Genomic DNA, 264,193 nt, shown 5'->3' with positions numbered 1-264,193 from the left:
ACCCAGCAGGCAAAATTTAAATGACCCAGAAGAGATTGCACCCATCTCGACTCTAACTTGGGCCTAGCAACTGCCTCTTCCAACAAGGAAATCAATTTGCATACTTTTCTTGAGGTAAACTACTCTCCATCAGCTGTGTCCCCAATTTGATACCCAAAAAGGAAATGCAGGTATTTGGACCCTCAGTCTTGTCTGCAGCCAAAGAAATGCCAAGCAGATCCATAAGGACATTAAAGAAATCCAAGACTTCCAAACACTCATCTGAGCCACCCTTTTCTAACAAAAAGAAAGTCATCCAAATAATGTGTAACATGGTGCACACCATTCCTAAATTGAAAGACCCACTGAAGGAAGGGACTAAACTTCGCAAAATAAGAACATGAGACTGAAAATCTTATTGTCAACACCCTGTTTATGTAAAGGGAACTGTCAAACTGCATCTCAGACACAAAAAATCTACTGGATGAACTGGCAACAGTCTGAACACTGACTGAATATCTTATTTCCCCATTTCAGCTCCCATTCAACAAGATTTTACCAAAGCCACTGCATGATCCATAGAAGCATAATTAACTACTGAATCATCCTCAGCTATGAAATCATTAACAGATTTGCCTAGCGGCCAAGATAGATGATAATTAAAAGGACCAACAATCCTACCCTGACTAACTTATTTGGCTATCTTAGCCCTAACTACATCTGCATTGTCTACAGCTGACTTACATTTTTTTGCCCATCTTCTGATCCAGGGGTACTGGTAACATAAGTGTAATCCTTCAAAAAAAACAATAAAAACAATGCAAGGCGTTAGCATGATCATGCTGAGGATAATATTTAAGTCAGTAGCTCAAAATCTACAGAACAACAGGGGTAGGGCCCTTTTCCCACCACCTGCTGTATTGCCCACCAACTTCTATCTCCCCCTCTGCTTGAACTTCCTTGCCATCCCCATGGAGCTACAATAGCATTGGACCAGAGGGTGTTATCCTGCAATTTGAGCATTCATGCCGAAATTTACAGGCCCCTTTGCTAAAGGGCTAACATGACCCATTTTGAGGGAACTGACCCCTTCCTGAAAGACCCCACCCCATATTAGGTGGGGCGTCCCTGAAAGGGCTTGCACTGTAAGGGTAAACCGTTAGCAGTGTGGACCACTGGTTCATTCTTGGCTGTATGAAGCCTCAGCATCCACAGCTCATTGTCAATCACACCCCACTCCTTTCTCAGGGTTGATGGCTAATCTAGTGCAAAAATTCCTTTTAATACCTGAACCATCCAAACCCCCATAATCTATCTGGGCACTCCTCACCACATTCATATAATTAAAGAGAGCTACACATCCCTCAAGATGGCACTCACAAGACACACTTGCAAATATCAAGAATGCCAACAATTGCAATTGGTACCTTAGCTCTTTGAGCAAGTTCCCACTCCTCTTCTTTTGAACCTTCTTTCGCTTGCACCTCTCTATGTAACAAATTCAATACATCTACAAATTCTATACTTCCTTTATTGGGTGTGATGCACCGCAAAGACATCAACACCCTCATATATGGCAACCGTTTATTTTTGACATTACCATCTAAGATTTTATCCTCATCCTTACCTGATTTCTCAATTTCAGCTGCTGACCCTCCCTGATCTGCAAACTTACCAGCCTTCTTTAAGCTATCCGAGGAATGCCCCCTGCCACCTTCAATGCTAGTTTGAATAACTGTATATTTACAAACCTCAGCACTTTGCATTCTCGCCGGCATTTTAACTCAACTATTGCCCACAGACACCATCATGACCACTTTGATCTTTCCACCAACCATAGATGCATCCCACACCACTGATTTCTTACCTCTAGGGATTGTTGGACACTGACTAATTGACCGCCTGACATCCCGCAACCCCTTCCCATCACGCTGGACTGAGTCCCGGGACTGCACCTAAAAAACACCAATGCTCCTTCTCTGGTTAATGATCTGCCCACTTACCCATGACTTCTTCAACCCACCAGGCACATTAGTTACATCATCTAGAATCTCCCCTTCCTCCAAAATTCCTTCCTCGTCATAATCAAGCAATTCCTTCTCATAGTTCTCCATATCCCCAAGCCCACTAGTGCCCCAGCTAGTACTCAGCTGTTCATCACCCTGCGCGCTGTCAATGTAATCCAAGATTGCTGGAATGTAATCCCCTAACAACAAGCAGGTCGCTCCGGAACCTGCTCTCCCTTCAGGTGGCTGCCCAGAGGATGCTCTGACCTTCACCAGCATTTGTACAGGTGTAGCGCCTCCCACAAGGCGCAGTGGATGGCCATGCTCCTCAGGGCCACCCAGCAAGGAAGAGTTGTCACACTTCGGCTAACTAACAGCTGCCCTGGGCCGTGCTGACTGTCCTACTAAATGCTCCTGACTAACTGAATCCTCAACCTGACACAGGAAATCAGGGACTGCTACGTCCAACTTGTTCAGCTACCAGTAATGCCCATTTATCCACCTCCCACCTCTGCACTTTTTTGAACATGGGGCTAACTCAGTCAGGCACAAGCTGCTGGGAAGTACCCTGCAAAAAACCTCCATCACTCGATAAAAGGTTGCCCAGACCGTTATTTCCACTTGCCTCATCCTGCCCAACCTCCTCCTCGTCCCCAGTAACAATCATGATAATATTATCGCATTGAAGCATGGGCACTGCCATATTGGCAGTCACGCCATACGTGCATTCCTCTAAACTTCCAGAGAAACACCAATCAGGTGCTGGTACTTCGTGCATCACGTCGTCATGAATCAAGGCAGACATGTCATGCGGGCCAATTCTTCTTCCAGCGTGTCTGATCAATAAGGTAAAGGCCAGCTTTGACCATAAGAGCTCGCTCCTGCTTCGGTGCGGGTGCCGCAATTGTACACTCCCCTGTCGGGAAGGAACTGCCACCAAATCACACCGGAACAAGCCTCTGCTAAACGTGCACTGCCACGATGGAGCACCAGCACGCTAATATAAAGAAGACTCAACTCAAATTTCTCAACAACAGAGAAGCCAGCAGCGCTATGAGTTTACGAGCGGGACCGTCGTCCGGTCACAATTTTTTGCTTATATTTCTTGAGCCTCTCATCAGGGGAAGTACAAGACAAAACAGCTGAAGCTACCCCTTCAGAAGATGCCCGTTTAGGGCATTTCAACACCACCCATGCCTGCTTTAAAATGCCTTCCTTCAAAAGATCCCCTCCACCCTCTTCTTGCAAACTTGTTAAGGCTTGTACCACATGGTTGGCAGTAGCCATGACCACCAAATCTAATGTAGAACTGTCATCAATGAGATAGTAACTCTGCCATACCTACACTCCTCCCTTTGCCTGGGTGTGACAACGGCCCAAAAGGCCACCCACACCCTCCAATCTCCTTGAAAATCCACCTTATGTCCCTCACTTCCTGTCACCCTGACTAATAGCTGGCCCAAGTGTCACAGAAAGCTCCACCGCACCCACCTAGCCCGGGGGGGAGACTGGGAAAGCCTGTCTTCCCCCAAATGCCCTTTGGCCTGGAGCCCAGTGACAAGAGCAGGAGCAGCTACATCGCTGGAGTGGTGTCCGAGAGGGCCTGGCGTGAGTGGCAGCAGTGTGAAGGTGAGGCTGAGGGACGAGCAACTCAGTGGCTCTTGTGGTGGGATTGGTGCAGCAGCACTTAGAACTCTAGGGAGCTTTGACACATCAGCAAGGGCCTGGGAGGCTCTACCCTAGGGCCCGGACAGCCACTCAATATATTCAAGCAGCAGCAGGAAGCATTGAGTGAAGGCCATGGCACAGCGCATTTGAGGCCTTAAGTGAGGCTTCGGCAGTGTGTGCAAGCCAGATGGGCCTCAATGCAAAAAGTGACCATATTGGCCGTGGTACATGGTGCTTTTTCTCTGCCAGCATTTTCCCTACCTCCTTAAAAGTGCTGCAGTGGTGGGGTTGAGGTTCCAATATGAGAGAGGTTCCCATGCCCCGGTGCTCAATGTTATGCATTAGAACACCCTTAGGCCTGGCAGGTGCTGTATTTGGGTTGACTTATGTGACGACAGAATTTAACAGTGAGGGGAGGTCCCCAGCAAGAGTGAGGAATTCAAGTCTAGATTTTCTGAAGGTTATAGCTTAACTCTGGGGAGGGTAGTGGCTCCTGCCTCCCTTCCAGTGTATTCTCCCCCTGCTTTCCCCTCCCGCTCACATTACGAACTTAACCTTGTGGACAGAGGGGCTGCAAAGGAACAATGTTGGGCCTCTGAGGAGCTGTGAACTACTGCACAGCCATTATCACATGCTACCTGCCTAAGTGGTGGAGAGAGAGTTTCCTCTTGGCACCTGACTACTGTGCCCTTGTGGCTGATGAGATCTACAGACTCTATGGGTCATGGCCCAAAACACACGCAGCTCAATAATATGGACAAAGAATCAGTCGCCATTGCGGCGCCGGTTCCGGGGTTGGAGGTGGAAGGGACTGTGGAGGTCTTGCCATGGGGAGTGGTGCTGCCCAGCTAGGAGTCATTGCTTAGTGAGGAAAATTGCAGCAATTAGGGATTAGAAGGGTTCGATTGTACCCAAGCTTGATGCACATCACCCTCCTCTAGGCATATTTTAAGAAGGTGCCAGATAAAATGTCTGTGGCTAAAACAAGTATCAGCTCCATGCAAACCACTGCCAAAACACTTGAAGAAAAAATATGCCTTGAAAAGGATCACACTCTCCTCGTGGCCAGGCTTGAGGATTAGAAGAGAAGGACAAGAAAAGATAACATCCAAGTAGTAGGAGTCCCAGAGAGGACAGAGGGTTTTTCCCCCTAAGCTGAGGGGAAGGCCTGGCACTCTGCTACACCAGAGGAAGATTAGGAATGGTTAGAGGGTTGGCGTACCCCAGGAGGACAGCGGTGAAGAGTCCCCCCTTGCAAAGCATCAAGAAGACCAGATGGAAACTGAGTGGAGGGAACAATGAAATGAACATCACACATATACTAGCCAAAGTGTTAGCAACACTGCGCCAAAGAGTGATCCTCACAATGATTCACCCGGATCAATCTGGATTTAAGCTGCACGGAGGGACAAGACTTAATTTGAGGCACCTATATGGTGTGCTGCATATGACAAAAGATGCTGACACTGACCCAGCAGTGGAGTTATCCTTAGATGCAAGAATGCATTCAATAGTATATAATGGAATTATCTATGTGCAATCCTTGGACATCTCCAATTCCTCCTGAAATAATTTGGCTGGGCTAAGCTTCTGTACAGGAGGCTAATGGCAAGAGTGAGGTTCAACAATACACTGTTGTGGCCGTTCGCCCTGCAGAAGCGGATGCAGCAAGGTTCTCCACCGTCAACAATGATCTTTGCTTTGGCCCTCAAACCATTGACCACCTGGGTGCATCAGGACCCCTTAATACAAGGTGTCTGTGGGGGTGGTGGAGGAACGCATATCATTATATGCAGATAATGTGCAACCCCTCGCAACCCATTTGTCGATTGACAGAATATTACAGATATTCTGTATTTTTAGAAATTATGCTGGCTGCCACATCGACTGGGATAAATCCTGTACCTTCCCAAGAAGGGGAGGGGATACCCACATTTTCCCCATGGAGTAGCATACCCTTGGGATTGGAGGGCTTAATCTATCTGGGTATATATGTCACTCGAGTGGCCACAGATTGTTTTTGCAAAGAGACCTAAATGAGCTCTTTGCCATATTTCATTGTGATGTAAGTCACTAGAGATCCCTGCCAGTATGTTTAATGGGCAAGGCTACCCTTTATAAAATAAGGGCACTGCCTTGATTCTTATATGTCATTCAAAACACACCATTCCAGATATCCTGGTCCTTTTTCTATAAAATAGAACAGTAGGTCAAACTGCTCCTTTGAGGTGGTGGTGGTGGGTGCCAGATTGCTCTCCATAAGCCCCAGAAAGGGGTGTATTATGGTGGCCTTGCCATCCCAGATCTCCTTAAATCTACTTTGAGACCCTACTAGTAGTGTTAAATAACTGGGCCCTTATGGACCAGGCAGAGAGCAATCTACCGATCCACACTTTGATGGTTGTTGATGTATGAACAGTAGCAACAATATTTCTGGAATGGGTGGTAAGTTGATGGAACAAAGCCCCTTGTTTAATAGCAACTTATTTGAGTAAGTGGTGGCATTGTGAGTTTTCTCTAAGTGGGGCATCTTGGGTATAGATCGCCTTGGTCACTTGATGAGAGGGTCCATTTACCTGATGTTTGAGGAATTGCAGAGTGAGTATAGAATGGCAGACGCAGTGTTATCACTACCTACAAGTGGTACATGCCCATAGGGTACATATTTCAGGGGAGCAGATAAAATGCAGGCTTAAACCATTTCCCTTACTTACAAAAAGATAATAAACAATACTCCTGATACCCTAGGTGGGTTGCAAGATAAGTGGAGTATTGACCTGGGTGATTTAGAAGACGAGTGGATAGAGGCTTCACAAGGACCTTGGGTCATTGCAATATAAAAAGGGTTCTGATTGGTACAGCTCAATATATTACATAGATCCTACTACTCTAGAACATCACTTCATGAGATTGAGAGGGGAAACAGCTCTTTTTGGCTGAGAAGATGTGGGCAAAAGGGAACCCTTATTCATATTCAATAGACCTGCCCAGATATTCAGACCTAAGGGTAGTTGTAACAGGAGTAATGTCAAGAGTCCAAAACTTGGAGGTTCCAAGGGATGCCAAATGGCTCCTTCTTAACAGTACAAGAGGAGCATGTCTGGCAGTGGTGGCTGGTGAAGTTTCTGAGTGGTGAGGATGGGCTGGTGGGGGGTTTGAAGATTCACGCAAGAGGCAAAGCATTTTTTGGAAGCTGCCAATCTCCTTGACGGCACAAGGTTATTAAACATGAGATGATGACTGAACTGGCTCTCTTGTCAGTCAGTCAGTCAAATTTCTTTATTCGGCAGAATGCCATAAAGGTACAAAAATTAAAACACAGTTACATTAAATATGAAGCAATATTCAGCGGCCATAATTCACAATTCCAGAGTACAGAGAAAAACTATTTACAAATAGGAATGTCAAAATTCCTATAAAAGATGGTACCTAAAATGCAGTACCAACATCATGGTCAAATAGAATCTAATACAATTACATTTTTGATTAATAAACATCTGCTTCCACCAGTTCGTATAGTTTCCTGATTACAAAGGCTGATCTAAAAAAATAGAAAATTTTAATTGATGGCAGCTTTTTAACGTACGTCAGTGCATCTTTATAGGATGAAAATACATACTTTCCGTAAGAAAGGTAGTATAAAAGTATGTCTAGGAGTCAAATAGAGTGAACAGAATACATGAAAGTGACACGTGCTTTGCTTGGACGTGGCATCGCAAGGACAATACGAAAGTTCTTTTTGCCAGGTATATTGCTTCAGAAAAGCCACTCTAAAATTTATAAAATTTAATCTAAATAAAACAAGAAGAGAGTAACAAGAGGAGCTCGGTAACCAAGTTAAATAAGGTTACATCAAAAGCGTAGTTCAAATCTGAACATATGAATCAAAGGTTTTCAAATTCAGAGCCCCCTGTAATCTCAAGCTCATAGTATACACATAACATGTTTTGACCAAAGCCTTAGCATTTGCATGCAGGGACTCTGGATGAGTGAACATACTCTCAAAGCCTATATTGTGAAATGTAGATTGCAGATAGGTAAACCATGGGATTCTATAAAAAATGTCTAATTGAATGCAGTCAGACAAACAATTTTGTACTAGACTAGCGACGGAATGAGACCAAGATTTCAACTACAGTAAAAGAGGAACAGCACCAATCAAATCTTCGATATGTCGTGAACCCAGTTCTTAATAGCAAATAATATTTGCTACATTCTTTGGTACCAGCAATAATCTATGAACAAATGTATTCTCTAAGCGTTGAAGGGAATCTACTTTAGTCTGGCCCCACATGCCCGCCCCATAAATAGTTGCTGATACACATTTCACATTATAAAGCCTAACAATTTGATGAACTGGTGTATGGCTTAGTTTGCGAGCTAAGTGAAAAATTGCTTCCAAATTTCTTACCACTTGATGGGCCTTAATAGTGAGATGGGAATTCCATAACATGGAAGAACTTACGTACAGACCTAAATAACAAACATCTTTGACTTTGGTTGTGATGTTTCCACCCACAGTTAATTGTTTAGATCTAGTATTTTGGAGGCCAACAGTCATGGCAAGTGTTTTCATAAAATGTACTTTCAAATCTAGGTCTTGCATAAAATTAGAAAGAGATTCAGTAAACTTGCCCTGTCTGACACCTCTCCTGGAGGGAAAAGAGGAAGATCTCTCACCTTGCAAACCATTCTGCACTGTAACCATTAAATCAATGTATAATAATTCAATTATTTCTATAAGATTCCGGTCAACCCCCAGAGATTCCATAATTGACCAGAGCTTTGCACTATTTACAAAGTCAAAAGCACTTGATAAATCGATAAACACCAAATGGATGGATTATTTCCTAGCAATAACATATTTACGGAGTGTGAGGTGCAGGTTCAACGCTTGTTCCACTGTACCTAAGCCAGGTCTAAAACCATATTGAAATGGGGGAGAGGATCTTTGCCTCTGCTGCCCATTCTTCCAGCCAGGTCAAAATCCCACTCCCCAATATCTTAGCAGTGGAATCAATAAGAGAGAGTGGCCTATAGCAAGGTGGATCTTGCCTATCGCCCTTTTTAAAAATTGGAATAAGGATGGCCGATTTCCAGGAGGGGGGAATATTTCTCTTTACCACACTTCCCAGTACGGCCCTCTTGTCATTTAAACAACTGATGTGCGGGCTGCACATAGTCTTCACCAATGTCCTCAATAATTTGTTCCTGCAGCACTTAACAAAATATTGCCCGAAAGCTGCACCAGGCTGCCACACCCCTGGGGTAACCCATTCCTCGCACCTGTTTTGACTCTGCACCATCTTGCCCCTCACAATATCCCTTGCCTGCATGCACATATCACTGTCAGGGCCCATCACAAACTTTCAGTGCCAACCGATCACTGAAGGTTTACAATGGGCCCTGACAGTCTCTCAGTGTTAACAATTCACAGTGCTTTTTAGGCCCCCTTTTTCTGATTCACACACACTTGACACTACATCAAAACTGAAGAAAAATGCACAAAACGATAAAATAAGAGTCTTAACGTAAAGAAAAACAAATAAATACCCACTTACTGTCTGATTTCTGCAAAGTGAAACCAGAAAACCTGGTTAAATCACTTCTTCCCTGTGGCGTAACAAAACTTGAGGGAGACTTCATGCAAAGAACCTCTAGGCCCCCCACTCTCACTCAGTCCAGGTGTTGTGCTGAATGGGCCCCCCGGAGCTCAGTGCTCTCCCCTTTGAACCGTTTGGGCTGCAGCGGCCTTTGTTACACCACTGCTGCGGCCTTTGCTACACCACTGCTGCTTTCCTGCTTACATTGTATGAGCTTCAGCAAATATTGTTTTTCACCAAAACACCTTTTTCTTCTTTATTACCGTGCATGAAATCATGTTCAAATACAAGTTCAGAAAGCCAAATGTATAAAAAGCTATTATGATTGATTTAATAGACTATAACATTGCTCTAAAAACAGTCTGACCACATATGGGATTTGCACGACAACTGTCATGCCTCATAGTTCACTGATGGTTCATGTCAACAAGGCAATTCAAAGAGGCACAGCTGCCATGAGCACGCAGGAGACACACAAACGGAAAAAGAAGTTCGCTCGAAGTCAAACCTATCAGCAAATGGGCTATTATCCACGTAAAAGAGTCGGTGTCTAGGGTGGTAACAAATCCGACCCAAGGAGGGGCAAACGTAAGCATTTACCAATGATAAAGGATTTTTGAAAGGCAAGCCCATGAACTAGTGAAAGTGTTGGGTGTGCGGTGGGCGTGGTAAAAAGCCCACAGACAGATTACAACAGGTCCAAGGGCTTGCGCCCTCGAGCTAAAAACTATCACTTTGAGTAAGTACTTCTCAGTGCAGCAGTCGCGGATGCTATACTTTTGGCTGTGGCAACAGGTCCCAGAGGGTGGCTGCAGTGAGCTTCGTAGAAAACTGGCTGTCTACATAGTCCTCAAGAACACTGTGCCTTGCACATTAAGCAGATTTTTCTTGCTACTACAAAATTATGGATAGGATATCTCAAGGTGTTTAGGAGACCATACCCTGTCATAGCACCCCGCAGTTGTCAGGTTCGAACTCTGCTGTGGTACGCTAGGCCACGTACTATTATTAATAGTACACCTTTTTTGCGGAGGTGAAGCATTGGATATTATTGAAAGGCCTGACCCAGAACAGTAGAGCATGTGATCTCTTTTTGCTGCAGAAGTGATGTAGGCACCAGACTTCAGTGGGCGATTTTTTTTTTTTTTAAGAAATTGAATGATTTTTAAATAGTGATCATCTGGAAAATATTGGTGATGGGTTCCCCTCCAAAACTGATGGTGGTGAGTATGTTACAAGACCTTACCACTGGTCTCTATGCACATACATTGCTAATTAGTCACTCGCTTTAAAAGATTTTTGTTTTTTGCAGTTTTATATAGTGTGGGGTATTTGAATGCTTTAAATTTAAATGAGTATCAGTTACATTACATAATTCAATCATTTTCTGTTTTAGGCACAAAGATAACATTATTTGCCCAGAATTGCTTCTTACTTAGGCCAATCCGAAGCAGCTGCTACGTTTTTTACTTACCTCACATGGTTGGGACTATAGGGCTGGAGGAAAGCTCCTTAAATTAAAAAGTTTAAGCAGATGAATGTACCACCTTCTCTGTATGTCCCGAGCCTTCTGACTGGTAATTAATCACCAGAGCTCAATGGTGTCCTGCATTCACTGCAGGGTAGGAAGCAGACACCTCGAGTCTGCACAATGTATCTTCTTGTCTGCAGTCTCTACCACTACCCTTTCCCAACTCATCACAGGATGGGACCCATGCGACCCACTCCCATGTGATGAGTTGAGAAAGGGTGTGATAACCATGATCTCTCCTCCAGGCGGGGCTGGCGATAACGAGCAGGGGTGGGAAAGTCCGCGTGGGGGAGGAGCGGGGGGGTGGGTGTAAATAAAAATTAAATCCAAAAATAAAAATAAAAACATTTACCTCCTCTGCCGCGCGCCACTCCTGTGTCCCTCGTGGCTGCTGCAGGCACAGGCTCCCAGCATGTCCTGCAGTCAATCCTGACTCTATTCAAAGCAGCATCAGGATTGTTTGGGAGCACCTAATCAGGGTGCTCCCTGGCAGACTGGGAGCCTGTGCAGGCTCTCTCAAGCCCAGCAACTGTGTTGCTGCTCTTGAAAGAACATCCTGCGCATGTGTGTTTGGCCGGCCTGAGGCGGCCAGCCAAACATACATGCGTAGTGAGGGGGAGTGCTGAGCACTCGTCTTTGCTGCTCTTCACTCCCGTGGCCCAGCCCCTTTAAAAGAAAAGAATAAACAGTTCATTATCCTTTTCTTTGAAAGGTTTTGCAGCGGCCCCTGCTGGCGGGGGGCCAACGCTCCTCAACCCTAATGGAGGAGCCGCCCCTGCTCTACTCCTTGAATGACATGAAGCCCCTGCGCTACAGAGCTTCAGTGTAATATGCCCAGGGCTAACTGTAAACCCATATAATCAGGAGGTGTAGTCTGGCACTCAGGGCTATGCCATTGCTGAGATGATGACCTCACAGGCCTCAGTGCTGTGTGTTTGTCAGCCTGGCATATTCTCTAGACTTTGGGGCCACAGTTTAGCGAATGCCCTGCATCGCTGCTATATAAAGCAAAGTGAGTAATACTGTGCAGCAGGCTGCAGTCTCTGCCCCCAGCAAGACAAATACATTGTGTACTTGTGTTTTTTAATCAGTTTTTACCCTTAAGAAATACTTTTATTTGTGATATGCCTGGGGATTGGGGGTGGAAGGGGCGAGTAAAAGGCCAGAGCCCAGATGTCCAAGACAGAAAAGAAACCGCCACTGATGCCTGGCTCAAATACTCAAAGTTATGGATAGAGGTGGCAGCTTGAGTGGCAAAGCGGAATGTGGTGGAAACATAGTAATCCCCCATACCACCAGAGGGTGCTGACTGGGAAAAGGACATAGAAAGGTACCAGCCGGCTGAGAGAGTGGTTTACCATAGTAAGGGTTGCCCACAAAAATGGGAAAAGGTATGGGGCAGCGGGAATGCCTAACTTAGACACGAGGGCCTCTAAATTCAGATGAAATGGAGAGGACATGTTGACTGATCTGGGTGGACTGGGGACATTGCATGTTGGTCCCTATGGCATCAGTTTCCTAAGAAATGCTGAACTAGAGAAATAAATGTGTTATGTACTGTGCCTCCCTATTGCAACGGACAACTGTACTGTCGTTTGTTTCCATGTTCTGAAAAAAAAAAATTAAAAAAAATCCCTAGTTGTCATATTCACATCCTCCTCCATGCCACACAGTCTTTGTCATGCAAGACCATAAGGAGAGGAGAAGATCCCCATAGTGGGGTGTAAGCATTAAAACAAGCTATCCCGAATCTGGACTTCAGGGCTACACAAATCTTATGTCCCACTTAGACCATATTAAAGCTGACTTTTTATAGTGATTGGGCTCCAAAATTCTTAGGAAGCATCCCTGGACATCCTCTCTCAATGTTAATTCATAAAAGATTGGAGGGATCCCCAGCTTATCGTCCTGTAGCCTTTTATTGTCATTTCCATGAATTGTAAAATAGCAATTCATAGGTAATACTTAAAGGAGGCTACAAAGCATCCACCTCTATCCAGGGTGAGATACAGAAATTTCAAACCCCTTCGCACTCTTTTATGGACCTAAATGAAATTATTACACATATTGTCCAGCTTTTTTAACTAGTCATTCTCTACTGCAAATGGTATTGGCCTAAATAAGTAGAGGATTTTAGGTAGTACCATCATCTTTATTACAATGGATCAACCAATCAGCGTCAAATGCAGATTATTGAGACACCTCAAGTCTCTCTTGATTTTAGGCAGCAGGGGGTTGTAGATCAGAGGAACATTTTCCTGCATAGTAGGAGTGAAGACTACTATCTGTCTTACGAATATCGCTTATAGGGGTATTTTTTCTCACAAATAATTTGAGTCTTCCCTCTACTGAGGAGATGCCCTGATATCTGCGCAAACCTGGTTGCCTCCATCTTGACTTCTCCAATTGCACCATTGGGATCAATAGTAACAATGGTAACATTGTTGGCATGCACCAGTACTTTAGTCACCAATCCATTAGCTATCACAGCATTAACAGCTAGATTATTAATTAGGTTGTCCATAAGCGGGTTGAGATATAAAGCATTAAAAGCCCCTTTGCATTCCTCTTGTAATCTTGATGCTCACTGATTCCAAGGCCATCAAATGTATTTTAGATTTGGGATCTTTATACATAGTCCAGATAGCTCCCAGGAAGCCTGACCCATATCCCACTCTTTGCTACATAAAAGAAGCTTATAGTTGGTCTTACATGATCTATTTTGCATGTATCTGGAATTAACCTCTGCCTCCAGCAGGAGACCAATCTGGCGTTGATCCTGCTCTTCTGGGTTGCTAGCATCTTTCAATAAATCTTAGGATAACAGTTAATTAGCAATACTGGCATAGATAAGGCAGGATTCAAAGGGGTTCCCCTTTTAAAAAAAAGTATACTAAGCATATAACCTGACCAAACAGAAGAAAGGGTATGATAAAACTCTAAGGTGAATTTATTCTGCCCAGGTGCCTTTCTTGGTACAACAGAATTCCTTGCTTCCCTCAATTTGTCTATGCTTACTGCTGAATCAAGAGCAATTCTGTCAGCTTCTCCTAGAGTTTTGACATTTTCTTGATCTAATTATTGATTACTAATTGGGAGAGGGCGATAAACTCCACTCCATCTACGAAGTTGGCGGAACATTGGCCACATGGCTAAATTCTGCCAAGTGGGGTATGGTGGAGCTTTTTGCATGGGCGAGGCTCGCAAAAAGTAGCCGCAAAAGGTAGCATACAAAATTGAAACAAACATTTCAGATCAAAATGCCAAAATGGTAAGTCCAAATGTAGTCCATGTATGAATCAATTATTAATCCAGTCTATTAAGGCCACCAAAGCCAGATGAGTGCTGTGTAAATCTTTATTCCATCAAAAAATGTATTGTGAATTCTCAGCACAGCCAACTCATTTCATCCTTTAAAAAGGACTTCATCAGTGCTGTAAACAATGATATGCACAAAAACATTATATATATTATATATACAATTTAAAATAGACTACAATCAATCCCATAGCCCATCATCCATAAAAACACCACAAAAGGCTCAGTTTCAGCAAAAGAGAACTAATGGACTTGTATTAGCATTACATTGATATCTGTCTTATAAAAATCTCAGTACTGTTATATCATAACCAGGTTGTTATATTTCAAAAACATATATAATCGTATTTTACATAACTAATACAAAGAACCAACTGGAAAGAATTTCATCACTTATCACACAAACAAGGCAGAAGACCTTATGAAAACCATCATAATTTAAGTATAAGTACATGCATCCAAAACCATCTTTCAATAGTCTGATCAATAAACAGTTCCAATATTTTTTCAATAAACATAACACAAACACTATGCATATTACAATCATCACACAGATAAGTCAGAAGACCTTATGAAAAAGCACCATCATTTAAGTTTGACTACTTACATCCAAAAACATCTTTCAATAGTCTGCTCAATAAACAGTTATAATATTTCTTCAATAAACATAACATAAAAAAATGCATCTTAAACATACATTTTAATTGAATCACAAGCAATACCTGTAGTAATATTACTTACATAGTTTCTTGCTATCAGTGGAGGAATTCTGTATTGATAACATACTGTCCCATCCATATCTCACAAACTATGCATTTTTGGTTAAGTTTTATAGATGATGTTATTAATATTTGGTCTGGTTCCCAGACTCAATTGCAGGAGTATCTGTTGTAATTGAATAAGAATGCATATAATGTACAATTTACCAGGTGTTGTGGTAGAAGTAGGGTCACCTTTTGGGATATGGAGTTATAGAAAAAGGATGAAACAATTCAGAAGAGAATGTTTAGAGACCCTATGGCCTGAAAGCAGACAGCTCACACCTAAATTTAGTGATTAGGGTGCTTCCCTTTTGGTGAACTGATTAGGGTGCGGAGAAATTGTACTGATGACAGTATGTTTGAAATGGGTATTCAAGATGTGACAGATAGGTTGCCTGCATGTGGTTATAGCCCCAGCCTGAGAAATGTAAAAGAAAGAATCCCTGGAGAGAATCCACCAGGTAGATAGGAACAGCATGTTAGTACAGGAATGCAGGAGAATGAGAATATACTAGCATTGGTAACTACTTATAACAGTGTTCACGACACAATATATTATATCCTGATAAAACACTGTCAGTTTTTTAGAGGAGTACCAGGATTGGAGGATGTGATAAAAAAAAAAAGATCTTTGGTGACATATAGGAGAAGCTGTATCATTAAAGAAAGGGTCATCAGGAACTACGTGTGTCATTTGAAAATGAAAAACAAAGTAAATTGGTTAGAAGAAGCACCTAGATGGTACTATGTGTGTACTGCTCATAATGTGCACAGATATGGACAGGATAAGATTAAAAGTTTCAGATACAATTTGGACAGGAACTATGAGATTGAGCAGTTCATAAACTGCAACACCCAACGGGTGGTGTAAGTATTTCTTTGTTGTTTCTCTAAAGTTTATATTGGTAATACAAAGATGGCCTTGAAATCGAGGATCCAGCACTCTTATAGGGCCGTTAGGAATAAAGATGCTAACTCACCTCTGGTACAGCACATTAATGAGAGTCATTCTGATCAGAGGGAGTTTAATTTTCATGGAATTCAGAGAATAAATCCAGATCCACTTGGGAGGATATGAAATTCACTTTACGTCAGAAGGAGGTGAAGTGGATAATTTGTCTAAGGGCAGTAAAAAGAGTATTCAAAATTATGAGTTACCTTAATTCTTATAACTCATATCCACATGTGAAACAAACATGGAGGAAGTGTGATTTAAATGAGGGAGGTTTTAGTGCATGATGAGAATTAAAGTGACCACTTGTGGTTTTTGACATCAAAGGGATGTGCTCTTGAGGATAGGGAACACTTAGGTAAAGTGGCTTTTGCACTGTTAAAAGTGTTCCCAAGACATGGTAGCTTAGTTTTGAGGCCCGTCACCCTTAATAAATTTGGCTGATTGAAACTGGTGATTTTGAATAAATGAAATTTGAAATTTGGTGTGATTTTGAAAACAGTTTGTTCCTTGTGAAAGACTGTTGTTTAATGTTTATTACTGTGTAATTAGGTTATTTGGTACGAGTGATTTGAAATTGTTGTGACTGGAGATGTGGTAAGATTTAACATATTGTGCTAATTTTGGATTTCTGGAGTTAGTTATTTACCTGGAGCCATATTTATTTAGTTAGTTATCTGGAGCCATTGATACGAGTTTGATGAGCAAGTTGATTCCTGGAACTTTAAGAGGGTTACTGACTATTGAGCTGAGGGGATCGTTATTTGTTTCTATGAAACTTGTGGTTGCAAATGAGTGATTGGTTATTTGTGTAGTTCATCACGTATGGGCACTGGATTGATGGAGTAAATATTTCTAAAGAATGGAAAATCAGCATGGCAGATTTGTTTATAGCCTATGCTGCATGACACTTATTGTGTTTGGTTATGGAAAGTAAATATCCCGCTACATGCACAACTGAGTGTTGAGTGTAAGATTAGTTGAGTTTGTTTGTTATTTAGAGATTGAATAAACATCTTGTATGAGAGGAGTTAGGGGTCATAAGGTTGGGTTGGCTGAAGACTCATTTTTTGGTTTGGAAATGTATCACATATTTGTTTTGGAAGTCTGGAGCTGTGCTTAGATTTGGCAAATTGTGTACATTTTAGAAAACCTATTTAAACAATTAAGGCAGCAGCTATCTAGACCCGTTGACATGAGTGTGACGAGTAAAGTGGTTCCTGGAATTTTAAGATGGTGGCTGACGATTGAGCTGAGAGGACCGTTGTTTGTTTCTAAGATGTTTTGGTTGCAGTATGAGTGATTGGCTAGTTATGTGGTTCATGACTTGTGGGCACTGGATTGGTGGAGCAACTATTTTTAAATCAGCATGGAAGTTCAATTTACAGCTAATGTTGTGAGATACTGCACCTGAATATGGAAGGTAGAGATTTTCCTTGTGAAGAATTAAATGTTTGAATGTAAGGTCAGTTGAGTGCAATATTATGAGATTGAATTAATATACTGAATGAGAGGAGTTTGGGGTCATATGTTTGGGTTGGTTTAAGATGGACTGTTTGGTTTGGAAGTTTATTGCATATTTGTTTGGAAAGTCTATAGTTAATGGAAATGGTGGGATTACTAATTCTATTGTGATCAAGATTATTTGTTGTTGAGACACTCTTAATGGATTATGTTAATATATTTGTTTGAGAGAAAGAAGAAAAAAGAAAATGTTTTTAAAAAAAAACTTTCAGAGCTACTCATAATGTGGGAGCTATGGAAGGAACAGTATGTTATCAATACAGAATGCATTCACCGGAATGTGAGTAATAATGTTACTGATGTTGCTTATGATTTAATTAAAATGTATGTATAAAATGCATATTTTTTGTTTTAAATTTATTGGAATTTGTTTTTAAACTGTTCAGACCATTGAAAGGTGTTTTTGATGTATGTGCTCATACTTAAACTATGGTAGTCTTTCATAAGGTCTTCTGCTTTGTCTATGTATTAATTGATGAAATTCTTTCCAGGTGGTTCTCTGTATGAGTTATATAAAATACTGTTATGCACATGTTTGAAATCCAGCAACCTGATAATGATATAACAGGACTGAGATTTTTGTAAGACGCATATCAATATAATGCTTATGCTAATACCAGTCCAATAGTTCTCTTTGTTGCAACTGAGTCATTTGTTGAGTTTTGTATGGATTGTGGGAAATGGGCTTGACTTTAGTCTACTTTAAATTTTATATACAATATTTTTGGTTCATATCTTTATTTACAGCCCTGATGAAGTTCTATTTAAAAGATGAAACACATTGGCTGGGCTGAGAATTCACAACACATTGTTTGGAAGAATAAAGATTTACATCACACCTATCTGACTTTGGGGGCCTTAATGTACGGGATTAATAATTGATTCATACATGGTTTCAATTTGGATTTACCAGTTTGACATGAAATTTTGGTTTACATTTTGTATGCTCCCCTTGCAGGGTGCTTATTGTTTCCCCTCTAATCCCAGCCTTCAGGGTATGCCACAATACAGCTTTGAGGGACGTCCTCTATTTACACCCAGAAAGGCAGTCAGCCAATGTTTCATATGTCCAATAAAATTCACACTTGGCAGAAGCACCCTATCCAATGACCAGGAATTTCTTACTTCAGCCCCAGAAATGTAACATATTTCCAATATCAAAACGTATGACAAGAAAAAATCTTTGGCTACTTCCATATACCGACTCAGCATAGGAATAGAGAAGATACCAATAAATTATCCAGATGTACACGCTTCTTTTATGGATGAGAGTAATATGTGAATCTAGGATTAGGACTCTCTAATGCTGCTCAGACATCACCCAGTCCATGTAAATCATTTAACGGTCTAAGGGGGTCATGACAACCTGGCGATTGCACCGCCAACAGGCTGGAAGCACTGCGGTCGCACCGCTAGGGCCGGTGGTTTTCTGCCACATTTGCCCTGGCGGTGAAGATCCGCCTGGGCAGCGCTGCCCAGGGGATTACGAGTCCCCGACCGCCAGCCTTTTCCTGGTGGTTTGAACCCCTGGGGGCCCCATGCAGATTTTCATTGTCTCTATAGCAGATAGTGAAAAGCGCGACTGGTGCAACTGCACCCGTCGCACGGCCGCAACACCGCCGGCTCCTTTTGGAGCCGGCTCCTGGGTTGCGGCCGAGATCCCCGCTGGGCCGGCGGGGATCTCATGATGACCGTGGCGGGAGTGCGGGAGCATTGGCGGCCGCCCGGCGGTCAGATAATGAGGGCCTTAGTGTCCGGTAAAGCTTGTGTTTTCTCCCCAAGTATCCTAGACTGAGACCCATGTGACAATTAAAATTTTCCTCATTATACTATGGGCGTTGGTCAGGATGCCAGGTTTAAGGTCAGATTTTCAAATACTTGTTCCTCATCAGTATTGGACACATAGATCAAGCAGACCATAAATCTAAACAAACCTTCTTGACATTCGGTTTATCAGAGGAGCTCTTTTTCACATCATAGAGACCTGGTCTAGCTAATAGGTCTATTCCCCTTACAGTACCCGCCTGTGTGGTATGGACCAGCATCTGTACCCCAAAGTCTCAAACATCTATCTCCTATATGTGGAGATGTCTGTTTCCTAAAGGCAGATAATAAGAGCCTTTATAATCCGCAGCCACTCTGGCCTACTTATCCCTGTCGTTTAAGCCATGGACATTAGAAGACACTAAACAAATTGTATCCATCTACCAATACATCTGAGGATGAGAAAGATAGAGAAGTGAGATATTCCCAGGACAGACCAATCACAATATAACACACAATATCAAATACTAGCCATTCCCCAGACCACTTCTTGGGAACACTTCCCAACCAACAGCTGTAAGAGAAAAAAACAATAACAATCAGCCTCAGTTCCCCATCCATTGTTTAACACTACTGCATTCTTTCCTCATTTTCCTTTCCCCCATTCTTCTACCCCTCTCCTGACCCACTCCCCATAAAACTGCCATCCATATTCCCCCTGAGCCAACTGCCCCCCCCCTATCAGTCATACCCCTTCTTCCTTGAGAAGCATGTGGACTACCAATGCTCAGACCTGTGGATGGAAAAAAGCACCCCCTGCAATTAGCGTGTGAAAAGCAAAAAAAAACATTTTTAGATGTTGTTTTAGCTAATTAACACCTTATACACCTTGTTCCTGTCGAGGCGGGCCACTCACCTGAAAAACAGGATGTCTGCAGGGGCAATGGTATGCCTCCCCCGACCTCCTGGAACACCTCTCGGCACTTCCTGGTGGACACAGAAACCCCAATAGGTGTCCCAAAAGGAAAGGGGGAGTGGAAGAGAAAGAGACAAAACACTGCCACATCTTGCCGGTCCAGCCAGGCACCCTGTATCTTTGGGGGGAAGGTCGTTGTTGACAGAGTGATAGAGTTAGTGCACTCAACTTCCTTAAAACTGAATCTCTCTTTCTGAAATGAGCATGGGAGCGGTGGAAGAACACTGGGATGCTCCAGCAATTTTCTTTGATAATAATAATTGTTGACACAATTACTAACACTGCATTACCAAAAAACCTCAACTGAGTACCATAACTATAAGTACTGCAACACTAGGGCTGGCTTCACAGAGATGCACTGTTGCACACTACAATTAGAACTGTGGTTGCACTTATCATGCACAAGAAATACAAACAAGGGCATTAAATATATTACATATAACTTTCCTGCATGCATAGGCTTAAACTAAAAGGAACAAAAACAATCCAAGAAATACAAATGTCCACTCTGGGTTCAAACAGTTAGGACGGCACATTTTGGTTTGGTTTGGTTTCACTGTGTGTGTGTGAAAAACCCTTCAAAAAGCAAATTCCTCAAACCTGAAACACGAGCATGAATGACAATTTAAATCCAAGGGGTATGCTATTAGAGAAAGAAAAGTCACGTAAATGCTCTTTTAAAATTGCACTGTCACTTTTTGCAGTACTTGAGCTCAAGCAGATTTCCTGAAGCACATTTAGGCAAGTGTAGCTGGTTATCTGATAACGCGGCTCCAGACGCCGCAGAGTCGAGAACGGTGTTCCGCTCCTGCGGCGGGGACGACGACTCGCCCAGTTGCCAGGGCAACGGGGATGCCGGAAACCAACTAGGGAACCCGGATGTCCGGGTTCCCGAAAAGACTGAATAAGATGACAGACTCGGGGCGCGGAGGAAGGAAAAAACGCTGACAACGAGGAGGGGAGCGTAGAAACGGAAGACGGGAGCAGGAACGGGAACATCGAGGTTCCCCTGAAGATAAAAGGCAAACATTGGGCAAGGAAGAGAGCTGGAACGCGCGAACTCCACCACGTCCCAGGAGGGACGTGGCTAACAAAGGTACGGTCCTTCATAAAGGACAGTTTCTTTCAAAAAGGGGAGAGTGACGGCAGGAGGGGAGAGAAAAATCTGGAGACGGCAGAAAGGAGAAGAGCAGGACTAAGGTGGAAAGGGGACTTAAAACATAAGACTTCCCTAACTTAGCCAAACTTAAAGAGCACTTGAGATAGAACCCTATTTCTGAAAGAGCACTAAGAGGTGATTGTTCACGCACCCGCTAATTTCACAACTCTCTCCCTCTCCCTCTCCTCTACTCTGAATACGACTTATACCTCTATATAACTCCGACTTACCTTTATTTCCATTCCTCTTTTCCGGTGCGTCTGGGAGCCCGAGAAGAAAGACTTCGCCGGCCAAGAGGGGACCTGGGAAAAGAGAGAGAAGAGACATTCTATGAGGAGGAGCACACCACCCCTATAATTTTGAACAAAGCAAATAACTTTAAAAAAAACTTCAATAAATTCACCATTTCTCACCCACCCAAGCATCTGAGTCCTTATTATCACCTGACCCACTGTTACAGAAAGTAACTACAATAATAATGTAGAATGTTCAGAAATGCATTTGTCTCTTCAAGATAAGCACTCTGCCAAAATACGAGGTCTGAAATACACCAGCTGTTCCAGGAAAGCGCGGCGCTTAAAGAACAAACTCCCTGGTGAATACTAGTCCCTTAGCTGCAGTCTTTTCCAGAGTGCTGGAGGAATGCCTGATGTCAGCTGGTACAGGAACGAAGAAAAGAATTGCCTCAAAAGTCCTGAATACGTGGATGACAGCAGGGGCTGGTCTGCCGAGTCAGGTGCTGAGATCTGGAAGCAAAACAAAGTCAAGCAGGGAGGCATGCTTCACTCTGCTATTTATAGCCAATCAGGAAAGCAGTTGAGTTTCCACATGTGGATGAGTCACCACACCCAATTAGAGGCACATTTATATACCTGCTCACAATAGCAAACAAGCATTGGTAAAACAAGCATTGATAAAACCAATTGTGTAACACAGCACATTGTGTTTACTTAGAAACATGAAGGTTTCACCAAGAACAGAGATATGATTTAACTCTAATCCCTGGGGATGCTGACAGATAATGCAGGCGGCATCTTGGGGATTCCTGACAGTTCCTACGTTCTTGAGGGTATAATACTCTTTGAAATAGAAAAAATAAAGATATTTTAGCTGTAGACAGAACAAGAAGCATGATAGCATGATACAGTGTGTCTCTTATAATAGAGATTCTTCCAAAGAAACCTCTTGCCTCAACTCCTTCAAAAATTCCTTGACTTTTATCTCTGATGTAAACATATGGGACTTCTCCTTATAAATAACAGAGTCTAGCAGATTTGAGGAGAATAGCCTGAGCTCCCATTTCCTGACCGGGATTAATCATTTCAGATAGCCTCCAGGGCTGCTCTACTGTTATATGGGAGTAGTAAGTTCTCGCAAAGAATTCACAGTCATTGAACCGGCTTTTAGCCTTGAGTGAGCTTTTTCAAACACACTTCGTTTTTTTTAAAATTACCAAAAAATACCAAAATGCCCTTGGTGTGGGATCAGGAGAGAAGCTCTTCTTTGTTGATGACCTCAGGAACAGAGGGAACCTGTAAGTCCTTTGTGTTGGTAATAAATTCAGCTACGCTGGCAGAGTTGGCAGAATTTTGACCATGCTGCATTATGCTTGTAACATGGAATTCTAGCCGAATTCTGCCAACTGCTGTGTGGCAGAGTTTTATGTCATGCGCAGCTTGGGAATAGTAAGTTATTGAGTGAGAATTGGCATCACCCAGTGCGATTTGTGGGTGTTAGGAAGAAATCTGGTGACATTTTCCCAAGGTGGGCAGCTACGACAGTTCACGGTGCGAAAGCCATCGCTCAAGTAGAAAATCTACTTGAGAGGCAGGAAAATAAACCTGAAAAGCAGCGCCTTCTGTCTTGCTACTTTGTGCAGTTTGCGTTGATTTTTCAGCAAGGAACGAGCCCACAAAGCTCAAAATCAGTACAAGCAGCACCATGTGCCGATTTCCGCCGATTCATGGAACTCCACAGAATCTTGCTGAGTTTTCAAGTAACTCAGTGGAATTCTACTGAGTAAAACTCTGCCAGTTCCACCCACCCCTACTCATTATTTGAGACTGGCTCTATTGAAATCATTGGGATCGCTTCACAATTTACCCCTTCCATAATTTCCCTGCCTGCATTCATCTCTTGACTTGTCCCAGACCAGGAGCTTTTCCTTTTTTTTTTAAGGAGACCCTAGATACACCATGTAATATGGCATGAACAGATACTGGAGTAATGACCATTTCATTCTCCAGCTGGGCAGGGTACATAAGGCAACCTCTACCCCTGATTTTCTCTGCTATTAACCTGCACATTGTTAACACTAACCTGAAGTGTGGTTGGAGAGTCATGGTGTATCTGCTCCTGATCCCGCTCTTGAGTGGCATCCTGTTGTCTGTTAGAATTTCCTTGTGGGGCCTAGCTCTGCCAATATTTGTGTTCAGTTCCATCAGAATTTTGTTGGGTTCCTCGGATACTATCATAGAAGTTAACTTAGAAATTCCAGCCTCATTTACCAAATTAGTGAACTGAACATCAGCACAGGGGGTACAGCTCTTTTTTTTCTGTTCCACATTCTCCCTACTCCCTTGTCCCCTCTCCACTGTAAGAAAGAAACCAAAGCCCACCATTTTTCTCATCATTGATAGATAGGGCTCCCCTTTTTTCATCATCCCATTTATCACCTTTCATGCACTTTTGTCCATTTACTCCCTATAGCACTTTTTTGTTAAGTAGGTTCCTGTCACCAGCTTTAATTTACATCCATGTCATGTTCCAAAAGCTCTTGTTGTTTCTGAAGATGAGTTGAGAGCCATGGTGAATGAAATCATAAGAGTGGAGTCACAATTGTTTGGAGCACAAGTCCAGGATACTCCTCTCAGTAGGAAAATGGAAATGTGGCAAAGGATAGTTGACAGAGTTGTGCTGTAGGAACCACCCTGAGCACAAAGGAGGATATTAGGAAGAGATGGAATGACCTGAGGTGCATTCCCTGGCCTCCAGGCAACACATGGAGTCCCTGAAGACTGGTGGTGGTCCTCAGAGTGTCCCATTACAACTCTTTCCCTGGGAGGTGGTCTTGACAATCCTGCATCCTGAGGGCTAGACAGGAATAGCTGAGGGAATGTCACAAATCTTCAATGTCTGGAATGCTCACATCTCACCTTTTACCACTGTGTTGTTCATCTACTTTCCCAACATGCAATACCCAGAGTTGCAGAGATGTAAGCTTGTCAATGTGCATTGTTGTACATAACATCACATGTATCACATGCCATATACTGGAATGGGGTCTGTAAGTGTTTCAATATCAAATGATCATCCCAGGACCCATGGTATGTGTCAACATGTAAATGTATGGTCCAACCTAACTGCAGTGTGGCAAAAACAATATATAAGACTAAGCAGTTGTCATGTTTTGTGTACAGAAAGTAACAAGACTGCAACTACCAGGAGGCCCTGTTTTTGCACCCCAAACCAACCAACCTTTCTGCACTTGTCCAAATACAGGTGTGTGCCATCTCTCAAATGATGTACCCTCCCCTGGGAGTTTAGCATGTGTGTAGTGGTGGGAGTCAGCAAGAGACATGACTACAACTACCTGGAGGCCCTGTTTATGTATCTCAAAACAGGCCTTTCTTCACTTGTCCAAATAAACTTGTGTGGCATCTCTCAAATTATATTCATTCACAAGGTAGTGAGCAATCTACATATCATGCTCAACTCATAACAAGTCTGTCTACCCAGCTTGCTCTTGTCCTGGTATCCCAAAATGAAACTACTGAGGACAGGAATGACACATTAGAAAGTTTGTACATCAAGCATTCCTAAGGCATTAAGCTGCTTCATCAGATTGGTAGTGGCAGTTAATACATTTACTCAGCGCTGCTCAAATGAGGGCTACAGCTACATATCCAACAAAGTTGTGTGTTCACCTGTATCTCACACAATAGGCCTTGGAATGGTCAAATACACGTCTCAACTTCACTGTGTTAGCTTAATTTTTTAAAATATGTCATGTTCATTCCCAAAATCTAAAGTGCAACTGATCAGCACATCTGTAACCGGACGGCTCCGGACGCCGATATTCAAAATATTACGACGGCCGCGATTGACGGCCCCCGACACAATCGAGGGGGACGCCACCCTATGACGTCAGACGCCTTCGGCGTCTGGACGAAGACAGAAAGAAAAGACGGACCAAGAGGAAATGGGGAGAGAGAGACGGAAGAAGACTCTCGCCGAACGCGACCAGGAGAAAAGGAAGCCCGGACGCCGGAGACCGAGAGGAAGGAAACCGTCGAAGGAGCGGAGGATCGGAAAGAGAAGGAAAGCCACAGGGGCCCTCCCGCCCCCGTCAGTGAGAAGCCGGGAGACTGCGAAAGCGCCGGCCGCGTCCCCGGAGGGGCGTGGCCAACTCAGGTACGTTCGTACCACAGCTGGGGTTTTACGAGAGGGTGGCTGTTAGGAATAGGGGGGGACAAGGGAAAGAGAGGGAGATCCTGCAGGGAAGGGGAGACCATCTAGCAGAAGATCCTAAAAGTAAACCTAACCTCACCAAGATACCGACAGTCGGAAGATTTCTAGACAGAAAGGAATGCCTGAGAACACCTATAAATAGAACCACAACCTAGAGGACTGTTGTACCCTCACCTCCCTTCACTTATGCCTATTCCCCCACCACCCTACTAACCTTATATCCTTACAATATATATATCCCACTTACCTGTTTTGTTGTCCTTCTTCTATTTTTGTTTCGGAGAGCCTGGCCCACTGACGTAGAGGAAGATCGGAGACCTTCCCAAAGCTGGACCCGGCCACTTATGGACTATCACTCAAAACCCTGAAAGAAAAGAAAAAGGGAACTTTGTTAATTTTCTTTTGGACTACAGGTGCTTTATCCTTGTGAGCCAGGAACATAGGATAAAAAGCGACATCCTTAAAACCGAAGCACAAATAAATTAACTAAACCCTCACCTTCTGCGCCTGTCACATTATTCCAATATCCCTTTTATTTGTTTCAGGATAAAGAACCCATTACAGTGGTGTCAGAAGTGGGATATTGGAACAACGACAGGTAACCTAAGACGATGGAGGGTACACCTACCCTATCAGAGATGATGCAGCAGCTAGCCGCAGGGCAGAGACATCTGCAAGTAGTGTGGGAAGAGCAACAAAAGGAGGCTAAAGTGGAAAGGGAGGCCCTACAAAGCGCTCTTAAAAGTCAGGCCACTATCATGGCCAACAATCAGTTGGTCCATGAGACTGCAATCAAAAACCTCACGGACACTATTGCCGCCACCCGGGTGCATCCGAATGTTCCCAGTTCGGTCCTGCAGCGATATCAGGAGGGCAAAGACCCGGATGCCTTTTTCACCAATTTCGAGCGGGTTGCTACTTCCGCCACCTGGCCCCAGGATAGATGGGGCCAATATATCGCCCCGTTATTAACAGGAACTCTCCAAGCGGCTTATCAAGCTGTAAACCCAGGCGGAACGACACCCTATCAGGATATTAAGAAGAGTATCCTGGAGCGAGTGGGGTTTGATATAGAACACTACCGGGTCCGGTTTAGGAAAGCCAAATGGGGGGCCTCCGAGAATCCCCGGGCCCTGTATTTCCGGATTAAGGACTTGGGACTCAAATGGCTAGGTCCCATTGGGACCAATAGGGAGGATATCATTGAGATTATTCTCTTAGAACAGTATCTAGACGCCCTACCTACCAATACCCGTAATTGGATTAAGCAACACCCAAGTCCAGATACAAACACCACTATTGAATTAGCCTGTGCCTTTCACCGCTCCCTCGAGTTCAAAATCCCTCCCGTACGGCCAACACTTAACCCCATCCGACAGAACCCCGGACCCTCCCCATCCCTAGGGCGAAAACCAACTGAGGATCCGGGGAAAATGCGAGGACTAGAAAGACCCTATACACAACAACCACAGTGTTTTAGCTGTGGAGAGTGGGGAGTGGGGACATATCGCCCGGGTTTGCCCTCTGAAAACGGAAAAATCAGAACCGATGGAAATAGGAGTCACTAGGGGGAGAGTCTTCTATACATGGGGAAAGGAAACCCGATACAGGAAGAGACTTGTTATCAATGGAAGAACCACAGTGGCACTTATCGACTCAGGTTGCAGTCAGTCTGTGATACGTGCTGATTTACTGGAAAAAAAAACCTTTACTTCCGGACTTACGGTATCCATATGTTGTATTCATGGAGATAAGAGAGAATACCCCCTAATCTGGATGACCCTGTCCTGGGATGGAAAAGAAGTCCCCATAAGGATGGGGGTGGTAGAACGGTTAGTCGAAGAAGCTATCATAGGAACCGACTTCCCTGACTTTTCGGAGCTTCTTGACAGTACAAAAGACTCTGAGGACATGAGTGTATGGTGGAAAAGAGCTCCCTTTTCTAGTACGACTATAACCCCACCGGTGGTTAGATACAGACCCTCCCGAAAGGAAAAAAGAGAAACTAGAAAAGTCTACGCCCAAGGAAACATGAGTCCAAATCGGGTAATTACAAAGGTCCTTACCCTTACTGACCTTCCCCCATTCCGTAGTTGTCAGAGAGAAGACCCGAGTTTGATCCATGCCTGGAAAAGTGCACGAACCCGGAAACCCCAAGACAAAAGCCCTTCTTTCACCATAATCAAAAACCTCTTATACCGTGTCACTGGTAATAACCGTAAGAAAAGAAACAGCTATTAGTTCCCGAACCTTATAGACCACAAGTCCTACACCTAGCCCATAGCCAGCCGGGGGGGGGTCACTATGGAAGAGAGAAAACAGAGGAGTATCTGTTGAGGAAATTCTACTGGCCGGGGGTCTTTTCACAAATTAGGAGGTTCTGTCAGCAATGTCCTAAATGTCAAATGGTTGATCCTGGTCCCAAAGGAAGGGCTCCCTTGCAACCGCTTCCCATAATAGACATCCCCTTTTCAAGAATAGGAATGGACATTGTAGGCCCTCTCCTACCTTCTTCTAGGGGCTACCGTTATATACTAGTATTAGTAGATTATGCCACTAGATACCCAGAAGCCATCCCACTCAGCACTATTAACTCCAAGAGCGTAGCCCATGCCATGATAGGGTTCTTCTCCCGAATAGGCTTTCCCCGAGAAATCTTAACAGACCAAGGTACCCAGTTCATGTCCACCTTGATGTCACAAATATGTCCGCTTCTGGGGATCAAACAGTTGCGGACAGCGGTTTATCATCCTCAAACGGATGGTTTGGTGGAAAGGTATAACCGTACTCTGAAAACTCTGTTAAAGAAATCTATTTCAGAGACAGGTAAGGACTGGGATAGAAAACTCCCATTAGTGTTATACGCTATCAGGACCCATGAGCAAGCCTCCACGGGCCATAGTCCATTTGAATTATTGTTCGGACGACAACCCAGGACCTTGCTAGATATGGCTGCAGAGTTATGGGAAGAGGAGGATGGAGAAAAATCCCTCTTAGAATATACCCAGGAGTTAAAATCCAACATCCAAAATGTGTGGGAGAACGTACGGGAACATATGGAGAAGGCCCAAGAAAAGCAGAAAAGATATTACGACAGGAATACTCAATTAAGGACCTTTTCCCTAGGTGATAGGGTGTTAGTGCTTCTCCCCAGTTCAGACAACAAACTGCTGGCAAAGTGGCAGGGACCCTATAAAGTGATAGGGGTAGTAACACCAGTGACCTATAAGGTCCAGCACACAGATAATTCCAACCGGTCACAGATCTTTCATGTTAATCTATTAAAAAAGTGGGAAGAGCCACAGGGAGAACCAACCAGGGGATGCCTAGTTAACACCGTTAAGGAACTGGAGATAGGGTGGTGTCCCACTGAGCATCCTAGCGGAAACGAGGTGCCTCCCATAAATAGCGAAATCTCGATCCAACAGAGGGAGCAGTTAACCCAGCTCCTCCATGATCAGGCCCATGTATTCTCCGTGATACCAGGCCGGACCAAGTTAGTACATCATCAAATCATAACCCTACCTGGCAAGGTCATACGGTTACGACCATATCGTATCCCTGAAGCTAGAAAGATCCTGGTAGAAAACGAAATAGAAAAGATGTTAGACCTAGGTATTATAGAGCCTTCCCAGAGTCCCTGGTGTTCACCGGTGGTATTAGTACCAAAACCAGATGGGTCTATTCGTTTCTGTATTGACTTTAGACGAGTCAATTCTATATCCCAGTTTGACACATATCCTCTTCCACGGGTGGACGAACTCTTAGAGAAGTTGGGAAAAGCTAAGTACATGTCTACACTCGACTTGACCAAAGGCTACTGGCAGATTCCTTTGACGCCAGAAGATAAAGAGAAAACAGCCTTCTCTACTCCCTCGGGACTATATCATTTTAATGTTCTCCCTTTCGGGTTACATGGGGCACCCTCCACCTTCCAGCGTCTCATCGACACCATTCTACGACCTCATACCAGGTACGCTGCCGCGTATCTGGATGATATCGTTATCCACAGCGAGACTTGGGAGGACCACTTGACACATTTAAATAAAATCTTTACAGCATTACGTGGGGCTGGATTAACAGCCAACGCCTCCAAAAGCCGGTTGGCATTCAATGAGATCTCGTATCTAGGATATCATATAGGGAAAGGTATACTTAAACCACAAATGAATAAAGTTGAAGCCATCCTACGGATAGAGACACCCACAACGAAAAAGGAGGTCCGGTCATTCTTAGGCTTGGTAGGGTATTATCGAAGATTTATACCCCATTATTCCACCGTGGCCGCTCCCCTAACCGATCTCTTGAGGAAAGGCCAGCCCAAAAATATCACGAATTTAAACCCAGTACAATCTCTTAGTTACCATACCCTACAAAGATATCTCACTACCCAACCAATTTTAAAATGTCCTGACTTCACTGTCCCCTTTCACCTCCAAACGGATGCCTCAGACGTGGGCCTGGGGGCCGTACTTTTTCAGAAAGATGAGAGAGATATTAGTCACCCCGTGGTCTTTATTAGTCGTAAACTTTTTCCCAGGGAGCAAAAATATCCCATTATAGAGCGAGAATGTCTGGCCATCAAGTGGGCGATTGAAAGCCTCCAATACTACCTCCTAGGAAGGTCCTTTCTATTATATACGGATCACGCCCCCCTCACCTGTCTCTCAAGATATAAAGATACTAACAGTCGCATATTGAGATGGTTTATGGAGCTTCAACCTTTCTCCTTCCAGGTTTGCCATCTCCCTGGTGATCTTATGGGACAAGCTGACTATTTATCCCGGTTCCCGGGACCTTTGGGGCTCGAACAGCCCCATTCAAGGGAGGGGATGTGTAACCGGACGGCTCCGGACGCCGATATTCAAAATATTACGACGGCCGCGATTGACGGCCCCCGACACACTCGAGAGGGATGCCACCCTATGACGTCAGACGCCTTCGGCGTCTGGACGAAGACAGAAAGAAAAGACGGACCAAGAGGAAACGGGGAGAGAGAGACGGAAGAAGACTCTCGCCGAACGCGACCAGGAGAAAAGGAAGCCCGGACGCCGGAGACCGAGAGGAAGGAAACCGTCGAAGGAGCGGAGGATCGGAAAGAGAAGGAAAGCCACAGGGGCCCTCCCGCCCCCGTCAGTGAGAAGCCGGGAGACTGCGAAAGCGCCGGCCGCGTCCCCGGAGGGGCGTGGCCAACTCAGGTACGTTCGTACCACAGCTGGGGTTTTACGAGAGGGTGGCTGTTAGGAATAGGGGGACAAGGGAAAGAGAGGGAGATCCTGCAGGGAAGGGGAGACCATCTAGCAGAAGATCCTAAAAGTAAACCTAACCTCACCAAGATACCGACAGTCGGAAGATTTCTAGACAGAAAGGAATGCCTGAGAACACCTATAAATAGAACCACAACCTAGAGGACTGTTGTACCCTCACCTCCCTTCACTTATGCCTATTCCCCCACCACCCTACTAACCTTATATCCTTACAATATATATATCCCACTTACCTGTTTTGTTGTCCTTCTTCTATTTTTGTTTCGGAGAGCCTGGCCCACTGACGTAGAGGAAGATCGGAGACCTTCCCAAAGCTGGACCCGGCCACTTATGGACTATCACTCAAAACCCTGAAAGAAAAGAAAAAGGGAACTTTGTTAATTTTCTTTTGGACTACAGGTGCTTTATCCTTGTGAGCCAGGAACATAGGATAAAAAGCGACATCCTTAAAACCGAAGCACAAATAAATTAACTAAACCCTCACCTTCTGCGCCTGTCACATTATTCCAATATCCCTTTTATTTGTTTCGGGATAAAGAACCCATTACAACATCTAATGAGCTTCTTAAGTCTAATAGTTTCTGCAAGCATCATATGTCATGTCAACAACTTCAGTACCATGGTAACATAGCACAATCAGAAAACCTTCCACTTAAGATTGTCCAAGGCCTCTACTTACAGACACAAAACCTTTGGATGTAGATTCCATGTTTAAACCAATAACAATGTATTCTATTTCTCAACAGGTCGAGCTGGCACAGCACCTGGCCAGACATTGTCTACCGATCAGACTCCCAACCCACCCATGGGGGAAGCCCTCAGTTATGATCACACTCCTGGACATGTGTACGTGGATGAAGGTCCTGGCCATCTGGGTAGTCTGGTCAGAAGGCAACAGTGAGTCTCACTCTGCTCACAACAACACCTCCCATCCCAGTTGCTTCAACATCACAGACAACGTGCCCCCAAACGTGTGTACCTAGCACAGTTTGCTAACATCTTGTACCCCCTCAGTCCTAGATCCTGAGGTGCAAATCAACCATCCTGATACTAAGGGTCCACGACCCAGTTGGAGAAGGAACAGGCTTGTGGGGGTAGGGTATGAGTTGGAGGGATGCAGTGGGCCAGCAAAGTGAGGCCACTGGGGCCACTCACGACCAGGATACCATCAGCCAAGTTTTGGGGGTCCATCATGAGTCCCAAGGCATGATGGGCCAGGTGCTAACCGAACTCTGGGAAATCAAGCAGCTGCAGAGGGACATGAACCAACATACGGAGGCCTATAACTCCAAAACGGGTACACTAACAGGGGTGCTGAGGAACATCCATACAACCCTGAGCAGGGCTTTTCCGCCAACATATACCCCTTCCTGTGGGCCAACTACATCAAGGCCAAGTACATCTGCGGCAGACACAGAAAGGGAGGCTCTGCCAGAGGACCACCCACTCTGAGACATCCCTGCCTCTACAACAGCTGAATCCCATTGCCCTTGCAAGAGGGGACATATATGTAAAAATCCAGGAGATGGCAAGATGCCCAACACTTCCAGCAAGAAACTTCATCCTTAATGTCCTCCTTTGTGTGTTACATGTTCACTCTGTGGACTGATCCTGAACCCCATTCCATTTCTGATGAGAGGAGAACTCTGGACTTTGGACTTCTGATGGTGTGGCATCTACTTCTATGATTTCATTCACCATGACTGACCACTTCACTTTTCATTTCTGCTACTTTTTGCCACAAGTTTGTTTACTTTTCACCTTTAGCACTGTAATACATTCACCACTTACAAACTCCTTGTCTGTTGTCTTAAACTTCATATTTAGCAATGTAGATGTGTAAGAACATGTAAACCATACAACGAAAAAACATGGGACTTGTGGAAGCCAGGATTTGTTGCATGTATACAATTCAGGATTACAACCATGCCACACCAACACATACATACAAGTGTTGTCTAAAAAGGGTTTTATTACTGTGTAAGTGATCAAATTTACAGGTACAGACCTCTAGAACATGGAAGGAAGGGATATATCAGACATTGTCCTATACAATAGCCAAAAATTAATTTGGTTAATATCATCAGCTGTAGCCATAACACCTACCTCACAAAAGGAATCTAACTTCATATAAAGCAAGACTCAGATGGCAGTACAAGAGTTTCTGATCACAGGGTCAATACAATCCAGTGCTTCCGCATCTGGTGGTATGACACAGGCACTTTGGCCTACAATGACTAAACACATTCACATCCACATACAGTTCATACAAAAATACTATTTAGCTAATGTGAAGGGAAACTAACATGAATTAGGCCTACAAATACATATTGTCTGAGCACACAATGACTCTCATAATGCATCGTGGCCATCACACGACAAGGAACAAGTCCAATGGAGTTTCCTTAACTTCCATCCTATTATGTGCAAGCTGTCTTTGGACAGGTTTTGTACACCCAAAGTCTGTAACATACATTCCCAGGAACAATCCATGTCCACTTCGTATGTCTTAAAAGCATCATATACCTACTAATGCCACAACTTTTAAATGCCCAAATGAAGATGCCATGGTGAAGGCACCTAAATAACACCTAAATAATACAAAGGGTTTAGCTATGAAACCATAAATATGACAATTCATATACCAAACTTCTGGAGGATGCAGTCCATTACAAAAATCTGACTTAAAGTGACAAAATTAGAATGTCACCAAATCTTCCTATCCAAACACCCTTTGCCATATTTTGCTAGAGCTTCAGCTTCATAACATTTTCAACAAACATACTCCTCACATCATTGCAGTAAGAGTTCATTGAACAGTCATGACATCCTTAGACTTATGAGAAGAAGCTGTTGGTGAGATCTTGTTGCAAGTCAGCACTTCCCTCCTTCAACGTTATCATCTTAATTCGGAATTTCTGGATTCTCACCCACTGGCACTGCAGGTGCCCTCTCCTCAGAGATTTAAGGGATATTCCTTTGCAGGGAGATGTTATAGAGCATGTAGCAGGCATACACCCTCCTGGGTGAGTAGAGGAGGCTCCACCAGTCTTGTACAGACAGCAAAATCTGGCCTTCAGCAGCCCAAAAGCCCGCTCAACTGGCCATGTTCTTCCATGGGCCTCGTTGAAGCGGACTTCCCCTAACATAGTTGGATTCCTCAGCGGTGTTAACAACCAAGAATGGTTGGGATATGCTGAGTCTCCTGTTTTGTAATGAGACATAAGTATCACAATGAGTCACACACTTCCTGATTGTAGCACCTGACATTGCACACACAAGATCATGACAGATGTAACTTACCAACCAAGCCAGGCCCTCTCTGATTGCAGTTGTGACATTAGCTAGGGTATGGTGCTGTTCTGCCAAGCAAAGAAATCATAGGCTGAACCTTGGAACCAGGCACAGACATTTGAAATGTACAGATCTGATAAGCAGATAGCTTGCATGTTGATAGAATGGAAGTGCCTCCTGTTGCAATAGACGTGTTCACTGGCATGCAGTGGCACCAATGCAATATGGGTGTCATCAAAGGCTCCCACAACATGTGGGAGGCAACCAAATTCATAGAAGTCAACTTTCACACTGGCTAAATCCGCATGTCTGGGGAACCTGATATAGCTGTCAATGTGTTTCACCACTGCTGATAGCACATCTTTTAACTGAACATAGGTTATGACATACCACCAGATATAGCCACTGTATATTGAAATGACCCTGGGGCCAGGAAGTGTAATACTGCCATGAGTCTCACAATGGTTGGTGTACATGTCAGATTATTGCTTTGAGCCATGGGATCTGTCTCCAATTGTTGACAGTGATCTTGGATTGTGTGCCTATTCAAACGGAACTGATTTTATTACGTCACATTCTTCCATGGTCAGATCATCTGGAAATGGACATTAGACTGGAGGTTGTCGCATCATCCCTCTCACAGTGTGTCTATTTGTGGAATTAAATGAGTTTGAGCATTAGTCATATCTGATGAGTTAGACCAAAGTAATGTGACAACACATTACTAACAAGAAATACAGCACACCAATCACACATCAAAACTGTCTACTACTCAAGGTCCCGCTATGATTCCCATGGTTGTCTAGACATGTGTCTACAACATATATGTGCATGTAACACACCTTCTGATCCTCTTGTGCCCATTGATATTGTAAACTATGCTCTGACAGCACAAAATATTGTCGCCTGCGGGGCGCAGTGCACTGTGATTATGTAGTATCCCTGACTAGAAACGTACCACACTGACAATTGTGTAGGAGAATCTAGATATCAAGGGAGCTTTACATATATTGACATAGTATTATATATTAATAGATGTTGTGACACATTTAACAGTCACTAAAACTGTAGCTTCAACTGCCCAAATAGCAGATACCTGACCTCATTCATGGGACTTTAGGAACCTCCCACCCCTGGCGGGAGTCGACTGTGTGGTAGGCGGTTTCAATCGTGGCAGACACATCCATAAGCTAACATTGACTGTGACGGTCACAGCCCAATGGATGTGCCCGTCGATGGTGAGGACCATGTACATTGCGTACATGTACACCGCAGTTTGGAAAATAACTCACTTGTCTCCTGACACTGCTGCAAACAACACCTCCACCACTTTAGCTACTCTGTGCTGCCTCTGGGAGCAATCATGGCAGGCCAAGCAGGTGAAAGTGCCCCTGCCTTCTCTCCAGAGGAGCTGGAGAAACTTGTTGAAGAGGAACTTCCCCTGCATGGTCAGTTCTGTGGCTCACCAGAGGAACTGCTAACTATCTCACATACATATTTGATTATATTTGATTATCTTCACAACAATCCTTTCCCCTTCCTCACAGGCTAAAATGTGCCTCTGAGTTCCAGTGAGTTATTTGGGTGCCTACTGTCACAATCTGCATTCCATACAGAGGATGTACAGGTTGTGAATTGAAAAACCCTGTACTCTGAGTATTTCAAATGACCATTGTGTTGTGGGATATCCCTAGATCATACCTATGTTGCAGTTATATATCTAAGCAAGTAAACTTTACAGCCAAACAATGATATATATGATGATGGTAAATACCACAGTAAATGTATTTGCATTACGCCATGAGCTGTGTATGTATACTGTTTGAGTCAGCTGAGAATGTTGTTAGCAATGTGTAAAGTCCTTGGCAAACAATGGTATGAGACCTTGTAAAACTCAGTGAGCCTTCAGAGTGCTACACAATACTGAACTCACATATAGGGTGGCCTATATGTGATAGAAATGTGCTGTTCATGTAGGTTCTGTATACTCAACCTGCAGAGAGCAAGTCTGGTCAAAGCCTTTTCACAGTATGGGACATAGCACAGGCTGGGGCACAGTAACTGTGGCTATGCAACTGAGGCACCGGACCGACTCCCTGTAGACCTTGTGATCCTTGGATGTGGCCAAATGAGTCTTCAGAAGCAATACTTAGCCTGACCATGACCCCCCTGATAGCTCATATATTGGCGGTGGCCTACCCCAAGCTTAATGCACATTTGAGGGGAGCACAGCTGCTACAAGGGGGCGAGTCCTGGGTAGATGCATAGCTGTTACATTGTCAGGTTGCTGTGTTAGAGGCAGCCATCTCCGCATGAATATTGGAGATGGCCAATGTGCGATACACAAGATGAGTTATTATTTGTGTAGGTACCGTAGTTGGTGCATGGTGATGTGCCTTGCCTCTTGTCCTAGTGGCCAGGGACATAGAGTTCAGTCAACTACAAATATACTCTCTTGGGCAGGCACATGGCTGAGTGCAGTGGTCAATCATCTCATGTTGTTTCATGGTGTGGGTGTCGATTGTACCAAACAGTCCACTTGTCTTCAGTGTGTCAGCCCCAACATCAAAGGAAATGAGGTAATAGATCACTGTACTCAGCCATTTGTCTGCTCAAGGGAGTATATTGGCATCTGTACCTAACAGGCCACTTGTCTTCTGTGTGTCAAGAGTGCTGGTGCCTCAGTACTGTCTCTGCATGTGACAGAGCATACATTGCCCTTTGTGTGAGCAATACTTTCTCTTGGTAATTAGGGAATGTACAGTTAAATATTTTGTGTAGAATCACTGTTGGCATCATTATTTGTGCCTACATGTTCCTATGTGTACCTTGCACTTTTGTAGTATCATTTCTACTACTGTTTCATACATGACCTACTTGTCTTCATGGGATGATGTCTGATTCCATCACATATGTGTGTGTGTCAAAACCTCTTGGAAATTGTTTCATATGATGGGTAGACAGTTCATGTAGTACCACAGACAGGAGTGTGCCAGCGTTGTTTGTTGGGTCACACATACCCTAACCTGTTACTCCATGTCATTTATCATGAACAATTGCAGAAGCTTTGAAGAACATGACAGGTAGACCTACAGTACTTACTTATAATGCGCATTTCTATGCCATTGATGTTGAATCATTTGGCTAAGTGCTTAGCACATGTCAATTGTTGAAGGTACATTGCCTGACTGTTGACATGCATCAGGGAGTGACATACAGAAATGTTGGAATCAAATGTGAGTGTTTACACTCAGTAATCCAATGGAATCTGTGTTTCCGTAACAAAAGGTACAGAGATCTGCCTTCCCATTGAGAAACCTTTTCAAGGCGATCTTCAGATACTGGAGATTCCTTGAGCCACAACAACACGCAGTGGACTATTGATTTTAGTTATGCAATGTTAGAAGGGTGTCTCAATAGTAACAGTTGAAACAGGTGATTTCCCTTGGCCTAGCTGATTCATTGTGCTGTGGATATTTGTAGACAAATCTCCCAGACATTTCAACCAGATTGCCTCCAGTGTAGTTTTCTGTGCAAGATGTGTTACCTAGCAAAGCAACATTAGTATAACTTCCATTACACTATTTAGACACTGTACATGTTGTGAAGTTACTATTGGTGAGTTTTTAAGGGTGGCTTGGATGTTTCCATGTCACCTTCTTCCGGCTACTGTACTTCTTACTGCAACATGGCTGGATTATTTGCCCGTCATTTAATCATGATTTGGAATTGTGTACATAAACATTTGCTGATTGCAGGACCTTGAGTGGAATCTGTGAGAATGTTCTTGGCATTTCCACTATATTTGATGCCAACGGGCTAGTGAGGGGTGCTACAAGAGCCAAACCATTCAAGGTGACAAGGACTCCTACTTGATCCATGGGTATTGTGATTGGACAACTTCACTCATGCAACTGCAGTTGTCTGTGATTCTAATGTTCCTGTGTGCAAATGCTTACAGTTCATGTAGTATGCATGCATGTGGTGTTGATAATGTTGGACACACTTGGGAGAACCTTGTGGCTGGGGGCTATTTTACATTATGGTAATGTTTTGTAATCAAAGCTGTTCTTCAAGTGTGTTCAGTCACATGGACAGACCCTATTTGTATTTGTGATTTCAGTCTCATCACAGGCAAGCAGAGGATGCAGGGCCAACATCAGTGGTGAAGCAGCTGACCACAGTACTTCAAGTCACCAAATATCATACAAGGAGTAACTCAGTGGCCCGGGGGTAAGGGGAGTGCCGACCTCCAGTGGACACTCCCTAGTGGTGGTGGAACACTCAGGATCTACACCTACTCCATCCCTGTCCACCACCCCCAGTTCCATCGCCACCATCCCTGTTACTCCCCACCCAGATGCTGGGCCCGCTCCCCTAAGAGGGTAGCCATCTCCTTCGCACAGGCACCTCACTCCCGTCCCCTGTTACCCCTGTTGTCCTAAGTGAGGAGACTATTTACCTCCTGCAGCACATTCTCTGTGGGTCAGGCTGTCATTCTGAATGCCATTCAGGTGCAGAGCATCCAGCTCCAACAGATAGTTGTGTACCTGGAAGGCATTCACAGTGCTATGTCTGCCCTACAGAGATCCTTTCAGGCTCTGGCCTCCTACCTAATGGCAGCCTTCCACCCCCCCACAATCCTTCCCCACAACCTTTGTCTTCCCCATCCAATATCCCTATTACCATACCTGTCCAAAGCACACTCCTACATACGCAAACACCTTAACAGCCACAAGCAGCACACAAACACCACAAGACACACAAGCATGTAAGCACTCAATAGTCACTCACCCCACACACAACCACCACCACACCCACCATACCCCCAGACACCATCCCAACACCCACAGACACAGCCACCACACCTACCATACACCCAGACACCACCTAACACCCACAGACACAGCCAACACTCACACCATACCTCCAGACACAACACCACCCGGAAACATACATCACTCCACCTCACCCATCACATCCACTTCACAGCCCACCAAGAGATGCAAACACCTACACTCACAAACACAACAAACACCAACAAAACACAAACATACTTCAGACACACACACAATAGCACCAACAACACCCAAAGCCACATCTGACACATGCACTTCCACAGCCCTAATCCCTCCTGCACATCCTCCCCCTTGCCCTTATCCCTTTGAGCACCCCCCCAAGCAAAAATGACCCCACTGACACTGCAAACCATCCCTTCCACATCCAAGTCTTCCCCTGTGACACCTGCCCGGACCGAGCCATAACCCACCCAAACCCAAAAAGAAGCTGATCTCTCCCAAAGTGAAGCCTGCCACTCCCAAGACCAAACCCACCCATCCAAAACCCAAGCTCTCCTGTGGCAGTGATTTGTGAGACAAGTTGTGTGGCACAGCGGTGTGCTCAGCACAATTTTTACCAAGGACTGCACATTGGCCTTTTCTACATTTTTTGAGTGGTGTGAATAAAATTCAGTTGTTTGCTTTGCTACACTTCCGTCCTGCCACTACTTTCTACCTTTTCGATGTTCATGAATAATTTGTGATGTATGATTACAGTTAGGTCTGTTTCACCTTGATTGATGGTCAGTTTGATGTGGTTGGTAAGATTTGACTTTTGGAACTGGTGCTGGAGTTACCTAGGACAGGGTAAATGTTCGATGGATGGATGCGTGGGATGTAATCCAGTTGGGGTGGCATTAAATTGAGTGTTTTTTCAATGGTAAGTATTTTTTATTGACTTAGCCAAAGTCAAGATCTATTGGGTTACATACCTCTTCCTGATGTAGAGTTGACATTTGTTTAATGTGTGCAAGCTAGATGTTTGTTTGTCCACACATTGAGGGTGTTCAATTGTGCTACCTTCCTGTACATTTGAATGGACATATGTCCATTTAGATATGTGTACTTTACACCTTCTTTACATGTGTGCCCAATGCTATTAATCGTGCATTTGCTTTCTAGACTTGCACTTACACATTTGTCACATGGGCATGACATTTGGTTATACTATTGGTTGTCCCTGATATTCATCAGGCCACAGTTCCTGTGCAAATAATGTTTTTGAGACATGTGCAAGGGGAAATGTGTCTCAGGGCACCAGCCTTTCTGGGGTCCACCTGATGTCGCCAGACCTATTCTTCAGGGATTGTTTACATAGAGTGATTTGGATGTTTGTCACACAAATTATTCTGCATTCCACTTACCTTACATTCTTTTGCAATGTGGTTGATATGTGTGAGCCCATTACCAGGATTTTACAGGGAAAGTGTGTTTAGGTTCAATGACACATCCATGCAGATGTATATGTTTTGTTGTGATAGGACATGGCATGTGAATAGTGTAAGGGTGTCACTTCAATTTGTAAGTGTGATATTGATGAGGATTGGCTGTTGTGCGACACACTGGTATGAAAACATCACTATACCTAAAACTGGGATGTGCACACATATCCAGTTATATAGAGTGTGGTGGTGCAGTGTCAGTGACCTGACTAAAGGGGGGTGCCAATGGGCTGTGATATGGCCATGCATTGTATACAACCCTGAAACATGGCACATGACATATTTGGGCCACGGAGCACAGCCCACATACCAGGCAAATAGCAGCCTATTGATTTGCTATGGATTTGGATGACACAGGTAGCTTTATTGTCATTTGCATCCACGACAACGTCAATTCTGTACGCCATCAAGCAGCGTGAGGACATGTAGGATCAGCTCCATGCTGGCACAGGATGTGTGATGCTGCCTACAGGTGAGTTTTGGCCTTATATCCATCAGTTTTCGCCTGCTCAAGTGTGGTGCTCAGTTCCCCAGAGACACATCAGTGGAAAGCAACATCGTGATTTGGACGGCAGTTGAACTGGCAGTCCTCCCTCCAATAGACACATTGGTCTATCTCTCCCATGTGGTGGTCTAGATTTGCTGGTGGTGTGGGCAAGACTGCGGCAGTCTTTCGTCTACATAACTGCATGTATCGCAATATGGCAGTCGGACCGCCAACACTGCGGCAGTCGGACTGCCGCTGCCACCATGGTGGTCCCCAGACCACCACATTCGGAATCAGGCCTAAAGTATTTTTGAGAGAGCATGAACAGACACAAGGGACCAATCAAAACATACAAGAGGAAAGAAGTTGAACACAGCAGTCAAGAATGACAGGAGAGTAGAGAAGGCTAATCCATATTGTGAGTAAGACGGTGAACAGGGAGGCATTGGACTGAAAATAGGAAACCACAGCAGAAATATCAGCTGTGTAGAGACATGGCAAAGCTGGAGAAAAAAAGACTTCCAAAAGAGAGTGAACTACAAAGGGGGAATTGGGTTTCTTTTTTTTAACTTGAGGAATAAGGCATTGCAGTGACAGAAGAAATGTAGGCTAGAAAAAGAAAAGCAGGTAGAGGATTGATGTTGTATTGACATTGACAAGGTTAAGAGGCAGGTGAATAGTATTTAGACATTTGATCCACTGGGGCATTTTGGTGAAAATTGTACAGGTGGAATTTGCTTCCTTAGTGCAAAAATGTTGGTGAGATTTAAGTCATAACCACTGTCACCACTTTCATATATTACATTACCACCCACCTTGAACAAACATCTATCTCCCTCTCCCATCTTGCTTCATGCACAGACGCCAAGATGGAGCTCAATATATGCAACATTTGTTGACTTTTGCACCTGAAAAACCATGTTGCAATTCAGTTGTTGGCATTAACGTTGAAGTCATGTGGTTCTGCTCATTCCCCTGTCCTGTGGAAAAAAAAGAAAATAAACTGTAAGGATGCAGCACTTCTGTACTAACACATGTTCCTGCTATTAAGGAAATGTGTTGCTTCCCCTGAGGCTCTTTTTTGGATACGGTCAATGCTATATCTAGCACACAAATAACATTTAAATATGACTAACATTTTGTGTCACAAACATACGCCAGTGGATTGGGAACATTTCTTTACTGGGGGGATGTAGTTCAAAGCACATTAAACCTACTTAAAAGGAATTGCATCTTGAGCCCTTTAGCATTGATAGTAATAGTTACATGCACTCTGTGAATAATAGTTTAACAATTACATTACTCATTTAGCCCTTGATGAGTGAGTGACTTGGTGGAGGCTCCACAGCTGATCAATCACCAATCACACCTCTAAGAGGGACAAGGAAACCACCACTTTGACAGAGCTCCAGGCTCTAAATGTGGGCCCATCTTCAGTAGTTCTAGGCAAAAATACTAACTTTACTCTGCCAAACCAGTGCAGTTACATATCTGGCCACAGATGCAGTTCACTGAATTTTAGTTGTAGTAAAAGTGATACCCCACATGTTTTGATCCACATATCATCACTGTCTCTCAAAAGACTCCTATTCCCGCTTAGGGACCTAGTGAAGGACACATTTTTGCTCTTATGTCTAATGTGTTCTTCATTTTTCTGGGGTTGAGGTTTTATTGAGGAAGATAGTGGGTACTACTACTGAGAAAATAATTTAAATGTAAATAAATTAGATGTATTTAATAAAACAATTTATTTCACATTATTTGTTTACAATGATTTAAAATAATCTAAAAAGAGTTTAAAGATGTTATTGGTGTTTAATAATTTAAGCACGATTGATTTAAAAAAAAAAACGTAATAATTATTTGTAAAACATATTTTCAATTTTCACCAGTGATATACATATACGTATGTATGTATGTGTATATATATATATATATATATATATATATATATATATTCTTTTCAAGTATTATTTTTAAATTTAAGGTTAAAGAAATGCATTTGTAAACAACTAAGGAATAAACAAAAAATATAAATATTTAATGAGCTTAAAATATGATACTGCACATTTTTAAAAAATATGTCCATCTAAATTGTATGCGCTTACCCAATGTTTATAAACTGATCCTCTACCAAATATATGCACTTTTTCCAATCTTGGTTGGACTGGTGTTTGGATTCAGTTTTTTGTGATTGAGTCTGAAAGACTTTTTTCATGTACCTTGGGTTATGATAAAGAATTAAAACCTATACGGCATAGAAAAATGCGTTTAATTGTTTCTTTTAGTATATTGTGTAAATGCTATGTTTGTTTTGAAATTATTGGTTTAAGAGTCTTTGCTAAGAATTGTTTCATTTGGAAATCTGAACAACTATGCCTCAGATGTACAACGAGGAAGAATAATGATTTAAAAATATCTATTCTATCTGAATCACTTTTTCGAAATTGCTATTTCTTATGTATGAATCATTTTGTTTCATACTTGCAATTCCTAATGGGTAATGAATATTAATGAGGTAGGTCACAATTTGTGACCCATTAGGAATCACTTCCATCACTAGGCTGGTGGCCTGCTAGGGGTCAGCAGACCACCATGTCTGTGATTGTTTTTAAATAAAGCAATCTTTTTTTTTTTGTTTTTTAATGCATCCCATTTTTCTGGAAGGAAAACAGGATATGTTTAAAATGAAAACAATTAAACTTTGAAGTTTAAGTTTTAAGTGTAGGCAGTGGATCGTACGACCACTCCCTGTTCTTAAAAAATGTTTTCTAACATTCACAAAGGGAACGGGGTCCCATGAAGACCCCTTCCAATTTGCGTATGCATTACCACCAACTTTGAGATGGTGGTAAAATATCAAGGTTTCGCGACTGCATTTTGGTTGCAAAAGCCTTAATACATAACACTGGGAGTCACTATTTGGAAGGGGCATCCATTCCAAATAGTGATTTCTACACCCAAACTGAGATTAGGTAGAATCGCAGTTTGGGGGCTTGTGCATCAGTAAAAGCAATTTTGCCATCACAAAAGCCTGGTTTTCGAAATCAGTTCTGTTTGCGACAGCAAAAATGCTATTTACATATGGCCCTGAATTTATTCTGTGGGGTTTCTGTAAATAGATAATGTGCTGAGTGGCACCTTTCAGATATTGCTTGAAAGGAATTGTGCCACCCTTCATTGTCATTGTTTGTCTTTGTTTAGTTAAACTGCTTTTATGTATTCCACCATTCCATGTTGAATCTGACTTGGTGTCTGTGTCTAAATTGGTTCAGAAGTTCAAACCTGGTTTCCTCAATGAGGTCTAGTAGAATAATCAGATTTCCTTTTGTTCTTATTGAAAGGTGAGTACATTTATAAATCATACTGTCTGGTGACATCTAGGGTGTCCATAAAGTCTAGTGAGAATATTTATTTTAATTTGGAATTGGAATTCTCTGCTAGCATAATATTTAATGATTAGTCTTGATTTGTTTTAAGTGATGTCTGATAGCATAAATTTAATGGAAATAACAGCCTTTTATGTGTATTTGGAAGAGCTTTAGTTGGCGAGTAATTGATTCTTTTTGCTGACAAGTGGTTAATAGTTTGTGGGTTTGTGGTAGGTACTGCTTCATGTGTTGGGCAGTTGAGGACAAAAGAAAAGGTATGATATTATGTTATCAGCCATAATGGTGTAGAATTGGTAGAGGGGTGGCATGTAGGTTTTGAAGGTGCAATCTCTGAGCCAGATGACAGATTAGGTGAGGATTAGGAGATTTTGGACCTCATAAAAAAATGTTTTAAATATAATTCTCTCTACTTAAATTGTCAGATAAAATAAATTCCACTTTAGTATAGGTGAGTACATAGTGGGGTGAAGTGTACTTTTTTTTAATAAGTCATTGGGCTGCACTAGAAATAATTACTTTTGTGTGGTACAGTGTGCTTCAGGTTAGGTGCAGAGTGAAGTTGTCCTATTACATGAATAGGACATGTGTAGGCATAGTCTTTTAAGATGATTCAACTGTGGTACTTGTGGGGGTTTCCTAGGTTTTTGAAACTATCATGGGCCTTGGTCTTATCACTATGTTAGTTGATTCTGTTTATTACATGTTACACTTCACTGATGACTGTGGTGACCCTTGACTGTGTTTGTAACTGCCTTAATTTTTCCTGTAGGCATATCCTGGTTACTGCTTTCCTCTTTCCTCTAGGTATATCCTTAGTATGTTAAAATGGGTTTCCCTTTCTCTGATGTTGTAAAAGTGGCCTCACTAGACATCTTGGGCTATGTATCTGATTCAAAACATAGTTTTCATGATATGTGATATTTATGTTTGGTTAATCCGAATGAATGTTACCTAACACTTATACATATATTACCATTTTTAGTCTTACTTTTTTAACTTTAGTTATAATTTATGGTGTAGTTATTATCTGGTAGGAATCAGGTTGTTCTTCTTGCTTGATATTTTCATATAAATGTGTTGCTTCACTTTCTGTTGTGAAAATATAAGATAAAAAATAAGTTACTAATTTAAATGAATTTTAAATAATTATTAATTTTTAAGCCAAATTAATCTTGTTGTTTTCAAATTGTTGCAATTACTTTCAGTCTTCTTTGTTAATATGCAGGTACACTGATGGCCTGATTCACAACAGTAAACTTGCACTTCTGTGCCATTGTACTACTTTTCGGTATTCACAAACCATGTGCAGAGTTTTACACTCTCATTTCCTTAACTTATGTGTAGAATTTCACCACTCTGTCAAGTCTGTAGGTGCAGAAAACTACTCACACGTAAGTATATTGAGTGCAGCGATATAAAACTCCACTTTTAGTTTGTGAAAACCTAAAGGTAGTAAACTTACACAAATGTTTACGCTTGCATAGTAATCACGCATTATATGACCTGTTTGTAAGTTATAGATCTTCCTGGATTGTTATCTCTTGTGTTTGAATCTGATTGGTTTTATATTTCTGAATTTGATTTTGGGGTTTTTCTTCATGTTAGGTAAACGCTAATCTATGTTTTAGGTTTGTGAATTGTTTTTTTACATAGCTATATTAATATTTACGTGTGATGTTTTATGTGTACTTTAGTTCTATAAGTTTTGTGCTTTCATAAATATTTAGTTTTAAATATTCATATTTGTATGTTATAATTGTATTGCTTAAAAGTCAATCTTGTGGATGTATGTATTTTAAAACGTTTTATTTTTGATATACGATATCTTGCTATTTGTGCATTTTATATAGACACTATTCAAAATCAATATTGAGATGGTCTGTTTTTTGGCATACTATTTTTTTTGTCAATATTCTGAAATATAACAATTCATGTTACTGCATTTATGACACCTAAGAACAGTGGTACTATGGAACTACTGGGACCCAAAAGATTAAGCCAAGTGTATCAGCTGGCAACCTTGTATCTTAAGGATGAAAATCTGTCAAATGTGTTGTTTTTATGCTTTCATTGTCTGGTGTCTGCTTTGGTTCATTTCTATACTTAAAGCCTTTGAGCAAAATGTACATTTTAAAATAGGCATATTTGCAACAGTGTTTATTGGATTTATTCTCTTGCTTATTGGAATTTTGATATATTGACATACTCCAGGTTTCCCTGGTAAATTAGGAACTCTATATTATTGGACATTGAATATCTCGTACAACTGGAATTGAATCACAGCTTTATTTTTAATGTCCTTTATTCCAAGTTTATTAACTTATTACTCCACAAGTACAATTCAACCTTATCTTATTTGGAGGATTTTACATGAAGTAAAAATACATAGTTTGTGGTGAAATATAAACTGCAGTTTTAAAATGTACAAATGATTCTGAAAAGTCACTTAGGCTTTCATATAAAATAATAAGGCTCGGTGTCTAGTTGTACTGGTCAGTGTGTTTTAAATAGAGTACAGTGGACCAAAGAACAAACATATGGTAAATGAGCTGACGACTGCATGAAAATATTATATTGACTATTTAAAGATCTTAAAGATGAACAACTATATTGAAAAGGCAGGTAAAGGAAGCCTCAATTATATTATTCTCATTCACCACTTTGTAAAATTGTGCATTGTCATAAAAGTCAAAACATCTTTTCATACTTTATGAGATTTTGCTGGACATTTGCAGTATACGTTATCTGTTAAAGCTAGTGTAGATAGTGTTTGTAACCATGTAAGGTTGCCAGTTTGTTCTTGCTCCTCTGAATAACAGACTTACTTTCTCCCAATCGTTACTGTTCTTAGAACCCATGTTCCATGCCACCGGTTCTACACATTCCGTGTGGCCCCAATTATACAGTTCTCGTTCATATGTTTTTTAAATTGTGCATTGCACTAAAAGCCCAAAAAAAAAAACCTATACTTTGAGCTTTTGTTGGGCTAGTTTTACCCTTTAAGTATAAGTTCTCTCTTGAAGCTAGAGTAGCTAGTGTTTGTAACCATGCAAAGTTACCAGTTTGTTGTTGTTCTTCCAATTTAACAGAATCACTTTCTCTCTAACCTTATTCTTTTTAGAGTCCATATTCCATGCCGTTGTGTCTCATTCTCTTTGGCCAGGTCATTCAATATATTGTCTTTTTGGCAATCACAAGAACAATTCAGTTATGTTATTAGTTCTTTCAGACCCTTCACTACAGATTTGTGAAACTATAGGACAGTTAAAGAACAAGTGTAACAGTTCACAATTTGAGGCATTTCACTTCCCACAGTTATGAGTATCATGTATGTGCGGAGGTGATACATTTTTGCTGTAGGCCACTATGATCTCCATTGGATCCTTTGTTATGCTTGTTTAAGATTAATGTTCATATCTGAGCAATGGTATAACTGTATCCTAGAATCTAATTCCTCACCAGACCCAGTCTGATGATGAAAATGGTTTAGTGTACAATTCTGATGGAGAGTGTGTTGAGGGCAGTCAAGGATCATCCTCATTTTCTGTTACTATGCAGTAAATTACTTTGCTGAGGCATTCCCACAAAGGGTAATTTTTGCCATATTCTGATTAATCAATGCCATAGAATTGTTTTATTTAATTGTAAAGCTGCTGGTCCCCATATTTGTACCACTGTTACAATCTTAAGAATTATTTTAGATCCTTAAACTATTGTTAATCCATAAAGATGCTTTCACATGAAAATTCAGAATGAAAATTCTTTTCTTTGCCAAGTTGATAATCAGTTGCCTTGATAGATTCACAGTCCACAGTTGGAGGTCCCCTGTTCTTAAAAACGTTTCGATAAGATTGTATTAAATTTTCGTTGCACCCTCCCCCAAATAAAGGCATTTGATATTAACCTTGTGTCTTATACAAGGTCCAAATGTGGGCCAGCATGTGATTGAACATTTTTTTTAACAAGAAAAGCCTAAGGCTGATCTGGTCCAAGGGGCTTGTTACTGAAACACAGCAGCATGATGCATAGTTAGATCCAGTGCCATTGAAAGCTTCCTCAATGGTACAGAATAAAAAGGTGTCTGATACATCACTCTCTATCTGCTATGCATGGGGAAGTTGAATACAGCAGTATTTGAAAAGTGGAGGAGTGTTCATAGTCCTGCTACTAAATCTAGTGTTTGACTAAATCACTATGACAGGTTTAAGATTCAGTACTATGGTCTTGAATGGTAAGACAAAAATAGGTTCCATTTGAAAGTTTATTCTAATACATATTTGGAGGCAGAAGTAATTTGACTCTAAATCTGATGTCATGTTCAAAACATCATTTGACTCAGGAAATAGTGAAGTGAAGATATTGTTCACAGAGGGGTAATAAGAGGCCAATGAAGAAACCTAAGTGAGGACCCAGCCACACTTGCAGCTTTATGTTTTCTGTCTTTGTGACGCCTTTTCGTTATTCTCTTCCTCCATGTTAACCATGTGTGTCTTTTGCTCACAGTAAATGACTGAGGCTGAAAAATAAGTGTCGGATCTCAAAAATAAGTGCTTGTGCCCGCACCGGAAACCACCGGCTCAAATTAAGTACTGGCTATCTCCTGCTGCACAGCGTGCCATAATGGCGGCGGCGAATCACTAAAACGTCGAGCCAGACGCCTGATTCTGGCTTAGCGCAAAGCCTTCTTGGATCTGCTCAAAACAACTGCAGATAAGCTTAACCATATTGTTCATGTTGCACACAATGCGTTGCAAGAAAACGTGTAATTACTCCCAACTGTCAACTCGCAAAGGGCGTTATCTTTGACAAATATTTTCTTTATTATCAAATATGATGGCTTCTTCAAACATGTGAGTTCTAGATGTGTGCTTTACAAAAACCCTGCGTTTGCATTACCAGAATACAATGTTGCTCCATCTATTTTAAGAATCTAGTCCACCTTTAGAGAATAAGTGACAAATGGTGTGCACCTCTTAGTTAACTAATTAAAATGTTTCTAGGTTCATGTTTAACAAAGGGTACTTATAATAACTACCTTTAAATGTGGTGATAATACACTTTTTTTTGTAACTTTTCTGAAATTTGAAAATACTGTATCATGTTTTTAGATGATGTTTGTGCATGATTTACATTCCAAATATTGTCAGTGTGCTAGACTAACACACGGACTATTGGAACCAATCCAGTCTTTCGGCTCAGCTCTCCTTGCTTACTTGTTGTCTTGCATACTTCTACACCTCAGTCTCTTGTGTGCACATCCCCTGCCATAAGATCTGCAAGGCCGTTGTTGGTATCAGGAATGGTCTAGTGGGCATCTTATTTAATGTTAATCTTACATACACAAAGCATACACTGATCCATCACCAGGGTTATTAAAGGAGCCTGATATATTATGCAATTAAAAAGTGACTTTGGACTTTGAGCGATGCAATCGCCATTTCACCATTCACATGTATTACTTCTTGTATTTACTGAAAGTGTGTTGTCCTTCTGTAAGTTTATAACCCTTGTATAGGGTACAGTGCTGAGTTTGATCTGAACTCCCTGTCTGGGTTCAGGTTGTGGGTAGGTGATCATGACGGGATACAACTGAGAGCTCTAGAATTCAGATTTAAGGCTGTTTGAGTGTCAGCATACTTCAATTCGATTTCCTCAGAAGCAGAAGATAACTCCTCAGTCCCGACCCGAGCTACCCACAATGAATTTTAATCCTTCGTGCTGAGTACCCCGGAGAGGGGAAGGGGAATGGGATTGTAGAGAGACTGCTACGGAGATGATGAACGTCAGTACTCAGTCTGCCTCTTCACGTCTAAGATTGGATGCAGCACCTGTAAGAGTCACAGTCGCAATTACTAGGGACATACAACATCAGTTTTACACTTTCTACTCTTAACACTTAATTCTCTTTAATTCTATTATTTCCTCACTCACCCTGAGTTCTCTGTAGCCTTGCTTCTCTCTATGAATGATAAGCTCTTCTTAAAAATGCTTATTACTGATTCTGGAAGAATTTCTCAACCTTTGTTAGAGATTGGTTTTATGTTGCTATATATATATGTAGTTGGTGATAATGTATTCTCCAAATCAGCTGATGTTAGTTGGTTTCTACTTTACATTAGAGAGTTCAATTGCGTTTATTGCATTGGTAATTCTTGCTTGTGAAAGTTTGTTTCTCCTGTCTTAGTTTGACTTCTGTCAATACTTGTATTTGTAAATGCTTGTTTATTAAAGTTTGTTTCTTCTTTCTTACTTCAACATCTGTTGATAACTTGTATTTGTAAATGCTTGTTTATTAAAGTTAGTTTCTCCTTTCTTACTTCAACATCTGTCGATAACTTGAACTTTAATAAACAAGCATTTACAAATACAAGTTATTGACAGATGTCGAAGTAAGAAAAGAGAAACTAACTTTGATAAACAAGCATTTACAAATATGTTTCTCTTTTAAACTCTACTTTGGTTTATTACCGTTGCATTTGTAAATGCTTACTTGTTAACATTCATTTCTCCGTTAAACTCGGCCTTCGTTTATAACCTTGGTATTTGTAAATACTTGCTTGTTAAAGTTTGTTTTTCTTTTGACTTTGGTATCTTAAACAGGAACCTTGTAAACATAAGGTTTATTCATACATTAAACTCTGTAGCCTTGCCAAACCTCCACTGGAACGGTCTACTATCAAACTCCACGAATAAACCTTGACAATATTTATCACGTTTTCTGTAAAATAGTCTTCAAGGGTAATTTTACCTCACAGGAGTTTCTGCTCTGAAGCGTGCTTTCTCTCCACACAGCTGATTCCTGTCAGACCTCAGTTGAAGTGCAAAGCTTCCAGCGGGTGAGCTCGTAACCTAGCAACCAACCGATTGCAAGACTAGAACTTTAACTAACCTTCAGGACTCACAACGGCCATCTTGAATCTTCTCTTCTTGATTCTTCCTTTGAAATAAGTGCAAGATTACTCTGCAAACCTTCCAGTTTGGGCTTTGCTGTCTCCACTGAAGATATCTCTTTGCTTTTCTCAAGCATTTCTTTGATTTGATAAGTTTGTGTGGTCATGACATTGAGCCACTCAGTACCGGACAGTGGTTCAAAAGGCTTGCAGACTATGGCCCTCATTACAACATTGGCGGCAAAAGCCGCTTGCCCACGTGCAGAAGACCGCCAACACACGGCCGCAGCCGCTGAATCCCGCCACAGCTATTATGACCCAAAGCTCGGAATCCGCCAAAATTCAGACACCCACACAAGTCCGCCACACCAAAGGTCAGTGATAAACTGGCGTAAACAAAACCGACACCGTCATGCCAACAGAAATACGCCTACACTATCACAACCCACGAATCCATGCGGCGGTCTTTCAACCGCGGTATTCCATTGGTGGTACACACCGCCGTGCTCAAAATACACACACACATCTCCAAAACACAGCCACATTGGACAATTCGAAATACACACACCTGATACACATACATACACCACTCCCACACACCCAAAACAATATAAAACACACACCCACATCACCCACAATCCCATACGACCACAAGTACCGAGAGAAGCCCAGAGAGATACACCACAAACAACTACCAAGCATCCACAGGCACACAATACCATCACCCACAGAACTTCCACGCACCTCACACAACACACCACTAAATATCACCCCACACATCACAACACACACCACCCCACACCGCACCATGGCACCGCAAAGACACCCCAGGTTCTCTGAGGAGGAGCTCAGGGTCATGGTTGAGGAAATCGTCCAGGTAGAGCCACAGCTATTCGGAGCACAGGTGCAGCACACCTTCATTGCATGGAAGATGGAGTTATGGAGAAGAATAGTGGACAGGGTCAATGCAGTGGGACAGCACCCAAGAAATAGGGATGACATCAGGAAGAGGTGGAATGACCTATGGGGGAAGGTGCGTTCAGTGGTCTCAAGACACCAGGTAGCATAGAGGACTGGCGGCGGACCCCCATCTCCTCCTCCACAACTAACAACATGGGAGGAACAGGTCTTGGCGATTCTGCATCCTGAGGGCCTCGCAGGAGTAGATGGAGGAATGGACTCTGGTAAGTCATATCTTAACTACTTTATCCCCCCACCCCACCTGCATGCCATCACATACCCCCACCCTCACCCTCACCCCCATCACTCCTACTCCTCACAAATGTCCCACTATCACAACCCACCCATCCCAACACCAAGCCCTGCATGCAACAACAAAGCATGGGCACCCATCACCAAAGCATGGCCACTGCACATACCCATACACCCCCCAAACCACCATCACACAAGGTCCCACACAGGAACGCAAGCACTGGGGTACACGGTCACCCACCTATTGTACATAATGGAACACACAGATGTTATAAACATATACCCCTGCAGGACACGTACCCAACGTCACCGGACAGGAGGGTCCACACCACCAACAGAAGAGGCCCACAGTGATGACAGCAGCTCTGTCCAACTGGATCTAGATGACCAGCCCGGCCCATCGGGGACCTCGGGACAGTCGGTTCCCCTCACACTGCCACTACAGTTCTTCCCCCCTCTGGAAACACCAGCACAGCACCCACCGGGCCCATACCTCTGTCCCCAGGACACGTCAAGCAGCAGTGTGTCCACCACTACAGGGAACCCAGGCTAACCCACCACCCCAACAACAACAGGGACCTGGGGGCAGTGGAAGTGGGCACACGGTCCAGGGGACAGAGGCCCAGGAACACAGGGGAACTGGGAGGGCTGCTGTGCGACAGGGGAGGACAGGCCAAGGGATCCCACTCTCCACGAGGCCCTCTCCTCCATTACGGGAGCCTACCACCACTCGCAGGAGACGATGGCAATGGTACTGGCCAAGTTTCAGGAGACCCAGCGCCTGCAGGAGGAACAGTATTTGGGCTTCAGGGAGGAAGTACGAGCCATCAATTCCATCCTGGCCACCATTGTAGGGGTGCTGAAGGAAGTACTCAAAACCATGAGGCGCACTGTGGCACTACACTAGCATGGACGATGAACTGCCCACCACCTCTGCCGGCGCTAGTGGACAAGAGGCACTGCCACAGGACCACCACACCAGCACCCAACCCCCTGCAGATGGAGAACCACCCCGCAAACGGTCCCTGAGATCCAGGACAAAGACAGAGAACAATGCCAATACCCCCGTCAAGAAATGAGACCACCCTGAATGTCATCCTTCTGTCCCACTTTGTCACCCTGTTTATCCTCAAACTGCCCCAGCTCCACTTCCTATACCCATTTTTGCAATGCACCTGTGAGACTAATAGACTGGACTCTGCCATGGACATTCCTCCACCATCACCCCTCACCAATTTACAACCTCCTCAATATTGAGCACTTAAATAAACACCCTTAAAGCACAAAACAATCATGAGTCTGCCTGTGATTTCGAAATACTGTATTAGTAATTACAGTGGCAAAATGCTTTTTCAGTTGTAATGTCAACATACCTATGTCACACAGCTCTAGTCCATGAGGATACAAAGCAGATGTCACACTGTGGGACACACATCTGTGAAATCGTAAGGGAAAGGGACAACTCAGTTACCATACACTGGGTGAAAAGGACAGACAGTAGAGAAGTAGTAGTGATAAATTACATGTAGTAGGCAGGTTTGTATTCTTACCTGTGTCTCACTGGAAATATTGCAGGATCACCGAGTCCCTGTTGTCCATGTCCTCTTCTTCTGCTTCCTCGTCTTCACTGTCCACAGGCTCCACAGCTGCAACACCACCAACATCTGGACCATCCTCCTGCAGAAAAGGCACCTGTCATCGCAAAGCCAAGTTGTGAAGCATACAGCAGGCCACGATGATCTGGCACACCTTCTTTGGTGAGTAGAATAGGGAACCACCTGTCATATGGAGGCACCTGAACCTGGCCTTCAGGAGGACGAAGGTCCGCTCAATTATCCGCCGAGTTCGCCCATGGGCCTCACTGTAGCGTTCCTCTGCCCTTGTCCTGGGATTCCTCACTGTGGTCAGTAGCCATTTCAGGTTGGGGTAACCAGAGTCACCTGCAAATGGCGAGGGACAACTGTTAGACACACACTAACCTGTAGGGATATCCCCAGACAACCATTCCCACTGACTTGTTTCCAGGTGCTCACCTATTAGCCACCCACTGTGCCTCTGGAGTTGACCCATCACATAAGGGATGCTGCTATTCCGCAGGATGTAGGCATCATGCACTGAGCCAGGGAACTTGGCATTAACATGGGAGATGTACTGGTCAGCCAAACACACCATCTGTGCATTCATAAAATGGTAACTCTTCCAGTTTCTGTACACCTGTTCACTCCTGTGGGGGTGGGGGGGCGGGTACCAAAGCCACATGGGTCCCATCATTGGCACCTATGATGTTGGGGATATGTCCCAGGGCATAGAAGTCTCCTTTCAATGTAGGCAAATCCTCCACCTGAGGGAAAACGATGTAGCTCTGCATGTGTTTCAGCAGAGCAGACAACACTCTGGACAACACGTTGGAAAACATAGGCTGGGACATCTCTGGTGATATGGCCACTGTAGTTTGAAAAGACCCACTTGCTAGGAAATGGAGTACTGACAGCACCTGCACTTGAGGGGGGATTCCTGTGGAATGGCGCATAGCTGACATCAGGTCTGGCTCCAGCTGGGCACACAGTTCCTGGATTGTGGCACAGTCAAGCCTGTAGGTGATGATCACATGTCTTTCCTCCATTGTGGACAGGTCCACCATCAGTCTGTACACCGGAGGATGCCGCCATCTCCTCACATGTCCCAGCGGACGGTGCCTATGAAGGACAACAGCGAGCACAGAGTCAAACAACTCAGAGATACGTACCCACAGCTTACACAGAACACAAATCATAATCAAAATAATGGCCTGTATGAGTATTGAGGCAAGGCCCAGGTATGTGTGACGCAGTTAAAAATTAAGCCATGTGGGCCCCTGAAATGGCGGCTGTCTGACCTGTAAAGTGGGACAACGGGATGTGAGGTAACTGCGCTGGCGTTGTACACCGTCGCGGTAGGCGGTCGAAGACCGCGGCGCAATGCTGTATTGGTTAACATTGGACCCTCTGGTTCCCAGGAGCCAATCACGATGTACGCCGGCGGTAACGGTACGCACCGCCGCAGACGTGACCGCCATTTTCCATCTGTTCAATCACTCGATACCTGATCTTCGACAGGAGAGGACCTACACTGCAAGTGCTGCAGTGACCTCGGTCTGGAAGAGACAATGGGTCATGCGTCTGGGGAAAGGGCCCCTGTCTTCACATCGGAGGAGTTGAAGAAACTCGTGGATGGGGTCCTCCCCCAGTACACGCTACTCTACGGTCCTCCAGACAAACAGGTAAATACACTGGGAGCATTCTGTATGTGCTATGCCTGTGTGGAGTGGGGTGGATGAAAGATGGGGGGGGGAGATTGAGGCGTGCATGAAACGACGGTGAGTGCATGTGCATCATGGCAAGGGTAGGGATAGGGGCTAATGACTGTGACGGTGCATTTGGTAATAACTTTTCTTTTCCCCCTGTACAATTCATGTAGGTCAGCGCCCACCAGAAAAAAGATATTTGGTGTGCCATCACCAAGGACGTCCAGACCCTGGGGGTCTACCACAGATGGAGCACCCACTGCCGTAAGAGATGGGAAGGACATTCGCTGCTGGAGCAAGAAGACAGCGGAGGCCCAGCTGGCGATGGCCTCCCAACGTGGGAGGGGTGCCTGTTGCACCATGACTCCCATGATGTTCAGGATCCTGGCGGTGGCATACCCGGAGTTGGATGGGCGCTTGAGGGCATCACAGCAGCTACAAGGGGGTGAGTACACTCTCATTCTGCTGATTTTGCGCGCAGTGGAGGTGTCTGGGTGGGTAAGGTGGGCTGTGGGTTTCCCTAGGCCAGGGCGAGTTTAGTAGGCAAAGTCTCCTTGTTCTGGCAGACCCTGTGGCACCCCACCCCACCTGTGTAAAGTGCCAGTGTCATCCATGTGTGCAGATGTCGTCCATAGCCTTGTAGGCCATGTCCCGGGATTGAACAGTGGAGGCCAAGTGCGCGGCAAAGTGCAGGGGCCTTCTGTGTCTGTCGTGTCCGCCAACGGTAGCGGTAATGCATGCACCCAACATGTCTCTTCTGTCCCCCCCATTTTTGTGGTCTCTCTGTTCTTGTGTGCATTAGCATCATCAGGCGGAGGAGCAGTGGGCCCGGAGCAGGAGGGAGCTGCATCCCACATGGCCCTGGAGTGCGAGACAACGGACTCGGAGTTCACCAGTGGGACAGAGGGCTAGGGGAGCTCCACGGCGGGGACAGGAGCTCCCCTAGCCCTCTGTGGCACAGACTCGTCCTCTGATGGGAGCTCCCTTGGGGTGGTGGCAACATCTGTGCCCCCCGCATCTACAGGTACAGCCGCCGCCCCCACTACCAGCACTGCCCTCCCAGCAGCCCCCCAGCCTTTGCCCCGTGCCCGCTCACCCAGGCACCTCAGGCCCTGCCCCAGTCACCCCTGCTGCCCTCAGTGAGGAGGCCATTGACCTCCTCAGGTCCCTCACTGGTGGGCAGTCTATCATTGTGAATGACATCCAGTGTGTAGAGAGGCAGTTGCGACAAACCAATGCATTCCTGGAGGGTATTCATTCTGGTCAGGCGGCCCTTAAGCGAGCTTTTCAGACTCTGGCCTCAGCACTGATGGCAGCCTCCCCCCTCCACCTTCCTCCACCCAGACCCAATCCCCTGTACCTCAGCCTATTCAAAGCACACCTTCAGACAATCATGCACACACATCAACACACAAGGGAAGCTCAGGCACACATAAGCACCACACATCCCACAGGCACTCACGCAAGCATCACACACATGCAGACACACCAACATCCACTGCCTCCACTGTGTCCCCCTCCTCCTCGTATCCCTCCTCCCTCCCAGTCTCGCCTCCACTCACACCTGCATGCACTACACCTACAGCCACTACTGCCATCACCAGCACACACACCACCACACCCTGCTCACGTGCAGTCACCACCCCCACTGCCATTCACACGTCCCCTGTGTCTTCTCCCAGTGTGTCTGTAATGCCACCTCCCAAGATACACAAACGCAGGTACACACCCACCCAACAGCCATCCACCTCACGACAGCCTCCAGCGCATGCACTTTCACCCACAGACACCAAACTAACACCTCCTACAACCACAACCTCTTCCTGCACTCCCAAAACCCCTCCAGCTACCCGTCCCAGTGTTTCCCAAAAACTTTTCCTGTCCACCCTTGACCTCTTTCCCACACCTCCCCCACCCCGTCCGTCTCCTAGGGCCCGACTCTTCAGGTCCCAACCTAGCACCTCAGCCACAACATCTCCGGGACCAGTGGTGCCTGTAGTCACCGGAATCTGGAGTGCACCGGCCACTAGGGCAGCCAGTGTGGCACGGAGCCACATCATGGACAGTCCCCCACCTGTGAAGCATCAGAAGTTGGCCAGTGCCCGGCAGGAGAGGGGGAAGACTCCAGCCACCAAAGCCGCTCCCAGGGGTACAGGTGGGAGTGTGGAGTCAGCTGCGACACCTTCCAAGGTGGGGAAGGGCCACAAGAAAGTCAACAGGTCTGGGAAGAGCAGCACGGCGGAGAAGATCGCCATCATCCCCGCTGCCCAAGATTCCACCACCATCATCCCCGGTGCCCAGGATGCCACCACCAGCACCTGCCCTGCTGCCCAGGAGGCCATCGCCATCATCCCCGCTGCCCAGGATGCCACCGCCAGCACCTGCCCTGCTGCCCAGGAGGCCACTGCCATCACCCCCGCTGCCCAGGATGCCACCGCCAGCACCTGCCCTGCTGCCCATGAGGCCACCGCCATCATCCACGCTGACCAGGATGCCACCGCCAGCACCTGCCCTGCTGCCCAGGAGGCCACCACCATCATTCCCGCTGCCCAAGAGGCCACCGCCACCATCCCAGCTGGGCCAGAGAGGACCGCCAGCACCAGACCCGCTGGGCCAGAGAGGAACGCCAGCACCAGACCCGCTGGGCCAGAAAGGACCGCCAGCAGCTGAGTCACTGCAAAGGACCTCAGCCACAACATCTCCAGGACCAGTGGTGCCTGTAGTCACGGGAATCTGGAGTGCACCGGCCAACAGGCCAGCCAGTGTGGCACGGAGCCACATCACGGACAGTTCCCCACCTGTGAAGCATCAGAAGTTGGCCAGTGCTCGGCAAGAGAGGGGGAAGACTCCAGCCGCCAAAGCCACTCCCAGGGGTACAGGTGGGAGTGTGGAGTCAGCTGCAACACCTTCCAAGGTGGGGAAGGGCCACAAGAAATTCAGCAGGTCTGGGAAGAGCAGCACGGTGGAGAAGACTGCCCTCTTCCCCGCTGCCCAAGAGGCCACCACCATCATCCCCGCTGCCCAGGATGCCAGCACCTGCCCTGCTGCCCAGGAGGCCACCGCCATCATCCCCGCTGCCCAGGATGCCACCGCCAGCACCTGCCCTGCTGCCCAAGAGGCCACCACCATCATTCCCGCTGCCCAAGAGGCTACCACCATCATTCCCGCTGCCCAAGAGGCCACCGCCATCATCCCAGCTGGGCCAGAGAGGACCGCCAGCACCAGACCCGCTGGGCCAGAGAGGACCGCCAGCACCAGACCCGCTGGGCCAGAGAGGACCGCCAGCACCAGCCCCGCTGGGCCAGACAGGACCGCCAGCAGCTGAGTCACTGCATAGGACCTCAGCCACAACATCTCCGGGACCACTGGTGCCTGTAGTCACAGGAATCTGGAGTGCACCGGCCACCAGGGCAGCCAGTGTGGCACGGAGCCACATCACGGACAGTCCCCCACCTGTGAAGCATCAGAAGTTGGCCAGTGCCCGGCAGGAGAGGGGGAAGACTCCAGCCACCAAAGCCGCTCCCAGGGGTACAGGTGGGAGTGTGGAGTCAGCTGCAACACCTTCCAAGGTGGGGAAGGGCCACAAGAAAGTCAGCAGGTCTGGGAAGAGCAGCACGGTGGAGAAGACCGCCATCTTCCCCGCTGCCCAAGATGCCACCGCCATCATCCCCGCTGCCCAGGATGCCACCTCCAGCACCTGCCCTGCTGCTAACGAGGCCACCGCCATCATCCCCGCTGCCCAGGACGCCACCGCCAGCACCTGCCCTGCTGCCCAGGAGGCCACCGCCATCATCCCCGCTGCCCAGGATTCCACCTCCAGCACCTGCCCTGCTGCCCATGAGGACACTGCCATCATCCCCGCTGACCAGGATGCCACGGCCAGCACCTGCCCTGCTGCCCAGGAGGCCACCGCCATCATCCCCGCTGCCCAAGCCACGCTGGGCCAGAGAGGACCGCCAGCACCAGCCCCGCTGGGCCAGACAGGACCGCCAGCACCTGAGTCACTGCAAAGGACCCTGCACAACAAGCACTGCTGCACAGGGCACCGCCACAACAAGCACCGCTGAACAGGGCACCGCCACAACAAGCACCGCTGAACAGGGCACCGCCACAACAAGCACCGCTGAACAGGGCACCGCCACAACATGCACCGCTGAACAGGGCACTGCCACAACAAGCACCGCTGAACAGGGCACTGCCACAACAAGCACCGCTGGCCCATGAGTGCCCAGGGCACTGACGCTACTGAGTCAGTCACGAGCAGGATGAAGCACTCTGGGCACAAGACCCCCTCCAGAACCAGTGGAGTATCACATCCACTACCTCTGTCCTTGGCAGGATGAAGCACTCTGGGCACAAGACCCCCTCCAGAACCAGTGGAGAAAGGCATCCACTACCTCAGTCCTTGGCAGGATGAAGCACTCTGGGCACAAGACCCCCTACAGAACCAGTGGAGATTGACATCCACTTGAGTGACTGTGGCTTTGCACTCCCAGGAATGAACAGTGGGCAACCCACCCACTGTAGAGACTTGAGAGACTGTGGCTTTGCACTCCCCAGGATTGAACAGTGGGCAACCCACCCACTGTAGAGACTTGAGAGACTGTGGCTTTGCACTCCCCAGGATTGAACAGTGGGCAACCCACCCACTGTAGAGACTTGAGAGACTGGGGCTTTGCACTCCCCAGGATTGAACAGTGGGCATGTGGCCCCCTCGTGGATTTGGCGTTGTGCACTCAACCGGCTGAGGTGCCCCCCCTTTCCCTCCCCCTGAGGTGCCTGTTTTATTGCTATCTAATGCCCCTGCAGTGTTCTCTTCGTCATGGTCAGGGATCTTGTGTGGGCCTCGCCCATACCGTGTGGGCCCAGTGTTCCACGGACTTCAATGGAGCACTACCTGGACTACTATTCTTGGTGTATATTTTGTTTATAGTGTATATATGTATATTTTTGCATTCTGCATTTTAATCTATTACAATGGTTACACTCATTTTCTTTGGTCTTTGCATTCTTCCGGGGGGGTTTGGGGGGTGTAACTATAATGTATCATGATGTATTAGTGTGTGTGTTGTCGTGGGTGAGGGTGGGGGTGTTGTGTGTTGCGTGTGTGTGTTTCTGTTTTTTCCCTCCCCCCCCCGTGTCGTAGGTGCAGTACTCACCGTGGTCTTCTGCGCCGGCGTTCGTGCTCCTGGTAGAGGAGCAAGAAGACCAGGGCTGGCAGGATCTGCAGCTCTGGTTCCATGGCGTCCTGGTTCCTCGTGGGGTGTGTTGACGTGAGCGTTTTCCCTTCGAAGTCCTGTTTCTGCCGTGTTTTTGTCCGCGGTGAAACCGCCCCGGAAAAGGTGGCGGATTGGTAGGTTGTGATACTGTGGGCCGTACTTTGTCTTCCGCCTGTCTGTTGGCGGTGACTGCCGTGCTGTTTGTTTGTACCGCTGTGGCGGTCGGAGTGTTAAAGTGGCTGTCTTTGTTGGCGGTTTCCGCCACAGTCGTAATTCCTATTTTTTTACCGCTGGCCTGTTGGCGGTCTTACCGCCGCTTTAACACCGTCCGCCAGGGTTGTAATGACCACCTATATGTTCATCCAGTCTCTGTTAAGGCCTCCCTGCAGGGCACACAGGTAGATGGTTATACACATTGCAAAAGTAACGACCATTTTATGTGCAGTGTAAAGGAGGTGTAGACAACATTCAAATATTGACAGCCACAAAGGGAAAAATATGCTGTCTTCAGAGGTGAGAATGAGTGTGCCTATATGAGAGAGAATGTGAGTGAAAGTCAGTAATGGAGGGTGAGTGAGAATAAACATTAGTGAGTGAGAATAAACGTGAGTGATTGTGGTTAATGATGGACAGTGAGTGAGATGGAGAGTGAGTGAGAAAAAGTGAGAATGAGTGAGTGAGAATGAGCGTGAGAGAATAATCTGGATTAGCTCGCTCCGTTTACTGGATATCAGTGCACGTATTACACGTCATCAGTTTCAAATATCATCAGCTGCCAGTGCCTCTGCCTTTCTCAAGAAAAAAAAAACTCATCAAAAGCTTTTGAAGTACTTTTCCTGACAGTGCAGTTGATGTGTATAACATTGTGGCATCGAGAAAGAGGTGCGGCTAATGTAGTTATTTATGTTACAGGAAGGAATTGTGTGATTAGCTAATGGAAGAGGAGGTCCACCTCACAGTGTGGTTTTTCATCAAGGGCTGACTGTTTGTCACATATATTTTCACTCATGGATTTCACAGTGTTTTGGCCGCCTTCCTCTGGGACTCTGCCTCGGAAAGGGTGTGATAAGGTGAAGGACAGACAGCGGAGGCAGCTGACTGCATGCAAGCCGAGACAAACTGGTAGGAGGTTATTTATACATTTTTAACTAAAGGATATTCCCAGAAGAACACACACATTTCCCGGTACACTTTGAAATGTAAACTTTTAAGTTATTCATTGAGGATGTCTGTAACCACAGAAGCTGCTAAAGTTATAGCTATGGTGGATATGTATTGTGGGGGCTGTGAACGAATTGTTGTACTTTGTATCCTTCGGTTAGTCTAGCAAGTAAATCCTGGCGGTGGATGAAGGAGTTGAACCTCTGTAGAAAGAGGGTATGTTTAACTGCTTTCTGAAAGACAGTGAGTTGGCTTCGTCTTTGATAAACTGAGAAGCGAGTTCTAGCAGTGGCTGGTGGCTACACGATTAGCAAGCTGCTGGAGAATGTTGTTTTTCTTTTTAATACGAGTGATAAACGTTTTTCTGCCTATTCCTTTTTATTTACTGCTTTTAAGTAGTGCTCATACCAAACTACGGCCCTTCTAAAACACTGCAGCTGGGAGGGAAGTAGAAAGAGCTAAAGTACAAGGTGGGTAAAGGTTGCTCTATGGCGACACAGAACAAATACCTCCCAGTTCAGATGTGGCTATTGCTACTGACTTTGGAGAGCGGGGAACCAGCTTCGAAATTTGACCCTGGGTTACCATCCTGTGATTCTGGTCAAATTAGTTAATATCTCTGTGACTGAAGAATGAAACATCTTCTGATTCTGTTGTAAAACCCTCAAATGTGCATGGGCCAGGGTGGAGCTATTAAAAGAACTGCAAACAGTGATGTTCCATGGAATTGGTGAGTTTTTGCTAATCTTTTAAATTTCAGGCATGCTCTTTCTCAGCGAGGGTGTACAGGAAGTGAATTTCAAAGCTTGGATCAATTTGTGGGTGGCTCCACAGCTTGCTGGAAGTTTGTATAGGGTGCTCTGGGAGGATCAATGCAAGCCCTGGTAGACTAAAAGTGGGAGAGGACTTTTAAACAGTGGGTTAGGGCAACACTAGCTACGATTTAGGGGTGGGCGATAAATTCTGCTCTGCCAGCAGAGTTGGCAGAAATTTGGCCACTCTGCGTTAACCCTGTAATTGCAAAGTTTTCCCTTGTGTGCGGCTCGCAAATGGTAAGTTGCCGATTGCAAGCAAGAATTGGCATCCCCTAGCACAATTTTCTGTTGCTAAGAGGGTACCCAGCGAGATTTTCCAAACATGGGCAGTTGCGACTGTTTGTGTTGAAAAAATCTACTTGAACAGCAGCAAAACCAGCTCAAGAAGCAGCGTTCTCTGGCACACTGCATGGTGCAGTTTGCACTGAACGAGCTGCCGACACTAAGAAGCAGCACGAACATCGTTCCATGCCGATTTCCGCCTGTTGGTGGAACTCCGCAGAATCTCGCAGTTTTCATGTAACTCTGCAGAATTTAGTGGTGTGAAACTCTGCAAGTTCCGATCTCCCATAATATGATTTACGTACAGTGATGTGGTCTGAATGTCACAATAAAGATCAAGCAGTCTGTCTGTATCTTGTGCAACATCTTGCTATGGAGCTCTGCAAAGGTGGTAATGCAGTGGGGTCCAGGTCTGAAAATACTAATGTGAAACACAAGATGATCACACATTTACTTCCAGATTACCCATGCATACCTTGGTGAAATTCATAGAATCCTTTCTCAAACTAATGGAACAGATCAAGTTTGTGATATTAGCAAACCAGATCAAAAGCTTGATGTGTGGGAAGTTTATTCCACATCGCCATGCATCATAGAATACTTCATAAATCTTGCTCAAGAAATTGCACACCTTGAAGCAGATTTATCAATATTTTGCGCTGCCACAACATCAGGTAAATTGACAGAAAGTGGTGTAAAGTCTGCAGAGCACCACTTGGCATCAAAGGGATGTGAAAGGGTTATTTCAGTGGAAGCAATCGTAGTTTTCAAAGAAAGCCCTATTTACTAAAATTGTGAGACTAGGCTTTGGATCAAAAAAATGCCTCCTTAAGGAAGACCCTAACAACAAGAGTTTTTTTCATTTCTCTAAACATTTCAGACATTGCATGCATGATGTCTTCTAGAGCGCACATCCAATGTGTCAAATGTATAAAAAAAAATGTGTTTCAAGTACTGAATTTTGTACTTGAAAGACATGTTTTTAGTACAAAACCTAGGTTGGACAGCATGCACATTAGTGACAGTTGATAATTTCATGAGGGAGAGGGCGGGGGTCGCACTAGCGCACATACATACTCACATTCATGCATTCACCCATGCACACACACACAACACTCACTCACTAATACATGCATGCATACATGCATGTACACACCAAACTTAACACATGCATAAAACTTACCTTTACTGCAGCTCTCCAAGATAAATCCTCAAAGTTCCCAGGAGGGTTGGGACCGATCCCCCTCCCTCACTGCCTGACCTTAGGTCAACTATAAAGGAAGCCAGCAGTCCCTCACTCGTCACAGAGTGGGATGGGAGGGGGTGAGACTGCTGACCCCACCCCACTCGGAGACTAAGGCCCTCATTTCAACCTTGGAACGACAGTCGGCAGCCTATGCAGCCAGGAACCAGCCGGCCGCATCTGGACATCCCCGTGGGTGGGCGGGCGGAAACAGAGTTTCCGCCCGCCGGCCCAGTGGGAACAGGGCCGTAAATTGTAGCTGGCTCCTAATACAGCTGGCGGCAATATGGCTTTGCAACGGGTGCAGCAGCACCCGTCGCGCTTTCCACTGTCTGCCAAGTAGACAGTGGAAATCGCAATGGGGCTGTGCCTGGGGTCCCCTGCACTGTCCATGCCAAGTGCATGGGCAGTGCAGGCTCCCCCAGGGGCACCCTGAGTCTCCTTACCACCAGCCTTTCCATGGCGGTGTTCACCACCATGGAAAGGCTGGCAGTAAGGGGAGTCGAAATCCCCAGGGAAGCGCTGCTGGCAGTGCTGCCCTGGTGGATTACGACCGCCGGGACCACCATGTCGGTATTCTGCCGGTCCCGGTGGTATGACCGTGGCCCTTTTGCCATGGTCAAAATATGCTGTGTAGTACCGCCAGCCTGTTGGCGGTACTACCGTCACATTTCCCCTGGCGGTTGAAATGAGGGCCTAAGTGTTACAAATTGACACTCTGCTCTGACACTTCAGTGCTTAAAACTGAAGCTTCCAAGTGCGAGGCAATCAGTGATGTTCCCCTCATCACATGGGGGAGGGCCTCAAGGCACTTTTGCCAGGCTTAAGAGATCACACACAGGCTGTAAAATCCTCAGCCTGGAAAAGTTCAGCTCAGGCAGTCAGAGGCATGTACATTTATCATGTCAAACTCCTGGCTGCTTGACCAGAACAAGAAGAATGTCTCTTAGGCGAATCTTTGTTCAGCCTAACAGAGATTTTTGCCTGGTAAACGGTGGAGGGGCATAACGGCTCAGTCCATATGGATGGGCTGCTGCTGATGCACACATCTTTGCATTAAGGTGCAAGTGAAGAGGGCAGTAAAAGAGAGCACCAGCTGGCCATATTTAGTAAATATGGCTCTGAAATGCTTTCTCCTCCATGCGCAATGCAGTGTAGCAACTTTCTTTGTTGCCCTGCATTGTGCTAAAAGTTAGTAAATCTGCTCCATTGTGTACAAGAGGCTGCCGCATGAGCTAGTCTCTCAACCTGTTAAGATTACAATTAGCATTGCCCTTTTTAGAAATACACAATGGACTCAGTGTGGTACCTGACAACAATGCTTTCTCAAATGTTCCATTTCATAGCAAATTTCTAGAAAGGATCATAACCAAATAATCGCAGGAAAATAGGGAGTGTCAAATTTAACCTCAAGCCTGGAAGAATTTTTCAATTTTCCCTGAGCAAGTCAACAATCCAGCACTATAATTTTCAAGTTCTTTGAGGTCTACGAGACATACGCATAAGTACTGCATACATGGCAGAGTGCAAATGGGAGTATAAGATTCTACCTTCAATTGGATCCTACCTTTCCTTGTAAATGTCTTAGATTGCATCTGGCCTTTCCCCAAAGTGCTAGTCAGAAATTCATAATTGTGTTATAATGAGACATTGAAGGTTATATGTTGCTGGGGTGTAGAATTTATTAAAATATCTACTTGTCCATGGGGCAGGTTACTTCTTAAATCTACTTGTCCTGTAAAAGAAAATCTACTTGTCCCTTTAGTGCCATGTAGTGCGGTGACAAATGATGGCAGCAATCTCATTATGTAAGAGCTCTGATAATAGCCTCTCTGATTATGTCAGGGCTACTTCTCTAGTAGGGCTTGAATACTTGCAGTTTCAATCCCTACTGTAGCAATTTCCTTATTTTGCCACCTTCCTGCAGAGCTACATACTGGGGCTGGAGGAACCAGTAAGCAATAGTTCCAGGGCTGGAATGCCTTTGAGTCTGCAAACCTTCTAACTTGCATGTTTAAGGAATTCACCTGCTCTTCTATAACCTTTTCCCATAAGGTTGGAAATTGACACCTGACAAGGGCAAAAGTAGAAGTTCTTCCAGGTTTGGAGGAAGAAAAAAAAGAGGTTGGAGGGAAAGTGAACTTGTAAATAGATTTTCACATGAACAAATCAACATATGCATATTTGCTCGTGCTAAAACACAGTTCACAAATATTTTCTAGGAGTACGATTTCCTGGTCTACTTCTGTAAGTTCTTGTGAATTCATGAAAGTCTCTAATTCAAAGACATAGACCATGGGTGTACTTTAGTGACATTCCTTAATTGGGTCCCTAATTATTGGCGTTAACAAAGACATTTTGTCCCAGATTCAAGAAAGTGGTGCTTCACATCGTAAAGTGCACTTTTCTTACTCCCCCCTCCTAACGCTACTATATAAGATATGGTGCACCCTTGCGGAATTAAGTACAATAGTGTCAATCTTCTTATGCTATTGTGACGCTTTGGTTCACTAGCGTCAAAACTTCTGATGCTAGTGGAGCAAGTTGCAAGGAGACCTATTGATTCCAAACCGTGCGTCCTTTTAACGCCTGCTTTAAGCAAGCGTTAAAAATGATATAAAAAAAGTCACAATGAAATCTTGTAGACTTCATTGATTGCGCCATTGTTGCGGGCCTCCTTGTGTCAGAACACCCCTTTGCACATCCATAATGTGGCACAAATGGTCACAAAGTGGCGCAGTGCATGCATTGTGCCACTTTGTAGATATGGTGCAGCGTTTTTGGCAAACTAATGCCACGTTAACATCAGAAAAATGATGCTAATGAAGCGTTAAATGGCGCAAGGCCATCCTTAAATTTGGGCCTTTGTTTTTAATAAACATCTATTTCCTTATCTATTGGCTGGCTTTACTGCGAGTGATTGCAGTCTGCTCTTCCACAAGGAGCATATTGGCACACAAAGAAGTTTTGTGCAGTGCCACGAACCACTGTGGCAATCAGTGTTGTAATGAAACTGGAGGGAGGCCCCCTGCAAAGAATATGGAGGGCCCCTTCCTCCAGACCAACTCAGGGCTGGTGCTGTGCTGAGGGGGGCCCCTGGACGGGGGCTGTGGGGCCTTTGTTACACCACTAGTGGCAATGTGTGCTTTTTGAGGACAAAAATGTTTTTGTTTTTGCCAGTGTTTGTTACAAATGTATGGGCCTGGCAGCTCCCAGAACAATAAAGTGTTACAAAAGCCAGTGAAAACAAGGCCCTCATTGACAAAACCAAAAGACTCTAAAAAAAGATTCAGATCGGTTGGCTTTGCCAGTGCTCGTTTATTTTATGTTTCTTATAATCTTGCTGAAAATGATTACACTGTCTTTCCATTAGGAATATGTTTTGGAAATACTAGCATGCATCAACACATTTTACTACATGACGCTTCAAAGAAATAGCATCTTTCATAGAAGCGAAACATTTGTTTTCCTACTTGCATTTTTTTCAGAACATTGAATTTTGAAAGCAAAAAATCACTCTTGATTACAAGCTGCTGCAAACATTTGCATATAATTAGAGAGCATTCTGAGAGCATTCCACTTAGTCTCATACTGTTAAACTTTTCAAACAAGTGTGTACACTTTTTTTTTTTTACTGTAGCCACTGCCAGTAGTGCTGTGTGACCTAAAAACGTTTATTTACAGTGCTCACACTAATAATGAAGGCTTTTAATTTTTGAACCATAAATAGGAGTTCGAACAGCATTAACATTTGGTCACATTTATTACCTCAACTGCAGACAATTTCCTTCTCTGTAAACTGGCAGCCAAAGGGTTTGTGCTGCAGTGGAGTGGGTCTACTTGTCTTAAGGACAAAATAAACATAAAAACTTGTTGCTCTTGACCCCAAACAGTGTGTCTTGCGCGTCGGGCGATAGGAATTCCATATCCCTGATGTTAGGAAAAGATACAGCACTTTATACAGAAGACATAGCTCATGTAGCACACATATACCAGTTTCTTCACCATTCTTCTCTTTGCTTATATTGTCTTAATTTCATACTTATTTGGCTCTTCTGTTCATACCAGTTCGGTTTAATTAAACTCTGGACCTCTAGTCAGGTAGGTAGGAGTGGACACATTTTTAACATTCCTGCATGGCCAAAGGAAGATAAGAACATTTGCTCTTGGTCAGAATTGGGGCATTTTCAAACTTCACATCATTCATGAAGGCATAGCAAAGACTCCACTGCTGCTTCTAAATGATAACAACCTGCTTCAGGATATTTCTGAGTGGTCCTGTTACCAACAAGGAAGGTAAGAGTGCTGCAAAGGGTCACATCAGTCAGTGCAAGAGCCAAGGATGAGAAACAATGATGTGAGAGGGCATGTAAGGGGTGGTGGATGACATGCACGGGGTGGGTTCAGAGTGCAGCAGAAGTTTAGCCAAAGCCATGAATGACACCTCAAAGTATTAGGAAATCGAACTGCTGCTGTAAATCATCATTGCAGGTGTTGTTTATTTTTTATTTTAGAGTTTGCAAGTTGTTCAAATCACAGTTTTAAGATCTGACAACTTTTGGGTGGTATTCCACCAAACATTTTGCCTTCACTTACTGCTTTTTGCTGAACTCGTTTTTGTTGGCATTGGGACTCTGTACAGTTTACCCCTGCTAACCAGTGCTCAAGTGAGTGTGCTCTCTCCTTAAAACACAGTGAATGTGGTCTACTTCTAATTGGCATATTTGATTTACTTGTAAGTACCTAGCAATATGTACTACCTGTAGGAAAGGCCTGTAAATGTAATGCTAATAGTGGTCAGCAGATCTCTTTGTGCCACTGAATAAAGCAGCACTGTAAAACATGTACCAGAACTGCCTGTGTATTCAGTGAATACCTATAAGTCTCTCTTAAAGTGGGCTCTAAAGACTCATAAGGCAGGGTCATTGTATTTAAAAAGGAGGACATGTGCACCTAAGTTTTACATGTTCCATCAACAAAAAACTCCTAAGGTAATTTATTATTGTCGTAAGGCCTGCCTCTGCCATTGACTAACACTGGGCTACCTTATTAAATTTAATAAGTGCTAACCTCAGATTGAGAGCAGATAGAGACATGCTGTTTGCACTCAAACAAAATGTCATTTAAGTTCCCTTTTAATGGTGATGTAGGATTTCAGTTACAATTATGACAGTGATACTTTTAGAAAGTTGCCTTTTTCTTGTCCAAAACAACTATGCCTTTCTGCCACTGTTCTTGGCCATATGCTGTGAATGGATCTCCTGTTGATGTTGTGTATTGCTTCCAAACAGTGAGACAATGGGACTTGAATGTGGACAGGAGGCTGGGGAGTAGGCCAGCCTCACTTACACTTCAATGGGCATTGCCGACAGCAAACAAAAGAATATGACACTAGGCTTGCCCTTTTCCACCCTAGACAGTGTGTGGCAGGGACCAGAGGAAGGGAAGGACTCACCATAAACAGCTTTGATTGTAGGACAGGGAATTCACCCATACTGTGGTTGCACCAGGTATAAAAAGGGAACCCTAGGAACCACTCATCAGAACACTCGTGGACCTGTAGAAGATTCAGAAGGTCTTCCTTACTGCCAGAGATCCTGCCTTGCTGTCTGAAGAAGTAAGTGTGCACCTGCTTGACTTGATCTCAGGCTAATCACAGTGACTCAAAGGGTCAGTTGGCTGACCCTCTGTGTGAGCTACAGGGACAAAGCAAGCTTCCAGAGGCCATACTGGAACTGCCCACTGACCAGCTGCATCTAGACCTGCATGGACCTGCCTGAGCACAGCTTTCGGCCTCTGCTCAAGTGACTCTTGATCCCCAAAGGTGCCCCATAGGTCCTTGACCCTTCACTGGCATTAATGAGAGCTCCTCCTAAAGAAAAAGGTGAACATTCTGAAATTTGGGTTCCTCACAACTGCAAACAATCATATTTGCACTGAAACTCTGCCTATCTGCGATGCCCCCTGACAAGAATCCCTGGTGACAACTGCAACATCTGGTAATGCAACCCCTGCATTTCACATTACAGCAACAACAGCCTGCAGCAACCGCCCATGCAAAGTTCCAGTGATGACCTTCTCTTCATACTACAAGTACAACCATCCGCAATGCTGGACCTGCTCTTCAAGCAGAAAGCCTCCTCAAATGCAAACAGAACTCTTCCCACCAGACTTGAGAAGGTAGCACTTCAGAGTGACAAACATGGGGACCTGTATCTGACCCATGCTCCATTGCAGTTGGCCTGAACTTGTGACATTCCCCCAAACCAGGTTGACCAAATAACACGAGTTGTACTTTTTGCTACTTTTTCATTAAAACTTTTAAAATTCAATTTCTCTCGTTCTTGATTTTTGTTGTTCTGTTATTTTATTTAATAAAAATGTACACTATTTTTCAAAATTGGTTTGGGAAGGTCCTTGTGCTGTGTTTTCACTTTATTACTGTTTGTGTGCAGCATAAATACTTTACACATTGCCTCTAAGTTAAGCCTGACTGCTTTTTGGCTAAACTACCAAAGGGCTAAGCACAAGTTAATTAAGTGACTTTTTGTGGTTCAACCTGACAAGAACTTTGGTTGTTGCCCAAAAGGGGTGTCCCCAGCCCCCAAAACCAATAACCCAATTTCTTATGACAGTTCTCAAAAAACCTTTAAAAAAATACTTGTGAATCAGAAGACTATGCAGCTCTGCCCACTGTGGTGCAATACAAAATGATAGAGGCCCTCTGCATAATGGGGTTTCTGATACTCCAGCATCCCAGAGATATTCTTAGGTCTCAGGTTGAATAAAGGTCCCCTGAAAGGTTGGCCTCCCTACACCACAGTGGCAGCAGTAGTACGTGCTAGGCCCCAGTTCGCACACTGCTACTTGCAGGTTCTTTGAGCTTGTTGCCAGTCCACAAGAAATATCACCTGGGAGAAGCATAACAATCCCCCTTCTCAGTCATCACTTTTTCTAATTGATTTCCACTTCATCCCACCATTGTTGTACTCCATACTCCATGACATCAATGTCCATGATTGCCAAAAACATTGGTGATGAAAATATAATGTGAAGGAGCTGCAGTGCTGTACCAGACAGTATAGGCCCCCATAGACATGGCTAATCAATTGGCAAGTCTGCAATTCTAGATTCAGCTCAATGACACTTTAGTAATTCCTGTGACTGAGAGCTAGGAGTGTAACACAAGCCCTGCAGCCCCTGTGGCACCGGGAAGGGCAACCTGTCAGGGTGTCCCCAGAACTTCAGTGTGTCCCCATTCAGCAGAAGAACAATGAATAACTGTGAAATATGGGAGACTCAGGGGACCGGCATCATATTTTTCTTGGTGGGAAGGGATCATTTTGTTTTGCATCATTGCTGAAAGCCGTTGTGAAAGTTTGGCCGGTATCTTTGAATGCTGGATCACAGCTACTACTGGAGAAATTTTACTAAGCATGCCTGAATTAACACCAAAACAAAAGTGCTAGTACTGATGGGACAGAGCCTGAGATGAAACAATTCAACTGAAAGGTAGCCTTGGGCACAGCCTCAATACCAAAATAAAATATGAAGAACCAGGATGGGATATTTAACTCTGACCTAATTGTTTGATCTTAATTACACATTTATTTAGGCCTTGATTATGAGTACCCCTGGGGGCAAGGTACAATTTATCTCTCATGGTGAAATCCAACTCTCCACAATTCGAAATTTATGGGGTGTGAAACTGCACTTACTTTACTATGCATATTAGGAGAGTAGCATGCAAATTATGTGGCTTACTGGTCCATAGTCCTCATGTCACTGTAAATGCCGTTTACTAGCCTCCATTTAAATTCTGGAAGGTTTGATCTTCCGAACTTTAATAAGGGATGTGAACTGTACCACACCTGGTAATTACTAGGTGGCATAAAGCCAGAACAACCCAGAAGAAAGACTGCAAATAGGCTATTGCACGGGTGTGAGCTCCAGCCCACACATAATCAGGGCATAATTATGGAAGGTTTAACCTGTCAATAATTCAAGAGAGCCTCTATTTTTCAAGCCAATTAAAGTCGGATGCTAGATAGACCAGTTGTATGTGACCATGTAAACTACAGTAACATAATATACAAAGCCTTATTCAAACAGATTAAAAAAAGTGATAAGAACATGCTTTGTAACGAACAAGAAAATAAAGCTATCCTATACATTGAGCAAGAGCACCACAGGTAATGAGTCTTTAGCAAATGTCCACTGTAACCACAGAAGGGGGATCCCACTACATTTCAATGAATGAGTCTCTAAACCCACAAGACCCTGTCAAACTGCTGATTGAGAATTTCCTGGTACTAAAAGAAATGGTGCAGAAAGTGCATCCCAGGAAGGACCGGGTTCCTGTACTCCGAAACATACTTGGGGCCCGATTATGAGTCTGGCGACCCGTCCGCAGGCCTGCCAGACCTGTGGGGAGGAGACCATGGCGGAGCTGGCACTCCTCCCCAGCCCAATTACAATGTTTCCACTGGGCTGACCATCGAATGCCTCTATATTAGGAGGTTTCCACCAGTCAGCCCAGTGGAAACAGTGTGGCGGCCCCCTTGCAGCCCTCAGCACTCCTTTTCTGCCAGCCATTTCATGGCGAGGACCCTGCCTTGAAAAGTCTGGTGGAAAGGGAACTCATGGTCAACACAGCAGTATTGAACTCAGAGCTACCGTGGCTGAAAACAACTCCGACAGCTAGCACTCCACCGGGATACATGATCACCTGCCCTACTGGCCAGGATCCATGATCCCCTGACTCCTGGTGGTCTGACTGCCATATTACTAGCTTGACCACCAGGCTCGTAATATGGCAGTCGGACCACCAGGAGTGTGGCGGTCCAACTGCTACTGCAGCTTGAGCGGTCCTTGGCCCACCAAAGTAAAAATTAGGCCCTTAATCTAATCTTAAGGGTTTGGCTAAATCACCTGTTCTTCATATAAAACATAGCTCTTTGAGCGGCACTCATGTTAAAGTAACCAAAGGGCACCTAAGAAGAAGGCCCGTTCCATGTCCTAGCCACATTATACTTGCCCTGAACAACACATATATTGGACCTTATTACAAGTTTGAGATTACATGTTCTGCAGTAACTCCAAAGATAGTATTTGTTTAGGAGGCTTCAGCTGGTAAAAGCAGGTGGAGCATCCTGGTGAAATACTGGGTGTGAAACGAGGAATACCCTGGGACTATGGACCAGTCACCTGGTGGTTCCTCCTTTCTAAAGGTGGCCTCAGGATCTCACACATAATACCTGGTAACTTCACATTACTGGAGTTACCAATTCCTCTGGGAAGAAGTTATAGGACATAACCATTGGGATGTCAAAATGAGGTCCGCAGTTTTCTTCCCTCCTCCGGATCGATGTCCCACATTGCCACCCATAATCCTAAGGCCACGATTACGACAGGGGTACCTGTGCCAACTCCGGTTTGCTGGGGGTTGACTATCCCCTTGGCTACTGGCCTTTATGTGACATGTTCTTATTTGAAATACATTCAAGTCTACAAGAAGACTCCTTACTTATTCTTACAGTGGCAGTATATTTGATTTTGATCTCTTTGGTATTTTGCTTCTCACCTTCAGGATAACTTACATGTCCTCAATTCACTCAAGTGACATAGATCTGGTAGGACTACTTGTCCTCTCTAGGGGCTCATTCTATACCCAAAAAGGTTCAATCATGCTGGTACTCAATTTACAGGCTACTAGGACTTTTACTTTGTCCACAGTAGTGATGAATTACAATGGCAGATTCCAGAAACAAGGAGGGCAGAGACAATAGTGACTGTAAAGATGCCAAATCCAGTAAAAAAATTAAAAAAAACACACAAAAGCTGAACCACCACTCCTAGACTCACCAGTCAAATCTAAATCAGAGACAACAACAAATATGGACATTATCATACTAAGAATGGGTGCCCTACATGATGTGGCTCAAGAAACTACAGCAAATACAGACTCCAGGTATCAGGACAGCCAGGCTTTATGTAATGACTGCAAAGTCCTGGCAAGTAGAATTACAGTAGCTGAATCCAGAATTGGTATTCTTGAAGGTGCAAATGCATCTATGAAAAAACAGGTGTGGAAATGCAAACATTTAATTTGTTACTGAGGGAACTGCCAGAACCTGAAGATTGCAATCACAGAGGTAATCTGAAAATCTTTGGCCAACCTGAGAATGTGGAACGTGATGCAAACTCCTGTGCTGAATTTTTGGAATTTTGGATATCCTTGACTAAGGACCTCACCTTCAAGAAAGACTTTTTGAGATAGAAAGAGTGCATAGAATCTCCCCGACAAGCCAGTGAACAATCTTGCTATTCTCTCGAAACACCCCAGGGCAACGATACTTAGGCCCTTGTGATATTGATACGCTGATTTAATCTTGCAGCATATGAAGATAGTTCATAACATACAATGAAATGGTACAAGTATAACAGTTATTCCAAAGAGAGAGCATCCAGACAGAAAGGTTTTCTGGCACTGCATCAGTTGTGGAGGAATCTTTTTATACCTTTCTCCTTTATTGGTCTTGTGAGGTTTTGAATTATGTATAAAGGAAAACTGATGGACTTCTCTGAATCTGCAGACCTACAAACATTTCTCTCTACTCGTTACCCAATCTGACATGATAACTAGAAGATATCCTTTCTTTTGGGGTGATTCCTATTACTAACGTGTTTCCCCTTTTACTAGTACAATTCATCTTTTTCAGAATTCTAGATTATTGTTTTTGTTCTCACGGTAAACTGAGTTTTGCAGGACACTGGCAATTGGTATGCTGTGATAGAAGTGTTCTTCTGAGGTGGATGGGTGACTTGCCTCTTTCTGTTAGGCTTATATATATTTTTTTTTTTTTCAACAAATTTCTTTTTGTGATTTAGCAAACATCTATCCACCATCTTACCTATAAGTAGTAACAATGCAGTTCTCAGTGCAGTCCAATGGCATAGGCATATCATGGTAAAAAAATGTAGCATAACTAATCCAGTCCTCACCTGCACATGCTGTATAATTATGACCAGTAAGTGTAGCAATGTAGCGCACCACTCCTAGAGGGAGGGATCTAGAGCCACCATCCAAGGCCTCCCATTAAATCAATGAACAATCCTTTCAACCAAGCAACTTACAACCTTCCACTCACCCCCATTCCCTGGGGGCTCCACCCCCCCCTCTCTTTCTAAAATAAATCAGTAGGTCAGAAATTGGGCAAGCCATACCCCCTTGCGTTTTCTGTGGCAGTCAATCTCCTCTCGGTGTTTATCAAGGCAGTGCGAACATTGGGGGCGATAAGTAGGGCTGAATCTTATCCACTAGGCCTCCCTCTAAGGGCTACATCCCAAGTGGGCATCCTAGGTAGTGTCCTCTCTATCATTTTCATCCTCGCCACCCTGAAAATCAGCAAGAGTTGTGTCCCATGCTTTTGCAAACTCTATAGGTCTCTTGCATTGGTGCACCTCTCAAAGCAGTGCCGTACCTTCTCAGGCTGCCCAGCGCAGTACACCCACCCGCAACGTAATCTTATCTGGTATTTAGCAAGTACTAGAGCCAGGTCAATAAACTGAATAGTAACTTTATGTTTGGCCAGGGGGGATATTGGCCCAACAGGCAGATCCTAGGCGAATGGGTCAGGGACCGTTCTGTAACTTCCGCCAACAGGCATATCACCTCAGACTAATACAGGATGAAGAAAGGGCTGGCCCAAACCATGTGGAGGACATCCCCATAGTGACAATGGCAGCATGCAGTCTGGCTAAGTCAGTGGGAAATAAATGCCAAATTTTAGAGACATTAGGTAGTTTCGATGCAGGACATAAAAGTGTATGAGACTAAGTCATTTCAAGATATCTTGAGTGCAGCCTGTAAAAATAAAATAAAATAAAAAAATAAAAAAACTGTTAACTTCGTACTTGCATAGCGCACTACTCACCCGTTAGGGTCTCAAGGCGCTGTACGCATACCATTGTGGAACCCCTCCTGGCTTTTCCCTGTGAGGTGCCCACTCATGGGCAACCTCCAGGGTGAAGCCAGGCATCCCAGCGCTGTTGGGGCCGTTGTGGAGATTAAGCAAGCTATTGGCCAGAGTTACAGAGTGGGACCCATGAATTAGATTAGGCACCGATGCGAGAATGATCAGGTCTGAGGAAATTGAGCCCAAGACCCACCGAGGCGGGAATTGAACCCTGGTCCCGGGCCAGATTTCTGCATCAGGGTCTGCCGCTCTAACAATTGAGCCACACTTCTCCACTTGAGCCACACTTCTCCACTTGAGCCACACATCAGCCTCCCTTATCTTAGCCCAGTCTCTGTCTGTCAGGGGGGACCCCATGTTGGTTTCCCAGATTTCCCAGATTTTACGCAACACAGAAACAGGAGAGCATAGGCCCCCACGCAGAGGACCATATAGTCCTGAGACCAGTCAGCGAGTGTCAGTGGCAGCAGAGAAGAATTGACTGCTGTGGAGTAGCTGCAGCTCCACAGTTCTTCTCCCCCAGATACTATGTATCACCACAGTTAGGGTACCATAGAGTAGAAACGGCCCAGACAGGCGATCCACGGCCACTACTCACCATCCATATATATTGTGGCCACTGTATCTAGTCCCACTACCTCCCAATCCTGTAAGTGTTCTTCCTTTACTCCCTCTAACTGTGCAACAAGGACCAAAACAGCAATATCTGGAAAATACGAGCCCCATGTTTGCCCCTGTCTGAGCACACTCTGCCAGCAAGTTTTGAGCATCGAGAGGTCATGCCGCCCCATGTAGAGGATCCTATGCTGCAGAAGCAGAGGGGACATGGGGGTGTGGGAGTTGCAACATTCCAAGTGCCTCTTGCCTAGTATACCAGCACATACACCATTACAGCTGCACCACTAGGTTATAAGACTCAGAATCATTAGCATTCAGCCCACTGTCCGAGAACACTTGTTGCTTTTTGGCCAATGCCACCTGTCACCGACCCTTGTTCCAAATAAAATCAATTATGATCGTGTCCTGTTGCCTAAATGTAGCTTGCGGTATCACTAGTGGAAGAACCCCAAAAAAGTAAAGGAGGTGAGGCATCACCACCATTATGACCACTGCTACGTGGCTTGCCACCAAGAGGGGCAGGGACACTCAAATTGGTAGGTCGTCACTGCCATCTCTATATTATCCTCCAGTAGTTCAGGGAGTGTGCAATAAACTCGGATCTGCAGATATCATCCCACTTGTGGTTCCTATCTCATCTCACTCAAATTGGGAGGTTGAACCCTTTCTCTGTGGCCCAAAAACAGATTGGTTTTGAACCAGTTCACGCATAGATCAGAGGTCTCACCAAAATCTGCGAGGAGTTGTGCTGCCTTCACATGTTCAGTGTGCTGGTCGTGCAGGTAGACTATCATATTATCCACATAAAGTGAGATGTAGTGGGAAAGCTCATGGTTCTGGCTGCCATTATAAGTCCCCCCGCTACATGTACGCTAAGGCTTTCACTGTGAGGGTGAGGAGTGTTGGGGGTAATGGAAACCCTTGTTGCTCCATAGAACACTGTGCAGAGATTGTGCTGTCCGTGAGGACTCTTGCCTCTGCATTTGCATAGAGCAAGACTGTGTAGTCAACAAAGTGCCCATCAGCCAGCCCAGGCCCATCAGCAGAATCGCTCGGGGAAAGCCCAATGTCAAACCCCCGGCCACTCAGAAAGTAAAGGGCCATCCTGCAGAATAGCCAGCAACTGTTGGGCTTTAAGGGCTGTGCAGCAGCCTGGGATTAATCCAAACTGATCAGCTGGAACCAACCCTGTCATTTGTGGTAATAATTGCTGCACCAGGATCCCACATGGCTGGTATGCCATCACACTTGTAGCCAGCTTCCCTGGTTTGAGCAGGGCTATAATCAGCTCTCACCACTGTCAGGGGGAGGGACTGTACATTTGCCGCTAGCGCATGTTGGTACATTGCAGCCACGAGGCAGAATATCGAGGTAGGCTACATAAAAATCAACCAGGAGGCCATCTGTTCCGGGCACCTTCCTGTTGGCCATCTGCCGGACTACAGGCTGGATTTCCTCCTCTGTTGTGTTCACCAATCTCCCATGTGAGGTAACAAGTTTAGAGGACAGTGAGCCATCCACGGATGTCTTGCTCCCGAGGGGCAGCCCTTGTCGCATAAAGGTAACCAGTGATGGCCTGGTTAATCTTGCCCTGCGTAAACAGGCTGGATCCCTCAGGCGTCACCACATCCAGGGTTGGTGAGCCTCGCCTAGCAAGGTTGGCCGGCCAGCCAGCCAGCCAGCCAAGCCAACAATGGCCCAGATTTGTCACCCTCCATACGCGTCCTAACCATATAAGCCTTATAGACAAAACAAAGGTGATCCACATGCTCTTCCACCCTCTCCTCTGCCTCTAACAGTTCTGGTTGCAAGTCTGGTCTCACTGTCCACCTCTGCTGAAGAATTCTAAGTGTCTGTTCATGGGTAATGATATTATGGAGAAGAGTGCAGTGCACCCCTGCTTACTCGGACAAGCATTGCCCCTAGATGACCATGTTAAATGCCTCCTATTCTGTGAGCAGGGAAACAGCTGTGCCCGTATTCTCATCAAAGTATGACTTAACCCTCTCACCTGTTGTCTTGTGGAAGGCTGGGTCCTCCCAGTCTGTGGTCTTAAGTCACAAACTTGGGATACAGGTGGGCGCTGTATGCCATTATAATGATAACAATAAGGTCTTGAGGTCGGAGACAGTCCTAGCTAAATACTCAATATCTACCACAACCCCTCGCACATCCAGTGAACACAAAAACGTGTTGAGGAGTACATACAATGTAAGCATGTCACAGAGGAAGAAGTAATCCTGTATCTATGGGTGGTGATGCCGCCAGCCATCTGCCAACCCCTAGTGGTGCAGTCAAGTAGAGAATTTCCTAGCCAGGCACATGCTCTGGAAGTCCTGCAGCAGCGGTGACATTGGTCCTGATTGATATCCGCAACACAGCTAAAGTCATCACCAATAAGGAGTGTATGCAGCAATTAGGGAGCCAAAAACCATGAACTGCTTCAAAAAAGGCAGGTTGATCAAAATTGGGGTCTAGACATTGACAAGTGAAATATCATGGCCATCTAGCCTGCCAGTCAGTACGGAAATAATGCCCCTCTGTGTCTGTAGTGCTACTGGTGGCCAGGAAAGGGACCCCAGGTTTCACCCAGATCAGCGTTCCTCTGCCAAAAGCTGAATAAGCAGTATATATCGAATGTTCAGTCACTGTTTGCACAAAGCCGGTCCTTCATTAGCATTCAAGTGAGTCTCCTGCAAAAGGTCCACATGTACACCTGTTTAAGATTATGCCAACACTTTCTAGCCTTAGTCACACTATTGAAACCCCTCACATTCCAGTATATAAGTTTGCATACATTCATACTATCCCACATTCAACCTCAACAACCCCCCACAAATCCAGTGAAACACAGCAGCAGAAGGGGAGGCCATAGCCAGGCAGGAGAGAGGCACTGACAGACAACTGCAGGGTCCCATCTACAAACAACAACTACCATACAAACAACCCAAAACTTCAACCCCAGAACAGCAAGACAACATGATTCCATATAAAAATACAACTAGTTAAATACATAGACCAGAAACACACCTACAGCACCTCTTGAGGGGTGATGGAAACAAGGCAAAGGCTGCCAATAAAAGGAAAGAAGAACTCCAGCAATCCACTTCCGCACCCTCATGGATGGAGGGAAAAAACAGCAATTTTCAGTCAATTAACAAGCAGAAGGAGACCTTCCAGTCATCCAGCTCCCGAGAAGAAACCACAGTGAAGTCCCTACTTCAGAAAGAAGAAGTTATACCTCCATGAATAAAACTATCACTGGACAGTGTCAGCTGTCTGTGGGATGACCACCGGTAAATCACCACTCTGGTCTGTATGCAAGGAAAAGTCAGTCTCCAAACTGTGTCCTGCCCACTGAAGGCTGCCCCATCCTCTTTTGTGCACCACGTAGGGCAAGAGACTGTAGGTTTGGCAACTGTCTCTACTGCCCTCCAGCAATCCTGTTTCACCTGATCCACCAATGCTGCACCCCTACGCCCTCGCCTGTTCCATGACGTGCATGAACCTTCTAGTATTCTCTCGCACCTCTTGCTCCATATCCAACCAGTCCCCCACTTAGCTTGGTTCCGAGAAAAATTTGCCCCTTGATCAGTGACAACACACAGACATGCTGGGTAAATCATGGCATAGTTGATGTTCAAGCCCCTCAGCTTCTGCTGGCATCCAAAAATGAGGATCTGATTTTCTGGACTACTGTGGTGAAGTCGGGGAAAAACATCACCTTGTCATTGTATTCACGGGTGAAGGCTCACTGATTCTCCTGGATGGCAGTGTTTTTTTGACAGCTAGATTACATATTTCCAACACTACCACTTCACAGACCTCTGCCTGCCTCTCCGTAAGTACGGATGTATTTCAAACGTGCATCATATCGGATTGCAAAGTTTAACTTCCTGGTTGGGTGTTAGTCTATGGTTTCCAAGCAAACTTGGGGAAAATTCAGTACTTTCCCCAAGGAAAATATTTCTGTCTCAGTAAAGCCGGTTATCGGGGGGACATCTGTGGGGGTACACACCCGCGTCTCAGATGTGAACGAGCAGAGGATAGACGGCCGTGAAGGAGGAGACAAACGGATAGCAGTAACGGTACCATTGGGACAGCTGTGAGCGAGAGGCTGTGACCCCAGGAGCAGAACACACATTGCTGAAGACATGAAAGGGCTGTGACGGGAGAGACAGAGTGACGCACTGAGTGAGACGGAGCGAGCGAGACGGAGCTGACGCGGTAACAAGGGCGCCGCTGTAGACGCGGACGAGGGCATCCACTGCCGTTGCAGCCATTGCTGTTGCCGTGAAGGCTACTGAGAGAGGCAGGGTGAGCGCAGCGGTGTCAGTCACAGCAGTGAGTGCACCAGGGCCACACGGAATCGGCCCAGCCAGGTCTGGGTGCAGCTTGTGGGCCCTGTGTGCCCCGCTTACCCACCACACCTCCCAACTGCACCTCACTCCTCACCTACCTCCTCACTTACGAAACCTACAAACATTCAGCCCTTGGACACCCAGCCCACTGCTGTACGTCATCGCGTGTACAACTTCACCTACTATTACCTAAGCAGAAGGTGTAGTGCTCAGGGCCTACCAGGGCCCACCATTCTCTACAGGTCGCAGTGAGCGCAGCAGTTTTTGTAAACTGCTGCAGAGAGAGTGCACCGGGGTTACATGGAGGTGGCCCACTAGGTTGGGTGCGGCTTGTGAATCCCCCGGGTGCCCCGCTCACCTGCCGCTGTAAGCCACTGTTATCCTGCAACCTTAAACATCAGGAAAAATCAAATTGCGCTTCTCTTTCACCAATCCGGGCCAAGAGATGGCCACCATGAGATCGGGGCGACCCAGGATTCTAGCAGAGGGCAAAGTCAAACCTTTAAAACCCCAAAGGAGGGCGCAAGGAAAGGGAAAGTGCTCAGCGAAGCACTCAGCGCCAAGTCCGCAAAGTAGCAGACAGGATCAGCTGGTAGCACCTTCACTCCTTTTCAGCTCTACTTCAAACAAACAGGACTCACTAACAAGGCAGACTTTTTGAAAGATCCAGCGGCGGCTTTCTTCTCAAATCCCGACACCGACGTGGGCATTCCAACCCCACTGATTCCACAACCTCTGATCACGGGGCAGCTGGGGCCCGGGCTGTTAACAAACCCGACACAACAATCAGGGGTATCCCTCCCCTGTCAGGAAACATCAAAGGACCAAGCTCCTAAAGAGCTTAGTGATCCCCTGCTCCAAGGGCAACAAACAACTTCAGTTACTTAAGTAGCCCAATAGCGCACAAAAATTCGCAAGCAGGTGGAATCGTGACTATGGCTCAGGTACATGCCCAGGAGCGGGAAACTTCTCCAGGTGCTCATCTACAGGTTTTAACGGGCAACTCAAGTAACTCTGAGCTTCCAATCTCTACGGGTAATACGACAGAGGTACATATTGACACTGGGTATGTGAAAACCCACCAACAATCAACCCCAATCCCGCGGTCAAATTTCAACACCCAGGGGAACAATGAGACACTGGACATTGGTTCCGAAGTAATTACAGGGTTGGAAGATTCCTGGTTACAGTCGCTCTCTATAACAAATAACAAAGACCTGGGAGAAGCGCTGGACTTAAAAACGTTTGATCTAGTGAATCCTAAGGACCAGCAGTGGAGCTATCCTCTGGTGGTAGGAAGCATTAAAAACAGTATTACTACGCACCAACAAGAAATAACTTTTAACTCGATTATTGAAATTTCTAGCGAGATGTCCAAAATGCAATCACTTGAGGAATTAATGGTAAAAAGCAACTTGACTGCTTCACCTTCCAATAATATCCCCTCAGAGTCCATTAACAGGGAAATTCTATTAAAAAATTCCGCTCACGCAGGCCACCCTACTTGTGTAATGGGAGATCTAACGCGACTACACACCTCATTGCAGAATGCTCTACATACTTCAACAGCGGTTCTTAACATGCAATCAGATAAATTAGACTTGCAAATGGATCTAATGAAGGTGAAGGCTACACATAGCTGCATCAATCACAAACTGGACTCGCTGGCCATTCGTCCAACTGAACAAAATTGCAACCACCAGCACTTTCCTTGTAATTGTGGCCCAATATTAGATAAACTGTGTACATTACCACAAGTCTTATTAGAGATTCTGCAGGAAGTTAAAGCAAGGAAAACCAATGAGGCCATCTCCAGGAACCAAGATGCATCTCAAAAGACACCAGCCTTTGGGGTAAGCAGCCCAGCAAAAAAAGATGCAAACATTCAGTGCATTAACCCAGTGGTCACAGACGGATCAGATAGATCTTCACAGTCGGAACAAACAGCATCTACCACTTTGGAGAGTATAATTGAGCAGCCAGCTCCAGCACTGAAACCCCTAACAAAGAGACAAAAAAAGTGAGCAAGAAAGGCAAGGAAACAAACATGTGCCAAAGCTATTAATGACAATCTGTATCCCATATTTTCAACGCTTCGGCAACCGCAAAATCGAGCTTTAGGAACCGCAAGCAGCATGCAAATCTCAAACAGCTTCAAAGCCATAAGGGAGGGGGTAGTCACCAGTCCAGAACAACAATTCACTGGAGAACATCTACCTGCTGACTCGCCAATGTCACTCAAATATAACATGCTACACCCAACATCCCAAGACCAATTGAACGGGCACGCATTGGCCACGAGGTTGGCAGCTCCTTGTCAGGGAGACCTAAGGGCAGGAAATTGCATCTACAAGGATAAATCTGAGATCCATTTAGATTCCCAATTACCAGTGAAGATTCCACCAGAGCCACTCTCCTATGCAGCTGTCACACAAGCCACTTCCTCACTATCTACAATAACCCTTCCGGACAAGACCCAGGGCATCTTGTTGCGTCTCAAAACATCTTCCAGGCTAAGATCGTCCGCCCAGGTCAATGCGGGGCAGGTTATAGTAATCCCCGCAGGCACAAAGAACAATAAATTCACTCCTTTAGCAGACGACTCGCAGTCCAGACTCAATCCTCGCACCAGAGAAACACACCTGTCACCGACCCTAAATCTCAAATATCCTTCTAGGGAGGTCGCAACTACTCATTATGATGGACGAATAAAGACAAAAGTAATGATTCAAAATACTCGAATAGCCGCAACAGATCTTGAAAACAAAGCCTTTTTAAGCAAACAATCATTCACGCTCAAAAGGGCCCCAAGTAGAAACAAGTCGGAGGATGGTCAACGGAACAGGCCTATGCCACACAGAATTATAGAGCATTCCCAATCTAGTCATGTTATTGAAAATGATAGGGAATCAAGGCAGGTCATTCTAACCCCAGAGTATGACTCACGCAGCCAACAAGATAGCCTGAACAGGGGCAACATTCTGAGGCTTTTGGCAGAGCTTCCTTCAACTAAGAAAATGATGTCCCCAGATTTAATATCACTGAAATTCCTCTCCAACAGCACTCAGAATGACCGGGAACAAACTCTGACTATGTGGAGAACAAGCGAAATCGCTGCTTTAATTATGGCAGTTAAACAACAGTTTGAAAACTGGGGCAAAACGGCTATTACAACCAACCAGTCCACGTTATCCTTTTCCTCTATTGTTAAATCTGAACAGTGAACCAATTAAAAAAACGGAATCACAGGCCCGCAAGCCCGGATGGGGCCCGGATGTCGGGGAAGCGGAACAGCGTCAATCCAAATGGGGGGAAAAAGATTCAAATACCTCTATTGACCCCCTAATTGTACGGAATGGAGTACAAGACGAATGGAGATGGATGGCACGTACCCTAAATTCTAGGAGAATCAATTGATCCACCATACGTAATGCACCAGATACAGATCAAAGGCCGACTGTTACTATTATGTCCTGGAACATTGCTGGAGCAAAAGCAATTATTACAGAAGGATTTACAGTAATGTCCAGCTGCAACAACTCGATACTAGTGCTGCAAGAAACATGGCTGGTAGACCCAATAGAACTAGGAGGCTATTCTCTACACCACATTGGAGCTGAAAAGTCAAACAAATCAGGCAGGGCAAGCGGTGGTCTAGCCACATACATCTCTACGGCACTACAGGTCACAACAGAACAGCTGGCCTTCTCATCAACGTACTTACAGGCAATAAAAATCTATTTTAGTTTCAATCATCACGCTCCACTAATTATCTTTAATGTCTATGCCCATCCGCGGAAACATCGCAAAGTACTTCTCTTCGAGAAGTTACTACAAAAGGTAGAAGAGATACGGTGCACTAATCCAGCATGGGACATCTTATTAACAGGCGACTTTAATAGCAACCTTATATATACACTCCAGAACCGGACGAGCAATTGGCAGCAGAAAATGCAATTTGGTCAGTGCTACCACAGTTATCATCAATACAGATGAAACTGGATATAAGGGGCAAGCAATTGGTCGAGGCCTTAGAACATCTGAGTATGAGGTTGCTAAACGGCAGGGTGAAAGGTGATGTCCGGCCAGCTTTACTCATCATAGTGCAAAATCTGCAACTATAATTGACTATACTGCCGTCTCTCTTCCCCTGCTGGCACATGTTAAAAAATTCAAAATCATACCTACTCTTCACAGTGACCATTCGCTTCAGCACATAGAACTGGCTTGGAACGCTCCGTGTTTTCTTCCAGCCTTAAATGAATTAGGAACAGTAACCTCTGTCAATCTAAACCGCTTGTTTTGGATGGAGTCCTCTTTACCACAGCTGTGCAAAAATATAAAAACCCTGCTTCAATCAACAGCATGCCAAGATCTCTCAGCTGGGGAAGTGTGGGCCAGCTTTCTACAGTTAGTGCCATCACTTGGCTCGGCCAGGCGTCAAGCTCCAAATCATAACCGGAGGCCACTAACTATGCCACCAAATATCTTAGAATTAAGAAAGGATCTGAGACGTAAACTCAGATCTACAAAAGATGGACCTCCTACAGAATCTTTATGTGCCCAAATAAAAACCCTTCGAAAAAATTATAAGAAACAGCTATGGCAAATACGAACCCAAAAGGAGGATGATTTCTGGATCAAATTACTTTTCAACTTAAGAAAGGCTAATACTAGAGAATTCTGAATGAAATAGACCGAAAAGCAAGAGTAATAAACTGTACTTCAATTTCAGAAGACAAATGGGTGGATTACCTGTTAGACATCTTTTTTAAGCGAACCCCTCCTGTAGAAAATCAGCAACTGAAGGCTTCCCTAAAACCTACAGACGTTCCTCAGAGTGATATGAGATTCAGTGCCAATAAAGTAGCACAGGTGATCAGAAGGAGCCGAAGGGACAGGGCTCCCGGCTCTAACGGTCTCCCCAAAGCCATATTTAAGGCGGATTTCGATTATTGGTCAGCCACTCTGTCAATATTATATGCTGAAGTTGAACGTAACAGTACCATTCTTGATAGTTGGAAAGGATCCATCATTAATCCTATATACAAAGGAGGCAGCAGGGCAAACCCAGCTAGCTATAGGCTGATAGCTATAATTGACAGTGAGGCCAAATACTTTGCCTCTTTAATCCTAGCAGACCTGCTCACCTGGTCTAATTTAAATAACTTGGTCCCTATGAATCAAACTGGTTTCCGGAAGGGCTACAGCACAGTTACTAACATTCTTGCGCTAGGAGATATAGCCAACCGAGCAAAGTGCTTAAAGAAATATTTACACATATGTTTTGTGGATTTCAAAAGTGCTTTTGATTGTGTGGACAGAGCAATTCTCTGGAACAAACTATGGAGTTGGGGTTTGCAAGAACGTATTTTGAGGTGTATAGAATTGCTGTATGACAAAACTTGGGTACGAATCAAGGTAGCAGAAGGCTCAAAAGTTTCCAGGAGAATACCAACAAATATAGGATTAAAGCAAGGCTGCGTGTTGGCCCCGCACCTCTTTAACCTCTTCATGGCAGATCTCTCTGCAAAACTAGACGCAACCAACTCACATTCTCCAAGGATGGGAAGTCTGGCTGTAACACATCTATTGTATGCTGATGACATTGTTCTGTTAAGCCACACAAAAATAGGGTTGCAACGACTGGTTACTGCCTTGGGCGAATTTGCAAAGACAAACAAACTAGAGGTTAACACTTCAAAGACAAAAACAATGTCAATAGGCTGCTCTTTGAATCCCGCAAACAAATAAAATTGAACGGTTTTACTCTCGATACGATCTGCAGCTACAAATATCTTGGACTTACAGTAGACAATAAGATCAATTTTGTGCCGCAAAACCAGTATATTCTACAGAAGTCCAAAGCCTTGGCGTTCGCTTTCTGCACTCTTGCTAAAAGATTAAAGGGCCCATCATATAAACCACTAATGTTGGTTATGTCGGCTAAATTCCTTCCAGCAATTACATACGGAAGCGCAGCCCAATACGGGAAAGATGCTAGCCTTCTGGAAAGGCAGCAAATAAAAATCTATAAGCAAGTCTTCAATCTTCCTCGCTCTGCTTCCCCTGCACAGATAAGGCTGGAATTTGGTCTAACACAACAGCAGCTCGACAGGAAGGCCCACACAATAAAGATCTGGTACAAAATAAGTAAAAACACTGTCAGCCCGCTATTAGCGGCACTATGGAGTTCAGTAAACGGCAATCCTAATTCAGTATACAACAGATACCTGAAAAACTCCTTGCAAGAGACGAAAACAAAGTACCTATGGGATTCCAACATGTCGTATTCCCTTTTGTGTCGAGCGATAAAAAAGGAAATAAGTATCCAATCTTTTCGAGATGATAAAGCTAAACTTGCGCAACGCTTACATGCCTGGCTGGTAATGGCCCCATCACAATACCTAGCCGAAACCTTCGCACTTCACATCAAGCATCGCTTCTTGACTCTGCGTTTGGGAGCATCTCCTGCTAGAGCGGATCAACCATCGTGGAATAATAGAGGAGAGACTTCATGTAGGCTATGCAAAGGCCCGAAAGAAGATATGGTTCACCTGATTTGTATTTGTCCAGCCTTAAAAGAAGCCCGCAGACAACTATTAAAACCGCTTTTTATGAGGAATGGGTCTCATTCCTGTCGGTCAGCGGTGATGTCAATGTTTGATCCTAATGATGCACAATCAATATGCAACTTTATCAAATTCTTGACTGCACACACCAAAGACGTAAATTTGCCATCCGGGATGCATACTTAATCACACACTTTTTTGCATCTTAGAATTAAGAAACTGATTTTAGATCTTTGCATGGCTTCATGGCCAAGGAATTTACGGAATTTTATAGAATTTTAGAGATGTTTTATCTTTAAACATGTTGTATTATGAGATGATTGTTATGGTTTTATTAACTAAACAATAAAGATTATTCATCTAGTTATTCACCTTGTCTTTGTTGAGTTTCAATTCTCCCAGCTCCCTAGTGCATCTGAGGACATGGTCTCCAAAATGGATCAGGTGCAGTACAATGGGTCAAGATCAGTTTTCTCAGGGTAGTGGGCGAGTTGGCACCATGTGTGTGCTCTACAGCGCAAAAAAGGGAGACAAGCATTCCAGCACCGCTACTGTCCATAGCCAGTTCTCCAGAAATTACACCATATCCATACCCTCTACTTTCTCTGGCAGTCCTACCACCTGAATGTTGTTCCTGCAGTCTCTTCCTTCTGAGTTCTCTGCTATAGCCTCCAGTGCTCGTATCCAACCCAGAACATCAGCCTTCTGAGCCTTCAGGCCCTCTGTCTTAGAGACCACCTCCTGTAAGTTAAGTTTAATAGCAGTAAGACGCTCACTTGGTTTACGATGATCAGCCTTTAGGACACCAAGATCTACTACCACCATATCAATGTTATGCTTTATTGTTTTCTTCGAGTCCTTGCTAGCTAGTAGAATAAAGACCAGTTGATCACAGGGTATATATACAAATCCCCAGGTGGGTTGTTCTCATCATGGGGGCATAGGGGGCTCTCCATCATTCGGCCCTGGGTCTCCTTCCCTTGGGCGTTGTGCGGGTAAGTCAAAGGGAGCAGGGGCCACCAACAGCAGATGATGTCAAGCACTCAGTCCAGGCAATGGACCCCCATCAATTGTTGTCAAAGAAATGAACTCCGGTCAGTGGTCCACACAGACCTACCACCACACATCCCTCACATTACACACTCCTTGTGGTCCCCAGACGATGGTTTAAGCAACAGAAAAGGGCCACCAACAACATGCACTGTCGCAGGAGGTCACAGGTAGGACAAGACACATGGCAGTGGCGCCCCTCCTCCACACTTCAATAGTGTCCAAGTCCCTCTGGCTACCACAGCAATAGTATGTGGGCATAGGTACTGCGCAATGCCCAGGTCCCGCCCTGTCCCTAGAGTGGCAGCACTCAGGGACCCAGGGTGGGAGGCCCACCAGGGTCCCAGAAGGCAAAGAAAATAAGGCAAGGTGGTAGAATCCATCTCCTGCTCGACAGCACATGCCTCATGGCACCTGGGGAAAGGACAAAGGTGGGTGATCGCAAGGCCCGAGTCATTCCAAGAAATCCCCACACAGGAGGCACATTAAGGAAAGATCTAAGCCTCTCCACAGTGGCAGCAGGGATCTGCAGGGGGTGCCACTATCAGGTCCTAGGCTGTCACATCATGGCTTTACAGGTCAATCAATAGTAGAGAGGGGGGTGTTTGGGCAGGGAGAATTATGTTGGGGATTTCACTTGCCCAAATGCTGCTGGTGGGGTCTCATAGCTCTCTGCACTCCACCATTATTTCAGAGAGGGGTCTCCAGCTCTTTACTCTCACAGGGGGGCACTATTCAGTGGAGAAGTGCCACTGCTGCTTACTCTTGAGGCCCCCCTAAACGCTGTTGGGGTGTTTTTGTGGCCACAGGTCCACTCATGGTGCCCAGTAAGCCATTCCCCAAGGCTGCTAACCTTCGAAAGTCCTTAAAGGCCCAGTCATGCCAGTCGCACCTATCCCATTGGTGCCAGGCCCTCTACTCTACCTTTTACAGGAAACTCATCCCAGAACTCTTAAAGATGCAAAATTCTATTGCCTGTGGATAAAGAGATTATACTCTCTCCAGCTGTACAAAAGGAAAAAGGGGCAACAACTACCACATCACAGAAATCAGAAATTACTATAAAGTCGCACTCTCATGACCATCAGAATAGATGGTGTTAGAAATTGGGTCAAAAGTTGGCAGAGGTATAGACCCTGTCCAAGTACGCACCACAGTCCTAGTAAGGGTAAGTCAAATACCCTCCCTAAATTAATCTGTGCTTACTCCCGATAGCTTGGCACAGAGCAGTCAGGCTTAACTTAAGAGGCAATGTGTAAAATATTTGTACAACACTTAATTACAGTAACACAGTGAAAGACACCACTAAAAGACTCAACACCAGGTTAGAGAACTAGAGAATATGTAGCTTATTAAAACAAGATAGAAATGACAAAACTCCAATCAGTAAAATGTGAGATATGAATTTTTAAAGATTATGGGGCATATTTATACTCCGTCTGCGCCGATTGTGCGTCAAAAATTTTGACGCACAATCAGCGCAAACGTTGCCCCGTATTTAAACTTTGACGCCCGCGGACGACAAATTTCCGCTGTGTGCGTCATTTTTTGGATGCGGCAACCCGCCTTGCGTTAATTATATGCAAGGGAGGCGTTCCCGTCCAAAAAATGGCTTAAAGGGCCGTGCGTCGTATTTATGCTCTCGGGCAAAAATGACGCACGGCCGGGAGGCGGAGCCAGAAAATGACGCACAGCCCGATTTGCGTAAAAAAATAACGCCTGGGTCAGGGCAGGTGTTAAAATGGGGCAAACACACCTGTATTTAATCAGAACACACAGAACAAACAGCAGAACAGCACAGCAGCAACAGGGAGCCATGGAGGTCATTCTAATCCAGCATGCACGCAGACGCAGAGTCCAGCAGCAACAACAGCAGCTACAACAACACCAGCAGGGACCCCAAAGGCAGCGCAGAAGGCAGGAGAGGATATTCCGCCCAAGAACAGCCCTTCAGGACCTCAGGGAACACAACATCATACAGAGGTACCGGTTGAACTGGCAGGCCATTCAGCAGCTGCTGCGAAACATTGAACTGCAGTTGGCCCCCACTTTGGTGACACCCCACACCATCCCAACAGAAACAAAGCTGCTTGCTGTACTTCATATGCTGGCAAGTGGCTCTTTTCAAACAACTGGTGCCCTGGTAGGCGGAATATCACAACCATCATTCTCTCCCTTTTTGCCCAAAGTACTGGATGCCATCATTCGACTGACACCCTGCCACATCTGCTTCCCTAACACACTGCAGAAGCAGCAGGAAACTAAACAGGGGTTCTACGCAATCAGTGGCTTCCCACATGTCCTTGGTGCAATCGACTGCACACATGTACGCCTTGTGCCACCTGCTGCAACTGAACACCTCTACCGCAACAGGAAGCACACACATTCCATCAACGTGCAGGCCATAGTCGATCACCAGGGATTGATCACCAACATCGTGGCTAAATATCCTGGGAGTGTCCATGACTCATTCATCTTCCGTCACTGCACCATCAATCAACACTTTCAGGATGGACTGTATGGCAATGGACTACTTGTTGGTAAGTACAAAAACCTACTTATATATACACTGCGCAGCAACCCACTAGGACACACAACACATACACCACAACAGCAACATGTCAACAGGAACACACTGAGGTCGTGACATCACTAGCCATGTTTCTTAAGTCACCATTGAACCTGTCACACATCGTAAATTACTTTATAGCCTAATGTGAATACGTCAATGAGTGTGGTTGCCTAAATGTCACCTTGCAAATTGTAAGTGCCCCAATGACCTTTACATTCATACATTGCCTAAGTCTAAAGGTATGGGATGTCCAGGGTACTTTCATATGAACGTGCTAACAACACTTTCAATTTTAACTCTGCATGGAACTATCCTCTCACCCCCAGTGAAGACACACGGACAACTGTATCACAAGTCACAATGCTAGGGAGGGCACACTGTACTGAAAATCCCCAAACATATTTCTGACAAACGGTTAGCAGACAAACACTTGTTCAGCCAAGGAAACAACACAATGCAGATGATATAGCCTACAAGCATAGGATGTCACATTAGTACACAAAGGAGACACAGACAACACAAGACAACTACTGCCATTAAAGGCCTTTTCAATAGTGCCAGCTACATCAACATGATCCCATTCATTTTCTATTGCAGCTGATCAGGGGTATGGCATCCAGCCATGGATTATGACACCATTTGGCAACCCGAGTACAGCTGCAGAGCATGCATACAATGAGGCCCATAGGAGGGGACACAGCATTGTCGAGCGGACCTTCGGCATCCTCAAGTCAAGGTTCTGCTGCCTCGACATCACTGGTGGTAGCCTCCTATATTCCCCCGAGATGGTCTGTAGGATCATCCTCACATGTGCAATATTGCACAACATTTGTGTCAGAAGAAACACTCCCCTCCTGGAACCAGAGCCACACATGCCTGAAGAGGAGGATGATGGGCTGCAATAGGAGGGGGAACTACAGAACACAGCTGCTGGTATACGCAGGCGGCAACAGATTGTAAATAATTTCTTCTGAATATGATCACCTTCACCACTTTAGTTAACTATTTTAAATAAACACCTATTATAATCACCATATCATGGTCTGGCTATTCCTTTTTTACACAGCTTCATCTCTACTTCTCAGAATAAGAGTGTTGCCTCATGGAGCATTGCTGAGATACTGTGTAGGACACGGAACATCCCAGAGCTTATGTGATGCCTAACATACAATGGTCACATACACACACACTCTTAATGACATATATCATGTACATATCTCCTTTGAAGGCCTATAGCAGAGGACCACAACTATTTCACACATACATGTTGAAAGCAAGGTCCAACGCAGCATGGTGGTCTATGGTTTCTCACTTCATCAGATTATTCCCTCAGGATGGGCAGAGTATGATGCAATCATGGTCACTGTGCAGATTTCTCTAACTACATAATATTTGAACAGTTGTATTGAGAAGCTACGTTATTTGACAGTAGGGACATTCCAATTATCTACTGCGCAGTTGATATGTCACATTACCCAGAGACAGATTTGTGGTGTAAGTGCTATTTATTGAAAAGTGCTGTAGTGCTATATGTACATTGTCCATAACTGTGAGTCCATTATAGTGACATTTTAAATTGGGATCCAACACAAGGGTTTACCAAAATGCTTTTGTCATGCTGGGGTTGCTGTTTCAGACAGTGCAGAGGGACAGGATTTGGCAATGAGTAGGAGAGAGACAATCACTGGGCTGGGTGACAAGATATACAGTGGTTTGCAGAACAGTGCTTGAGTACAGTTGTTGCAAGACTGGCAAGTTACAAAGCGCAGGACCTTGGTAATAGTTGGCCATGTGGCAGGGACTAGTGCTTCTGGGTACTTTTCCTTGTGAATGTGATCTGTTCCATGTCTTCTTCTTCTGATGTGTGTGTTGCCTGCTTTGTCCTTGTTGTTGGTTGTGAAGGGGCAACACACACCTCAGTGTTAGAAGACGTGGAGTCAGACATCCCGGTCGCTGCTCCCTGTGAAGGTCTTAAGGGCAGTACTGCAGCAAGGAGGATCTGCTGGTTCTTGAGAATAGCAGCCACATCACGATGGTAGGCAGCCAGGTCGGCCCTGAGGGAGTCATGATTGCATTCGTGCATGCAGTGGAAGGTTTGGGGTGCGAGGTGTTGTGGCAACTCCCTTACTGCAGTGATGAATTCCTTGACAGTTTCTTGTAGTCCTTGCAGTATGGATGTTAGGGCTTGCATAGCTGCTGCCTGATCTGCAGATGACATCATGCACGAACGCACCCCCTCAAGGCTGGCTGCCATATTTTGCATCCCCACCCACACCTCCTTGGGCAGCTCCCGCTGTACTCCAACTACAGTTCTCTCAAAGCTGGTGCCAGTGTCGTCCGAGTCCTCAGCTGTATTGGAGCTGGCAGGTCTTACAATTGGGGTGGTGGGTGGATCCTCTGCGATGGCTGCTTGTTCTGTGCTCCTCCTTGTGACTGAAGGTGGGGTCTGGAGGATTTCAAAGACCTTTTGGATGGTCTCCTGGGGAATGTTTATCGGTTCGTCATCCATGTCATCAGGGAAATCTGGGACAGGCATATATCGACAGGAGATCCATCTTCCTCTGCAATGAAACAGGGTACAATTAGTGTGTCTGTGTTGTGACAATTTTGACGTGACGTGCCTGCCTTTTGATGAATTCACTTTGTGAACTTGTTTTGTATTAATATCTGCAGTCCTTCAGATGGGCATTGTTCCAGGCCTATGGCCCACCTGTGTATTACATGTATGTTATTGAGTTGTCAGACTTGTCAGCCTCATTGCCTCTAGGTGTTGCTTTATGCCAAATAGGGAATTGCCACCTTTTTGTCCTACTTGACCCTCCGTGTATATCCATTCTCATGGTGAGACCTTTCACTGGCTGTGGGTGTTCTGATGGCCCTGGCAGCACACTTAACTATCAGGACCTGCCCCAATTCCTGATCTTTCACATCGACTTAATTGTAATTGACATGTTGCATATCCTATGCATGGCAGTGTTATGATGTGATGTGATATGGATGTTGACATTGTTAATGTGTCCTGCTGATGTTGGGTAATGTGTGTTACATTGGATTGCCCTGATAATCGTATCAGTGTCCTATTTCCCCCTCTGACTGTGCAGGTGTATTTCAGTGACCAGTTACATGTGTCCCCTCCTCAATGCTGTTGTCTGAGCAGTATGACATTTGTGATGTTGCCTTGTTACCCAGGCACAGGATGGACCCTGACATATGCAGCATGGGTGTGTCCATAGTGCTGTGTCGCTCCTATTGTTGTTTACATTGGCTGAAGTTTGCGGCAACTATGGGCATTGACATTTGAGTGTACTGGGGCCTTTGCCTTGTTTCTGGAGATTGTTGCAGATGTCATCCTCACCCCCTAATTTAGGTATGTATGTTCCATGGGGAGGTTACTGCCATTGGCTACTTGAGCTGCACACAGATCAGAGGTGGTAGTGGCAACTGTTGTTGCAGTTACATTGCAGTTGTTGGTTTGGCTAGAGGATTGCTAATAGGGCCCTAGTTAATGTAGTAGGTATGTTGGCTAATGAGTGCCAGGATGTCAGTTTGACGTAGTGGCCTTCCCTCCTGTCGTGGCTTTCACTTTGCTCCATCGTTGGCATAACAGCATGCCCCCATGGGACTGTTGTTGGTGTAGTGTAATGGTGTGCCCAAGCTTATGTTTGTGCAGGCCATGCCCCCCTGCCGTGCCCATTTACCCATGCCACTCCATGTATATGATGACTTACATGCAATGTGTAGTGGGTATTTCCCCCCCCCCAGTTGCAGTTGACATTATTGCATTAAAATTCCCCATGCGACATACCCTGCATGTGCGTTGTCTTGTGGTAGTCTGCGCTGTCATGTCCTTGAATCTCTGTGACGATCTCCTCAGGGATGACGGCTGCAACCATCTCCTCCATGTGGTCCAGGGCCTCCTGGTGTGCTGGACTCCCCCCTCCAGTCTGCAGTGCTGCCTTCCTGTTCCTGGCCATCTTTTCCTTGGTCCTGCGCTTGCAGTCATGCCAGCGTTTCTTGCACTCAATGACTGTTCTGCGTACTTCTGCCACACTGTTAATCTTGTCAACAATTTGTTGCCATATAGCCTCTCTCCTACTGATTGGCAACTTTGAGGTGACAAACAGTTGGTGCTGATGTTCTGTCACCTCTTTAACCAGGATTTCCTGCTCCTCTGCACTGAAGCAACACTTTCTTTTCTTCTTAAAAGTGTCCTGGTTCTTGTGTGGATCCTCCTGGCTGGTTCCTGGTCTGCTGTCATCTTCCTGGGGTCTGTAGTGGCATCTGGGATCCATTTTGGCTCTCCTCAGGTGAACTGGCAGTGTTCGCTGGTTTTTTGGACTCTATTGCGTCAACAAATGGCACATATCCAGTTTGCGGTGTCGTAAATCGACCCACAGCCATTTCCGCTGCGTTAACGTTGTTTTCCATTACGACTTGACGCCGCAGTGTGCGTCAAAAATAATGACTCCCACCTGTTGTTTGCGCCACCGTGCGTCAAAGTATAAATAGGACGCCCGCACGGCACACCAAAATGGCGTTAGCCGGTGGTAATTTTTTTGGCGCAAAACTGCGCCAGCGCAGTTTTGAGTCAAAAAGTATAAATATGGGCCTAAGTGAGAAAACAGTGCTTAGAAGTCTATAGCGGTAGAAAGGTTAATTGAGGTCACAGGGACTTCGGCAAATTCAAAACCCACTTCTGAGGCCTAGAACTGGAGTGGGGCACCTCAGGCAAGTGTAGTACTCACAGATGGCACAGTCCAGGAGCACCAGATGAGGGGCTAGCAGTCTTTGATGTCCCTGAGACTGCAGAAAAACAGGGGACAAGCCAACATGCTCTTGTAGACTCTTGGGTTTAAGGATGTAGAGAGCAAGTTCAGTCTCTCTCTCTCACTGAAGGACAGAAGCAGCAGGTCAACACGGCAGAGCAAACAGCAAAGTGACAGTCCCTCCTACAGCAGAGAACACAGCAGCAGTAGGCCAACATAGCAATGCAGTTGAAGAGTGGCAGTCCTTCCTGGGAGCACAGTAGTCCTTCTTCCTAGCAGAGCGTCCTTGGTTCCAGTAGAGATCTGATTTGGTGGGGTTTAGGGTTTGGGGTTCAGTGGTTATACTTTGGTGTCCTGGTTCTGGAAGGTGAGAGAAACTTCCATGCCTCCCTTTGAAGTCCACAAGTTCCCTAACCTGCCCTCCCAGGCTCCAGACACTCTACAGGGGGTTATGCAGCCCTTTATGTGAGGAAAAGCACAGCCCTATTCAGGAGTAAGTGAGGCAGTGCTAAGCTCCACCCACCCATCCAGCCACTTAATGGCCCATCCGCCTGGTGATGGGCCATCATGATGCAAATGTGACACCCAAGCTCCCTTTGTGTGTGACTGTATGTAGGGAATCCACAAACCCCAGCTGGCAACAACCTCAGAGGTGTATTCAGAGATAGACAGAAGCACATAATGGTTACAGTTAAAAAGTACCAACTTCCTAAAGGGGGTATTTTCAGACTTACAAGTTAAAATCTGACTGTACCATCAGTTCTGATTTTAAATTGTGTGTCAATAGACGCCAAACTCTATATTTCTATCTTTTCCCATTTGGATGTTACACTGAGAAAATGTCTTAAGGCAACCCCAATGCTATCTTGTGGGAGAAATAGGCCTTGCAGCAGGGAAAAAAACAAATTTCAGAGATGTTGACTATTTGGACATGTTAAACTTAAAAATACATGCCCAAATGTTTACATACAGTTCACCCTGCCTTTGGGGCTAACTGTGGCCTACCTTTGGGGTGACTTACATGTATGAAAAAGGAAGGTTTAGGTCTGGCAAGTGGGTACACTTGCCACGTTGAAATGGCAGTTTGAAACTGCACACACAGGCTCTGCAGTGGCAGGCCTGAGACTTGTTTGAAAGTCTACCTTAGTAGGTGGTGCAATCAGTGCTGCAGGCTGTATCTAGGTACATATAAAGCATTTTACTAGGGACTTACAAGTAAATTAAATATGCCAATTGTGGGTAAGTCAATGTTACCTGGTTTTAGAGTACAGAGCACCTGCACTTTAGCAGGGGTCAAAAGTGGTAAGGTGCCCAGAATCCTAAAAGTCAGCAAAATGGAGCCAGAAAAACAAGGAGGAGGAAGGCAAAATGTCTGTGGATGATCCTGCAGAGCAGGCCATTTCCAACATATGGCTTATAACTAGAATTAAGAAAAAAACAACCAGGAATTTTTCATTGTGAATATTTATGTTTCTACTGACAATTCTGTGGGGCTTTGTAAATATCTTGATAAAACTCTATCAGAGTTACCTCACAACCTGTAGGTGATATTGAGGGGGTGATTTCAATCTTCCTATGGATGGAATCTTAGGTAGGCTGTTGAAGAGCAAATTTCCAAGTTGTAAATCACACTACCAAATCAAAATATGCGGCATGAACAAAATTCTGATTAATGTGTGGAGACTACAGAACCCTGCGGGTAGCAATTATACATTCTGCTCACCACCACATCACTCTTTTTGGATAATTGATTATCTCTTGACTAGTAAGCATCTTCTCTCTATAGATACTTATCCAAACATAGAAACAATAATAATATTGGATCATGCATGTGTATCACTGGATCTTACACAAGGCTATTTTTCTCCTCCACCTAAACAATGGCATCTCAACAATGAGCTCCTAGACAGCAACACCTTTAGAGACAAAATTTTAAATGCAATTAGCCAGTTTTTATCTGAAAATGATGCTGGGCATACCTCCCCCATAAATAGATGGGATGCGCTGAAAGCCACAGATAGAGGGCTACTGATAAAACTTGTGTCTATTAAAAATAAAACACTGTCTAAAGATTTGGCAGTCCTAGAATCTGAAATTGAAAATGAAGACATGCAGCTTACATGCTCACAAGTCTCCCCCGATCTTAAATTATGCAACCTAGAATACGAATATTATAAATGCTCAGTAAGAGAGCTAAAAATTGGGTTGATATTTTTGTAGCAGAAAAAAAAAGTGTAAAACAGACTTGGGAAACTGCAAGCAAATTACTTGAAATATACTAAAAAAAAATGCCCATTCCTGCCATCAGGAATGCAAATGGGGTAACTGTGACTGGCACAGGACATCCTGGACTTTTTTCAACTCTTTTACTCTAACCTTTATACTGCTAGTATGCCAGTTGACCCAAAAAAGAGCAGAATACTTGGAGTTCATGTTTCTTCCTCACATAGACCACTATGATCAATTATTTCTCAGGTTCAGCCTCTAAAGCAAAGATAGACCCACATCACTAACAAATCTTGATTGCAAACTATTTATGAAAAGTTTGGTGCTCAGACTTCAAATAGTTGTATAAAACATTATCCCTGCCCCAAACTGGATTTCTTAAAGGTAGATTGGCCGCCGACAACTTCAGACTATTTTTCCATCTAATTGACAAAGCTAGACTCATCCACTGCCCAACTGCTGCATTAGTTGTTGTTAGAAATGGGGTCTTTGGTTGACAGTCAGGTTATCCCCTGTTCAAGCAAGGACCCTCACTGTAGTCAGGGTAAAAGAGAATCACCCTCAGCTAACCCCTGCTTACCCCCTTGGTAGCTTGGCAGAGCAGTAGGCTTAACTTCAGAGTGCTAGGTGTAAAGTATTTGTACCACCACACACAGTAACTCAATGAAAACACTACAAAAAGACACAAGACCAGTTTAGAAAAATAGCAAATATTTATCTAAACAAAACAAGACCAAAACGACAAAAATCCGACATACACAAGTCAAGTTATGAATTTTTAAAGATTAAACTCAAAAATAGCGCTTAGAAACAAAAATGCTTCGATGAGGTGGTAACACGACGTTGTGACGGAGTCATTCCCAACAAGCCGACACCAGCGGCGCCGGACACGGAGTCGCGTAGACCCCCAAGTACAGTACCTTTGGTGAAGAGTGAAAAAAAATCGATGCGCGAAGTCAGGGATCGCTGCGGCGGTGCAAAACGTTGAATCCGTGCACTTCGAGCGGTGTCAGTCACGACGTGGTGTGGAGACTTCCACGGAGTCACGGACTTCAGCGGGGCTGCAGCGGCGTCGGGCCTGCGAAGAGCGTCACGTTCCAGCAAAGGTCACGGCGTCGGGTGCAGGCGGCGTCCCCGGATTCAGCAGCGGCGTCGGTCCTAAGTCGTCCGAAGTCGATTTCCTTGGATTCCACCAGCTTTCCTTTCAAGGGCCCAGGGACTGGATAGGGCACCACTTTTCAAAGCAGGAGTCTCTCCAGAGACTCCAGGTGCTGGCAGAGAGAAGTCTTTGCTGTCCCTGAGACTTCAAACAACAGAAGGCAAGCTCTAAATCAAGCCCTTGGAGATTTCTTCACAAGATGGAAGGCACACAAAGTCCAGTCTTTGCCCTCTTATTCTGGCAGAAGCAGCAACTGCAGGATAGCTCCACAAAGCACAGTCACAGGCAGGGCAGCACTTCTCATCAGCTCTTCTCCTGGCAGAGGTTCCTCTTGTTTTCCAAAGTGTTCTAAAGTCTGTGGTTTTGGGTGCCCTTCTTTTACCCAATTTCTCCTTTGAAGTAGGCCTACTTCAAAGTAAAGTCTCTTTTGAATGTGAAATCCTGCCTTGCCCAGGCCAGGCCCCAGACACTCATCAGGGGGTCTGAGACTGCATTGTGTGAGGACAGGCACAGCCCTTTCAGGTGTGAGTGACCACTCCTCCCCTCCCCTCCAGCACAGATGGCTAATCAAGATAGGCAGGCTACACCCCAGCCCCCTTTGTGTCACTGTCTAGAGGAGAGGTGTGAACAGCCCAACTGTCAAACTGACCCAGACGAGGAATCCACAAACAGGCAAAGTCACAGAATGGATTAAGCAAGAAAATGCCTACTTTCTAAAAGTGGCATTTTCAAACGTACAATCTTAAAATCAACTTTACTAAAAGATATATTTTTAAATTGTGAGCTCAGAGACCCCAAACTCCACATGACCATCCGCTCCCAAAGGGAATCTACACTTTAATCAGAATCAAAGGTAGCCCCCATGTTAACCTATGAGAGGGACAGGCCTTGCAACAGTGAAAAACGAATTTAGCACTATTTCACTGTCAGGACATATAAAACACATTACTATATGTCCTACCTTAACTATACACTGCACCCTGCCCTTGGGGCTACCTAGGGCCTACCTTCGGGTGTCTGACATATAAGAAAAGGGAAGGTTTAGGCCTGGCAAGTGGGTACACTTGCCAAGTCAAATTTACAGGTAAAACTGCACACACAGACACTGCAATGGCAGGTCTGAGACATGATTACAGAGCTACTTATGTGGGTGGCACAACCAGTGCTGCAGGCCCACTAGTAGCATTTGATTTACAGGCCCTGACACCTCTAGTGCACTTTACTAGGGACTTACTAGTAAATCAAATATGCCAATCATGGATAAACCAATCACATACACATTTTGTAAAGGAGCACTTGCACGTTAGCACTGGTTAGCAGTGGTAAAGTGCCCAGAGTAACAAAAACAGCAAAATCAGAGTCCAGCACACATCAACAACCTGGGGAACAGAGGCAAAAAGTTAAGGGAGACCACGCCAAGGATGAAAAGTCTAACAGTTGTCAACACAGAAATGCCTTTGATAAGGTTTCCTTGACATTTTTGCATTCAAATTTACACAGATCTAGTCCGTGGATAATTTTATACATATGGATACTGCTGTTTATTCAAACCCAACAGCAACGGTGATGGACCAGTGGGTACTTATCTGAATCATTCCCTTTAACTCAGGGCACTCGGCAGGGCTACCATCTGTCCTTACTCCTTGTCCCATTATTCACTGAACTACTCCATTTGGCACTCAGAGGTAATCAAGACATTAAATACATCTCTTTCAAATCTGGCAAACAACTGGTTGTGTTGTATGCTGATGATGTGCTGATATTCACAGAAAAGGCTGAGCAAGCTGTTCCGATCATCATGGAAGAGATTGAAAGATATTCAAATGGCTCAGGATATTAGCTTAATAGAGATAGATCTGAGGTTTTCCGACTCAATGTTCATTGCTCCTCAGCAGTGGTTGGGAATTCTGGACTGAAATAACAATCTAATGTTCTCCAATATCTAGGCATCTGGTTTGCTAAAGATTTAATAAGCTTATTAGCCATTAACAAAAAGGAAATGCTATAAAAATCTAAGACCTGCTGGCTGCATGTTCTCCTAAATATATCACATGGTGGGGCAGGATCGAAATGGTAAAAATGACGGTGGTTGCGTCTATTTTTTTTTTACTTTTTTTTTTTTTTTTTAGTAAGTGGACACGTACATCTCAGAATTTTGATGGAAGGGTTAAAAGGACATGATTGCCATGATCACATTAACATTGAAAACAAATCTGCAGGAGGTCTTAGTTTTCCTGACTTCCTTGGATACCAACTTGCATTTCTGGCTTAGCAGGGTGCAGGCGACATGGGGCCAGATGTAGCAAAGGGTTTTACCCATTCTGTGTCTATGGGAAAATGTTTTCGTACAAATGGCCCATAGTCTCTCAGGGAGCTTGATCTCCAACCTGGCTGCTACTAGAATCCCACCTATTTCCCTCCTTGCCTCTCAGATCCACGTCCTTCATAGGCCACATATCTAAACTGAATCTTGAAGACTCAAGGTCCACAATTTTGGATATACCCCAAGCCCTGCAACAAATAGATAAGTTACTGGATAAACGGCTGTGTGGCTCCTCTCAGTCCTTGTCGTGGAACAATAATAAAATCAAGTTAGAAGGGAGACTGCTATATCGGGAACACTGGGCAAATAGAGGCATAAATACTATAGGAGATTTGGGAACAAAGATATACCTATAGCTTTCTCCCCTTTAATTGCAAAATTTGCTCTTCCAGACACAGAATTTTAGAATTTCCTGAAACTGAAAGGTGCACTCATAAGGTTGGCCATCCCTCATATCCCAACCTTCCAAGCTCGCTTCGTAACTATAAGAAGATTGGTTACGCTGCATCACATCTCTAGAAAGGCTTGAACCTAATAAAACCTGTTTAAGGAAAGGTATAAAAACAAAATAATTTGAATGCATGAAACCTTCACATAATCATTCTTTCACGGAAAGCAGCATAGGAAAAGATTTTGCACTTCCCATTTGTGGCTAAAATCACCCCGACTTTAGCCCAGTCAGGATACTAGTCTATTCACAAAACCCACTAGGCTCCAGCCAGTCTACACAAACTAGGCTTAACTAAGACAAATACTTTCTGAAAGTGTGAAGAGGTGGTGGGTTCATTGGAACATATGTTTTTTTTTAAACTGTAAACTGGTCTAACCCTTTTGGGCTAAAACACAATCCTTAGTCAAAGACTTCTTCAAAATACCTTTTGAGATAGACTTTCTGATGATTGTGTTAAGAGCTTTTGGAAACTCAATCTCATCAACACTATCAACTCAAAACTCATCAATCCTTGAAACACTCTTGGCTTTAGGTACTAAAGTGATTCTGATGGAGTAGTAAATTGACATCCCTAATCTCTTTAAAAAAATGGTGGTCTATGTGCTGGGAAACCAGAAGCACTGAAAGCATTGATGTTTATCAATTTCCACCTATTTCGCAGCTCAAGACAACTATGGGTTATCTTTGATGTATACCTACAGAAATCCAAAATCCCAAAGTTAGCACCACTCTATTCACTCTGTAGTTCTATGGTTGTGGCTCAATGACTGCGGCTACTTATTCAGCCGCTCTGAAAATCCACTAGATGAGTAACGGACCTCGTAGGAATCGTCCAGCTGAATGATCCAAGCTGACTTCCTCAACAGATCACTACCCCCTTTCCTCTAGTTCTACACTTTCCTTCCCTTTTTTTACTGTTTGTGTTAGTTTTCCTCTTTCTTTTCTTTTCATGGGCACTTCCTTAAGGACAGCATGACATTTTAGTCTTGGGAGGACTACCCTACCCATACTTGAGATGTGAGCTATATAATAATACTTGCTATAATTCAAGTATCTGTCTCCTGGTACTGTATCTTATATATGAATGTAGGTGTTATTATTATACATGATGAGATCTAACTGCTTTCATTGAGTACACTCACTGATGTCTGCTTATCGACTGGAAGTGTACCTTCTTCGTTATAAAATGCAATAATAGGTAGAAGTAAAAAATAAATAACATAGAACCTTCTAAATAAATGATGATCCCAGAAAAGTGTTATTTATCACGTGTGTTAAATAATGCACGAGCACTTGAGCACTCAGAGGTCTATGTATTGGCCAGAATGACTATCCCACACACCTTAACCAAGTAACACCACTTTTTATATATAATCCACACACCTTAATCGAGTAATAACATTTTTATACAATATTTATGAAATTCCATAACAAACTTCTCTGGAATAGCTCGAGGCAGACGGGTTTTTCACTATATTAAAAAAATCAACGAACAACAATAGATGTGAGACCTTGTGCAGCACCGCCAAATACTAATGCATCCCAGGACTACAATATCGGTCTATTACGAGCCTAATTCCTTTCTACAGTTGGTACTAAGTCTTGATGAATTCTTAGGGCAAGCCTTGACTATGCCATTTACTGCGTTGAGAAAGCCCAGGGCAAATATGGCCAATAAACTGTGCAACACGCGTTGGTAAATCTTTGAATTAATTTGGAAACTTTGAAATTATGGCCTCCCTGATTAAAGCAAAGTAATCGTGGGATTTCTTCTGAATTTAGTTCACAAGTATCAAGATCCACAAAAGTAAAATGTTTGGTAATTGGATTAATGGTGGTCTTTCCGTTGGTTTCAAGTTACTTGTTTCCACAATTTGTCTGAATACTAAGGCCAATCCCAGTGACAACAGTCACATATGCCAACGTGATTTTGTTGTTCCATCATTACAAATCTGTAAATAGCAATAGATTAAAGTATTATCACGCATTCCCACACAAATCTGAGAAATGCAGTACGTCTGACATTTCTATACATCTTCCCACAAATGTGCTCCTTCTTCAAAATTCTCCAGCTGTCAAGGGAAACACAAGGAAGGCTGTGGGTATTTTTTTTATAAAGCACTGCCCATGTTTATTGTCCTTCACACCAGTGCTTAATTTGTCAATAAAGAGGTGCTGGTGCCCAAAACCCTTCTCATAAACACGTGGATGCTGCAATTAAATGTGTGAACACGGAATAGTAGGCGGTGTAATCCTGAATCCATCTCGGGCCTCTGCAATCCATATAAAGCCACTCCCTGCCCCTTCAACTCACTCTTGCAGCTTTTAAAGTTCTCCCTTTGTGACGCTTTTTCGTTTTTCCTTTCCTCTGTCTTTCCCACATGTGTCTTTTGCTCGCAGTAAATGCTTGAGGCAGAAGAATAAGCCCTCAAAAATAAGTGCTGGTGCTCAGCACCAGAAACAACAAGCACAAATTAAGCACTGCTTCACGCTCCGGATTGCTTTATAAAAACTGCAGTGTGGTATTGCACGTAGAGCAGAACATAGCGCAGCAACATATTTAGTAAGAGCTGCGTGGCAATGATCTCACTAGTGGAGCAGGCACGTAGTCTGGCTTTTGTGCGTGATTCTAGGGCCCAGATTTAGAAAAGTGTCATGCAACCCACCACAGCAGGCAAAAATGCTGTGCTGCATTGCGTGACATGGGGAGAGGAGGAGAGCGCATATCTCCATGATATGGCAGCTTCTCCCCCACTCCTGAAGAATTTTCCTGCTGAGCATCACACACACCTTTGCACCATAGTGCAAGGGTGTGTGCATAAGTCTTTCTTCGGTTTTGACCTGGATGAGTTCCATTCCAGTGCAAAGTACCACACCTAGGTAACTTTTAAAGCTTCTCCTACTTTGTATATGTGCTGCCCAGTCAGCACACATGCAAAGTCAGAAAAGACAGGAGGAATGAAGACATTTCTCCTTTTAACACCTGCTTTCAAGTGATGTTAATTTTTCCACAAAACTATGTCTGCTATTGTTAGTAGATAGGGTTTTGAACAAAAACTGTTGGTAGGAGCACAGGAACGCAAATGTACCACTCATGGAACACCCCCTTGATGCAGATTAACACAAAGACGTCCGCTGATTGGCAATACTTTTAATAGAAACAAGCGCAAATACCAATTGACGCTGGTTTGCAAATGCCAAAAAGGTTTTTGCACTTGGTCTGCATTAAAAAGGTAACACAAACCCTTTCTAAATCTGGCCCTAAGCCTTTGTGGAAGTTTTTTTTCACATTAAATGCAAAGGAGCTAAGCTTCCGCTAATCTATATTGTGTTTACACTACCCTCCATCTCGCACGGACATGACAATATATCATATGATGACTATTGTTGATGTTATTGTCCTAAGTAATGACTTGCAAGACACACTTAATAAACAGAGATCATTCCCACAGACTTTCTCCAATCGGAGATCACCAAAGTCTGTATAGGAACAACACCTCTCCCGGTCCTAGTTGCTGACGTAACTCATGAATTGGATTTTAGGATAAGTCTGCGTGCCAACAGATCTGGTAGCAGAGGATGTTTCCGATTGGAGCCGACCCAAAATTGACAAACTAATTAGCTATAGATCAGGATACTGCACCTTCACGGTCCAGACAATTTTCCCCGACATTTATATTGACCCAGCCCGACCTTGGTTCTGAGAAGTCAAGGCAGCTGAAGAAGAATGACGTGAGTATTATGTGCGACTGCAAGGATGCGAAAAATTAATTAGGTGCATAGCAGTTGGGAGTCATATCTGGAGCATTATAGTAGAATGCAGTAGATGGATTTCGAGAACAATTATTATGTGGCACTGATCGTTAGATTTGTGGGAGTAACAGTTCCATTATTCTTGATGAAATTCTTTGGCTGATGAAATTGGCTTTTACAATTGAAAAATATACGAGTATTTTATGTATACGTTGTAGAGCTAAGGAGAGGTTCCTCAGGTTAGAACACTGAATTCTTGAACATGCCTGCTATGGTGAGGTGTGCTGTGAGGCCCTATCAAGTACACCAAGATAGGGAAATCATTTTCCTTGCACAACTGTACTAGCTGAACTTAGTGGCAACTGGATCTTTACTGCACAGGACTGAATCAACAGAATATAGTGACTTTTGCAGGTCAAGGAATCACTCTCAGATGAAAATAGGTACTGTTCTTATTATTGTAGAAATTTCTTGTTTAGTGGAAGTTGGCAAACAGTGAAAAAGTTAATAAAAGTGGCTTAGGAGCGGCCTGGTGGTTGGAGCATTGCATCATCTGTCTGGCAAAGGCCATAGCCATGCTATGATAGGTTGACCTTTAACAGAGACACACTGGTATTAGCTGATGGATTGTTAACTTGTTGGTGCAGAGTAAGTGAGATAGTGAAATAGAGAGTGACTGAGTGATTGTTAGGAGTGGGAAACCCTTATCCAAGAAGAAAGATGTGAGTAAGGTGGATAAGTTTCCTCCTGAAGGTACCTCAGTGAGAGAAATGGCTGCAAAAAAAAAAAAAGGGTTACACATTTTCATGTGACTCACCCAATGGCATGAATACACGTTTGAAGATGGGGATTCCCATTGAGTGGGATCTTCCATATTCTTCGAATGAGAATCTAAGAAGGACAATGTATGATTTAAAATGACAACCCCGGCCTGCACAATTTGGATCTCCGGACCTTTGAGCGCAAATGGCATGCAAAAAGAAATGAAAATTTTGATTTAAAAATCCTCATGGAGAAGCGCGCAGGACGAAGAAACGGAGTGAGGAAGTCATTGAGACTGTTGGGGCCTATCCTTTAATAATAAATGAGGAGGATAAACAAAAATGAGACACAGAAGCAGAGAGTGAGGAGGAAGATTCCTTTATAGACAAAGTCCTCACCATAAGACCACCCTGTACGATGCAGCAGCTGCTGCTGCCCCGTGCGCCACAGCCCCGGCAGCAACTGACATCGGGACAGCTGTAGAACCCTCTATGTGAGCTTGGGCACCCCTGAGTTAATTCAAACTGTTGTTTCACCAAGTGCTCAGGTCTCCATACCACTACATTCCTCCCCAATCACTGTGGTTGGTCCTCCGATTAAGAAAGTTGTCAGTACTTTATGATGTCCACTTATCCCAAGCTTGCCTAAGAACTCGCATCGAGACCTGGAGGCTTGGGACTAGGGTCCCCAGAGAGAGAGTTTGAGAAGAAGCAGGGTAAGCATTTAGATAACTAGTATGGCTTCACCAGTCAGTGGGGCTGGTGTAGCACCGACCCCACAGTGACTTAATGTTGCCAATCTAAAAGAAAAATTCAAAGAAATAGAATGGAAATTTATGAATTAATTTCCTAGGAAATTATCGATGAGAATAAGTTGTACTACATGAACAAGGAAGCAACGAGAGTGGTAAGAGAGGCACATGCAAATATGGAAAAAGTGGCGGACGAATGTGGAATTTACATAACCCAGCAAAAGAAGTTGTGGAAGAATGCTCAGATGACAATGAGCAAGAAGGATTTACAGATTCTGAAATTGAGTGGGTTGAGGACACATGTAGGGGAGTTGATTGAAAACATTAGGTAATGCAGGGAAACAGAAAAGTTTAATGAATTGAGGATGGGGAAGGAGACGTTCAATGTGAAACAAGAGAGAGGATTTAAGGGAAGTATAGAAATGAGCAATTAGAGAGGTAGTTAAGGAGTGTCCTTTGCGAAAAGTGCATGGAGGAGCATACCTACATCGCATTGTCACGATCAGAACTTTTCCATTTTATAAGCACCCTTCCAAAACTCAGAGAAAATCCTAAAACGTGGTATACATAGATGGAACATATTGTGACCATCTCCAAAGTTTTGTGGGAAAACTTGGATGTATTATTTGTGGCGGTGGTGAGAAAGGCCTGTGGACACAGGGTAAAATGACAGTCCGTTAGTTGACACATGAACCACATTGGGTGGTAGGGACAAATGCCCCTTCACCCTTAGTCAAAACTATATATGACAAAGTTATAAAGTATCTAAAACAAACGTTCCCTAAAAGGAAATGAATATGACCAAGATTTTTTGAACCTATCAAAAGCCATAAGAGTCAGTACATGCTTACTTTGAGAGATTGATGCAGGAGTACTGATGGCACAGCAGGAAGAACGACTTGCTGGGAGGCAACAATGGGAGGTTTCTTGCATCCTTTGCATGGGCTCTGAGGCCTGAGATTAGCAGTCAGATCATCCGATGTGTCCTTTGCTGGTAGAGCAAACTGGCTGACAAGTTCTTACAGTACGCATAATACTTCTGTGACATGCTGGAACAAAGTGAAAGAGGTTTAAGGAGAAGTCCGATAGCCCAAACATAGTTGGCACAGAATAGAAGGGCAAGGGGAATTAAATTCTGCTCCACGAACCTGAGATGGATCACAGTTATGAAATGACAATGCAAGGAATCTCCATGAACTGCAATTGGGATGCAGAGGAGTGGGGAGAGGTTGAGGTAATAGATCGGGAACCAGCATAAGTGTTCTAAACAAAAAAAAATAGATGACCTCATGCCACATTTACAAGATGGGGCAATGAAAGCAGGAGTGCGGCTATAATACGAACCTAATCATGGCCTATCCCACAGCTGTGAGTCCATCAGGGCAGGGAGAGCTTCCTCTCAATTCCCAGACCCCCTGTGGCAGGCCTGAAAGTTCCTAAATCTGACATACTGCTGAGTTCCTTTAATCCACTGCAGATGCAGGGAAGCATCCCACATCTCCAATCGAACCACAGAGTACCACAAAAACCAATGATTCCTCAATGTGGTCCAGTCCAGTTGGAACTTCCTCTCCCCCTCTTTGTTAAACCTTTGCAAAACTGCGTATAAAGGTACAGGGGATTTTTCCCCACAATTTGGAGTCACTCTGGACTTTAACATGCTTGTAACTGGGCACAGAATGCTGCTGGAGGGACTCACAAAGAACTGCCTTGGACTGGTGCTGCTGTGCTGACCTGTGTGGACACTTGGAGGAATTGCCACTCTCTGCATCCCATTGCCTGTGCCTCCAAATAAATCAAATGGCCTTATCCTCTTCCTTTCGAACTACTGAGTTTTCAAAGTACCACCTCTAAGGGAACAGTATTGTTCTCACATGAGGTGCTGATGGGGGGCGCTATGTAAATTTATTTCTCCGTGCTGCCGCTCTTGTGAATATCACAGATGACCTGGTCCCTGAGCACCGCAAGGGACTATCTGATGTAGTGCAGTCTAGCTCTCATCATTCGATCCCACTACTCCAGCCATTGGAGGGTCTCCAGGGCATGATCTGAACCCTGTTTATTATGTTCATGTCAAGAAGCAAATTTACAAGCCATATTTGGAGGAGGGGTGGAGAGGACCCCACCAGATGATCCTCATCACCAACACTGCTGTGAAGTGTGCTGGTCTTCCAAATTGGATACATGCCTCGCATACGAAGAGAGCAAAGCATGAAGAGGAAGAGGGGGGTCAACATCCACTAATTATTAAAGTAGCCTCAGGTTTAAGTTGTCGGAGGCCATGGACACGCAGAACCTCTCTGCTTCCAAAGCCTCAATTAGACAAGCATTTTCCAGAGCGAGAGACTGATGAGTGCTATCATTCCAGCAGCCACTGTGATTCTGACCACTGGATTTAAACTACAAATACAAAATTCATTGAAGGCTGAAACTAATCTGTCACATAAAAGACCGTTAGGAGGTGAGGCTGGTGCGGTACAAGAAAGCTCAACCTCACAGAACAAGAGATTTCAAACACCTTTAAGGATCGAGGGTCGTTGGAGGAAGCTGAAGCTTGGTCAAAAACCACAACCACCCAAAAAAGACTGTTGAAGGCAAAGAAAAGACCATAGATGATTAGGGAAGAGTGAATTAAAAGAGGCCAAACAGGTTGACCAGCCGGATATCTTGGATGAGACCTTGAATTCAACCAGTGCCAAATGACCTCTAAGAAAGGGAAATATCAACCTGAAGCATTCAGGCACAGATTGGACATAGCGTGCCAAAATCAAGTTTGACTGATGACTGCCTGACTCCCGTTGACAAGCCTCCCTGAGACAGAGACAAACCAAAATGAGAGGATATTCACAATGACCACTGAAAAACATTGAAAAAACAGACAGAGAATTAGGGTAACGATCAGAGGACAATCATTTCTTTTGGTCTCCAGTTCATGCAGAATATAAATTCTCATAGCTTTTGATATAGGGTAGTGATGATAGGATAGTGATAGAGAACTAACCATTTTCATATGAGACTTCCTTGATTTGATTTAAGCGAATATGGCGGAGCAACAATGCAAAATTTTGCCTTTAAATGTGAAAGTTGCTATTTCTGTTACTATGCTTGAATGGATCTTGGATGTTTATTTACTGAGGGGAGATATCCCTCACATCTTAACAAATTCCACTCTTGAGTCAAACCTCCCACCTCCAAGAACAAGGTCCTACCTGTCCCCAGGCATGACACTGTTCACAGGTATAGTGCATATTACCAAATGCTGTTTGAACATGGGGAAGTTGTTAAGTAAGGAAATTGTTTTATCTACTCTTAATTTTCACCTATGCGTCTGAAGGAGCAACATATTTTCACTTGTCCCTCCTATTCCTTCTCCTGCTCTGTTTTCTTAAATCTTTTCTTTCTGCAAGGCTCGCTTTAACTGTTTTACTCCGACTTTGATGATCCATTAAAAAATGTGCCAATTGTCAGTGATGCAAATCTGTATTCATGGGCCATTAAATATGTTTCTTGTTCTTACAAAGGGTTTAAGTCAAGAGATCAGCATGAGTATATGATGAAATTATTTACCCCGTGACTAACATAAGGAGTACTAACCAGAGCTTACATGATGTAACCTGTGAAATTAACAAGTGAAATAGTGTTTCTAGATGAGCTAAATAAGATGATAAAGAAAGACGAAGGAAAGGTAGAAAGGAAGACAAGTGCAGAGCACATCATTGGAATGGTTAATGAGACTCCAAAGGAACCACACCCAAGATTTAACACTGATGTGACCAAGAAGGGATCTCAGTGTATAGTAGGGCAGCCAGACGGAAATGAGACTGTTGAAATATTGGGATGCAACGAGTGTGGGCACAATTATCCAGTTAAGGGAAAAACCTTCTCAAATTTAGAGGTAAATATAAAGGGCATCTATTATGTTTATGGTAAGTCAGCTTATTTTTATTTACCACATAACTGGACAGGTAATTGTTTTGCACCCCCTAGTTTTCTCTAGGACTTTTAACACTAATAAGTTTGATTTTCCTCTTGAGCAACACATGGCTGTAAACAGATTCTTAGCAATATCTTTGGAGCACTTATACCACCTATACAGGTGGCATTAAACAATGTGACGATCAGAGGGTTGTCCATCTTGATGGACCAGCTTGCTACTCACACTGCAGGAGCCTTAACTGTAAGTAAAAAAGAGTTGCCTGCAATGGGAGCCATTATTATGAAAAATTGCCTTCAGTTAGATTTACTTCACGTGAAGGAAGTCAGAGTTTGCAAAGTCATTCACGTTTGGGAATGCTGTACTTCCACCCTGCACATAAAAAAGCAGCTTGACGTGTATGTTACTAACATTACAAACATAAGCATACGCATGAATTAACTGAGGTGGAACAATCAGATGCCTGGGAAGGCTTAGGATCTATAATCAGATCTATAGTAAAGGGATTTACTAGGACAGGAGAGTGGCTTGGTAGTTTAGGCGGAGGGATTCTAAAATTACTTTTAACCTCTCTTTTGCTAATATTAATTGGCATTGCGTGTGTGCTTATCTTTTTTACATTTTGCAAAGGAATATCATCTCCAATGGCATGGATTGTGGTGATAAGAAGCTGTGAGCAATTGAAGGAAGAAAGAGTAAGAGGCTTGACGTAAAAGTTGAAGAAATGTAAAATGAACTCTATGACACCTTGAAGGTTTTGGGAGAATTCAAGTAGAAGATTCTGAAGTAAATGCGTGATTTTTTGTAATAAAGAAACAAAGTCATAATTAGAAATCATCAGGGGTGGAAGCAGGGGTTGTGTAAGTTCTTTTTCCTTTTTCACATTACACTCAATGGAGATCAGCCTATACTAACCTTAATTGTGTTTACACTATCCTTCATCTTGCATTAACATCACAATATATCACATGATGACTATTGCCGACGTTATTGTTCTGAATAAAGAATTGTGCGATTCACATTAATATACAGACAGCATTCCCAGAGAATTTCTCTCACTGTACCTAACAAAGTATGTTTCAACTATCCCAGGGAACTTTGTACAGTCTATCAATTGAGTTACTTGAATAAACCCTGAAAAAAGACTGAAATTCAATGTACTACTACCATGAGAGACTCTTTGGATGAATGTATTCAGTAATAGATGGTTTATTCTTGCTCGTTTCCTATTGTTGCAAATCTAGGGGTGGGTTATGAATTCTGCACCACTGGCAGAGTTTGTGGAGTTTTGCCCACTCTGCACTCCATATGGAGCATGGAGTTCCAAAAAACCTCGCAGAGCTTTTCCTCTCCCAATGTTAGGTTGGTGAAAGCCAGTGAGAAAAATCACACGCTAGATCACCTCCCTGCGAGATTTCTCAATGTAGGCAGTTACAGCGGGCCACTACTGCTCGCATTGAGAAAACTGAAACTCTGTTGAGGAAGCTGCCACCTGAGTGGAAAATCTACTCAAGCAGCAGAAAGAAGTAGCATCCTCTTGTGCTGCACATTGTGCCATTCACAGTGATTTTAAAGCACAGGACAACCTCCAGTCACTAATAACCAGTGCAAGCAGCACAACTTACGGCTCTACCGCTCGTGGAAATCCACGAAGCATGGCAGAGTATTTTTGGCACTTCGAGGAGTTCCCCATAGCAGGTGTATGCTTATCCTGAGAACCATGTAACTGTATAGAATATATGAATGTCTTTGTCTAAGTCCTATTTAAGGACATGTAGATCTCTGTACCAGAGAGACCCTTATCCCTATCTTTAGAAGGTGAATCTATGTTGGTTTTCACTTAGCAATGTACTGCGTTCACTGTACTTAGGAGCTGTACACTTTGCTGCTAAACTTGTTTATGGCATGTTTCATGTAATTGCCTATGAATTATTTATAAAGAATGTCAAACTACAATGCTAGTCTGTCATCGTTACATGAATGTTTCAGCATTTGTTATCAAAGTTGATCTATTAGAAATAGTGAAGGATCCAACCAGGGAACACCAAAGTGTGCATAGGAACTACACCTCTTTCGGTCCTAGTTGCTGGTGGGCCTCTTGAATTGGATTTAAGGATATGTTTGTGCACCAACACTTCAGACTGTTGCCAAATGTGAGTTAGCTGTGTCTTGCATAGGATTTGAACTGGAAGTACACGCTCCAGTACAAAATGCTAGTAGGAGACAACTCCAGTGAGGTCATAGAAGTAAGATGTGTGCACATTATGGTAAAGCATACAGTTTACAGGTAGGAATTGAAGGCTTGACGCTTTTCTTGTGCTGATTTTGACACGGTGCTAATTTTGGGATAAAGCCAGATCACGCTAATTTAATAGTTCTGACTTTGTGCCAAGACTTACGTTTTTTCCAAAGGCCTTTTTTTTCCCCAAAGACACATATGTTAGGATGAGGATGGAACAAAGAAGTCTGGGCACAGCATGAGGATCAATATTCTGTGAAAAACAGTTTTTACACATGTAAACTGTTCTGTCACTGCTGTTTACCACACTTGGTGACACTTTGCAATGCTTTTTGTTGTGTGAGCACCTGCTCAAACCTGTAGAAAATATGACTGATAGTCTACATTGATTGATTCATTCATTTATAGTACTCTCTCAGTCTGTGTGTGGTGGCTGCGCAGAGGGGCAGATCATCACCACTTGAATGAGACCTTCAAATTTTGTATTATAAGTCTCTGTTTATCGGAAGAGCTGAGCACACATCATTTGGCTGCGTTGCTTACCTGGTCTGGAAATTTACAACTGGTGCACGGTAATGTAGGCACAGATGAACTCCTCATTAAGCTCACTGAAGACAGAGTTAATTATCTTTCCTTGGGGTGAAGTCTTCCACCTGATTGCAAACCTTTGCTTTGTGGAATCATTATATTTAAATGAGTTCACTCGTAATGCTGAGGCAGAGATACTTCCTCAATTTCCTGCATTTCCTCCTTGAGCTCAGATTTCTAAAAGGCGCACAGTTTCTTATCCTGTCAGCTACTGCTGGTCATCTGAGGATCATGGAGAGAGGTCAGTGTACGGCAAACTCCATTGAGAGGAATATGCTGTGCTGTTTCATCCATCTGTTCACATTTTGGGGTAAGTGGGTAACCTTTCTGTTTTTGAGGAATACACAACCGTGGAAAGTACTTACTGTTCGTCCTTGAGCTCCCCCAGGGAATGGTAGATCAGCTCAAGCAGGGTTCCCTCGCATTTCGCCCAAACTCTAACATAGCAATAGTCATCTGTGACCAGTTGTGTTCGCCAGATTGAATGGTTATAGGTGTTTTCTAGTTAACCCACAGTACAGTGACCACCTCCTTTCCGGTCACTGTGGACACTGTTTACAGTTCTAGGTTTTGTGTGGTAGCCTAATGCATTCTGTGTGATGTAGTCTTGTTTTGCTTCTTTTACACTAATTAGACAAACCCACAAGAAATCAATGATTTGTAGGTGAAAAGTTCAGGAATGGAGACAAAACCCGTAATGACCTGGCTTTAGGTGGTCACCCTAAAGATAACTGCAAATGCTTAGAATTAACAAAAAACTTTACCATACATATATAGGAAACGTTGTCTGTTTTACAGTATTTGTAGTCATTTTGTGAATGAAAGAGTAAACCACACAAATATGTAATTCGAAGAAACTACACTTTAACCATGGAAATGTCTCACAATATTCCAGTAATCCACCGTTTCAGCTTGGTTTTATTTGGCACTAGCGTATCAGGTAAAGTCAGGTAAATACTATTTGAGTAGGTATACCTTTGCAAGAATTCCTAAGGGTGTTTTTGATGTTCTCGCCCCATTATGCTTCATTACCATATATTATCAGGGATTTGGTGCTGCATCGTCAAAACACATTGCGGTGTGGTGGCATCACATTTTGGTGCAAAACTTATTTTGCACACAAAATGTGGTCTACACTGCCTTTTGCATCGCTTTGCTTTGAATAGCACCGGTTTGCATTGCAAGGCCGCACATGCAAATGCCTGAATAGCATAGTCAATCTAAGCCCCTTATATGCAGATGATACAACACTCAAATCAGTCAGCATAAAATCCTCCAACTGTACCAAAGTTCCCTGTAAATGAAATATCTGTGCCATTGTGCCCTATAATCCAATTAGGTGTCCAATATAAAAGAGGCTCTGAAAAACTGTGCAGTATTTGTTTTGGTGCTAAAGTACTTTTTCCGGGATTTATAATTTAAGCGTCATAACTAGACTGTAAATTTTGTAAAAAATGTTGAAGTGTTTAAGTATTATATATAATAATACATGAATCCTACAAAATTGCATAAAATTACTTTCTTTCACTGTAGTCTGATCAGAACATCAAATCTGACCTCTAATAAAAATAATGATGTCACCCCTCACCTATACTTTATTACATTTCATTCGTGGCAACACAATGGCTAGACCCTATACTTATTTTACATTTTTTTTTTTTTTTTTAAATTAAGCACTAAACCGTCAATCCCCTCAGCTATGCCAGGCCAGCACCAAAGGAGGCAGGGACTGAGGCACCAAATGAGTCTCCACATGGAGACTTTTTGGCCCTGCACTGTGGTACCCTGTTGTTATAGTGGAAAGCCACAAATTGCTCCTCAAATTCTTTTTGTACCTGACCCTCACCATACGTGCAATTTCAGTACAGAGGTTAACAAACAGCTCTGTGAATGCACTTCATTCCTCTGATATAGAACATTTTCACATCTAGTCAGAAACCAAGCAGGCAGCTCTGCTAATGTATGTCGTGCCTGAGCTGTTGCACACCTAGTTCACAGCAGAAAGCCACACAAATTTCTGCCACTGTTTTCCATTACTGAGGTTCTACACATCTCTTTGAAGACAGATACCCGCAAGCAGTTCTGCCAATGTACCTCACTCCTGAACTGTTTTTTTAATTTATTTTTTGCAATTTTATATAGCGCAAACACGACCCGAAAATTACTGTATCAAATCATTAACATTTATAAAGCGCGCTACTCACCCGTGCGGGTCTCAAGGCGGTAGGGGAAAAAAGGGGGGGGTTATCGCTGCTCGAACAGCCAGGTCTTTAGGAGTCTCCGGAAAGCGGAGTGGTCCTGGGTGGTCCTGAGGCTGGTGGGAAGGGAGTTCCAGGTCTTGGCCGCCAGGAAGGAGAAAGATCTCCCACCCGCTGTGGAGCGGCGGATGCGAGGGACAGCAGCGAGTGCGAGGCCAGAGGAGCGGAGGAGGCAGTTGGGGACGTAGAAGCTGAGGCGTCTGTTGAGGTATTCCGGTCCCTTGTCGTGGAGGGCTTTGTGTGCGTGGGTGAGAAGTCGGAATGTGATCCTTTTGCTGACTGGGAGCCAATGCAGGTGTCTCAGGTGTGCGGAGATGTGGCTGCTGCGGGGTATGTCGAGGATGAGGCGGGGCGAGGCGTTTTGAATGCGTTGCAGGCGGATTTGGAGTTTGGCTGTGGTCCCGGCGTAGAGGGTGTTGCCGTAGTCCAGGCGGCTCGTGACGAGGGCGTGGGTCACGGTTTTTCTGGTGTCGGCGGGGATCCAGCGGAAGATCTTGCGGAGCATGCGGAGGGTGAGGAAGCAGGCGGAGGACACAGCGTTGACTTGCTTGGTCATGGTGAGAAGAGGGTCCAAGATGAAGCCGAGGTTGCGGGCGTGGTCTGTGGGGGTCGGTGCGGTGCCGAGGGCAGTGGGCCACCAGGAGTCGTCCCAGGCGGACGGGGTGTTGCCGAGGATGAGGACTTCCGTTTTTTCCGAGTTCAGCTTTAGGCGGCTCAGCCTCATCCAATCTGCGACGTCCTTCATACCCTCTTGTAGGTTGGTCTTGCCGCTGGCGGGGTCCTTGGTGAGGGAGAGTATAAGTTGGGTGTCGTCGGCGTAGGAGGTGATGATGATGTCGTGCTTGCGTACGATGTTGGCGAGGGGGCTCATGTAGACATTGAAGAGTGTCGGGCTGAGTGATGAGCCTTGGGGTACGCCGCAGATGATCTCGGTGGGTTCAGAGCGAAACGGAGGGAGGTAAACTCTTTGGGAATGGTTAGAGAGGAAGGAGGCGATCCAGTCCAGGGCCTGGCCTTGGATTCCAGTGGAGCGGAGGCGGGTGATTAGGGTGCGGTGACAGACGGTGTCAAAGGCAGCAGAGAGGTCGAGCAGAATGAGGGCGACTGTTTCACCGTTGTCCATCAGGGTTCTGATGTCGTCAGTGACTGAGATGAGGGCGGTTTCAGTGCTGTGGTTGGTTGGGAATCCGGTTTGTGAGGGGTCGAGCAGGTTGTTGTCTTCCAGGAAGGTGGTCAGCTGTTTGTTGACGGTCTTCTCTATTACTTTGGCTGGGAAAGGCAGAAGAGAGATGGGGCGGAAGTTTTTCAGGTCGCTCGGGTCAGCCGTAGTTTCTTTAGTAGAGCGTTGACTTCGGCGTGTTTCCAGCATTCGGGGTAGGTAGCAGAAGAAAAAGAGGAGTTGATGACGGTCTGGAGGTGCGGGGCGATGATGTCGGCTTTGTTAAAGATGAAGTGCGGGCAGGGGTCCGAAGGGGCGCCGGAGTGGAAAGAGTTCATGATGGATTTGGTTTCTTCCGTATTGATGAAGGACCAGTTGATGAGGGTGATGGCCGTGGATGCCGGTTCGGTGGTGTTTGGTTGGGTCTGGTGTCCGAAGCTGTCGTGGAGGTCGCTAATCTTGCGATGGAAGAAAGTGGCAAGGGATTCGCACAGATCCTGTGAGGGCGTGACGGCGTTGGCGTTGGCGCTGGCGCTGGGGTTGGAGAACTCCTTGACGATCCTGAAGAGTTCTCTGCTGTTGTTCTTTATATGAGCACCAGTTATATTACACAAGGTCACATTCATGTATTTTAGGCAGAGGGATAGTAAGTGATTTGTCCAGAATCACAAGCCATTGAGCCAACTCTAATACTCAAACTTGAACCTGGGTCCCTAGTTCTAAAGTCCACAGCCCTTGGCCATAATGCCACATCTGTTACACATTGATTACAGGTAAGAGACCCACAAACAGCTCTGCCTATGCAACACATTCCTGGGCTGAAGTGCAAGTATAAGTCAGAGTCTCACAAATGAATGGCAGACATTACAGTGCAGACGGGTCTGTACTCGGCATGCCTTTATTCTGCAGGCACTACAATGCATTGTAATGCAGGCATTACAATGAGTTGACCTTTACAACTGCCTGCATTGTAAAGTTATTTAGGCTGGAATCTAGCGAACAATTGGGATTATATATATATATATATATATATATATATATATAGATATATATATTATTATATATACATATATATATATAAAACCAGTAGTCGCCACTAGGTAGTAATAGTTAGGACCTAGTTTCTATAGAAAAAGTTTTTTTTTGCTTTGATAATCATTTTGGCGCCATTCGATGAATTTTCTCGAAATTTTCCAAAACAATTCAATGCTCACTTCAGCTGTTGTCTGGAAAGTTTCAGGGTGATACATCAAGTGGCTGTTGAGAAAAAGGGAGGGGTACCCAAAATGTAATTACCCCATGTTAATTTCCATAGGGATTTTGAACACAACTACAGCTAGATACACAGGATGCAATTACACCAAATTTGGCAGAAAGCTAGCCCTTGGTCTTGAAAGCACCCTTTTCGTGATTTTGAGTATATCTATTCAGTAGATTTCTAGATATCAAATGAAAAACAAATTTGTGAATATAGGGACATGGATGCTCCACGGTTTCGGAGGAAAAAAAAAGGCCCTGATTGGCTGGATGCAACCTGACAGAAATGTTACGGCTGCTATTTTGTTTCTAGCATTGCCTGGGGTGGGGGGGGGGGGACAGTTTCAAACATATAAGTGGTCAGGATACAGGTACCCTGGCCCCATAGGACACAGAGGGGACCCTAAAGGGACCCCTCATATGCAAAAACATTCCCTTTTTCAGCTGCTCAGGGGTTCTTCTACAAATCTTGTCGCAAAGTAACTTTGGGCAATGAGTTATAGTTTCTTAACATAAGTGTAACTGTTGAATTTCTATTGTCTTTTATGGTTAAAACGTCAACCTAACTATAATGTCCCGGTAACCTTTTTTTTTTTTTTGTGGAAAAAAAAATTATACAAAATATATATATATATATATATATATATATATATATATATATACATACACACACACACACACACACACATATATATTACTTATTGGCGTTGCCACTAATTAGGGCATTTTTTTGTTTGCTAATGACTTTGGCCCAGTTAGACAAATCTTCACAAAATTTTCCAAAACAAATTTCATCCACCTCAGCTCCTATAAAGTTTTGCCGTGATCCAGGGTGGACTGAAAAAATGGGGGGAGGCCCAAAACACAAAATCCCCATGCATTTCCCATAGACTTCTTTAGGACAAGCTACAACAAAAACTGCTGAACGGAATTACACCAGATTTGGCAAGATCTGCATCTTGGTTCGCAGATTGTGTTATGTTTGTGATTTGGTGTAAATCCATTCTCTAGTTTTTGAGACATTAAGGCTGAAAAATAATTGTATAGCTGGACAGCTGGTGTTCAGATATACCCTGATTGGGCAATTTAAATGAGACTAGTCAATACATATTGGGTTGGCTTAAAACTGAACAATATGTTTTGGCAGCCATTACAAGACTCAGGAACTTGGTCCTTGTGTCCTGAAAATGAAGTAAAAATCTATGTAAAGGAACATGGAGCACACGAAGACCACAATGGGCATTACAGGCATGCGACAACATGAACAACATGCTGTAGCAGCCCTTAAAGGAATCTGGGACATGGTCACCATTGAAATACATTATAATGAATGGCTGGTTTTGAGAGTCACAAAAAGGAGCATGTCAAATGGTGCTAACAGATTTTAGTTGCAATGTAAATCACTTGATGGTGATACCATACACATTTTAGGATTTGTTATATGTTCTAAAGTGATTTTACTCTGTGAAAAATGCAGACATTGCTGGGATTTCACAAATCATGTTTGAGAGAAAACTTTTTTCACTTATGATTTTTCTCATAGAGTTAATGGAAGGTGCACAAGACATTAAAATGAGAGCATATTTTCTGTAAATTCACACTATCTTCCTTAGACACTTGAAAATTAATTCTGAAATTCCCAATAAAAGACGTACTTCAAACAGGAGCAGCCTGTCAGTTGATTTCCCTGTGTTCTACTGAAGCCTCCCAGGCAGTGTTGCCAGATTTTGAGACCCGTCTCAAGCCCAAAGTTGCCCAAGTTCAAGCCCAAACTCAGCCCCATGCAGACCAGTATCAACCCAAAAAACAGCCCAAAGTTGCAACCCTCAAATTATGTAAAAACAGCCTTCAGGAACCATTCTAAGCATAATTCTAATTTCTATTCAATATGTGTACAGTGGGATCTAGTTCAATGGGCACAAATGCACTTCTGCAATCATGCCCAAATTCTATTAATAAATACTGATTTTGAAGATCGGTCCCTACTATGATCTTTTAACTGACACTTCGGCCACCACAAATCTAAACCTGAACCTGGTATTGTTGAATGATCTTCACAAAAGCAGACTTTAGTCCATCTTAAAGAAGTCTAAGATCTACAGTGTTAAAACCCCAAACAGTACACTTAATGGATCTCATCTCACAGGACTAACACCACAAAAAGTACGTGTGCAAATAACCCACCCTACGGTTAAAGCAATTCCAGCATTATTTGTTTGGCAAGCTGTGAGGGTCTTCACAGTACAACAAGAGGCCCACTACTTCTAATTAAAATGTAGCAAGGCTGGTAAAGAGACACCCACTCCCCTCCCTTTCACTCCAAAGTCTTTCACCATGACCACTTTTCAGGCAATAAATGTTATACAGGACTTATGCTGTTGCCTTTGTATTGCAACAAATACTAGACTAAAGGATGGCACCTTGGCAAGAAGCAGATGTGTATGTTTTGGGACCAAATGAACGCAATTCTTGTGGAGTGTCTAGAAAAAAGACCCCTTTCCAAAAACCTTCTGAGGAACCTGCCTCTAAAATCTCAGCACTAATGCTCCCTCAAGTCTGTTAATACTATCACTGCTCAACATATCCCATTCCATTCACGTTCATCATTAGCACTGTCCCACTTACTTGTGCAATCTCGTTAGGCTGTACAGCTCCTTTACACCTGCCCCCACTCAGTGCTTTCAGTGGGACAGGTCCTAGAACTCTTCGAATTTGGTCTTCGAGGAGTCCTTTGTTCATATCTTTGAGATGGAGTGTGGAGAATTTTCTGAAATACAATAATATAGGTTAATGCAAGCATGCACATGGCTCAGAGTAGGCTTCACCCAGAGAAAGGGCTCATGACGAAGATGGAGGAGAGAGCATTAAAAGTCAAAGTCACTATACACCTAAAAAAGCTCCAAAATTAACATTTCTTACAAAGGCAGATGCCAGGTGCGAATATCAAACAGGTTTTCTAAATGAGTAAACTCAACAAATACATAGATAGTCAATAATCAAAGAACATCCAGGCTGCTATAGATTATGCTTGCTCTGTACCTAAGCATGCCAACATGCATGATGCTTTTATTCTCCTCGAAAGAGGGAACTTTACTATTAAGTGACAAACTCTTTCCCTACATCACTGTTCGCCTTCCCATCCATGCAATAGTTAAATACCATTAAGATTAAGAAGTGAAGGTTGGTAGATATTAGCACTTTACAAAAATGTCCTAGCATCACTTCTCTAAATCCGCCATTTATAAGGCAGTATTCCAAACCGCAGTCTTTCATTCCTTCTCCTATTATCTCTTAGTTTTGTTAAGTAATCTATGGATGACAAGAGTATCACACGCTCAACCCACATTACACAACATACTGCTTTCTTCCATTTACATACTGAGGCAGCCCAAATGTAGCTTTAGAGCTATAAAAAGCAAAATATGATTTATCATGCTGCATCCTACCTCTCATGATACCTTCTGCCCCATCAACTACTATTTGAAGCCCCATTAACAGCACACTGGCTAAAACCAGTGCCACATCTTTCTCTCACCTTTCCTCATGTTTTTCTCTTCTACTCCCTCTGCAGGGCTCTGAAGTTGCTTCGGAGGCACACGCAGTACACAAATAATCTATAGCATAAAACCAAAAATGTATCACACAACAACAAAATGTCCACCAAATTAAAATCTACAGAGTGCAACATACCTCCTCTTAAAATAGCCACAAATTTGAAAGGGCATGACAAGTTTCAGAAAGTTTGCACCCCAGTAGCAGTGCTGGCCCTAACTGGTATCGAAGCGCAGCTGCTGCAGCTGTATGTAGGAGGCACTGCTAGTCTGGGACCCGGTAGGGTCTACCTCGGCAGGAGTATGATAGTGGTGGCTTTATTTTGATGTGGTGCTGGTGCACGGCTGGCACATTCGTACATCCTGCTATATTTAGAAATATGCTGCACACGTGTTCTAGAGCAAGCAGAGAGGCACTGAAGGAGAAAAAATGCATGACCCAGTTTTGAAAACTACTTGGCTTCAACATATGCTCTTGAGGAAGATAAACATTGATTAGTCATCCCATTTAAACAAGAATAATTCCGCTGAACACAAGCACTTTAAGCCAGTGTTTTCAATTGGAAGGTATTGGCAGGTGCCTGCACTGTTTTAATTTGTAATGTTTTAATATCAATGAGCGCCGGTGCAATACTTTTAAATGGGGAGTACCAGTACTAGTAGTACCAAGTACTCTGGGCTAGTGAGTACAGTCACTTCAACATTTCCATTTACACTGAAGCTTTAATAGACCCAGTGTATTTATTTTGGATACCAGTGCAACTAAAGTATAAATGGTCTCAAGATGCCCCAGAGCAGTACTTCTAAAATCCATCCACCTCCACTGCCTAACACCCATTTCACCAAGACACGGCTTACAAAGCCACGGAGTCACCACCCTGTCCGAGGTTTGAAAGAAGCAGAGAAGGTGCTTCTGTGCACCCTGCAGACATATATCACTCCTAGGTTTTCATCTTTCTGAAAGGAAAACACTAGCCATTTGTTGTTGCTTTAAGGGTCTGCAAAAGCACAGACATGACAATAAACAGAACTTTAAATAAAATTGTATTTATTTATTTGCAACATAATATTTCTGCTTTTGTTCACTTTAATATTCAGGAATGAGTAACACAGCTCGCAAACACATTTAAAAGTGTTTTCTATTTATATTTGCTGTTCCATAGTAAGTACAGATAAGAAGTAAAAATACACTGTGCATAGGCATGCAATAGCGATTTTCCTCAAGCAGGGTCGTCATTTGATGCACTTTTGTGCACTGAAATACATTGACGCCCCTGCAAACATTACCCCTTGGGTGCGGGGGGTGGCGCTGTAAATGATAAGAGTAGTAACATTAATGCACACAAGCCATCACGTCTTAACCCCTTCGCTGCCAGGCATTTTGCCCCTCCTGTGCCGAGCCTTTTTTTGGCTATTTGGGGCAGTTCGCGCTTAGGCCCTCATAACTTTTTCTCCACATAAGCTACCCACCCAAAATTTGCGTCCTTTTTTCCAACATCCTAGGGATTCCAGAGGTACCCAGACTTTGTGGGTTCCCCTGAAGGAGACCAAGATATTAGCCAAAATACAGCAAAACTTTCGTCTTTTTTAAAAAAATGCAAAAAAAGGGCTGCAGAAGAAGGCTTGTGGTTTTTCCCCTGAAAATGGCATCAACAAAGGGTTTGCAGTGCTAAAACCACCATCCTCCCAGCTTTCAGGAACAGGCAGACTTGAATCAGAAAACCCTATTTTTCAACACAATTTTGGCATTTTACTGGTACATACCCCATTTTTACTATTTTTTTGCGCTTTCAGTCTCCTTCCAGTTAGTAACAGAAATGGGTGTGAAACCAATGCTGGAACCCAGAAAGCTAAACATTTCTGAAAAGAAGACAGAATTCTTAATTCAGCAAAGGGTCATTTGTGTAGATCCTACAAGGGTTTCCTACAGAAAATAACAGCTGAAATAAAAAAATATTGAAATATTGAAATTGAGGTGAAAAAAACAGCATTTTTTCTCCACTTTTTACTCTGTAACTTTTTCCTGCGATGCCAGATTTTTGAAAGCAATATACCGTTACGTCAGCTGGACTCTTCTGGTTGCGGGGATATATAGGGCTTGTAGGTTCATCAAGAACCCTAGGGACCCAGAGCCAATAAATGAGCTGCACCTTGCAATGGGTTTTCATTCTAAACCGGGTATACAGCAATGTCTTACATTTGGAAGGAAAAAATTTAGAGAAAGACAAGGGACAATAACACTTGTTTTGCTATTCTGTGTTCCCCCAAGTCTCCTGATAAAAATGGTACCTCACTTCCGTGGGTAGGCCTAGCGGCCGCAACAGGATATGCCCCAAAACACACCGTGGACACATCACATTTTCAGAAAGAAAAAGAGCTGTTTTTTTACAAAATGCCTAGCTGTGGATTTTGGCCTCTAGCTCAGCCGGCCCCATTGGAAACCTAGCAAACCTGTGCATTTTTTAAAACTAGACATCTAGGGGAATCCACGATGGGGTGACTTGTGGGGCTCTGACCAGGTTCTGTTACCCAGAATCTTTTGCAAACCTCAAAATGTGGCTAAAAAAAACACATTTTCCTCACATTTCGGTGACAAAAAGTTCTGGAATCTGAGAGGAGCCACAAATTTCCTTCCACCCAGCGTTCCCCAAGTCTCCCAATAAAAATGATACCTCACTTGTGTGGGTAGGCCTAGCGCCCGTGACAGGAAATGCCCCAAAGCACAACGTGGACACATCCCATTTTTTGACAGAAAACAGGGCTGTTTTTTGCAAAGTGCCTACCTGTAGATTTTGGCCTCTAGCTCAGCCGGCACCTAGGGAAACCTACCAAACCTGTGCATTTTTTAAAACTAGAGACCTAAAGGAATCCAAGATGGGGTGAGTTGTGGGGCTCTGACCAGGTTCTGTTACCCAGAATCCTTCGCAAACCTCAAAATCTGGCTAAAAAACAAAAAACAAATTTTCCTCACATTTCGGTGACAGAAAGTTCTGGAATCTGAGAGGAGCCACAAATTTCCTTCCACCCAGCGTTCCCCCAAGTCTCCCGATAAAAATGGTACCTCACTTGTGTGGGTGGGCCAGGTGCCTGCAACAGAATAAGGCCAAAAACTTGTAGAGCTAGAGGGGATGGCACAGCGAGTTGATAAGGACATAGGGGGTCATTCTAAGTTTGGCGGGCGGCAGTCGCCGCCCGCCAAACTTACGCCGCCAATTGACCGCTCCGCGGTCAAAAGACCGCAGGGGCCATTCAGACTTTCCCACCGGCCCAGCGGGAAAGGCCCTGCAACACAGAAGCCGGCTCCGAATGGAGCCGGCGGTGTTGCAGGGGTGCGACGGGTGCAGTTGTACCCGTCGCGATTTTTACTATCTGCTATGCAGACAGTGAAAATCATGCTGGGGCCCTGTTAGGGGGCCCCTCCACTGCCCATGCCAGTGGCATGGGCAGTGCAGGGGCCCCCAGGGGCCCCACAACACCCGTTCCCGCCATCCTGTTTCTGGCGGTAACAACCGCCAGAAACAGGCTGGCGGGAAGGGGGTCGGAATCCCCATGGCGGCGCTGCTTGCAGCGCCGCCATGGAGGATTCTCCCAGCCGGGGGAAATCCGGCGGGAAATCCAGCTGTACCGCCGTGGTCGGAATGCCAAATGAAGCACCGCCAGCCTGTTGGTGGTGCTTCCGTGGACATCCACCCTGGCGGTCTATGACCGCCAGGGTTGGAATGAGGGCCATAGTCTTCTTTTATACATCTTTAGGCTGACTCTGCTTTGGGGACCCACACAAGTGAGGTGTCATTTTACTTGGGAGACTGAGGGGAACACTGGGGAGTAGGAATTTTGTGCTGGAGCGGTGATCGTACAAACGAAAGTCAGGAAAATATGATTTTTTAAGCAAATTTTGAGGTTTGCAGAGGAGTCTGGGTAAGAAAATGTTGGGGGATCCAAGCAAGCCACACCTCCCTGGACTCCTTGGGGTGTCTAGTTTATTAAAAATGTCTGGGTTTGGTAGGTTTCCCTTGATGAAGGCCGCACCCAGGACCAAAAAAATAGGTGCCCCCTCCCCCCCAAACACAGGTAGTTTTATAATATATCATTGTGATGTGTCCACATACGTCTGTGATGTGCCAAACACTAAAATTGTGAAAAGAAACACACTTAGGTTATGAGAAAAAGACCCCTCACCCACCAACCAAGTTGGTGGCATGCTTCATCATCGGGGTCCCACCCAAGGCACCTAGCGTGTCACAGGTGTGCTGCGACGCCTGATTACAGCGGAGCAGGTTTTGTCATTTTTACCACACATACTGGTTGGATTTGGCACGGTGAGTGATGGTTCAGTGGATCAAATTTTATTAACAAGAGATTTCACAAAAATGAAATGCACTGTTAATAACTGAAAGACAAAAAACTGAACCAATGACTCACAGCTCGTGAGCTGTAAAGCCACGGCAAGGCACCAACCGCTTTACAGTCCATTCACATACCTTTCATACATGACATGCACAAGACCATTCACGCCGCCAGCCACGGGCTCAGCACACTAAAACACTGGCATCGACAGACAGCGCCACTCAAGGGCCCATCACTTACATACACCCACATGCCTGATACAACAGTCACACCAGCTGATGGGAGTGTGTGGACTGGTGTTTGGCTGGCAGTGTGTTGCAGTAGCCAACAGCAAATCAATATGTACACTATGCACACCCTCAGCCAAGCCCCACTCCACACACATCACTTTTTTTTTGTTTAAACCCCTAACTAACTAGAAATAATTAAAAAACTACAAACACAAAAGCTCTAACTAAGTACACAACAGAAATGCTAACCATGAAACTGAACACATGAAAATACAAAACAGACATGAGTTTACACTCATGGTTGTTCCCAGTAATTCTTCTGGGTGTGGTAATTCTTAAAACAACCACCGACACACAGCCCAGGCTTTGAAGGACAATTTGGGCAGTACATTCGAGTCTCCCTCCGGATACCTCTTCAAAAACACACTCTACATTTCTTAACTGGAAAGTCTTTTTTGGGTGTGGGAGGAATGTGCTCAGCAAAGTGGCGATCTTTCAATCTAGCCACATCCTCCACCACTGCTTCTCTAGGAACTCTGGCCTGTTCCACCACAATAAGGCTCTCTATCACTGGCTCCTGAAATTTCATAAATGTCATCTTTGACTCTGGAGACCTATCCTTAAATACAATAAAAGCATTAAAAGTTGCTAAGTGGAAGAGGTGAATTGCTTACTTCTTATACCAAATGTAAGACTTGCAAATAGCAGTATAAGGTTCCAACATCTGATCAACTCTATCTAACCTCCCATGTGCTTATTATAATGTAAAATACACACAGGTTTGTGCACTTCAGCAACCTGGCCCCAAACAGTCACAGGGGAAGTACTCTCATCATGGATGGTACTTAGCATGTAGACATCCCTCCTCTCTGAAAACTTCAAAGCTAGCAGCTCATCATTCCGCAAGGCACTGCACTGTCCCCTCTGAAGTTTTTTTTTTTTTTTTACAGACAAGTTCCCTTGGATAGCCTTTCCGGTTACAACGAATTGTGCCACAAGCAACAGTGTCCACTCTAAACAATTCCTTGAACAACTGCACTCCAGTGTAAAAGTTATCTACATACAAATGGTGACCTTTGTTGAAAAGCCTACTAAGTTCCCACACAATTTTCTCAGTAACTCCAAAAGTGGGAGGACAACCAGGGGAGTCAATACTGGAATCCCTACTGGTGTAGACACGGAAATTATACACATATCCTGTACTACTTTCAGACAGCATATACAATTTAATTCCACATTGTGCCCTGTTGCTAGGAATGTACTGCCTAAAAACCAAACAACCCTTGAAGAGGACCAAAGACTCATCCACAGCTATTTCTTTGCCTGGAACATTATTGTGTTATTTGTGCCTTCCTACTTCTTTTGACCTGATCGCTTTACCTTCTCTTTTCCTCTGCCGCTCTGCGCACTGCCTGTCTGATTTCGTGCCTTCCCACTTCTTTTGACCTGATCGCTTAACCTTCTCTTTTCCACCGCCGCTCTGTGCACTGCCGGTCTGATTTCGTGCCTTCCCACTTCTTTTGACCTGATCGCTTTACCTTCTCTTTTCCGCTGCCACTCTGTGCACTGCCTATCTGATTTCATGCCTTCACACTTCTTATTGACCTGAACGCTCTATCTTCTCTTCTCCGCTGTGCTCTTCCGCTTTTGACCTGACCTCTGGCTCGCTCGTTCTTCTGCTGTTCTGTGCATTGTCTGCTTCTCATAGTTTTTGCCTTTTTTCCCACTGTTTTGCCGTCTTCGGGTCATCTCGACCCTTGTGCGCTCCCACGGCTCAGTTTACTCCCCGCCGCTGCGTCCCTGCGTCCCTGCCCCACCTCACGCCCCTATTCGCTCTCCCTTCCCGCCCGCCTCCCAGCTGCCCCTCCCTCCCACCTCCCCCTCTTAATGGCGGTCTCTGCGCATCCGCAGAGGCAAGCCTGTCTGTACCCATGCGCGCCTGGACTGCGCCCAGCGCCTGTCCCCCTGGCCTGTCCGACGCTATTTTCACTTCAAGCCAACACGTTACCTACACCCACACCACCAAACTCCAATGGACGGATCACCATTGCGTCCACTTCTCCTACAACAAACCACACACACACCACCACCAACACACCACCCCCTACTGCATCTGGGACAAGATCCCCACTGAGCTCCTGAAGTCCCAACTGACACAAACCCCCCCGCCAACAACTCCGACACCAACACCGCCACACACAACCTCAACAAATGGATCAACACCTGTGCTGACGCTCTCGTGCCCCTCAGGAAAAACATCCCCACCCGCAACATCAAGAACACCCCATGGTTCACCCCTGAACTCCACTAGTCCAAACGCAAATGCCGCAAAGCAGAAAAATCTTGGAGACAAGAACCCTCGACCACTAACCTCTCCGCCCTCAAAGCCACCACACGCATCCACCACCAACTCATCCGCACCACCAAAAGAGCACACTTCAAAGAACGCATTGACAACAACTCACATAGCAGCAAGGAACTCTTCACCATCATCAAAGAGCTCTCCAAACTCAAAGCCAGCAACCGAGACCCCACGCACATACAAACCCTCTGCAACTCCCTCTCAAATCACTTCCATCACAAAATCCTGGACATACACAACAGCTTCACACCTCACACACCCACCACACGCGCCCTCTACCCACCCAACACTAACCCACCACACATACCCCCCAACCTACTCACCACCTGGGCCCCTACCACCAAAGAAGAAACTGAAAACACTATGAACTCCATTCACTCTGGCTCCCCCTCCGACCCATGCCCCCACCGAATATACAACAGGGCCAGCCCCGCCATCGCCCCCATACTTCGAGCCATTATCAACAGCTCATTCGAAACCGCCACCTTCCCAGACCTTTGGAAACACGCAGAATTCACCGCGCTCCTAAAAAAAAACAATGCCGACCCGGACGACCTCTCCAACTACCGCCCCATCTTCCTCCTCCCATTCCCAGCCAAGGTCACAGAAAAAATAGTCAACTCCCACCTATCCCACTTCCTCGAGACAAACCACACACTCGACCCCTCCCAATCTGGGCTCCGCAGGAACCACAGCACAGAAACCGGACTCATCGCCTGCACCGATGAAATCAGATCCAGAGTCGACATGGGTGAGACCGTAGCACTCATATTCCTGGACCTCTCCGCAGCCTTTGACACCGTTTGCCACCACATACTCCGCACATGCCTTCACGATGCCGGGATCAGACACAAAGCCCTGGACTGGCTCACCTCCTTCCTCACAGACATAACCCAAAACATCTGTCTCCCACCCTTCCAATCACCCACCACCAAAATCACCTGCGGAGTCCCACAAGGGTCCTCCCTCAGCCCCACACCCTTTCACATCTACATGACCCCTCTTGCCAACATCCTCAAACGCTGGCATCACTATCCTCTCTTACGCTGATGACACACAACTCATCTTCTCCCTCACCCGCAACCCCAACACCGCCAAATCCAACCTACACACCGCACTCCTCGACACCGCTGCCTGTATGACAGACAACCACCTTAAACTCAACTCCAACAAAACCGAAATAATCATCTTTGGCCCACACAAAAACACCTGGGACCCCTCGTGGTGGCCCACCACGCTAGGCCCCGCACCCATCCTCGCAAACCACGCACGCAACCTCGGCATCATTCTGGACTCCTCCCTCTCGATGACCAAACAAATCAACGCCCTCACCTCCCCATGCTTCAACACACTCTGCACACTGAAAAAAACATTCAAGTGGATCCCCACAGAGACCAGAAAGACAGTCACCCATGCACTCATCAGCAGCAGGCTAGACTATGGCAACGCCCTCTACGCTGGCACCACACCAAAACTCAAGCGCAAGCTACAGCGAATCCAGAACTCAGCAGCACGACTCATCCTCGACGCCCCCAGACATGAACACATCTCACCACACCTCAAAGCCCTCCACTGGCTCCCCATAGACAAAAGGATCACCTTTAAAATCCTCACCACGCAAATAAATCGCTCCACAACACCGGCCCAACCTACCTTAACGAAAAAGTGTCCTTGCACATTCCCACTTGCCAACTCCGCTCCGCCATCTCTCTCGCCACTGTCCCTCGCATCAAACACACCACCACCGGAGGCAGATCTTTCTCCTACCTAGTCCCCAATGCCTGGAACTCCCTCCCCACCCACCTCCGCAAGACCCAAGACCTCCTGCTCTTCAGGAAGAACCTCAAGACCTGGTTTTTCGAACAGTGATCGCCCCTCCCCCCGCACCCTACTCCTCCCCTCACCCCCCAGCGCCTTGAGACCCTCACGGGTGAGTAGCGCGTTCTATAAGTCTCTTTGATTGATTGATTGAACATAGACCTCTGAAAACCGATCTACAAAATGATCAAGGACAGGCCTAATCTTAAAAAAGACGGTCAGAATCAGGGTGATCTCGTGGCAAGGCTAATGCATTGTCAATAAAATGCAGCATCCTAAGAAGAAGCAAATACCGATTACGACTCATTGTTGCAGGAAGTATAGCTGTTGCCATCAAGGGACTAGTAGACCAATAAGAAGCCAGTGAAGGCTTCCTTATCAACCCCATCAAAAGAGTCAAACCTAAAAACCTTTTCATCTCCTCCAAATTTGTAGGAATCCACTGGGTAGCTCTAGAGTGCGGCCTAAGTCTAGCAGCGTTGTCCCTCAAATACTGCTCCGCATACAAATTAGTCTGCTCAACAATCTCTTCCAAAAACACATCATCCACAAATAACTCAAAGAAATTGACAGGTAAAAAGTTCTCAGTATTGACTCTACACCCCGGGAGACCAGTAAAGACAGGCAACTCTGGCTGCTCCATGTTTGGGGCAACCCAGAGTTCAAGTCTTCCAACGGGAAACCTTTTAGCCCCAGGTTGCTGTTCTAATGGCACATCAGTGTCCTCCTCTGAGACAGGCCCTTCATCTGCACTGAGTGTGGCTTCCTCATCAGAAGATTCCTCTCCGACAGAAACTTCACTGCCAGAATCCCTCACTTCCTCCTCTGCCTCAGATGCAGAGTCCGTCTCATAATCATGATCAGACAATGACTCAAAAAGCATACCAACCACCTGCTGAGTGGTCATCCTGCAGCTAGCCATGATCTTTCCTATGAAAATTAACAGGACAAATGCCCCACCAACAACCAGCACTGTGTAAGATAAGTAATAAAGTGTAGCTTTATTAGTAAGAGTTATAAACTCAAAAACTATACCGCTCACTTGCCTGAAAAAGCTTGAATCACCAGCAACTACTCTGCGCAGACACAGCAATCACCAATGATATCCCACTAAAAAGAAAGAAAGAAAAGCAATTTAGAAATAAGACAGCTCAAATATCATTGTGCACAAATCTAAGGACAATTTCACACAAACCTGCATTTAGTACACCACCTACAAACATGTCATTCATGCATGGCAACAATACTCCTTTGGAGTAAATTGTTTTTACTTACCTAAAACATGCAACTATGCAAACCACAGGTCAACCACCGCCAAAACCGAAAGGAGCCACAGCAAAGAAAGCAAAAGTTTTGAACTAGAACAAAAAGGTGGAAAAAAATTATCACAAATGCAAATACTTCGTCAGTTGACAAACATCCCACCATCAAGCATTTAGAAATTGGTGCCTAAGTGCATTCTGCCATAGGGGCAGATAGGACTACTAAAAAAATAGGCCTATCTGCCCCAAGGAGGGCAGAAAATAACTTTAGTAGGGGACAAACTCAGACAATAGAGGGTAGGGAGGAGGGGCAGAGGTAGCTAGGTGACCACGGTGGGCATGCAGGAGGGGCAGTGGCAGCACAACTGACAGGGGAGGGCAGGGGACAGTGGGGCAGGGGCTGCAAACCAAACTATGCAGGACAGAGAGGATGTGGCAACACAACAGACCATTGAGGGAAGAAGGGAGAGGCAGTGCAACCATACACACCAAAAAACCTGATTCAGAAAGGAGACTCCCGGTGTTTAAGCCCAAAAGGTCTTTATTTTAGCACTCTCCCACCTTAAATTTCCTCTTTCAATGTAAGTCAATGGGAAAAATCTGTTGCCCAGATTTCTTTTAAATCTCCTTCTTACCAGTGAAAATGTTAGCATACATGGTACATTGGACCAGTGAGGACAGGAGGAATGGTCTAGGAACATCAAATCTGGCAATAGAGGGCAGAAGGGAGGTGGGCAGGAGCACCAAACTACCCTTACAGGGCAAATGCCAGGGGATGTGGCAGCACAATACACCACACAGTGCGGCACTACCGACCATGGAAAGCAATAGGGAGGAGCAAGGCCATGCACATGGACAATCGAGGGCAGTGGGGTAGGAGGCAAGTGAAGCAAGCTGACTGCACAGGGCAGGCAGTGGGGCAGTTGGAGCGCAACAGACGATTCAAGGCAGGAGGAAGGGGGCAGGGGCATGACAAGGGACCATGAAGGCACATGGGAGGGGAAGGGGCCCCCACTTGGACAATAGAGGGCAAGAGGGCATGGTGGGAGCAGTAAGCTCACCCTGTTGGACAGCAAGCTGGGCCCTGGAAGCACAACTCACCATTGAGGACAACAGGGAGCCTATAAGGGCATACTTATGGACAACAGAGGAATGGTGGGAGGGTGTTGGGGATACCAAGCTGACTACACAGTTCAGGTGGGATGGGCAATGGCAGCACAAAATACCATGCATGGCAGGCAGGAGGGATTGTGGCAGCACAACAGCCATGGTGAGCAAGATGGAGGGGCAAGGGCTTGCACAACATTGGAGGGCAGAAGGGAGGGGTTAGGGCCTGGACACAGACAACAGAGGGTAAGGGAAGAGGCTAAGGGCTTCATAACAGAACACGCAGGGTAGGCAGGAGGATCAGGTGCAACACAACAGAGCATGGAGGGCAGACGTGAGTGGAAGCAAAATGGACCATGGAGGGCAGGCACAGGCGGCAGCCATCTGACTAAGCTGTGCAGGCAGGAGGGGCAGTGGCAGCTCAACTGACTACCTAGAGTAGAGAGGAGGGGCAATCAGTTGGTGGGCAAAAAGGTGAGAGAAGGGGCATGCACACTGATATTAGATGGCGGGGGAATTAGGCTAAGCACTGAAGATAAGCAGGACAGCCTTTGACAGGGACATAGACTCGGGAAACAGAGGGCAGGAAGAGTGGGCAAGGTCAGCTAGCTAGCTAGAGGGCAGAGGCAGCAAATCGGACTATGACCCGCCAGAGGGAGGGGGCAGGTGCATGGACTTGGACAACAAAGTTCAGGAAGAAGGTGGGTACGGGCAGTAAGCTAACCCTGCAGGGTGGGTTGGAAGGGCAGTGTTAGACTAACAGCCAAAGGGCTAGGGATGAGAGGGTGGGGCATGGACAAAGAAGCTCAAGGAGGAGGGACAGGGACAGCAAGCTTTAGGGGGGATGGCACAGTGACAATGCCATGCCATGCAATGCATCCAACCACAACCCCCCCCCCCGAGTGCATTGTGATGGACATTTTACTTTACGTTTAAAAAAAAAAAAAAAACTAAAAATTCACTGAAAAAAACAAAGGTTAAAGTGACATTATAGGTAGGAATTGTAAAAATATCAAACTATACACTAAAGTAAAACCTTAGAAATTGACTGAGAAAAACAAAGGTTAGAGGGCTGTTGGAGTTAGATGAAAATGTTATGTAAGACATACCATTTGATCAAAACCACTGAAATTAACCAGATATAGGTATCTGAAGTAACTACAGCATGTGCCCTAGAGTAACTATAACTTGCACCCCCGCCATGCGCAGTATTGTCAACAGTGATGACATTTCAGATGTGACTAGGGATAACGTAAATGTAGTCTATGAGTAGGTCATGAGTGATTTAATATGAAGGGTAAATGTGGGGAGATCGGGTCCCTGGGGTCAATTGACTGACCGCAAACCACTAGTGCCCCTATTTCAAGGATCAGCGCCCATACCTCCAACGCACATCAATAAATGGCTGCTTCAATTGCAGTTATATGGCAGGAGAGTAGAATATCGACCTGGTGCAAATATTCAAGCAGATCGTCTCTAATGTCATCCCCGAACAGCCACTCAGAAGGCTGATGAAGTAGAGGGCACCAAAGAATATGTCTGATATGTTGCAGAATGATCCAGGCCACTCCCACTCTCTATGGACACCATTGTTTGTACCAACCAACCCATCAGTGTTTACAGCTGTCCATTGCCACACTCGACTCAGGCCAATTGCAGGAGGTAAAGACTCACATATCACCATGGATCCTTGAAGTGAAAAGATCTCTGGAATCTCTCGAAGCCCTGTTCAGTGGTCGGTGGTGATCACAAATATGGGTGCCTGTACACATATGCGTGAGATTGCTGGCAGGCCTAGTGTTTGACGATGGCCTCTTTTTAGATCTAGGAATATCTTTGCTCCGTGGCAGCAAGTGATTTGCTTGCGTAGACTACTGGCATACAGTCACCCTTTTGTTGCTGCTGGGAGACGACTGCCCCTAGTCCCTTTGGGCTGGCATTAGCCACTTGGTGGTTGGCTTCTGTGGGTCAGATTAGGACAGGGTGGTGCCTGCAGATAGGGCTTGGTTCATCTCCTGGAATGCTTCTTCTGATGTTTTCCCCCATGTCCAAGGAGATGTATCTTTTGTGAGGTCCCTGAGTGGGTGGGTAAGGTTGGTGAACTTGATGAGGTCAAGTATGAACCTCCCACAGTAATTCACTGAGATTGTGATACTCAAAAATAAATTGCAGAGGTGGAACCCAATCTTTTGGCCCTCAGAAATGAGCAATACCCTGTGCCAAAAAACGTGGTGAAAAGTCTTGGTATTCTCATGGATGAGGATATTTCCATGAAGCATCAGTTAGGTGCAGTCACCTCTGCTTGTTTTTTCCAACTCCGGAAAAGAAAGAAAATCAGCAATTATTATTCCTTAGATTCAGATTATTATCGAGCTTGTTATGTCCCAGGTTGATTATGCTAACTCTTTTTACATGGGACTTCCACAGAACTTGTGCCAGAGAACTCAAATCATCCAAAATAATCTTGCTATGTTACACCTTAATTGACAAAAATACACCGGCTCCCAGTAGCTCAGAGGACGACATTTGAAACTGGGTGTATCATTTTTAAATCACTAAATGGGAAGAGTCCTGCCTTAGTGTCCTTGTGAAATATACGCCTAAATGCAATCTCAGATCATTCCATGAAAAACCTCTAGAAGTCCGTAGGTTCAACAGGAAGAGACTTGGTGGCACCAGATTTGTTGCGATTGCCTCAAAGTTATGGAATTCCTTTCCCCCTCAGATTAGAGCATGAACTGCCTCTGTGAACTTCAGAACCCTGTTAAAAACCTGTTTTTTGAAACAGGCAGACAGCTAACTTTATATTACGTCTGCATCGATGCTTCAGTGCCATGAAACGCACTCTATAAGAACGTTGTAACATAACATAACATAACCTAACATAACATAAAACATAACATAACATAAAACATAACATAACATAAAACATAACATAACATAACAACCATGCCAAGAAAATTCCCGACCTCAGAGATATTTGTGGGAGCAGGAGTTTCTTGCACGTCACGCACCTTCTCCGGGTCAGGTGCTCCTCCATCAGCTGAGGAAGTGTAGGCAAAGAAACTGATGGTCTGTTTCATGAATTCTCATTAATCTCGGTTAAGGGTCAAACCTGAGTCTTGGATCCTCCAGAGGACTCCTCTCAAGCGTTTGTGATCTTTGCCAAATCAATCAGAGAACACCACGAAGTCATCACTGACATTAATGACACCTGATAGGCCAGCAAGCATTTCCTAGATGCTGTTCTGAAATACTTTGTGCTGGATATGCTGAAGTTGAGATGACGGTTTTGCCTGAGGCCCACATGAGTTGAAAATGTTATAGTTTATCTCGACTCAGGGTGAATTGTGGAAGTGGGATGACGCTCCCTTTTGATCGCTACATTTGGGCATCTCATGTCCAGGCAGATGCTGACCTCAACTGGCTGTTTTTGCTTCCTCACTACCACATGGTATTGAACTATTCAATTTCTCGGTTATGCCAGATCATTTGAGCTTCTCTAGTTCAAGTTCTGCTTCCACTTTTGGACTGAGATGGAAAGCTATGTGCCTGTGCTGCAGTGCCAATGGCTGAATCATCCGATTAACATGTAGCTTCACCTCTTTCCCCTTTAAGCATCTGATGTCCTGGAATATGGCATTGAGATTTCTTCTAATGGCACAACAAACACCAAATAGATCAGTTCTCAAAAGAGGCCACTGTGCAGCCGCTGATCAGAATGCCTTGGCCACCTCCGGCTACGTACACGTGGTGTATCTACCCTGGTGCCTTTGTGTGACACTGATGACTTGAAACATCCTAGCATGGGCAGTGGTTGTGATTGGCCATACACAAATATTTTCATTCTGACCTAGTTAAGCTGTGGAGTTTGGCTAATGCATGATACTTGTCTGCAGACATCAGGTCGATGGAAGTGCCCGTGTCTCTATAGTTGCAATGACCAGGTGGGTTCCTACACCTGTTTGGCACAGGGGGAGTGGGCGTTGAGTGGATTGTGACAGTCCTACAGTAAAGACGGTGTGGACAAAGTACTCTGCAACATTGTTGTCCATGTCTTCTGGTTCGCTCATGTCTTCAGGGGTTTCCGCTTCTCAAACTGCCAGACTTTGGCAAATTATTGTATTTGTTGAAGGCAGTGTATTACCTGCCGCTGACGGGTCAGTCGTTTGGTCAATTGGGTTGACCTCTGCGCTATCCACATGATCTGTAGTATCCACATGACCTTCTTGTGTCTGAAGGTCATCTTGTTTCTCTGGGCCATTTTGGGGCCTCTGTGATGTGGCATGTTTGGATGGCATTGACTGGGTCAGTCTTTATGACTCTGTGGAGAGTTGTTTCCATGTGCGAGGCTCTTGCTTTCAACAATTCTTTTGACCTTCCAGGGTTTACGATGGTACTGGAGTATGGTTTCTCAGAGTTTGGCCGATGAACATCCTTGAATGATCTGGCCCCTTTTTTCCTCTTGTTCATCTTGGAATCTGCACGTGCTTGCAAGCTGCTTGAATGTACCAAGGAATGTGTTGAACCATTCCTCTGGTTCCTGTCGGGCATGCCAGAAAACAAAATGTTCATAGTCCCTGTTGGCCAATGGTTCAAAGTGAGCATTCATGGCAGAAACCAACACTGCATATGTCTTGGGGGTCGCTCCCACTAGGTTTTTGTGCATCTTCTGTAAGTCCTTGCCACCCAGGTGAAGTAGGAGTGTGCAGCGTTGTTCTGTTGCTATGTTCGCACCTTCGAAACAGAACTGGAGGTGTTATACACAATCTTTCCTCACTAGACTCAGCACAAACACTATGGGAGGCTTACATGGTGGTGATTGATGGGCAGGGACTCTTCCTGCTGGTGGGGCACAAAAAAGAAAAGAGGGCAAAACTAGAGGCACTAGAACAGAAAATACTGAACAATGAGGTAGCCTTTGTAGAATGAGGCAGGCTGACGCTACACACGTCTTGGCTCTCAAACAACAGGAAAACTGAGATGTGGGGACTGACACGGTTAGGCTAAGGCATAAGGTGGTGCAACATAACCTCCATGAGGTGGGTGACAAAGCAGGGAAACAACTCCTGACACGGCTTGAGAGAAAGGAAAAGGTGGACATATAGATGAGCAGTATTCGCACTGACACCGGAACAATAGTGTGCGGTGGAAGGGGTGTGTCGGAGACCTTTACTATTATGCTCAGTTGTACTCCCCCCGTTTCGACTGCAACAGCATCAGACTCCTGTGAATTGTTGCCCGACATCCGGCTCCTAACTCTTACTTTCGAAGATAGGAAACACCTGGAAAAGGACCTCACTGAGGGGGAAATAGTAGGGTCAATCAGGAAGTTGAGGTGGGGCAAAGCTTTCATAGTCCGTATCTAGTTGTACAAGCTCATGGCCACTAAACTCGCCCTTTACCTAAAGAAGATTTATGAATAGAGTCTTAGTGTAGGATTGCTACCACAGAACCAAAGGCAGCCCTCCATAATGGTCCTACGTAAAGCGGGCACATCAGTGGACGACTCTGCTTCTTTTCAGGCCTAATTTGCTTCTCAACGCTGAAATCAAAATTTTGCTTAAAGTATTGGACTGTCGTCTGCTTTCAGTCATTACCACAATAGTCCACCCAGATCAAACTAGCTTTATTCCATGTTGAAGCACAGTGTTAAACTTGCGGAGGGTTCATCGCGTAATGTGCCAGACCAGACGCATATGGGAGGATTCTATAGTCCTCTATCTTGATGCCTGTATGGCTTTCGACATGGTTGAGTGGCCATACTTGTTCAAAGTCTTGATGCATCTAGGTTTCAGACCCAACTATTTGGAATGGATATGGCTTCTTTATGCTTCTCCTTTGGCTCAGGTGGTGCTCAATGGTGAGACATCCTGTGTATTCAACCTCCAGCATAGCACTTGACAGGGATGTCTATTTTCCCCTTTAATTTTCGCTGTTATGTTGGAACCTCTTGCGGCTTGGATCAGAATTGATCCACTGGTCCGTAGTCTGCATTGGTTAGAACATTGGGAGGACAGAATATCACTCTACGCTACAGCTGACCCTAGATAGGATTATGCACATTCCGGCCCATTTTGAACGATACTCCAGCTATACCATGAACTGGACGAAGTCTACGATTTATGGCTTAAAGAGAAAGTGCCAGGTTTGCCTCAGGTTTGTGATGCTCGGATGGTCAGTGATGGTTTCCCCTTCCTGGGTATTCACGACACCCCCAATCCCACCCAATTCCATTCCCATAATTTATGTCCTCTCCTAGCACGATTGAATGATGTGCACCACTAGAGAGCTCTGCCACTGTCATTGCTGGGCAAGGCAGCACTCTTTAAGATGATGGGTCTGCCCCCTTTCTCTACGCACTGCATAATACACCCTTTCCTGTCTCTGTGCCTTATTTCAAAGCAATTGATACTGAACTCAGAACTCTACTATGGTATGGTGGGCCGGCAAGAATAACTGGCCAGGGGGGTGGTATGATGGGGGCATTGCCGAACCATACATCCAAAAATGTTACTGGGCAGCACAACTCACGACCATTAATTCTTGGGTCCACTCTCTTCCAGACAACCAAAAATGGCTCTATCTTATCAAGACCATAATAATTGTCTTGATGGCACCCTACCACATACAATATTACACATTAGGTTAGGTCTCTGAGTAATGATGGTCCTACCTCACCTTTATTGGCCACATATACACTGCACCCTGATGCAGAAACCTTGGCAGTAGCTGAGGTTTGCTGCTTAGATACAGAGCTCACTCAATATACAGACTGTTAGTACAGTTTGTAATGCACACATTAAATACAAACCCAGAATGTAATGCCCCAGCGCAACCACATGCAGTCAAACCAGACAATAATCCTGCAACTGTACATTCAATCATGGTTAAAGTTCCCACCAAGCGGGAGGAAATTCCGTTCTTGTTAGCTCAAAAAATTAATGCGCTGGAAGCAGTTTTTCCCCATACCGGTCCTCAGGACAAACATAGAATACTCACTATGTGTTTTCCATTTGAGATGGTTCCCATAATACGTAACCAACACTTGGGGCACAGTATTTGACACACTTTATACTACTGCACACAGTACGCCAACACTTGCCAATCTACTGGAGGTATTAAAACACATTCAAGATGAATACTGGGCTGCCCCAGCCCTAGATTTGAGGTTGCAATTAGTGGTAAATTTTGCTACTGGGTCTTAAATTATATTAAGTAACCTTAGGGGGAGGCAGTTGCACTAGCAGTGTGCATGCAGCAGTGGGATGTTTCTGCATCGGATCAAGAACGTGGCCTGCCAAAGATTATCGCTGAGACCTACTCTAGTATTGATCAAGATAGTCTGGGGCCAGACCCATTAAACCACAACTACAGGGTAGATCTAATAAAGATTCTACCAAGCAAGCACCTGAAGGTTCTAAACATAAACGCTGGGAGAAAAAAGAAAAGGGAGATTCTCTACATTCTGAGACCCCTCAAAATCATTATAATCTTAGAAATAGAGATAATATAAAAATGCCTGACCGATATCAGTATACCGATACCCGCCAATCTCGTTCCTTTTAGGACACACCAGAAAAACGCAGTGAGAGAGGTGGGCGGTCAGAGTAGCGAACAGAGTACGCAAAACCGAGCAACAACCCTTGTCTGAAGTTTCTGTTAAGAAGGAAAAGAAACCTCCCCAACAAGAACCCCAGTTCAAAAAGAAAAAAGTGAGAGCACCTGCAATACGACATGCCACTCAGGAAGAGGGCTTTGCTGAAGAACACGAAGTGGGCTCTAGCACTGCTAGACAGTGTAGCACAGGTCACAATAGTTCACCAGGATCTTCAAGAGTATCTGGAGGTGAAAGCAACTGATGGCTTCTTACAAGTTGAGACTGCGGACAATCAGATCTCCACGCCCGACAGGGTGTATAAAGTAACTATACAGTTAGGAGGAGACATTGAACGCACAATCAATGCTATCTTTTGGGACTGCGTCATTACCATTTATGATATATTAATGGCCAAAAAGGACTAGCCACCAGATTTGTCAGGGATTTGCCAAAATAGACTACAGGTTCAATTCATTAAAAAAAAAAAAAAAAAAAAATAGCCTTCCTTAGTGTCCTGTTCTTGGGATTCGAATTATCAGATTAAGGCAAGAGCCTAGTTCCTCAATCTTTAGAAAAATGCACACAACTACAACATTCAAACACCATCAAAAATCTCTAGTCTTTATTGGGCTTTTTAAGCAGAACATTCATTCCAGATTATGCAAAACGCATTAAACCTTTAAATGACTTGATACGTCCTGACTTTTCCAGTAAATACTGGACAGTTAAGCACACGAATTCTCAGAGCATTACAACAGGACATGCTTGCAGCTAAACATTTACACACAAGGGACAACAAAAAACACTTGGTTATCAGAGTAATTGCTGGTGCCATTGGTTTCACCTATGTAACATTCAATGAGGGTGAGACCATCCTGAATGCAAACAAATCACATTTGTCCACCACAGCAAAACAACGCTTTGACCCGTTGAGAAAATTCTAACTGCTATACAGATGGCGGCTGTCATCAAGACATTTGCGCTTCAAGTTGCGAGGTCCTCTGCAGAAATATAGTCCCTTTTGAGTACAAACGTTCTGAGACACTTTGGTGACTTTATGGGATGAATATTTAACATGTTCAGTACTACTGGAATCGCGCATTTCCTTAAGGCTGTCAGTTCCAGTTTCGTTCACACTTTTTCCTCTATGTTTGACCTAATACCTTCAGCTGTACACTCAATATTTTCGAGTGATTTTGGGGAATTTACTATTAATTTGGCAAAAGAGGTTGCATTTTGCTGTTGCTATTTTTTCTGCTCAATGGCTGTCCCTTCACAACAAGGAGGACTGAAAGCGTTTCCACCAGCGCAACTGTGCTTGAACGCATGATGCAGTATTTCAGGGGACCACTCCGGGAACAACTGAAGTGCAACTGGTCTCTGTCATTTAGACTGATTTTGGATTGTGTGCAGCCCATATTTTGATGCCTTTGGTGCCTTATCGAATCTGCACTGAAAGTCTATTTCTACATTGCACTTATTCTACATTGCATTGGACACTGATCTGCTGATGTTCTCGATGAGGGCTCGTTACCAGACATGTACGTTGAGGGTGCGTTTGCTACGGGAAGCTGTCTATGAGCTGCCTTTTGTGGGTAATGCAACTCTTAACTCCACATTAGACACAAAACTGAATGCTGCTGCCTCAGCTGGAGCTGAGGCTTTGGCACATGAGTCTCTATGGTTTTCCTTGGAAACAATTTTTATATTTTACCACCTTCCAAAGCACAAAATTTCCTGTCTTCAATTGTCCTGGTTATAATTGATAATTTTAAAAATGACATTGACTTTTGAATTCGGTTTTATTGGCGCCACTACTAATGTTTTAAATTGGCCATTTTTTTAATCCATGCTCAAGTGTCTTTTAACTTGTCATTATTGACATTCACGTCTTATGCTTTTATAAATAGATCTTAATAGCTTTTACACATTTTAGGCTTTGAACCACCTTTGCATTAGCAAGGGGAGGGTGTTGTATAGCTATTTTAGCCATGTTTTAGACATGTTATTGTAGCAAACTAGGCCTGCCATTGTACACTCTAGCTCAGTTACATTTTATTCAATATCACTTTATTTTTATAGCATTAGCCACATTTGTGGTGGTGTTTTATTTCCCCTATCTATTTGTTCCTTTGCCTAAGAAAGGCTGCAGTCAGATAGGGTTGCCAGCAAAAGTGGTACGCTGTGTCTCCAACAATAAAAGAAACATACAAATTCTTACTTGGGGACCTTTTCTTAGAACATCAACTGTTTTATTATAAAAACACTTCTTTGTCTCATGCACAGTAGAGTGAGATTCCAGCCAGATGACCACGACTGCATACTGATTGCTGAACGTCTTCGCTACAGCTGTTTGCTTAGACTGCTGAATCCCTGTCCTATGTGGTGTTGGTGTCTTTCTAGTCTACAGGCTTCCTTACTCGGGTATGGGGGATGATGTCTTCCCAGGGGGGAAATCTGAAGGGAGGATTAGAGCTAATCATGCTGTGCTCTAACATAGCTTAGGTAAGAAATATATCTATCTTTCCTAGTGAAAGTATGGTGGGACTGCTTTTGTGTTTCACACTCCTTGTCACCATTTTGCTTTTAGTGTACATGCAATTTTTCTAAGTTGCAGTTACTTCCATAAAACCCTATTGAACTACGCTTCTCTTTGTCTTTGCATACGTGAGACTAATGCAACTGAGAGAAAGGGATGAGATTTGATCGACCACGATTCCCCTGAGGAGTCCTTTCTGTAGTGCTCTTGGTTACCACAATCACCCCTGCTCTTAGGCAGAGATAATGTGCTGCTAGCTAGCTGAAAATCCAGATTAGGCCGACAGGTGTCGCATGGTGTGCAATTGTACCCACAATTCAGGTGATTCTGCTGTCCAAATCTAGTAGCCTCATTAGGCTAATGAGAACCTACGCGACAGCGCTAAAGCTGCTCCTACTCCACTGTATCCTTACTGGAATCTGGGGACCCCCACTGAATCATTACTAGAAGCTGGAGGCCCCCTGATCTAAGCAATCTATTTTATTTTAACTTCAACACTACACAAAAATACAAAAACAACTATACACCAACAACCTGCTTAAATTTTGAAATATTTTATTTAATTCACAATCAAATACAGAAAATGTTTCCACATTTCTAATTTTGCTTCTTTATTTCTATATACTTTATTAATTGTAATGTATTAATTCAAATATTAGTTAATTTGGTAACACAGTTGGGGACCCTCTGTGTAGGCCTTGCAGGTTCCCAGGGGTCCGAGTGCCACAGTTTAAGAACCACTGGTGTAGCAGGAATGTTGCATAAATGACTTGCATGAAACAGTGGTGGACCCTGCACTACTATGGTAAATTGATATGAAAGAGTGTCAAATCGGACTTCATTAAACAGGTCTTTCTAGAACATCTCAAAGTAAACTAGCAGGAATCATTTTGGTTTTTAGATAGTGGAAAGACGTTTAGCATTCTTCACAATTAGAACACAAAGGTGCCGAAGTTTGTAGGGTGAATGAAAGGTGCCCCAATACAAATAATAGTCCACCTGATAGCCCTCTAGTCTCCCTAGTCTCCTTTTGATACTATAGGAGAACTGCACTGAATGTATAAATCTCCTCCAACTTCACTTTTTGCTTTCAACACTGGACCACAGCAGATATATATATATGTGTATATATATATATATATATATATATATATATATATATATATATATATATATATATATATATATATATATATATATTTATTCACTGAAAAAAACTACAACCAAAGGTTACATGGGCGTTATAGTTAGATTCTGAATTTACTCACACAAAACCATAGAAATTCAGCAGTTATAGTTACCTGAGCTAACTGGTACTCCCGTAATGCACTGCTTGTGACCTCACATATTACATCACTCATGACATGGTCAGAGACATCACTTATAATATCTCATATGACATCACAGATTTTTCAGTGAATTTCTAAGTTTAGAAACAATGTTATTTCGTGCCTGTTATAATGTCCCTGTAACCTTTGTTTTCTACAGTTAATTTCTAAGGCATTTTTTATTCTATTTCCTAACTATACCATCACTGTAACCTTTGTTTTTTCAGTGAATTTCTATGTTTTTTTTTTAACATATAGTAATTTTAATTACTGTACATTAATTCAACCACAGCTGCGCGCGGTGGAGTTCGGCCAAAGGGCCCTGCCCTGAGGCCAATCCCCTATAAGCACCCAATCGTGCACGTACTTCGCCCATGTGCAAAGGAGGTTTCCCACAAGACCTGGCCTGCAGCCAGACCATGCGGCCAACACCACCCAACCATCGAAACCCACCCTGTGCACAGCCCTTTCACTGTGCGCAGCGGGAGTTCGCTGCAGCTTCTCTGGGTGTGAGACTAGGTGTGAAAGAGTGTATCTGGGGGTTGAGAGTTGTTGAGAGTTGCTGTCAGATTGTCTGAATGGACGTGAGAGTGCGTACATCAATGTTTTAGTGGGTGCGTCAGTCTGTGCATGGGTCTGAGACTGGGTGCATCAGGGTGCCAGTGGGTCTGTGAGTGGGTGCATGAGTTGGTGCGTGAATGTCGGAGTCGGTCTGTGAGTGGGTGCTTAAGTATCTAAGTGGGTGTATGAGTGGGAGAAATTGATTGAAATACGGAAAGAGAGAAAGAAAGAGAGAGTTTTTTAGGCTTTACTATCTCATATACTTAGAATGAGATATTTTTGTTACATTTAACAGAAAAAAAGTATCTAATATATTTAAAAAAGTATATTTTTTTATTTTAAAAAAATTAACCCCCATAGCTTAGTGTAAAGGTCTGTGACCTTTGCACCTAGCTATGGTTTCTTTTCAGCCCGTTCTGTGCTTTATATTAAAAAAACAAATAAAAAAGTAGGAACCCTGGGTCCTTACCTTTTTACTTATTAATTTATTCCTTTTTTATTTATAGTGTAATTATTTAGTCCTTTATGGGCTACGTGGGACCGCAAGGGCTCCCCCCGCAGACCCTAATTTAAACAAAAAAAATGTTTAATACAAGCCCTTGCGGACTACCTGGCACTGCGGGGGAAGCTTTAAGGCTTCCCTCACTGTGCCAGTGCTTCAGCAAGCACGGAGCTGCTTTGACAGAAGCTCCATGCTTGCTGAAGCAGTTCATCTCAGTCCACTTCATGCATGCAGAGGACAGAGATGAAACTTCGGATTTTGACCTGCTTTAAAGGTCTCGCTATCAAAACCTGAAGTGTTTGCTGTGGCTTGGATGTCCACCCCCGGTACATAGCAGGCGCCGGCCCTGGGGTGGGTGCCCCAGGGCCATCAGAGACCCCTCATCTTTTCCTAAATATGTGCCCAGTGGGTCGTGGTCCCAGGGGCAGCAGGGGGGCCACAGGGCCCCCACATTAATGAAGAGATTGCTCCGGGGAGCTGGTGATCACCAGGGTGTGGGGGGGCTAAGCAGCCCCTCACTCCAACTACAGTGTTGCCCCGGGGGTGGTGGTCCCCGGGGCAGGCGGGGGTCAGATGGAGCCACCCCCTTATATGATTGAAGCCCTGTGGAGGTGGCAGTCCCCAGAGCGGTGGGCACTGCCCCCCCCACCACATCTAAAAGGGAGATGGCGGTCCTTGAGGCATCGGGAGGGGGCCAGAAGGCCAACCCCGGAACATTAAACTAATGAAGCGCGGGAGAACACACTTTGTTTTTTTTAAAATTTGACAAGTGGGTTAGCTGATCCACCATGTGTCTGCTCGTAAAATGAAAATGTTTTAGCCCGGGGGGGAAGAGAGGTCTCTCTGGGACCCCACCACCAGAGCTAAGGGGTCACGATGTTCGTAAACTGGCCCTTTTTGTTTTTTTAACTTTTATTTTGGGACTTGGCTGAAGGAGCAGGAATACAAAATGTGGAAGAAAAAAGCAAATAGGAAGTGCTTAAATTAATGGAAAAGTAATGAGTGGGTAGGCACAAAGTTGAGTTAAAAGAAAGTATAATACATTGACAAACAGTGAAAGGCAAGGAGAAAGGGGACAAAAATAATGTTAAACAATGAGAAATCTGTGTGCAGAAAAATGTAATATTAGTAAGTGTATTCTTATTTTTTTGGATCCGTAGATCCTCCACAGAACCAAAAACAGACGGGCCGTACTCTATGATTCCTTGATGCGACCAGAATGGCTCAGTGGATCCGGAACTGCGGATTCAGCAAATTAAAAACACAAAAAAGATTAATTTATATATATATATATATATATATATATATATATATATATACACACACACACACACACCTATATAAGTGTATATTTTCTTTAAAGCAGTACTCATGATTTATCTATTTTGCTGATCCGCTAAAGGATCTTCATATTTGCGTAATGACACAACCAAAACCTGCTCACTTCAATAGCCATATAGGGACCACACTTTATCAATTAAACCCCACCCATATGCCCATTATTTGCTGATTTACACATCTAAATTAACCCCGCAGGGTCAGGAATCCTCTACTCTGACCCCTTCATAGGCAGTTCACCACATTACAGCCTCTACCTGGACCCCATCATAGACAGTGCAGCCACATTTCAACCCTAGGGACTGTTTCCCAATAGAACAAAATGACAGCCCCAACTTTCCCTGTCAGGTTGTGGTCAGCCAAAACTGTGTGTGTGTGTGTGTGTGTGTCAAGGTATGAGAGTGTCTGCCTGAGTCTGAGAGTGGGTGTTGGAAAATGGGTTATTGGTAGGGCAGGTAGGTACCTACACCTAGCAACAAGCCACTAACCTCCACATAGGTACAGTTAGGTCTCAGTAAATTAATCCCAGCTCAACCCTTGGTAGCTTGGCAACGAGCGTCAAGGCTTAACTTAGGAGACAAAGTGTAAAGCATTCAAATATCACAAAACAGTAATTAAATAAAACACAGGAAACAGTTTAAAAATCCAAAACCAATTTATAAAAATAGTTTATATTTTTATCTTTAAAATGACACAAAAACGATTAAAATCGGTTCAGGGGAACCGGAGATATGAATTTTTAAAGAATTATTACTTTTCTAGCGCTTAGAAACAAAAAGCGCCAATCGGGTCATCTGGTTGCACCTCGACCGGGGCAAAGTCAAACTTTCAGGCCGACCGCGATGGAGCCCTGCTCGGCTACAGGTCGCGGGAGGCCTCGGTTAAAAAGTTACCTTCTGACTTAGTCTTTATTTTGAAGTTTTTCTTCACCGGGACGAACCTGCCAGTTGAATCCGACCTCCTGGAGCCCTTGTCCGGATACGCGATGTGGGTTTCCTCGGTGGAGACTTTTACCTTCGGACTTAGTCGTTTTTTCGAGATGAAAATCCTTCGACCGGGGTAAACCTGGATCTTGATCCGACGTCCATGGAGCCCTTCTCGGATACGATGGCTGGGAGGTCCTGGTCAACTTTTTACGTTCGGACTTAGTCTCTTTTTTGGATGTTTTTCTTTACCGGGACGAACCACGAAGTCAGGCCGGGTCGCGGTTGAGGCAAGCCGGCTAGAATTTCCGCGGCGGGTCGGTCCCTCTCTGGAGCTTTTTTCCAAAAATTCTCAAATCTTTCCCAAACTTCTGGGGCTTCACCCAGATGTTCTTTTAAGGTTCTTTTGGGGTACACAGCTCACCCCAAGGGTCCAGAAGTTCTGTGATGGTCCTTGGGGGGTGCGGACTTCAACTCCCAGAATGCACCTGGCGCAAACTCCTTTTTGGCCACTGGACAGTGGTCAGCTGGTCGCTTTCTTCAGGAGTTGGTGCAGGGGACTCTGGTTTAGCAATTTTTCACCTGTAGCAAACAGGGAGTCCCTCCTTGAACCAGTTGAAGCCAGGCAAAGTCCTTCTTGTGGTGAAGCCCAAGTGTGCAGCTGGTGCAGTCCTTCTGAGTGCAGGGTCCAGGTGCAGGCCAGGGGTCCAGCAGGGCAGTCCTTCTTCTTCTTTAGTTCCTTTCTTGTTGAATTCTGGAGGGGATCTGAGGTGTGGGTGCAGGTCTGCTAGTTTTATCCTTGCTTCTGGGTGAAAAGCAGGGGGGCCCTGGTTCTCCAATCAGGGACAGGGTCGTCCCCCTGTGATGACCACTTCCTGGGAAGTGTGGCAAAAATCCATCCCAGAAGGCAACAGTCTCTAAAAATCCAAAATGGATGAATCTGATTTTTGGAGGAGAGATCTGGCTGAGCCCACCCACTGGTGTGGCTAAAAATCATAAACACACCCCTCTCCTGCCCTCTTCTAATCTAATCAAGGGGGCACCTAGCTGTCTGGGGTTGCAGGGTGTGGGGGTGTTGCTGGGTGCTCCAGATGTCCTTCTCTGCCTTTGAAGACCAGTTTGGCAGCCCTCCCCCTTCCTGCCTCACCATCTGCTGAGGGGAGATTCTCTCCCCCAAGCACATTCCTTTGTGTGAAGCCAGGCCACTTCACACCTCATTAAAGTAGCCTGGCAGAAGCTGCTGCAGGCTGGCCAATCAGAGCACAGTAGCAAAAACAATGCAGAGCTGAAATTGGCAACTTTTTAGGTAAAGTCTAAACTTTTTACCTGGACAAGTTATATTAAATCCAACAACTGGAAGTTGTGGGATTTATTACAACAATCAATTTGATACCAAATTCTTGGTATGTAACATTTAAGGAGACTTTACAATTTAAAATAAAGTCTGCCCATTCTAGCCTATGAAGGCCATTTACTTCAATGAGGGAAAAACGAATTTGGCTGTTTTTACCTCACCAGGGCTTATAAATCTATTTTTATAAAGTCCCTGCTTATAGTTACATGGCACCCAGCCCTAGGGGCACATAGGGCACACCTTAGGGGTGACTTATATGTAAAAATAAGGTAGTTTAAGACTTTGGAAGTACCTTTAATTCCAAAGTCGAATTTGCATATAACTTTAATTTAAAAGCAGCCAGCAAGGCAGGCTTGCTTTTAAAATGACACTGGGCACCTCAGCAATGCACCTAGGTGTGCACCACCTATGCTGTGGTCCCTAAACCTACATGCCATACCATATACTAGGGACTTATAGGTAGGTTAACTTAGCCAATTATAATTAGCCTAATTTGCATATCCATTTTACACAGAGCACAGGCCCTGGGACTGGTTAGCAGTACCCAGGGCACCTTTAAAGTCAGGAAAACCCCAGCAAAAAGTGGAAAATGGGGGCAAAAAGTTATGGGGCCTCTGCAATAAGCCCTGTTTTCTCACAGTGGGTGTGACAGTCTGTGTGAGAGTGTGTTTTTGGGTGTGGGTGTGTGTCTGGGTATGAGAGTTGGTGTGCTAGGGGGTGCATGGGTGTGAGTGTCTAGGTGTGAGAGTGCATATGAAGGGGTATGTCTGGGTGTGAGAGTGGGGTTGTCTAGGTGCGAGAGTGGGTGCGAGATTGTCTGGATGTAAGGGTGGCTGTCAAAGTGTCTGGGTGTGAGTGTGTGTGTCTGGGTGTGAGAATGGGTGTCTGGTTGTGCGAGTGGGTGTGAGTGGGAGTGACAGTGTCTTTCCGGGTGTGAGTGTCTGGGTGTGAGAGTTGGTGAGTGTGTGTGTGTTGGGGTGTGAGAGTAGGTTTGAGAGTGTATGGATATGAGAGTGAGTGTGTCTGGGTGTGAGAGTGGGTGCGAGAGGGTTTGTCTTGGTGTGAGAGTGGCCGTGAGAGGGTGTGTCTTGGCGTGAGAGTTGGTGCAAGATTGTGAAAGTGGGTGCAAGAGTGTCTATATGGGTGTGAAAGTGTGTGTCTGGGTGTGAGAGTGTCCTGGTGTGAGAGTGGGTGACAGAGGATGTGTCTGGGTGTGAGTGTGTGTGGATGGGTTTGAAAATAGGTGTGAGTGTTTAAGGGTGAGAGAGTGGGTTTGAGAGTGTCCGTCTATGGTTGAGAGTGGGTGTGAGTGTGTCTGGGAGTGAGAGTGGGTGTGAGTGTGCATGTTTGGGTGTGACTGTGTTTGCCTGGATGTGAGACTGTGTCAGAGTGTCTGTCTGGGGGTGAGAGTGGGTGTGAGAGTGTCTGGGTGTGAGAATGGGTGTGATAGTGTGTCTCTGGGTGTAAGAGTGGGTGTCAGAGGGTGTGTGTGTGGGTGTGAGAGCGGGTGCGAATGTGTGTGTCTGGGTATGAGTGTGGGTGTAAGCATGTGTTTCTGGGTGTGAGAGTGTCTGTGGGTGTGAGAATGTGTGTCGCTCTCTCTGGGTGTGACTGTGTCTGTGAGTGTGGATGTGAAAGTTTCTATCTGGATGTGAGAGCGTTTGAATGTGAGAGTGGGAGTATGAGAGTGTATGCGAGTGGGTTAATGTGTCTCTGGTTGTGAGTATCTGGGTGTGAGAGTGTCTATGTGAGGGTGAGAGTGGGTGGGAAAGTGTGTGTGTCTCAGTGTAAGAGAGTGTTAAAGTGGGTGTCAGAGGTTGTGTTAGGGTGTGAGAGGGTATAAGTGCATGTGTCTGGGAGTGAGTGTGGGTTTGAGAGAGTGTTTCTGGATGTGAGAGTGGTTGTCAGAGTGTCTTTCTGGGTGTGAGTGGACGTGAGTGTCTGGGTGTGATAGTGAGTGTCTGGGTGTAAGAGTGGATGTGAGAGGTGTGTCAGGGTCTGAGAGTGGATGTGAGACTGTGTCTGGGTGTGAGTGTGGGTATGAGAGTGTCTGCCTGGATGTGAGAGTGGGTGTGGGATTGTCTAGGTGTGAGAGTGGGTGTGAGAGCATCTGGGTGTGTGTGTGTGTCTGAGTGGTTCGGAAAGTGTGTATGAGAGTGGGTGCCAGTGTGTCTGGGTGTGATAGTGGGTGCGGCAGCACGTGTCTGGGTTTGACAGTGTGAGGGGGTGTGTCTGGGTGTGCAAGTAGGTGTAAGAGTGTGTATCTGGCTGTAAGAGTGGGTGTTTGAGTCTCTGAGTGTGAGTGAGAGTGTGTGCCTGGGTGTGAGAGGTCTATGTGGGTATGAGAATGTGTCAGGGTGTGAGCATGTCTGGGTATGACTGTGTGTGTGTCTGGGTGTCTATGTGAGTGTGAGAATGTTTGCCTGGGTGTGAGAGTGTCTGCTTTGTGTGAGTGTGTCTGTATTGGTATCTGAGTAGGTGTGTGGGTATATATTTATTTTATTTTTGTTCCCAAATCTGCAGATCCATACACGGATTTACACCAGGGGCCATGCTGAGCCTATAGAAACTAGATTTTAACTACCTACTATAGGAGGCTGGACTGGCTTGTAGTGAGTACCAAGGGGTACTTACACCTTGCACCAGGCCCAGGTATCCCTTATTAGTGTATAGGGTGTCTAGCAGCTTAGGCTGATAGATAATGGTAGCTTAGCAGAGCAGCTTAGGCTGAACTAGGAGACGAGTGAAGCTCCTACAGTACCACTAATGTCACTTGCACAATATCATAAGAAAACACAATACACAGATATACTAAAAATAAAGGTACTTTATTTTTATGACAATATGCCAAAGTATCTCAGTGAGTACCCTCAGTATGAGGATAGCAGATATATACAAGATATATGTACACAATACCAAAAATATGCAGTATAGTCTTAGAAAAAAGTGCAAACAATGTATAGTTACAATAGGATGCAATGGGGACACATAGGGATAGGGGCAACACAAACCATATACTCCAAAAGTGGAATGCGAACCATGAATGGACCCCAAACCTATGTGACCTTGTAGGGGGTCGCTGGGACTGTAAGAAAACAGTGAGCGTTAGAAAAACAGCCCACCCCAAGACCCTGAAAAGTGAGTGGAAAGTGCACTAAAGTTCCCCAAAGAGCACAGAAGTCGTGATAGGGGAATTCTGCAGGAAAGACACAAACCAACAATGCAGCAACAATGGATTTCCAAACGAGGGTACCTGTGGAACAAGGGGACCAAGCCCAAAAGTCGCAAGCAAGTCGGAGATGGGCAGATGCCCAGGAAATGCCAGCTGTGGGTGCAAAGAAGCTGCTACTAGGCAGTAGAAGCTGAGGATTCTGCAGGAACGACAAGGGCTAGAAACTTCCCCTTTGGAGAATGGATGTCCCACGTCGTGCAGAAGTGTTTTCCCGCTGAAAGATCGCCAACAAGCCTTGCTAACTGCAAATTGTGTGGTTAGGGTTTTTGGATGCTGCTGTGGCCCAGAAGGGACCAGGATGTCGCCAATTGCGTCAGGGGACAGAGGGGGCGCCCAGCAAGACAAGGAGCCCTCTCAGAAGCAGGCAGCACCCGCAGAAGTGCCAGAACAGGCACTACAAAGAGGAGTGAAATGATGCTCACCCGAAGTTGCACAAAGGAGTCCCACGCCGCCGGAGGACAACTTAGAAAGTCGTGCAATGCAGGTTAGAGTGCCGTGGACCCAGGCTTGGCTGTGCACAAAGGATTTCCGCCGGAAGTGCACAGAGGCCGGTGTAGCTGCAAAAGACGCAGTTCCCAGCAATGCAGTCTGGCGTGGGAAGGCAAGGACTTACCTCCACCAAACTTGGACAGAAGAGTCACTGGACTGTGGGAGTCACTTGGACAGAGTTGCTGGATTCAAGGGACCTCACTCGTTGTGCTGAGAGGAGACCCAGGGGACCGGTGATGCAGTTCTATGGTGCCTGCGATAGCAGGGGGAAGATTCCGTCGACCCACAGGAGATTTCTTCGGAGCTTCTAGTGCAGAGAGGAGGCAGACTACCCCCACAGCATGCACCACCAGGAAAACAGTCGAGAAGGCGGCAGGACCAGCGTTACAGAGTTGCAGTAGTCGTCTTTGCTACTTTGTTGCAGTTTTGCAGGCTTCCAGCGTGGTCAGCAGTCGATTCCTTGGCAGAAGGTGAAGAGAGAGATGCAGAGGAACTCTGATGAGCTCTTGCATTCGTTATCTGAGGAATTCCCCAAAGCAGAGACCCTAAATAGCCAGAAAAGAGGGTTTGGCTACTTAGGAGAGAGGATAGGCTAGCAACACCTGAAGAACCCTATCAGAAGGAGTCTCTGACGTCACCTGCTGGCCCTGGCCACTCAGAGCAGTCCAGTGTGCCAGCAGCACCTCTGTTTCCAAGATGGCAGAGATCTGGAGCACACTGGAGGAGCTCTGGGCACCTCACAGGGGAGGTGCAGGTCAGGGGAGTGGTCACTCCCCTTTCCTTTGTCCAGTTTCGCGCCAGAGCAGGGCTGAGGGGTCCCTGAACCGGTGTAGACTGGCTTATGCAGAAATGGGCACCATCTGTGCCCATGAAAGCATTTCCAGAGGCTGGGGGAGGCTACTCCTCCCCTGCCTTAACACCTTTTTCAAAAGGGAGAGGGTGTGACACCCTCTCTCTGAGGAAGTCCTTTGTTCTGCCATCCTGGGTCAAGCCTGGCTGGATCCCAGGAGGGCAGAAACCTGTCTGAGGGGTTGGCAGCAGCAGCAGCTGCAGTGAAACCCCTGAAAAGGCAGTTTGGCAGTACCAGGGTCTGTGCTACAGACCCGTGGGATCATGGGATTGTGCCAACAATGCCAGGATGGCATAGAGGGGGCAATTCCATGATCTTAGACATGTTACATGGCCATATTCGGAGTTACCATTGTGAAGCTACACATAGGTAGTGACCTATGTGTAGTGCACGCGTGTAATGGTGTCCCCGCACTCACAAAGTCCGGGGAATTTGCCCTGAACTATGTGGGAGCACCTTGGCTAGTGCCAGGGTGCCCACACACTAAGTAAATTTGCACCTAACCTTTACCAGGTAAAGGTTAGACATATAGGTGACTTATAAGTTACTTAAGTGCAGTGAAAATGGCTGTGAAATAATGTGTGCATTATTTCACTCAGGCTGCAGTGGCAGGCCTGTGTAAGAATTGTCAGAGATCCCTTTGGGTGGCAAAAGAAATGCTGCAGCCCATAGGGATCTCCTGGAACCCCAATACCATATACTAGGGAATTATAAGGGTGTTCCAGTATGCCAATGTGAATTGGTGAAATTGGTCACTAGCCTGTTAGTGACAATTTGGAAAGAAATGAGAGAGCATAACCACTGAGGTTCTGGATAGCAGAGCCTCAGTGACACAGTTAGTCATAACACAGGTAACACTTTCAGGCACACTTTAGAGCACTGGGGCCCTGGCTGGCAGGGTCCCAGTGACACATACAACTAAAACAACATATATACAGTGAAATATGGGGGTAACATGCCAGGCAAGATGGTACTTTCCTACACCTACCTACTGGTGACCACAGATATATATATATATATATATATACACAGATCTGCAACAGTTGATGGCAAATGGATGCCCAGCCACGCTGGTTGGGGCTCGTAACCAGATGCTGCCACCTAATAGTATCAGCACCAGTTATATTGCTTAGCAGTTGAACAAGCAAGCCACTGCGGTTCCAGTTGTTTTGAAAAGATACTTTTTTTCCAAGTAAAGGAACCAAACAAACCCCATTTTGATCCCACATCATGTTCTTGATCACTGGTTATCCTAGTCCGTTCACACAGTCATTAATATGCTACAAAGAGTCATCAGCAAGAAAAGGGTAAAAAGACTCATTGTGCAACGTCAGATCAAAAGTAAATAAATATTTTTAACATAACTGTGCTCAATTAATTCATCATTTCTAAAAAAAAAATAACCTTCATCAAACATATATAATCCATCAAAGAAATCATATTAATTATAATCATGTGAAAAATCACAGTAAATATTTTCATAATCATGTCCAAGACAAACGTTTTATATGTGACAAACATTCATTCTTAAGAAAAAATGAATTAAAGCATTCTGTAATTAAACCTTCATCACACACATATAATTAATGATCAATTCTGTCTTTTGAGTTTCAGCAAGAGATCGGGGCACATAATCTCCTCATCATAACCAAGAGCCCCAACGCATTGATGTTACTTAGTTGATCAATTAGATCTCCAAAACAATTCAGGTATAGTTCCCTACAGTGTACTGTATTGCCTACACAATCTGGTGTAGTACCTACAAGTGGTTTCATGTCCCAACATACTCCTATAGTAATCTAACTACTAAGAAGGGGTGGTTAAATTAACTTGTTTGGCTATTATATAGGTATGATATTGGAAGAGGAGCAATTGAATTTATGATGGAATTGACCGTATAGAGAAAAAACAAATCTGGAAGTTTCACTGGAGCAAGTACAATTGTATTTAGAGCAATTTAAATATTAGGAGCACTAAAGAAATTGACACTAAATAGGTGGGTTGAGGGACTTCACCTGTGTGTGCATGTTTTGGAACACATGGAGTTTTGATACGACACTAAGAATTTTGATCTTACTATATTGGAGAATAATAAGATTTTCACAGCAATTTGCGTTGAGCACTATTTTATATGATTTCCACTGGGTACTATATAATCAGATTGTGTGTACTATTGTGTAGTTTTACATTTGTACTTATATATGAAATAGAAATAGAGAACAAGAAGAGATATAATAAATACTTTTGTATGTTTTTGTATATACTGTTGACAGCCTTAAAAGTCCTGAGGAAGTCAAGGGGAGATATAACCCAGATGAAACACGTGTTGGCTTGGCTGGAGCGAAAGTGAAGATATAATAAAGAAACATAATTTGAACATACCCTGGGACTCTTAATTCATCTTCTGTATACTTATTGGAATACGGGTGCTTTAAAGGTTTTTTTTATACACCTATAGTAGGCTCAACACCCTGATCACGAGCAGGCTCAACTTTTCACAGCAATAGACCCTGTGCCATCTTTTGAATTCCTCATATTTCATACATTAATCCAAACCACAATGATTTCAATGTACCCTTTTCCCATTCCCTAATGCCTACCTATATCATTTAATTTTCTAGCTCCATGGAGCCCCCAGACACAATCTATAAATGGGAGTGTAACTCTTCATCTCTGTTCATCCCTTGTGGGATTATGCAACCAGCCTGTAGTATAAAGTGGGATTCGAACCTACATAAACTGGAGACCCGACCCCCACCCCTAGGATTACTTGGGATTGAACCAATTTACAAGTAGCTTGCAAGTGTCCTAGCTCCATTATGAACCCCTTGAAAGTCTTTGGCTGACATGATTCTTCTTGAATTATATGTGTATGATGAAGGTTGAATTACAGAAATGATGAATTCATTTTTTCTTAAAAATGAATGCATGTTAAAATTAACTTAGTTTATAGTCACGTACCAAACGAGCCCAAAACGGGCAAGATTATGATTTCTTGGATGGATTATATATATGTTTGATGAAGGTTAATTTATAGAAATGATAAATTGTGTAGAAGTTATGTTAAAAATATTTATTTCATTTTGATCTGGTGCTGCACAATGAGTCTTTTTACCCTTTTCTTGCTGGTGACGCTTTGTAGCATATTAATGACAGTGTGAAGGGACTAGGAAAACAAATGATCAAAATCGTGTGAGGTCGAAACACTTTTTGTTTGTTTCCTTTGCCTGCAATAAATGTATCTTTTCCAAACAACTGGATCCAGGGTTTGCTCAACCGCTAAGCGGTAGAACTAGTGCTGATTTATATAGATTTGAATTCTAATTCTTGTGGAAAACAAGTCTACATATTGCTTTTTTTGATTTATTCATTTTTGACAGCATGATAAAACAGGAACTCCAACTGACATGTTTCGCCAGGATGCCCTTAACTCAGCCTCATTTTAACATACAAAAGCCTAAACTATAGGTCTTGTCCGTGCATAGTGGTCCACTAACTTCTTGGCAGGTATCTAGTATATATATATATGTATATATATATATATCCCAAAAGTTAACCCTTATCCCCATTACCTTTACCCACCATTTAATCTTAAAATAACCCTTTCTCCATTTTACCTCTACCGCATAATAATAACCAATTTAAAGTAATAAGTGCTTAGCTGTGTTGTCAACTTCTGCATGGTGAAAGATGCAGGGTAAAGGTAAAAAACCATCAAAGTCACTTACCTGTGATGGACTCCGTTGTAGGACAGAGACCAGCAAACAGCTCTGCCATTTTACTGTATTTATAAGTTGATGCACATTATCTAAATATATAGACTTTCCAAACAGTTGGTCGACCACTATGCATGGACAAGGGCAATAATTTTAGCTTCTGTAGGTTTAAATGGTGTTTACTAGCTACTATAAGACACAGAAGAGGTACAGGGCTTAGACTTTTACCAGTACTTGCAACAATAGGCACTGGACCTCTTTCTTCCGGAACATGTTTATCATATTCAGACTATGACAAAGTGAAAGAAAGAAAAGTCAAGAAAGAAACAAATGGAAGAAATACCATCACAAAAGGAGAACGCAGCGATGAAAAAGAACCTTAAAGAATGAAATAAACAGTAAGAGTACGGGGTGGGGGTAACAGGCATGAGTAGTAGAAGACAAGCCACTGAAGGCTGCAACCATGATCAAGCCTGATTCCTGTATCTGGCTCAGCTCAAGGTTTTCTTGGATTGTCAAGCACAAAACAAGCTAAGCCTTCATGTAGCTTCTACTTACACCCTCAGTGTAGCCTCATATGCCAAGAATTAAACACAATGGGCCTTATTTACGGTTTATCAGAAGGGATACTCTTTCACAAATGGGGCAGATGCAATAAACTATAATGCCCTTTTAATACAGCAGATGGGATATTGGACATATTCTTAAAGAGTATACCATCTGTTAAAGTTTTATTAAGACCCAAAGTAGTGACATTTTATGTAAAATGTGCAAGAGAAAGAGATATCCATCTAACGGCTAAATAGTTCAATGTGAAACAAGACATCCTGTGATCAATCTCTGCTTCCCCATTTGACCAAAGTATGTGACCCTAAGCATTTATTTACTTATTTATGAAAGAACCTTCAAATACGATTCTTAGATTTAGTATAACATAATGGTAATCCATTTATAACACCACCATTGGCCACATAGAGGGTACCCAGGACAAATGGCCTGCCTCTTGATTTACTAATGAAATCTTCATTGGGGTGGGGGTGTGGGGAGAGAATGATTGTTTCGAAGTTCATAATGAAAAACTGTCAGTTCTATTAAATGCCATACATTGCAGCGATACAGTCTGATGTGTTAAGGTAAAATGTTTCTGCATGTTATAGAAATACACTTTTTTGAATTTTGAAAACTTTATTTCATTTTACGCTGTTTGTTACATGATTTGCATGTCAAAAATGTTCATAGCTTGGCTCATGCAGAGGCTCTTTAGCAGGTGCGGCTATTGGTGCTTTCTAGAGGCAGGGTGAAGCGCAGTGGTCGGGAAATTAATTTAAAAAAAAAAAAAAAAAAAAAAAAAAAAAACTTACCTGGATCTTCGTCGCCACCGCTGCCACCACTGCGCCGCTCCTCTGCTGCAAGCACAGGCTCCCAGCCTGCCCTGCAGCCAATCCTGACACTGCTCAGATCAGTCTTATGATTGGCTGGGAGTGCCCAGCTAGGGCACTTCCAGGCAGACTGGGAGTCTGTGCCTACTCTCTTCAGCCAGCAACACAGTGCCGGGCTGGAGAGGGCCCACTACGCATACGTGTTTGGCCGGCCCGAGACGGCTGGCCAAACATACATGTGCAATGAGGGGGAGTGCTGTGCATCCCCTCAGCGCTCGTCACAGTCTGTGGCCCCGCCCCTTTTAATACAAAACAACAATAAACAGTTTACCATTTTGTATTAAAAGGCTTGCAGCTGCTGCTGGCAGGGGGGCGACACTCCTCCACCCAAGCACCGTGCTCGTTAGCACCATGATGGAGCACTCCCTCAGGGGTGGCTTGACTCTCCCTGTTAATGTCTTGGCACACCAACCTCTAATGAGCAGAAATCAGGACTATGAAGACTTTGTATTGGCAACTCCAGCATTCAAAAGAGCCAGGGATGGGCTCCTAGGAATATTTTGGGAGCACAGGATGCAAGTGGGGGGGGGGGGAGGAGACGGTGGTGGAAGGTGAAAGGAAACCCAAATTGCAAGTGCAAATGGAAGGTGCTAGGAGGAAGGCTGTGTGTAACATGGTTCTGAGTGTTGTAATTCTTGTCCTCAATGGTTCCTTCCTCTTCTTTTCCTCCCCACTTCATTAAATTGAACCTTCCCTTCCGCTAACTGTAGTCCTAACATTTCATTATGTTTTATGTCTGACTGGATTGTGATGGTGTATCAATAAAGCTGATCTAGAAGAACACCACATAATTGGATCTATTGAACACTACACTGGTGACAAGCTATTTGAGCTGTGTTGGGACAGTAACGCCATCACCCTTAAATAGTACTCCTGCATGAAACGCAGATACACAGACAACTTCAAATGTAGGTAAATGTTGGCAGTGTGAGTTCTGCCTAAGACAGTACAGGTGGGCACCTTTTGAATATCACAATTTGCTCTGATAAGCACCACGCTCTGCACAAACTTCAACTGTGTGCAGCCTCACTTTGTACCTGCACAGCTTCATCACAAGCTCAGCGCTTATTGCAAAGCACAGGGCCAAACACATATCATAAAGAGCACTGCCTTATGTGTGGAAGGTTGGCAGCAAGTTCCCACCGCTTCATTGCCAAGCATTGATAAAAGAAAAGTGTTCTAATGGATATCACTGTCTGTGTAACACACACTCTTATCATTTCATCATTATAGCTGCACTGTACTTCTTCAGCATGTATTCTCAGGCATGTTCATTCTCTGTTTCTCTCCTTTTTGTGCTGCCATCTCCAGGAGTCACGGAGATCCCTCACTCAGATACAATATTTTTCTTTATGTTTTCTGTCAGCCACACCTTGTGTTGGGTTGAACTTCCCTCCCCATAGGTATAAAAACAGAACAGCTTGCTCCATGCCGTTACTGGGATCCACATTTTCTACAGCAGCCTTTCTTTAGTATTACAGGCAAGCTTTTGGTTCAAGCCTTCTAGATGTGTCAATTGCACACCTCTATATAGTAATCCAAACTAGACAACAAACTCATCGAGAAGTCATAAAACATTGCACTATCCACAACTAATTATATATAAAAGTTGTAAAATGTCCTTTCTTTTTTTAAAGTGCAAAACAACTTTAAGTATCAGCATCATTAATGATCTGCACCAGAAACGTATACTGTGGCCCCAGCACATATGTCACAGTCTCTTATTTTTTAATGAAGTGGAAGAACCACATCTTGCATCGAAGCAGTGGACAACGTTGCATGAATCCTGTCTCATACGACTGATGGTGAAAAATGTCAACCGCTGCGTAAGCAGCACATCCTACTTCATAATAGCGGCAGAGAAGGTCAGAAAACGTATGAAAATATTTCTGAAACTCTAAAAGATGAAAATGGCTTTGATGCTTCTTTGAATGTGTATCAACTTACTTTTAATAGGTTTGAGTAACACTTTGGAAACAAAATACATGCATTTGAAATGCATAAATTCTTTGGAAGAACTCAAGGGAAAAACAATAAAGTTAACACAAACATTGCTGCTCTGCAGGGTCTTTCTGACACCTGTGAATTTGGCCCACAAGTGAATTCCCTCATACAGAAGTAGTTAGTGAGGTGTACCAACAAACCTAGTATAGGAAAAATTGTTGCCAAAAGATGCTGACTAAAACAAACTATTGACATTGCAATAAGGCTGTAAGCAGGGAACACACAGCTGACTGCATCAAGGAAATGAAAATATGCGTAGAAACATCTGCTGACGTTAATGTAATAAATAATCATGAATCGAGCAAAATAAGTCAACCCAATGAGTCTGATCATTTGAATGGATACACCTAGATGTTATCGATGTGGCAGTGTGGGACACATAGCAGTAATTTCAATTGCCAAGCTAGAGTGGCTAATTGCCGAAAACGTGGGGAAAATAGGCATTTTGCCAGAGTGTGTCAGGATACACACTCTAAACAAATGCTTGCAGTTGAATCTGAGCCGAAAAAGAAACTGGTGTTCCAATTACAAGACAATACCAAAAATGTAAAATTTCCTTCTTGGGACACTGACATAACTCTGGACAATAAGGGGGTCATTCCGACCCTGGCGGTTGTCTACCGCCAGGGCCGGGGACCGCGGATGCACCGCCAACAGGCTGGCGGTGCATCCATGGGCATTCTGACCGCGGCGGTACAGCCGTGGTCAGAAACGGGAAACCGGCGGTGTCCCGCCGGTTTCCCGCTGCCCTAGGGAATCCTCCACGGCGGCGCTGCAGGCAGCGCCACCATGGGGATTCCGACCCCCTTACCGCCAGCCTGGTTCTGGCGGTTTTGACCGCCAGAACCTGGCTGGCGGTAACGGGTGTCGTGGGGCCCCTGCAGTGCCCATGCCAATGGCATGGGCACTGCAGGGGCCCCACCAAGATTTTCAGTGTCTGCCAAGCAGACACTGAAAATCGCGACGGGTGCAAATGCACCCGTCACACCCCTTCGACTCCGCCGGCTCCATTCGGAGCCGGCATCCACATGGAAGGGGGTTTCCCGCTGGGCTGGCGGGCGGCCTTCTGGCGGTCGCCCGCCAGCCCAGCGGGAAACTCAGAATTACCGCGGCGGTCTTTTGACCGCGCAGCGGTATTCTGACGGCGGGACTTTGGCGGGCGGCGGAGACCCCCTAAGTCTGTAACAATATTTGCAGATTCGTGTTCCCTTTTTACGTTGTTGGATAGTAGCGTAATTGAACAACTGCCCCCAGAGAAGCAAGGTGAGTTAGAAAACCTTGACATTAATCTAGGAGAGAACAATGGGGACCCCATTCCCTTAGATGGTATGCCTACAATGAGAATCGGTTTTAGAGAGAGGAATACTTTTGGAACGGTATGTGACAAGGAAAAGGTCCAACTTACTCAGATCGACACAATCAAAAATAATTGGGGATCAAACTTGACCCGAATAGTACAGAATTTGATATCTGAGTTGATCCATCACTGTGTGGTAATGTCGGTGAAGACTTTCTTGATGCATTCTCTGATTAACTGGGTTTGCTAAAAATAAAATAAAAAATAAATAAAAAAAGTACAAATATCTCATTAAATTAAAAACCAAGGCAAAACGAGTAGCACACAAAGTAAGACACCTTACCCATCAAATGCAAGCCCCTTTGAAATTTGAATTAAACAGGTTGCTTAAATTAGGAGCCATAGAGCCTATTGAAATTTCACAATTGTTGGCTCCTAATAATCGCCCCTAAGACATCTGGTAGGGACATCAGACCCTGTGTAGACTTATGTGATTTAAGCGCTTATATATGGATAGATAAGCATTATCTTCCCCTCGTCGACAAGGATCCAAACCTAATTAATGATACCAGATGTTTTAGTGTGCTAGACCTTTAACCTCTCTATCACCAGGCAGAGTTACATCTTTCTTCACGTCACCTCACTTCATCTGTAACCCATGGGTGCCTATCAGTATATACTCATGCCCTTTGGGCTTGCTTCAGAGGCTGCCACATTCCAAAGAATAATGCAGGATATGCTAAAACAAATCCCTCTCACAGTGATGCTTCAGGATGACGTCTTGGTTTATTGTGAGGATGAGAAGGAACATAACACCACATTGAGGGTATTTGTATCCAACCCCAGGTTGGCAGGCCTTACCACAAAGAAAGAAAAATGTCAGATTGGAGTAGGATCTGTTGAATATCTTGGTCACACTGTATCCTATGATGGCATCAGACCCAAAGTGACTTTAGTAGTGGTTATTGAAAAAACTATTGGTCATTGGAAAAAACTCCTACCAATTCAGAGGAACTCAAATCATTTCTTGGACTCTCAGATTACTACTCCAAGTTTGCCCAAAACTCTGCAAGCATTGTAGAATCTCTGCACAAATTTTTTAAAAAGACATTACTTGTGGGACAAAAGCAACAGTTAAACTGGCGATAGCCATTGCAATTGTGTGCTATTGGGCAGTGAGACATTTTATGTTTTACTTATGGGGCATACCATTCATAATCAGGACTAATCACAAGCACTTGATTTATGACTTTACCACTAAAGGGTGAGAAAGAATCACCCCAGGATATCCCTTTTAGCATTAGGTACGGAAGGGTACAATTTCAGAAAACACTATGTACCGCAGTTACAAAACGTAGTAGCTGATTATCTTTCTTGTGTACCTTTAGACTGTCCCACAATTGAGAATGAAAAAAAACTCCCGGGGAGGACGGATACCCGGCGGAATTCTACAAGTGGGTAGGGAAAGAGGCGATTGATATCCTGCATGAGGCCCTGAATGAAGTCTGTGAAACACAGACATTGGGAGCCATATCCAATAACGCCACGATAGCCATTATACCAAAACCCGGGCGAGACCCTCTACTATGTGGCAGCTATCGACCCATCTCTCTCCTAAATGGAGACATCAAAATTTTTGCAAGCGTTTTGGCAAACACACTGTGCAAAGTAATACCGTCCTTAATCCATCACACTCAGGTGGGATTTGTACCAGGCTGCAACTCCAGGAACCACCTGCACACCCTATGTCATACCCTATGGACCGCAAGGGACTCGCCGGAGACGGCGTTAGCCCTGTCTCTAGACGCTGAAAAGGCGTTTAACCGCATAGAATGCCCCTACCTGTTCACGGCTATGGAGAGATTCGGCCTGGGAGATAAATTTATCTCTATGGTACGGCTGCTTTATGACCAGCCTGCAGCCAGAGTCAACTGTGGAGGCTTCCTCTCGGACCCTTTTCCTATCCGTAGAGGTACACAACAGGGTTGTCCCCTTTCCCCCGTTCTGTTCCTGCTAGCGATGGAGCCCTTGGCCATAGCCATTCGATCCTCCCCCCTAATACCCGGCCTACCGTTAACTGGAGGTATATCCAAAATCTACCTGTATGCCGATGACGTCCTACTAACCCTCACGGACCTAGAACGATCCATACCAGCCTTGCTGGAGGTCATCGAGGAATTCGCAACCCTCTCTGGTTATCCCATTAACTGGGATAAGAGTGAGGCACTTCCCCTTTCGCGAATAACTACAAAGGCAGCACTTCTAGGTTATCCATTCCGCTGGATGCCGAAACGCCTTAAATATTTGGGAGTACTAGTCAATCCAGGCTTGGCACACATGGTGGCGGACAATATGGAACCCCTCATTGCACGGACGAAACTTGACTTTGCAAAATTGACCCAATTGGGCTTTTCAATGTGGGGGCGAGTGCAGGCGGTCAGGATGGTCACAGTACCCCACTTTACCTACATCCTAGGACTCCTCCCCCTACAGGTACCCCTCTCCACACTACGAGGCATAGACGCGCTCATTAGATCATTCGTGTGGGGATCAATGCTGCCGCGACTATCACCTGCCAAGCTCCTAGCCCGCCGTTCACACGGGGACATGGAACTCCCGTCGGTGGAGCATTACCCTCTAGCTTTACAACTGTCCCAACTATCCCAAACATTGTCAAAAGCACCAGACCAGCCTCTGTAGACCGCAGTGGAAAGACAGCTGTTGTTTGCAAATGAGGGCCTCTGGGGACCTTACCGTGAACATCTTCCATCCGTCACCTCGGTGAATCCTATTCTGAAAGCGTCCAGGGCAGCCTGGCGAAGGGCACACAGACTACTTGGGGTTCATCCCCTCATCCATGCCCAGGTGCCCCTATGGTGCAACAGCGGTCTCCGGATAGGCGGTGAGGTACTCAACTGGCTACAATGGAGGAGGGCCGGCATCCTTACCCTCTTGCAGGTCCTAGAAAACAAAGCGCTCAAACCCTTTCCCAGGCTGCGGGAAGAGTTTGGTCTCCAGCCAAGCCAGGAATGGAGATATTTACAACTTAAACACTGTATCTCCGGGGGAGGGGACGCTGTCCGACGGGGGTCCCAGTCCTCCCCCATAGTGGCTTATTTGCAACAGTGGGGGCAACATAAGGGAGTAATGGCAGGCCTCTATGACCTAATCACCCGACAACTCTATTCCCAGCCCCTGGCGGATAGGCTACGATTGCAATGGCAAACCTGATTGCAGGTAGTCCTAGACCCAGATGACTGGGAAGACGTTCTGGAAGCCCTGGACAGAGGTAACCAGGAGGCACGCTTAAAGTTCGGTCTCTTTAAGGTCTTACCCCGCAAACTTGTTCTCTGCTGAAGAAGGGATTAACCCAGAAACACATGTGTCCAGAGATGCACAGCAAAGGCTGCACCTATTTAGAGGTGAAATATTTAAAAGTAACTGAGTTCGTTTTTTGAAGAAACTACATTTATCATGATGCAATGGGGCAGATTATTTGCTGGGATGTTAGGCAGGTGTGCTCCTAACTGTTTGTGACTTTAAAAAGGCTCCCTTGAGCCACTGGGCTGACGAGCTCTGGAGCATGCCAGTGAAGAGGTATTGAAACCGGATGATTAATGGCAGCATTTCCAGCACCCCGCAAACTTGTTCTCTGCTGAAGAAGGGATTAACCCAGAAACACATGTGTCCAGAGATGCACAGCAAAGGCTGCACCTATTTAGAGGTGAAATATTTAAAAGTAACTGAGTTCGTTTTTTGAGGAAACTACATTTATCATGATGCAATGGGGCAGATTATTTGCTGGGATGTTAGGCAGGTGTGCTCCTAACTGTTTGTGACTTTAAAAAGGCTCACTTGAGCCACTGGGCTGACGAGCTCTGGAGCATGCCAGTGAAGAGGTATTGAAACCGGATGATTAATGGCAGCATTTCCAGCACCCCGCAAACTTGTTCTCTGCTGAAGAAGGGATTAACCCAGAAACACATGTGTCCAGAGATGCACAGCATAGGCTGCACCTATTTAGAGGTGAAATATTTAAAAGTAACTGAGTTCGTTTTTTGAGGAAACTACATTTATCATGATGCAATGGGGCAGATTATTTGCTGGGATGTTAGGCAGGTGTGCTCCTAACTGTTTGTGACTTTAAAAAGGCTCCCTTGAGCCACTGGGCTGACCAGCTCTGGAGCATGCCAGTGAAGAGGTATTGAAACCGGATGATTAATGGCAGCATTTCCAGCACACCGCAAACTTGTTCTCTGCTGAAGAAGGGATTAACCCAGAAACACATGTGTCCAGAGATGCACAGCAAAGGCTGCACCTATTTAGAGGTGAAATATTTAAAAGTAACTGAGTTCGTTTTTTGAGGAAACTACATTTATCATGATGCAATGGGGCAGATTATTTGCTGGGATGTTAGGCAGGTGTGCTCCTAACTGTTTGTGACTTTAAAAAGGCTCCCTTGAGCCACTGGGCTGACGAGCTCTGGAGCATGCCAGTGAAGAGGTATTGAAACCGGATGATTAATGGCAGCATTTCAAGCACCCCGCAAACTTGTTCTCTGCTGAAGAAGGGATTACCCAGAAACACATGTGTCCAGAGATGCACAGCAAAGGCTGCACCTATTTAGAGGTGAAATATTTAAAAGTAACTGAGTTCGTTTTTTGAGGAAACTACATTTATCATGATGCAATGGGGCAGATTATTTGCTGGGATGTTAGGCAGGTGTGCTCCTAACTGTTTGTGACTTACACGACTGACATTGGTCCCCAGCGAAACTACACAGGACAGGGCTCCTCCCGCATGCGAAGTGCTGGTGATGCCCAGAGACGTCCTGAGATATAAAACATATTGTGACCAACTGTCCCACAGTTCAACCACTCTGGGACGTTGTGAGCTCCACTCTAGCCGAATCTATGCTGCTCCCGTCGCCACTCCCCCCTTCCCTCATACTCTTGCACAATACGACCTCCCTACCGGACCTCTCTAGACCATACAAAAGATTGCTGCATACTGCACTAGCTACTGCAAAAATATGCATATTCCGTCATTGGCGGTCAGAGGCCCCACCAGCCCCGGAAGAATGGATCGTAGCCATGACCCGCACGGCCACACATGAGAGAATCACTTATAACCTACAAGACCGAGCCCAAGTATTTACATAGGTGTGGGCCCCCTTCCTCACAGTGGGAAGATAGTAAACCACCCAGAAACAATAACACAACACCACCACCCCCCCACCCCCCCACACCTCCCTCCCCTCCCTATCTCCCTCCTATCCCCCTCTCCCTCCTCTGTCTTTTACTCTCTCTCTTTCTCACTACACTTATCCCTCTCCTTTCTTTTCTTCCCTACTCTGATTCCTTCTTTTCTCTTTCCTCTTTCTTAACTTCGCTAGAGGCTACATATTGATCTTTCCCAGCATCTTCAGGTGACCTTTTTCGTAGGTCCCTCAACATGTGTCATGAGTAGAATACATGGTGCCATCCTAAACTAGCTAAGCGGCGACAGGAGACCCACATCCAAATTTTTACATATTTACACCGCGCAGCCACCCTGAAAATCCATAACCCTAGAGCATACAAATACATAAGTGTTATGACCCTTAAGGTTAAGATGGTGGGGTTGAGTGCCCTGCAACACTGGCACTCTCTAACCTGTTCCCATTCCAGTTATCGGCACAGCGATAAACCTACTTTGTGCCCCTGGGAAACCAGGTGCTTTCGCCCTCAAGCCCCTGCTGCACGACTAGCTCGTCCATTTGCCCCCTTTCCTTACCCTTTTTTTGTCCACATCCTGAGTGACCGTCGACACGATACCTTGTTTGCCCGCTTATTTGTTTAATCTCTATTTCTCACCCCTATCTATATTTCTTTTAATCCCCTTTTCCCACTGCACGTCCGATTTGAACAGTATATCATGTTCTCGTAGCACAAATGTTATTACCCTATTATCTCGTCCATTTCTTCTTACTCTTTGATATACAATTGTTTATAAATGCCGGGACCTTGATCCCATTTGGTTTTGTAGTGCACTGCAGTGTTTATAATACAATAAAAATTATACAAAAAAAAAAAATACAAAAAAAGAGAATGAAAAAACTGAGAAGAAAGTAGTATTAAAAAAAAAACTCACGAGTATGAGCGGCAAGATTGCTTTAAGAGCAATTATGAAATGAAAACGGTTACATTCAAGAGGGGTGGCCAGAGGACCGCAGTAATCTTTCAGTCAACTTGTCTAAATTTCAGGAATTTGGATTTGAATTGAGCATCTCTAAAAGGACTGTGTGCCTTGGGGTTAAATAATACCACCAGAAGGAATGAGATAAAAAAAATAGATCTCGAGCATGAGAGTCATTTAGGGAGTAGCCTTACTAAGAACTAAGAAATGTGCTCTGAAGAATTAAGTTGATCTAGACGACATACACTGTGTTGGAACTATTGAATTAACAGCATGTTTTGTTCCATTTGTCAACCGTAATTTTTCCTCTGGACTGTTATGTATACATATTGTTGCTTTAACATCAAAATGAATGCAGTTATACAGCAGAGAATCACTGAGAGTAAAACAGAAAAAAAATCCCAAAGTACTGCCTATGCTCGCCCGTCTGGTCAAGCGTTTCTACTGTTGTAACCCATCTCTAAAGACCTTTTGGGTGTTTGGTGGTTTACTGACACAGAAACAAGTATTACATTCAATGTTATTAAGAAAATATTTTTTTAAACAGCTTTTCAAATTATTTAAGGGTACAATTGAGATTAAGATAGGTGAAAGGTTTCCAGAGTACATCACCTGCATGAAACATTTTTTTTGGTCTGTCTTTCTTCCTATAGCAGTGCTCAAGACACCTGACTTCTAGTCTCTCTCAAGTTGTTCCTTGTCAGGTTTGAGTGGCTCACACCCTTGGCATGCTCTTCATGCCAGAGTACTTGCAGCTCTCTATTCATTACGAGAATGATAACTGCAATAGAACAAGGTCAAGAATAAAAATATGAAAACAGGTCTGTGAGACTTACTCCAACCACAGAATAAACTGTGATCCCGAAGAGACATGTTGTGAATTTGATTTGATCTAGGCAAGGCTACTTCAAATCACATTTTTTAAACTTAAAAGCACAATGTTAAAATGAAAATAAAATTGCTGGTGTATATCATGTTTGACATTCGGCAGAGGTTCAAAGGAACACTGTACTGTTGCTCCTTATCAATATCTCCATCTGTTTTCACGCTTCTCGCAGATACTTCACTAAAGTCGTAGTCGGAGCCACTAGATTTATGCGACAGGGAGAATTAAATTATGTGGCATAGAACGATTATTCGGAAAGAAAAGGCAATTTATGCAATGTAATGCACCACATTTTGTTATTATATTACTTCATAATTCTATCATTTGTTCACAGGCTAATACTGTGGGCGACGGTTTCACCTCATTAGTGTCTGTTTAATATCCAAATGCCATAATAGTCAACTGAAAGAGGATTAGTCAACCTTTGCGCAAGACCATCCATTGTGACGTTTCACTGTGATTTCAATAACCTTTGATACATTTGAGCTAGAATCCACTTTTTTGTTAAAATTTGAAGATTATGCACAGTTGTGTAACAAAAGTCCCCACAGCCCTTGCGGTGCAGGGGACGATCTTCAGTGGGCTCACTTGGCACAGTACCTTAGCCTGAAAGCTCCTGACTGAACTCAGAAGGGGGCCCCTGCATTTACTTTGCAAGGAGGGCCCCCTCAAGTTTGGTTACGCCACTGATTATGCAGCATATGAAGTATTATCTGACAATATGGCAAAACCATAATTATAGGAAAGCTCCGCGGCTGCCGATTTGCATAATATCAGTGGTTTTGGTTATAGTAAATCATTCCCTAAAGTTACTGTGGGCTGGACAAGGAAGCATGTTTAAGGGTTCCCAAAGGTACCCATGGGGATTAAAGAGGCAGAAGCGGAACACCTTCCTCCTTCAGCAGCAGGTCAAAATCTAAGGGGATATTTTTCAAGCTCTGGCACACCATGCTCCACGGGCACATAAAAAAAGCAGTATTTCAGTGAGGTGCCGTTTCGGGAATTATTGATCCCACAATTAATCCAGGCACAGTTCCACTCCATGTTTTTCTGCGGAGTTGAATTAAAACTCCATGGAATTCCACAGAGGTGACGTTTTGTGGGCAGCGGAGTGCCAAAGCTGCCTGCTCTAGTGTCCCCTTTTCGTGAATGTGCCCGATCTCGGAAGTGCTAAGCAGGGCCGGGCCTGGTTAGCCAGGCCTGACCATGCTTAGCACTTCAGAGATTTGGCACATTTAGGCCAGGGCTGTAGGCAGCGAAATCTGCCGTTTCAGGACTCTTGGGCACCATCCTGCCTAGTGTCCACTAAAGTAGCCTTTTAAAAATGTGTCAGGCCGGCTATTGCAGCCTGCATGTGCAGTTTTAAACTGCCATTTCAACCCAGCAAAAAAATGTTTTTGCCAAGCCTGAAGCTTCCTCCTAGGCTAGCCCTACAGAGCTAATAGGGCATGGTGCAGTGTATTTAAAAGTTGTACATTAACTTTTTTACTTTTACTTGCCCTGGTAGTGAAAAACGCTTACATTAATTTTTCAGTACTGCAAGGCCTACTTTTCCCGTAGGATAACATTGGTCTACCTAATTATATTTAATAAGTGATGAATTCCAATTGGGAACAGGTAGGAATGTGGAGTTTGGTCTCTAAGAATTGTGATTTAAAACCTTCTTTGGCCGTAAAGTTGGATTTTAGGTCACTATTCTGAAAATGCCACTTTTAGAAACTTGGGGCCAGATGTAGGAAAAAGGCAATTTGCGACTTGCAAATTGCGAGTCCCTGCGATTCGCAATTTGCAAGTCGCAAATTGCTATGCAGTACGGTGTCTCAGACACCGACTGCAACTCGCAATGGGGTCGCAATGACCCACCTCATGAATATTCATGAGGTGGGTCGCAAATTGCGGCCCCATTGCGAGTATAGGCACTCGCTAACATGGAGGCCTGCTGACGTCAGCAGGCCTCCATGTTAGCGACCTGCTTTTAAATAAAGCAGTTTTTTTTTTTTTGGAAGTGTAGCCCGTTTTCCTCACAGGAAAACGAGCTGCACTTCAAAAAAAACGAAACCTTTAGTTTAGGTTTTTTTTCAGGGCAGGGAGTGGTCCCTTGGACCACTCCCTGCCCTGAAAAAAATTTTTGGGGTACAATCACGAACTGGAAGGGGTCCCATGGGGACCCCTTCCAATTTGCGATTGGGTTACCATCCACTTGAAGTGGATGGTAACTGCGATGCCATTTGCGACCGCATATGCGGTCGCAAATGGTATTGCATCCCAATGCGAATCGCAAATAGGAAGGGAACACCCCTTCCTATTTGCGAGTCTGAAATGCATTTTGCGAGTCGGTAACGACTCGCAAAATGCATTTCTGCATTGGGATACGCATTTGCTACATCTGGCCCTTGGTACTTTCTTGTTCTAACAATGTGGTACGTCCAGCCTGTATCCTCGCTCAGATGACTAGGTATAGCTGCCAGTTGGTCTTTGTGTATTGCTCTCAGACAATGAGACAAAGGGGGAATAGGTGTTGGCAAGTTAGGACAATCTCTGCCTTAATACAGGTGTAGAGCTGTCACCACCCACAATTGCACATCACAAAACCTCTGTCTCAGCACAATCACAAAGGGTTGAACACTAGTCTTTTGAACCCCCAGACAAGCTGGACCCAAGGCAGGGAGGAAGGAAACTCTAAAAACCTCTGGGGTGGAAACCTCCAGAACCTTCTCCTACTTCACTGCTGGCACCAGGTATAAATATTGGACCCTCAGACCCAACTCTTCAGTACACCTCCGGACCTGTGGAAGACTCAGAAGGGCTGCTGTACTGCTCTGCTGCAAGAAAGACTGCTACTCTGCTACCTGAGTGAAAAGGGCTAGACCAGCATCTTGAAACCAGGACCACCAGAATGACTCAGAGAACTAGTTGGCTGGCCTCCTGATCTGATCCTCAGGGACAGAAAAGGCTCCAACCACCTTGAACACAGCACCTGGACTATGTCTGCTGTGAGTCTTGCACCCTACGTGGGACCAACTCAGTCCCAGACCCTTGGAAGTGGGCCTAAAGGTGCTCTGCCAGACCAACTGTGGTTTTGTGAGCATGACTGACACAGAGTGACGCATCTCCTCGTATCAGAACTGTTGCTGCACAATGCATCTCCGGCACAGGTCATCACATTGCAGACCATCAAAACCATTGCTGCATGACGTATCTCTGGCATGGGACTTCGCATTGATGGCACCTTGAGAGTGAAACAGCACCTGGCATCACAAGCCCTGTTGATGGTTCCATCGGAATCACTGCTGTGCAACGCACCTCAGATGCGGGACCTTGCAAGGCTCTGCAATCACGATTTAAGGTACTTTGTTCAGCGTGCCTACCTTGGTCCCTGTAGCTAGCCTGCACTCCATCGCAGCTGGCCTGAACTTTTGACTTTGTAGCTGTCCAAGGCAAGTGGATAACCACAATTTGCACTTGTAGGCACTATTTTCATTTTAAAACCTTAACATTGCATATCTCTAGTTCAAATTATTGAATTTTTGTTGTTTCCATCTCAACTAAGTTATTATAGTTTACTCTATTTCTCTAAATTGGTATGGTATGTTTATTGTGCTCTGTTGTCTCTATTACTGTTTGCAGTGATGTATAAATACTTTACACATTGCCTCTAAGTTAAGCCTGACTGCTTTGTGCCAAGCTAGCAGAGGGATAAGCGCAGGTTAATTTCGGGTTGCTTGTGATTTCACCCCAACAGAAATTGTGGTTGCTGCTCAAGTAGGGGTTTTGTACTCCTCAATCAGTAATTCAGTTTCCTACATAGGTGACTCTAATGGTATTCATACAAATTCAAATTGTGTATTTCAATGACTGGGCTTTGAACCGCCCTTCCTTCCTTCCTTCCTTGTGTGATATTTTTCATACCTCGGGTTCACATATGAGATCATTTTCCTGTAGAATACACAAACATGACTAATTCAGCTGTGTAGTAGTCACTAAGCGTGAATACTTCAGCACTAAAAGAGTCTCAGTTGATTAAAGAAGGTTTCTCTTATATCCATACAATTTTAGGTCTGGCAGAGCCTAACTTAGCTCAATCAGAGAGCTCCTGTAATGGCAGCTCTACCATTGGTTGCTGTTAGTGTCATTCATTGCATTAATGGACAGCTGCTGATCGTAAGTGTCATTCAGAAGTGTGTTTTGTGCTACTGGTTTTTCCTCGCTTAGCTGGGTAAGCATATTAGCAATTTATTGTGTTTTTCTTTAAAAAGACCATGTGCAAAATGTGCTGTTAAAATTTGATATATAATACCCCAATTTCAAGTCTATAGAATGATAAAAGAGAACTTGGGCGGATGGATGGGGTTGAGAGAGTGGGAGGGAAGATAATACCAGACAGACCACTGTTTCTATAAAGCCATAGGCTAGAACAAAGCAAATCACGTCATTTGTGGCTCTTGCAATCCCATAGGGTTGAAACAGTGCCAGTCAAATATTAGAATCACTTCAGTATAAGTCACTATGGCTGTGGGAGAGTCCCATTTCAGGTGTCCTCCTGAGACTGGAACAAAGATAGACATATTCCAGACATATAGCTGAAAGACTAGCTGGACTGGGGTGGTATCAGCCACATGCCAGGGACACTTCTGGAAGGGCAGTATGGCTGGACAGAACCAGTCACATACCAGACAAGCTTTTGTAAGGTCCGGAGTGCTTGGACAGACTTAGCTACATGGAAGAAGCATTTCTGAAGGTTATTATTAAGGCTGGAAAAAAGTCATTCACATAAGCATTGCACCTCTGACAGATGGAGGGGGCTAAGGGCGGGAGAGGTGGAGGGGTCAAGTCAGTCACACGTTAGAGGTAACTTTGACAGACCACTGTGGTCTTCAAGGATCAGGGGCTGCAAATGAAAACATGCAAGGGTAAAGCCAATGGATTTCACCTTTGTGAACTATCTAATCCAATGCTTTTCGGCATCGATGTACACCATCAGCAAAATATGCTGTACAGTGGGACCAAAATACAAAAAAGGGAAAGAAAAGATGCAGTGAATCAGCCGCTTATGGCGTTTGCATCATTTTGTAGAGGTGTGCATTCTTGGTGAAAAGAAAAGAAACTGAAGTAGTGCTAAAGTGCTACTTTTAACTGAGTGGCTGGGGAGAGTTTATTGTCTAGCACTCCCACAAAATTAAAGATTATAAAAAATAGTACCGCAAGTGGGAAAAAGGAGAAGCAGGTGAGGGGAGGGCGGCAGTTAAAACAAAAATGAATCCGAAAGGGGAGGGAAAAAGCCGCACAGGAGGGAGATAGCAGCATGAAGGTTGGGGGCAGAAGCAAACAGCGGAGATAGAAATGGGAAGGCAAAGGCCGAAGCACACGAGGGAGAGAGCAACACACAGCACGGGGGGAGCACTCAAGAGAGAGCGAGCAGCACAAAGTGGGGGGAGAAGCACACAAGGACGAGAGCTAAAAAGCTCATGCACTCACTTTGAGTGCTTAATGATAAAAGAAAAAAGTTATTCTATACAAGTGAGTAATGGAAAGCTGCAAGTTAGCCAATTAAAAGGACTGCAAAGAAGCTATGCTCCAGGGAGGGATACATGCAAGAAGAGGAAGGCAAGCTATCAAATAAGAAGCAAGTAAAAGAGAGTGACAACAAAGCCTACCACTGGTAGGCAACGAGCGAGCTATATGCCCACTGTATGTTCGCAATAGGCCTTTCACAACCACACAGCTTGCATGGTCTGCTAGGTGGGACCTAAAAATGATGTTTTCCAATTTTAAATGCAGAGATAACGATCTGCCCTTTCAGGCCTCTATCATGGCATTGCTGGCTCTCTAAGTAGAATTCTTTAGCAGAATCCTCATCGCTGACATTATTAGGCAGGATGAGGCATTTCCTACTAAAAGCCCAGTTTGCACTGTCATTGGTGAGTATATTTGTCACAGCCCAAAATAAAACTCAGGACGAATACAGGATACTATACAAATAGAATGGCGTTTTGTGACTCAGAGCTTTATACATGTGTTCCTGTTTCTTTTATTACAACACAAATATTTTAAATACTGAGTTACATTATATACAATTGTATTTGGGCAAATAATAATAAATGTTTTCTTTTCCCAAACGAGGTATTACAAGGGTAATTTTGACAGCAACAGCAAATTACATGACAAAGTAGGGACTTCACTAATACCAGTATTGCTGCAAAGGTTTTAAAAGTGGTTGATTTAGAAAGGGACACTTTAGGGGTGGCTCCTTCGCTATGGCGAAAGTGCGTCACCCCACTGGCTGTGCCAGAAGCAGACAAAAAAAATGATGGATGGTTTTATTTTTCTGCTTGTGGCACAGCCAGCAGTGCAGGGTAGGGTGGGGCGGGGTTGGGCCACTTGAGGTGTGAGGAGGAAAGAGTGCACCTAAGTGCGCAGGTGTGTTTGACTTGACTGGTAAGTTCTTTTTTTTTTTTTTTTATTTATTTTTTTTATTCATAACTCACTGTGCCACCCCCCCCCCCCCCCCCCCCTCACACACACACACACACACACACACACACACACACACACAAACAGCTCGGCCACCCCTCCCCTTGTGTTATGCGGCCTCTGCCCACTTTTAGGCAGGGGGTTGGACAGGCCCATTTTACGACTGTCATTTGTCCAGTAGGAGGGGCTGCCACAACACAACCATGGGTCCATGGCGCCATTTTTGTCCTGCGGGTGGGGCTGGTTTGAACAGTTTTGCCAGGGTTTGTTTTGGTTTCCAGTCGACCCTAAACATGACACCAAATACAGTAGAGCAGAGCGCGTAAAGCCAGTCCATCCTCCTGGCACACAATTTTATTTTCGAAGGTCACTTCGTTGTCATCCACTCGCAGTGACCCCACTGTTCCGATGTGGTAACAGCTTGAAAACAGCTCCCCTAGCAATCACGCTGCTGCCTCCTGTTTTTGGAAACAGGCCTGAGGACATTGAAGTCACAGCGTCGAGCCTAAACTGTACAGAAAACATCAAAGCGCGCCAAACCTTTAATGGAGAAATCCTTTGAAGCTGAGAAGAACAATTTGAGGAAATAATTGAATTGTTCCCAGGACGATAACCCCTGGATGCAGACACGCTACTTCTTTCAAACCATCGTCTTGCGGATATACTGTAAAAGCAGTAACTGCGTGTGGGCGGTAATTCCCAGGCCACACGAGGTAGGAACAGCAGAGACGGTTCTGTCACAAATGTACGTTCTATTGCGTTCATTCCTAACATGCACTTACTTCTTATATCAAGTATATGGATTATTGCATATTTCTGGAAACTGATACCTAAATAATTTTAGACCTGATACGATTCTTGTGAGTGAGCAGATTTGTGTAACACCTCACCTGAAGTTATATCCCTCATGGCGCTTCCTGATCGAGACCTCTGAACGAATATAACCCACGAGGAAGATGCAATGAGTATGGAAGGTGCCCAGTAGTCAATAAAGGTCTTCAATGCATGTGAGTGGATCATACCTTTAATAGGTAATTATAATGTGTATTTATAAATTGAGTTGTTTAATTGCAATTTATTTGTTAAAAAACATGTGAGAGCGTAGCTTATATAATCTATATTAACATGAAATGTTTATGAACTAATGTATAATAATGACGCATAGAAACTGTATTAATATCTTTTACTGAAAACGTGCACTTGAATTGTGCCCACGGGGAGTGGCCGTCAATGTATACGGGGACTAATGAAAATGACTAATGTTTATGAATTATTGCATTTAAATGGTTTTATACTAATGATTATGTTATTAAAGTTTTGTTAATAAATCGTTTTAGGCCTTAGTTAGCTTGAGTCGAGGCCTAGCTGCCTGGCTCTCATATTAAATGTGTTTTTCTAAACGTGCAGTGTGCTGACTTGCTAAAGGACATGAACTCTTGTTTTTTCCTCCAAACTAGAAGCTGAATGTAACTATAGTAGATCCGTTCTCATGAAATTCATATTGCTTGTAGAAATGTACTAGCTAAGTGCAACAGTGTAGATTAGTATATTGTACAAGGTCGCCCAAACCGGTACAGACAATGGCGCTACTGACTGAAGATGCGCAAAGAAATCGCAAAAGGATGAAATCATACCGGACATTCTACCTCTAAAGACGTCAATCATATGGACCAATAAAATGTCTGAGAACTGATGCAGGGTGAAAAATGTAATGACATAATGTGTTTTTAATTAGCTAAAGACAGTGGGGTGCAATCTTTGTCCAAACGGCTTTTAGGGGAATGTACAACGAAAAGGGGATAAAAACCCCTGTCACCAGGAAGTGAATTAGACTTAGGGAGTAGGAGACTAAGAGAGGGGGAGATGCTGATGCTATTCATTATGATCCAGAGACTCTGTCACTTTTATTAGTGACTGGCTGATTTATTTAGAACCATCCTTGCCCTTAGTTTGCCCATTTACACTTTACCTCCTTCTGAGGGAAGTGCCCCTTCTTGCTTGAGAGCTGAGTTCCTGACTGATGGCGAATCAACTGATGTCCTGAAGACGAAGACCGAACCTGAGTGCTGACCCCAAACCTTGGAGGGTAACTATATGACAATTAAATTGTGATTGTCTGTTTGCTTTTCCTTTCTAGGTACCAACTGCTATTCTTTTGACAGAGACCATAGCTAGATGTTTTCCAAATTTGTGTTATTAAATTGTTTTGCATGAAGCCCAACGTTCCAATGCAAATTAGAAGTTAGTTGAGAGGGGTTCACTAAACTGACGCAAATAGACAAATGACTGAATCACTGCTTTGTTGACAATACTTTGCTAAGTATAGCCTATGTTCACACTTTGCCATGTTCTAATGTTTGTGATTCTTGCATTAATTAAATCGTATCAGAGTTGCCATATTGTGACTCTGCTATTGTGCTTATTGGTTTTGAGATTAATAAATTTGCTCATAGTATTGTAACCAACAGGGAATAAATACCACTAAATTCATACTAAACTGGTGTGGTTATTCATGACTGCAAGGTCATGGTGGTGTCTGGAGTTTGATTAATGTCTTTGACTAAGGTAAAATGCATTGTTGCAATAAATATTGATGATATTATTGACGTATTGATTGACATGTTGATCAGTATCTTGTCCTAAGGTGTCTCTCAACCGAGTCAAAAGATTCATTGGCCTAAAACGAGTCCCAATGTGTAATAAGATATTATAAAGGGACGCGTTATCAGTTCTGGTAGCAGAGCGACGGTTTGGCCCTTTGGGGCCCTAGGACGGAGAATTATTGTTTAGATTGTTTTTCTGAGGTAATGCAAATTGGAGATATGATGTGTTTCTAAATTCCCCATGACTTTCCCGGGATCTCGGAGCCTGCCTAAGTGAGTTGGGAATGTTCTCGGCGTTTTAGCATGTGTGGTATAGAAATTTGCGCTTGCTCAGTTTATGCATATTGCAGGTGATTTGTGAGGATTATGTGCGTTTAGGCCAGGTAATGTTGTTTTAGCAGGAGTGGGTGTACTCTGTAGTATGAGAGTAGGGAAGTTGGCGTACTTCATGTGAGTGTGGCGCTTTGTGCTCAAACATTATCCACGTGGTTGGTTGGTAATGTACGGACCCGTCGTGGTCTAAGACTCCGGAGTATATTGACAAGTGTAGGAGACACTTGGGTTTATGTTGTAATTTGTGCGGTTTAAATAGGTCAATCGGGTGTCGAGTCAAGTTTGAGTCAAGTGTATGAGTGAAACCTTCAATGGAGATTTGGCAAGTTCTATAGTGCACTAGAATGAACAATTGACAAGTCGAGATTAGGATTTGCGGGTCGAATTCTGCTTGCGTATGCAGGAACTGAGAAGGAGAGAGTAGCAGCCCAGGCTTCAAGTGAAATCTCTGTAAAGTTCTGAGGCGATTGTGTACCCTTCCTGTAGTAAACCGGCAAATTTGAGTAGTTGTTGTTAAAAGTGCACGCAATATATTGCAGTAGTTTGATGTGAATCTAGTGTGGGGAGGACAAGCCGCAAGACTTTGTCAGCTACAGTGTATGAGTGTGACGTCAGTGGTGCCGCGCTGGGATAGGTCAGTTGCCGAGAGGGGTCGCGCACGGATTGGCAGCAGTCCGTGAGAGGCAATAGGCTGAGAAAGGTGGGTGAAGAGTGTACTGGGAATTAAAGTCACTTCCTGATTAGTTTAAAACAAAACTAAAAGACGCAAGGATGAATTTTTTCAAGGCTTTAAGGAGCGCTCTGAAGGGAGAGGCATACATTATGGCGAGTGAAGGGGAGCCTACACCGCCTGAGGGTACTCCAGCTTATATAGTAATGGAGGAAAAGGGAGTCGCGCCTTGTCTTTGGATGAAGCAGTGGTGCAAATTAACAAAAAAGGAGGGATGTTTGGCATTTCCAGAGCAAGGAACGATCAATACGAGCATTTTAGAGAATTTGAGGTGGATTTTAAGTGTACAAAAGCCGCCTCTGAGACCAGCCCAGTATGAGGCTTTAGCAGTCTGGGATTTAATGGCCATACGAAAAAGACAGCAGAAATTTGAGAGGAGAATGAAGAGGGCAGAGAAGGCTTTAGCTGAGGCTAGATGGAACAACAAGAGCAAAATGTGGAGAAGGGGAATAGTTGACGGCCTCAAATTGTTTCCAGCAATAACACAAGACAACGAGACACAGGGAAAGAAAGCTACTTGTAAGACAGATAAGGGCCTTAGCAAGCCAAAAGAGACTGAGAGGTCTTGGATAGAGGAAGACGACTCAGATGATGAAGAGTTTCTTAACCAGTTGTTGCATGATTGCCCGCCACCTTATGCAATAGATGACAATGCCCCGGGCACTAGTGCGGGTCCTAGGAACCCGACGCAGGATAAGGGAGTTACAAATACAGTGCAGACTAGTGATACGGGTTTGACACAAAGTGGTACCCAGTGCGCCTGACATGCAGATACAGATGCACCCTCCGCCACAGATACAGAGGATCTATCCAGACGTCCCAGTACTAGAGACTACTATGTCTGATAGTGCCGCCTGATGCGATATATACAAAATCGACATTAGTGCAGATTGAGCCAACTCCGCAATTGCTGCCCCATCAGCAGCTGATTCCTGGTTATAGTCCAGCGGCAGGACCTCCGTTCGTACCTGCACCGGCCACAGTGAGCCAAGCTTTGGGAGTTACTGCTCCATGGGGTTTGGGACCAGGTTAGACACCAGCTGCCATATCATTACCAAATACGGTTGGTCCCCCGGTACCATTGTATGTGCAGGGTAAGCCTGGTATGTGTGATCAGGGAGTGATGACCTAAGAGGCAATAAGAGGAGGGTCCATAGGAACTCCTCAATTAATGGCACCAAGAGAGCAATCAGCTGAAGGACCGAGGTCCTTGTTAGACCTTAGTCCGATTGAAGCACCTTTGGAGGCAATGAGACAAGCAGGGCTAGGTGTGCTAACGCCACAGACAATAAGTACAAGTACCTCACAGTCACCAATGATGCATGCAGGGAATATTTCACTGCAAGGCTTTTCTCTGCAACAGTTGAATGAGTGGTTAGAAAAGACTTATGCTTCACAAAATACTGCGGTAACTCAGGATAAGTCAGAAAGGGACGAATATCTGAACTTTGTGAGATTGGGTGTGGAAGCTGCGGAACTAGTAGAAGGGACAATGGTGGTAAACCGATTGGAGTCTTACACAGAAGCAGAATTGAGGTATCTGTGCCCTAAAATCACTAAGGAAGTAGGCAAGGTGCATCAGAGGTTGGTGAACCTGGCAGAAAAATACAATATAGACATTGAGAATACTAAACATTTGAAAAGAAGCTATAGATTAGACTTTGATTCTAAAGATTTTGTTCACATGAGGTCTACCGGAATGAAAGCGCATCTTAAAGAAATACTGCAAAGTGCACAGATCTGGGGAGCCTTAGAAAAGTAAGAAGGCAGATGGGCAAAAAATAAGAGATAAGGAGAAAAGTGACAGTTCGGAATCAAATCAGACTAAGGCTTCACCGGACACTGGGACAGTAAAACTGTTACCAATGAGAGAAACAGCCGGAGGGGTTCTAGTCCATGTACTGTGGTCTAGGGGAGACATTCTGTCATTCACAAATGATTATCCCAGGTTGAGGGAGAAACCGATAGAGTGGTATTAGCAGACAGACAGGTTTGTGAAGCTTGCGAAGTGTCTCTGGGAGGACTTGAATACCATGTTTGAGATCATTGTTCCACCTGACTTATGGCTTGAGTGCAAGAGAGGTGTGGACTGGCCAACACAGGAACCAGCAAGGGATAAGGTGACTGGAGCACCATCTGAGGAGGTGATGAAGTACTATCATGAAGTGATTGAGTTTTTGAAGCAGAAAGTGTCGCCAAAAGTGACTGATTGGCAGAAAATCGACTGGACCTCACAGGACGTTAAAGAGTCAATCCATGCTTATTATGAAAGGTTGTTGAAAGCGTTCAACCATTACAGTGGCACTGAGACTTTTGAGCCAAAAGACATGAACCATCTTGTGTTGAGATTTGTTGAAGGATTGAGACCAGAGGTTAGCCAGATGATTAAGAATGACTTGATCTGTTGGCAAGCGAAGCCGATTGATGAGGTGTTGCAGTATGCAAAATACTGTAGTGATGAGATTGAGCTGAAGCAGAGAAAGTTGAAGGAGAAAGTGATGGTGATGCAGATTAAGGCAGCACAGGCAGGTATGCAGGGGAATGGAACCCAGCAGATGGTACAGCAGCAACCGCAAGGGAATGGTGTGTTTCAGGCGCCACCAAGAGGCCGAAGTCGGGGTTTTGTGAATCGCAGTCCAGACTTGAATACTGTTGTGGTTCAAAATGATGTGCAGGGGATGAAAAAGATGTCACCATGTCACCCGTGCAGGGCTGTGGGACATTGGAAGCGGGAATGCCCAAATGTGGTGCATGAGGATGTCGTTCAACAAAGCATTGATGTCGGTACATTTCAAAATGTGAGAAGTCCAAAATTAAGAGGTCAAAATCAGAACTTCCATAATAACATGGTTCAGATGCAGGGGTTACAGCCCATGCAGCAAATACAAATGCCGCGTGTTCAACGAGCACAAATGCAGCAAGTAAAACAGCAGGTTCCCATGGTACCTAGACAGAAAATGCAATTACCATTAGCTCCAATGGGACAGCAACAGGTGATGCTTCCTCAGCAGGTCACAGGTCAAATGATGAGTCAAAATAACACAGTGCAGCAGTTCCCATTGCGGGGTGAGGATGGAATAAACGGTGAATGGTTGGATGATAGTTTAGACAGTGAAGAGTGCAGGCTTGCAGCATCCCTAGAAGTAGATCAGAGGGGACCCTATGGAGAGGGAAAGGTGATGGGTCACACGGTTTAATTCCTGGTTGATACAGGAGCTACACGCTCTACAGTCAGAAATGCAGAGGTTCCGAAATTGCCACTTTCAGGGCGTACCATAAGGGTGGTAGGAGTAGCAAATCAGTATTTGATCAACCCGATTACAGACCCGGTCCAGGTTGAGATTGGAAATTTTCAACGACTGCATAAATTTGTAGTCTGCGATTCTAGTCCTGTGTCCCTACTGGGAAGAAACTTACTATGCAAGACAAAATGTTCGATTACCTGTTCTAATGAAGGGATTGAGGTGCAAACAAACAGTGATGATGAGGGGGATGATGGGCAGTTTTCAGAATCGGAAACAGAGACTGCATATGAAGAATACCCTCTAATAACCTTATTCCATATGCTTAAGGTGTCAGACTTACCAGCTGAGTTGCAGGGAACAGTGACAGAGAAAGTGTGGGACCTGACAGGAAAAGAAGTGGGACTGATAAAGGGAGTAGTACCAGTTAAAGTACAAGTAAAGCCAAATGCAGTGTTTCCCCAGGTGCCGCAGTACCACATGGCACAAGATGTCCTTATTCAGGTGTCACAGAAAATTGCAGACTTTCTGAAACAAGGAGTTCTGAAAGAAGTGATGAGCAGCCCATGTAATTCACCAATAATGGGTCTGAAAAAGCCTTGTGGGAAAGTTTGACTTGTACAGGATTTGAGGAAAATAAACAATATTGTGGTAAAATGTTGCCCCATAGTGCCAAATCCAGCAGTAATCATGTTTCAGGTTCCGTGTGATGCAGAGTGGTTCACAGTTGTGGATCTGTCACAAGCATTCTTTTCGGTGCCTCTTCATGAGGACAGCCAATTTCTCTTCAGTTTCAAATTCCTGGACAAGGTGTACAGTTGGTGCAGAATTCCTCAAGGGTTTTCCGAGTCACCATCCATCTTCAATCAGATATTGAAGAAGGACTTAGAGTCATTAGAACTGCCTTTCAGTTCGACTCTGGTGCAGTACATTGATGATTTGTTGACTGCGTCCAGAACAAAAGACGACTGCAGGTATGACACAATGGCCTTACTGAATCATTTGGGAAAGAACTGACAAAGTGTCCCCAAAGAAACTGCAATGCTGCCAGAAAGAGGTGAAATACTTAGGGCACTTGATTGAGAAAGGGTACAGGAGAATATCAAAAGAAAGGGTGACAGCCATCCTGCAGATTAATCCCCTGACAACAAAGAGAGATGTCAGGATGTTTTTGGGAATGGTGGGCTACTGTCGTCAGTGGATTCCCAACTTTTCAATTATCTCTAAACCATTGATAAAACTGACAGGCAAGGAAGTTAAGGATGACCTTTATACCATAATTCTGTCCGAAGAAGAGCTTGAGGCATTTATGGAATTGAGAGAGTGCATGTGTAGGGCACCAGCTTTAGGTATGCCTGATTACACGAAGCCTTTCCTACTGTTTTGTCATGAACGTGATGCTTGTTCTTTGTCGGTCTTAACACAGGTACATGGAGGTGCAAACCACCCTGTAGCATATTTTTCAGCTACTTTGGACCCAGTCGCAGCAGCCTTACCGGGTTGTTTGCGCGCAGTTGCAGCAGTTGGTCAGAGCCTCACACAGTGTGAAGGCATAGTGATGGGACATCCCTTAACAGTAATGGTTACACATTCAGTTGAAATTCTGTTGACCCGAACTAAGACTCAGCATATGACAAATGCTAGGCTAACGAGATTTGAGACCATTATACTGGGGTCTCCGAATGTTTCTTTCAAGAGGTGTACTGCATTGAACCCAGCAACTCTACTTCCTGTTGAAAATGCTGAGATTAGTAATACAGAGGAAGTGGAACATGACTGTCTTGAGGTAACAGAACTATGTACCAAACCCAGACCTGACATCAAAGATACACAGTTAGAAGAAAATGACTACATTATATTTGTTGATGGATCATGTTTGAGAGACTCAGTCGGAATACTGAGGGCTGGTTATGCCGTGTGTACAATCACCGGTATTCTAGAAGCTTCCTGGCTCGAAAGAGTGTACTCTGCACAAGTGGCTGAATTAATTGCCCTTACTAAGGCATGCTATGCAGCTGAAAACTTGAAAGTCACTATCTATACTGACAGCAGATACGGATTTGGAATTGTACATGATTTTGGTCAATTATGGTCACAGAGGGGTTTCATGACCTCTTCTGGCTCACCAGTGAAAAATGGTGAACAGATTAAGGATTTGTTGTATGCGATTCAGTTACCTCTTGAAATTGCCATGGTGAAATGCAATGCTCATGTTAAGTCGCAAGACTTTGTGTCAATGGGAAACGGTTATGTAGATCAAGTCGCAAGGTTTTGCGCATTGAACTGTATATCGTTCAAGGATGAGTGGGAATTGTTACCGCAAACTGAAAATGAAACATGTTTGAACTTTGCATTAAGAGTGGTTGATACATTAGATGAGCTAAAATCACTGAAGGGCCGTGCTAGCAGAGAGGAAAAATGCTCCTGGCAGAGAATGCAATGTGTACAGAGAGCTGACGACTTGTGGGTCTCAGAGGAGGGGAAGCTGGTTTTGCCAAACAGCCTTTAATCTGAGTTTGCAAGGCTTTATCATGGGCAGGCACATCTTGGGAGAGACGCAATGATCAGATTATACAAAATTGATTGGTTTAATCAAAAATTCAGACAAGCCGCAGAGGTTACCTGTCACAGGTGCATCATCTGTCAACAGATGAATGCAGGAAGAGGGACCGTGGTGACTTTGAGCCACATAGGGAGAGCTGGAGGTCCGTTTAGCAAGATGCAAATGGATTTCATTGAAATGCCTGTGGGTGGAGGTTTGAGGTACGTGTTGGTGATTGTGTGCGTTTTCAGTCACTGGATTGAAGCATTCCCCACACGTAGGAATGACAGTCTCACAGTAGCAAAGCTGTTGCTAAGAGAGTTAATACCACGGTTCGGATTCCCGGTCTCTTTAGAATCAGTTAGGGGGCAGACACTTCGACAATGAGGTGATAAAGCTCTTGTGTGCTGCATTAGATATTGAACAGAAGCTGAATTGTAGCTACCGCCCTGAAGCATCAGGACTAGTGGAACAGATGAATGGTACCTTGAAGTCGAGAATGGCAAAAATGTGCGCAGCTACCAATATGAAGTGGCCAGATGCATTGCCCTTAGTACTGATGTCAATGAAGAACACACCTGATAAGAAGACAAGACTAGCCCCCCCATGAGATTCTCATGGGCAGAGCTATGAGGCTGCCCGCAGTACCTGCAAATGCACTTGTGTATATCACGGATGATGTGGTGTTGGACTACTGCAAGGGTCTGGCTGATGTGGTCCACTCTTTTTCTCACCAGGTGGAAGCTAGCACATTGCCACCGATCAGTGATCCAGGTCACACCCTGAAAGCCGGTGACTGGGTGGTTGTCAAGAAACACGTGAGGAAGTCGTGTTTGGAGCAGAGTTGGAAGGGGCCATATCAAGTAATACTGACAACTACTGCTGTGAAATGTGCAGGAGTTCCAAACTGGATACATGCCAGTCACACAAAGAAGGTGACATGTCTGACTGATGAGGACCTTGAAGTGTCCGAAACAACAACTCCATAGAAGGAAGTCTCAGGGCTGGAGAGTATTCAAAGGGTAACTGAGACTGCAGGAGAGCCCACTGAGGACGGCTTAGTCCCTCAAACAGTAAACGAGTTCGAGAGAGGTGACAGTGAGCCTATCTCAGTAGAGGCAACAGGAGAACCAAGACAAGGAGAGGTTCTCCCAGAAGTAGATGAATACGGGTTAGAACTTGAACCCGTTACAGACCCTGAAGACGAGGGGGGAAAGAGAAGAGGGAGGTCAAAGCACACCGATTCCTCCTGAGCCACTTGCAGGTCAGTCAAGAGAGAACAGCATAGCACAAGAGGAGGGTACTGTTCAGCGTCCTGAAAGGCCAAGCAGGAAGAAAACGCATAAAGGTTATAACTGGCCAAAGACAATCTGCAAGAGAGAAAGTCGTCCCTTGTGAGACAATAGAGGAAGAAGTCGATACAACCTGAAGGGAGGATCTTAGTGAAGGAGAGTTGCAAAGCGAACGCAGATTTAAAAGAAAGAGTCACAAATAGAAGGTACGCAGGTCCTGAATGGGCATATGCAACAACATCTGAATGGCAGCAAGAATTCTTAGCTTTTTGCTTTGATCAAGAGGTACCAGGCCAATACTACTGTACCTGAATTCAAACAGAGCAAAAGACTGTGTTAAAATTGAAATTGAAATTGTAAGCTGAAAACTGAGAAAAGAGACTGATAAATTACCAGATGTGACATCTAAAACCTGTTTTTGACTTTGAAAACCGATTATGACAAGCTGCCAACCTGATTACAGAAGGGTCCTGGGGGGAATGAAATGCTGTAAATACACTCAGAGAGAGAAAGAGAGACTTTGCATTAAGAAAAAAAAAAAAGAAAGCTTTTAAATCGTCCTCAAGTTGATTGTTTTGAGTTATTCTGCTATCTGATTCTTTACAGATCATGGCTTACACTAGAGGTAGTAGCAAAAAGGGTAAAGTGTGTGGTTGGTTAAGTGTTATTTTAGGTATTGTGTGTGCAATAATAAACGTAGGTGTAATTGTGGTAATGCCATGGTTAGATAAGAAAGTGACTAACAATGCTTCAAAACCTGAGACTGCTACACTAACACCGTGGGAAAAGTTCGAGCAAGATACAAAATATTTGCATGAGGGAACTAATCCGAAGGGGGAACTTTCTACTAATGTCTTCTATCACCTACTGAATGAGTATGTTGATACTATGGATGCGAGGAACTGTTATGTGTGCACAAAGATTCCTTCATCAGTACAAGAAGGGGTCACCTACCATAGTCTGCCTTTAACATATGGGATAAGCTGTAGTTTGCTACTAACAAGATTCTATGACCAGGAACATGTGCAATATTTTTACTCTAATTTAGATGTAGTGTTTTCCTTTGTGCCTGTGATTGAGTTTCTAAACAAGCTAGCTAAAGAGCATAGTATAAAATTAGTTAGAGGATTCTTTGATCCAGCACCAACATTTGGGACAGCTTATGCACACCGCAACAATCTGACCTGCTTACTAACGCCTGTGGAGAAAAGCTTTTTAGATCATACTGATGATAGACGCAAAGCACTGAAAGAAAGATTAGAAAAGGGATTAGAAAAACGTACATACGCAAATGATTATGCTTACACCGAAATAAAGACGCAGGGCAAATTAGCTATAGATGCATTACATGTAGGTAGGCTTTGTATATATAGGACAAAATCTGAGCATGACACTTTATTTGTGGGAATGAGTGAATGCAGGCATGTGTTTCTGTTTCAGAATAAATGGACATTTATGTTGAATGGACAGGATCCAGCGATCCCTGGGATCTATTACATTTGTGGGCTTAATGCTTATTACCATCTCCCTAAGGGATGGTATGGGACATATTATTTGGGGATAGTTTTCCCAAAGATTTAACAGATTGATGACTTAAAGCAAATACCTAAAATATCCGAATTACAACATGCCAGGCAAAAGAGAGAGACAGCGGCTGCTGTCGTTGGTGACATATTTGGAGCCATAATTCCTTCAGTAGGGGTTATCTTAAACTCCATAAAGATTTGAAAGTTGTCTACTATTGTGGATAAAATGCTGACAAACTTCACAGGGGCTATACTCCTGATGGATACTGAACTTGCTGCGGAAAGAGTTATGACTCTCCAAAACTGGCTTGCTTTAGACATTCTTTTAACAAAGAGCGGCGGAGTCTGTAAGATGCTTAACGAGCGCCATTGCTGCTCGTTCATTCCTGATAATAGTAAAAAGATTAGAGGTATGCTTACTAACCTAACAAAAGATAGTGCAGATTTCAAAGATTTGAAGGAACCTGGAGTTTGGGAGAAAGTTGGGAGAGGAATTGCCAGAGTAGGGAGTTGGTTTAGTAATATTTGGAATGGGGTTCTTGCAAAAATATTAGGAGGTCTATTAATTGCCCTGATCTGTTTATTGGGTTTATGGGGAGCATGCAAAATTAATGAAAGAATTAAAAGAAATTTGACAAAACGAAGCAAAAGAAATGAAGAAAATAAAAGGGAGAAAATGTTTAATGAAATTTGGGAAAGTTCACAAAAAGGGCAAGATGTTGAAATGCACATCATGCACAAAGTGAAAAATTGAAAGTGAAAGGTTGAAAAGGAAAGGTTTGTGTGATGACAAAGGTCATCAGAGGAGGGACTCATATAATCTATATTAACATGAAATGTTTATGAACTAATGTATAATAATGCCGCATAGAAACTGTATTAATATATTTTGCTGAAAACATGCACTTGAATTGTGCCCACGGGGAGTGGCCGCTAATGTATACGGGGACTAATGAAAATGACTAATGTTTATAAATTATTGCATTTAAATGGTTTTATACTAATTATTAATGATTATGTTATTAAAGTTTTGTTAATAAAGTTTTTTAGGCCTTAGTAAGCATGAGTCGAGGCCTAGCTGCCTGGCTCTCATATTAAATGTGTTTTTCTAAACGTGCAGTGTGCTGACTCGCTGAAGGACATGAACTCTTGTTTTTTTCTTCAAACTAGAAGCTGAATGTAACTATAGTAGATCGTTCTCATGAAATTCATATTGCTCGTAGAAATGTACTAGCTAAATGCAACAGTGTAGATTAGTATATTGTACAAGGTCGCCCAAACCGGTACAGACAATGGAGCTACTGACCGAAGATGTGCAAAGAAATTACAAAAGGATGAAATCATACCGGGCATTCTACCTCTAAAGACGTCAATCATATGGACCAATAAAATGTCTGAGAACTGATGCGGGGTGAAAGACTTAATGACATAATGTGTTTTTAATTGGCTAAAGACAGTGGGGTGCAATCTTTGTCCAACCAACTTTTAGGGGAATGTACAACGAAAAGGGGATAAAAACCCCTGTCACCAGGAAGTGAATTAGATTTAGGGAGTAGGAGACTAGGAGAGGGGGAGATGCTGTTGCTATTCATTATGATCCAGAGACTCTGTCTCTTTTATGAGTGACTGGCTGATTTATTTAGAACCATCCTTGCCCTTAGTTTGCCCATTTACACTTTACCTCCTTATGAGGGAAGTGCCCCTTCTTGCTTGAGAGCTGAATTCCTGACTGATGGCAAATCAACTGATGTCCTGAAGATGAAGAGCGAACCTGAGTGCTGACCCCACACCTTGGAGGGTAACTATATGACAATTAAATTGTGATTGTCTGTTTGCTTTTCCTTTCTAGGTACCAACTGCTATTCTTTTGACAGAGACCATAGCTAGATGTTTTCCAAATTTGTGTTATTAAATTGTTTTGCATGAAGCCCAACATGCCAATGCAAATTAGAGGTTAGTTGAGAGGGGTTCACTAAACTGACGCAAATAGACAAATGACTGAATCAATGCTTTGTTGACGATACTTTGCTAAGGATAGCCTATATTCACACTTTGCTATGTTCTAATGTTTGTGATTCTTGCATTGATGAAATCTTTCAGAGTTGCCATATTGTGACTATGCTATTGTGCTTATTGGTTTTGAGATTAATAAATTTGCTCGTAGTATTATAACCAATAGGGAATAAATACCACTAAATTCATACTAAACTGGTGTGGTTATTCTTGACTGTAAGGGTATGGTGGTGTCTGGAGTTTGATTAATGTCTTTGACTAAGGTAAAATGCATTGTTGCATTAAATATTGATGATATTATTGACATATTGATTGACAAGTTGACCAGTTATCTCGTCCTAAGGTCTCTCTCAACTGAGTCAAAAGATTCACTGGCCTAAAACAAGTCCCAATGTGTAATAATTTATTATAAAGGGACGAGTTATCACATGTATCAAAGTCATTATTTAAAAATGCGAATCTTTGTGTAATTATGGAAAATATACTGTATTGTCAATTTGAACATTGAACGTTAAAACTAGTGTAAAACGGTTTCACTTTTTTATTTTTATTTCTGAAGGCCAATTTATGTCTCTCATTCATATTGGTTTTTCTTTTAGATACTGATTCTCGTTCCTATTTTTTACTGGCAAAGTACTTGACACTCTAAGTGCTTCTATCACATCTTTTCATGATATGTCATGGTGTTCTGATGTCACATTTTTATCAACAATTGTATAAGGACATTTTACAGCCATGCCTTCACCCTAAATAACAACTGTTTATCACATAGCGCCCAGCACACACAGCTTTTAGCAAAAATACATTCAGCTTAAATGCACAAAACAAAATTCCTTTGTAAGACCAAATTTGCTTATGCCGATTCCAAGAATCAATACCGGTAGAATTCTAGCCTCTCAAATGGGATTTGCGACTACGGAATATCCGCCCGCATGGTGGAATTTCAACAGCCACAAATTTACTGTATGCGGCCATTTCAGGGAGGTTCACTGCCTACAAAGCAGGCGTAGCTTTGTGGGAATACACATACTCTTTGTAGGAAATGGTAGTAAATGTAGTCATATCAAAAGCAGTAGTAAGTGTGTTCACTGTGGGAATAGAGAGGAAACACTTCCAAACTGAACATTCTCCCGTGGATTATTAAAGGTTTAATTTGTGGCACATTGGATTGACATTTCCAAATAGAGACTCTTCAATGTAAAGGAAAGTCTACATTAGTAAATGCTATTCACGTGAATGCCCCTGAGAATTCCATAAAAGTCCAAAATGTGCTTCAATTATAGTATAGAAGCAAATGTCCCACTTGCCAGCTTGTGAGTATGCAACCTTTGTGCTGGAGCATGCAATTTTTAAACATCCTTGGGGCATAGGGTGGTCTTTCAGCATCTGCAGAGGCGATTCCTGGATTCAACTGTGAGCTTGTGCCTCGTTTAAAGATGCTTGTGTGGGGCTATTGGTGAAGGAACAAAATACAGGTACCTACAGGTACTATAACTGTAAGATGGGCCCTGAACTCTGAAGAGGGCATCAATTAGCCACAATCTTTCTATGTCTCGAAGGTGGCCAGCCTATTGAAGGTGGCCCAATTATTTTGTTTCACATTGCCAATGCGATTGGGGATGAATAGAGGAGTACATGCCTGGCTTCACAAGATACCACCAATGCTGATGACTAACATTTTTACTGGTATTCTACAGGGAAGAGGTATTTCTGCCAGAAGTTTTAACACATTCAGGCAGTGAGGCATGCATGTGCATTCAAACACTAACTGTCTGAGAAACTAAGAAGAAGAAAAGAAGTGCAGAATACAATTTGGACCCTTCTTTCTTTATTTGGTAAGCAGGAATCAGTTACATGGTACAAAAAAAGTTTTGAGGATTGGTGGATAGATTCATGGATTAAACAAGAAAACAAAATTGTTAAACAAGGTGTCCAAAATTTCGAGTCACAATTAAACAAAAATGACTAAATATAACCAGCGTCCAGCAAGGCAAAATTTTTGGTATCAACAAGGAGTGAGGTTCTGTGCATATTTTTGCACTGATATGGTAGGAATAGAGATAGTGTGATATCCACTTAAACCAATTGTCTCCTTAGCCCAAGTCACCTGAAGCTATGAGATCTTAAAGTAGGTGATGTGGGTGCAATTTTCACTGTTAGTGAAAATCATGTGTAGTCTGGCAATGTGCTAAGATACAATCTCTTAAGGCTTTTAAATCTCTTGGGACACTTGAGAAAGTGCACTGGGCAATCAGCTACGCTTTCAGGATTAAAATTCAATTATAGGTGCAGTTGCAGATTTGAACCATGACTAATCGTTCAGACCACTATGCTGCTGTGTAACATTACCAGAACACAGCAACCAGTCATCAATGGCTTTTCCAATCTTTGATCAAGAGCATGTTTCAAAACTGGTGATCTACCTTTCCTAATGATGTAAATAGGTAATATCCCAGGTGTAGCTTCCTGTTTAAGTGATACAACTTCTTGATATTTTGGAAAATACAATACTAAAATAACTGGGCATGTCCTCCCCTATTTAAGATAAATGCGGATTCCATTCTTGATTTTTGTCAACAGGGGGGAGTAACATTCTCAGTGGTAACACTGATGATAAGCCTTGTAAATTGATGTATTACGTCAGAGACCCACTTTATGAATAAAAAGTGCTGTTAATTATATGCAAGGGCTGCAATAATCGAAGTCCCAAGTAACAATAATTAACTCCAAAGTGAACCCTGCTACCAAAAATTTAAAACTCACTTTCTCAAAATATTCTGACCTATATTGGTTTAATTTGGCATGCCAGTAACGGGTTAAAAAAGTTACCCAATTAAAGAGTAATACACCGGGTTACATACCAGACTGGAAGTGCAGTAAACACCTACTACAGCTCTGGTTAGTGTAGGCACATTGACACTAATCTTTTTCATCTGCTAACCTAAAGGATATCACACATTCAGTCTGGACCTGGATGAAGTACAGTCATCTATACTTACTTTAGAATACAGCAACAAAGAAGGCTTATTGTTAAATGTTACCACTGAGACTTGTGCTCCCCTCCTTTTACAAAAAAGCAAGAGTGGTAGCCACATTCCTCTTAAACGGGGGCGAATCTGCCAAGGTCTGTCCTAGAGGAGCAGACCTCAAAGACCTCCAAAAATAACAGTTTTACTCTTTCACTAAATTATTCAAATCATTCATATTTGTCTGGACATTTTACTTGGGGAAGGAAGAAGTTGGGTCCTGACACTTAACAGTTGCCCTAGAATAGACCATGCCCCAAAAGCAGTAAGTGCTGAGTTATAAAATACTTATTTTATTACCTAATGCTCCAAAGCAATATCAACTTTTACTTCTACATAGTAGAAGTATGTGCTCTTAATTAATTAAATCAGGAAGAGGAACAAGGATGAAATCCTTATCAGAAACATCAGAGCAAGTATGTTTATGTAACTCCAACTTCAGTTCATCAGTTTATTTAAAACAGAATGTAACATTCCAGGAAAGGTACAAAAATAATCTTACACTGGAGATCTTCTACAGTTTTATATGGCTGACCTAACCAAGGCTCGAAATATATATAAATGAGAGTACATAAAATACATATTAAATAAAACTACTCTGCCCAGGATTAGGATTTACAATGGGAGCATTCTCAAAAAGACTTATCTGTATGTAGCTTAGCCAGCCATATCTCCATTTTCAAATTAATAAACATTTTTTCTCGCCTACCCCTCCAGGAGCTTACCATAGTCAATAAGATGCATGTGAGTGTGAATCTCAACATTTTAAAATAAAAAAGCATGCATTGGGAAGCAGGGTGAATGGGTGAGGTGACCAAGCTCCAGGATGGACTGTTCCCATGCTCAGTACAGATTTGCATTAGGTGGGCCTTTAGGTGCCGATTTATAGTTTGGCAGACAGACACTGTGCTGCAATGGCGATGGAGTACCTGGTCTGCCAAACTCGAGGTCCTTCTTTTTCAATTTTGAGTCAAGTGGACTGCAAGTTTAACATCAATAGCGTAAAATTTACACCTTTGGTGCAAGCCCTCCTCCATTGGCCTGATGGAGTAAATGCCATCTGAGTCCACCCTTTTTAGAATGGACAGTCGGATGGCTTTTGTTTACTGTCCCTCATCACCAGGAACATATTGGTGGGAGGGGTCAGTAAAAAAAGAAAAATCATGGGAGAAATCTCCAGTGGTGTGGGGATTATTAATTTGTTTACTTGTCAAAAACAAACCTCCACTTTAGAAGTTTCTTTAAAAAAAATAAAAACACTTTGGAAAAGTTTGATGGTCTGCTGCCATGTTTGACCGAGTCGTCTATTAAACTTTCCCTACATTGACAGCAACCACCATCATTGTGGTTCCTACCAATATAGTAAAAGTTTGATGGTCAGCCAGCATGATTGATGGAGTAAAGATAGTAAAGTCATCTGCCAATCTGACGCCTTTAACTCTGTCTGCCTAGTCCTAAAGTAGGCCCTCTGTCTAGAGTGGCACAGTGGGTGAAAAATTATGTTTCGAATGCTAGTCCGAGGGATTGCCAGTTAGACTATTTGCAAGCATTCGTCCAATTACATTTTGGGTGCTTGATTGCCAGTAGCATGAGTGGACACCGGAGCCTGGCTCAGCCTTCCATGCCAACTACTGTCAATCTGTGTAAATTATAAGAAGTAGTACATTTGCATCCAATCAAGAAGTGCTTCTGTGGTTGCAGATTTGCTTATTTTTTTGGTAAACTGGTCGCTATACATTCCATAGCCAAAAAAGTAAAAATGTAAACCACATAGTGTAATCAGTATCACCAAAACCTCAGGGCCCCCATACCCCACTACAAAGCCAAAATGTATTTTTGGGGGGTGTCTCGCCATAAACACCCCCTGAAGCTAAAACCCTGCCTTCAGTCAGTTCCAAAATAATGTAATGCTTTATAATCTGCTTTCAGGGTTCACCACTGTGGTGCTGCTGTCTACTCTCTTGCACTCAAAAAGGTAATGGTGTGGACACCCTAACCATGTATGTTGGCAAAAGTCAATCACTCTGACTGAGCACTAATGCTGAGGAAGGATACATTAAAATTACATGTTTTGTAATTTCTTGGTCATTGTCATATTGATATTATGGGCCTGATTACAACTTTGGAGGACGGTGTTAAACCGTCCCAAAAGTGACGGATATACCACCTACCGTATTACGAGTTCCATAGGAAATAATGGACTCGTAATACGGTAGGTGGTATATCCGCCACTTTTGGGACGGTTTAACACCGTCCTCCAAAGTTGTAATCAGGCCCTATGTGTCTTTGGTTGATATATACATTTGGCTACATCACTACTTGATTCTAATGGTTTCCAATGGAAACCCCTGTTATAGTTACATTTACAGTCCCTGCTTCCAGATGGTGTATGGGGGACCCAGGAACAACCTAAAGATTTCAGGGGCCCTTAGCCAAATGTAATTTGATGGCCACTTTTCTGAAAGCTTTGAATTTATAATCCAGTTTCAGCTCTCTCATGACCTGTTTAGCCAGGTCTCTGACACTGCATGGACACACTGATCCAAATTTACACCTAATATTCAGGGACAGTGACATAGTTTTTCAACATAATAATTAAACAGCAGCTCACTAATAATATTGTAAATAATCTTTCTGACCCCCCTGCCCATTTTGCATATGTGAGGTACTATTTTTATCTAAAATAAACTTTGCTTATGAATGTTGGATAGTGTTGAAAAACAAAACATTTTCTTCAAAATGTCTCTAATAGACTCCCACACATCACCCACATTAAAAATAAATTAAAGGAAAACCTTATTTAAAACAATCTGTTTAAGAATTATTCAAGACCAAGACTCTCTGCAGAACAGAACTGGCTCTATCGGGGGGGGGCCTTAATGGCTTGGGCCCTCAGCCAGAGCCCACTTTGCCCATGCCTTAAAATGTCTCTGGGGAGACCCTGTTATATAAATACATCGGGGACGATCTAAAAATCATACAGCATCCAACACTGTTGGACTCCATGTCTTCAGAATACTGAAACTTGCCGAGACATGCTGAGGGAATCAGACCACTTTGTGGACCACAGAGGAATTCAGTTGTCGAGGGTGAAGGAAAAGAAGCGATACACAGGAGAAAGTTGAACCCATGCATAGCTATACAGCATCTTTAAGATCCTCAGGCGGTCATTCTGACCTCGGGGGTCTTTCCAAGAGACCGCCGAGGGACCGCCGTACGGAAGACCGCCAGTGCTGGCGGTCTTCCGCACAGGCCATTACGACCGTTGGCAGCGCTCCGCCCGTTTCCGGACGAAGAGCTGCCAACAGCCATACTGGCGGCAGGCGGGGAAGTGGAGGTAGCTCCACCTCCACCGCCACGCCAACAGAACACCGCCCAGCGAATCACGACTTGTGATTCGCTGTGGCGGTGTTCTGTTGGCGTGGCGGTGTCGGCGGTGCTGCCACCATGGGTCCCGTTCCCTCCCAGAGGATCACCGGAACAGGTAAGGTGATCATCCGTTGGGGAAGGGGGTTGGGGGGGTGTTGTGAGTTGTGTGCGTGCATGGGGTGTGTGTATGTGGAGGGGGCGGTTGAGTGCGTGCATGAATGCGTGCATGAATGCGGGGGTGTGTGTATGTGCATGGATGCGTGCATGAATGCGGGGGGTGTGTATGTGCATGGATGCGTGCATGAATGCGGGGGGGGGTGTATGTGCATGGATGCATGCATGGATGCGTGCGTGTATGTGTTTGGGATCGGGATCGGGAGGGGGGTCCTGCAACCTTTTGGGGGTGGCAGGGGTGGTGCGGGGGGTAGGGGAGGGAGTCGGGGTGGGGGAGACCCCTATCAGTGCCAGGGAAGGGATTCCCTGGCACTGATGGTGCTTACCGCCATGGATTTCATGGCGGTCCCAAACCGCATGAAATCCATGGCGGTAAGCCGGGGTCAGGCGGTTTGGAATTCCGCCGGCGGTATGTGACGACCGCCGGGCTGGAGACCCAGGTCTCCAGCCCAGCGGTCGTTACCGCCGTGGCGGTCGGAACAGTGAAGCGGCGGCTGGCCATGGCGGTAACCACCATGGTCAGAGTAAAAGAAAAAAGACCGCCAGCTTGTTGGCGGTCTTACCGCCGCTTCACCGCCGACCACCACGGTCGGAATGACCGCCTCAGTGTTTAGTGTAGTTGGATGTCAGAGTCTGCAGGATGAAGGTGGGTCATATCTATATGTATTTTGAAAATTTTGGAACTAAGTATAATAATTTCACTGTTGAAATCAGAAAAATCTTGAACATCCCTAGAGAAGACAACTGGTGCACAAATTGTATTCAAGAACGTAACCAAGGTTGAGTCTTTGCTATCAGAAAAAAATCAGTGAACACAGGATTACTTTGTAAAAGTAAATCCATGTGTTCTCGCATAGTAAATCTTATATACGTATTACTCCAAGGGCGACCAATATTTTGCTGCATTTTTTATTTTACGTATTGGGGTGTCGCTTGTAGTAAGCACTTCAGAAAAGAAGGAACCTAGAAAAATCCTTTAAAAAGACATTTACAAAAGTTGGAATTGAGGGAATGTTCTGTACAATTATAACTAATCGGTTTCGAAGGGCCACCCAATAGTGAGCTCAAGATTATTAAGTGCCCAACCTCAAATCAATGGCAATTAAATAAAATGTACAGCACATCTATTTTTGTAGGACTCAATAAAAGATGGATGGCATCTATGATGGTAAGTTCTGAAACAAGTATAAGATCTTTGGTAACAAGACCATCTTAATCAAATTTACTTGACATACCAGTAACAGGGGTACATTTGTCCCTTTAGTTAAATGAAGAGCAGTATTTCCGATGCGGTCTTCATAAATATAGAATCTTAAATATTCATATTACCCAGTGAGCCAGATAACTTAGGTTACTTGTTTAGTAATTTTGAAATAAGTTAAAATGTGCAGCTACTGCTTAAAATGTGTTATTTTTCTATTTTTAGTTATTAGCCTAAAACACCACCAAATTCTGGAAGCTGCTTGTACCATTTTCATACCCCAGTGCTGAGTCCCTGAGGTGATAATCGAGATCTCATGTGCATATTTCAAAATATTAGATTTGCTGTAAAATAGTGATATCAGAGGAGTATCTACGAATGTTTGTAGCATTAGCAAAAAAGCCAACTATAAACTGTGTTAGACCTGGCATTCTTGCTGTAGTTTCTTCTAGACTTTTTGCCGACTTTGTTTTCTCCTGGCTTTAGGACCCTGGGCACCTAATCCGGCTGTGCAGGTACCCACCAAGAGCTGCATAGCACCCTGTAGTGTGCCTGGAGTCATGGAAGGAAGAGCAGGGACTTTGTGCACATCAAAGGCCTAACTTTGAAATCTCCCCCACTTTAAAGGCACAACTGGGTATAAGCACTGGACCCCCAAACCCCTCCAAATCAGTACACTTCTGGACCTAAAGACATTCTGCTAGGAAGAAAGATTGCTGTGCTGCTGAAAGGACTGTTACTCTTCTAGACTCTGCTGGACTTGCTTGGCTCCTGTTTTGCAGTGTCTGTCCTGCTGCCCTTCTTGTGGGTAGCGAGAAGAACTGGACCTGAATCTCTACATCCCTAGAACCAAGAGGCTCCAAGGGCTTGCTGGCTTACCTCCTGTTCTGCTGCAGTCTCAGAACATCAAATACTGCATGCAACTGCCCAACAGCACCTGTACTCCGCCATCTGTGAGTCCTGCCCTGCCAAGTGGTGCCAATCCAGGCCTGGACCCTTGGAAATGGGTTCTGCAGCTTTGTTCTGTCACTGTTCGAATTGGAACTGCTCCATCTCTCCTCGACGATGAGGCATCCTTACTGCCGTTGAGGATGATGATTACACATTGCTGACTGCGCGGTTCAGAGTTGACGCATTGCCATCAGTCCTGGCTCATCTCCTTCACTTCACCAGGCTCATCTCCTTCACTTCACCAGCTGCGTGGCTCAACGACAACGTATCTCCTTCATCGCAAAGTGTTTGATGCCGTACTCCGAGGACATCGCACCAATGACTGTGCAGCTCAGCGGCACATCCCCGATTGGAACTGATGCACCGCCTTCACATTGGCTCTCCTGATCCTCACATCAGTCCTTCTACAAAACTGTTCATAGAAGGAGCTCTTCCATCAGGACGTGTTTTTTTTTAATTTATTTTTTAACATATTTTATTGAAGTTTGGTTCAAATACATCCCACTTCTAAAATTGGAATACTTCTACAATCATGGAGTTGCTACCATATCAATCAGCTTTTTTAAGCAACTTTCAATAATTGCGGCTACGGTATGGTATACGATCATTAGCGTTGATCAAGTAGGAATAAATCATCCACCCCACATTACTTGGCCAGGCAGCCTATATGGTGTTTCTGTCCTCAGATATTCCGGATTTTCTGCCTCTGTTTAAGCCAATTTCTAATGTGACTTCTCAGGCTGTTAGTGTTAAGATACATCTTCCTCTTGTCGGTTAACTAGCATGGTATGTAGAGAAATGCTGTTCTAGCTCTCCCTTACCCTCCCCCCCCACCGCTCCACCTCCCTGAACAATAATCCATTCAATTCTAGATGTGCCCATACATGTGTTGTGCCGCTTTACTGTTTAGGGTTCTTGTAGTTTAAAGCATGTGAGCGACTTGTCCTATAGTCTGCCTGCTTAACCTGTTGTGGGAGCAATGCCTTCTCATGCGGTGGGTGATGGTATGGGATCATTAGCTTCTATAAGGGGTGTCCTAGTCTCTTCCTGCAAGGTAAGGTTGCAACTAACTGTTCCCAAGCGCCATTTATCTCTGGGGAGCCCCTACCCTGTCCGAGTTCCCGTTTCAACACTAGGCTTTCATATTCTGCCCAGCACTCGAGTTCCCTCTTCTAGCATAGGAGGCTGGGACCCAGAGGTCTCTTCCAGGTCTTTGTTATCTCTCTTTTGGCCAGAGTGCATGCAAGGTCCTGCAATTTACTAGTGTGTTTGTTCTTTTGGGTATGAGGGAACCAATGCAGGAGACAGTGGCCTGGTGTGCAAAAGGTTGCGCGCTCTGCGCTCCATCGTAGTGGCCATGAACATGTGGATTTACCCTGGTCTGCCATGACCAGATAGCCCTGCTTGGTGCATTAAGCACCAGGTTTGCAGCTATTGTTTAAAAATCCATAACTCAACTACTACCTATTGGATTTTTGTTAATTTAAATGAACAAAGGAAGATCAAAACAAGATCTATTTTTCTAACTTGGTGTGGTTTATTTTTACGTGGTGGTCTCACTGTTTTACTGTATTAAATGTTGCACAAATACTTTACACATTGCCTCTTAAGTTAAGTCTGACTGCCCCGTATCAAGCTACCAGAAAGTGAGAACATGTTAATTTTGTGTGTGTCTGACTTACCCTGACTCGGATTGTGGTCCCTACTTGGACAGGGTATATTGCTGCCAACTAGAGACCAAATTTGTAACAAATAGCATAAAGAAATGGAAATAAAGGACAGTCTTGCCGGGTACACCGAGTGATGTCAATGTGGATCTAAGACTGGCTGTTGAAAACAGACTGTAGGCTGATTAGTAAATCCATGGTGGTGCATCACAGACTAGGGAAGCAGCCTTATTACTAAGTCAAAAGATTTCTCTGCTTCTTACACTACTAGTGGCAGTGGATCTTGATTCACTTCTGCCTAGTTGATTAGGTGGCAGCAAAACTGATGAGACCAGTGACATCTCATCCATTTATGAACCTATGGTGGAATGAGGAAATCAATAAGGCAATGATTTTGGCTATCCAGTTGGCATCTGGGCCAACATAGATGTATTTATCGGAGCACAGCCTTGAAATAGGACTATATGGGATTGGAAGCAAGTGAATATTGTCTTTTTTAGCAATATAATAGTACACGCTGAAATCCAAGATGGTGGATTGAAAGAACCCAGCAAAATATATGGTACTACATGGAGTACAGGGGAAAGAAGTTCATTTTTTTTTATTTTGTAGAACTCTACCAATATAGCATTAGTGTTTACAGCTTTCCCTGCAAATTCTCTTATTTTATTATTAAAGGAGTTGTTCTTCAAGAAGCATGTCTATTACATAACGCCCTTAAATACAATTCTAAGGTCGAAGGGGATGAGACAGAATATCACCTCTGTAAACACTACCAAACCTTACTGACAAGAAGGTAGTAAATACACAAGTACTGATCAAGAATGGGTCAGAGGAAACATATATTATCTTTTGGGGACATGTTTCTGTTGCATGTATTAACCTAGCCTTAAACATCAGCCAAGAAAATTATGGAATGATGAACCTTGCTATACGTATGGGCCTGCAGATGCTTGATGATGATATCACATAGAGAGTACAAAATGAAGCTGAAATCCCCTGTCACAATAAATAAACTGGATAAAACAAGCATCTTTCCCTGAAGTTCTTAAAACCTCTGCAGTGAGTTAGTATTCAGTCCCTAGGCAGACAGAGTTATATTCATGGAAACTCACCCTTATTTTAATGAGAAACCATTGCCTTGTGGTATCCAACATACTTGAAACAACTGGATAGTATGACTTGAATAACAGAATAGCTACTGCTTTGACATACGTGCTCTGAGAGATTGCATAGTAGGTTAAATAATAAAATAAAAAAATAGGTTAAATGATAAAATATGTCAGAAAACAGAAATCCTAGCCTCTTGTTCGAAGTGTACTTAGGCTTGTTTAGGGTGAGACTTAAAGCCTTTAATTTTGAGGGTGAGAATTCTTAGACCTCTGAAAATTGGACTTGTAATCATCAAACCATTCAAATCATCTTTCATAATGCTCTTTTTCATTGCTCCTAAATCTCATACCCTCTACTAAACACCCTTTCTCAAGCCCTTTTTGCCATCCACCAAGGCCACCCCATGTCCCTCCCACCCCAACCTAATAAGGATGCATTGTACAGCATCCAAAACATGGGCAGCCGCTGCCTATTGTTTCCAGTCTGTTGCACCACACCAAAAAGAAAGAAAGTGATTAAGATGCAAGTGCTGTTAAAAGTTCTAAAGGTTTCAGTGCTGGGCTAACCAGTTATTCTCAGTCATGATATAATGCCATTGAGCAAGGAATTGTTCCACCTGTCTGGGTCTGACCATGTTTTAAAGAGCTTTTGCCAGTTAATAAAACTGAGGAAATAGAAACCATTGAAGCTTGAACTGGAATAGCATGGAACTCAATCATCGTAGCCCACATTTTGTATTGGTGATTCGCAGAGTCCCAAGCAATATTATGGTATATTTAAAAAACAATCCCAACTTTAGCCATTATACTGCATTTCTCCGCGTCACGGATTACCCTTTCTACTGACATCCTTAAAAGGATTATGGTGGTCTAGAGCCTCCACTGCCATCGAAAGGTGTACAGTACATGATGGACTTTGGAACTAGAGAACTATGTCAGTCTGTTAGTGCCTGCTTCCTTAACCACAATATATTTTACAAAAAAAGTAACTTAAGGAATCATATCTGCTTTTGGGACTTCTCGGCCTCTGGAATCCCCATAATGTGTAAATGAGAACATCTGGACACTTCCCAGGAAAGATCTTGAGACAAAGCTGAGAGCTTCCCTAATTGTAGACTTTCAAGTGTTCATTTGATATTCAGTTGTGGTGCATGTCTCAGTAAAGTGAGTCCATCATTTATCAATTGTACCAACTTTGTTATTGAGGATCTTCAACTTTGGGATTGTTGGAAATGGCCCTCTCTTCAGGGTCACCCCAAACGTTTTGCCTTCCACCTTCCAATTTTTGTTGGATGTTTGCTTGTTGGCCTTAGGACTCTGTGCACTTTACCACTGCTAACCAGTGCTAAAGTGCGTGTGCTCTCTCCCTATAACATGGTTTGATTGGCATATTTAATTTACATGTAAGTCCCTCGTAGAGTGGAATACTATATACCCAGGCCTGTAAATTAAGTGTTACCAGTGGGCATGCTGCCCCTATTGTGCCACACACTTAAGTAGTGCCTTAAAACTTGTCCCAGGCCTGTCACTGCAGTCTGTAGGCAGTGTCCCACTGCCATTTTGACTTGGCCTTTAAAACCCTTTGCTGAGCCTTAAACTCCCATTTAATTACCTATTTGTCACCCTAAAGGTAAGGTAAGTAGGGCAGGGTGATGTGTAATTAAAAGGTAAGACATGTACTTTTAAGTTTTACATGTCTTTTTAGCGAAAGACTCCCAAGTGTTTTTCATTGCTGTGAGGTCTACCCCTCTCATGGGATAACATTGGGAATTTGTTATTATATTTAAGAAGCTGTAATTCTTAAACCAGAGAAAGTTGCTAAGCCATGTTTGGTACCTATGAAATTGTAATGATAAACCCTCTTAATGGGAAAGTAAAATTGATCATTTTAAGTTTGAAAATGCCACTTTTAGAAAGTAGGCATTTTTCTACTGTTAGCCCTCTGTGCCGGCAACCTGCCTTAGGTCACATGACTAGGTATAACTGACAGTTGAGACGTTGTGAATTCACCCCGGACAGTCATACAACAGTGGGATTAGCAGAGCCTTAATGGGCCATCAACTGTCTTGATTGGAGGAGGGGTGGTGGGGTGAGCTAAGCACAGGTCCACTAGAACCTGAAAAGGCTGGGCTTTGCCACCACACAATAGGCTCAACAACCCTTTATTGTCAGTGCAGCCAGCTAGGAGCCAGAGCTCCTCAAACTTCAAAAACCCATCTGGAAACTTCCCCTAACTTTAAGGAGCAGGGCACCAGGGTATAATCATGGGGCTCTCAGACCCACTCTTCAGTTCACTACTGGACCTGTGGAAGGACTCTCAGAGGACTGCTGCTGTTACTTGCTGTGCACTCTACCAGACCTCTGCTGTGCCTAGTAGGACTGCTTTGCTGCCTGTAGCCTGCCTTGAACCTTCAGAGGCCAACCCTACTGTGGAGCCATGCATCGTCACCTGCACACAGGACTGCAGAAGTGACTCTAAGGGCTAGGTTGGCTGGTCGCTTGTTCAGAGCCACAGGGTCATAACCGGCTCCCATCATCTTGAACCTGCATGTGTTTCAAGCCTGAGTGAGTCCTGAATCCTCCAAAAGGTCTCCATCCACTCTTGGACCTTGGTTGTGGTGCTAAAGGTGCCCAGGTGGTCATTTTCTAAAACTGAGAACTTGCCATTTTGAACCTTCATCTTTAAAAATGCATAACTCCAGTTCTACTAATTGGATTTTGATAGTTGTGGTGTCAAATAATCTATTAAAGGTTTCTCTATTTTCCTAAATTAGTTTGGCAATTTTCTTGTGTTGTATTTTCACTCACTGTTTTGTGCTGCACAAATACTTTACACATTGCCTCTAAATGTATTTGTGCCAAGCTACCCAGGGTTAAATATAGGTTAAATTATTGACCTGTGGCTTTTGCTTGACCAGGGCTCACATCCCAGTCAATCAACAACCCAATTTCTCGCAGGGACATATTCTGCTTGGAGATTTTTGATATTCTTTACCTAACTCAAAACTGGTTAAAAGATAACTTTTGTCCATGAAGCGCTTAAGATGGAGGGGAAAGAAGTGCCAGAATCAGAGGGTGTGTCTGAATATTGAGTGAGCAAGACTTTCTCTGAAAGAAAGCAAGAGAGTACAGTCAACATAGCCATTCTACCAAGTGTCTCTTCTGTCTCACTGTGATCCACCAACCCTTAAAATATCACCAAAGTTTGGAATTGATTATAGAGCAATTGATGGTTGAAAATAATTTCACTTGTTTAGCATGGAAGTCACACATGGAATCTCAGGCACTGATTTCACCTCATGGATCTTCTCATGAGTGACTTTCAAGTAAAGGAGCAACTACTGCTGCAGTGTATTGTATAGAATTGATTTGATAACGTTCATGCTGGGAAAAGCATCCTCTTGCTGGCTGCCCTTTTTGTCAAACCTGCTCATATTCACTGAGGGTTTTATGCAGGCTTTCCTGTATGAGAGGAAGTGTTGGCACTTGATATGGCAGTAGTAGTCAACATCATTTATAAGGGAGAGTAAAGGGAACTGAATCCAATAGAGGTGTAGTATGTACTTTCTGCTTAGCCGGCTGACTCTCTTATGGCAAAGATCTCTCATGATTAGTGCTCCTAGTTTTACGGTATTTTTTTTTTGGTACATTTCTGTCTGTATTTATCCATATTTCCTTTTTGGCCGTCCTACTGGTATTTATTCATTTGTTTGGTGTTTTGAGAATAAATGGCGTTATTTAACTGATTACATACACTCATACTTTGATGCCTGTCACGTTTTATCAAATTAAGCAACCAAATATAATAAAAAATTATACGCACAGGTAAATATTAACATTATATTTCATACATACATTAACATATGCTTATATTTAAGAAACTATCATCCTGTTTTTAACTCTCAATACTGTCCCAATGCTCCTGCAGCTGTTGGCCTAGAATTCACGAAAGACCGCATGGTGAGTCACTCACACAAAGCACAATTTTCAGTATTTTTCCACTTTAAAAAAGAAATCCAAACAGGAAACACATTGATTCCTGTCTGTGGTTTCTGTAAAAAAAATCTGTTAAAATGGAAAACTGTGACCCTTACTTATGATGGACCTTAGTGAGTTTATCTGACTCATCTTTAGGGACTTGAAAGGAAAGTCAAGATATCAATATATTCACCTGCCCCCGACAATGTTGAGGTGATGAAGGACAGCAGCAAAGAATACAGCAGGCCATCAGCAGCAGCATCAGCATAGATCACACTATCCAAGAGCACCAACAATTGAGTTGAAAAATCCCCAAATAGAGCACCTCACTGCGTACCCTTAAAGCTATGGGGCAGGCAGCAAAAAACAAACCAGGTGGAATCCATTACTGTGCCAAGCAATGATGAGCAGAAGAAATAAAACAAGAACCAACTGGGAACCAGCCAAGCAAGAGAAAAGATACAGAAGGGATGTGATGGGATGAAGGAACAAGAACCATCACCAGCTGTCAGTGATCACAGGAGAGCACAGGTGGTGCAGTATGTAAGAGGTGGAAACCGCTCCCTGCAGCTGCCAGGAAAAAGTTGCTGGCATCAAAAATAAACCTTATGGAGCAGGCAAAGTCCAGCCATGAAGTGACAGATGGGTAAGAAGCGTGACTGGCTGTAGGAGACTAGGCCCCCTTGACTACCAACCTCACTTCCTGCCGCCCTATTTCATATTCTCTTATGTGTGGCATATATCCACTCAAAAATTCATCACAGCTCTTATTGCCGTCTTTAATTCAATCTTGCTTAGAAGCTCATTTAGAGCCTCAGACATTAGTTGGTGCCTCGTGGTCTGATATCTATTTATATTAAGGAAAAAACTATCTGAAATTATAATTGTGGAAAAGGATTTATGTCTTGCTAGGACTAAGATCATTACACTGGTTGTCAGTATTTAAACGTATCACCCTTAAATCAATGTGCAAGCACATCTAATAATATATGGAAACAGATCAACTTTTGTCCAACAAAAACTTCACATTTGTAGTACAGCATGACTACTATGCTCTAGGATTGCTCCTCTTCTGATGGTTATATGTCATATTAAAATTGTCAGAAATATTGTCCTAGATAAATAACATGCCCTAATTATATAAAAAATACAAAAACATTGTCTCTTCGGTGTAAATGGTGTATTACCAAAAGCAATTGAACAGTACTGTTGCAAATGGTATTCAAGACTCACTATTTCGGTCAGATGACATCCTCCCAATGGTATTCTTGTACCACACACTTATGAAAGATTGTGATTAGGCATCATCATAATTCCCTTATCAGACAGCTAAGCAATGGAACTCAATTCTTGATAGACTAACACCAATAGACACTCACTCATCTGGATATTTTAGAGAACACTAGAAATGTGTCTCAATCCATTAGCATAATCTTGTCAGGCACAATTTGGTAGGTAAGCTGAAGGGTTTATTAGGTAAGCAGCTTCCAGTGTTTTTACACTGGCTGCAACACATCATATTTACGTACAGCATCCTGCTATCCTCACCATGTGGGGAAAAACCTCTATGAACCTCACATATCTCACCAAACACTTCCTCATATGACAAACCACACCATTCACTATTCCAATCACTTTTTTTTTTTTAAAGCACACCGGGATCCCAATTCTCATTGTTACATTTGGAGGTCTTGCCATATGTTTAAAGCGTGCAATATATGCTACAATACTAAAAGGACACAATACCACTTATGTAATTTAAATTAGTAAATGTGAATGGCTTAATTACTGGTTAGTAAAACTTGTAAAAGCATCTTATAAATATCCATAATAGTAGCTTGAGGAAGATTATCTTTATTGTAATAGATCAACCAAACAATATGAATGATAATGAAGAATGGAAACTTTTGCAAGAAAGTGTCCGGTGAAGTATTTACTCTAGGGTCCTTATTACAATTGGGATTCTAGTATTTGCAATAGTAACTACACCCTGCTGCTTTTCCTCACAATTTTGAAAAGGAATCAATCAGGTGGAATATGTTTAGCGAAAACCCCTACATTCTGAGTTGTTCACCTTAGAACCGGTGGAGCATTTGTGGTGTTAATGCATTAGATCCTATTCTGAAGTGCAGATTTCAGAATAATGCAGTAATACCACTCTCTGTTAATGTCACTAATGCAAAATTGGTATTTGCTAGACACAGTATTACCGCATCAAAATACTAGCTCAGGATTGAGAGATACCTTTCAGTATTTTCAGATGAGGGGCTTTTTATCACTGGACAGGAGAGACACATTTAAAAGATAACTGAATTTATGGTCAAAGAAAAAAAAAAAAAAAAGACAATAAATTAACCAATTTTAATTATTTATGTTTTCCACAGTTTCTGCTCAGGGAAATGAATTGCCAATGGAACTTAATAAAGTTGCAGATGAATCGGTGACCTTTCCTATGGAGATTTCCAATGACGTTCACATCAACAGTGTCCTATGGACTGTTGTGCAATCCAAGACAATTTTAGCTATCCTGAAGCCTGATGAGTCCCCCAAAATGCCAAACAAGTACTACAAAGAGCGACTGAGTGTACCCCCTGGTAGCTACTCTTTGCAGATCCATGATCTTAAGCAGGAAGACTCCGGATCCTACGGAGTTAAGATATATACAGATGCTTCACCAATTCAAAAGTATTTTCAATTACAAGTTTTCCGTAAGTGCTCTGTGTGAACATCATTTATGGTCTTCTATGCATTTTGTCAAAAAGTATAATAGATATACATTTAAAAATATCACTGCTAAAAATTATTGATTTACAGTAATATCCACACCACTTTTGTGATTCTAGGATATGCTTTTCAGTGACCAAATGTGAGGGAATTCTTGCAAGCATTTAAATGTTTATGTTGTTTGGAGAATCACACATTGGAAGTGATTACCAAGTTTCACTTTGGGTTCTTTGGTTGGATCAGATCAGCATCACTTGTAAAAGATTCAATTCACCAGCTAGACATATTTTGTACTGGATTCACTGTCAATCTATGTGTGTGTTGGCACTGGACTATGTAAGGAGAATTCTGCTTAGAAAACAAAAATACCAGCTTAAAGTTATAAACACTATTAGACATCAAGCCAAAAAATGCATTGTTTTAGGGCTGAGCCCCAGTCTACTAGTGGAATTTCCTTTATAGCAGTCTCGATGCTCAAAAACACCAAAAACTGCAATTATTTTTCTTATGTTACGAAATTTAACATTTCCTATTGGTGCTTCCTGCAAGCATCAACATGACATCTTATGAGAAAAATGTTTTGAGTTCCAACCAATATTGTATTGAGCAGCTGAGCATGAAAATATAAAGGCAGTTTAAGGGTAATTTAACATGATTCAAAAAGTGATTGGATGTGATAGTACCAAGTACCCTAATACAAAGATACTTTAGTTTTCTATTTTGGAAATTTTGCGCCACAGTTTTCTTCAACCTCTGGAAACCATCTTGTTTGTGATATGTGCCTCATGCAAATCTTGCTTAAGTGCAATCTTCAGGGTTCACATGTGAAAGGCCTCATTAAATCTTTATACCATCAATTCAATACTTGGCATGAGTATAGGATTCAATGTGAAATTGGGTAAAATTAACTCCACTCACTCACAATCCACTGTATTTTTTATTTTTTTTATCTGTTAATTTTCTATTGATCAGAACTGCTAAACAAACGACACACCGTAATTATTTTTTAACACACGTATGTATAAGGCCATTATCTTAAACAGTGAGGTTTCTAAATTGTATTATATGTATACAATCTAGAATGTTTTTTTTTTTAAATTAGTTACAGAAAAATTCCACTGGACTCCTTCAAGGCTTTTCATAAGAGCATAATAATATTGCAGTGTTTAGACTGAATATCAGAAATTGAAATATTGTGAGAAAAAATATTGTGTCAAGAATATCAAGGACAAAAATATAATGAAAGTAAATTTCTAAAGGTAAGCATAGTTGTAATATACAATCACTCCACATAAATGTACCTCGACGATATCTTAAAGGTATGTAGATGTGGAGTTAAGAATAGTGAATCTATGGTTACCTATTTGCAATTAAAATGTTCTCAATATATTGGTCCAGTACTCTGTCCACATGATATTTTTGTTCCCGATATTCGGTCCGTGATCGAATCAATGCTCTGGATTGTTTTAATGTGCTGTGAAGTTTTTATAAAAAATATCTTCAGATCACATCTCACATTCTATTAGAAATGAGTAATGCTTCTTTTAAATGTGGCTGATCTCCCTAGTATATTTCATACAATCATATTAAACTGTACTAAGTCTGTACAGGGTTTCCAAATCTACATGCACGCTTATATTTGGAACCTGCATTGAGAAAACCCGTACTAATGGAACTTTTGACATAATCGAGAGATGGTTTCATAAAACTTCCACTGCACAATAAGATAATTTGTAATTATGAATAAAAAAATAAATATGGCACTTGAAGCAAAAGAAAGGCTGCCTTCTCAGTGATAAACTCTAAATTTGGTGTCCTACCTTTGGGTTGGGAAGCAGAGCTGGAGACGCCACATCCCCAGTTGTACAGCAGCCTTCCTATGAAACTATTCATGAGAGCTCCATCTTACAGAAAATGAGTCAAATTGTTGACATACTTGATCTCATATAAGGGAAGCTGCCACTAGACTGAATTCATATGACATAATGTTATTACAAATCACCTGATATACCTGTTTCATACAATTCAATAAATGTCCACTGAATGAAATTAGTTTGCCTTTTGTTTCAGGAATCAATCTTTAGTACACTTGCATTTTAAACAAGATCTCTTAAGTAATCAGTTTTGCATATCACTTTCTTTACTCTTCAAGGTCCCCTTTTTGACTTTTTAAATTTTGTTCACTTGGTATATTTCTTGCATAAAAACAATCAGTTTTCTACATTTACCTTATTCAATAAGTAGTAACCTTCATTTGATATTTTGTCTGCCCAGACTGCCCACTGGTTAACACTACTGGAGTTTACTGACATCACTCTCTACCCTGCCCACGGTTATGTTTCTGCATCCTGACAATATTCCCTACACCTGTCCAGGCTCTGGCTGTAGTGAGCGACTAGAGGACAGACTTGAAACTCCGGTTGGGAATAACGGCCTCATAACATGACATTTTGCTGCAAGTTCATTCAAATGTTTTCTTTGTTTTTGAAGAGCATACTTATTGTAAATGTAATGTCTTGAAGTGATATATGACATATATTGGAGAACATATTGCCTACATTGACTGTGGGGAGAGCTGAGCGCATTGACACCCTTCGCGGCCCTTTGTTGCCCGTGCTGTCACCTGGATTCTCTTCTTTTTGTGTCAGAACACGAATAAAGACCTGTTTAAAAAAAAAAAAAAAAACGATACTGGAGTTCCCTATTTATCCCTTTTTCATCTTTTCTCAAATCTTCTTGTTTCCAAACTTACCCAAGGAAAGGCATCATACGGTTGAGAACTTTGCCTAGTAACAGTTTAACATTCTGTTTTATTAGAAACAAAGTTTATTGGCCTTAAGTATTTGAAAAACAGTGAACCAAGCAGCTTACATGCCAGAACAAAGATGAATTATTGTAGGGAAATGTTGCCTGGATGCTCTCTTTGTGTTATCATTAATATATATTGATATCAATCACAGACTTTACCTCTGGCTTCTGACCCACAATGCATAGCGTGCATGTTAAACGAAAGGTGAGAATTTAGCTCAAAGGGCTGTTTTCCATATATTATTAATGCTGAGGTCTGTCAACTTGCTCAGGGTGTTTCTCTTGTTTGTGCTGCTGTGATCAACTCAGTGGAATTTCGTTTTTCACTTGAAATTAAGTCTGGTAATTTTGATCTTTGTAATTTGCCACTCAGTGTGTTGATTGACTTTTCAGACAGGAACTTCTTTTTCTTTAATGGCTTACGGTTAGCACTGGTATTTCTGAGTTGTATCATGTATTATGTCTCTTTACAGACCTCTTTTGGCACTTGTATGTCCAAGATCTCTTGGTGTTAGCGATGTAGGATAGGAAGTGGTGAGCTTCCCTTTTGTTAAGTGGTGAGTTTTATAGTTTGAATGTAGGTATAAGTGACTATCTTGATTTCATGTTTTCTAAATTCATGCTTTCTAAATATGGCTGATCTAATATGGTGTTGCTGTATATTTTTGGGTTGAATCAAAGGTAAATAAAAGGTAAATAATGTTATCAAATATAAATGATTACATATTCATGACTGAGATATAGGATGCCTACTTTTATAGTGAGATGCTATATTGCTATAATGATTCTTATATGGAATATGCTTGTGTTTATAAACCATGAATCAATGCATATATGCAATATGTGTTTAATACGGATTTAAAAAAGATACATATAGATTATCAAGGCAGAGGGCATTTATTTAGAGATAGCGAACTTCGGTGGGGGCTCTTTTTATAGAAAGTGGTAAATTCCTGTGTTTATAATGTGCTCCATGGGCATATTAGGAATCTATTTGTTTTGAAGGAAAATATAGAAACATAACTAATGCCATTGTTATCATTGTGTGTTTCCTCTTAAACTCCAGCAAGGCTTCAAGAACCGGATATTGAAGTTCTCACGAAATATCCCTTTGTCGATGGAACCTGCAATCTCAAACTAAGCTGCATTGTGAAAGATGGAGGAAACCTTGTAAGGTACTCCTGGAAAGACTGTGGGGGCCACAGTAAATCGAGTGCACAATCTGTTTTAGACCTCACTCTCACAGCCAGAGACAATGGCCTGACTTGTACCTGTGAAGTGCATAACCCTGTTAGCCAGAACTCCAAAACAGTCACTCCTTGGCACCTGTGTAAATCAACTTCAGCAGTGAATGCAGGTAAAAAATGGGTAATGTAGGGTTGCTAGGTAATGCACAAGTTAAGTAAAACAGACAAACAAAAGGGGGAAGATGGTTTCTGGTAGGGCCCTTATACATATAACTTTTCATTTTTTGATATTGTGTGCAACGAAATGCGATCATCATGAGTACGCGCCGGGTGAAAATTTCATGATACCTGGGAAATCTCTTAATATCCAGCAGCTTGCGTTATGCTTATTACACAAAATGACCAAAATTACATCATTATACCAAGGGGCGTTACATATGCAGTGCATTTTCCTTGTTTGCGCTGGGCACACCTTTCAAAAAGTGTGCCCTGTGCAAACAAGGAGAGTGTGGTGCATTAGGATGAAAGCGCTGCCTCAGGGCAGCGCAAACTTGTGCTGCCCCCAGGATAGCACTTTCAAGTGAAATATGGAGCAGCTTTGAAACAGGCGCATGTTTCACTGTGCAAGCGGCAACCCACCTGGACTTTTAAGAGGAGGAGGGATCCCCTTGCAGGTGGGTGCAGTGAGTCACGTCACCCACCTTCAAGGGGATGTCTGGGTGGTCCATAGGACCCACTTAAACCCCTCCAGAAGGCTGTCATAAGGGGGTACGCTGACAGTGTGCCACCTTTAGTGGCGTACTGTCAGTGTGCCTCCTGATGGCTTCTTTGCCCCTGTGTTTATGATATGGTGCAGAGGCAAAAAGAGTACCTCATTTGCATGGGGCCACCTCCCATGCAATTGAGGGGACACCCGCTGATGATAGTGCTGGCGCTATATGTGCGTCAGCGCTAACTGCATTACAGAAGGGGTTGCACAAGCATTTGCAGTCCCTTCTGTCATACCAAAGTTCCCTGGGGTTGCAGAGCGGTGGCAAACGCCCATTGCGCCCATAAGGCACTTTGTGTAAGTCAGCCCAAGGTTGGATAAATGGGCTGCTGCACAAGGAGTTATGGGAATGACACGACACACCAGAATACAAAGTTGTTTGTATTATGTGTAATTTAGCGCCATTTCTAGCACAAAATGCATCCTTGGTCCTGCATTTCATGCTAAAATGTAGCACAAAAGTATGCGTGTTACCTCTCCCACAAGTAGCTGCTATTTGCATTATGTGTAATTTAGAATCATTCCTTAGCACAAAACGCACCCGTGGTCCTACATTTCATGTTAAAATATAGCACAAAATTATGCATTTCCCCTCTCCCGAAATATGGTGTAATTTCATATAATATTCACCACATTTGTTCATATTTACCCAAGAAGAAATTACATAAATTCACACACCAATAAACATGAAGTCATTTTGTTTGTAACAGCTAACAAGAGAGTGTCCCAATGATGTGGTTGTGACCCGGCATAGAAACAACCTAATTTCAACCTAACTCTACGCTTTGATTTGTTTTAACTGTTTAGTAACGGGTGACAATTTTCAAATAATGATGTTGCTAGAAGCAGCAGAAATTAAGTTACAATTCTGTTTCAACTAAGCATCGACAATTTCAGTTTTCTACAGCTTTACCCCTCAATCAACAAAATGTTAATATTTTTGGAACTAATTGTGATTTCGTTTATTAAGGTGTAAATCACTGAACTGTGATGGATTGCCACTTCAAAACAAAGATAACAGATTGTGTAGCAGTTCTTAATGATAACTTGTCTTCATCCTTTCTGAGAAATCGATTAAAGTAATGAATTGTTATGAAAGCAGAAATGTTGGCTTCAATCCTTGGCAGGGGTCAAACTACGTACCAAATATGCTTTCTGAAACTGGGTAGGTTAGGACTGAGGTTTTACCGTGCAGATTGATTTCTCACTACGGATCTCACAATGAAAAACGGAATGCTCCTGTATGCTCAGAGTTTAGGCCACAAAATAGTTTTTTACTATTTCTTAAACCCATTTTGTGAGCCGGAAAACTCTTAGATTCACAAAATGGGTTTGTGCTCCATTCTGTATCCCAGTTAGAAAGTGGCGTGCAGGGGGAGCCCCTTCTGACAGCAAGGACAATGGTTTGTATTAATTGATTGCAATTCAATTGCAGTCACAAATCTTTGATCAGTTACCAACATCACAAATGAGGCGGTAACTGATTTGCAAAAAGGAAGGTGTCCCTTAGGTTGCTTGCTCCCCCTGAAATCTTCCGACAGGATTTGTGAATTTTATCGGGCAACCTAAGCGGGATCAGACAGTGATCCACAGGATCACTGCATCCTCCTCCTAATGGCAGTTACCGTTCCAAGGGTACTTATTGCAGAATGGTGGCAGTCAATTTCCAAGTTTTGCTAAATCATTGTGGCAGTTGTGTTGGACTGGTCAGTGGTGGCTTGGGTGCAGGAAAGGGTTTCACATTGAACAACTATTCAGGTCTTTGCAGATGGCACAGACCCTTACTGCCAGGTCACTAGAAAAAGAGGCATGCTTTTTTACTTCAGCCCACAACAGACAACGTGGATCTTGACTTCAAGGTCACTATAACTCAACTCCCCTTTGCTTAAAGTATGCACTAGTTCTTTTGTGCACTGTAGGCATGAGATAGGAACTTCCCCTAATGAGGATTCCACTGTATAAAGCAAAGAAATGATGAGATTAATAGGCTGAAATAAATTAACTAAGGAGTTAGTGTTAGTTTCATGCATTTGGAATTCAAATCAATTAGGACTAGAGTTAGGTTTGACAGTAGACATAGGTTAAGATTGCCTAATTAATTTCATATAACATATTTTAGGTCAAATTACACTTGGGGTAAGCTTGAAGTTCTGGATTAGGGCTAGGTAGAAATGATTTTCATTCAATTTTACTAAAATAAACAATTTATTAAAAGAGTTAGATGTAGTTGTAGTCATATGATGTTATTTATAGATCTTTAAGTGAATTGTGTTAAGTTAGTATTGACATTAAAGCTTGGTTAAAGATATTTAGGTTAAACTTAAATTATTTATTCTAAAAATAAAATAAACATAAGTGAAGAGAGGAGTTAGGATAAGCATGTTGGTTAGACTAATTTGATTTCACATTGTGTTAACAACAAGAGTTAGGTTAAGTAAAGTGATATAAATTATTTTATATAATTAAGTAAAGGACAATGTAGTCAAGCCGAGATAATGGTACAATATATTTCAAACTTATCTGGTTGATTTAGTTGTAGTTGTGGGAATGGCTCTGATTTGGGTGTAGTTTGAATTAGTGCAATTGCTTGTTCTTCAAATAACATATATGACTGAAACTCCAAGAATAAATGACGTTGTTTGGTTTGTGCTATATAGAGAGCCAAAACCAGTGTCTATTTAAGTGCTAGAAGTTAGCGAGAATTTTACAAGCCTTTTGAATGTATTGAATGTATTGATGAGAATGTCCTTTTAACTCCTAGCCATAAAGTCATGAGATAGTTGAATACTACTCTGTCAAACTATGAGTGATACCAAGCTCAAAAATTGTTTAGCAATGCCAGAAGAAGATATTGCCATCCACAATCGTCCCTTGCTTTAAAGGACCCTCACATCTAGATTTCAGGATATTGCATCACCTTTGCATTTTTTAAGCATGCTTTGGATGGTTATGTGGATATTATTGACCAGGAAAACCGGTTCCATTTCACAGACATTTGCATGTATCAAAGGAGTTGGATAGAATCACAGCCTTTTTTCATATTTGTCAAGAACTTTCGTCATTGGTTGTTACATAGTTTTAGCAATAATATCTAAACTTCTTATTAGCAGTAAATTCCTGACACAAGTGACCTACCTTCCCTTTACTGCACAAGTATTTAATAAATTATTGTGAAGAAAAAACAGAGCATCAAAAAGTTATGAGATGCTGACACATTGTTTGCGATGACAGCAATTTCTATTTTACATTCTATTAAAAAAGAACATTGCCAGTGTGGTTGTTCTGGATAACCATAGGAGGCCCATTCTCCAAGGTTAACTTACATGTGAGTTAATTTACACTTTAGTTTACTCTTTATGTCTTTCTGTAATGTGGTTGTGAATCTCCATTGTGCTGACAATCCTATAGTCCTTAAGATCCTTCCTCCTACCTCAATATTCATGTTTTGGTAACAACATCTCATGGGCTCAGGCTGATTTTGAGATTAAAAGATCCTGACGGAGTTCTGAAGTTTCAAGTCTGTAGTCTCTTCAATGATTTTGAATTCTGTCTGACGGCATGGCCAATGAATTTTAACTGCTCACCAGTTTTATCATGATTTGTTAGGAAATTACAGCACCCCTATTAATGCCTGTGCAAAGTAAAGAACATTCTACCACAAAATGGTTTGATGCACCATATTCACTTTCTAAAAAGTGGCTAAGGCCTGCCCTGAAATCTATACTAAGGGATGCTAGTCTGATTGCTGCATGTTGTACTTCACACAAGGCAGCAATCAAACTCAAGAAGAGGGAACTCAAAAATCAAAGGTGGGATTTGATGTCGACGTCATGTGAAAATAGCTTCACCAAAGCTTTTTGGAGCACAGTGAGACCTCTTTGGGCTAGTTATGACAGGTTAACAAGCTTAAGGGCTTACATCACTTGAGAGTAACAAGTTACTTCTCTGGTATGTATCAACAGCAACATCACTAATATTATCTGTGTCGAAGATGCTTCTTTCTGGTCACCACCTTTTATTGACCCATGGGAGTTTTCTCCAGCCTTGCATGAATATCCTTCTGGCAAAGTGCCTGGGCCAGGTGGGGTTCTTATGTGCAATAAAGTCTTTTGGGACACTGTACTTACTAACATTTATAAAACAAAAACAAACAAAAAACACTGGAAATTGTATCTCAAAATCATGGTTATCTCCAATTACTGTGCTCATATTTAAAAAAGGGAATCTTTTCCAACCAGGGAGCTGCAGTCTTGTATCTCTTAATAATGCCACTGTCACAATTCTGGGCAGAGTCATTTTAATAGGATCAGAGCTCAGATGAAGGGTGATGACATTCAGTCTTGCCATTATAGGTTCAGTGAAGGCCTGAGTACTATGTAGCGATGCTTGAACCTCCACTAGATCCCAGCTAAGTATATTGTGGATAAGGGTTGCCCTTTGCACCTGGCCTTCATGTACCTTTCTTGTGCGTTCAATCAGGTAAACTGATCTAATCTCTGGAAAATCCTTTTAGATCTTATTCTAGTAGCCCCTTTGGTGCACTTTTGTAAGGACCTACATGGAAAATTGGAGGCTAGTGTGTACTGTGCCTTGAAGGTAAATACTCCACCACATTCAAGTTGGAGCCCGGAGTCCATCAGGGTTGTGTCATGGCACCTATTCTGTTCATTCTTTTTACTATTTGAACAAACACTTGAGTCACTCACTGTAATTTGGATGTGCCCAGAATTAACTGCTGATTCCAGGTGATTAGTGGCTGTCTTTTCAGCCTTCATGATGGAATTAGATTTAGAAACAAATATTTTAAATCACAAATCATGATTTGTTTCCATGCAGTTCCACTCTGAGATCCTTCAATATTAATGGTAACACGTTACGTAGGATATATAACTTCCCTATTTGTGGATAGTTTTCATTTCCTCATATTCTTGAAACAGACATCTTTTAGCACGTAGCCAAAACGTTAGGCAGTGTGTGGGCACTCTACTCATCATCTCTTCAGTGATCGGAAGTAGAACATTTGCCCCTGTAGTACAGATTTACAAACAACAATACATGCTAATTGCTTTGTGTGGGGCTAAGGGTATGCTAATACCAGCACCCTGCAAAAGGAGGAGAATCAAGGACTTTGTCATCTTTTTTGCCTTCCCCCCTCCCGCCCCAGCTATGGATCACAAGGAATTGGGCCTCTCGTATTTGGCTGATGCAATTAAATGCTACCACCCCACCCCTTTGGCTCAAGGTGTGGCTGACTTTTCAAGCCAATCTTAACCGCCTAATCATTAGAGATTGCCTAGATTGAAATAAGGGCCTTAATATACCTCGAATCTCATATGTCAAAGAAGTTTCTGAAGATCTGGTGTTGCTTCACCTTTCCATTACTCATCTGTTATCAGTAAAACCGATAGATTCAAGGTTAAATCCTTGTTTATGGATAAAAGGCGTACTTGAAAGGGGGCAGGAAGCATAGAAGAAACAGTCAGTAAGGGAATGCATGACACTCCAAATGAATCTCAGCCCGAAGCCCTACTTGGGAAAGAATTGGACAATAAGAAATGGCTTTGTTGACACTTTTTAGGTTAGGGGGTCATATGTTCTCAAATGTGCTTCCTTTTTGGGCAATATGACTAGACGACTATTTGTATCTGTCTTTGTGATGGATATTTTACTCAATCATTACTGCACTTACACTTGAGTTTCCTCTGCAGATTTTATAGAATTTATTAAATGTGCATTTTGATACTTTTGTTGAGGCAGTGTAATTTTAATCAATGCATACCTGCCTTTCGCGTTCTACAACTGTTAAATGAAGATGAAGTTTGTTTTGCCATAGGTTTGTTTTTAAATCTGTTTTGGAATGTTTTTTAAAATTGACAATCAGCTATTTTTTTACTGTATGTATTGCTTCTATATGAACTTTTATGATTATTTGTATAATCAAATAAAGTATTGTCTGTCTATTCTTATATTTGTAAGGAAATTTACTACTTCGGATAGTCACCATTTCAAGTGTAAAGTTACCCAAAAGTGTAGACTTACACGTCCTCACCTCTGAACGAGGGTGTGCAGCCTTATCTATGAGTTTAAAGTTACTACAGCCAAAAACGAGCATTAGTAAGTCCAGCACCACACATGGTCAATCACTGATTGTGCAACACCATCTCATACATTAAATGGAGGCAGGGACTTAAAATTGAATCCGATGGGAAAATGTTTTAATTAAATTATTTATTTTGATTTAAAAAAATATATATATATGTTAAACAAAAAAATTAAATCCATTTTAAAAATAAATGTGTTTACATATTTTAGTAACCTTAATAAATGAATGTAACTAATTTAAGAAAAAAATTACATGAATTTCTATTGTTCCTAAAGATAAAAATGTTGTAAATTTAAACATGTTACTTTCGGTTGGCTTTTTTAATATATTGATAAAAAAACGCATTCCCTTTAAATCATGCAGTTTTGGCTGATTGCTTGGCCTTGGAAAAGGGCCTTAAAATATATATCCAAGACCTGTAAATGGCTGGCCCTGGGTGAGTTGTTCTTGAATTTCCTCCACCTTTAGCCCCAGATTTCAGAAACAGCTCATGCAGACTTTTTTAGACAAGTGCGCAGAGAGGAAAGACTGGTAAAAAAAAACTCTGGTTTAGCACCGGTAGCATTCCATCTTCAAATTAAAACATGTCTTGGCTTGAGTCGTACCTGTAATGGGTGAATAACCCACAGCATAGGTTTCTGCTGGTTAGACTGCGTCTTAATACAGCCCACTTTTTAGTGGCCTACCAGACACAGGGTATTTCTCATGTTACTCTCCCAACCTGTCCATGTGATGGCTGATCTGTACAAAGTACCTTGCACTTTATTCTTTTTTGTAAGTTTTATGCTGTTTTTAGGTCAGTGTATATTTTACCATTTTTGAAGCAGGCTAAGATAATGCACTATAGGACTGCCTTTGAATTTCCTCAAAGCATATGCACAGCGAAATGATGTTACTCTCTGGCAATCTTTATGCAACGGGCTACACATCAGTGTACTGCTTTACGATTGGTATATATTTGATCTTGATTGTTTTTAGTATTGGATGTTCATTGGGTGTTTTTGTCTGTAATATTTTTTACTTAGGCAAAATTGGCCAACTAATATAGCTGCTAATGAGGCCTAATTATAGAAGTGCAACGTAATTGATGGATTTGTTCTGGATCTCTGTTTGCTTTTTTATAATTTTTATGATGTACCTGATGTATGTGATTACAATGTGTACTTTTATCATTTTTAACTAAAATCGAATAAAGGATTGGTCTACCTGTGCTGTCTGCTATTTTCCAAAACCTGAACTGGACTCTGAAAATGCTATAGTGGGACAGCCAAGGGATGTTTTTCAGACTGAAAGGAGTCATCCAAAGCCCCATGTAACTTGTCCAGTGAAACAAAAAAAATGAGTACAAATATTGAACAACTCACCAAACAGCCTTTTAATTGAAGTTGGTATGAAGTGGGCTTAATTTACGCAGAAGTGACATGATAAGGGTTTGTGAATAGGCAGACACTATGCTGCTATGCAGGCCACCTATATTATCAAAAACCTGAAAGTTTTTGTAATGTTTTCTAATTTTTGGAGTAATCATTTTAATTTTATAAAACATATCATATAATTCTGTTGATTAATACTTTCTTACATCTATTTTATTGTTCACAGGAATAAACTCCTTTGCTGTATGTCAAGGCATCTTCAGAAGTATCATTTCACTGTTCATAATGTGGTTTATTTTCCTGAATATATAAAATATACTACCTATTACGTCAACATGCATGGTGCTTCTAACAGGAAGTCTAAATAAAAAATGGATTTTAACCATCATTCGTCCTAGGTGCTTGAAAACACAGAACTAATCTACACTGATGTTTGCCGTTTACTAATTTTTTATAACATGTAGACTTGTCATTCACATGTTTCCAAGTAAGTTTCAGCAATATATTTCAAACCTTTATCATGCCAACAGTATTATATATATTTTAGGGAGTAGGGCACAAGGCACTGAAGAAGACAAATGCACAGATAGATTACCACTTCAAAATAACAAATTGATGTCATTTTCTCCCCACTTGCAAATTGAAATATTCACTCATTGTGTATTGCTTTGGTAAATTCTTAGCTGTGTTTGATTATTTCTCCAGTAGAAATTAGATGAACTTGAAATAAAAAAAACAAATTGTATCATTTTATATGTCTACTGATGACTAACTTTAAGGAATGAGTTCAGATACTGACATTCAGAGTTTACCTATGTAACCTCAACCTTTTATTTATGACATTTACGTCTAATTAATACTACAATCCTACAATTTATTAATGCCTAAAGTATTTATTTTTTAAAATAGGCACGATGTCTCTTGTTTAGCAAATTGTGCTGATTTCTTCAATTATTCAAATTATTTTATTCATATAAGCCTTGTGTGTATGGAGTATTGGCAAAACTTCAAAAATGATTATGCAGTCTTTCTTACTGATTGGCATGGAGGGAATATATGGACTTTTTCCTAACCTGCAGATCTTTATTGCACATTATATATAAAATTACAAAATAAAATGTATTGATGAACAAATTAAATGATTTATGTCTATGTTTTTCTTTTAACATTCAGTGTAGCATGCAAAAATGTATTGCTATGTAACTTGATTTAATGGGCTAGTAATGATAGGTATATCTTGGCATTACAGTACTTTCATATTTAGTTCTAAACTAGTCAAATACTACTGGAAAGAGTGATATATAAACTGACAGCTTTGAAGATTTCTAGAAGCAATGTGTTCAGAACACAAGAAAATGTAATTATAGCACTCTGTTTGTATTTCCAGAAATAAAGTTCCCTGAATCTGAGTTTTAAATTTTCACCTGTTATTCAAATTGCATACACAGTTTGCCTTGCTATTACTGGTTTTACAATTCATTACCTACCCAAGTTTTATTGTATTGCTTCACAAACATATCTCATGGCCTTGAATGCTGATACATTTTCAATGCTGGATAAACAATTTCCTGATATACATTTGAATTTTACTGTTTAGCTGTAGGGTTAATACTCTTTCTGAAAAGCTACAGTCTTTTTGAGAACCACAAAAACCTGACTCACATTGAATTCACCGAAGATTCCGGGACTTGCTTGAGAATATGTGAGAGTTGTAGATTCCCTGTGATAGGTGTGGAGTTCTTTGGGAATTTCATCTTATTTCCAGGAGCAGCAATTTATGGATGTGTGCATTTTGTAAGTGTATACTTACATGCTTAGATGTGACATACAAGTATAAATGCATTCTAAACAAAGTTTCTGATTATTATCCATAGGTAAAATAACTTACAGGTGGGTGTAATACTTCCTCTATAGCTCCATAATACTGAAGAGAATTTCCTCTTCTTATCCCCTTAGATAGGCATTGAGTCCCACCACAGATAGGAGTGAGGGTCTGATTTAGACTTTGCCAGATGGTTAATCTGTCACAAATGTGACAGATATCCCACCTACCTTATTACAAATTCATTATATTCTATGGAATTTGTAATAAGGTGGACAAGATATTCATTACATTTGTGAGGGATTTCCAATTGCCAAACTCTAAATCTGGATCTAAGGTTACCATTTCGCCCCACTAGAAATGTGCCTGTTAAAGATGTGTGATCATCCATAAACCCACAGTTATGTCTGTTAACCAAATTATGGAGGTATACCCACTCTAACACCCACCACTAAGCAGTGTTACCAGTTGTACTTCCTTTTAAATTTAAAATTGGATCAAACTGTAGTAATTTTGCATGGGATAAATCCATTTACAGTTGAACATTTTAAATCGCATTCTATATTTGCAATCTTAACTGACACAATTTCCACACCAAAGGTCAACTTAACCATGCAAATATCTTTTTGAATAGGGCCCTTAAAATCACTTGCTGACCTAATTGTTTTATGAATCCTGAATCCCAAAAAACTCAGAAGTACTGGTGATCTCATATATCTCTGGTCTAGACTCTTGAAGGTAATGGTACTTCAAAGTGACTTTTGGGTTCTCAAATACCTTCATGTGTGATTGTCATTCTATTTTAATAATTTCCAGAAGGTGAATGTGACTTGATAAATGCACTTCATCATTCTAATATACAAACTAATATGGAGGAATTATCTTTGTGAGTAAGTCTATAGAGGTTTTTATAGACTGTTCCAAAGGGGACACCTTCCAAAGCTGAGAAGTACCTCCAAACCCACTAGTTTATGAGTTGTACCACTCTGAAAACAGTCAGACATACACTACTGTGTAAATGTGGAGTAAATCAGTTTCCAAGGTGGGAAAGGAGATGGAAGGTGTAGTGGAAGGTGCTTTTCCATGTAGAAAATCATACAGTTTATATTCCTAATGCATTTTAGCATGATATATGTATATGATGAATTACCTGCACATTTCCAAACATGTAAATACTTCTACTGTGAAAATTGATGGCAATTAGTGACTGCTGGAAATCGCTTGAAGTAACAAGAGTTCGTGAGAATTTTAAAATGTTATTAGATGTAGCCAAAATATGAGCATTCATCTATGTTTATTGACTCCTAACTCAAGTGGTGGATTATCAACACTTCTAAATACTTGTTTTGTCCACCTAGAGTTTTAACAAATATATATAACAGAGCCTCATCCTTGTAAATGTATATTCTCAAACAAACCCATCTTGTGAAAATATGGACAAACAGTAACTTCAGAATAACAAATGTACGCTTACCCGTATGTTCTTACTCTGACAATATGTTGATAGTCTGTATCTTACTTTTGCTCCTTTTACAGGTCTATATTTTGACTCTTAATAGTACGATGTACAACCATTTATCTGACACAATATACTGCCAGTAATGTATGATCACCTATACACTCAAGAACTCTCCGAAAACAGCAATTTTACTTTTAGAGTGAAGATCAGATTCAATAAAAGAATTGAACAGGGGAAATATCTATTATGCTATTCTGTATAAAGACATCACTAGTTTGAATGGAGTGTGTAGGCAAAGCGAACAATATTTAGACATATCAATGCAGAAAAGGCAAATATAACATACAAAGGGTGTTGTTTAGAATTTGCCAGAACAGACGAGTTACCACCAAGCTCACAGTTCTTCAAGTTCATTTATAGATGGAGGAAAGTGCTGACTGCCCTCCAGTGAAGCAATCGTAGGTGGAGATAGGTATCACAGTCAGCGACCTGAACAACACATTGACAGCACCTTACATGCATTGGTAGATGGGTTGCATGTAAGGACGACTCTCAGTGTGCTACTTTCCCTTCCCAGGGTAGATAACAGAGAGCGGGAGGGTGAAGGGAAAAGCAGCACATGAGGGACAGCAAAACAGGATGCTTGAGGGAAAGAGTTATAAACTAATACTAGGCATAGTGGAGAGAGATAGTTTGGCTGGGAGAGACACCATAGAGCTTGCAACATGAGGAAGACACCAAAACAGGGCACAAAGGGCAGTATTTGGCAGGGGGCAGCATAAGAGGAACAGAGTTGGAAAACAATGAACAATAAAACACCCAATTGTAAGCAAGGAGTTGTCTGTTATCCCCTGTAAGTTCTTAGCAAGCCCACAATAGGTCTTTTGTAACCAAACAGCTAGCACTGTCTGGTAGGCTTGACCTAAAAAGAGATACAAAATAAATCACCATCTAACTGGGGGCTTGAACGGCAGCCTAAATATCCAGTATTTAATGGTAGCCAAAAAATAAATTTTAAAATTACACATTGAACCAGCTTTATCACTGAAAAGTAAGGTATATGTGGACAATGTGCACAGGTCAATCAAAAGTGAAAGGAGGCAGTGGTTAATGTGGTCTGACCCACTGCCACCTTCCTTTTTTTTAAAGTAATTCTTTGTTAAAGATTTCCACACCATAAACAAATGCAATATCCCATGCCTTGAAATAGAAAATGCTGCAATGAGAATTAACAAACCTAAGACATGGTTAAGTTTGACATGCTATGAGTACACCAATATGAAACAATGAAAACGGATGTTAGCAGTGGATTCACAAAGTACTCTTCCCATAGACTCATGGATCAGGTGATGGACCTACCTCTTGGTTGTTGTCTAAAATGATAGGCTTTATGTTTTATGTAAACAAGAGATACAAGCAGTTCCTCAAAGTTAGACATCATTAATGCTGTGGAATAAAAAAAAAGAAACATCAACCAATGAAATGCACTTACTGTCATGGTACTCATCAGTTTCCTCTGTCCTGTTTCCTATACTCTTGTGGGCAGAAAAAAAAATGACAATTAGAAAGACAAATGGACGGCAAAAAACCCACCTCTGTATGTTTATTTTATATACTTAAAAAAAAAAAAAAAACAGTCTGGTGAGACAACCAAAGCTGTATGCAAGGTCCAACCTAAAAATAAATATCAAACATTTCTGATTAAGCCTTACCTATGCTTTTCTCAGCAAAAGCTCTATACCCAGTTAAGCTAGTTATGCCTTTATAAAAATTCTCAAGCGAAGTCTTAAAAACATTGACGGCAACAATTTGTTTTGCCTCTAGGGGAAGACTATTCCATACCCTATTTGTCTGTATTGAAACAATACCCTTCCACGTCTAGTGATTTTGAAAAACTAAGTTAATTTTTGCATTCTGCCTGTATAAAGAAAATAATGAGCTAGATATAAAGATAAAGTTATAATTTACATTTCTATATCTGTTTTGCAGAGAAGTTAAAAGTAACCGCAGTAGCAAGCAAATGCAGTGAGATAATCTCTTGTTGGTACAGTATGGACGCTAAGGCAGATGGTAGAGACTATATGGTAATGAAATAAGGGTAACTTGCTAAATTCACTGCACATGCCCGTAATCAATTACTGCTCTGAATGTTTCAGTGAATCCAAATGTTGTGCCCAGGGCAGCTCCTTCGCAATGGCGAAGGAGCGTCGCTCCACTGGCTGAGCCAGCAGCTGAAAAATAAAATGATATTTTGCTATTGTTTTATTTTTCATCTACTGGCTCAGTCAGCATGTGCAGGAAGGGACAAAGCTGGGCCATGGGAGGAGGGAGAGGGAGTGATGTATACCTAAGTGCGCATGTTAGTTTGGCCGGCAATCTTAGGCCGGCCCAAAATGACATGCGCACTTCGATTTCTCCAACAGACTCCCATTTACTGTCTGAATGGTGGACTAAGCCGATCAGACCAATCCTAATGCTGCTGTCATGCTAGGTATAGCATGAGAGCAGAACCAAGACAGTGTGGGGGAGCCTGTGCTGGTGTCCCAGGGACTGCTGGGACACCAACATCATCAAGGGACGAGGAGTGAGGAGGCAGCAGCAGAAAAGGTAATTCTTTTTTAATATTATTATTTTATTAACCCAACCCCATCGCCTTGAAATTTTCAGCAGCATCCGCTGGTTGTACCGCACCTACAGGAGGAAAGGCAACACATTATTGCAATAAAGTATGGAAACAGAATAACGAGGTTCACAAACGGCTGCAATTCACAAAGCCATAAACGGAGGCTGTTTTTAAAATGGAGATTCACAGTCTCCCTGCCAAAAAGGGTAACTGTGTCAGTGCTAACTTGTTATGCATCACAACCTTACAGTGACCTTACATGTTCAAATACGTCTAAAACACAAAACAATGGTTGTGGTATGCAGACCTCAAGAATGACATACAACACAGAGGGCCAACAGGCTGGGTACACATGACTCACAACTGATGTCAAAGGTCACTAAATCTCGAATGCGGGTTAGTCAGTCAGGTACAGGACTGACACAGTCAAAAAGGTCAAGCAAGCAACAAGGAAACTGATAAAAATTAGTACAGTTTGGGAGAAGGGTTTGCCTTCTAGACACAGTCAACAGCATCTCTCCTATGCTTGACCCAATCAATCTCTTGAACAGCCCGTCTCCATTGAAGATGTGGGGTGCAAGGAGCTTAGTGAGTGTTCACATACATCTGAAGTCGTAGTTGTTCAATTCTCAGCAGTCCACCATTGTCTCTTGTTGAAACATCGAATGTGTGTTCCAGCTCTCAAAAGTGATGCAGCTCTCTTTAAGCATGCTAAAGGGCTTTAACATATGGAAAGGTCAACCAGCATAGCGGGGCAGCCTTGAAAAAACAACTTTGGTAGAGCAACTGTCTTACTCCTAGCCACCAGGAAGTGGGAAGCCATCTGTCCCTGCACTCTGGAATGCAACTTCCGCAAAGGAGTTCACATAGGTCCTCAGACCAAACGATGTTCAGTGAGCCTCTGGCCAGCTCCAGCTCATATTCCTAAAGATGGGAAGTCAAGCAGATGGCTAATTTAAATCATTGTCAGTGTATTCCTTCAAAGAAAGGAGTAGTGGGGGGCGGGACAATGAGCCTCTGCTCACATGCCCGTGCTCAGGAAGGAAACCATGCATAGAAATGGTAGTTCATGATGTTTGCACACAATATATATTAAAAAATACTTTAAGAATCCTCTTTCAGCCTTATCCCCCGTACCTCAGTGTACACAGTAGACAACTTTCCAGGTTCCACCAGGGCCCACTACAGGTTGCACTCAAACCCATAACAAAACTGATACTAGCTATGGGTCAGAATAAACTGTGAGGAAGCGTGCTAATCATCCAAGGGGACATTTTAAGGAGCACAGGCCTTACGATTTTGCTGTTTGCAATCCCTAGAGTTTAGGGACCCCTTGAACTGTTGCTACTAGCTAAAATCACAAGGGAGGTTTTTGGTACAAAGGAAATAAATTAAATAATAGACTTGCACTCTATCTGTCCAGCGTGGTAACAAGGTCAATTGTTGCACATATAAAAACATTAAGATCAGTGCTTGGAATGTAAAAATCAATTTCCAAGTGTCTGATACATTCTTACATTTTCTGAGGCAAAATATTTATCGTGGGAAATCACCAATTTTTAATAACTATTTCATGAAAGGGATAGCATGTTTTTTAGTAAATGGCAAAATAATTTTGAGGTCTGTGTGTATAATATGAGCTTGATTAATAAATGTATTAGAAATGGTCAGTGAAACGCAGAACGACCACACATTTATTGCACCTGCACACACTCAGTTTGTATTCTCTTTAAGATAAATGTCTGACTTGGCTGAGACCACCTTCTTTAACAATTTATTTCAATGAGTATTTGCAAAGAACTGGATTCCTATAAAGACTAAAGTAGTCTAGACAGATGATTGAGGTTAAAAGTCAGATACAAATTGAGTATGATGGGTGAGCAACAGTGTTTAGAACAGAGAAAGTATACAATAGATCTTTCCAGAGGACAGTGTTATTTTCTAAAGCTATAACCATGAACGGGATGTTTAGTTTAAGCAAAGGTGGAGCATAAGCTCTTCTGAAATTTAAATAACATCTGAACGTGATAACTGGGAAATTATGATATCTGCTCTCAAAGAATATGAATTATTTTGTAATCAATTGATTGCTGGCGGGTGTACAAGTGATTGTGCTAATCCTGATTCTCATGCCTTTGGGCTTGCATGATGCAGCAGGGACTCGTTGCCCCATAAGTGCTGCCTATATTCTGAGGGGGCTTGGCTGCCAGGATCACTCCTGCACGCTTGATAAGCACCATACCTCCTCCCCCAGTGCTCGGTGTTTAAGGAGATAACCAGGGACTCGTCTTATAAGTGCTGGTATGTCCTGAGGGGTTGTTGCAGTCAGGATCACTCCCCTGCCCCTCGCTTGATAGGCACCATAACTCCGCCCGTGGCACGGGACGCTTTTGGAAACGGCTGCTTTGGACCAGGGACTCGTTGACCCATAAGTAATGTTGTGTTCTGAGGTGAAGTAGCTGCCAGGATTACTCATGTGCCCAGCATTTGATAAATGCTATACCTCCTCCCACAGCGAAGGGCAAATTCCGGGCCAAGGGCAGACCCAGCCTGTGCTCATCAGTGGCAGGGCCACCACTTCATACTTATTTACAACATCTTTTCCAAGGTAAAATACATTTTCCTGTTTAAGCCTTGACCACCTTCCTGGAGTGTGGGCTCATATTGATCTGGTCTTTGCATCTCTGCCTTCTTTTGTTCTATTCAGTTTTTGGAGAAGATGACTCGGCCCATGCTTTGATTCTATACTCTGGCTGTCCTGCTTAACTCTATTGTATATTGGTCCAGCACTTGGGACTGGAACTCAACCTCCACCCTTGAGGGGCTCTTCTTGTTAGTCCAAAGAATTTGCATGTGCACTTTATACAGGATAGGACTTTGCCCCATATTGCACATAGAATGCACTCATTGTCCCCATTGTTCTAGGTGTTCTTTTTTATTTTATAGGGTCAGGTTTTTAACATTTTATGAAATAGTCCTTATTGGTACTGTGTATTGCATATTTGCACATTGCATGTTGTTAAGGTGGGGGTCTTCTTTCTTGGTGTTGATGGGTGGGGGTCTGTGATGGATTTTCCCTCCAAAGGTGGGGTTCCTTAGTCCTTGACAATTATTGGACTCGATTTTGGGGTGTTTGCGTGAATGGTTTGAATGTCTTTTTCTGTAGCATGGCTAAGGTCATGGTACTGTTGTGACACAAGGACCCTCTGCCAGCTATTCATATTTTAATTAGAGTGGCGTGTGTTATATTATGGGTAAAAGGAATTCCCTTTGTCCCCCAGGGTGGTGACCCATCACAGTTTGGTAAAGCGGATTTATGCATTTCATCGGCCCATCTAATTGCGAGTGTTGAACCCTTGCTGATGACATTTTTTAGTAAAGTTGATTTGCTAATTAAGGAAGCGGTTGCCTCTGTCAGAGAACCTGTCCTTGATTGAGTCCAAGTTGGTGCTACCAAACTCAGAGTAGGCAGCAAGGGCCACAAACCCACTTAGGGCAGCTCAATTAAATTCCCCTTTATCACAATGTAGCTGAGTGGCAGCAAATTATCGCCCTCTCTGCCCCCCGCCTAGGTCAGGTAGTGATTACTGGAGGGAAGTCATGGATACATATCAGTCTGATCGACTTAGAGATATGGGAAGTTGAAGCTTGTCTCAAGTGAGTCTTACATCACCATCGATCCAGAATTGCCACAATGTTCAGGGTCACATTTTCTCAAGAGCCCCTAAAGTTGACATACACAACTTTAGGGCCCATAAAATGGAATAAGGATCAATTTCTCCTCCGATTAAACTACTGACTCCCCGATTTAGACTCCATATTCCACCATAAGCAACCCTACTGGTTGAATGCTCTAATGGGTGCTCCTCATTTAAGAGACAGAGCTAAAGAATTTACATACGACCTAAAGAATAAAGTTGTGCATTGGTGCAACAGCCCGATGGGGTTTGAGTAACATCTAACTCACCATATTATTGTTGTGAGAAGGAGTGAGTGGGTGGGGGCAAAGGAGAAAACATGGGAGGGGGACTGCATTATTGTGAATTTTGATAAATCTTAAAGGGCTAGACAAGCCCCGCAGAATAATCCCCTATTGACTGGAATCAAGATCTCAACATTAGGCTATTTCTATCACCCCAGTGCCCTAAAACATTTGGAGAATCCGTTGAGGCACTATGTGGCCCATAGAGAGGAGGAAGAGTCTATCCAACTGATGAATAGATTGTGTACTTATTACTCTTGATTATGATGATTGACTCCCCACCCCAAATGAGAGCCTTTTGCTCACACAAGAGAATGACAGGGGCTCAGTTCTAACCTTAGTTCCTGTGGTACTTGCAATATGAGTTTCCATTTTCACATTTTGAGTTTGAATGTGGCAGGTCAAACCTATAAGCAATTGGAGCTTGATTGGCTGAGTCAATTGAAGTGGAGCCATATTGTGGGGATGCAGGTGACCTGGGATACTGGGAAGATTTTCCATTTGGAAGGTTATAGCTCATTTGTTCTTCTGGCCATTCCCTCAGTTAGGGGTAGAACCAAGGGTGGTCTACTTACATTAATTTCTCTCAACATTCCTTGCACTAAGTCCCAGGTCAGTATGGGCTTCCAGTTTCTTCTGACAGTAATGCTGTTGAAATCTTCTAATTTATTAATCTTACATTTTTACAACTCAGCCTCATAGGAATCTCCTGGTGATCATCTGAAGGCCTTAAATCTGTTCCTTGATGGGTTTATTGAGAAGCTACATGCCTCTCCATGCAGTTTTTCTTGGGACTTCAATATCTATTTATGCCCCTGACCTTTTTTAAGGAGTGAGGATTTGCTTTCGGAGGTCAACCACCATTTTGAACACATTAAACAAAGCGATATTCTATACAACATCATGGCTGAAAACAATTTGAGGCTTCTGAATTATACCAAAGATTCAAACAGCCCTGAAGTAAATATTCCAACCTTTGTTGGGAGAAACTATAATTCCACTATTGATGTTATTCTCCTTTCAACTGATTTAGTTCACTTGGTTAAACACCTTAGTGCTGCTTGCAGCCAATGCAGTGATCATAACCCCCTGTGCATGGTTAATGATGGTAGTCAGTGGAAGGGAATGACGATAACAACTGGCTCAGTGAGCAGGGCCATCAAGCCCTTTAATCAGGGGTGTAGACTGATATGGTCAAAGGTGGTTCATCAGACTTGGTTAGATAATTTACCCCTGTATAGGGGTCATGATATTCAGACCTGCTTAGAGGCCACTTCCTCACCCAATGGTTTTCTGTCTCTCGTCCAGAGGATTTGTAAATATATTGAGGAGTCTCTTACACCAGGGAAGGGCAAAACTATGGTACCTGTTTCCAGGTGGTTTGATCACATTTGCACTGTTGCTCGCCAGACAATGCTTCAAGCTTTAAAACAAATCCATGCAATATCAAGGAGGTGGCATTATGTAGGAAAACATACAAGTCTACTATGGCCACCTGAAAAAAAAGTGAAGAGGCTTGGGACAAACTTCTACAGGTTAATGTTCTGAAGAATAATGCATGTTATGGGAGATAGTAAATTACCCTTATTTTTCGGGGTTGTAAATGGTAGGTTGGAGCGTCGCATTTCCCCGGCAGCTTGAGTGGAGCATTTTCAGGGGAGTTTGACTCCATTGAAGCTCTAGAGCCCACCAGGGTGGTTCGGGTGGGTAAATCAAATTTTACCTTCAGCGAAGAGAAACTTAAGAAGTTTATTGATGATATGTCTAAAAACAAAACAGCAGGCCTGAATGGGGTACAGGCTGACTTTTATAAAAACTGATCTACTGAAATGGGCTAAAATCCTAACTGAAGTCCTAAATGGTATTCCGCAATAATGGTCCAGTTTTATCATTGTCCTGAGTTTTAAAAAGTGGGAGAGGAATGACCCACGTTGTTACAGGCCTGTCTACTCGAAAGATTCTGTAGCAAAAATTATGGGGCAAGTCATCCTCTCCAGGACTTGTGCATAGTTGTACGAAAATAAAGCCCTGTCTGAACTGCAAACACAGATTCAGACCAGGTAGAAGTACTCTGGATCAAGGCCTAAACTTACAGTTGATCATAGAAAAAAATACCACCGCCAAGAGTGGTCACTTACGCTTGTCATTTATGGACCTTTCGTCAGCTTTCGACAAGGTTAACAGGACTAAACTATGGTCTATTCTTTTAAATATGGAACTGGATAAAGATATTGCATATTTTTTTGCACAACTTACATAAAGATTTGGATGCACTTATTAGGTATGATCAAGTTGGGAATACAACTGCTCCATTTAAAATTCACTGTGGAGTCAGACAGGGCTGCATACTGGCTCCACTTTTAATTCACACTTTACATAAATGACCTGGGCTAGACTCTCCATGCAGTGTGTTTAGATATTCCTAATGCTGGCTCATTTCATATCCCCGCTCTTTATATCCCGACAACATGGTTTTAATATACAGGATCGTGGTTGGACCTCCAACATATGCTTAACTTATTTGTTAGTTTCATGAACAAACTGGATTTATGTACTCATTTTAGTAAACCTCACTTTATGTTGGTGGGAAGCAGCAGTAAAGGGCAATTAAATACACACTTGCGGGGAGCAAGGCTTCCAGAGAAAAAGCCTTCCCCTATCTTGCGGTTCTTTTCAATGAGAAGGGTTCTTGGTCTACCCTCCTACAAGCTAAGAGGAGCGCTGTGGCAAGAGCAGAGGCCTCAGTTGCTAATTTCTCTAGATGGCTGGGGCTAAGCCTATTAAGACATTGATCAAAATTTACAGTTCAAAATACATCACCCGAGTCCCATATGGTTGTGACATATAGGGCTTCAAAGAGGCCCCTAACATACAGGCAATTGGGAATACGTTTTTGAAATGATTACTCACTGTCCCCCCATCCGTGGCTTGATTTGTGGTGCCCGTGAGTTAGGGGTGGGCTATATCTTGGATGTGCTGACAATTCGCCCTTCAATAAGATGGATTTCACTATGGTTAAATCCAGAGCTGGAGTTAAACTGGGCAACTGTGAGGGATTGCATGCACCTGGACAAGGCCACATATTTTCCACAGTTAAAGCATATAAGATTCACTTTTAGGGTTTTGGGCCGCCCAGAGCTACATGACCATCCTGATGGAATTGTTAGAGGGTACTTTGTTTGGGTAAAAAACATGTTTGTGCTGTGGCACAAGCATCAAGGGAAAGCAGAGAGCTAGCCCTGTCATCCATTCATGCACGTCATCATTAAAACATGTGGGCTTATAGAGCCTTACCTTACTTTTGTCACAAACTCTCAACATTGTTTCTTGTTAACTGGATTCGAGTTGAACTGTGGCTGCATTGGCTAGCGGCAGACCCCATAGGTTGGAACAAAGTTGAGAATTAGCCCCATGTGGCTGCAATAATTTTTACGACCAAGATAATCTTCACTTTGTTTTATTCAGTGGATTTTACAGCAGTGCTCATTATAATTTCATCTTACCATTATTAAGATGGAAACAATTCACCCAAACCAGACTCACCCTAACCTATTCACAGATGGTGCCTAATGAATTTGTCTGCTTGAATATAGCAAAATGTTTAATAAGTCTCATTAGGGTAAGGAAAAGAGGGGGCTGCTGTTAGTTTTAAGCGTTGTGTGTTAGCTTTTTTTAACCCTATGATGTTTGATCTTGTTTAACCTCTTTAGTGTGGGCGTCGGCCACTGGCTGACGCACACACTACCTCCCTGGTGCGGGTCACGACCAGTGGCCGACACCAGGGAGGGGTTAAAAAATCCTCGGGTGCGTTGCACCCGGGGATTTATTTTAATTTAAACATACCCCGGGAGACACAGAAGATGTTCCGTGTCTCCTCCGCCCCCCCACCTGCCCCTTTGTGACGTCAGCACACCGCGAGGCATGCTGACGTCACTGTTCGTTTTCTCCATCGGAGCAGGAAGTGGCCTTGCGGCAGCTTCCTGTTCCAGTGGGGAAAACAGCCCCAAACGGCCTTCGTGATGTTCACGAAGGCCTCGTTTGAAAGGAGAGACTCTCCCCTTTCAAACAAGGCCTTCTTGAACCGGTTTCCTGGCCTTTGGTCGCAGCACAGCTGCAATCGAGGGCCAGGAAACCCCCACAAGACACCAGGGATTTCACTTAGGAGGGGTCCGCCCCCTCGGCAAACGGGCCGCAACCCCGGGGGTATATTTTTGTTCTAAAAAAGGTAGGTTTGCTTCTGATGAGGGGTTTACATTTTTTTTTTTTCATTAAAAAAAAGAAAAGAAAAGAAATTGACAGGGGGTCGCCCGTGAGCAGGGCGACCCCCTGTGGGGGCAATAATTTTTTTAATAGTTGTATGGTCTCCCTGGGGGCCCCAAGGAAATCATATAGCTATAAAAAAAAAATATATATATATATATATATATATATATATACACACGCATATATATCTAGATCTATGTATATATATCTGTAGATAGCTATATCTATATAGATATGTATGTATATATATATATATATATATATATCTCTGTATCTATAAATAGATTTATATATATATATACATATAGCGATCATTTTTGCCAACGTGTGTGTGGTTTCCCTGGGGGCTGCGATCGGCCCCCAGGAAAGCCACACCCACATATAAAACTCATTATATATATATATATAACACAAAATACTCGAAAGCAGATCTCAATCAGTCCAAAGGGGTGGTGCGACAACCGGTACGAGCAAACCGGTAATAAGTAAAGCAAAAAAGAGAAAAATAGTATTCACACACTCAGGTTTCAGGAGCAAGAAAAGTCAATTTAATCCATACACACAACGCGTTTCGACTGACACAGCAGCCTTGGTCACGTGAAACGCGTTGTGTGTATAGATTAAATTGACTTTTCTTGCTCCTGAAACCTGAGTGTGCGAATACTATTTTTCTCTTTTTGGCTTTATATATATATATATATATATATATATATATATATATATATATATAAACGCCACCAGTTGTCTTGCAGTTGTTGCTTCAGTCTTCAAAGCAGTGCACATACTTCAACTGCCGCCTTTCAACTGTAGCTTTTAGGCAGCAATAAAAAAGGTCAAGTAAGTCTTCTGATTATGTTTCTGCTACAAAAGGATCAGACTTGTGGCAGTTTTGCTGCCACAAAATAGCGCAGAAGGTTTATATGCCTACTGCAAAGATGAAATCTGTATTTCATATGAATAGCTTAGTACATTAGTAAAGTCAGCCATTACCTGCCCTATAATACAAATGAAATGTAGGTGTCGGGGGCTGTGGAGAGATGACGGGCACCTTTGCTGGGTGGTAGTGAGGGAATCCAAAGAGGAAGTCATGGGAGTGGGAGCACCAATAGACTGGGACTGGGCGCTAGAGGAGCTAAAGATTGACGATTGGTATGTGACTAGGTGAAGTAATAGTGTGTCTTTTTTTGAGTGTCTTGAAAGAACGTGCTGATTGAGGCAAGAAGCAATGGTAAGGTGACCACTACTGTTGCACGTACCACACACAGACACCCACCAGCAATTTTGTGACTGTCTACGTAGGCTAGTGTTTTAGAGCGAGAGTTTAGCCAGTAGCAGAGATAGCATCTTGTGGGATGACTGCTGCTCAAGCCCTCACTTGGGTTATAGAGGACAACTCTGATGTAGGGTCAGGACAATGGCGCACACTCCGAGTGATTTTTTAGTCGGATGAGTCCCATTCAATAACTCCTCTTCCATGGATTATGAGGGAGGTGATGAGTACAGTCCTGGTGCCCCTTCGCAAGTTCAATCTGTGTAGCGGGACAATAGCGGGTTAGCCCAACCCAGAGAGCAGGTGCATGCGGCAGCAAGCACAGAGCGAGTGCTCTCTTGGGAGCTCAGCAATTTAGTTCAGCCCCAAATTCCACCACCCAAATCGTATTGTGGGGACATCAAAATGATATATCACAAAACAACCTGGTTTTGTAAGGCAGGCGCCTGTGTTTTTGGTCCTGGGCTCGTTGGCCTTATAGGGAAACCTACCCATCACAGAAATGTTTGGAAACTAGACATCCAGGGAAGTCCACAGAGGTATGGCTTGTGTGGATTTCCCAAAGTTTTCTTACCAAGAATACCCTGCAAAGGTGAAATGTTGAATAAAAACTAATTTTTTTTCTTTCATTTCTGTCACACAAACTACGGGAATATGCTGGGAACCACAAAATTCCTACCACCCAGTTTTTCCCCACCTGTCCTAATAAAAACACTTTCCCACTTGAGTACCTGTACCTAGTGCCTGCGTCAGGATGGATCAGCCAAGGGTCAACAGTAAGGACCAACATTGACCGTTGTGTGATCTATTCCTGTCGTGGGCAAATTTTTGGGGTTTGCAAAGGATTCTGGGTAACAGAACCTGGTGAGAGTGCCACAAATTACCCCATCCTGGGTTCCTATAGGTGTCTAGTTTTCAAAGATGCACTGGTTTGGTAGGTTTTCCTAGGTACCGGCTGAGCTAGAGACCAAAATCCACAGCTAGGCACTGTCCAAAAAACACACCAGTTTTCAATGTAAAAATGTGATGTGTCCATGTTGCGTTTTGGGGTGTTTCCTGTTGCGGGCACTAGGCCTACCCAAACAAGTGAGGTACCATTTGTATCGGGAGACTTGGAAAATGCTGGGTGGAAGGAAGTTTGTGGCTCCTCTGAGATTCCAGAACTTTCTATCACCGAAATGTGAGGAAAGTGTTTTGTTGCCAAATTTTGAGGTTTGCAAAGGATTCTGGGTAACAGAACCCGGTGGGAGCCTCACAAGTCACCCCATTCTGAATTCCCCTAGATGTGTAGGTTTAAAAAATGTGTAGGTTTGGTAGGTTTCCCTAGGTGCCGGCTGAGCTAAAGGCCAAAGACCTCAGCTAGACACTTCACAAAAAACAGGGTAGTTTTCTGTGGGAAAATGTGGCGTGTCCATGTTGTGTTTTGGAGCATTTCCTGTCGCGGGCACTAGGCCTAACCACACAAGTGAGGTACCGTTTTTATCAGGAGACTTGGGGGAATGCTAGGTGGAACGAAGTTTGCAGAGCCCCTCAGATTCCAGAACTTTGCAGCACCGAAATCTGAGGAAAACATGCTTTTTTTGCCACATTTTGAGGGTTGCAAAGGATTCTGGGTAACAGAACCTGGTGAGAGCCCCACAAGTCACCCCATCCTGTATTTCCCCAGGTGTCTAGTTTTCAAATATGCACTGGTTTGGTAGGTTTCCATAGCTTCCGGCTGAGCTAGAGACCAAAATCCACAGCTAGGCACTTTCCAAAAAACAAGTAAGATTTCAATGAAAAAATGTGAGGTGTCCATGTTGCGTTTCATGTTGCGGGCATTAGGCCTATCCACACAAGTGAGGTACCATTTTTATTGGAGGACTTAGGGGAACACAGAATAGCAGATTAAGTGTTATTACCTCTTGTCTTTCTCTACATTTTTTCCTTCCAAATGTAAGCCAGTGTGTAAAAAAGACGTCTATTTGAAAAATGCCCTGTATTTCACATGCTAGCATGGGCACCCCAGAATTCAGAGATGTGCAAACAACCACTGCTTCTCAACACCTTATCTTGTGCTGATTTTGGAAATACATAGGTTTCCTTGATACCTATTTTTCACTCTCTATATTCACCAAATAAATTGCTGTACACCCGGTATGCAATGAAATCCCATTACAAAGTGCAGCTCCTTTATTGGCTCTGGGTACCTAGGGTTCTTGATGAACCTATAAGCCCTAAATATCCCTGTGACCAGAAGAGTCCAGCATATGTAACGGTACATTACTTTGGAAAATATGACATCACGGGAAAAAGTTACAGAGTGAAACGTTGAGAAAAATGGCTGTTTTTTTTTTTACCTCAATTTCAATATTTGTTTATTTCAGCTCTTATTTTCTGTAGGAAACCTTTTTAGGATCTACACAAATGACCCCTTATTGAATTCAGAATTTTGTCTACTTTTCAGAAATGCTTAGCTGTCCTGGATCCAGCACTGGTTTCAAACCCATTTCTGTCACTAACTGGAAGGAGGCTAAAAGCACAAAAAAATAGTAAAATGGAGTATGTCCCGGTAAAATGCCAAAAGTGTGAAGAAAAATTTGTTTTTCTGATTCAAGTCTGCCTGTCCCTAAAAGCTGGGCATATGGTGATTTTAGCACGGGAAACCCTTTGTTGATGCCGTTATCAGGGGGGGGAAAAATATGCTTTCATCTGCAGCCCTTTTTTCCAATTTTTCTGAAGAAAAACAAAACTTTAGCTGTATTTTGGAAAATGTATTGGTCTCCTCCAGGGGAACCCACAAACTCTGGGTACCTTTGGAATTCCTAGGATGTTGGTAAAAAAGGATGCAAATGTGGCATGGACAGCTTATGTGGACAAATAGTTATGAAGGCCTAAGCACCAACTACCACAAATAGCCAAAAAAGGGCTCAGCACTTGGGGGGAGGAGGTATGGGTTAAGGCCCAACAGCTAAGGGGTTAATATTGTCAGCCATCGTGGCTCTTGCAACTTTTGTTGTGTATTTTATTGAGTCAAATTTTTATATGCTTATTTTATTTCTGTTTATGATATGTTGTATGTATCTTTTATGGATTTAAGTCAGTGGTTCACAGACTGTGCGCCACAGCACCCCTGTGCGCCATCAAAACTAGCCAGGGGCGCCGTGCCCCAAGGAGAGAGTTCAGGATCCACTTCGTTATGCATTATAAATGCTCTGGCCAGGTGAGTGAATGTTATTTTGTACGCTCTTACAACGGCTGTATGTTATATTCAACAGAACATCATAAGGTTCTACTCTTCTCAAGCAGTGCCAAACTAAGGGTACTTAAAGTGCAAATCCTCCTAACACACGTGTTCCTTTGGTTATAAAATGCCCCTTTTGGTTTACAGAAAAAAAGCAGGACCCAAAGTGGATGACTTAAAACAAACATTTCCAGGCAAGAAATTGGTAAAAATGCAACAATCGTGCAGGAGGTAATCGTACATTAGGAGGTGGCGAATTTTAAAACAAACAGATGCAATCACTGAAATTAAGAATTAACACTGGGGTGAAGGCTTTATTTACCGGTCTGCTACTTTTTCCTAGCACTTCTATTTGACCTCCAATTAATGGGGTGTTTGTACAGATGCTCTACCTATGATTTAGTCAGTCCATGTTCTCAGAACGCTATGTGAGTTAAGGTTTAGCTTATCTGTTAATCTTTTTAACAGTTCTTTCCCTTTAGGTTTTGGAGTGCTACTATCTTTTGGGACCAGCGTTCTAATGGGCTTCAGTTATGAACGCACTGTGTTCCTCAGATGAGGAGTTCTGAAGGCCTGTTCAGCATCAAGCTTCAAAGAAACAGCTTTCTTTCAATGCCAGAACCAAAGCGGCCTGCAGAAATATGGCAAAACAGATATTTGCTCCCCAAAATACACCTTGTGAGTGAGGCAGTGTGGTACTCAGGAGCAAGGACAGAACTAAGAAGCGAATGACAGACTCCTGAAGCAATGTGCATGTCTCAATCTCATGCAGGAGATTTCTTTGCTCACGGAGCAAACAAAACAGCTACTGGCCAGCGGGTTTAAACCCACTAAGTGCATCTGTGTATAGGTTGTTGAAATGAAACTACTAGGGAAAACTCAGCATTTCATCTTTCCTAGGTCAACAGCATAAGTACAACTTAGTTGGACAGCACAACTGCGTCCCATCCAAGCTTAGAGAAATACCTGTAGATTTAAGGTTTTAGAAGGGATGAAAACACTTGCAGGTTACTAGTGCTAATGCAATTGATACTGCTGGGGGTCGATCAGAGGTGCTTAGACCTGGGCTGTTGCAGGCACAAGCAGGAATATTTTGCAACTTAAATCACAACGAAGATATGCACTTTTTAAAGACAGAAAGACAGTTTGTGTGCAACTGCAGCACTACACAAGCCTTTTGGGAATGCATGCTTGAAATTGTCCTGCTCCTTGCAAGTGGCGAGGCAGGCTACTCATCTATTTTCTCTCTTATCTGGTCACTGGAAGTAACACTCTGAGTCTGCTTACATAGGGGGGAGCAGATAGAAAATTCATAGACCGAATAGACCAGGTGTGTCCGCAGTGACATGGGGAGTGATTGTCCATACATGAGGCTGAGACAGGAGTCATGAGAGCACACACAATAGGCGTGAGGGCATAGACAAGAGGCAGCAGACAGGAGGCATAAGAAGGCACGAGGACACATCACGAGGCAAGAACAAGTTAGGATGCATGAATAAACAGACGGGAGTCAAGGACACACAGACAGTGGGCAGAAACACACAGACAAGAGGCAATGACAGACAGTAGACAAGAACACACAGACAGGGGGCAAGAACACATACATGAGGGCACAGACAAGATGACGGAGCACACAGACTGGAGGCATCTGGACACAGTAAACAGGAACACAGACAGTAGGCAGGAACACACAGACAGTAGACACAGACACACAGACAGGGGGCAAGAATACACAGACGTGGGCAAGAACACACACACACGGCTTCACCCCAATTATTTTTAGAGAAAAAAATGGAAGTACTCCTGAGGCTGGGCTTACAGTTTGGGAACCACTGCTTTAAGTAACTGATTAAAGATTATTTGATGATAATGATGATAGGCATATAGAAACACCTTTACATTTATCAATAAAGCTTTCTATAGCCACTTGGATTCAAGCGTGTACAGGAAACTGGAGCACCTAACATACAGAATCATCACTTATAGTGATTAAACAAAGCTTCATGCTGGAGGCTCTATTTTTTATGTTATAGGTGTAAGATTTTCTAAAGTCAAAAGGAAAATAAAGTCTTACTCGCTCTATGCCAATGATATGCTCTTCATGAACAGTGCAGGTGAATGTAAAATGTCCTGGATGAAAATTCTAATAAAACCAAATCAGCATTCTGAAAAAAAGAGGATATTTTATTTAAATCGTGGTTAGATGCCAAAAATCTGATAGCAGAACATTTAACACAATTTGCCAGAAGCTGACCGTGATGCAGGCAAGTACTTCAGTTACAAATTAATACTAATGTTTTAGACGGCATCTGATTTATGGTTCACAATGGACAATTCAAATAACACGACCCAGTCAAACCCAATGTTACTTATAAGGTTGCAATTTAGCTTTCGAGGTCGAGTTCACAAAATACTTGGCAATTTTGCAGCAGAGGGCTGCTCCTATAGTTGGCATAACTCAGTTTTGAAGTTTTTTTTAAAAATTGCAGGAAGTATATCTGGTAATTTAAGCATGTTACACCATTCCTAGCATATATACATACTCCTGTGCTTATTGCAGTGGATTATGCACAAGGAAGACAATTGATAGGACTGAGAATAACTGAAATGTGATTTTACTCAATTAACTATTTTCTGTATAGGAAACGAAATTTCCCCCACACTTCTTGAACATAAGGAACTATTTATAGCTTTGCAACAACTATTTTAAGTCATAAACCCTACATTTGCAGCACTAAAGTTAAGTGAGATAATTGGATATGGAGTGCTATTGAGAATGTTTGCAAATATCCAAAGATTCAACTGGATGGGACTTCATCACATTCAGTATGGCCGTCACCATTCATCATGCATGGGTTCCCGCCTGACCATACCTGCTTCCCTAAGACTACAAATGATGAAAATTCATAAGAGGGTGGATTTTTCCCAATAATAGTTTGGAAAATGCATAGGATGCCATAGCTTTCCGATGCTATGAATCGGGATTTGGAAACACTCATAGCAAACTTCACATTTAGGGTCATAAGTTGTGTTACCACCACATCAATTTTTGTGATTAAGCATTAAGGTCATTACGATTCACAACACTGCAAATATTAGCATCTTTAGAGATAACTACCTTTTCCAACATAAATGAAATTGAAAACATCCAAACTGTGAAGCATATTATAACTGAGTTTCACATCCTTGATAGGAGTAGCAAAAAACGTCTGCAAACCATGTCATCTATTGAGTGAACATATAAAGAGGACCACTAGATGCAATGGTAACAACATGTATTACACATGATCGTAACAATGCCTAGTTTGTGCTTGTGGTTGCAGTTGCTGGTCACTAGCTCTCATTTTTAGCAACTGAGACTTTATTTTCAACATCGAACTTTGACGAACTGGGGAGAGAGCAACAGAAAGAGGTATAATGAAGGATGGAGACAAAGATAGATAAACAGCCAGAAAGGTAGAACGCAAGAATGTTAACAGGTCGGAGTGAGTAAAGAGACAAAAAGTGTAGGGAAGGAGGAGACAGAGGCATGAGGTTTACCCAAAACTAGGCAGCCTTAGTATTTGACAACCGTGGTATTTGGCAGCAGCGGCAATGGGTTTCAAAGAAAAACGTTGATCCCTGCACTTTTTATATGTGCCTTAAGTAAAATCCAAGGGAGAATAGATTTGGGAATCAAGAGATGTCTGGCACATGTGCAAGTTAGTGGTGCGCCTCTAAACCTGATCCTAGATATTGTAGATAAGTAAACTGCTTCAATTCACCTCTGACACGAGGGAAATAAAAGGGTGGAATAAGACAAAAAAGGTAACACTTGCTATAAACTTTCCATCTCTTACCTCTGTCTTCAAAAACTAACCTTTAAAATGTTGCTTGTGAATATTTCAACTTTTTAATTATTATGAGAAAAGAAACTGCAATTTTCACTTTCTGTCAACTGAAATAGCTATACCTGCACACTTTGATGTGTGTCCTTTGTTTCCTGATTGAAATAAAGCAGTTTGAAAGTGTGTTCATTTGCAAATACAGTACAAGATATGTAGATTTTTGGATGTTATGTAATTATTTGTATTGGTTAAACGCAACCACTGAAAAATAACTATTATCACCCACATTATTACAATCTCTAAGATCAAAGAGAAAGAAAGGAAACCTGATTTGGAGCTTTTGGTAAATAATATATCTATAGTTTTAATAATCTTTGGTTATCAAATTATTTATAAAGCAAGGTCCGCGAGGAAACCATGGTTAAGAAGTCTCAGAAAACCCTCTTGGGAAAACTGTGGCACGGTATTGGCTGTTCTAGAAAATTGGTATTAGAGAACTTTGGTGATGGCCAGGTGGAACATCGAGCAAAAGTAACGAATCTGACCTTTTGGGCGAGACTATGTTCAAGTCCACGGGCATCATTGTGCAGGAAGTGACTCAAGATGTCATGAAGACCCAAGCTGTATGCAGAGTATCTTCATAATTGTTTTTTTAAAAGGCGTTAATTGTAATGTGTAGGTACTCTTTGATAAAGTGTAGAAAACCTAGTTAGACAATCTTTGAGCAGGTCAAGTAGGTTTGAAAAATAACTGTCCGTTGTCATATGACAGGTATGTAGCTGATAAAATTTTAAATATGCAGATTGTGTTCTCAGTGGTTTATAGATGGTTATGGAAATGCACTGAAGAATGTTTCTGAAAATTCATGTTTTCAAATCTTGGGAAGAAAGGCCCAGTCTGCCATTCTTCTGATGTGGATAAATTGAATACCACAAACTGGGTAATACTAACATCTGCTATATGCAATAGGCTGGATTGAAATTTGGCAGGCAAAATTTGAGTAAAACTCTGACACTCTGGAACTAAATATTTCCTCATGTAATTCCTCATTATTTTCTTGCCAACCTAAAATCAAAAGTACTTGCCACACTCGTTATATACCCTCCCACAGAAAACAGATTTTACCCTGTATATATATGCACACAAAACCAGGATTCCCAAACTCGGAATAAGAGTCCTAGAATCGCAGAAAAGGCAAATGTGTGTTTTTCAATACTACATAAAACAAGTTTATATTCTTATTAAGTGGTGAAGGAGGAACAGAGATTCCCAGTATTGTATTAAGGAGTTTTAGCATTAGCATTTGTATGCCCTAGACGTTTTGGAATCCAATTTCCAATTAAAACTAGTAATTGCTTATTAATTATGGTTTGTGTAATCTGCAAGGAGTAAGTCAAACAAACACATTTTTTCTACTACGGACTATGAGAGCCATCACCTCTGTAGTTCGGGAACCAAATGTAAAGCCTAAATAATGTCTGGCACCAAAAGAAGACGAGATCACAACTAAAAATATCATAAACACTTTTGCAAGACTATTAGAGAACGTATCGGAAAACCACACAAGTTCCAACTTTAGCAAAGACCTACCTTGAAGGCACTAGTCATGATGCATAAAGCGTTTCCAAAGTTGGCGCTTCCCTTCTGCAGAATACATTTCGCAAACACACTTCAACTAAATCCATATATTCCAGTTCAACCTCTGCTGATTGTTTCCACGGCATGCTTCAACTTTTAAAGCTGGTCGCAAAAATATGGAACCCACTCCTCAAATCCAGTATCAAGATCAAAAGTCATTGAACTGTCACCACTATTATGGCAATCTCCCATCCTGGTGTACATAATTCAGACGCAACTAACCATTCAATGGATTACACCAGTGGTTCCCAAACATTTTCGACCCACGGCTCCCTTGATCTATTGGCCACTGGCTGCGGCTCCCCATTATGTTACTTTTTGTTGGCGGGTGGGGGATGTAAGCCTGGCCTAGGGAGTACATCCATTTTTCTCCCTGAAAAGAATTGGGATGACGCCAATGAAGGTATTGTAATTCTATATATAACTGTAAAAAATAAAAATGTAACAGTTGTTTAATTACAGCATGCATAGGGTTTTTTAGTAAGGGGAAAATATTGGTTGACGGTAACCCTAGTAAAATGGGCAGGTCTCATTTTTATGTAGTTATAACGTAACTGTTTAAATAGTGTGAAATGTAGAATCACTTTAGTTGTGTTTAACCACCTGAGGGAGCTCAAGGACAAAATTAAAAAAGAGCTGCTACAACTGAGTAGTTTTATTTTGTACGAACTGGCCCAAGGGCTATAAATAGCTCAGTGGTTCCCAAACTGTGTGCGGCGCCCCTGGCTAGTTTTGATGGCGCACCAGCGAGCCGCGGCGCACAGATTGGGAACCACTGGATTACACCATGAAGCCTAATATATATCTAGGTACTGCAACTAACTAGCAACCAATTACCCTATGAAGCTAGTTAATTTAGTTATCCATTTCTCTATGAAAGCAGCTCATTCTGCTATCAGTCAGTTATCGGATGAAGCCAGTTCACTCATCTACAAGTGTGCAAGGGGACATAAAGCTTAACCAGTAAGGCTCAAATCAATAGTGCATTCTTATGACAACATTTTCAAACTGAAGCACCCCTGGACAACATTCAAGTGTGTGTAGTCACTGTAAAATGTTGCTTTACCACGAAAGGTTGTATTGTGTGTCCTTCAAAAATGTCTAATTTGATTTCAGTGAAACACGCTTTTCTTTCTTCTTAACAAATTCTCTCCTTTTATTGAAACCAGGTGCAAACTTGGCACAAATTTCAAACAAACCAAAGAAATTCAACACATTTTTCAATATCAGAAAAATATGTCATGAAATTAGGTGATAAGTCCAGGTTTGGGTTTTCATCTGTGAAGGAATGGTCCTGGCTCATAATTAGATCTCTAGCAGAAAAAAGCCATTTTAATTCAGATAGGGGTATTTTGAGAGGGGTATTTTCTGAGATAATGTTAGCATGGCTTAGGATTTTGACATTAAATGCTGAAATATCAGGATCCCCTCTAAAAACAACTTCTACGTAAATCAATACAATGGCTCACAAGGGTTGGGTGGAGGAATCCTGACCAAAAGGTTGCATCAAATATTGGAAGTCACCTATCTGGTGCAACAAATGAAGTGTCAAAAAGAGAATCTACACATGATGTATTCTATTACAATGGGGGCACGTGGGCTTGAGATTGTGTGGTAAAACATCTTACCAATGCAGACTGCCAGATCTTGGACATTAGTGTAGGTAATGGAAGTCAGTCAGGATACTGAGATGGAGACTGTACCGGCTGCCCATCTTTCTCTTGAAACAATTACGGGTAAGAAGCTACAATTAGGATTTAAATGCATTTAAGATGTTGTTATTGCACAACTTTCTAAAACTCTCAGGAACTTCCACCATAATTTTAATAGAAATCCTTGTGTAAGTGAGCCTTGGATTCACAACAACACTGTTGAATTTAGTTAGCGCTTGAAATCTGTCAGCTCCCCCTGCTCTTATTCCTTCTCCTAACTTTACACTTCAAAAATGTTTTGCACACTGTCTCATTCATCAACAGTAATCAATTGATGCCCTGTTCCAGTCCATTCATCTTGGTGTTGTCAACATAAAGTATCATCTATTCCATTTGAAAGTAGAATTACCCTACTATAGTAGAATACTTAAACTGTTACTTGGTTCTCTAGAACAGGTACTACACGGTACAGCAAAGTAATTGTGCAATGTAAATATATATATATATATATATATATATATATATATATATAAAATATAATACACACTAATTGAATCCAACACACCACATAGCAGGAGTGGTGACCCAGAACAATAAAACACAGATTTTCAGTCATTTTCATATTTTTTGTTTTTTAGGGAGAGAAAAATGCAGTTATTTTGAGCAATGGCTCTAATCATTTACTCTGGGGATAAAAATTGTAAAAAAAGCAGCATGTTTCTGATTGGTTTGCCTCGTTATTGGCACAGAACCTGCGCATAATGAATCGGGAGTGTGCAGAATGTGCCAGTTGGATGTTTTTGCACTGTAGTTCTTAGGATTATCTACTGTCTTTGTTGGAAGAGCAAAGAGGTCTTTACTGAGTGTGTGCAGAAGGTAGAACCCCCAACCTTTTCCACTGATGAAAATGGCGCAGAAGACAAAGTCAGCAGTATCCAGTTAAGTCTAGAAAAAGGTGGCAAATAATGCATAACAATGTGTGGCAGACCACAGTAGGAGACACCTGTCTCAGAAAGTTATTGGGCATTTATTTGTCACTTACAATGCCCTGGCTATCTCATATAGAAGCTTAGCTGACTAAATTAAGATCGAGAAAATATTGGTTGCATCCCGCTGTGATACCAGGAAGTGCCCAAGAAACTGTAAAATCTTGTATTGGAACTCTGTCTTACATGCTAGAATATTAGCAGTTTCCCCGGACTACTATACAGGCTTATACTTGTCTTTCTAATGTGCCCCACATTTTGAAGAATGTATTGGTTATGCCAATTTTCTATCTACAAGAGTCATATTTGAGATAGGTATCCTGCCCTTAGCAACCTTTACCTGCCCTAGGAACAAAAGTGGTAATCCCTCCAACTTATTTCCCTTAGGATGTGATGCGGTTTCCCCCCCAAAAAACAATCTTTATTATTATATCATGACATTGATAAACCAACAATAACCACAAGATATGGGGAGTCATATAGTTGGCACAATATGTTGGTGCTGCACAGAGGACACACATAATACACAACAGACAGTGGATGTCTGATGATGTTTCAAATAAACAAGGGGCCATGTCTAAAGTTTACAGTCTTAGTACCACAGGGCCTAGTCATTACCTGCACCTATAGTCAAGCAGTCAGTACTGCAGATTCCGATGACTGCAGGTAGTCTTGGAGTAGTTGCCAAATATTCTTTGAGTCGGGTTTAAGAGTGTGGCACACAGTTAATTTGTGGTGTTGCAGCATATTAGGCTGTGTAAGCATGCTTTGGCAGTGGGCCGTGTTTGCTCTCCTGGTGTCTAGCAAGTTACTGTTTAGCCAAAAGCAATGCAATTGAGGGAAATTGTTGGACACTTTTTGATATATCATGAAAATATCCTGGCAAATCTATCAGTTGATCTGGTGCAATCTTCATGCCAGTCATCAGGGCTAGCAGAGAAAATGTTTTGCATCAAGAGTACGCAATATGGCTGCATGACCATGTCACTTGTACAAAATCCGCACCTTCAGTGTGGCATTTAGGACAGCTGGAGGGTCTCATCGATCTAGTCATGCCAGGGAGCTAGGTGTGTCATAGGCTGTACGTAGAAATTTATAATAAATAAGCTTGTGTCAGTGATTAGGTGAAATGAGGTGTGTTTGGGAACAGCAGACAAACCAGTTAGTAGTAGGCCTACTGAAATGTTTCAAACAAGGTCCTTAAAACAAAAACTACTCCCAGATGCAAAACAAAAACTATTCCCAGGTGCAAAACAAAAACTCCAACCATAAGAGAGGTTAAAAATACACTGAATGTTGGGATAGGCCATTATTTTGGAGTCTCCACTAACCTAGTGTGAGGACCCAGAGATGATTTAGACAGAAAGAGCACATTGTGGTTAAAGTTTTGAAGTTGGTCCTATTGTCCTAGGACCGCCACAACAGGCTCAGTAATGAGCAAATATGTTTTATAAAAGGAATGCCCTGCAAAGCATCATGGGGTGAGTTTCCAGGTGCCTCTAATATTGTAGTATGTTGACTGTAATGCTCAGCACAACCTCTGGAGGACACCACAAAAAAAATACCATTGATAAGACACATGGTCATGTAACCATGTAGCCTGCCCCCAGAGAGCATAACCACATGAAAACAGAATGACAGAAAGTAAGCAGTGCAACCATATATTTAATCCCAAGAGGGTGCAAGGCATTACATATATTAAAGGCTAGAAGGCCTGCTACAATGATATTACAAACAAGGCCCTTAAACACAAACTACTGTAAGTTTGTAAAACAAAAGTTCCAGTCATGAGAGAGCCTAAACAGGCACTAAATAGTGGGAGGGGTTACTGTTTTGGGATCCCCACTAACCTAGTGATGGGAACCAGGTGTGATCTAGACAGAAAGAATACATCGCGGTGAATGTTTTGAAGGTGTTCCCATTGTCCTAGGACCACCACAGGCTAAGTTATGAGAGAAAATGTTTTGTGGAAATAATGCCCTGCAAAGAATTATGGGGTGAGTTTCTGAGTGCTGCGAATATTGTAGTATGTTGACTAAAATGCCCTTAGAGTACAACACAAAATAATAGCATTTATAAGAAACATGGTCATGTAACCATATAGTTGGCCCCTAGTGGGCATAACCACATGAAAACAGAATGGTATAAAGTAATGCAGTGCAGCCATATATTTAGCCCTTAGAGGGTGTGGTGCATTACATATTTTAAGGGCTATCAGGCCTACTACAATGATATTACAAACCAGGCCCTTAAAACACAACCTGCTCTCAGCTGTATAAACGTTCCAGCCGTGAGCGAGGCTAAGAAGACACTGAATGGTTGGAGGGATTATTTTTAAGTCCTCAACAACATAGCATAGGGACCCAGATATGACAGACAGAAAGAGTGCTGTGCTGAATGTTTTGGTTGTGGTCCCACTGTCCTAGGACCACCACAGGCTGAGCTATGAGCAAATATGTTTTGAAAAAGAATGCTTGCAAGGCATTATGGGGTGAGTTTCCCTGAGTGCAGTGAATATATTAATATCAGCTCTCCCACTGTGCTGGGAGAGCCACTTTGATGATTTCTGTGTTTTTATTTAGGTAAAGCATTTACCAATTGCAAGGGTTTTTTTTAAAGCCATGGAGCAAGAAAGAGACGAAAGCAAAATTGAAATTACACTGATTAGGTAACAGTGTGAACAATGTGGCGAGCGCTCCAATATCAAGTTTGCACGGTTCACACTCAAAATGCTATGGCCGCCATGGAGCACGAAGGGGAGAGACAAAAAAAAAAAAAGTAGTTAGCCCTCCCAAAAGTATATCGGCAATCATGCAATAATCCATGTAATATGGTCATTCTTCAAGGTGTAACAAAAGAGCCTCAAGGTGGGACAAATGTAAAGCATTTACCAATGACAACAAGGGATTGTTGAAAGGCAAGCCTGGGAATGAATGAAAGTGATGGGTATTTTTAAAGCGCACAGAACAGATGAAAACAGGTCGAAAAGCAGTGCTTGCGTGCTGCTATGCTCGACCTAAAAAGGATATCATCCATGAGGCTATCCTCTGATTCTAATCCCTTGCTAAGGTAATATCATTTATTAGTCTTTTTAATGACTGTTCATATTATTGAATGTTTTCAGAGAATTGAACCACGTCTACAGAAAGCTGGCTGGACACAACATTGATTGGATCCTTCCAACATTTCAAATGTGTCCTTCAACCTAAGTTCACCTTTTCACTTAATGGAGGCCTGGACACCGTACAGAGGATAGTCCTGAATAAGAGACAGAGTAGTTGGCTGTTCCCCTGATGGCAAGGGGGGGGGCATGCTTCAGCATCGAGAGAGTAAGGGCTCCTCTGCTTTCATCCAAAAAGCAGGAGACAAATTGCCTTGTAAGCTAGTATTTAGCAGAACACTAGAGGCCAGGAGCTTCATGAACACTGCACTATAGGAGCTTGAACTGCTATGGGCTAAAATAGGCAGTTATGCGCCAATTAAACAATTGCATTGTTGTCTAAGGCTCCTTTGTATTTGGTCAGAAAAGCTAGCTTCCATACAAAATCTCATTGATATAACTGCAAGAAGTAAGTGTGATGGAGCTGTGGGGTGTGCGGAGCAAATAGAAAAAGAGAGAAGCAAAGGAAACCGAAGGCATGGGGAGTAGTTGGTCGAGAAAAATATGGTGATGAGGACTGATGGATGGATGAGAGGATATAGACACAGGTGGAAAGTGGGATGAAAAGCCAAAGAAAATTGGCGAGATGGAAGGATGGGTGCATGGATGGGTGGAGAGAGAGAGATGGGTGCGTGGAGCGAGGTGGATTGAAGAGCGAAAATACAATGAAATATAGAGAGGTGGATGGATGGGTAGAAGAAGGATTATAAGAGAATGATAGGTGGTTCAAAGTAGGATGGATGGAGAAATGGGTGGGGGTGGCTGGAAGAAAGAAAAATACAAAAATAAGGATGGAGAGGGGGATGAATGGTTGGATAAGAGACTGAAAGGATTGAGAGAGGAAAGGATGGAGGGGTGATGGACTGAATAACAAAGCAAGTGGATAAGGAAGATTGGATTTATGGCTGGGTGGAAAAAGAAACAAGACAGAGAGAAGGAAGAAACAAGGAAAGAACAAAACAGAAATAAGGTCGGAGAGAAAAATGGAAGGATAAATATTAGAAAAACGATGAAGAGGAGAGAAGAAAACAAAGGCTAAAGAAACATGAAGACTGCAATAAAAAAGATACTAAGTAAAGAAGGAAGACACAGTAGGAACAAAAGGTGAAAACGAAATAACGGATATATAAATGAAGGAAAAGACGCAACTTGGCTCCACAAAAGTTTCTTCGGAAGAGGTGACCCCTTTACTGTCAGTTAGTATAGTTTACCTCAGTAGGAAGCCTTTACTAATGCCACGAGTGCCTATATAGAACGTAATGGAAAGCCTGTACCTTTTGGAGAAAATTATTTGAGAATTGAGGAGTGCTGAAACAACATGTTAGTATGTCTCATTCCATGGTAATCTTTCTATTGTACTTTAAAGAAAGAAGAGTTGATTCATTCTTGCCTGGATTCCAGCTGGTGCCTTCAGGTCACACACAGCTGTTGCCATCAGTGCTTACTTCTCTCAGCCACGTCACGGTAATTGTGAACAGTCTGAACTGGCTGCCAGATAATCAAATAATCTATTTTGAAGTATGTTTGCGTCCTTCACACAATGCAGCCCAGACCTCGTTATCTTAAATCTTAAAACAGCAAAAACATTAAGGGGACGCTGAGATCTTCCAAAACCAGCAGGGTCTTCTTCCCATGATTCAATAACACTCCATGGGGAGGCATAACATTTACAGTAATAGAACTTACATTTGAACATTAAAAAAAATCCTCTGCAAGCAACAACTCGTAAAATGTGAAATGCGTGTTACAAAAATTTCGACAAGCCTTTCTAAGTGCAAGCAAAGCTGTGTTCGCCATCTGATGTTACAGGTGCAATTTGTTCACCCCTAATAGTGCATATTAAATTCTATTTTTATGATAAAATACCAATACTTGTGTGAGTACTAATTTCACATACGTTTTGGTGTTTCATTATGTCTATTCACCTATTGGGTGTATGACTTATATGACCCTTACCCACACAAACACAACTTAACAGGAGGAGTGAGAATCTCTAAAAGTCTCCGTTGCCAGTGAAGGGGAGGAGGAGGGGTTAGGATATATACTGGGTACCACCACAATAAATGTGGAAAACACTACACATTCCATTTCATTGCTTCACAGAGAGGCGACTGTGCTCACTGTATGTCACCTCCGAGGTTTCTTGCCGCCGGCCATCCACCTGCCACTCCCTGCATGATGCCACAGCATTCAGCAATGCTTACTTGTGGGATCCTTTAGATGAGTAAATACTTACACTTCCGGGAAGCATGCAACTGCAGCAAGATTGTGCTGGAGCAGTACCACAACGGTCTCCAACAGAAGACTTTTCTTGCAAATTGTTTGGGAGGTGTCATGAACCTAGACAGTGTCACTCCTCACGGGTGATGGAGCATTTTGTATGCTCTAATTCAAGGCCGATTAACCTTTGGATCTGTGCTAAGGGGACGTACTAGGGAATCTGGAAACAATCAACTTCAATTTAACAAAGTAACCCATTTGGCTACACATCGAAATCCCAAATCGGAAGTAAAGTTAAAAGGGTTTTATTTCAAATTAACTCTCCGGTTCATGTAAACAAATCTCAAAAACATACTGTCTAGATACAGAATAACAATTTTATGGCCAAATCATCTGAAGAAATGTAAACAAACTAGAATAAGACAAAGATTGAATTCGGTCACTGCTATGCAATATATTAAATATATAATTTGATGATCAGAGAACAAACGCTGTTCAACTCTTTTACACATTAGTGCAAGTAAGTCAACCAACTAACTAAACCATGGCAATTTAGTAATTTCTTCACCATCTGAAATACAAAATTTGGAATCTACCGGATGAACATAACAGCAAAAGGTGAGAACCAACATAGGACGGATATGATTTAAATAAAGAAGGGTATAGTGAAAAAGAAGGGGAAGGTTTCAGCATTTTAGAAGCTCCGTCACAAGTCTTCTTCAGAGAGTTGAGTGTAAACCTAAGCCATGCTCAGCAAGCATGGGGAAATAAAGGGGGAAGTGTGAGAAAGTAGCTTCTTCCTAGCATGGTTAGCCCCATTTTATGCCTGTTTGTCAGTGTGTTTTGACTGTGTCACTGGGATCCTGATAGCTAGTCAGGGCCCCAGTGCTTATGGTTTGTGGCCTAATTGTAAGTATGTTTCATTATTTTAGGCAGTATGCTTTACTGTGTCACTGGACTACTGCTAACTAGGACTGCAGAACTTATGCTCTTTCTGGTCCTTCCATACTGGTAACCCAGTATTTCACTTTAAATTGGCATACTGGCCCCCCATTATAAGTCCCTAGTATATGGTACCTAGGTACCCAGGGCACTCGGGCTCCAGGGGATCCTTATGGGCTGGAGCCCATACAAAGGCTTCTACAGGACTGCCATTGCAGCCTGTGTGAAATAGTACATACACTTTTTCACAGCCATTTTCACTGCACCAGAGCACTTATAAGGCACCTATGTGTCAAGCATTCAGACCCTGAAGGCTGGGTGCAAACTACCTGTGTGTGACGGCACCCCTACACTAGCAGAGATACCCCCACATTGTCCAGGCCATTTTCCCGGACTTTGTGAGTGCAGGGATGCCATTTTATGTGTGCACTGCACATAGGTCAATACCTATGTACAGCTTCACACTGGTAACTCTGAATATGGCCATGTAAGGTGTCTAACAACTGGGTATTGCACTCCAATACTGATTCCAGTATTGGTTGCACAATTCTATGCACTCTGGGGGCTCCACAGTGGATCTCCAGTACTGCCAAACCAACCTTCTGAGGTTTTCACTGCAGCCCCAGCTGCTGCCACCTCACAGACAGGCTTCTGTCTTCCTGGGGCTTGAGCAGCTCAATCGCAGGAAGGCAGAAAAATGCACTTCCTTTAGGAAAGTGGTGTTACACCCTCTCCCTTTGGAAATAGGTGTTACAGGCATGGGAGTGGTATCCTCTCAGAGCCTCTGGAAATGCTTTGAAGGGCACAGATGGTGCCCTCCTTGCATACTCCAGTCTACACCAGTTCAGGAACCCCCAGACCCTGCTCTGGTGCAAAACTGGACAAAGGATAGGGGAGTGACCATTCCCCTGTCCATCACCACCGTAGGGGTGGTGTCCAGAGCTCCTCCAGAGTGTCCCTGGGTTTTGCCATCTTGGATTCCAAGTTGGTGCGGCACTCTGGGAGCATCTGAGTGGCCAGTGCCATCAGGTGATGTCAGAGAACCCTCCAGATAGGTGCTTACCTATTTAGGTAGCCAATCTCCCTCTCAGGGCTATTTAGGCTCTCCCCTCTGGGTGTTTCTTCAGATTTGGATTGCAAGACAACAGCAGGAATCCTCTGCATCTTTTACTTTATCTTCTACCGATGGATTAACCGCTGACTGCTCCAAGAAATCTACAAAACTGGAACAAAGAAGCTAAGATGACTTCTGCAACATTGTATCTTCAGCTCCTGACACCAACTGCAACAGTTTCCAGGCCGTGCATTCTCCAAGGACTGCCTGTCTTCAGCCTGCACCAGGAGAACTAAAGGAATCTCCTGTGGAGTGACAGATCAACTTCCTTGCTTCAGCAGGCAACTCTCTGCAGTGACAACCAGTGGCTTGGGTCCCCTCTCCAGATGACAGGCTTGGATCCAACAACATGGGTGGTGGACTAAATTGACTCAGACAGTCCGAATGTCCAGCTGTCCAACTCTGGTGGAGGTAAGGGCTTGACTCCCCACACAAGACAGTACCCCGTGCACAGGCTGACTTGCAGTTGCCAAGGCTTGTGCGTGACTTTCCAAGAAGTTCTTCGTACACAGTACAGCTTAGGCCCCCAGTACTCCATCCTGTGATGCACAGCTTCTGAAGTGGTTCTACGGCGGCGTGGGAATCCTCTGTGCCATGCAGCGTGGGCCTCTATTTGCATCTTCTTTGTCCGTGAGCTGTGGGACTCCTGTGCACACTGCCTGGTCTTGTGAGGGCTCACTGAGTTGCTGAGAGCCCCCTCAGTCTCCCACTCCTGGGTAGAGGCCACCAGGTCCCTCCTGGTCCCGGCAGCGCCATTTTCCGCTAACCACGAGCTTTGCGTGTGCCAAGGTTTTTGGGCAGAATCCTGCAACGCAAACTGGACTGCATTCATCTATCTGGTGTGGGACATCTTCAGCACCACCCAGGAACCCCCAGATGTCTTCTTTGGTGCGATACTGACTGTCTTCTCACCTTTGGTTCTTCTTTTGCAACTTCATCCGTGTTTGCAGGGGCTCCTGTTCTCCCTGGACTCTTCAGAGCTTCTTGGACTTGGTCCCCTTCTTCCATAGGTCTTCAGGTCCAGGAATCCATTGTTGGTGTCTTACAGTCTCTTCTGGTTCTTGCATAATCTTCTATCATGACTTCTAGTGTGTTTTAGGACACCTGCTGTGTTTTACTCCTGCTTTCCTGGGCTCTAGGGTGGGGTATATTACTTACCTTTGGTGTTTTCTTACTCTCCGAGCACCCCTCTACACACTACACTTGCCTAGGTGGGAAACTGACTTTCGCATTCCCCTTTTTTAGTGTATGGTTTGTGTTCCCCATAGGCCCAGTGCAACTTATTGAGATTTTCACTATTTGGACTGTTTTCCTACTGTGTACTTACCTGTTTTTGGTTATTAGTGTATATATTGTGCTATTTACTTACTTCCTAAGGGAGTATAGTCTCCAAAGTATTTTTGGAATTGTGTCACTAAAATAAAGTACCTTTATTTTTGTAACACTGAGTATTGTCTTTCATGCGTGTAAGTACTGTGTGACTACAGTGGTATTCCAAGAGCTTTGCATGTCTCCTGGTTCAGCATTGGCTGCTCTGCCTACAGCTACCTCTAGATAGCCTGGCTTCTAGACACTGACCACTTTTCACTAATAAGGGATAACTGGTCCTGGTATAAGATGTAAGTACCTTTGGTACCCACTACAAACCAGGCCAGCCTCCTACAGGAAGTCAGAGGTCTGTACCTTTCAAAGTTCAAGGGAATCTGACCTACCATCAACCAGTGCAAGTCACAGTTAATACTACAAAAGGATCCATAGGGTGTCATCCATCGAGGAGGCCATCACGTGGCTCATTCTTCTCTCATCTCATTGTGTAACTTGCAACATCAGCCTTAAGTCGCACAGTAGTTCTGGGAGCACTGCTGTCCTTGGTCTCCTGTAAAATATGTGCAACATGTACGAATAAGGTTTCTCCCGAGTGGCTCTGTGTACTTTCAAGGTGCTTTCCCAGTCTCTCAACAAATCAAACAACAGCACATCTATTTCCAAACTAACATTCTATGTGAAAATACCTTAATGGAAATGAACTATTAGCAAAATATGGAAAACAGTTTCTCACGTTAGAGAAGATTCAGGCCTAGTCAAAGTTAACATTAAGCTAATACACATTTAATTTCATGTTATATTGTACACAATTTATTTTTACTTCATAAAATGTCAGTTATACTTTCTCAGTTTAAATTTCATGTTACAGTTAATATAAAACAAAATAAAATTGTTAACACATAAAATTGATAACAATAGGGAACTGCATTTTTCAATGTTAATCTACAACATTTGCGCATGTTACCTGAACTGTTATCGTTTTAAATTAAATTTGTTTCAAATAAAGTGAGGATGGTTAAACTGATATACTCAATGCTTACATATCATTTAGTGAAGTTAAACACACAGTATATGGTTTTCTAACATTCAGAGATTACACACTATTGCAAATTTGAATACACCACTGAACAGTTCATCAATATTAGTTCACACACTTTACTCTGTAATATGGTTACATATAGATCAGTGCTTAATTTGTGCTTGTGGTTTCCGGAGCGGGGCACCGGCACTTATTTCTGATGGCCAGCGCTTAGATTTCTGTCTCAAGTATTTCATGCACGCAAAAGACATGTGGTAAAGACGGAGCAAGCGAAAAACAAAAAAGCGTCAGCAAGGGGAAAAGCACTAAGCTGCAAGAGTGAGCTGAAGGTGCAGGGAGTGGCTGTAAATGAATTGAAGACATCCGAGGTGGCTTCAGGATAAGTGCTCACACTTTTAATTGCAGCAGCCACGTGTTTAAGAGGAGAGCTTTGAGCGCTGGCACCTTTTATTTACAAATTAAGCACTGATATAGATCAATATTGTGATGTCAGGGTGACAGCAAATCTATGCTGTTCGAGAGGTGAGTGCAGTTTCATGTTTTGTAAGCTCGTTTGTGGACCCGCCATACTGTAGGGGGGACTATTTGGTGGAAAACTATGCTATGATACCTCTGGGGAAGTCTGGCCTAAGAGTATTATTTACCTGGGGTCATTGCAGCTCAGTGGTGATTGTAAAGGATCTGGGTTTGATCAAACCTATTGGGGGGAGTAGTCTGTAACCAATGAAGACATTTGGACACAAAACTTCCATTTGCGGACTGAAATGCAGAGATCAGATGGAGCGAGAACCTGGGGAAGGACAAAAAAATGGGGGAAGACCATCAAGGTCTGTGGGAGTCTACAGATGCCCAGCTAAAGGGCATGATAATGAATGCATCAATTTAACAGATTCTGAAATCTGTTCTCCTGAACTCAGTTCTACACACATTATTGTGCAGGTAATTTCAGAAACCAGATTGCAATGCTAAGCAATTGCAATCTTGATGATCATTTCTTATAGCATGCCCACCAATCTGCTTAAGAGTATAGTGGAACATTTTTTAACGAATGTGCTAAACTAAAATAGTCGAATAGTGACATACATCAGCTGTTTCAAAATTGTAGACGTCTCACCAAAACCAAAACCAGCAGTCCAACATTTGGCACAATGATTGGTGTAAATTTAACCTCAGTAGACTTGCCATAAGTGAGAGTGTAGCTCGGGACAATTGGCGATCCAATTCAACCTCCCCTCCTTAAAGCATTGCTCAGTCTACACCATCCTTTCTTTAGGAAAGGAATTCTCAAAGTGGGGGTGGGGTGGATAAAATATCACCTAAGTAGCAACATGGCCACAGTATAAAATTTGAGTACTTTTAATCTGATGGAATATGACAAATGTACTCAAACAGGAAAGTTTCAGTTGGAACCGAGTTTCAATGATATGAAATTTACAGCTTTCTTAGAAAACATCTTGAGTTCAATTAAGGCATGAGGCAATCACAGTCGGATACACCTATAAAACCGACAGATTTTTTGGCTTAATGAAAAAAATGTTGCAATTTTACAATAGTGCTGAAGAATGAGAAGAGAGCCTTCAGAACTGGAAAGAACTGGGTCCTACTTAAACACAAAACAGAGGTGTTAGGAGATCATTTGCATCACTCCAATCTTTGTTTCACGGATATACAAGAGCATGCCAAATATGAGATCAGTACAATGACCTTATTTGAAAAGCTCCACAAAAATGATGTTTTTCCTGGATTTACTAATGACCTTACTGTGATGCGAGCTCATTGAGTTACAGCACATCTTTTATAGAATTGTAAATATCCTAGAACAATACCTGTTGACAATGCTAAGTATAGGACAGAATTGCCAAATGTACCCAGAGTCACTAAATCATGCAGTGTAAACAAAGAGTTTGATTTTCATATATGTATTCTGTTACAACTGTGGAAAAGGCTCTCAGATGCAAGAACTTTACCTCTGTGACTCCTCATATCTGATCCACCATGCTTCAGGCCTTTATTTTTCAAAAAGCCAAATTTTAGGGCAAGGGCAAGTTTCATGGTTTTAAAAATACTAGTGATGCACAAACATTCTTGATTAAATCACTGGTAAAAATGAATGCACTTAATCTCCTTCTGCTCCTAGGTTCTGGAATGGCATTTCTCGGAATGGTTTGACAGTTTACAGATACTGCCCATGGTACAGAAAAGGGGTTTTAAGTTAGTATCCCTGGATGTAAGCATGCTGGGCACATTAGAGAAGCATTTTATGGAGTAACTGGAATTAAGCTAATTTTTGTTTTTTAAATATCTCGCTGCTCCTGCTCCCATTTCTTGACAAAGTCCTGGAGAAGGCCATCAACTGTCAGCTCTCTAAACAACTGGAGAGATACAACCTGCTAGACTCCTCCCAAACTGGTTTCCGAGTCAACCACAGTACCAAGACCACCCTGATCACTGCGGTGGATGACATCTGCACCTTACTTGACAGAGGAGAATCGGCTGCCTGGATCCTTCTCAACTGTTCCGCAGCCTTCGACACTGCTTCCCACCACACACTTATCGAGAGACGGCACCAGTTTGGAATCAAAGGAGATGCACTTAGATGGATTGCATCACTCCACAAAGATCGCATGTAGAGAATCCATTTCCACCCCTTCACCTCTGCACACAAGAGCACCATCTGCGGCATCCCAAAAGGTTCATCCCTTTGCTCCACCCTCTACATGATGCCTCTAGCCAACACGGTCAGAACCCACAATATCAATATTGTATCCTACGTCGGCGACACCCACCTCATCCTCTCCCTCTCAGCTGACCCTAACACAACAAGACCAACTTCCACAACTGCCTGGTTGAAGGAAAACTGTCTGAAGCTCAACACGATAACACCGAGGCACGATTCTTTGGTAACCATACCTTTTTTTGGAACACCACCTGGTGGTCTGCTGAACTCTTACCCACCTCCACACCAAAAGACCACAACTGCAACCTCTTCATCCTGGACAGCAAACTCACCATGAAGTGACAGATCAACACGCTCCTCAGCATGCTTCCCCACACACTGCATGCTCCAAAGGATCTTGAAATGGCTCCCCACAAGCACCAGATAAACAGTCATGCAAGCTCTAATCACCAGCTGTCTACACTATGGCAGTGCACTGAATGCAGTAACCACAATTGAGCTCATGAAAAGGCTCCAGAGGATAAAGAATTTGGCAGCCAGACTGATCCTCAACCTGCCAATGTGGACACACATCACCCAGGCACCTGAGGAACCTCCACTGGGTCCCCGTCCAGAAAAGATGCCAACACAAACATGTCTACAAAGCTGTCCATGACCACTGATCAGCATACACAAACCACCTCCTGATCTTCCCCAAGCCATCCAGAAACCTTTGCTCTGTCTTCCTTGTCCTAGCACAGACATCTCGCATCCGTTGTAGTCACAGCGTAGGATGCTTCTTCTCCCACCTCGCTGCCAAGATCACGTTTGTTAACAGACTTCAGTAAGAAACTCATGACCTGGCTCTTCGAGTGAGCCCAGCAACCCAGCGCCTGGATACCCTTACGGGTGATAAGCAAAGCTATACAATTACGGTCTGATTGATTAATTGACTGCGTTGATAGTCAAAATTCAGGCTCAGAAAACTAGCAAGCTCTTAAGACGCAATGTTCTAGTGGGTAAATGAAGATCATTAAGATTGTTACCTGTAATACCAATGGTTTGATGAACAAAATTAGAAAATAGAATGCCATGCTAAGTTGGATGAACGATACAAATCCTGATGATATCCTTCTGAAAGAGACTCATTTTTAAAAAGGTCTAACTAAATGATGGGTCCTTAACTGGAATTCCCCAACTTTCGCTCATCTACCCTTCTAGCTCACAGAGGTCTTACTACCTATTTCAACTGATCTCTTCCTTGAAATATTTTGCACTCAGTTTGCAGATAAACATGGGAGGTGGGTGATGAGCACTGCTTTAATCTTTAATTACATTTCCTAATTAGCTATTGTGGTCCAATATCAGATGACCATGTTTCTCTTTACCTAATAAGCCTATCTTCCATGAACTCTTAAGGCTATTTGATGAGGAAGGTGGTTTACATTTTCTGCAGCTGGACACTGTAGGTTCTCCTAAGCACAATGAAGAAGTAAAATAACATTATGAAGGTAATGAAAGGTCTGAAAAGGGAATGGGTATTGAGAGATATTTGGAGAGCTGATAATTCATTTTTGAAGTTGTCTTTATGTTTCTCAAACTACTTTAAAACACCCTCTCAACTAAACCAGACTAGACTGGATGTATTACTGATCATTGTCTTGTCCATTTCATAATACAACTATGACTGCAATGCAAACAATATTATTTGAAATTTAGGCCTTTCACCCACTCTCAGAAGTTTTTTTTAATAACATACTAATGTAAGACGGTAGCTGGTTTGTGACACTCATTTTTATTCAAAAGGTTTTTTGATAAATGTCAGAAAAGGAACATTTGCTAATGTATGCGATGCGTTTAAAGTGACACTATGTGGGTGAAAAAGTACTTTCCCCTCCAGACTGAAAAAAGCAAGGTTTACTTGTTTTAACAAAATGAAAACCAGTATTGAAGCTGTTGTTTTACAGATGTTAACACCTGCTTTGAGTTAGGACAAAGCCAAATGGCAAAATGTTGAGAGTACTTTAACATTTCTATTAAAGGGAACAACTGGTGAATGATGAAAAAATAGGCCAAAAAACATATAAAGAGAATCAACACATTAGCAGGGACACTTAAAGCTAAGGTCAATCAAAATTATATAGAAGCTGTCCTTGACCCTGATACTATCAAATTATTAAGGAAGAATAGGATAGAGGAAATATTCTTTTAGAACATTATATATTAATATTGGAAATACAAGAAACATTTCTGCACAGCAGGTATCCGACTGTCTGAAGCAAATCCAGATTTCTAAATTACCTCCACAATTAGCATTAGTGATAGACCTACATCTGCATTTCAATCACTCTCTGTCCTAGAATGCCTAAAACGGGAAGGCTTCCTGTAATTATTTTATTTGTTTTTTTTCATGACTAAAAGCTTCTACAGGAGCTGCATAATCAAATTTTGAAAATATGGCACACAATGTCAAGCCCATTATGGAGGCTCTATGGTTAGGTTGTATTAAATAAAATCCTGAAACCCTGGGTTGCATAGACCAATTAGTCTCTTAACTGTTGATTACAAAATGTTACCAAGGGTTTTAGCAATAAGTGTCACTGAGAGTGCCTTGGCACTGATTCACCTGGATCAGTGTGGCTGTATGTTCAGCCACTGGATTTCCTCTAAAACAATTGTTTTGTTGGAAATCAGTAATTATTTTTTATATATATATATATATATATAGAGAGAGAGAGAGAGAGATATATATATATATATATATATATATATATATAGAGATATATATAGAGATATATAAATATCTATATATCTATAGCTATATAAGAGGCTACCTTCATCACCGTTGATGCCAGGAAGGTCTTTGATTTGGTTAATGTGAAAACACACACTTATTTTAAGAAGGTCCTTGTTTCCATTACAAATTACTCAACAATTATGAAATTACACTCCAAAGCCATCCCCAATATATTAACATATGACATGTAGGTAAAATCCAGTTAAAAGAGGTACCCTTCAGAGGTGCCCTGTGCCCCCTGTGCTTTTTGTGCTATTTGTTGAATTGCATGCAATAAAACTTAGAAGAGAAATTGCAGTGCTCTTGCCAGTTCCACAAATGCCTATGTTAAAATTATATGCAGCCTCTTTTTATATATGAATGCTGATAAAAGTGATCTCTCCTAAAGTCTGGATACTTTTAAGGTATTATTTTTCTTACATTGTCACATATATGATCAATCTGCAAAAATCTTAAACCCTTTTGTCTGGCACATCATGAATTCTTATCATTGGTTCCACAACAGAATATTGTTGGACTAATATTTATTCACTTAAATATTGTTAATATATACTGCCATACTATACTATATTGATGACAAAAACATTGTTGTAAAAAAAAATATATATATATATATTTTAAGAATATCAAAAACCCAAGTAACATATCAAAACATACAATATTGCCTACAATAATATTATTACAAATAAGCAACAAATAATTGAAAATTTAAACTCGTATTTACAAAATTTTAGAAATAGAAAAAAAAGTAATCAATTACTCCCCAAAAAATTAT

General features: G+C 43.3%; 1 protein-coding gene and 1 long non-coding RNA gene across 4 annotated transcripts; one reads left to right on the top strand and one right to left on the bottom strand.

The window, feature by feature from the left end:
- Window positions 1–31,210: 31,210 nt before the first annotated feature.
- LOC138268343 (uncharacterized) lies at window positions 31,211–122,923 on the bottom strand. Its single transcript, XR_011199980.1, has 4 exons — window positions 122,849–122,923; window positions 121,939–122,080; window positions 41,855–42,019; window positions 31,211–31,328 (listed from the first exon to the last, which is right to left on the bottom strand). It is a non-coding gene; the product is annotated as an uncharacterized lncRNA (long non-coding RNA).
- On the top strand, window positions 61,915–222,809 carry LOC138268342 (SLAM family member 5-like). Of its 3 annotated transcripts, XM_069217895.1 has the most exons (5): window positions 114,824–114,949; window positions 143,877–144,014; window positions 208,840–209,163; window positions 213,054–213,344; window positions 221,646–222,808. In XM_069217895.1, exons 3-5 carry the CDS (start codon window positions 208,866–208,868, stop codon window positions 221,729–221,731), a joined length of 675 nt encoding a protein of 224 aa, XP_069073996.1. In that variant the 5' UTR covers window positions 114,824–114,949; window positions 143,877–144,014; window positions 208,840–208,865; the 3' UTR covers window positions 221,732–222,808. The 3 variants fall into 3 exon arrangements, with proteins under 3 accessions (XP_069073994.1, XP_069073996.1, XP_069073995.1); XM_069217893.1 differs by lacking the exons at window positions 114,824–114,949; window positions 143,877–144,014 and adding an exon at window positions 61,915–62,157 and having other exon boundaries at window positions 221,646–222,809; XM_069217894.1 differs by lacking the exon at window positions 143,877–144,014 and having other exon boundaries at window positions 114,832–114,949; window positions 221,646–222,807.
- The last annotated feature ends 41,384 nt before the right edge of the window (window positions 222,810–264,193 follow it).

This window comes from Pleurodeles waltl, chromosome 12, assembly GCF_031143425.1.
Source record: "Pleurodeles waltl isolate 20211129_DDA chromosome 12, aPleWal1.hap1.20221129, whole genome shotgun sequence".
NCBI classification, from domain to species: domain Eukaryota; kingdom Metazoa; phylum Chordata; class Amphibia; order Caudata; family Salamandridae; genus Pleurodeles; species Pleurodeles waltl.
This window is presented reverse-complemented; position numbering and strand designations above follow the sequence as displayed.

Coding starts and splice junctions, on each gene's coding strand:
- LOC138268342 (XM_069217893.1), top strand. CDS start 62,043: ATGGATTTCACAGTGTTTTGGCCGCCTTCCTCTGGGACTCTGCCTCGG. Junction 62,158..208,839: donor ATGCAAGCCGAGACAAACTG/GTAGGAGGTTAT, acceptor TGTTTTCCACAG/TTTCTGCTCAGGGAAATGAA. Junction 209,164..213,053: donor TTTTCAATTACAAGTTTTCC/GTAAGTGCTCTG, acceptor CTTAAACTCCAG/CAAGGCTTCAAGAACCGGAT.